This window comes from Astyanax mexicanus, chromosome 14 (genome assembly GCF_023375975.1).
Source record: "Astyanax mexicanus isolate ESR-SI-001 chromosome 14, AstMex3_surface, whole genome shotgun sequence".
Taxonomy (NCBI): Eukaryota; Metazoa; Chordata; class Actinopteri; order Characiformes; family Acestrorhamphidae; genus Astyanax; species Astyanax mexicanus.
This window is the reverse complement of record NC_064421.1, coordinates 29,725,932-29,932,568: the sequence shown is the minus strand read 5'-3', so window position 1 is coordinate 29,932,568 and position 206,637 is coordinate 29,725,932. Positions and strand designations below refer to the sequence as shown.

General features: G+C 37.7%; 7 protein-coding genes and 2 long non-coding RNA genes across 13 annotated transcripts; 4 read left to right on the top strand and 5 right to left on the bottom strand.

The window, feature by feature from the left end:
- Nucleotides 1–11,139: 11,139 nt before the first annotated feature.
- Nucleotides 11,140–24,769, bottom strand: vax1 (ventral anterior homeobox 1). Its single transcript, XM_007244648.4, has 3 exons — nt 23,019–24,769; nt 19,631–19,818; nt 11,140–14,318 (listed from the first exon to the last, which is right to left on the bottom strand). Exons 1-3 carry the CDS (start codon nt 23,239–23,241, stop codon nt 13,752–13,754), a joined length of 978 nt encoding a protein of 325 aa, XP_007244710.2. The 5' UTR covers nt 23,242–24,769; the 3' UTR covers nt 11,140–13,751.
- Nucleotides 24,770–25,033: 264 nt separating this feature from the next.
- Nucleotides 25,034–49,441, bottom strand: LOC111188737 (uncharacterized). Its single transcript, XR_002648585.2, has 3 exons — nt 49,412–49,441; nt 29,026–29,224; nt 25,034–26,180 (listed from the first exon to the last, which is right to left on the bottom strand). It is a non-coding gene; the product is annotated as an uncharacterized LOC111188737 (long non-coding RNA).
- Nucleotides 49,442–52,421: 2,980 nt separating this feature from the next.
- On the top strand, nt 52,422–81,715 carry pla2g4f.1 (phospholipase A2, group IVF, tandem duplicate 1). 4 transcript variants are annotated; one of them, XM_022672791.2, is made up of 21 exons: nt 52,422–52,578; nt 55,078–55,150; nt 55,921–56,057; nt 60,655–60,783; nt 61,032–61,052; nt 62,467–62,507; nt 65,069–65,111; nt 65,845–65,899; nt 66,893–67,044; nt 72,511–72,612; nt 72,892–72,926; nt 73,028–73,166; nt 73,268–73,404; nt 74,171–74,393; nt 74,993–75,107; nt 76,413–76,550; nt 76,642–76,749; nt 77,474–77,644; nt 78,831–79,000; nt 79,639–79,825; nt 80,869–81,715. In XM_022672791.2, the coding sequence occupies exons 1-21, from the start codon at nt 52,573–52,575 to the stop codon at nt 81,237–81,239; spliced, it is 2,553 nt and encodes an 850-aa protein (XP_022528512.2). In that variant the 5' UTR covers nt 52,422–52,572; the 3' UTR covers nt 81,240–81,715. The 4 variants fall into 4 exon arrangements, with proteins under 4 accessions (XP_022528512.2, XP_022528511.2, XP_022528513.2 ...); XM_022672790.2 differs by having other exon boundaries at nt 52,423–52,578; nt 61,023–61,052; XM_022672792.2 differs by lacking the exon at nt 61,032–61,052 and having other exon boundaries at nt 52,423–52,578.
- A 6,471-nt stretch (nt 81,716–88,186) lies between these two features.
- Nucleotides 88,187–107,237, top strand: kcnk18 (potassium channel, subfamily K, member 18). Its single transcript, XM_007244649.3, has 3 exons — nt 88,187–88,688; nt 92,685–92,816; nt 105,552–107,237. Exons 1-3 carry the CDS (start codon nt 88,463–88,465, stop codon nt 106,373–106,375), a joined length of 1,182 nt encoding a protein of 393 aa, XP_007244711.3. The 5' UTR covers nt 88,187–88,462; the 3' UTR covers nt 106,376–107,237.
- Nucleotides 107,238–107,264: 27 nt separating this feature from the next.
- On the bottom strand, nt 107,265–122,568 carry cep295 (centrosomal protein 295). 2 transcript variants are annotated; one of them, XM_007244650.4, is made up of 11 exons: nt 122,350–122,568; nt 120,528–120,728; nt 118,797–118,918; nt 117,978–118,071; nt 117,333–117,443; nt 114,788–114,928; nt 113,522–113,693; nt 112,654–112,794; nt 110,715–110,903; nt 110,544–110,629; nt 107,265–110,397 (listed from the first exon to the last, which is right to left on the bottom strand). In XM_007244650.4, the coding sequence occupies exons 1-11, from the start codon at nt 122,452–122,454 to the stop codon at nt 110,242–110,244; spliced, it is 1,518 nt and encodes a 505-aa protein (XP_007244712.3). In that variant the 5' UTR covers nt 122,455–122,568; the 3' UTR covers nt 107,265–110,241. The 2 variants fall into 2 exon arrangements, with proteins under 2 accessions (XP_007244712.3, XP_049319961.1); XM_049464004.1 differs by having other exon boundaries at nt 120,528–120,745; nt 122,350–122,432.
- Nucleotides 122,569–124,571: 2,003 nt separating this feature from the next.
- Nucleotides 124,572–133,037, top strand: ctsba (cathepsin Ba). Its single transcript, XM_007244652.4, has 10 exons — nt 124,572–124,722; nt 125,486–125,609; nt 126,822–126,907; nt 128,332–128,446; nt 128,869–128,984; nt 129,663–129,748; nt 129,832–129,978; nt 130,266–130,382; nt 131,776–131,904; nt 132,257–133,037. The coding sequence occupies exons 2-10, from the start codon at nt 125,487–125,489 to the stop codon at nt 132,328–132,330; spliced, it is 993 nt and encodes a 330-aa protein (XP_007244714.3). The 5' UTR covers nt 124,572–124,722; nt 125,486; the 3' UTR covers nt 132,331–133,037.
- Nucleotides 133,038–139,428: 6,391 nt separating this feature from the next.
- smyd2a (SET and MYND domain containing 2a) lies at nt 139,429–149,893 on the bottom strand. The gene is made up of 12 exons (XM_007244651.4): nt 149,545–149,893; nt 148,334–148,397; nt 146,793–146,903; nt 145,879–145,939; nt 145,122–145,246; nt 144,755–144,822; nt 143,995–144,097; nt 143,680–143,790; nt 142,987–143,110; nt 141,574–141,748; nt 140,335–140,443; nt 139,429–139,848 (listed from the first exon to the last, which is right to left on the bottom strand). The coding sequence occupies exons 1-12, from the start codon at nt 149,715–149,717 to the stop codon at nt 139,771–139,773; spliced, it is 1,302 nt and encodes a 433-aa protein (XP_007244713.3). The 5' UTR covers nt 149,718–149,893; the 3' UTR covers nt 139,429–139,770.
- Nucleotides 149,894–152,916: 3,023 nt separating this feature from the next.
- LOC125781067 (uncharacterized) lies at nt 152,917–155,302 on the top strand. The gene is made up of 3 exons (XR_007424171.1): nt 152,917–153,112; nt 154,886–155,022; nt 155,148–155,302. It is a non-coding gene; the product is annotated as an uncharacterized LOC125781067 (long non-coding RNA).
- An 11,631-nt stretch (nt 155,303–166,933) lies between these two features.
- prox1a (prospero homeobox 1a) lies at nt 166,934–202,869 on the bottom strand. Its single transcript, XM_049464002.1, has 5 exons — nt 202,719–202,869; nt 199,139–200,939; nt 190,432–190,540; nt 181,300–181,494; nt 166,934–167,656 (listed from the first exon to the last, which is right to left on the bottom strand). The coding sequence occupies exons 2-5, from the start codon at nt 200,869–200,871 to the stop codon at nt 167,471–167,473; spliced, it is 2,223 nt and encodes a 740-aa protein (XP_049319959.1). The 5' UTR covers nt 200,872–200,939; nt 202,719–202,869; the 3' UTR covers nt 166,934–167,470.
- Nucleotides 202,870–206,637: the final 3,768 nt, after the last annotated feature.

Below are 206,637 nucleotides of genomic sequence, written 5' to 3'. Positions count from 1 at the left end.
ACTGGTCTATCTAGACCATAAAGAACATTTTGAGGGGTAAAATTCAGAGGCTTCTTCTGTTTTTAGCAATGTGTGGTACTTTTATGCGTTAGCTATTAGCTTGGTAGCTCCAGAGATAAAACTAAAAAATAACTAACCTAGTCTTGGCTGAGAGAGTCCAGTTGATTTATGAATTTATTTTATTTATATATTTTTGTGGATGAACTATTGTTTTAAAAAGAGAAAAATTAAGACAGAAAGTAAAAAATGACTGAAAAAGAGAAAGAAAATGATAAAGAGAGAGTTCTGCTCTACCCGTCGCTACGCTTTCACATCAAGAGCGAACAGTTTTAAAACTACTCCAAAGTGCTCAGGATAGAACGACACCAAAGAGCAACAAAAAGATCTCAAAAAGGTAACATTTCAACCCCATCTGCCGAGCTTCAAGAGCCCATCTCAGCCATGATCCAGCGCGTGAACACGCTCAGCCAGTGGGCAGCGAACACTCGAAGCCAATTTGCTGCGTGTTGAGAGATACTGGTGTTTTTAGGCTCTGTAGTTTCAGGCGGTTTCATTCGGACTGTGTTGAATTTTTTTTCATTTTTCAATTTTTTTTTATTTTTTTTTACAATGTTCAATAACAAGCATTTTCATTCCCAGCCTTTAGAGAGTGGAACTAAGAGGACTGTTCAGCTGCTGATGCATCTTTCTGATTTTCAACAAAAACAAGCAACCTGCACATCTGTGAAAAATTAACATATAATAACAGTGGGACTGCTGTTGTGAAGTACTGACCCATGCAAACACACTCATACAGTGAATACACCAGACAAAACACTGTGTTATTCATATAATATTATTAGTATTAAGATTTTTTTTTTTGCTAAACTGCACCCTACATGCATAATCCAATTTTGATTCATATTCATATAAAGTCTGATCTTAATTTTTTTTTTGGACTAAAGCAATTCAAATGTATTATAAAAGAGAATTCATGTAACTGCCTTTAAATTAATTAATTCTTCATGTAATAAACATTAATAGCTCTCTGTAAATCTGTAAATGTATATGTTAGTGGTGGTGAATGGAAGCAGGTGTCTGTCGTCATGTACACAATTTTAGCTAAATTTACTGAATTTACTATACAAAACACAAGAGATCCTACAAGAGTCTTATAAGGAATTATAATAATAGTAAAATAGTAAAATAAAATAAAAATAATAATATTAATTAAAAAAAAACAAATACTGCACTGTACCTTGCACACATCCCTCATTCCAAAGTTTTAATAAAAACACATTTTAGACCCAACATTGAATTAAAATTCTAGTAAAACTGTGTCAATGCATTAATTTGCAGTCCCAATATATTAATTTGTGAACACTATGAATGTATTTCATTGTAAATTATTTTGATATATAAATTCGTTGCCTTAATATATTAATTTGTGCCTTCAAGATATTAATTAAATTTATCTCCACAATTAAGGCTGGTTTAAAACATTGATGATTTTTGATTCAATTTACAACCTAATTTTTAATCATAATCGTAAAGACTGGTCTTTTAAAATTAGCCTGTTTTGGACTAAAGCAACTAAAATAAAAAAAATCTGAAATAGAATTATTGTAGCTGCCTTAGATTAATTCTTAATGTAATATAAACACTAATATTTTAATAAAGATAGGTTGAGCGATTCATGTATAATTACATTACTTACACCAGTTCTTTGTAAATCTCATATCTAAACAAAACCTGTTATGGTAAATGAAATATCCCTAAATGAATCTATATCAAATCAAACGTAACTAAACAGGAAATCGGAAAGTAATTTTCAAAGTGGTAAATTTTTCAGTAAATTGTGGCCAGAAAATACTGTATTATCACTAACAAAGAAAAAAACTTTTACAGGACAGTTTTTTCCAATAAAACACAAAGAAGGCATATGCTGTAAATAAGCACTGCTGGAAAACAGTTAAGACATTCAACTCCATTCAATTCTTAGAACGCCTGTAAAGCATGATGGTGGTAGCAGCATGCTCTGATTCTGTTTAGCTGACAGTGGAAACAGATGTTAGACCCAAATTCATCTTAGAACTGCGTGAAACATTGCATCAGGCATCAGGCAATGTATTTATAATTATTAGGTGTACCGTAAAAATCCTCTATTCACCACACTGTGCACTAATCAAACACAACTCAAACCCAACCCAAGTTTAAATCTGTACTGTTTATTTACAAAGAAATTTAGTGGTATTCTCCTTTAAGACACACATACACTACCACCTACAACACACACACACAGACACACTGTACAAACATACTACACACACGCTACACTCACACACTCATATGCACAAAGTAATCATATTGTACACACACACAGGGCAGTGTGGTATGTGTGTAGAGAAAGCACTAGAGTTTAGAGTGGTTGATTTTGTGTGTGTGTGTGTATTCCCAGAGAGACTCTCCACAGCCAATCCAAACTGTTCAGCCTGACGGCGAAAAATAGCAGATTAATACCAGTGAAGAGCTGAAAACACACGGGAGCCGCGGCCTCGCTTAAAATACATCAGCTTTACAGAGAGAGAGAGAGAGAGATAGAGAGAGAAATAGAGAGAGAATGAGAGAGAGAGGGAGACAGAATGAGAGAGAGAGAATAAGAGAAAGAGAGAGAGAATGATGGAGAGAGAGAATAAAAGAGAGAGGGAGAGAAAGAAAGAGAATGAGAGAGAGAGGGAGAGAGAAATGCACATTCTTAGACTCATGTACAAAAGAGAGACAGAGAATGAGTGAGAAAAAGTAAGAGTAAGAGAGATGAAGAGAGAGGGTGACAGAGAGAGTGGGAAAGATAGAGACAGAGTGAGTAAGAAAGATAGAGGAAAGGAATGGGACTGTGTGGAACATGCAAGTAAATAAAAGCACAGTTTATCTTACATTTACTTTGACTTTTATTAAATTGCAGACAGTATGATATTTTATTTTTTGGTATATCTTGGTAATATATTTCATATTTTTAGCTTCATTTAATTTGTTAACCCTTTGGAGGCCTTTCGGACTCATATTTACATATAGACTTTTGAGCTGTTTGAATTTGTTACTTCTTTTATGGTGATCTTAAGTGTTTAAGGAGTTAATTATGCTTTTAAGAACAAAACTTGTGGAGTTATAGCATAAGTGTTTTGACAAAATCACAGAGGATCACGAAGGGTTAAAATACAATCATTCCTGCATTTCAGGCAGATAACACATTCCAAACAAAGAGTGGGACAGGGAGATTTAGGGCTAGTAATACGATTAACTAAATAATTGAGTGATTTCAAACAGGTGATGTCAACAAGTAACTGTAATCATGATTTGGTGCAAAAACAGAATCCAAACACAAGAAAACACAAGCGTGCCACTGACTGATTTAAACCATGCAACAGTCTACAGTCAGATCTGCATTGCTATCTTGGCAATGCAGACCAACTGTAGTACACCCCTCCTTGTTAAACAAACATGAACACAGCAGCACTAACACACAGCAGCACACATTTTGCGTGTTTCAAGCTGTGCAAGGTGTACTTTTCCTGTCGTTGGATAGCAAAGACACACTGACAAGCCCTAAAAAAAAATTCAGATTGAGATTATGCTTTTGCAAAAAAAAATAAATGTATTGTAAGGCGTTTAACACATTTTGTTTAACTCCTGTGGTGTAAACTGTGTTTAGATGAATCAGTATTCAAGATCTTTTTTTTTTTTTTTTTTTAGAATAAATGGACACCATATGACATGTTTGAAGAAATAATAGGACAAAATTACAACTGAAACACCTCACTGCATGGTGTCCTCAGTGCCATAATGTCGTCTTTTGAATGTTGTGAAAAGGAATGGCAACACTGCAAAGTGCTAGATGATTTATAGTCCCAATTCAGGTTTAAAATGTAGTAATGGATGTATGTTAACAAATGAAATGAAGTTGAGCAGATACAACATTAAATATCTTGGGTTTAATAGTATGCGATTCATTTTTATCTATTTTTTTTACATTGTCACTGTAGCAGATTTGTATGCAGTTGAGAGAGAATATAAAATGCAAAAGGGACAGAGAGAAGAAAAGAGAGTGAGAAAAAAGGAGTGTGTACTGTGACCTTGCTCTTTCAGAGACGTAAATTGAATCAGATCTTTTCTGCTGAAGATGTGAAGCTGCTTTTTTACAGATTACAATGATAACTGAACAGCAATCTGACATTCATATGTGTGATTATAATCCTGCATTTATATTATTTCTTTATTTTCATCTATAAAGACTATCCCTCCCGCTGAGTTATTGTTATTGTCTGGTAAAGAGAAAATGATATCTCCGCTTAGTATATAATCTGCCTTTACTGTCTGCATGCCTGTGTGTGTTAAGGTTAGCATCCAGGTGAGGAAGTGTCAACAGGCTTGTTCAGGTGCAATAATATTAAGGTGTGTGAATAATCAGGTAAATAAGAGCTCATTTAAATGAGGTTTCAGAAATGTAACTGTTCAGGTCATAGAGTATTCAGAAGAATGGCCTTTAAGGGGAGAGGATGAATGTGCATTCAGATGGGCAGGTTTTCAGGTAAACATTCAGAAATGAAAGTGTTATGGTAAAAGAGTGTTCAGGTTAGTTGGTAAGTGAGTGTTTAGAAATGTAAGCACTGAGTTGAATTGCTATTCAAGTGAGTGTTTAGGAAAGTACGTGTGGAGGGGAATACGTTTTCAGGTAAAGTATTCAGATAAGGGGATGTTCAGTTAAATGTGCATTCAGTGTTCAGAAGAGCATTTAAAAATGTAAGTGTTCAGTTTAGCGAGTGTTCAGGAGATTGTAATCTCTGTTATGAGAGTTCAGGTCAGTGTTCAGGAATGTATGCTTCCAGGTGAGGGAGTGTTCAGGTGAGTGTTTAGGTCAGTGTTCAGGAATGTATGCTTTCAGGTAAGTGAGTTTAGGTGAGGGAGTGTTCAGGCGAGTGTTCAGGAATGTATGCTATCAGGTGAGGGAGTGTTCAGGGATGTATGCTTTCAGGCAAGGAGTGTTCAGGTGAGTGTTCAGAAATGTCAATATTCAGGTAAGCAAGTGTTCAGGTGAGTGTTCAAGAATATATGCTTTCAGGTAAGGGAGTGTTCAGGTGAGTGTCTAGGAATATATGCTTTCAGATGAGGGAATGTTCAGAAATGCCAATATTCAGATAAGGGGGTGTTCAGGTGAGTGTTCAGGAATGTATTCTTTCAGGTAAGCAAGTGTTCATTAATGTATGTGTGAGTGTTTAGGAATATGGTTTCAGGTGAGTGAGTGATCAGGTGAATGTTTAGGAATGTATGCTTTTAGGTCAGGGAGTGTTCAGGTGAGTGTTCAGAAATGTCAGTATTCAGATACTGGAAGTGTTCAGGTGAGTGTTCAGAAATGTATGCTTTCAGATGTGCAAGTGTTCAGGTAAGTGTTATGAATGTGTGTGTATGAGTGAGTGTTTAGGAACATGCTTTCAGGTAAGGGAGTGTTCAGGTGAGTGTTCAAAAATGTCAATATTCAGGTAAGCAAGTGTTCAGGTGAGTGTTCAAGAATGTATGCTTTCAGATAAGGTAGTGTTTAGGTGAGTGTTCAGAAACGTATGCTTTCAGATACGATAGTGTTCAGATGAGTGTTCAGGTATGTCAATATCCAGGTAAGCGAGTGTTTAGGAATGTATGCTTTCAGATGAGCAAATGTTCAGGTGGGTGTTTAAGAATGTATGCTTTTAGGTGAGGGAGTGTTCAGGTGAGTGTTTAGGAATGTATGCTTTCAGATAAGGTAGTGTTCAGGTGAGTGTTTAGGAATGTATGCTTTCAGGTGAGGGTTGGTCAGGAATGTATGCTTTTAGGTGAGGGAGTGTTCAGGTGGGTTTTTTTTTAGGAATGTATGCTTTCAGGTGAGGGAGTGTTCAGGTGAGTGTTTAGGAATGTATGCTTTCAGGTGAGGGAGTGTTCAGGTGAGTGTTTAGGAATGTATGCTTTCAGGTGAGGGAGTGTTCAGGTGAGTGTTTAGAAATGTATTCTTTTAGGTGAGGGAGTGTTTAGGAATGTATGCTTTCAGGTGAGAGAGTGTTCAGGTGAGTGTTTAGGAATGTATGCTTTCAGGTGAGAGAGTGTTCAGGTGAGTGTTTAGGAATGTATGCTTTCAGGTGAGGGAGTGTTCAGGAATGTATGCTTTTAGATAAGCAAGTGTTTAGGAATGTATGCTTTCAGATAAGGTAGTGTTCAGGTAAGTATTCAGGAATGTATTTTTTGAGGTGAGCGAGTGTTCAGGTAAATGTCCTGTAAGGTGAGCAGATGTGTAAGTGTTCAGGGAGTGAACATACATTTAGGTTAGCATTCAGGTGAGTTAGAGTTTAGGTGAGTGTGTGTGTGTGTGTGTATTCCCCCTCTTTCTCTAATCTCCTGATTACTTAATTGGATCAGTTATTGGAGCAGGTCCGGGCCTGGGTGATCAAGGAATAACCAAGAACAGCCAGGGGAGGATTTCTACTATCCCAGGAACTCCCTGCAGGGGGTGAGGACACACACGCACACACACTCCTTTATGCTCTGTCCTCCAATACACACATGCAGCATAAAAGGGGGCACAAAGAGGACAATACAGCCACAGGATGCTGTCCTTCCCCCCCACACACCACAGCCAGGCTAAAGCGATGGTCATGTGACCCAGGAAACGTGTTGGTGGTCTCACAAACTCTTACACCCCCAAAAGCCCGTTAACTCCGCCCCTTCCCCTCCCTGCCCGGTCCTTCTTGACCTTCAGCCTAATTGGTCTACACAGGGGGGGCGGGGGTGAGGTGTTGGTGGGGTTATGCTGTTTCAATTTACTGAGGAGATTCCCAAGCCTCAGTGACGGGCTGGGACAGGTTGTTGGAGCTAAAACACACACATATACACACACTCTAAAAGACCTTAGTTACAGAATATCTCACACACACATTTTTTTAACAACATACATCTCATCTCACACATATTAATTATAAAGGTGCAGGTATCTACATTTAATAATGCCTTGTGCTTTTCAGGGAGTTTTTCAGACGTGACATATTTACCCAAACAATAAATTATTATATATTTTAAAAACAATTCCGCTTCTCTCATTCAAGAAGGAAATCGAATTTTCGATTTTTTTTTTATTTAATTATCGAATTAAATTCAATAAACAAACATGTCGTCTTAGATGCAGATGCAACTGTGCAGAATAGCAAAATGCTATTTTAACATTTATTTACATTTCAGCATTTAGAAACTTTTATTTGAATATCTGAATAGTCACAGGAAAACTCAGTTTCCCCACACAGAACAGTGTGTGTGAAAAATCTGCTGGTGCTGATCTAAGGTCAGTTTAGGATCAGTCAAATGTTTGGACTCATCAGTGAGGCCAGTTTCTCAGAATCTTTAACACTGATGTAATTTAAAGCTGGAGGTACACAAAGTGCTGATTCTGTAAAGGTGTGAACGTTTTAACTCCATGTAGGTTATTTACGTTTTTGATTTCACTGTCACTCTGGAAAGGTGTGTAAGAGAATGTATGTGTGTGTGTGTGTGTGTGTATAACATATCCTGTCTTTAGCTGCTGCTGCAGTAAACTAACACACCGCTGATCCTAAACCAGCGCTAAACTAACGGCCTTGTGCTGCGTCCGCTCGACTCGTGCTGCAGATTACAACCTTCAGACTCTTCTCACAAATCCAGACATTCACCCAGACCGAGAGAAAGAGACCGTTTATCCGCGTTGTTCTCCTGCACCCCCACACCTCCTCCACTTTCCAGCAGGAGACAACCATCTGTGTCTCAAACTGACCATTTTCATCTTTTGCAAGGACAGGCTATTCTTTCTCTTTTCTCTCTCTCTCTCTTTCTTTCTCAGAGTCTGTGTCTCTCGCTCAGATTTGAGCGCATCTTCTCTTGGTCTGAAACAAAAGCAAATCACAACAGAAAAAGAGAAAATATATATTATTATAAATAGTTATACAAATTATTATTATAACACTACTATTAGAAATTCTATTATAATTATTTATTTAATAATAATTATAGTCATACTTTAACTACTATACAAAAATACAGTCCTATCCAAAAGGTTTTGATATCTTTGTAATGTAATGTAATGAATATGTAATTTATGTAGTTAATGTGTAAACAAAAATGTACATACGTTTACATGTAATCATTACTATGCCTAGCTAATTGTTTATCTACTTTTTATTCACCTAATTTTAAGTTTTATAAAAAACAAAAAATAGACATGTCTATTGCAAACATAGATGCAAATGTTCAGAAAAAAGCTAATTTAACATTTATTTCCTACGGACAATTACTTACAATAAATTTTTTTTGAACTTTTCACATCAATTTTTTATATATATATATTTTTGTCAAATAAAATATATTATAAGATATTTATTATATGAAATTTTGATTATGTAATTGCATTAGTTTTTTTATAATGGCATTATAGTGATATTAGAAATGTGTCAAATAAATACCCTGTAATGCAAAAAAACTAAAAAGAACAAAAAATGTAAAAACATTTAATTAAAAAAAAAAAAAAAATTACATTTCATGTTTTTATGTACATTTCACGTTTGAACACTGTTTGATTCAGTAAACTCACTCTTAGGGGAAAATAATAAGCAGTGTCCACCAATGTCTAAATGTCTAAACCAATTAAAATTACGTAAATATAAAGTTTCAGTACCAGATTGTGCACTACAGTACACCAGTACCAGGTATTCGTGTATCCGGTCCATTCTTGCAAATCTGATCCAAAATTCCTAGAATGCGCCGTGTGGACAGTGGAACACAGAGTTTGGCCGAACTCTGCACATTCCTCCTGATCTAATCGTTCTAATAAAGTCCAGCTCGCACAAATCAGCCGACCCACTGTTCTCCTGTCAAAACATCAGAACCACATAACAGGATCAGAATTTGACCTAAAAAACCTACGGCGACCCGTCCCAGAGCTCCGACCCGCCTGATCCGACTCGCTTTACACTCTTTTCAACTAAACGACTCTTAGATCTACGAGCTAATCATCTCCCAACACCTCGTACAACTATCCAGAAGAAGAAAAAAATAATGTTGACTTTTAAAGTATTTAGTTCCATTTGTTGTGTTTTAATAAAGATTTTCAAGAACCGCTGGGTTAGTTTATGTCATAATCATTTATCCCAGGCTGACACTTTTAACGCTTAAATATCTTCCTTACACCAAAATATAACAATTGTTAATTTTTAATGTTTTAATTTATTTCCAAAACAACTAATTTAAAGGTAAATTTTATATGTTATCCTTTAAAGATTCAAGTTATAAAAGAATTGCTTTGTCTCTTTCTAGATAAACTTGTCACTATTCTAAAATGTATAAACACATACAAGCACAAAAATTCTAGACAACTCTTTGATCTACAAGCTAGTTATTGTTACCTTGGAGAAAAAATTTAACCTCGCAGAACCTTTTCCAAATTAGCTACTTTTGAATGATGTGTATTGGTCCATTTATTGTGTTTTTATTTTATACAGATTTTAAAGGACTGATGGAATTTTTGAATTGTGTAAAACTCCTTGTAATATTTGTTTTAATTTATTTTTTATTTTATTTATTTATCTCAGACAACACAATAAATGTTTAAATATTTCATAAACCAAAATATACCATTTGTTTATTTTTTATGTTTTCATTTATTTTTAAAACAACACATTTGTGTGTAATTGTTTTTATATTATTGTATAAAGTTTAAAAGAATCTAGTAAAACAACTATTTTTTGTTACTAACTATTCTATACACAGGTGACTACATTTACATTTTACTTTTACATTCACAATTTTGATGAAAGTGTGCATAAAGTGTGTACTCTATAGATACACACACACATGCGATCATTACAAAAACTAAATGTTTGTGATGTTTAATTGCCTAATTTTACGTTTCATAAAGACAAAAATAGGTCCTGTTAAATTCATGACGTATTAGTAATTTTTGTTTTTATCACTATTCTACATTGTTGCAAAAAAAATAAAAAAATAGTAGTATCCAAACTTTTGACTGGTTATGTGCTCAGATACCCATCACAGAAAGCCTTTCACTCCTGGAGGTTCTTCCGCGGCCTTGTACGGAAAGAATAAGAGCTCCAGCACAATGCTGCAAGAATGAACGGCAGGCAGATGGAGCTGTGTGTGTGTGTGTGTGTGTTTGTGTGCGAGAGATATCGGCAGTGTTGACTGGCCTTGCACGTATAAACCCACACAGAGAAAACTGAATCGCACCAAGAATGGCATTCACACACTCACAAATAACCTGTTACCTCGCCTCACAGTTAAAAACAATGTAAATAAAAAACCCACATAAAGCAGCAGAAAGACTCATGAGCTTAATGCCAACCAACGAGCTTCACGACGCCACCAAAACACACATTATTTACTTGTGTTTGAAAGCAAGACGCCTCAAATCCACAGCTCCTTTTTATGCGTAATCATCCTCGCAATAAAACAGCCGCACAAACAAAGAGCAAGCGAATTTAGCAAGAAATCTAAATCTAAAATCTGCTAAAAAGCAAACAGATCTGCACTTAACCCTTTTTGTTTTACTTATGTAATATTAGCAAAATGTAAAATTCATTTACATGTTTTAGGGGTTATAATAATTAAATTCCAACTCAAGATCTGGCAGAAAGTATGAACACAAACTGAGAAAAGTTATTAAAAAATATTTTTGTATAAACATTTAAAAAAATTCATTCTTTACTGAAAAATGAATGAGAAACTAACAGCTTTTAAAAATGCTTCATAACTTTTTTTCAATTTAAAAGTGAAATTAAAGTTAAGTATTTTGTTGAAGCTATAAGTTTTTGTACACCTTTTAAAGCTTATCACAATAATGTAATTTGTAATTTGTAATAAACCATGTTCTAATGCAGTTCTCATATAAATTGGGAGAAATTAATAAAAAAACAAGAAATTAATTAATTTAATAACTAAATTGTTTTAACAAACAAGTTACATTTTAATATTTGAAAGTTAAAATTATGAAAGCTAATATATTATGATGATAAAAGTATATGTTGTGGTAAACAGATTGTGTGTGTGTGTGTGTGTGTGTGTGGCAGGAATAAATAATTAATAAATAAATAAAGATGCGGGACATTTTTTTTTGCAGTCATATATAATATATATCCACATTCGTACCACAGGTCACAAGGTCAATGGTCAACATGATTCAAGAACAACAGCAGAGGGAAGTTTCCTCCCCTACATTCACCCTTTGCATTATTTGCAAATAGACTAATGATCTATTTATTACAGACGTGAAATAATTTACAATAAAATAACATTTTTTAGTTACAGTTCTCAATTTCTCAATCTTTTTTCTTTCCTTTTATACTACAATAGCTTCACCCCCGGCGCGACGGGTCGAGGCTCGCTTCTATCACTCCGTCTTCGCCATGGGTAAAGAATGTCCATTTCTCCATTTTTTTGTTTTGTTTTTGTAGAAAGGTAGGAAAAGAAATTAATTGGGAAAAAAAAGTTCAATATTGGTCTCAATCGTGTGTTTTTTTTTTTGTTGGTTTATTGAAGAAGCCTTTTCTTTAGTTTTCCTTGCCTATGGCAAAACGGTTCGTCCAAAGGATCCAGGCCAATCTTCAATATTCAATCTCCAGGATGCAACAGAACCCCCCCCCCCAACTCCCTCCCTAAGAATTGTCTCTCTCTCTCTCTCTCTCTCTCTCTCTCCCTCCCTCTCTCTCTCCCTCCTTCTCTCTCTCCAACTCGGGGCGCCGTGAGGGGGGGTTAACCCTCGCTTTGAGAAACAAAACAAAAACAAAATATAAAAAATTAAAAATTAAACGCACCGAATAAAACATGGAAACTCAGGACTACATCTCCAGTACCATCGCAAAAACACGCAAAGAGCAAAGACTGCATATTCAAAGACATTAACACACAGATCGAGACAGCCTCCGAGAACTCTCGCGCAGGAGCAGAAAACTAAACCGGAAAACCCTCAACAAACCAGCCAGTAATAACAGTGAACGGGGACAGAACATGATTCCAGACAAAGAAACAAATAAAATTCTTGTGTAGCTTTATATTGCGAACCTACAACCTGCTAATGTAAACAATGCCCTTGATACCAGGGTTCATACACTTTTAACCAACACATTTACATGATATTTCACGACTTCGCGGGAAATATTTATGACCACATGATCTTTAAAACATCAGTACAGATATTCTGCAGTTTGAGTTTTTGTGTCTCTGCCTTATATCTGTCTGAATGAAGTCAGTTAGAATTAAATCAGCATTTCTCTTTACAGTTATAGTTGAGGCTGAAACTCCAGTCTCAGTAGGACCCATCCCAAACATAAAATTATTTTTTTAAGACCACAACAGCTTTTCTCAGTCAATAAACAGAAACGCTAAAAATTTCAGAGCAAATTTCTATGATTTTTCCAAAATGTTTTTTTTTCTAGATGTGGTAATGCAAATCCAAGATTTAGGACTGTAAATGTGTAAACTAAACGATTACAACAAAAATGATTATTACCAGAGTATTACCAACAGAAGGCTGTGCTATTTGTAGGTTTTGAGTGCTGTTAAAGGTCTTATCAATGTACAAACTGTAAATATGTTTATCTGATGACTAAAGAGGTATTTAGGACACAAATAATAAAATAAATACAAACATCCACAGTAATTGATTATTACTGAGTGTGTTAGTTTAACCATTTTCCCAGTAGCCATCCAACAACACCTAGTTTATCTAATCAGGCCTTCATTCAAGTAAATCAGGTGAACTGCTGGTGTTCTTCTAACTTCTGACCACTGACTTCATTTGGGTTTATTATCCTAATGTTAAAAAAGAAGTTTTACAGATACACACACTCACTCACTGCCCACAGACTTTGTTTATTTATTTAAATTTACTTGAGAGCTGTTTTTGTGACTACCTACAGCGTTTTTACTTTTTGCACAGTGGCATATATATGTTTTATTGTTTAACTTGTAATTATATGTATATATTTTATGTATAATTTTGTATACATATATTTCTAGTATGCTTTTTTTAATGACTACACAGCACTGTACTGTATATAATGCAGTTTATCTGTGCTGTTCTGCAGTTGTAAGTAAGAAGTTGTAGAATGTGTAGCAGCAGCTCGAATGGAGTGAGAAAGAGAGTGTATGGTTATTGTTGTGTGGTGATATGAACCAACCACTATGTTTAAATCTAATTTTTTAAAGATTAAGATCATGATTAAGATCATGTTTGGCATTCTAGCACAGAGAGGATCACCGTTCTATAGGCCTGTATGGCAAAAACGGGTAAAATGGGCAAAGTAGTCCCCGAAATCATTGTCATTTCCACTTGCTCGATGTTCTTCCTTTCCAACTCGGGCGCTAAACCTCTGAATTAGTGCAAGAAGCTTCTGTTTCTTTGAAAGAGAAGCGCGAGTTCGCTTTCTGCTCTCGCAATTCTGAGAAACATTCAGACAACGTGAGGATTTTTAAAGAAAACACAGCAAAAAAAACCCCAAAACATAAACGTAAAAAAGCGCGAGACTGACCGACTGACAACCACGGCACGGACGACACGCAGACGACGAGATTTTCTGTTTCTTAAATAAAACAAACAAAAATAAACAACAGGGCAGTTCAAGTTCACGTGCCGAAAACAAACGTGGAAACATCTTGAAAACAGGAAAATTTTCAAAATTTTCAAAATTCGAGAAGAACTATGAAGAAATTAATTGAGATCATTCCAGAACTTTCTTGTCCAGCACTTCTTTGCCATTGGTCCGCGAGTAGGGCTCGAAAGCGGACGAGCTGAGGTACCGCGCCGACAGTTCCTGCAGGTTCCCGGCCAGAGAGCCCGCCATGGCCAGCGGCCCGGAGGAGGAGATCCTGGAGGCCACAGACGCCACCGAGCCCAGCAACGACGGCACGGGGAAGCTAAACAGGCCGTGGGGCGCCGGGGGCGAGCCCTGCAGCCCGGACACTGCCGTCCCTGCACCAGTAGCATTCGGCAACGGGGGACTCCCGGCCGCCGAGCCCGATCCGGATGTGCTGCCGGTTCCGCCACCGCCGCCGGTCCCGCCGGGGGACACCCCGTTGGCCGTGAGGCCGAGGGCGGGGGCACGGAGGGCTGAGCCGCAGTGGGGCAGCAGGCCAGGTAGGCCAGGTGGGGTGAGGAGACGGCCCTGCTCCAGCAGCCGGAGCACGCTGCACGTCGCCGCAGTCTCCGACACCACGGACCGCAGTTCTGAGTCCTTCCCCTGATCCTTCTTCTGCTTCGTACGACGGTTCTGGAACCACACCTTTACCTGAGAGACGAAAAAACAGGTGAGAGAAACGTTTATTTACGGTTCAAACACAAACTAGTAACTACTACAATAAATGACTGAACCGTTCGGTACCACTACACTGTACCTATATTGTGTACGTCAAAAATAAACCAAAATGTACATAAAGTCAGTGGTCAGTGAAAGTGTATCTGTAATTAACTCAATATAACATTAGAATGAATCAAAATAAACATAAACCAGTTGATTTAGGGGTAGACAATCTCACTGACCACTGACTATGTTTATTGGGGTTTCTTCTAATGTTATATATAAAGTCAGCGGTCAGAGTGTCTCTGTCTGTAATTAAACCTACATAACATCAGAATATTAAACCCAAATAAATATACAAGTAGGCAGTGGTCGGTGAGAGTCTACCTGTAATTAGTACTATATAACATTATGATAAACCCAAATAAACATAGTCAGTGATCAGTGAGAGTGTCTACCAGTAATTAGTACTGTATAACATTATAATAAACCAAAATAAACATAGTCAGTGGTCAGCGAGAGCGTCTACCTGTAATAAATGCTTAATAACATTATAATAAACGCACATAAACAAAGTCAGTGGTCAGTGAAAATATCTATCTGTAATTAACTATATATTATTATAATAAACCCAAATAAACAAAAAAGTTAGGGGTGAGTGAGAGTGTCTACCTGTAATTAACTCTATATAACATTGATATATAGTTAAATTAACATACAGGCAGTGATCAGTGGGAGTGTATATCTGTAATTAAATCTATATAACATTAGAATAAACCCACATAAACATAAAGAAATGGTCAGTGAGAGTGTCTACCTGTAATTAACTCTATATAACATTAAAAATAAAGCCAAATAAACAAACAGTCAGTGGTCAGTGAGTGTCTACCTGTAATCAACTCTATAAAACATTTGAATTTATAAATCCAAATAAACGTTAAGTCAGTGGTCAGTGAGTTTTAACTGTACATACAAGCAGGTAATGTTCAGTGAGAGTGTCTTTCTGTAATTGACTCTATAGAACATTAGAGTATACCCAAATAAACAAAAAAAGTAATTGGTCAGTGAGAGTGTCTACCTGTAATTGACTCTATAGAACATTATAATAAACCCAAATAAACATACAGACATTGGTCAGTGAAAGTGTTTATCTGTAATATGTAATATATGATTGGCTGATTAGACATACTAGGTTTTGAATAGCTACTGAGAATACTGGCCTTTTTTCCAAGAGAACACACGCAAACCCACTTCAGCAACTATTGAATTATATGTGTTTATTCTATTTATATATTGTTTCTATATCTGCACAGATATGAAGAAGAAGAAGGACATCAGATCAGGTGTGTTTTAGCATTTGGCATAAGGATTAGTTAATAAGTTAATAGTGAATCCTAACCCCCAATTCAATTTGACTGTGTTTTAAATATATTAATAAGTCCAGTTCTACTAAACCTGGTAAAAGTGAATGCCCAAAATGAATGCCAAAATAACCCAAAACATGTTCTAAAGGTCTGAGTGTTCTCCAGAGATCAGGGCGAGATTGGGAAAATTAATTTCTCGGGGGCGGGGCAAAACACAAAGACAGATAACTGTGGGCTTTTTTTCTGTGGCACAACATGCTCTTGTGTTCTATTGACTGTAAAAAACACATCGTAACAGCTTCAAAAGAAATCCCCAGACCCCTATCTACACATTTAAGGTTCCAGAGTACCGACCATCTAACAGATTATTGAAGAGCAGCATCTCCACTGCTACATAAACCTCTCTTTTCTTAAAATTATTTTTAAATCCATTGTTCAGTCAGTCGATAAATCACTAAATTAATCATTAAACCAATTACTTGACCAGTCAGTAAATCAATCAATCTTGTCAGACAGACTAACAATATGTCACTCAATTAGTTGGTCAATCAGTCAGTGAATCACTAAATCAATCAGTGAATCAATGTCAACCTGTGAATCAATCAGTAGATCAGTGCCATAATCAATCAGTAAATCAACCAATCAATCAGTAGATCAATAACTCACAGAATCAGTCACACATTTATTTAGTCAGTGAAAATATAAATCAGACAGTAAATAAATAAAACAGTCAGTGAATCAATCGGTCAGTATACCAGTCAATCACAGAATCAGTAAGTGGTGTCTCATCAGTAGTGAGTCAGTGAATCAAACAGTCAGTAGATAAATTAGCCCCTGAATCAGTCAGTCAATTAATCAATCAGTCAGTCAAATAATGAGTCAGTAGATTAATCTGTCACAGAGTCCATCAGACAGTGAATAATTCCATCAATCAGACTCAGTAAACCAATAAGTCAGAAGATTCAGTTACTGAATCACCAGGTAAAACTTTTGTATGATTTACTTGTACCAGATCTCACACACACACACACACACACACACACACACACAAACACAAACACACACACACACACACACACACACACACACACACACACAAACACACAAACACACAAACACAAACACAAACACACACCTCTATTGAAAATAATATTTTTTTAAAAGACAGAATACGTAAAAGCAGAATTTGATTTGTTTAGATTTGTAGTTTTTGCTGATGGCTACTGTGTGTGTATGGGTGGGTGTGTGTGCGTGTAAGTGTGTGCATAAATTGCTAGAGTAATACGTTTTAGTGTGTGGTGTGTTTCTGTGTGATCGGGCTGACAAATTTTTTGCAGTGTTCCTACGAAGAGCTGGGTTAGTGGGTCACTTGCACACACACACACACACACTTTCTCACACTCACACACACACACACACACACACACACACACACACTTCGGGTTGTGTTTTTGCTGCAGGCCCATTCACATTCTGTCTTCTTCTCTCAGGAGCAGCACTTTATACATCATCATAATCTACATCACTGTAGAGTTAGTGTTTGTGTAATATGAGAGTATAAACACTGATAATGATCATACAATCTAATAAAAAATCAGATGTTTAATATCTGTTTATGGATATTTACAGCTTTCAGTCACTGTGTACATCTATAAACATAAGCACACTTCATACAGCCAATCAGCACATGGCTACCAATATTCACACTACAGCCAGACAGACTGACAGAATACACACAACCACAACAGTAATACACATCACTGAACAACAGCACACAGACAGGCCAAGAGAGAGCATGAGAGTGGGGGGAGTGAAAAGAGGAAAAAAAAAGAGAAGAGAGCAAGATTGCACACAATAAAGGTACAAGGAATAATGGAGGAAAAGAAAGAATAGGAAAGAGGGAAAATAAAGACAGAAAGAGAAAAACAAGAGGAAAAGAAAGAAAGCTGGACAGAGAGAGAAAAAGAGAAAGAAGGAGCAAAAGAAAGAGAGAGAACTAAAAAGGGTAGGAGAAAGAAAGCAAAAGATAATTAAGTAAAAAGATGGAGAGAAATAGAAGAGAAAGAGAGCAAGAGACACAAAATATGCAGACAGAAGAGAGCCTAGGTTAATGAATTAAAGAAAATGAGAAAAAAGATAAGGAGAAATAAAAGTGAAAGAGTGCAAGAGTCAAAAGAAATATAGACAGAAGAGAAAAAAAGAGTAAAGAAAAAAATAGAGAAATTTAGATAAATAGTGGAAAAAAGTGATTAAGGATAGAAAGAGAGAGAGAGAGAGAGAGAGAGAGTGAGTGAGTGAGAGAGAGAGAGAGAAAATACGCAGGAATGAGGGGTAAAAAGAGGAGAAAAAAGATAGCAAGATTGCACATGTACTAGAGGTGCAAGAAATGAGGGGGAGAGAAAGAGCATGAAAGAGATTAAAATAATAGAAAATGAAAGAAAAAAGAGGGATGTGAAGAAAGAAAGCAAGACAGAGAGAGATGTAACAAGAAAGAAAAAGAAAAAGCAGGAAAGAGAGAGGAAAAAGAGAAAGAAGGAGCAAAAGAAAGAGAGAGAACTAAAAAGGGTAGGAGAAAGAAAGCAAAAGATAATTAAGTAAAAAGATGGAGAGAAATAGAAGAGAAAGAGAGCAAGAGACACAAAATATGCAGACAGAAGAGAGAAGGACAGAGAGAGGTAAAGAGAGAAATACAGGAGAAAAAGAGATCAACGAGACATACAGAGAGAGCGCGCGAGAGTGAGCAGAGTTCAGTAGTTCAGCTTCGTGAGCTCAACCCGCTGACCTCCGTTCGACCCCAGAGCCGAGCACGAGGGGAAACACGTCACGCTTTTTTTAAGCTTGACTTCCAACACACACACACACACACACACACACACACTCCAAAAATAATGCCTATCTTACACAACGCACTCACACAGCCCTCGCACAGATGAGAGGAGGAGGAAAGCGGCTGTGGTGAATGAACACACAGAGGCTCTGATACTGATTAATATCATCATACCCAAACCATCAGAGCCGTATCACAGCCCATATTACTGACCCCCCCACCCCCCAACACACACACACACACACACACACACAGACACACACAGACACACACAGACACACACACACAAACACACATAATACCTCTGCCTTCATTGGCTAAGACAAACATCTTCAAAACAGAGACAACCATAAGACAGCCAGTCAGATATAAAAAGACGGACTGAGACAGACAGACAGACAGATAGAGAGACAGACAGATAAAGAGACAGATAGCAGACAGACAGGACAAAAACACACAGACAGATGTTCAGCAAGCTACATGGGCAGCTAGAGGAACAGATAGAAACAGACTTATAAATATACAAATAAAGAAATACATACATGCATACAATAATAGGCAAGCAACCAGGATGCCAGACAAAAATAAATAGACAGACAGACAGACACCCATACATACACACGTGCACACACACTCACACACACTCACAGCAGCTGTATCGGCCCTATTCAGTGCTGTGGCTCCAACAGCAGCTTCAAGATCTGTGTGTGTATGTGTGTGATTATTGGTTTATTATGAACTAAGCGAAATGCTGCATTTATATCTGACATTTTCCAGCTCTATAATGTCACATGAGGTCATCTGCATTTATCCTAATGCTAGCAATTGCCCAGATACTTTTATTTAAACATTTGCTTCACCTCTCACACACATATATATATATATATATATATATATATATATATATATATATATATATATATATATATATATATATAAAATATACAACTTTTATACATTCAAAAGTTTGGGCATCCCAGATCTTTCAGTTCAATTACTTTTTTGTCGTTTTTTTAAAGGGCAAATATGAAATGAAATGAAGAAATCATTGAGGAATAAAAAACGGACATCACACTAAATATTTCTGCCTGAGTGTGTGCGTGTGTGTTTACCTGAGTCTCAGACAGGTTGAGTTGGCGTGCAAGCTCCGTCCTCTCCCGACCCACAACGTACTGACAGCGCTGGAACTCCATCTCCAGCCTGTAGAGCTGCTCCGCGGTGAAGGACGTCCGGGTCCGCTTGGGTCGATCCAGATCCAAACCCTTGGGCAGGATGATCTCCCGAATAGAGCCTTTGGCATCTGAACAAAACAAAAACATGAGTTGTGGCCTCTTAAAACCAAAAGCTTTTACTTTACAGACACACATCAAAGACAACCCCTACTAAAATACAAACTCAATACAAAATCAGAGGCTTTATTTACAACCTGGATCAAATTTTCCGAGTTGGTAAAAGGTTCTTCACATTGCTGGAATAAATTGTAAATGATTTAATACACAATTGTTGAGAAAAAAAAATATATAGTGTTTCAAAAATGATTCCACAATTAAAACAATCGATTTTTTACGTTAATTTGTTTTCTTAGAGTGCAGAAAACAATCCAGTGCTCCCGTCTATAAATCGGTAAAAAAAATATATGCTTGCACTATTTTAAAGGTATATGTAAAAAAGTATAGATACATATACATTTGTATAAATGTCAAATTTCACACACATATTATATAGTACATATATATGTAACCTTTAAGAAATATGTTACATTTGGATGCAAGATCGATATATATATATATATATATATATATATATATATATATATATATATATATATATATATATATATATATATATTTGGATGTAATACATGAATATATATTAGTTTATTAAAATGTTTTTAATACCTCGTATAAAATAATAAAAATCAGTATTTTTTCTCCTAATTTATCATAACTGTTATTTATAATAAAATGAGACGGTGTATCAGATCATGTATCTGGGTTGCGTCAGTGTGTTGTGCGTTTCCGCCACTGATTTTTCTGTTCCCAATCTCATCTTGGAACCTGTCCAGTAGCTTTTCCCGAGAGAACCCGAGTTCAAATTTCCACTTAAAACCACACAGCCATTTTCATTTAACCCTAACCTTCAAAAAAGTAATTTAAAAACGCTAAATATCCTTCACATTTTTGTATTTATTTCTGTTTATTTATTTTAATAATCTGGTTAAAAAAAGAAAGTGACTACATGTTTCACAATTAATATTAAAAGCATTTTCATTATATTATTATTAATTAATTTGAATTAAACAGAAGAAATGATAAATTAAGAATAAAAAACAAAACCTTCTAACAACATATAATCAGTAGGTGTCGTTAAAAACAAAATGGAAACAAAAACAAAGGAAAACACAAACAAAAAGTAATCATTTTCTTACATGAAAAAGCTGGTATTTAGTAATTAAGTATGTAGTAATCTATTTAAGCTACAATATTAATATTAATAAAATATTTTTTTGTTATCTACAAATCTACATTATTTAAAAATATCTAAACAACCTGTTCCGGGAGTAGAAGTGTAACTTATTTAGTCCCAGAGCGTTCGGCCTTAAGGCCTTCAGAGTGTGTTAGAGAAGCGCCGCTCACTCGGTCACGGCCGGAGGAAATAAGACAATAATCATTTCATCAGATTAATTTCATTGGCGTTTGATCAGGTCTCGGTGTGATAGTGATGGAGTAAATAAGACACAGATCTCACAGCCCAGAGGATGCTCGGGGGCTGCAGAGCGCACAGCCAGAACTTTTTGCAGTGCACTTGATTTAAAAAAGATGTAAATTTAAACCCAATTTTCGGACCACAGGTTGGGGATTACAGATAATGTGTGAGCGACACGATGGGGTTTATTGGATTTTATTGGCTTCTTCTTTAGTTCAAAACCGGACCTTAGTCCAGTCAGGACCGCCACTGTGTAAAAACTTAAAAACATATCATAAAATATTCTGCTTACAATTATTGTCCTTAATACACAAATCAAGAATTCATAGTCTAAAAAAAAGAATCCTTTTTTTATTAAGTGAACAGGCCTGGGGATTCATTTCCTACTTTCTTTGTCTTTCTGTGAAAAGCTGATTTTAAAACTATAAATATGATAAATTACAGTCATATTAAAATAGTTGTACGCTCTCTGCAAATTTAGGCAGAAAACAAGAGAACATTATTTATGGGATACAAACTTAAATGTGGAATTTTCTCTCAATATTAAAGATTTTATGGGAAAGAAATAAAACTATAAAAATATAATTTTATGTACCATAATTGTTGCACACAGCACATTTTAAAGTTTTTTTCCTATACGCTTAATTCAATATATAAGCAGTACGCTACACTTCTTTATACACATATATATATATCTACAGGGCAAATTGCGGTTATTACACACATAATATCATTATATAGCTCATGTAGCCACAACAAATGCCTTTAAATCTAAAGTATTTTAAACTGGGTAAATTAAGGGTGACTGACTGGGACATAAGGTTAAACGGAACATTTTAACTATGCGAGGTTTATTTTCTAGTATGACAAAAAATAAATGTGTAAAAGTAAAAGTGAAACCACAAAATAATAATTAACATTTTTAGCATTAGAGAAATTGATCATTTGATCAAAAACTGCCCCAATCACTATTAACTCACCCTATATAAATTATCAATACAAATAATCAAGTCTATAATACTAACATTTATGAGAATAATCCCTATATATTTATTTTATGTCCTTTTTTAACAATATTGTAAATAATGAGTTACAAAGTGGTAATTTGTTTTTCCTAGTTTGAAATGAATCTGAAAATTCAGTGGGCCCCTTCTAAACCCCAACAGCAGATCCACACAGAGTGTCCACAATCCCTGAAGTGCATCACTCTGAATTCAGACCACGAGCCTGCCCGAGTTCTGTCCGTAAAGCAGAACTGGAACCAGAATCTTGTTTATTTTATTTACCAAAGCACATTGAATTTTTCTTCTTACACCAAACCAGTAGAAGAAGATGCGATTGACTGATTTCATGGCAAGTGGTCCTTCCTGAGCTTTTATAATCATATTGCGATATGAATTTATATAAACAGACCGGAATATGCCTGTTTCTGTGGAAGCTGTGTTCACATATATGAATTCCAGTAAGGATTTAGAATTTCATTAAAGCAGAACATCAGACCAAAACATTGGGTCAGTTTCAGAATATATTCCTTCTTCTGTGGAAGCTGATCCTGTAATTAAATTCCAGGTAAAATCCGGGAGTTTATAAACCACAGCATTATCCCCGCAGACAGTGATAATGCCTGGATCGCTAAAAGCTGATCTGATCCTAAAGCTGAGGTTAAATTCCAAGAAGAATTTAGAAATGTATGAATTCAATACTAGAAGATCTATGGAATCTATGGGATCTAGGGAATCGGTTTAATGGAAAATTTTCACATTGTAATCCTCGCTGCTCTATAGAGACCCTTACCTCTGACCAGTATCCTCCGACAGTAGTCTGGATCCCCCGAGCTCGTCCTGCTTTTCTCATGGTTCTCCACAGCTCCAGACGGGCCGTAGGACTCCTGCGGTTCCTTCAGCAGCGTTTTGGAAAGGTTGCCCTGGTGAGGTTCCTTGCCCTCCTTTCCTGCGTCCTTCAGTCCGTTCTTCAGCACCATCCCGGGCTCTGGCTCCTGGCTGTACCGGACATCCATTGCTAGCCTGGTCCCGCTCACAGAAACAGAAACAACTCTTTCTTTTTCTTCTTCTTCTTCTCCTCCTCCTCCGCTTCCTCCTCCTTCTTTGTTAGGCCAAAAAAAAAAAACAACAGAAACAAAAAAAAGAAAAAAGAAAAAAGAAATTGCTATGACAGGAGAGTATCCTGTTAGTCCGGCGCTCCCGATAATGCCAGTTTTTTTGTCCCGCCGCCTGTGGAACAACAGCAGCTATTGGGACGCTTGAGCCAGGGAGCTAATGCCTCATCTTTCCAGCGCTCTATTATCAGTGTCCAACGTTAGCTGCTTCTTCTTCTTCTTTGCCCAGCGATCGTCCGGACTTTTTTCTTTCTCGGAAAAAAGGGAAAAGAAAAAAAAAAAGCACAATTTGGCGTCCCCCCCTCTCCTTGTTAGGCTGATAGGGATGTTCTCTGAACAATCAGGGCTTCGGACGGACGCATCGTTCGCTCGTTTCGAATTGATTACGGTAATTTCGCACCGCACTTTTCAGGATTTGCGTAACCTCCCTGAACGCGCTAAATTGTTTGGGGGAAATATATTGCGGCACTAATGGAGGGGTGCGCTGCCTACGACCCCTCTTCTTCCAGCTCGTTCCTCACACACACACATTCACACTCATTCAAACACACTCACGCACACAAACGCACATACACACTCGCACACGCAAAGAATCGCAGTCAAATGATTGGTCTGGGATTGGATCACGAAAGAGAGAGCGCATGCACACTACTCTCAGGCACTCACCTCACACACTCTCTCAAACACACACACACACACACACACACACACACTCACACTCACAGGGACAGCCCTTAAGGAGAAAAGTTCCAGTCCGGCCCCGGGTGTCCCGGGATGGGATGGGGAAGGAGGGGGGCTTTGGCTCTGCTTTTTTAATCTCTAATCGAGCAGCCGGCACATTCACACCGCTCACTCCGGAGCGCTACGATGGATATGACACACATAGACATAGAGATAGTGTGAGAGAGTTAGAGTGTGTGAGAGTGAGAGAGTGCGAAGAGAGCAAAGCAAGCACATATGAATGTATACGAGAGAGAGAGAGAGAGAGAGAAAGAGAGAGAGAGAATCAGAAAGAGAGAGAGAGAGAGAGAGAGAGAGAGAGAGAGAGAGAGAGAGAGAGAGAGAGAGAGAAAGACAGGTGGAGAGAGACTGGAGAGAGAACAAGAAAGAGGATTTAGACTGAGGATGAGAAGCTAAGAGAGCTGTAATGAAGAAGAACAGGTGGGAAACCGGAATCCTGGAATCAACAGCAGCCTACAGAAGCTAGAGGCGAATAACGAATCGGAAAAAGCCCAGAACACTTTCCTTATCGTTAAAAATCAAGGCTATAGCCTCAAAGTCATCTACAGCAAATTCTCTCTAAAAATCTAAAATCAACCCAAAGAAAACTGTCAAACACACAAAACACACACTGACTGACACAGACACATGTTCAAGAAGCAGCAAAGCAGTCCAAAGCCACCCACATCCACACCCACACACTCGTACACCCTCCTTCCAGCCTACTACACACCCACCCAACCACCCACCCCACCCACCCCACTTTGGGCTATTTTCATTGTGGCAGCGACAATATCTGGGAGAATAGCGGCGGTGGGTAATCCAATAAGACCATTGATTAGGCAACAATGATTCAATTCAAGCCAACAGCCGCTCGCTCTGGCCCTTCTTGTCACCTTGTTGGGCCGGAGGGGCTTTTCCCTCTTCCCCGTGACCCCCCACCTCACCTCCTCCCTCCCCCCCTCCCTCTTGGTAAAGCCTTTCACTGCTGTATGGGAAAGAGAGAGCACAAGGGGAGAAAGATGGCAATTATCTAATTGGACTATTAACAAACAATCCAGCGAGTGTGTCTGCTAGGGAGTAGTGGGAAGAACGAGGAGGAGGTGGTGGTGTGGGGTGGAGGAGGTGTGGGGAGGGGCTGTCCTCCACTGCACTAACTTCATTCACAGAGTGTGTGGAAGCGAGCAGCCTGTTGAAGAGAGAGCGGGAGAGAGAGAGTGAGAGAAAGAGAGCGATAGCAAGAAAGAGAGTACGAAAGAGTGAGAGAAATAGAGAGAAAAAGGGGAGGTAGAGAGAGAGAGAGCAAGCAAGAGCATGAGGGCGCGAAAGAGTGAGAGAGCATTAGAAAGGGAGGGGAGGGAGAGATTGTTTAAAGAAGAAGAGCTAAGTGGACGAAGGGAGGGACTGTTTGAAGAAAAGGTAAGGAGAGGGCTTGGACAGAGAGAGAGAGAGAGAGAGAGAGTGGTGGGGGCTGAAGCCTGTTGAAGTTGAAGCTTGGGAAACCCAAAGCTTGGGTTTGACAGTGACCAGCTGTATGGCCTCAACTCCACGTCCCGACAAAGGACGGGCAATGAGGGGTCCCGGGACAGAAGCACACACTTCATAAAACATGAACACAAACCAAGGCGTCCGAGTGTAATCCAATATTCACAAATATTCATACATCTCTAGAATCGTATAAAACATTCATAACTGTGTATTTTCTAGATATATTTAGGTCTATAAATATTTACACAGTGACAATGATGATCTTTAGCAATAGAAGTGTAGAAAGGCCTTCAAGTTTATTTCAAGGGATGGAATAAAAATATCCCATGACCTGTTTAGAAATTGTAACCATTTTTTTACCAAGCCTCCTTACTTCAGCAGCTCTAAAGTAATGAAACAAGTGAACTTCACTTAAAATAAAATGTTCATTTTAAAATCTTTGTTGAGAATCTTTCGCAGACAGTGACTGAATGAAGTCTGGAACCGCAGACGACACCGAACACAGTTTCCTCCTTTATGATGCTGTCTTTCTTCAGGCTTTAGTTTTGTCTTGAGTGAGCAGTGAAATGCTCCTTATTGTCCATCTGTACTGAGAAGCTCCTTTCAATCAGTCTCGTTGCATTCAGTTGAATCTGAGCAGAAAGTAAATCTCTGTAACTTCAGAATTCATCCTTCTGCTTTAGTCTTCTATCACATTTCAATAAACACTAATAATGATCCAGTGCCACCAAAAGCCATGCCCGCCCATCCACCACATTTTAAAGAGGATGTGGGGGATGTGTTTTGGGTCAAGACATTCTAAGTAGGGCTGTGAATCTTTGGGAATCCCACAATTCGATTCAGAATTGACTCTTGGGGTCACTATTCAAATTTTTTCTGATTCTTTCAAAATGGTTGAATTTCTTTTTCTTCATCCTCCATACTTTAGCGGCGCAACAACAAACACCATAACACGACACTACACGCCTCTCTGTAACCTAATAGGGAGAGGCAGTAAGAGCAAAAACTTTCCCTGTCCTGTTGCTGTTGTCTCGCGACACTCACCCTACTGTCCTGCGGAGCTCAGCTACTGTCGCGCGGAGCTTTTTAACTGTCTTGTGGAGTTTATCTACTGTCCTGCGGAGCTCTTTCACAGTTAAAAAGCTCCGCGCCACAGTAGCTGAGCTCCGCGGTAGTTAAAAAGCTCCGCAGTACAGTTAAAAAGCTCCGCGCGACAGTAGCTGAGCTCCGTGGTACAGTTAAAAAGCTCCGTGCAACAGTTAAAAAGCTCCTCGCGACAGTTAAAAAGCTCCGCTCGACAGTAGCTGCACCCGCAAAAAAATATATTTTTTAAAAATGAGAATCGATTCTGAATCGTTCAATGTTAGAAACACATTTCAAGCTCGAATCGATTTTTTCCTGCACCAATAATTTTAAGCCTTCTCCAGACTTTCGTCTTCCCATCATTCTGGTTCAGGTTGATCTTAGTTTCACTCGTCCAAACACTCTTCCAGAACTGGACTGGCTTCTTTAGATGTTTTTGTTAAAGTCTAATTTGGTCTGTCTATTAATGATCTGCAGCTCATAGTGAACCCTCATTTTTTTCTCTCATGAAGTCCTCACTTTATGGTAGACTGAGAAACTGATGCACCTGATACACTTCCTGGAGAGTGATCTTCACTTGGGTAGATGTAGTAATGGGTTTTTCATCCCCAAGGAATGGATTTTGTGATGATCCACCACTGTTGTCTTTTTAGAGGTCCAGGTCTTTTGGAGTTCCCGAGCTCACCACTGCGCGCTTTTCCCCAGAATGTACCAAACAGTTGGTATAGCCACTCCTAACATTTTAATTTCTAATGGATTTCTTCTTTTTTTTAGCCTAATGATGATCTGTTTTATTTCATTGAGAATTCTTTGACTGCATGTTGTCGGTTCACAGCAACAGCTTCCATGAAAATGCCACACCTGGAATCAGGTCCAGACCTTTTACCTGAAGGAACAGCCCATGAAGCCCATAAAATAGATTTTGAGAAATATATCTATTTATAAGTGTGTGTGTGATCAGATCTATGTATACGTGTATATGATCAGATTTGTGTGCGTGTGTAATCTTCAGTAAACTGATCTGAACTGATCAGATCTGTGCTTTAATCTAAACGCAGCACAGTCAGCCGGTCTGCATTCAGCTTCACGTCACTCTGCACCTACAGTACTCAGCAGCGTTGTTCCCGCCTCGTTTGTTTAACGAGTTATTTTTAGTCATCTGTACGTGTGTTCAAAGGCAGGCTTTAAAAAACGTGTCTCATCAGCGCTCTAGACAGACGGGACAAAGTTCTCCCACACAGCGTCTCTCCAGTAAACAGGAGTTTTTCCAGTTACTGTGAAAGGGACTGTGCAGGGAAAGCTTAACACTAGATTTTGGAGCATTGCTGTAAGGATTTGACTGCATTCAGTGGAAAAAGTGTTCAAACGAGGAAAAGAACTCAAGGTGTTGGGTGATCATCACTACATCACCTCATCCCAAAAGTATTGGATGTCTCTGGTCTGATCACATCATTTTCAATAGATTGGAAACAAGTATAAAAGATCCGGCTCCCCAATTTATCAAAAATATAAAGTTGCGTCTCTGCTGCACTCACGCATTGAGAATGCTTCTGCTGTTGCATTGATGAAGGTGCTCAGGTGCTCTCTCTCTCATACACATACACAAGTTTTCTCTTACAAAAATGTGTGTAATATGTGCAGCTACACTAGCATTTATGTCATTTACATTTACATTTAAGGTATTTAGCAGATGCCCTTATCCAGAGCGACTTACAACAGTGCTTCGATGTTACTTCAAATATCCAAAGCTAGCTTGTAGACTAGGATCAAGAGATTCACAGAGCAGGTCCTCCATTAAAGCTATCAGTTAAACTCAGTAACTTATATTGTAATACAGTAAAAAATTGGTTATGTGGTTTAGAAAGGTGCCGGGCAGGTTAGGGCGAGCTTCTGATAACCCAAGTTTGTAACAACCACAATACCTCAGCAACCACCAGATGGAGGGCTTGGACAAAAAGTTTAAGCTCTTGATGTTCGTGGTTTTGTTTTACTATATTGAACTGTATCTATGAAAAATAATAGTTTTTCTCCCACCTATTACTGTTTTTCAGTCTGGCATTTTTCTGGGCACAGCTGGCAGCGCAATCTCAAAGGCCAACACCCCGCAGAGCAAGAACATTTAACAGCTATTAGAGGAAAGACTACAGATTACAGGGAGAGAGGTAGAGGGAGAGAGGTAGACAGCTCCACTTACTCTGATTTCCCTGTACAGTTACATCTCGGGCAGCACAAAAGCATTGGTCACTTTGGATCCTCTTTTCAGGGCTAGTTTGTTAATAGTATTGACTGCCAGGCAGGCATCTAACACAAACATTGTATTGCTAGCCTACCTGCTGCTAAATTACACCTTTTGTACACATAGCCTTAATTTATCCAGTGTAAATCATCACTTACCGCTGTCTTGTTTTTTTCTTTTCTTCCTCTTCCTTTCTCTGCTTTTTTCTGGTATCCTGATCAAGTTCCATATTTTGCCAGCTGCAGGAATGACGAACCTGGCTGGCTGGCTACTGTAATGGGATGCATCCCCCATGTCAGCTCTGGGCCCTAGATAATTCATTGGCTTGCTTGCCTGTGCTGGACCATGGTGGTAAACCTGCAACATACAGAATAACATTACATGACATTCTTTAGACTCTTCAAAAATGAAGATAATAATTGACATACTTACTAATACATATGCTTTAGTACATATACAGTAGCAGACAAAAAAAATGGACACTTTAAATTCAGTGTTTTTTTTCTGTATTTAAAAATGTTCTACACTCTAGTCATATAGTCATATATGTAGTCACACAATACTAAAGTCATCCAAACTATGAAGACTTTTTGCTTAGATAATAGCTTTGCACACTTTGCACAGCTTGGCTTTTTTACCAGCTTAATGAAGTAGAGTCACCTGGAATGGCTTTCACAAAGAGAAGTTCATTAGAGATATCAGCCTTAGAAATCACAAGTTAACAGCACCCCTGATAAGAGCATCTAAATGCTTCACAGAGTATTTTGGTTAGTGTTACCCTGGGATAATACTAACAATGATAACGTGTATAACAATGTAAAAAAAGAAATAAGTGAGGCATATTTTGGTTAAATTCACCATAGATTAAAGAAAAACAGTAAAGGATCGCAAAGCTAGTTGTAATAGAATCCAAAGTCTTTAGCTACCTGTTTTTTTTATGTTTTTAAATGGTGTACAATTACCAAATGTTCACCCACTCACACACACAAACACACAGACCCCTAAATAAATGTATTTCTATATAGTTAGTAGATCCATTAGCAGTGAAGAAATATGTCTGAAAGAACAAGCGAGCAAGAAAGATAGAGAAAAGAGAGAGACAGCGAGGGTGTAAGATACAGATAAAGAGGGAGAGAGAGTAAAATAGTGGGAGAGCGAGAGTAATATAGAGAGAAAAGAGAGATAGAGAGATGGAGAGAGAGCGCTGGAGAGCTAGAGAGAGTGTGCTTTGAGCTCCATCTTGTTCTAATAGCTCATTATTGCTGATTAGGACAGTCTTCTCTAGATGGCTGCTACCTTTTTAGCCGCTAATGTTTTTGGCACCTCTTTACCATCTCACACACATTAATGGCACAGAGCCACAACATCACAACACCGCTAACACACCAGAGGCGGACAGCAATTAAAGCCTTATTACAGTCCTTAATGAAAAGCCCCGTCCTTGTGCGGCTTGGTGTGTGTGTGTACGTGTGTATGTGCGTTTGTGTGTGTGTGCTATACAAGTGGAAGGTTGTTTTTTAGCATTAGCAAACGAAGGCCACTGAGGCGTTTCTATTCAGTCAGAAGTGTGATCGGGAAGCTGCTGTGGAAATAAAGCCAGCCTCAGATCACTGACTATTAAACAAAGGTTTATTTTAAGGCTATGGTTCTGAGCAGATGAAGACTTTAGAGGTTAGTTAAGTATCTGTTTGTTGGTTCAGTAAAACAGACAATGCTAAAGGGTAGCGCTAGTACTTAGCATTTCAGACCGTGCAGTCTATGTTTCAGTCACATTAATCTGGGATCACTGAGAGAACCAAGATTAAAGGTGCTTTTTGTGGCACAGTGGATAAAACCACTACTACTATTGCCAGTAAGCTAGCACATCATGCGGGAGACTGGTGTTCAATTCCCCACCTGGGTGAACGGATGCTGCTAACCTAGACTCCTAACCTAGCACTACATTGGCCCATATCTGTAATAGGAATAACATTGCAAGTGGATAAAACGGCATTTAAATGCACATATATATAAACACACACAAATATAAATTTAAGAATTTCTTAATTTAATGACTATTTACATTGTAGATTCTCACTGAAGTCATCAGAACTATGAATGAACACATGTGGAGTTTTATGTACTTGTATTTAATGACCTGGCCTCTACAGTTACGGACCTGAACACAATGCAGATGGTTTGGGGTGAGCTGGACCGCAGTGGGAAGACAAAGGGGCAACAAGTGCTAAACACCTCTGGGAACTCCTTCAAGACTGTTGGAAAACCGTTTCAGGTGACTACCTCTTGAATCTCATTGAGAGAATTCCAAGAGTGTGCAAAGCAGTAATCAGAGCAAAGGGTGGATATTTTGAAGAAACTAGAATATTAAATTAAGTACATAACTCCATGTGATCATTCATAGTTTTGATGCCTTCAGTGAGAATGACAATGTAAATAGTCATGAAAAAAAAAAGAAAACGCATTGAAAAAGAGAAGGTGTGTACAAACTTTTGGCCTGTACTGTGTATATACACTGCTCAAAAAAATAAAGGGAACACTCAAATAACACATCCTAGATCTGAATGAATGAAATATTCTCATTGAATACTTTGTTCTGTACAAAGTTGAATGTGCTGACAACAAAATCACACAAAAATCATCAATGGAAATCAAATTTATTAACCAATGGAGGCCTGGATTTGGAGCCACACACAAAATTAAAGTGAAAAAACACACTACAGGCTGATCCAACTTTAATGTAATGTCCTTAAAACAAGTCAAAATGAGGCTCAGTATTGTGTGTGGCCTACACGTGCCTGTATGACCTCCCTACAACGCCTGGGCATGCTCCTGATGAGGTGGCGGATGGTCTCCTGAGGGATCTCCTCCCAGACCTGGACTAAAGCATCCGCCAACTCCTGGACAGTCTGTGGTGCAACGTGACGTTGGTGGATGGAGCGAGACATGATGTCCCAGATGTGTTCAATCGGATTCAGGTCTGGGGAACGGGCGGGCCAGTCCATAGCTTCAATGCCTTCATCTTGCAGGAACTGCTGACACACTCCAGCCACATGAGGTCTAGCATTGTCCTGCATTAGGAGGAACCCAGGGCCAACCACACCAGCATATGGTCTTACAAGGGGTCTGAGGATCTCATCTCGGTACCTAATGGCAGTCAGGCTACCTCTGGTGAGCACATGGAGGGCTGTGCGGCCCTCCAAAGAAATGCCACCCCACACCATTACTGACCCACTGCCAAACCGGTCATGCTGAAGGATGTTACAGGCAGCAGACCGCTCTCCACGGCGTCTCCAGACTCTGTCACGTCTGTCATGTGCTCAGTGTGAACCTGCTTTCATCTGTGAAGAGCACAAGGCGCCAGTGGCGAATTTGCCAATCCTGGTGTTCTCTGGCAAATGCCAAGCGTCCTGCACGGTGTTGGGCTGTGAGCACAACCCCCATCTGTGGACGTCGGGCCCTCATACCATCCTCATGGAGTCGGTTTCTAACCGTTTGTGCAGACACATGCACATTTGTGGCCTGCTGGAGGTCATTTTGCAGGGCTCTGGCAGTGTTCCTTCTGTTCCTTCTTGCACAAAGGCGGAGGTAGCAGTCCTGCTGCTGGGTTGTTGCCCTCCTACGGCCTCCTCCACGTCTCCTGGTGTACTGGCCTGTCTCCTGGTAGCGCCTCCAGCCTCTGGACACTACGCTGACAGACACAGCAAACCTTCTTGCCACAGCTCGCATTGATGTGCCATCCTGGATGAGCTGCACTACCTGAGCCACTTGTGTGGGTTGTAGAGTCCGTCTCATGCTACCACGAGTGTGAAAGCACCACCAACATTCAAAACTGACCAAAACATCAGCCAGACAGCATAGGTTCTGAGAAGTGGTCTGTGGTCCCCACCTGCAGAACCACTCCTTTATTGAGTGTGTCTTGCTAATTGCCAATAATTTCCACCTGTTGTCTATTCCATTTGCACAACAGCAGGTGAAATTGATTGTCAATCAGTGTTGCTTCCTAAGTGGACAGTTTAATTTCACAGAAGTTTGATTTACTTGGAGTTATATTGTGTTATTTGAGTGTTCCCTTTATTTTTTTGAGCAGTGTATATATATATATATACATATATATATATATATATATATATATATATATGTATATATATATATATATATATATATATATATATATACATATATATATATATTATTATTTTTTTTTTCCTTAAATTTACGGCAACTCAGACTTGTTGGGAGATGTCTATGTAACCCTGGTAAAATAAGCACTCTTTGGGTAAAGCCATTCTGAGGAGCCTGTGTGTAGACCCCTCCCACTTTTCCCTCTCTCCCACCCCCCTCCTTCTCTCTCTACCTTGCTCTCTCCCAGCGTGTGTGTGCTGCACGGAGCTGGAGATAAATGTCCATTTTGTGTGTGAGGAAATATTGAGTAAAGACGCTGTTTAAACTGTACTACAGTGATACACAAGTACCCTCGTTGGAGATTTTTTAGTTATCAACCGAGTTGGATAAACTTTTGCGCTGTTTGATTGAGGGAGACTCCGGTTGTTTTAATAGACGGGAGAAACGAGTGAACTTGTCAAATCCAAGATGGCGAGCCAACCCTGAAACTACGATCCCCAGAATCCTATGCGAGCGTTTTCCCGCCACCCGAGCCCCAACGGCGCCTCGAGGAGGGAAACAGATAAGAGGAGCAGAGTCACACACACACACACTCTCTAAAAAAACGTAGTCTACCCGGGTAGTGAAGAGACACACTTTTTTCTGACAATAGCAAACTCAAATCATAAAAAAAAAAAAGAAGAGACACGGACTGAAACAAACATAAAAAAAAGGGACTGTTGGGTTTTTTTGAACATTTAAATGCTGTTTCACAAAGAAGATTGTGATTAGTAAATGAGTTCTGTAAGGGTTGTTGAGCAGATTGTGTTCTGATTTACTTGATACTGCATAGATGCACTGTATTTCTTTATTTTGAGGTTTTGGATTTTTGTTTTGTTTATTAACTCATTCGGTGAATTTACAGTATTAAGCCCCATTGAATTAAGCCACATCCCCTTTTTATTATTTTTTCCTTTCCCCATTTAATTTCATCCACACCCATATTCTCTTCATAGTCACTAAAGGTACATTTTATTTATTTTTGTTCTTTTAATAAATAACCTGCATCTTGAACTCTGTATAAATATCCCGGTCTGTTGTATTTTAATCAAAGCCCTCCGAGCGAATCTAAAGAGTCTTCTGATACTGGTCCAACCCCGGATTTACTGCCTATATATTTTTTCTATTGTAATACTGTTGTATAAAATTTCTGATATTTTGTGAACTAGCTAATGTGGCTGCTGCGTTGCACATAACGAGTGCTACATCGCTTATTGTGGCGAGCCCAGCCAGGAGGGTTTTAGACTATTTGCAACCAGACTACTTTAATATTTTACACATTTACAAATTTTTCCCTTTTATTTAAATAATTGGGTCATATGTCCATTATGGATATTGAGTTGCATGGTGTAAATGTTAGCAGGTCACTATATGTTTCTGGTCTCTCAGGTAGCGAAACACAGGATGAAATAGTAGCTGTACTAGATAAATATGGTACTATAACCAAAGTTGTCCAGCTCCAGACAAAGCACACAGGTGAACCAATAGTCATTGTTGAGTTTAGTTCTGAAGCTCCCATTTTGGGACTTGAACCTGATTTCCCTGTTGAGATTCCTAGCGCAGCAAATGTCCAGTGGTTTCTTGATAGCATAAGCAACTTACCAGAGCTCCAACCTGCAGTTCAGGCTAGACATGTTGCAGAAAATGAGTGTAGGGATAGTGATTCTGACAGTTCCTCTGACACTAGTGCAAGTACAACCTTATCGCCTCACAAAGCACTTGTTAGTGCTAGCCCTACTCCCCTAAAGTCTTCCCAAAAAGCACAAAAACCATGCCAGGTTACCCCTGAACCCTTGAGTACTGACATGTTGAATCCTCCCGACATACAAAGGGTAGTAGTAGAACATGTTATTAGAAATGAATCACTGCCAGCACAGAGCTATGGGTCTAAATGGCTACGAACCTTCTCAGGGAAGACACCAAAGCCACCTGGAGAGGTAGACTTTGAAACATGGTGCCTTCATGTGGAGCTTATGTTCCAAGACCATCTTCCTGTCGATGCTCAGAGGAGGAAGATTTTAGAGAGTCTTCTCCCACCAGCAGCAACAGTAGTAAAGCAGCTTGGTCCATCTGCTCATCCAGAAGAGTATGTCACCCTGCTTGAATCTGCTTATGGTTTCATTGAAGATGGAGAAGAAATTTTCGCAAAATTCTTGAATACCCACCAAAATTCTGGAGAAAAACCCTCTGATTATCTCCAAAGACTACAAGTTCTTCTTGGTTCTGCAATCAAAAGAGGAGGTGTAGAACAGTCTAATGCAAAACGCCACTTACTAAAACAATTCATCCGTGGTTGCTGGGATCACACCCTCATACTTAGCTTACAGTTGGAAGCAAAGATCAGTAATCCTCCAGATTTTGCACAGTTTCTTCTCTTGCTCCGAACTGAAGAAGACAGGAGATCTTCAAAACTCGAAAGAATGCAACGTCATTTCAGCAATTCAAAGCAAAAGCCGTCCTTGAATTTTCACTCTGCACTGGAAATGTCCCCACGGTTAGATCCTCATGCTGAAACACTACAAAAATACATGTGTGAGACAGAACAGCTAAGGAAAGAGCTTGCTGATGTAAAGCTACAGCTCAGAGAACAAAAATCAAAGAAAGAAAACAGAGATTCCCTAAAACACACAAGCCAAGAAAGTTCCTCTGGTGTTCAAGCTAACTCTTTGTCTTACCAAGCACCTCCCAGACCCAGAGCTGTTCCCCCTGTCCATCAGGCTATGCCTCCATCTCAGCCAAAAGCCTGGTTTTGTTTCAGATGTGGACAAGATGGTCATATTGCACGGCAGTGTGTTGAAGCCATGAATAAGTCGCTGGTTGACCAAAAGTACAAAGAGCTACGAGCAAAACAAGATGAGTGGAAGCTTAGACATGGCCAGTCGTTAAACAGGCCAGGGTCCCAGTAGAGGGACAGACTGAGACCCGTTTTTTTAATACTTGTCCCAGCCAAGCCGTAAGAAAACAGAGAGTTATGTGTGAGAGCTGTCTTGAGAGTCAACCTTGCAGCAATCTTATTGATGGACTAGTAGGCCCTAAATGCATGGCCACTGTCATTATTGAAGGCAACAAGTGTCAGTCTATTCTCGATTCCGGTTCTCAGGTAACCACACTGTCAAAGTCTTTTCATGAGCAGTACTTATCATCACATCCTATACTTCCTTTAAATGACCTCCTCGAAGTTGAGGGTGCTGGAGGCCATGTTGTTCCCTATCTTGGCTATACTGCTGTTAGCATTCATTTTGACAGCAGCATTACTGGACAGCCAGCTGAAGTAAGCACACTGGCTTTAGTCATTCCAGACTGTAGGTCCAACATTTCTATTCCTGTGCTTATAGGCACAAACACCTTGGACATGCTTTATAGTTCCTCTCTTTGTTCTGACATCACATCCAATGGGTGTAAAGGGACCCATGCTTATTCTGCTCTTTTCAAGAACCTATGTCGTAGACACCAAGCAAATCAAGAAGGCGGCAGAGTCGGTAAAGTGAGATTACAGAGCAAGAGCAATGTTGTCATCTCTGCAGGACAGAAAGTTGCCTTGTCAGGCTATGTGAGAAATGTGCTACACACACCAGGATCTCCGTTACTGGTTGAGCCACCAGTTCTGCCGAGTTTGCCCGGTGGTCTTGTTTCTTGTAGTTATATCATGACCAGTCCCTCCACAAATTCTTTTAAAGTTCCTGTTCTGATCAAGAATGAAACTGACCATACCATATCCATTCCTGCAAAGCGCGTTATAGCTGAGCTGTTTGTACCGAAAGCTGTTTCTCTTCCCCAGTCCCAAAGAGTTTCAGAGACCAAGTCTCATGAGCATCCTTCAGCCTCCTGTAGCTTATTAGCTCCTGTTGGTGGTCAGAGCATGATTTCGTTCGACTTGGAAGAATCTCAATTGAGTGCTGAGTGGAAAGACAGAATAACTGCTAATCTAAACTCCATTCCTGAAGTGTTTGCCAATGGTGACCTAGATTATGGTCATACTACTGCAGTCACACATCGTATTCGGCTATCTGACCCCACACCATTTAAGCAAAGAGCTAGGCCTATCCATCCATCAGATTATGACGCTGTGCGACTTCACTTAAAAGAACTACAAGATGCAAACATAATCCGAGAATCAGAAAGCTCTTTTGCGTCACCTGTGGTTGTCGTCAAAAAGAAAAGCGGCGCTATCAGACTTTGCGTCGACTACAGGAAGTTAAACAGCCAGACTATAAAAGATGCTTATGCATTGCCCAATATTGAGGAAACTTTCTCAGCATTACATGGTTCCAGATGGTTTTCAGTCATGGATTTAAAGTCAGGATACTATCAAGTGGAAGTGGAGGAGGAAGACAAACATAAGACGGCCTTTGTTACTCCTATGGGGTTCTGGGAATTTAATCGGCTTCCTCAAGGGGTGACTAACGCTCCAAGTACCTTCCAACGTGTCATGGAAAAGTGCATGGGAACTATGAATTTGAAGGAAGTGTTGGTCTTTCTGGACGATTTAATCGTTTTCTCTGACACCTTGGAAGAACACGAAAGTCGTCTGATGCGTGTACTAACAAAGCTGAAAGATTTCGGACTTAAACTTTCCCCAGAAAAATGTCACTTCTTCAGAAGGTCTGTTCGTTACCTCGGTCATATTGTCTCAGAAGATGGGGTTGAGACGGACCCTGAGAAGATATCCGCCCTGACAACTTGGCCTAAACCTAGAAATATCCGTGAGCTCAAATCTTTTCTTGGCTTCACAGGGTACTACAGGCGTTTTGTCAAGGACTACTCAAAGATTGCACGCCCATTAAATGATCTGACTGTTGGCTATATTCCCCAAAACCGACGCTCAAGGGGGAAACCCCACCAACTTGTCGACCAAGATTCTGGAGGACCACTCCAAGAAAAGTGGAATGAAAAGTGTGACGAAGCATTTAACACGCTCATTGAGAAATTGACAACTGCTCCCATCCTAGGTTTTGCAAATCCACATCTACCCTATGTTTTACATACAGACGCCAGCGTTCAAGGGTTAGGCGCAGCACTTTATCAGCAACAAGATGGGCAACTTAGAGTCATAGCCTATGCTAGCAGAGGGTTGTCCTATTCAGAGAAAAGGTATCCTACCCACAAATTAGAATTTTTGGCTGTAAAATGGGCAGTCACTGACAAATTCTTTGATTATCTCTATGGAGCAGAGTTCACCATCATGACCGACAATAACCCCTTGACGTATGTTCTAACATCGGCTAAATTGGATGCTGCCGGACACAGATGGTTAGCTGCATTGTCAACCTTTAATTTCAGCATAAGATATAGAGCTGGAAAAAGAAATCAAGATGCTGATGGACTTTCTCGTCGCCCTCATGCTCAGCTAGAATCTGACTCAAGTTTACAAGCTGAGGATGACAGAGTTAAGCAGTTCCTTTCTCGCCTCATAGAAGACGATCAACCAGTCTTCCCACAAGAAGCTGTTAAAGCTGTCTGTCAGATACATCTGTACAAGTCCAACTGTGTGGATAACACCCCAGCCATCATTGAATGCCTTGCTATGAATGTCGATGCCATTCCGACAGAGTACACATGCACTGAACTGATTCCTGGATCTAGTACATTACCCTCAATGTCTCAACAAGACTGGATTTCAGAGCAACGGAATGATCCAACCATCAATCGTGTTATTTCTCTCATAACTTCTGGGAAAAGAGTGTCTTACAGAGCCAAACAGCGAGAAGACAGAGAAGTGCAGTTGTTGCTAAGAGTGAGAGATCAGCTTGTCCTAGACAATAATGTGCTCTATCGAAGGCGAATGGTTAGAGGTGAGCCGTCTTTTCAGCTCGTTCTTCCAAAAACGTATCGCCAAATAGCTCTTGACAATCTCCATGATTCCATGGGACACATGGGAATTGACAGAACACTTGATCTTGTCCGTACCAGGTTCTACTGGCCACACATGCAAGTTGAGGTGGAAAAGAAAGTCAGAACCTGTGAACGCTGTATTCGTCGAAAAGCTGCTGCGGAAAGAAGCGCTCCGCTTGTCAACATTAGAACTAGCAGACCTATGGAGTTAGTCTGTATTGATTACCTCTCATTAGAGCCAGATCGTAGAGGGACGAAAGACATTCTTGTTATCTCTGACCATTTCACGAAGTATGCAGTCGCTGTTCCCACTTCGGACCAAAAAGCGAAGACCGTGGCCAAGACTCTATGGAACAGTTTTTTCATTCACTATGGATTCCCTGAACGGCTACATAGTGATCAAGGTCGCGATTTTGAGTCTGCTTTGATAAAAGAGCTGTGTCAACTACTTGGAATTAAAAAGACTCGTACCACTCCCTACCATCCGAGAGGAAATCCAGTTGAAAGGATGAACAGGACTCTCCTTAGTATGCTAGGAACCCTCCAGGAAGTGGATAAAGGGAGGTGGCGTGATTTTGTGCAACCGTTAGTTCATGCTTATAATTGTACAAAAAACGACACGACTGGATTTTCCCCATATCAGCTCATGTTTGGTAGAGACCCTAACCTACCAATTGATCTTGCTTTTGGACTTCCCAGAGAACAGACTGCTACAATTCATTCAGAGTATGTCAAGAACTTGAGAGAAAGCCTAAGGGAAAGCTACAAACTTGCAGTTGAGCATAGCGAGAAAAATGCTTCCAGGAACCGAGCACACTATGACAAAAGAGTTCGTGAATCTGTCCTTGAACCTGGAGACAGCGTTCTCGTCCGAAACGTAGGTCTAAGAGGAAAGCACAAATTAAGTGACCGATGGAGTCAAGAAGTCTACAAGGTTGTGAAACAGATTGGTGATTCCCCTGTGTATGTTGTCGCTCCAAAAACGTCTGGAGGACCAGAAAGAACTCTGCACAGAGACTTGTTACTGCCTTGTGGATTCCTCGCTCAAATGCCAGATACCAATAAAAGCGCTGAAGTAGTTGAGGTTGAGCCACCCGCTACTCATTTAGATGTTGATGTTTCAGAAACTTTAATGGAGGATGAAACGCCTGAAGGTGATACTGATGAAGAAGACTATTCTGTTCAAGAATTCTTTCCCAAAGATGGCATTGTAGTTGAAACAAGGATCTATCCAGTAACTGGAGAAAGACAAGTTCAAAGTCTAAGCCCAGATGTTGAAGTTTTCTGTCCAAAGACTTTGGAAACTTGCAATGTCTCAAGAGAAGTCCCAAGCACAAGTGAAATCCTTGAAAAGACTCTTCCTGATACAGAGTCACAAGTACATTCAGTCCAAGAAACCAGTCAAGACAACGTGTGTAAAGAACCACCTGTACCTGTTGTATCTGAAAGTTCTTTAGAAAGAGTCAAGCCTGATTCTTTAGATGTAAAACATGACATTGACATTGACAATGATGCATCTATAGTGCAGCCTGAGTGTCCATCAGTTACACTTACTGAAACTGAACCAATTACTGTTCAGCCAAAGTCTGTGGTAGAAGCAGAGTTAAGAAGGTCTACTAGACAGAGGTCAGTCCCAGAGAGGTTAACTTATCAGTCACTGGGAAATCCACTAGTCTTAGTGATGCAGTCTTTATTCAGTGGACTTGATAAGGCTTTTACTCAAGCTTTGAACCCAGAAAACCTTGAACTTGCTCAGCTTATAGCTGGTAATGAAAGTTAAAGTAACATGCAGGGACGCATGTAGATTCTAGGCGGGGAGGATGTAACCCTGGTAAAATAAGCACTCTTTGGGTAAAGCCATTCTGAGGAGCCTGTGTGTAGACCCCTCCCACTTTTCCCTCTCTCCCACCCCCCTCCTTCTCTCTCTACCTTGCTCTCTCCCAGCGTGTGTGTGCTGCACGGAGCTGGAGATAAATGTCCATTTTGTGTGTGAGGAAATATTGAGTAAAGACGCTGTTTAAACTGTACTACAGTGATACACAAGTACCCTCGTTGGAGATTTTTTAGTTATCAACCGAGTTGGATAAACTTTTGCGCTGTTTGATTGAGGGAGACTCCGGTTGTTTTAATAGACGGGAGAAACGAGTGAACTTGTCAAATCCAAGATGGCGAGCCAACCCTGAAACTACGATCCCCAGAATCCTATGCGAGCGTTTTCCCGCCACCCGAGCCCCAACGGCGCCTCGAGGAGGGAAACAGATAAGAGGAGCAGAGTCACACACACACACACTCTCTAAAAAAACGTAGTCTACCCGGGTAGTGAAGAGACACACTTTTTTCTGACAATAGCAAACTCAAATCATAAAAAAAAAAAAGAAGAGACACGGACTGAAACAAACATAAAAAAAAGGGACTGTTGGGTTTTTTTGAACATTTAAATGCTGTTTCACAAAGAAGATTGTGATTAGTAAATGAGTTCTGTAAGGGTTGTTGAGCAGATTGTGTTCTGATTTACTTGATACTGCATAGATGCACTGTATTTCTTTATTTTTGAGGTTTTGGATTTTTGTTTTGTTTATTAACTCATTCGGTGAATTTACAGTATTAAGCCCCATTGAATTAAGCCACATCCCCTTTTTATTATTTTTTCCTTTCCCCATTTAATTTCATCCACACCCATATTCTCTTCATAGTCACTAAAGGTACATTTTATTTATTTTTGTTCTTTTAATAAATAACCTGCATCTTGAACTCTGTATAAATATCCCGGTCTGTTGTATTTTAATCAAAGCCCTCCGAGCGAATCTAAAGAGTCTTCTGATACTGGTCCAACCCCGGATTTACTGCCTATATATTTTTTCTATTGTAATACTGTTGTATAAAATTTCTGATATTTTGTGAACTAGCTAATGTGGCTGCTGCGTTGCACATAACGAGTGCTACATCTAGGTTTAGCTGTAGGTTAGATTGCTTGAATCTTAGATTATTGGAAAAACTGAAAGACATCATTCTCTGAAGGGTTAAATCTAGAGTGCTGTAGGCTCTTTATGTTTGCAATAGTATGAGACTTTTGACCAAAATTAAGAAATACATCATGAAATAAATGTTGGCTATAACATCCTAGATTGAAAATAAGCTTTGATATAATAAAAGCTTGAAATCTTTAAAGTTTATTAACCCTTGTGTGGTGTTCATATTTTTGTTACTAGTTTACTTTGTCACTTGTATTTAATTCAGCAAAATTAAGCAATTCTACATTAAAATGCTTTACACATGCTTGCTTCACCTAAATTGCAAGCAATATAAACAGCTTACATGGTTAATATTTGCCCTTTACCTTTCTTATGTTACATTTCTTTCAAAAAGTGCTACTCTTTTTTTATTAGTTTTTTAATAAAATGTAAAAGAAAATGAATTAAACTCAAGATATGAGTAGAAAACTTGTTTAGTTTCAAATTTACAAATGAAGCAATGTTTATTTGCCCTTGGCCAAACATACTGTATGTAATATAAATGTTTAGGGGGGGTGTACAGTGTGTGTTTATTGAAAATGTGTTTTGATATATGTTTTTCACAAAAAATGAGCCAATACCAATGAGTTTGAGTTAGAAAAAATATTTTTTTAGTATCATTTGATGAAAAATGAAAACGGGTCCCACAGACCTGAACACCACACAAGGGTGAATGACAGTAGCAGGTTAGGTGAAATAACTTTATTGTCAGCTAATTATGATATTCATGATAGACTAATCTGTTTATTTCTCATTAATTGACCGATTATTTGTTTGTTTTTAAGCTGTGAAAATAGTAACAAATCGGTGGGATTCGACTGTTCGGCTGACTTTTTAAAGCTAAAATGCCCATATTATGCAAACGTATATTTTACACACACGCACTGTGTATGTGTGTGAGTGTATGTGTGTGTGTAGGTGGACCCAGGCCCCCACCCGACTGTGTGTGTGTTGAGAACAACTGTACGCACAGCAGGAGTGATCCACTTTAATACTTCATCACGCAATGTGGTTAGCATGAGGTTAAACAGCGAGCATGTCGCTAACACACACGCATGCACACACTCACACACACAAAGAGAAAAATAGAGCCTACAACACACTACCTTTAACCCTTTAGAGAATGAGGTCTTACAGTTTTATCAATAATCTAAGATCCTACATGTGCGTATGAGCCTGTTGTAAAATAACCTACAGCTAGTGATGTCCCCGATTTGATCATGTGATCTGAAATCGGCTAATCACAATCTTCAAAGGGTGGAAAAGTTAATAAATGTAAGTTATGTGTTACCAATACTTTCTGCATTCGTGCAGTGAGAATGGTCATGCTGATGAAGGTTCTCGGGAACACAAACTCTCTCTCTCTCTCTCACTCTCTCTCTCTCTCTCTCTCTCTCTCTCTCTCTCTCTCTCTCTCTCACACACACACACACACACACACACACACACACACACACACACACACGTTTCCAATTTCCAAAAAAATGTGTTATCCGCAGCTAGACTAGTGTTTATGACAATTTGGATGTGTTTTTTTTTTTACTGCACTGCCAAAGTATCGGTTCAGGACTCGGTATGAGCAGATACTCAAAATATACCATTTGACTCAGATTCGGACACTCCTACCTACAGCTAAACCTGAACATCACCCAGTACGAGTCTGAGTCACTTTCCTCGCTAATAATACGCCCATATTAATGCTGCCGATTATCAAAAGTGCCATGGCCACTCTGAGAATCCTCCTAATGGCTCCTCTATGCTGAACGTTGGGCTGGGCTGATCCTAATGGGAGCTGCTCCGGACTCCCGAGACACCAAAACAAAAGCTAAACCCCACTTTAATCTGAATCCTCACAATAATCAGAGCTGGGGTTCAGATTAGGACTGAACAGAGACGATGGGGCACAGATGCTGGAGCTGCAGCGATTAGATTAACCCAAAACCTCGCAGACGCAAGAAACTAGTGGTGCAGAACTGCTGAAGTAAAAGCTGTAGGATAAAACAAGCGCAGGAAAATTAATTAATGAGGCAATGGGTGGGCCAGATGAGTGTGAAGTATAACTGGTAAAGGAAAGCTGATGGAAATGGCATAGTATAAACTCGTGGGGTACAACTCATGTAGTCAGATGGTCAAACAAATACAGTTTACCTACAGCAGAAAAATGGTCCAGTGTAATTGGTGGGATATAAATGGTGGTTTAAATGTAGCCTACCTGTCGTGGTATAATTGGTAGTGTATATTTTATATACTGTATATTGAGCCCTATTGTCATTAAAATTCGATACCAAAAAGGCACTGGCTGAAATGTGTTTATTTTTAATACTTAAACACATTGAACGCATATAAATGTGCCAAATGTGAAAAGTGAACAACAAGGTAAACATGTCGAAGTCTGGCTCTACTTCTAAGGATTCATCTACACTTCAATTTCCTTCAAGTCTAGTCTGTCAGACCTAAACCACAATATATTATTATTACTGTCCCCTCGCAATAATACAGGGAAATACCAGCATTCACAAAAAAATGAACCACGATTTGATTTAGCCATCGTAATTCTGATTCTTTTATTTACATTTAAATACCCATTTATAAATTCATAAGAAATATGTTCACTGTTTGATATTTGCACTGAGGTAAATAAAAAACGGCTTAAATATATAGTTTCTGTTAATATATTGAGCAACTAATTATTATCCTTTAAGAACCGAAGTCTAGTAAAATAAAACTTTCAGAAACACATTTTTTTTTTTCATGCAAAATATTGTTTATTTTTATTGTCATCAAAACTAAATGTCTTTGGGAGGTGTGTGATTTGCATTCAGCATTATGCTTAAGAAAAAATTTGCAGTTGATGCAACAAGTAATGCTGTTCTTCTATAGTTCTTAATAAAGCGCCACAAAAAAAATGCTCATTGTTTTCATTCAAACATGATCCAAAAAAAAGATGGAGCTTCCAATGGTGACAGTATGAGAACGAGATTAATCATGTCAGCTGTTAAGTTAATTCGTTGTGTGAGAATAATTATTGCTTTTTGTAAAAAAAAAAGTTTGGGTATCAGTCTCGAATTCAAAATATCGTATCGGTACAATACCCAAACAATTGGGCTATTACTCAGTGAGTAAAATTAATATAGTCTACCTGTTGTGACAAAGCTGGCGTAGTGTGCCTGGAGTGTAAACTATAACCAGTATAGTTAGTAAAGGGTATAGAGTATATAGTCTGGTTTACTGATGGCAGTGAAGGCATGAATGTTAACAGCAGGACCGACCTGTTATATCTGCTACAGGATCACTCAGCCAACCCAAAACACAGATGTTCCAGGCAAATAGCAGCGCCCAACACAAAAATACTATATTGGTGTGTAATTCTGGGTACGCTGAATATAATGAGCTGTTGTATTCTTTCTGCTGTGATGACACCTGCAGGTACGTTTACTGCTGCATGGATTATTCTGCAGGGTTAGAGGGATACCTGGCCATTTCCACACGGAAATGATTTTCTTCTGAATAGACCTTGAGGGCGCCGTCTGCATTTCCCCTCAGAGACACACACACACACACACACTTATCTGCAGCCCTTCATTTCCCTGCTTGCACACAGGCTTTGGAAAATCAATATAGACACCACTCCGCCCCTCTCCATTGCACAAACACAGCTCAAGCCCTTCTCCAAAATCACAATACAGGAGCAAATACCTGCGACAGGAGGGTCAGCGCCGGCCCAGTGACCTGCAGACCCTGCCTGAGACTGAGAGAGAGAGACAGGCTTTGCTCTCCCTGTGAGCTCGCAGTGGTAGAGACAGAGCTGCACCTCCCAACTGAGTGTTCTAGATATGAGTCTGAAAGAACCCGGTTCCATTAGAGAGCGAGCAGAGTGTGCCCTGAGCTCCAGCTCTGAACTAACTCTGAAAAGCTCCAGTACATACTGGGAGAAAAGAAGGAGCTGATCACTCACGCAGCACAATATGTTACAAACTGTCACAACCTAAAGGGGAAAACCAGTATGGACAACACAAAATAAACAAAATAATAATAATAATAAAAAAAAAATAATTATAATTATTGTTAATCCTTTATATATAAGTTCTGTGGGTTGTAATTGTATTCATGCATGTAATATTATTTTTTAAGTGTTTTCTGTTGTATGCTTTGGCAAAAGTGTTTATTACATTCATGCCAATAAAGTACAGTGAAACTGAACTGGGAGACAAAGAGAGAGTGAGAGAGACAGAAAGAGACAGAGACAGAGAGAAAGAAAGAGAGAGAAAGAAAGAGAGAGAGACAAAGCAAAAGAGAGAGAAAGAGAAAGAGAGAGAGATCTATTTATTAGTTAAGCATTTACTACTGCATAAGTATAGCAGAGTCTATAGTGAACTTGTGGAGTACCCAGATTTGATGATCACATGATCAGACTGGGGACATCCCTAACCACAATTGTTCCATGTTTCTAAATAAATGCCACTGCCATAAGCCAGCCAATCAGGAAAAGTGCAAAGTAAATTGCATACTTATTATTTACACATTAATACAACTAAATATATTCTTAGAACAATTATTTAGGTAGACAATTAGCTGAAATTTGTGTTATAAATTTATCTACAGCACATACCTGTATGTTCACTAAATGGGCATAGAAGCTAGAACCAAGTTTTAGGTATGTAAGTGTTTCACAACAGATTACTTACTAAACAACAAGGAAATAGAGGTTGCACGTTTACATATAAATGTCTTAAAGCCACAGTAACTAAAACATTCTGCTTAAAGCTTAACAATATGGCTGCAACTAATGATTATTTTTAAGACTAGAGAGATGATTATTTCCTTTATGCCCTCCATCTGTTCTTCCTGTAACCATAGCTCCTGTTTCATAATGTAACATAAGTTTCCATGCCAAATTAAAATGACCTTTTAAACATAAATATTGTATTTGTAACATTAATGCATGTAATGAAATAAAAAAATAAAAATAAATGAAATAATACAAAAAAATGCAAGAAATCTTTGTATTACAAATTCAGTCAGTCAAAATAATGAACTAAAACTGGATTATAAAATTTTATAATAATATAATTTATTTTAAATTTAATGGCTAAGGTCCAATCTGTTCTAATAGTGTCAGAACCTCTACCGGACCTTTACAATGATGAGATGATTGATCCAGGAATAAGAAATGCACCAAGGGGGTTCAATTCTGAACCTGCATGACTAATGCACCACTGCCACCATGTGGACAAACTAGCATATGACACACGTGTTTAAATCAGTCTTCAGCTGAAGATCTTATGCCAACACATGAAAATGGCTTCATCAATTATGAATGACACGATTAATAATGAATTCATGACTATTCTTAATTGAATAAGTAAACCTTCCTAAGAGCATGAAAAAGCACTAACGAGGGAAATAAGACTAAAAATGAGAACTTGAAAACAGAAACATGAAAGCAAAAGGAAAAATACTCAAAAAAGAAAAAGTGCACGAGGTAGAACCAAAGAGAAGAATCAAATGTATTTATAAAGGGACAACCAAATAGCTTATAGAAGAACTTCCCTAAATAAATGAGCAAGAATAGAAGAAACAAGACTCAAAAAGATCCAAGTCACTGAGAGAATAACTAAAAGAAGAAAAACTAGTCATGAGAACTTCCAAAGAGCACCAGAAAGAGCAGTATGATAGGAATCACAAATCAAATGGAGATTTACCTACTAACAATTAAACATATTTAGTGCCCTTGTCCTCTCAATAAAGCTAACAACTACATTCTACATTCTAAATTGAGAACCTCCTTTAGAGCCAGAGGAACCACTGAGAAGAATTTCTAATTTTTACTTAACAAAAATATTAATACGGGTTAATCATTATAAATGTAACAGTTTCAAACATTCAGTAGAAACAAAAAAATGAATGCTATTTACAAATGCTTTGGCTATTTCACAAACAGTAACTTATCAAGACTATTATTTTATAAAAAATCAGAATAGCAACAATAATGTCAATGCATGTTGATATTACTTAATAAAGCTAATAAAAGAAGTTAAGATGAGCCCCTCTCCATCAGCTGTACGAGGTGAGGAACTGTGAAACAGGGATATTTGTTAATCATGTGGTTTTCAGTCTTTTTATGTTCAATATAAATATTTGCTATGAAAATTCTGTGGGTTGTTAATGCTGATGAAGCATCTCATTCAACAGACTGAGGTGTGATGTCACAAACACATGACAAGCTGTAAGCAAACGTGTGGTGAATTTTCCTTCCTCCTTCGCCCGCTATCTGAGCTGAGCTGTCTGACTGGTTTACACAAACGAGCTGCTGAGTCAACCAAGCTATTTATCAGGTAATGTGTTCTAGCGTGTTCCTACTGACCAGGTGATTATTATTATTCTATTTCTTATGCACTGAAGTGAAGTAAACACAGTTTCATCGCTGCACAGCTCTGTGCAGGATTAAACAGATAAACATGAACCTGCTGGCATCATGCCTAATGACAGACCTGGGTCAGAGGAGTATAAAGTCCTATAAAACTTAACATTGGGCTGTGGAAAAAGTGCAGAGCTGTATAAAGAGAGTTGCATCAACTACTAGAAACTTATTACTATATAGAAATATAAATAAAGAAATACACAACTTACGTTTTTATTTTTTTTTACTAACCTCTTGTTTTATTTTCTTTATTGTTTATTCTTTGTATATTTTTTTTAAAAACTATTTCAATACCCATTGCTTTATTTACATGGACTGTTCATGTCCAAAAGGGTAAACACAGTGTATCTTTATATAACTTCTTACTGTCACCATGAGAAGATCTTAATATAATAATAAACAAACAAAGAGCATGTTTGTGTTTGTGGGGCTTTATTATGATGAAAAACAGCAGCATTACTGGAAGCATTTGAGTTTTTAAGAGTTTTTTTAAAGCAATATCAGCCTTAGATTGCCGAATTTAAATTATATTTATATTAGTGGTGTCAATCAATTCAATTTTCATAAAATCATGATTTATTTTCAAATGCAGGTATTTCCCTGTATTATTGTGAGAGGACAGTAATAATAATGTAGTGTGGCTTTGGTTTGGCAGACTAGAATCTTTTTTACTGTATTACAATATCTCAGGATAGAGAAAGTGAGAGAGACAGAGAGACTTCAGCACATTGACGTGTGGATAAATTTAAGTAGAGACAGAATTCAGAGCACTTTAACATTTTACCCCACTGTGTGCACTCTTTCCATTTGTTGTTATGTGCCTTTCAAGCAAAGTATTGAAAATAAGCACAGATTTCATGTATTGGTAGTGGAGAGACATTTTGGTCTGTGCCTTTTTGAATTTTGACATCCAGCCCTAGCTGTGTATGTATGTGTGTGTGTGTGTTGGTTAGTAGCTAGTCGATACAGTTGGTCTGAATTTCTCAGTGCTTCAGAAAAGTTAGAGTGAAAACACAGCAGGTTTTTAATATTCTTAAAGACATTATTACTCTCCACCACAGTAGCGCTACCTTCAAACCAGAAGATCAACGACACTATAAAGGTCTGGGGTGTGATTACCACTTCTACTGCTCAGTCTAATCCCTCCAATAGGGTTGTCACGATACCAAAATTTTGACTTCGATACTGATACCAACTGTAGTATCACGATTCTCGATACCAAAACGATACTTGGAAGTAAAAAAACAATAAAAATATCTGAACATAAAATGTTTATTTTTGACTGAACTGGATGGAAAACTGAACAATCGGTGCAAACGTTTTTATTCTATAATGAAACATTTGAACAAAAAACAAGTTTCGTTATTATAACCTTAACTATAACATAATTATCTAAACACTTCCTAAAAACTAAAACTAAAACCAGAGGTAATGGTAGCCTGACTATGTGAACCTGACGGGCGGGCAGAAGTTAAGTTCTGAATAAGGAAAATAAAGAGACAGAAGAACATTACAATGTTATGTTCATTTTAACACTCACTGCTCCGTTTTATTAATCAACCGTTTACCGTTTTTAATAAGCCCATGTTCAGTGTAACGATCAAGCAGGCTACGTGCCTGACCACAGATTTGCGATGGAAACGCGAAAACGTGAACATCTTAAGTTCATGTTTCACAGCCAATGGGATAATGGAGAAATAGAGAAAACCACGGGTCCAAAACAAAACTCCTGCACACTCCTCTCCGTGTTAATGTGATTTACTAGCAGTCGCTAGTAAATCTTAGTAAAGCTACAGACAGAGTGTATCTTGACTAACTCCACTAACCTGTCAACTTCACAGCTCTTTGTAGAGATCAGGGTGCTTGTCTGCTAAATGAATGAGCGAAATATGATCAGAATTATGTTAAATAACACTGTAACATAGAAGCATAGAACTATTATTTAATTAAAATGATTTTTAAGAACAGCTAAACACAGTGCTGCAGGTCAAACGCGGAGGCGTTCACGTGCGAGAGAGAGAGAGAGACAGAGAGAAAGAGACACAGCGAGAGAGAGTGAGAGAGATTTGCGTGTTCTGATGTGAGTTACTCACAGGTAAAGGTTCTATTTTATCTCCTCGTGCTCATATTCTAGTCCCACACATAATTCTGCAGCTCCCTCAGTGTTTTCTGTCGTATTTTGCGGCTAGCGCGAGCGCTTACAACGAACACCGCGGACCGCGAGGTGCCACCGCGCTTGTGCCGAATCCGCTACTGAATCCGACTCCCGCTTCGCGGACAGAATCGGCACAACACCCCCCGCTGTACAACTGCGGGAGTGAAAACAGCGCTAATAAAGTAGTTTAGTTTCACTTTCAGTTTTCGTTATTTTATTTAAAAATAAAAATATAAATAAAAAACAGATGCCTACATCTCAGACTATTTTCCCACACTTCACTCCTCGCGCCCGTTTTGTCCACAAGTCGCGGACGAGAGACATCTGTTATTTTAGCCGTCGCCATTCTACACTCGCTGCTGCTCTGCTGGCTTGCGCGTGAATCGATTCATTTGTTCAGAACACTAAGTTTGAATCCTGCCACACCGACTGCTGCGGTGTGAATCAGTTTTCTTATGAACTGAATCAAATCGCGCCTACTAATTTGACTCATTTGAAGCTAGTGACAGGGCTATATACAGTATCGAAAGCATCGAACGCTAAAGAACCGAATCGTTTGTGATGACGTAGTATCGAAAAAGAATCGAACCTTCGGTACACCGTGCAACTCTACCCTCCAACCTCTCGCAGTGGCCACATGCTCAAAGCCATGGTGTCTGCAGATTCCTCAAAAATGCTGAAAAACAGAAAATATAATAATAAAACGTATTAGCAGCAGTAGCTTGCACTGCTCGCGGGACAGACAACAGATCAATAAACCCTCCAGTCCAATCGAAAACAGGCAGGAAACAGACACTGAGAGGAATTACCAAAGCCAACAGGGGGTCTGTGACCTCATCTCACGCATACACAGACGTGTGGAATCCCCAAATCACAGGGCGGGGGCTAATGTAGGTCAAATGTTCATCAAAACCATGATTTATTTGACTGGCAAAGAGATATATATACATATTCGCATTCACTTTCTATAAAAATCAAGAGTGTTAAAAAGGGAGAAACTATCTATAATTTTTACTAGATTTTAAGAGCATTGTAGTCAGGATGTAATTGTTTTTAGGAACAAGAGTGTTTTGTTCATTGCACATCTGTGTTAGCAACAGATTTTAAGATGGGTCTTTTATGTAGGTTTATTGACAAACGTGTACATATAGTGTATTCCTCTGCTACTTTTATTTAGCACTGTTTTCATCACAAAAAAAAGCTAATAAATCAAATGAAGGGAAGGTAGTTGTTGGCTAAGTTTGTATACAATGTATTAAGGTCAGAAAGGAGTTATTTTGTCATTATTAGTGATATATATATATATATATATATAATGTGTTTGTGTGTATGAGGGAATTCTAAAGCAGACCTATTTTCCAACAGAAATTGAATCAACACAGTTACAAATAAACTACAATTATATGGACCAAAAAATCATTCTGTTTAAATCATACCTAAATAATATTATGCTTAACTGGAACAGTATGTTTGCTTGGATGTTAAAAATCTTCAGTGGTTAATACATATTTTATTCTTTGGAAAGCAGGGCAAAAAAGTTTAAATTCATTCAAACCAGTGGAAACCGTGCTCAAAATCCCTTTATTCAGCAAAATGTTTCATTATGTTCATATTATTTCAGTGCATCCCTACATTTAATGCAATATTGTACAACCTCAAAACCATCCTGATTGACCTTGAACATTCTGTAAACCATCAAAGATGGTTGTAGTCCCTACTTCACTGGAAGTAACCTGTTCAGTCATTTTACTACTTTATACCCGTATGTTAGAAGTGTATCTTTCACGTTACATATTATGAACATTCCTGGCCGCTTAGAGCAAGAAAAATATAATTTATATACAAGTTAGTTAATGCAAGTTAATTTATTCTGGGCTTATCACAGTGTGCACTTGATCCGGAGCATGTGGGCTTTATCAGCAACTTCAGGCAGCAGTTTCATTATTCCAGGGAAGTGAGCACACACACATTAACAGACCTATAAAAACAACCAGACACTGGATCTTCAGGTTCTGCACAAATAGACTCACATTCTCACACACCCCTGCACGTCGGAACAGCTCAGAACAGCTCAGGACTTCTCTGTCTGGAACGGATTTGGGAGGAACCGTAAACACGGTTAAAAATGAAGGTACTTTTTGCGTTTTGTGTTGTTGTAGGTCAACAAACCAGTGTTTTTGTGATTGTTTGAAACATGTATGTCTCATTTTACATTGGCTTAAAACTAACTGCTTATTTGTTAACTTAGAATTGGAATGTTCGGTTCCACCTTAAAAAGCGCAGCAGCAGTAACCTAGTTAGCTAGTTAGGTTAGCTGAGTTAACTAACATTAACCCAGCGTTAGCTAGGTTTAACTGCTGCACCATTTAAGGTGGAACGGAGAAATTAAAAATCAAGTCTAGCACCAACGTAGCAAAACATTTGGAATTTTATTGTAATTTATGCACTGTGCAGGTAAAATAAGGCTTTTTCTACGCACATAGCTTCACATATTTAGCTTTTAATAGCAAATATAAATGTAAAAAATCATAAGTAGAATATTGCTGCTAGACCTGCTAATAAAACGCTGCAGCTGCTACAGAAACCCCAATTTTGAACTGGTTTCACGTTAAAGTCGACTTTTCTCACCTGTTCTGTAAACTGACGACCCAAATGTGTCTTCTAACCTTATATACCTCTCCTCTTTTCGCTATCTAGGCAACGTTAACTTCTACTGAACACAGAACCCACATCCGTTTTGGATTTTTCCTCACGGTTCTGGGAAAAAGCCGAGGGGGGCGTGACCTTTGTTGACGCGCGGGAAAATTGGATCTGTGTGATTGGATGGTTAATGGTTAAAGTTAATTGACAGTTAAGGTTAAAGCAGCAGTGTCAGCGCCCCCACAGCAGAACATTATAAAAACGTCCTTACGGAAATTATTTTCCAGGAACATTTTAAAAACGTGTGGTTCACAAACCTAACGTTTCTCACATAACGTTCTCAGCTAATCGATTACTAACATTATTTTAACACTAAAAGTAACATTCCCAAAAAGTACAATTTTAACTTTTACACAAGTGGTGTTGCAGCGATGTTACCAGAACTTAAATAAGAAAAATATTAAATAAGGGCATCCAGAAAAGTTGACAGATTGAATGTTTTAGGAAAGTTAACTGTAACATTCAGAAAGATTCTAACCAAAAAAATGCATAGGCCGCATGCAAATTGCATTGAAAGTGATAAAAGGGTAGTTAACCAAAAAGTGAAAACAGTTGATGTTGTGTTAATTTCCCTGTGAAGTCAGATGTCCAATCTGAAAATCACATCAACCTGAGTTTATGGCTTTTCCCCTTAAATGTTTAAACCATTTTACACTATTTTAAAGATAAAAAAAACAGTTAGCTAAGGATTTTACCACATTTTTTTTACCAGTGTTTCTTGGCAAATTCAACTAAAATTTTCTTTTTATCCAAACACTCTGAAACACCAAATATGACCTTTTATAAGTCATCAACATTTCAATTAAAGACAACATTAACAGGTTCAAAGGTTCAAGAGAATAAATTGGCTATATTTCTATTGCAATAGTGGTGAGTAATGCATTATTACATTCATCATCGTTGCAAAAAAATTAGTTTGTAATTTTCTATAAAATTAGTCATTTCACACCAAACTCACTCAGTAGGAATGTTCACACCTCAACCACTGAGCTATACTGAAAATGATAAAACTGCTCGGTAATTACACAACGCTGTTCCTGTATGAAAGTGCCATCTTATTCTCTGTTAGAGGAAGTGGTCTGTGCTGCATTGAGTTTGTTTTGACTGTCTGTCTAGACCTCAAAACTTGCTCAGGTCCAGCTGTACAGAGAGACTGTCAACTGTGATAAAGGAGTAAACACTGCAAATAATCCTCATTTCTATTCAAATTGCTTCGATATTTTCATTCTGTGTTTGATGGAACATCAGGTTTGTTTATCACAGACATCTGGTAACAGTGTGTGGATATCTTTGAGACAGGTGTGTGAATACATGGAGCATGATGAATCTGGAGCGTGCTTGTATCTATCTATTTATTTATCTATCTATTTATATCTATCTACCTAAAGTGATTTGAGAATCCTTTTTAGTCCTTATTCACAGGACAAATACACGACAAAGACAAGATATTTAATGTTCAAACGGATACACTTTATTTGTTTTATTCCACAGATGAACAGGTTGTTCACAAAGTTAACTAAGCCTTTAAGGAAAGCTCCTTTTTTACCCAATCATTACTCTTACCTGTTTCCAGCTAACCTGTTCACCTGTGGAATGTTCCAAACAGGATTTTTTTCAGCGTTCCTTAATTTTACCAGTCTTTTGTTGCCCAAAACCTCTTTGTAACGTGTTGCAGGAGCAATTTCAAAATAAATGAGTATCCATTTGAACATTAAATATCTTGTCTTTGGAGTGTATTCAATTAAAATCATCATATTCCGCTTTTATTTATTTTTCACACAATGTCCACTTCGGTTTCTGAATTAGTTTCTCTAATTTTGCTATTTATAGGTATATGTTTGAGTAAAATGAACATTGTTGTTTTATTCTATAATTTGAGGACGATATTTCTCCCAAATTCTATATGCTTTCTGTTTCTGATTTTGTACAGACAGAATTGGTCCCCCACTGGTATCTCTCTGTCAAAGTGCTGCGAGGGCAATTCCACCATTCCCATGATTACAGTACGTCCTTCACACACACTCACATGTTTGGCTTCTTTGAAAGTCTGGCTTCTTTCAAGTGTCTATAATATATATGTCCTCAAACTGCGCTACATTAATATTTTTTTGTTTACATAAATTATTGTAAATTAAATATATTATAGTATACTATATCAAACTGTAATTTGCATTGTGTTAATACATCAATAACAATTAAAAAATTTGAAAATTGAAAAATTTTGAACTACACTTTATTCTACTTTATTCGATCAGCATGAGATATTTTTACCTTCATCAATTGATGTCCATGATATTAGTATTTATTTTTTGTTATTAATGTGATTAGGGCTTCATTCTAGTTGTTGTTATTATTAGAACTATATTCTCAAAATGAATGTTATTAAACTCTCGAGGAAACAAAGTAAATAGAATGTCATAATACACTACTTTAGGCAGGGTAGGCTGTGATGCTTGAGCACAGGTACAGTAGTTGTGACTGTTTGTTTGTTTGTTTTAATAGTTTTAACATCTAAAAATGAATAATGACTTGTTAAATTAATGTTATTCAAAAAGTCGTTAGCACTTCTGTCAAAACAAAGGTCAGAGTAAACAGCGTGTGGCTATATACGGCTATGGCCCAAAACCAGTTTATATTACTAACTGTGTATCTATACATATACTTTACATGAGTTGCCTGTGCAATGTGTATTGTAATTGAATAAAATCATATGATGTGATATGCAGGTGATTAACCTTTTTCACACCCATTTTCCCTCCTCTGATTCAACTAGTGTCAGAGTCTGACCTCTATGTCACTCTGCACCTGCCCACAGCCTCCACCCGTACACTTCGCACCAAATGTGTTCCTAACAGTAACACGCCCGAGTGGAACGATAATTTTCACTTTCGCGTGCCAAGCCAGGTGAAGGTAGGTTCAGGTCAAGGTAAATAAAAAACACTTTAGAGGTGCTGGACTTCCTGTAATAGGACTGTAAATAAACTCAAAAAGTATTTATCTCCAATATGTTAAATAAGCTCTGTAAAGCTACTGGATCAACAAGTAAATAACATGCTATAAATTAACTTAGTTGGGTTCAGTATCTGGAATAAATAAAAGTTCAGTAGGGTATTTGATCTTTGAAATAAACTAGAAATAGTATTCGATATCTAATATTAGGACCATAAAATGATGATAGATCTTTTTTTTAACTGAATATAAATTCAGTAGGGTACTGTACATCTATGGGGCAGAATATAAACAATGGGTTTTGGATCACCAGTATAAAACTCGGGGTAGCAGGCAGGCCCGTAGCCAGCATTGTTATGGGGGGGATCTTTTTCCCCCAAAAGTGGACTTCATTTGGCTCTCTACTCCAATGCCCCCTAAATACACGAGCACACTTCAAACCTTTTAATTTAGACATATTTTATTCATTATAAGTTTGTTGTGAATCTGTTGTTGCTGTCCTTATTTGTTCATCTGTTGCTCCCCACTGTTAACATAAATTTGATATAAATGTAAGTGTTACTCAAACTTCCTACATCTGTGATGTGACTTCATTGTCTGTCTCTGTTGCTCACCTCAGTTGTCTGTTGCTTTGTTCCATTGTCTCTGTTGCTGCCCTCCATTGTTTGTCTCTGATGTTGCTGTCCTTTATTGTCTATCTCTCTACTATTGACATAAATAGATAAGAATTACTTCACTATCGGTATTGTCATTAAAACTTAAACATGAATTAATAATAATATAAATTGAAGTGTTCTGTCTTATTCAAATCTTCCTACAACTGTGCTGGGACTTCGTTGCCTCCCCCCCTCCCTTCAGCTCGCTGAACTCGGCGCCTGATTGGCTGACAGAGCTCATTTGCATACCGTCTGGTCATTAGATATGCGTGGATTCGTGGAGCGACCAATAATCCGCTTTTAATAACGCGTTAAAGTTGATATTGTTTTTTTTCTGCCTCAAATTATTTAAAGCACTGTTTGGATATATGTGAGAATTACTGGTGACTGGATTGCGTTTTGAAGGTAAGAGTGTGGGGGAAGCGCTGGAGGGGGTTGGGTGTGTGTCTCGAGTGTCCTGAGGTAACTTAACGTTAAACACAAAGCGAAACACAAGCAGATTTAAACTCTAAACACAGTTCAGTAACCCGGAGAGGCAGACGGTTCGAATGGTGTATAACATGTCCGCATTCGATCAAATATGGACGTACGAAAAACCCAAATATGAAAATAATATTTCATAACTAGGCATATTTCGCCCTAAATGTTTATTTTCTGAAAGGAGATACGGCTAAATAGGCTAGATAACTGAAAAGCTTTAAAATGGCATATTGGGTGTCTATATTGAACCTATAAGTATTCATAAACACAGCCAGATATTAAATATGATATTTTTCTGGCCCGCCGGCGGGCCAGGGCGTGTTAAGAGGTTACACCTCTGTATTTTATATATGGCCTTAGGAGCAACAGGCATGTTGAGAGTAAAATACACCCTAGCTTGATCGTCAGCATTGCAAAGTGAGTGACTGAATGTTATTGTCACTTAACCTACATTTCTTAAAAATCAACTAAAATCCAGACTTTAGAGTTATCACAATAATAACAGTAATAATCCGGTGTTACATGTACAATTATACTATTGGGCTTAGCCGAGCCAGGTGTTCTGTCGAATTTTCCTACCTTGTCGAACCGTGCTGCCCCAATGTATATTTAACTGTAAAAATACAAAAGAAGCACTATTTTAGGGCATGTACCCAGTGATATTGCAGTAGATGTACGTTATTAGATTTGGATTGCATAATTCATTGTACCATGGCAAAGTTATAGTAAATATAGCTCATTACAAACTGCTTTTGTATTTTATTTATGATAATAAGTGTAATTTTTAGTTTCCATTTACACTTTTGTGCAATGACAGTGCGTCCAGGTTGTTTAATGCACATAAACCACCCCTAACCAGATTAATTATACATAAAACAGGAGAAATAATTAAATTGTGTAGGTCGGCGCATGCGCAGTACGTTTGGGAAGCATGTATCGATGGGTAGGAGAATTCGACAGAACACCGGCACTGTTAATACAGGGGAGTTGTAAAGAAATAGAAGCCCTGCACTCAGCAGCTTACCGATTTTGGGCCTTTTTTTGAACAAGTCACCAATATTTTGGGACAATGTTACCGCCGTTTTCTTCCGTTTTCGCTCCTTGTCTTCTTTTTTACCCATTTTCTCGAGTAACTTTCCCCTGATTCTTATTCTTTCCACAAGCTAAGAACAGAAATGGGGGAATTGCCGCCACCTACTGGATTGGTGTAAAACAGTCTGAACAAAATGTGTAAAGAGAAACATTAACATTTTTTCTTACTCGTCACTACTCTGGGGGCAGGAGGGGGGTTGGGGTGGCTGAGGGGGGGATGGGGGTGGATCGAACGAACCCTTCGATCCCCCCTGGCTACGGGCCTGGGCAGGGTATTGGATCCACATGTTAGGGCAGAATACAAAATTCAGTAAAGTGCTTTACTATTAAGACAGAAAATAAAGTCAGTAGGATATTGGAACTCCAGTAGTAGAACTGTAAATAAACTTAGTAGGATATTGGAACTCCATTAACTGTAAATAATCTCAGTAGGATGTTCAATCTCCAGTTCTATAACTGTAAATATTGTCAGTACGGTATTAGATTTCCAGTATTAGAACTGTAATTAATCTCAGGAGGGTGTTACAGTCATGTGAAAGAATTAGGATACCCCATGAAATTGTCAGCTCTTTATTAAGAAATGTTCACATATCAATGTCCAATCTTGTTTTTGTTTATTTCTGGAAAAGAAAGTTATTTAATTGCAATTAAACAACAAAAATAAAAAAAAAATTACTCATGAAACAAAAGTTATGAACAAAAATGCATATTATATTGGAAGCAGATGTTAGGACACCCTACCCTCTAATAACTAGTGTTGCCCCCTTTGGCTGAAATAACACTAGTTAGATGCCTCTTGTGGCCACCTACCAATCTCTGACATCGATCTGAAGAAAGTTTGCCCCACTCCTCAACCCAGAATTCTTTCAGCTGTGAGAGGTTTGAGCGGCTTCTTGCATATAGCATTGTATAGCTCGTTTTAAATCACTCCACAGCATCTCAACTGGATTGAGATCTGTACTTTGACTTAACCATTCCAGGACTCTCCACTACTTAGTTTTTAGCCAGTCCTTGGTGGATTTACTGGTATGTTTTGGGTCATTTTCATGTTGCAAGGTCCAGTTCCACTTCAGCTTACTTTTTTTTTTACAGATTCACATGTTCCTCAAGCACCCTCTGATACACAGCAGAATTCACAGTGGAATTTTATAATAGTGAGCTGGCCAACAATGCAAAGCATTTCCAAACCATGACACTTACACCTCCATGCTTCACAGTTGGTATGAGGTTCTTTCCTTGGAATGCTGTATTTGGTTTACGCCAAACATGTATTTAGTTCTGGTGTCCAAATAATTCAACTTAAGTCTCATCTGTCCAAATAACATTATTCCAGAAGTCCTGGTCTTAGTCTGCATTCTCTCTGGCAAACTTCAGTCTGGTCTTAATGTTTTTCTTAGAGAGCAAAGGTTTCCTCTTCGCACAACTCCCATTAAAATTATACTTGTGTAGTCTCTTTCTGATAGTTGAGCCATGCACTTTCACATCGACAGTAGCAAGAGCCTGCTGTAGGTCCTGTGATGAAATTTTAGGATTTTTCATGACTTCTTTAGCATCTTACAGTCTGCTCTGGAGATGAAACTTGCTTGGACGGCCAGACCTGGGTATGGTCACAGGTTTTTTTGAATGTCCTTCACTTGTAAACAGCCACAATCTTCCTTCTGAGGGCCTCAGGCAGCACTTTGGATCTCACCATGGTGCTCACTTATACTTTAACACTCAGGGACACACCAAAGTAAATTTCTGAGGTCTAATTAAGGCAAGCCTCATTTAAAATGCTGGGTAACAATGTTCTGATCATGTGCACCTGATGTGATACACCTGTGTGTGATCTTAACTATTTTAAGTGGGTCAATATATAGGGGTGTCACAATTAGTTTCTTACCAGAAATTGTATTCTTTTTAAATTACAGAAATTTTTAAGGATTTTTTTTTTTTTTTTACAGAAAAAGTTGTAAAAAGGCTTTTAATTGTTTAGTTATATTACTTGGATCTCTCAGTACTGTTAAAATTGATATTAAATATACACATGGCCAAATATGTTAAGAAATATACAGGCTTTCATAGGGTGTCCTAATTTTTCACATGACAGTATATCTCTAGTATTAGAACTGTAAATAATCTCAGGATCTTCAGGATTAAAATGTAAAGGGGTTCTCTGTATGTTCATGTAGAATAAAATGCAGTTATTGGGCAATACATTGCCTACTGTATGGAAATACAATACATACCATTACATTCCAAACAAACTGTAAACAGCATAATTTAGGATTTAATGATTATTTGGAGTTAAGCTACAAAAAAATAAATATATCTTTTGTCTGCTTCTTCAGAATATTCTGGAGCTAAACATTTATGACCAAGACATACTGAAAGATGACCTCTGCACCAGTATCCTGTTTGACATCAGCAATCTCACCCTGGGAGAGAAGGAGACCAAAGTCTTCATCACTGATGACAAGGTCAGAATGTGTTTGACCTTAGAACTTTCCCTTCTAGTTACAGTATGACAAAATAATGTATTTATCAAACGTTTATGTGGTAATACTTTGGTTTCATTACTCAGAATTTTTAACTTGGACACCTTATCAGAATGCTAGTAAATGTTGAGTAAATACTGTGTGGTTTTGATTAAGAAGTGCAGCTTAAGTATAACAGAAGTAAAACAAGCACCCATTGAGCTTCTCAGTGTTTCACTTAGGGCAAGCAGGATGTGCTGAAGAGTGAAAAGGTAAGTGAAACTTGCATGGGAGAGTTTGCATGCAGCAGAGTGGAGAAGCAGAAGGACTGGGGCTGTCGTCTTTGGGCTTTAGATTAGGGGGCAGAGGCTGAAAGCTCACACTTTAAATCAGACAATTGACCAAAATGTTAATAAAGTCAATAAGGTGTTGGATCTCCAGTATTAATACTAAAATATACTCAGTAGGGTGTTGGATTTCAAGTATTACATCTGTAAATAAACTCAGCAGGGTTTTGGATCTCCAGTTTAAAGACTAAAAATATACTCTGTAGGGTATTGGATCTCAAGTATTAGATCTGTAAATAAACTCAGTAGGGTATTGGATCTCCAGTATTAAAACTGAAAATATACTCAGTTGGGTATAGACCACTGAAGTCATGCGTCATTCTGTAGTGCTCGTACTGCTTCCGTGTCTAAGCGGTTTTTCCCTATGAGAAAAATGAATGGGCTTTTCAAAAACCCACTTCTATCACATTCTTTGGTAAATAAATCTGTTCAGACCCCTATACGTTTTATTCTGTGTACATTTTACTCCAGAACATTAGTGGATCCTCTGAATTTCGAGATCATTTAAGGGTATCTTTTTTTACAGTCTCTGACTTGGATGGCTTAGACACGGAACCCCAAAGAAGCCCCAAATATGGGCATAAACAACATGGCGCTGACTACAAAATGACAACACGACTTCAGTGGTCTATGGGAACTCCAGTAGTAGGACTGACAAAATACTAAGTAGAGTATTGGATCACCAGTTTTAAGACTGAAAATACACTCAGTAGGGTATTGAATCTCCAGTATTAGATCTGTAAATAAACCCAATAGTGTATTAGATCTTAAGAATTACGACTGAAAATACACTGAAATTTGACTCGACTTTAGTTCTGCATTAAAGGTAATATAGCTAACCAGATGGTAAAGAGAAGTTCTTTAAAAGTACATTGTGAATATTTTCCCCTTTTATTAGCCCAAACCGTGTTGTCCAGATCATAATTAATTAAGACATTTTGAGTGTTTAGCCTCTGTAGCTAAGCAAATGGAGTCATCAGGCTTAGCCAACAAATAATGGAAGACCATGGTGCTAACTGCAGGCCTAACTCATTTTACTCTCTCCTCTAATTATAAGTATAAAATATAACAGACGTTCAAGGTTTCAAGATACCTGCTACTGATTAATCTAACAATCATTTAAGAAAAGGGTCTGTCTGATTATAATTAATATTCATCTCAGCTATTCTTCTCAGAAAGTATTGTGTGAGCTTTCACCCACAGCCACTTGAGTGTTGTTTCTTAAGAAGTGAAGGACTAACAGCATGACCACGACTAACCTGGGAGTGAAGTAATTCTGTGTATAAGTGTTTCTGTAAGGCAGTGTTAGTAATGAACTGCTGTTCTGGTTTATTTGCAGACTAAAGACGAGCTGTGGGTGGAGTTTGAGGTTACTGAGAGGTATGTGTAAAACTTAACCTCCAGTAAAATCTAATGAATGTTAGCACATCAGTAGCGTATAAGACCTCTAGTATTAGGACTGTTAATAATCTCAGTAGGGTATTAGAGCTCTTGTATTAGAACTGTACATAATCTCAGTAGGGTATTAGATCTCTAGTATTAGAACTGTTAATAATCCCAGTAGGGTATTAGGTCTCTAGTATTAGAACTGTTAATAATCTCAATAGGGTATAGATCTCTAGTATTAGAACTGTGCATAATCTCAATGGGGTATTAGATCTCCAGTATTGAAACAGTACATAATTTCAGTAGGGTATAAAAGCTCTAGTATTAGAATTGTACATAATCTCAGTGGGGTATTAGATCTCTAGTATTAGAACTCTACATAATCTCAGTAGGGTATAAGATTTTTAGTATTAGAACCGTAAATAATCTCAGTAGGTTATTAGATCTCTAGTATTAGAACCGTAAATAATCTCAGTGGGGTATTAGTTCTCTAGTATTAGAATTGTACATAATTTCAGTAGGGTATCAGAGCTCTAGTATTAGAACTGTACATAATCTCAGTAGGGTATTAGATCTCTAGTATTAGAATTGTCAATAATTTTAGTAGGGTATTAGATATCTAAAATTAGAACTGTACATAATTTCAGTAGAGTATTCAATCTGTTGTATTAGAAATGTAAATTATCTTAGTGGGGTATTATATCTCTAGTATTAGAATTGTTAATAATCTCAGTAGGGTATTAGATCTCTAGTATTAGAACTGTACATAATTTCAGTAGTGTAAGAGAGTTTTTGGAATAGAATAAAATTTTGTGTGTGAATGTCCTGATGATCTATTCAACTAATTGTAGTATTAAAGTGATATAATACATGTATTGGGCAAAACTATAAAATGTAAACTAGATTCTAGTACTCTGTTGGGCCACCTGTGGTCTGGAAACAAGGTAAAGTACATTTGGGCATGTAGAATTACAGGTTCCATATGGCATTCTGTGGACCTTTTAACCACAGATGTTGCAGCTGGACCTGTAGATCATGCATTCCTGTAGGTTGCCAAAGCTGGTGTCCTAGCTGGTCCCATAAATGCTTGATTGGCAAAAATCTGGCAACCAGGCAAGCCAAGAAAGCACTCTGGTGTAGAGATTCCTGAGAAACCCTTGCTGTGTGTGGGTGAGCATTATCCTGCTGACAAATGCTATCTGAAAGTCCTGCTATGAGAAGCAGCAACACGTGTCTGCTGGATCTTCTGCACATTTTCCTATAATGTTGGTGTCCCTTGTATCATTACTAAGGTTGACAAAACTGTCATATTAGATTGATTCTCAGGTCGTTAATCATACCAGTACTTAGGGCAGTGTGTTGCTCCACAGGAAAGGCAGGATTCCAGCGCTCACCACAAAAAAAAGGAGTGAACAGCATTGTTACTCATTACTGAGGTAGAAGAATAGATATTAGGGTTAAGGACAAAAGCTTAAGCCATGCCACCGGGTCATATAGTGCTCTACTCACAAACACACTTTTCTAAAAAGCCATAATGATGTTGTAAATTTGGTATGCACTAGGCTTCCTGTTTCAGCTGCAAATACGCCCATTAAAAATCAATGTATTTTAGTAGAATGTAAATATATTAAAGAAGCTTAGTTGGACGTTTGGCTCGAGTTCTCTTGAGTCTCTCCTACGGATCATATTTGTACTAGACTATGTCAGTGATGAATCGTTTAAACCAATAGGGTGTCAGAATGGTATGCGTTTATACTTCTCACCCAACCACCATCAGATTTACTCTATCTGAATGGAGAGATTTATCTGGATAGGGGTTTTATTTAAAGATGAGAAGCCAGAAAGAAAACAAGCTGACATGAAATAGGATGAACAAGGTTATTTTTAAAATGTAAGGCGTAAATGTAAAATATTTACTCCAGTAAAGTATAGATAACCTACATCTCTACTTAAATAAGGTAATGAAGTAATTGTATTCCATTACTTGACAGCTCTAAACACAATGCCTCTATACGATTGACAGATCCCTAATAGAAACTTAATTTGTTGCTAAAGACTACACGATTCCACTCCGTAGCAGTCCAGGTTTCTTGTTCATGACGTCAAGGCAAATGAAGGAGATGGTGACTGCCTGATGGTTCATCTAAACAAATATTCTTGTTTTATATAACTTTTACATAACTGCCTAGTAATCTTTACATAACTGCTTAAAGCATTACTGCATGCCGAGTTTTGCAACAATAGAGGATTGTTTTTTTGTCATAAGTGTAGCTGAGTAATCAACACAAAGATAAGTTAAACAACATGCCAATACACTGCAGTTTCATCATCAACTAGATGTTAGAACATTGCTATAAGGGTGATTTGATTGCATTTCAACTCCTATGAGCATCAGTGAGGTCAGGTGGGTAGTCCTGCTGATTAGTCATTAGTGATTCCTTTTTTTGATGGAGCTCCACCAGTCCACAGGAGCTCCACTGTGACTAACATCTGATTAGCCTCTTTAGCTCAGTTGTTAAATTAAGCTGATTTAAATATCTGTGTTTGTGTTTCAGTCCCGAAGAACCTGGACAGTACATCACCAATGGAGTTTTAGTGGTAAGAACACAGACGTGGTGCAGTGGCTTAGTTAATTAGCTAGAGTTTGAGTATAACAAATAGATTTGCATGTTTTAATATGCTTTGGGCATATGAACTTATTGGCTACTTTATCAGAAACACCACCCCTTTTGTAGCTAAATTTTTCTGGTGAGGAATTCATCACTAGAGACTGTAGTTCATCTGAGGATTCACAGTTTGTTAGCCATCCTCTAGCTGGTCAGTTCTGACCGGAGGGTCACTCTTTTCTGTGTATATAGGTGTAGTTGATTTCCAATAAAGTGGCCACCAGGCCATCGGTCTAAAGCGCTGCCACTATGAGCGGGAGGTCGCAGGTTACAAAAGGGTGATGTCCGCAGCACAGGGCGTCTGTGAGCTGATGTATCAGAACCGAGTCGCTGTGCTTTCCTCCAAGCGTGCTGGCTGCTTGGCAATGCTGCATCAGCAGCAGCTCGAAAAGAAGCGGTGGCTAAATTCACATGTATCGGAGGCAGCCTGTGTTAGTCTTCACCCTCCTGGTGTGTTGGGGCATCACTAGTGATAGGGGGAGCCTTAATGAGTGGGTTGGGTAAATGGCTATGTAAATTGGGAAGAAAATGGAAAAAATCAGAAATAAAATTGTAAAAAAAAAAAAAAAGTGGCCACCAAGTGGAAGTACAGTAGAGAAGTAGGGGTTTCTGATAAAGTGGCCAGTGAAACGAAGTGTAAGTTAGGTGTTTTCCTGTAATTGCAGGCAGCCCCATTGACTGCTTTGGATGTGAAAATAGACAAGCTGCCACTAACTAAAGGTGAGATCATTTATTTTTGTATGAACTATTTCTAACTCAATTATCTCAACAGCAAAACAGAGGGAACTATGTGGAAACTGAATTAGGATTCTTACAGTGTGTGTGTATATGTTTATATATATATATATATATATATATATATGTGGTGTCAATCGACGTAAAAAATGTAAGCTGATTAATCACAACAATATTCTGTGATACAATAATGTGATTAATCGCATTTGTTCTCCTTAAAAGGCAAGTTTTTATAGTGGATATTTAAATGAAATTTAAATGTAAATTAAACAATGTAAAATGCAATTATATTTTTATTAGTGGTGTCAATTAAAATAGTAGTATATACTTGTATGTTTGAGGGGCAGGACAAAAACAATGTGTGGCGCTGAAAAAAAAATTCATGACCTTTAACTTTTTGTAAACTCAGCTTGGTTGTAAGGATTTCTGAAATAAAACTTAATTAACTGAGTACAAAAATCTCCGGTAGTGTTTGACATTGCACACTTGCACACAATGAACTACAGACGTAATTTGCAGACAACCAAACAAAGAACAGTTACAGAGTAACATCTGTAAACAGCTGTAAAAGTAAATGTGAGAATGCCTTTTAAATACAAAAAGAATATCACTCTTTAGTTTTTAAAGAGACAGAGTGAACAGTCGTTGGAGTAAGTTGGATGAGAACTTTTAGATGACAGACTATAAAAGTTGGAAACACTGCTGGGATCATGCAAATAAGCTGATTTCCCTATCCTCTTCAATTTTATTCTTTAATAAATAGTAAAATGTTTTGCCTGATTCTCTGTCCTGTTATCACGTTCTGTAAAGCTGCATTGCGATAACAAGGAGAGTACATAAATGTGAAAGTTACTTAAGTAATTTAATACGAATTTCAGATAAAAAATATTAATGTGTTACTGTTTAAAGATTAATCGCACACACGTTAATGCCGACAGCCCTATTATATATAAGTCTGTGTTTTTGTCTTGGTTTTAGTTGGCCAGGACCTGGTGTTAAAGCTAAGAGGGGCATATAAAGAAGACCAGGTCATCTCACTTCCAAAAAATGCTGAGTTCCTGCAGATGATACGTTATTACATCAACAGAGAGCTGGAGACTGAGATTGGACTCAGAACACACTGTTTAGAGGTTTGTGTTAAAGCCAGTACAGTTCTAGCAGGAAAACTCTAGAAACAAAGTGCAGCAAGAAAGATTTAATCCCAATAAACACGTATGACAATTAGTAATAGTGAATATAGTGTATATAGAGTCTTTGGCGAAAGCCCCGTCGAAGCCCAGGTCCGCAGCGTCTGGAACCTCGCAGATCCTGCCGTACTTGTACGGCGGGGGCGGAGCCTATCCCCAAAAATATAAAAAGATATAATTACCCACAGGAGGATCCTTTACCTGGTTTACGTATTCTGGAAGGAAAACAGTTATAAACAAGCTTGAATAAGGTGTTCAAGATTAAAGTGTTATTTGCTGAGTACGTGTGCATTACAGTAGTTGCGCTCATGTTTTGATAGCATACATTTATTAGGTTCGTTGTATACAAAGTACTTGTATACACTGCTTGAGGCTATTTTAGAAGCGTATGATAAGCGTAACGTTGACGTGATCAGCATGAGAAAACACTGCGGACTAACAATACATTAAGCCTTTGAGGGGCACAACTTTTGGACGCCGTCGTAGCAAAACGCGGACTACGAGTCCAAAGGGAATAAGAGCGGGCACGGCCCGCTGTGCAGAAAAAACTCAGACTAGGAGTCTATGAGCATAGGAACGGGCACGGCCCGTGTTGATATCTAGGAGCATAAGGAGTAGGATATTTGAGCGAGCGCGAGCTGTCGTGGCAGTACGTTATAAGAGTATATTCATTTGACGTCTGTATAAAAATCTTACAACCGCCTCCAGTTGTTTGCAATTAAATAGATATATTAAATAGATATATAAATAAATAGATATATATGTACATAAATTACTTACTCAAACATCAGGTATCCCGAACAAGATGGGTGAGGGTATCGCAGCAGCGCGGACTACGAGTCCAGTGGGTATTTAGAGCGGGCACGGCCCGCGATCGCAGCAGCGCGGACTACGAGTCCAGGGTTAATAGAGCGGGCACGGCCCGTGATCGCAGCAGCGCGGACTACGAGTCCAGTGGGTATTAGGGCGGGCACGGCCCGAGAATTAAACTTTCCATTATCATTGACTGTTATAACATTTTACTGATGATTGTTATTAGACACCTTGTAAGTCATGATGCGAACAAAGCAAATATAACAGGGGAAGCGAAATTAATGTCAAAACAAATGTCTGGAAGCACCAAATGCAGAACCAAGGACAGACTGTCCTTGGAGAACACCCCCAAAACCAAAGGACCAGGGAAATTAACATCAGCACAAACCATAAGACATAAAGCAACGACAAACCGGATCGGATACTTAACATTGAGGCACGGAATTTGCACAGCAGTACGTCGAAGCAACCCGTGATCGGTAAATGCGCAAAACTTCGGCCACTAAAAAAGTTTCAAGGCAATAGCAATCGCTGCCCACGGCGTTGATTAATATGTTAAAACACGGAATCGTAAAAGTAGAATTTCTGCAAGAAATGTACATGCCAATCATGAAACAAAACATAGCACAGGCAACACAAAATTAACCCAATAAAAGGCAGCAAATCACCAGAATGAGACCAGGTACGGAGTCAGTGCAGTCCACGAATCACGTAATCGAGAACCTGTGCAGTACTGTACATACAAGCAGCATCGGACACGAGTCCAATCAAGCGGAGCGGGCACGGCCCGAGACAATAAACAACGCGAACTGCGAGTACGGTAAAGCATTAGAGCGGGCACGGCCCGAGACAATAAACAACGCGTACTGCGAGTACGGTAAAGCATTAGAGCTGGCACGGCCCGAGATAATAAACCACGCGGACTGCGAGCCAGTAAAGCATTAGAGCGGGCACGGCCCGAGATAATAAACCACGCGGACTGCGAGCCAGTAAAGCATTAGAGCGGGCACGGCCCGAGATTATAAACGATGCGGACTGCGAGAATAGCAAACCATTAAAGCGGGCACGGCCCGAGATAAGAAACCGCGCAGACTGCGAGCCATTAAAGCATTACAGAGCGGGCACGGCCCGAGATTATGAACAACGCGAACTGAGAGTACGGTAAAGCATCAGAGCGGGCACAGCCCGAGATAATAAACGATGCGGACTGCGCGTACAGTAAACCATTAGAGCGGGCGCGGCCCGAGATAGTAAACAACGCGGACTGCGAGTACAGTAAACCATTAGAGCGGGCGCGGCCCGAGATAATAAACAACGCGGACTGCGAGTACAGTAAACCATTAGAGCGGGCACGGCCCGAGATCAGAAACAACGCGGGCTGCGAGTACAGCAAAGCATTAGAGCGGGCACGGCCCGAGGTAAACAACGCGGACAGCGAGTCATTAAAGCATTAGAGCGGGCACGGCCCGAGATAATAGGCAGCGCAGAAAGCGAGACATTAAAGCAGTAAGTAGAGCAGGCACGGCCCGAGACAATAAGCAGCACGGAAGCGAGTACAGAAAAGCAATTGAACGGGTACGGTCCGAGATAAGAAGCAGCGCAATAGGCACTTGCGACGAGCAAAACAGCTGCATAACAATGCTTTACAACAAAAAACGTATTACAACCAATTATGAAATTTACAAAATAGCGCCACTTCGACAAAATAACTTAAAACAAATGAAACAGTCAATACAATCACCCAATACGAAAAAGTATTAAAGCAGCTCCATAACAAAAAAGTGCCACAATACAAATATCAAATACAGTGCTTCAAAATTAATGTGTAAAATACGAAGGTATATAAAATGGAGAAAACGGCACCCATAATAGAGCCGGTTCCAATAGGTGACTTCGAAGAGTCGGCTCCAGAGCCGGATCGATCGCGAACGACACATCAATAACATTCAGCAACAGTAAAGCCCAAGACCGATAAACGAACCATAGGAGCGTCGCGAGAATGAGATCACAACGAACGAGGATTAACCAAGTACACTAAGTTTATTCATCATCGATCAAATTAGGTTTTGGTGCTGCATGAACGAAACACTTTGCAAGCAGTGCCTGAAGGGTCAGCTCCACTGAGGCGTGGGCGAGTGTGTGTGGACAGTAGGAAGGGAGCAGGCTATCAGCGCCACATTGCCGGTTCAATTTAATTTCGAGCACTAAACGTAAGCAACACAAGCAGGCGTGCGGAGCGGCAGAAACGTAAAAAAACGGAGGGCGGGCGCGGGGCTAAAACTATCGGGTGCCAGCAGGAGCGGGTTTAAAAACAGCCATCCAGCCCAGACTTCTCGAGCGAAGCGTACAAACTCAGCCACAGGCACCGGACAGAGCCGTGGAAAACGCAGAAACACCAAGCAACTATCCGAACACCGCCGAGAAAAGCCTCAGCACTAGACCAGAACGCCACAGAATCGACACTGAGCCGAAACAACCAGCACGATTCAGCACAGGGCTGCGAGCCGAGACAAAGCGTCGGAGCAGCAAGCCTCAAAGGCAAGCGCGACACGGTCACGTGATCCAGCAAAACAGGAACCCAGACCGCCAACAGCAAACACAGCGAAGATCCAACCAAAACGCCAGCGACAGAACAGAGAGCAATACAAACCAACATGGATCCTACGAGCAGGAAATCGAGCCAACTACGAACGAGCAGCCACGCAGACGGGCGAAAACGGCAAACGGAGAGCAGGCAATGACAAACGGCAGAAACACCATGAAGCCACGCGGCAACGACCGGCGCCCGAAAACGTATGTCAGCGTCTGCAACCAGGGGAGAACAGGTATGAGGGAGGTCTTTTAAGGACAGGTGGGAGTTGGTGATTGGCTGAGAAAAGTGGCGTGATTTCGAGTTTCCCGCTAGAACCTACGCGGAGCTTTCAGTTCTGAAAGCCACTGTTGTCTGCTGGGTTACTCTGGCTCCTCAGGGCCTCCAGTGAAAATGTACAAAGTACTGTATGTTTTATGAATATCTTCCTATAGAGACACCAGAGTCTAATAAATGTCAAATTGTCAATGCTGTGTTTTGTACTTGTATTGCCTTCCTCTCGATGTAGACTATGTGGTCCTAAATGAAGTTTAGGATAATATGAACATCAGCATAACCCTGACTAATCACAAGGCTGCTATGGCTCAACCCTCTCTTTAATCTGAGCAACCTTAGCACCTAAAACTAAATCAGATTTTTTTTAAGCATTTTATGCCGGGTTCATACAACACAAGTTTCAGAGTGGTCAACTGTGCTCTTCACACTGTAACAGTTTGTAAACTTGTCTTATAAAATGTGCAGTCAAACTCTATACATTGCAAAAAAAAAAAAAGAAAATAGCAAATGAAATTATCTAGGTTCAAGGCACTAATCTTATTTTTTTCTCTAATAAGAATTTGCATCTTACTAATTGGGCACGTTACTTTAAAAAGGAAATGAGTTATAGTTACAAGTTACTTCTCCAAAAAGTAACTGAGTTACTAACTGAGTTACTCCACTATAAAAGTAATTAGTTACCAGTAAAAGTAACTATTGCGTTACTTTTGTGTTACTCACCCCCGAAACCCCCCCCCCCCTCCCCCCGGCCCCCACCTTCTCAGAGAATGTTTCATAAGCCAGATGAATAGAGTGCACGACAGCAAAGACAACAATCAAATGGTAACAGCGTTATAATGACAGTCATAGTAATTAGTTAGATTACTCGTTACTGAAAAGAGTAACGGCGTTAGTAACGCCGCTATTTCCATCACTGCTAATTAGTGTAATGTAAGTTAGTGTAATGATCTTAATACATCTTAATTATAATTTACACCTTATTTCAAGTAATTTGAATGCAAAATAAGCATGAAAAGTCACCAGTCAAGTTATTCTGACTTTTGAATCCTAATTAATAACAACAAAAAAGCGATTTCGCTCAATTTAAGTCATTTTCAGTGGAAAGACTGCTTATTTTAAGAACTCTTACCAAGAAAAATTTGTTTGCCCCATTGGCAGTTTTTCTTTGCTTAATATAAGCAAATACACCTCAATTTACATATAATTTGTCTAGTTTTTGCTAATACATTTTCTACAGTACCCAAACACCTTTCAAACCAAAGCCAAGCAATTGCTGATTTTCTGATAATAACATAAGATAATATCTGCAATATCCAGGTAACATTATGAGGCTGCATGCTCATAACAAGCTGAAATAGCATTTCAGCTTGTTGTAATCAGGTCGTATTGATCACTGCTGTTAACAGGTGATAATTAACCCAAAGTAGAGTCTCTGGATTCATGTTCACCTTGTCTGGATGACCTATTTCCTTTAATTCTGTTTCTCCAGTTTTATTGCTTTAAATTCTCCAAAGATTATAAAAGTATGTTCGTTTTTAGCACTTCTACTGCACAGCTCACAGTAACTTTGATTTATTGTTAGCTAGCTAGCTACATTAGCCTTGTAGCTCTAAAAACAAAGAAATGAGAGAGTGTTTTCTGTTATTGCGCTGCTTTTAGATTAAGGCCTATCAGTGTTATATATTTTTTACTTGTGTCTTCATAATTTTTATCTCTTGTTTACTGTGTAGTCTGCGAAGGACTGCGATAAGAACGTTTCTGCACATGCGTCCACCACAGTCACCCCGTTTACAACCAAAAATGAGATCATTGTCTCTCTTCCCGTGGCAGAGGTGAGAAGCTGGTGTGCATTGTTATGTCTGTTCCTCTCAGTTTCAGAGTTTGTGTAGTTTATATAGTACATTATCCTGAGATAAACATTAGCCACCTTGTTACTTTCTTACTGATATATTAGTTGTTTTACTTATGTTTATTCTGTATGGTAATCATTGCATAATTATAATTATTATTATTAAAACATTTTAGACTACTTATTAATTTGTGAGATTTTATATGTTTATATGTTATACAGTATATGAGTGTAATTATATTGTTTAATGGTTGTTTTGCAGGATAAAGCAGAACTGAGTCTGAAGGCAACAGACAGGTACTAAAATTTACCTTATTATTATTATGATTACACACAATAAGTTCATAGTTTTTATTTAATGGTGGTGGTGGTGATGATGATTGTGATGTTTTGTGGAGGTCTGAGAAGGATCTCAGTGTCCGGCTGGATTTTGATATTCCTGAAGCAGAGAAAGCGTTTCTAAAGAAGAGGAAAGTGGTGGCGTCTAGTGCTTTGCAGAAAGCTCTGAACCTCAGCGCAGCTCCTGATCCCAGCAAGGTACACACACACACACACCTTAACACACACGCACAACTGACTGTGAGCCTCCAGCGTGTCGGAGCATGTGAAGTCATGAAGTCATGGCTGTGTGTGTTCAGGTGCCGACGGTAGCAGTGGTGTTGTCTGGTGGTGGTACTCGAGCGATGACCGCCTCCTTGGGCTCTCTGAGAGGTCTGCAAAAACTTGGCCTACTGGACACGGTCAGCTACATCACTGCAGTGTCTGGCTCCACCTGGTGGGTATTTTGTGGTATTACAAACACACATATAGGGGCCCTATTTTACACCCTGTGTACATCACATCACAATGCTGATTGCTGTCTTACACCCCAACAGTGGTCCTATATTCACACCTTGCCCCATGCACGATTAAAATAGCAGCAGAGTTTAGGAATATATATTTAGGCGTGGTGGTCTGGGACTGAGGTGTGTTCATGTAAATTTCTGGCGTATTGCTTTCTAGGCGGCAAAAAAAAAAACATGACTGATTTAAACCTAGTCAACAGTCAGATGTTTATACCTATCTTGGCTACACACACACACACACACATGGACGCACTGCAGTATGCAAACCCAACAATAACATTAAATATAAAAAGAATACAAAATAAAATAATGTTGCTGTTCCCCTAAATTACTTGCACGCGCACCTTCATAGCATGGCTAGTTTACTCTGCTAAAAAGTGCAGAAGCGATGCATCGTTAAATTAGCAATCTGCCAAAGTTAGAGCACACCTGGCTAATTTTTAACGTTACATATAAAATATCCCCATGATTAATTAAGAGAATGAGTACATGCGTGTTTCAAGCCTCACAAGGTGTACTTTTTCTTACGTTATGATAGCAAAGACACACTGACGCCCAAAATTAAGCTACAACATGCATGACGTCTCGCGTATAGATCACTACGACAGACTACAATGTTTTTGCTGTTGTGAGGTCAGATAAGCTTTACAGGACATTCGTTCATCTCTTCTCTCCATCTCTCTTTCGTTATTTTAGGGCATTGTCGTCTCTGTACAGTGACCCACACTGGTCAGCCAAGGGGATGGACGAGGCTTTGCTGCCATTACAGAAGGAGCTCAGTAAGAACATGTACACTCTGTTTTCTCCGAGTCTGCTGCAGTATTACAAGAAAGAGCTGGAGCAGAGAGAGAAAGGGGGGCACCCCGTCACTCTCATAGACATGTGGGGACTCGCCCTGGAACAGCTCATCTTCGGCAAGGTCTGATTTTCAGAGCCGCAGGGGCTACAGCACAAACACAGCACAAAAACTGTATAGCAGACATTTACTTTTCAGTTCTACCATATGCACCTTTCACAAACCTAAATAAATAAATCACATAAAATCTAAACCATTTGAATTGCCTGATTAAAAAGACCAGGAAATAACTTGTTACCAGAAAGAAGTGTAGAGAGATAAAATGAGAGGGGGTGCTACAACATGTAATAGTGACAATATTACAGGTTATTGCATGAACCTCAAGTGTATTATGGCGATTATACAGTGTTTATTGAAAGATTTTAAGATTAATGAGGACGAGAAAATACGATCAGTTTGGTTATAAACACCCCGCGAGTTTAAATAGTTTCATTGCTGCTCTGTTTATAGCTGCGCTGTTTGGCTTGTAAGCGCTGCATCAGTGCTTGGTTACCTGTTTGTGGTGGAGTAATACATGGAGAGCTTCGGGTACAGTGCATTACTGGCTGATAATATCACTCATAAAATGACTCTTAGAGTCTTAGGGTTGGAATCTGTGGTATAATTTAAATGATATGATAAATATGTAATTCATGTGTAAATATGTCATGTTTGTTTATCAGAAATACGCAGGTACACTTTCTGACCAGCAGAGGACAGTCTCAGAGGGTCAGAACCCGCTCCCCATTTACACAGCGGTCAACATGAAGGAGGATGCCACTGGCTCCATGGTGGCTGGTAAGGACTGATGAGACCTGAGAACTATCTGTTATACAACCCCGAATCAAAAGCCAGAAGTCTTTTCCATTTATTATAGTGTTTTACATTGAGATCATCTGTGTTCAGCTGGTTCTTATAAATGTTATAAATTCATATGAAGTTTCATTTTGCATGAGAATTAAGGGATTTTGGCCATAGACCACTGAAATCATGTTGTCATTTTGTAGTCTGCGCCATGTTGTTTATGCCCATATTTGGGGTTCTGTGTCTAAGAGGTTCAGGCCTATGGAAAATTTGAATGTGCTTTTTAAAAACTGGCCTCTATCAAATTCTGTAGTAAATAAATATGTTCAGAACCCTGTACAATTTATTCTGTGTACATTTTCCTCCTGAACATCATTGAATCCTCTGAATTTCAAGATTGTTTAAGCATAGTAATTAGAAAAATGCTAGCTTTAAGCTAATGCTGAACTGACGTCACTCCACAGCTGCAGGGAATGGCAGCAGACTCAATTCTGCGCAACACCAGCGAACTTCGGCCTGATCATGTTTTGGGTTATTATTCTTCTTCACATAGGATCATTAATGTATTTAAAGAGTACTCCAGAACCACTGTTACATAGAATGAAGGGGATGGGCGTAAATGCAGAATATTTATAATTTTATCAAATAAACAAACTAAAACAAACTAACAAACAAACATGTTAAACCAAAGTTACACTGAATACAAAACTACAGAAGACTTAAACTAGAAAACAGGAACCTAACAAACAGCATGAGACAATAAACAAACCTGACAAGCCTACGAATGGCAAACAAACCAACAAAAGACTAGACAAAGAAGGTTTGAAACAAAGGGGCTTATATACATGAGGAGGGAACAGGAAACTGGAAATACCTGAGGGTAAATCAAGAGGGGGCGGGGTTACAAATAACTGATGACTGGGTGGGGCTAGGGCGGAGACAGGACCAAAACACAACAGTAGCACAAGGCTGGGAACACATGACAGGAAAACAAAGGGGCAGGAGCACAAGAGACCAAACGAGGGAGAAACACAAGACAGAAATGGGCTAAGGTGTGACAACCACAGATCTAACCCAGCTAATTTAAGAACTATAGAGTCTAAAATACTTAGACAAAATGCTTAGACACGGAAGCCATATGAGGACTACGGAATGACGCACAACTTCAGTGGTCTATAGTGTGTGTGTGTGTGTGTGTGTGTGTGAGTGTGTGTCCAGTTCTGAGAGAGTTACTGCTATGTTTTAAAGGTTTTGTGTGTTTCTTTGTTGTTTTTACTCCTTGCATTGCTCTGATTACAGAGTGGTGTGAGTTCACGCCGTTTGAGGTGGGATTTCACAAATATGGAGCCTTCGTCCCGACAGAGAACTATGGGAGCGAGTACTACCTGGGTCACCTGATCCAAAAACTCCCAGAGACGCGCATCTCTTATCTACTGGGTCAGTTTTGTGTGTGTGTGTGTGTGTGTGTGTGTTTGGAGAAGAGAGTTGTACAGCATTTAACTGTGTGTATGTGTGTGTGTTTGTGTAGGTACATGGAGCAGTATTTTCTCTCTGAATCTGACTCAGTTGTGGAGCACAATTACGGGAGTGATGCCCACCTGGACTCCTTGGATTAGGGAGACTGTGAGCAGCATTGGTACGCCTGAATCATAACTACACCTGAGATAAACCTGACCAACACCTGACAGCTAAACTACACCTGACCAACAACAAAAGATTCAGAGCAGAGACTGTAATAAAGATGGACGCCGTGTCGCCGTTCCCATTCATTTAATGAAAATGAAGCCAAAATCTGTGTTGGCGATCCTAAAACCCGCGCAGTAGAGACCAGAGGAGGGAGAAAGACTGTGGAGAGACAGCCTACTCATTTAAATAACCCCACCCCTGAGGGCTGCCACGACAGAGCTATACACAGTCTATGGTCCTGCCCACACAGTTATTGGTCCCACCCAGCCCTTTTACAATAACCACACCTTTTTGAATAGAGCTGAATAACGTTTTAAAAAACAAATTCTGTGGGGATATAAAAATTGACAATATAAGCAGAGGTTACACTAGCTGTTGCATTTAAAGAATTACAGTATATTAGAAAAAAACGTGATTGAAAGTTGTCTGTTTTGCCATTGAAACCTATGGGGATGGGTTGGGTTACACCCTTTTCTGCAACCGAACAGCAGGGGGCGCCCGACCTGTGGTGGCTTCACTTTTGAGAGACGATGCTCTGTCCAGCTATACACAGTCTATGATTCAAAGCATCCCAAATTTAATTCAGTCTAACTTCATTCTTTGCAGGATGTTTAGAGAGATTAAGTTTAAATGGCATATAAATACTAATGTATATATTTTCCTTTGATGTTCAGAGACAGACCAAAAACCTTCAACACTGGACACTCTGAGAGTCAGTCCTGAGGCAGTGTTTCTGAGCAGCTTCATGAACAGCCGACCCGTCATCAGCAAAGCCTTCAACTTCATGAGAGGATTCTTCCTAAGCAACAGCTACAGCGAGAACTCTGCATTCACTGCGTGGAAGGGTCAGATCTGTTCATTTATTCAAGTAATTAATTAAATTGTAAATCAGTCTGACATAGTGATTTAGAAGCAAACCTTTATAATCCGGTCTATAATCTGGCTGCTGTTTTTGAAATTCTCTCAGAATTACAGGAACTATGACAGGAACTATGTTCTAATTTGACATGGATTAACATTTTACTTTAAATTTCAACCATAAAATCCCCCCTAAATAAAAAAAATTGTTGTTATTCGTATTGATTGTAATACTACTCTGTGGTGTAAATAGTTTAGCCAGTTACATTTATATAGTATTTACATTATATGAACTTAAAATAGGTGTCCACAAACATTTGGACATACAGTACCCTATCTTACATCCTGTACAAGACACATCACAATGTCTATTGTTATCTTACACCCTGCCAACAGTCTGTTTTCGCAACTTGCGCCTGCATCGTTTAAATAACGTTTACAAATATATATTTAATCAATACACACACATGAACATGAAGCAGTGCAAACCCAACTTTTACATCAACAACAAACACAATACTAAATAACATTGCTGTTTCTGTAAATGATCTGCTCACACATCTTCACAGCGTGAACGAGCAGGTCAGTTTCCTCTGCTGAGGAGCATTGGTCACGTCTAGGTAGCTGCATTGTTAAAATAGCAATCTGCCAAAGTCAGAGCACATCTGTACTTTTCCCGCTGTTACTATAGCAAAGACTATCACACACTGACACACCCTAAATCAAGCTGCATGGTGCACAGTAGATCATTAAAATAGGGCTCATAATGTATTTACTGGCATTATTGAAAACACTGTAAATTGCTGTAAATGAAGGCATTGCTTCGGTGGAAACTGTTGGGATATACAGTCAGTTATGCATATGTTATGTTTTGTTTATTGGAATAAACAGGGTGTTTATTAGATATTTCCCACAGAGGAAATTTTACTTTTAATGATTCTCTTCCCAGAAGCTCTAACCCTGAGCTCATCCAGCTTAATGCTGCTTTAATATGATCACACCTCCTACGACACAGACACACACAGCACACAGACTGGGGTCATCACACCAAACTCTCCTATACTGACCTTCCTAAGATCTGCTTAAAGCCATTAATTAATCAATAATCTGTCAGTAATCTGTATAAGACTTGATTATGTTGTTTCTGACACTGTGAAACTTGAATTCATTTAGACACCCATCCCGATGCCTTTCCAAACAGTCTGACCCCGGGAGACCCCAGGCTGGGTCTGGTGGACTCTGGATTTGATATTAATTCTGGCTTTGCTCCGATGCTGCGCTCACACAGACACGTGAACATCATTCTGTCCCTCAACTACTCCTGGGAGGCCGACCAGTTCAGGGTGAGTGCCAGTTTGCATACTCTCTTTAAAATAAAGGTGCTACAGAGGGTTCTTTGAGCAGTTCCATTCAATAATCACAATTGGTTTTATGTATATTATGTATTATGAATTATGATAATGAGTACAAACTTTTGTCAAATAGCCCACCTCCATTTACCCCCAGCATTCCAAAACACAGTGTTTTATCGTTGCTCCCAACTAGCTTATAATGCTAGTGATAGGGACATAGCTGCCCAATATAAAGAAATCACTATTTTTAGACCATTAACAAACTCAAAGTAGATTCACACTTCACTGGTAGAATTCTGAGGGTCCTGACATTTAAAGGAGGCCCTGAGAACTTTAAAAGTGCACAGATTTATTAAAAACACTGTTTATACATACAGTACCTTTAGGTAGTTTATTAAAACACTGTTTATACACATAGTTCCTTTAGGTAGTTCTTTGGCACCGCCATCTTGAAATTAATTCAAGTTAAGTCGACTGACAAGCATGAACAAAACAGGTAGTATAGGGGGACAGATTGCAAAATTAAAGGTCTGTTTTTGCCACATCAAAAAATCTCTATTTAAAATGCTGCATTTAGCATGATGATGTGATGTTTGGGCCAGCTTTACTTGTGTTCATGTGTGCTGTAGGTTCTGAAGCAGACGCAGCAGTACTGTGCTGACCGCCACCTGGCGTTTCCCCGGATAGACTTCAATAAGGTGGCGTCGGAGCCTGAGAGGGAGGTGTACGTGTTTGAAGATGAAGACAATCCTGAAGCTCCCATCATTATTCACTTCCCGCTGAGAAATGTGTCCTTCAAGCAGTACAAAGCTCCTGGTAACTCCACTCACACTGCTTTATTAACACCCTCTTTACTCTACATTTACTGAGATTATTTATTTATTTGGTTAGATTTAGCACAGGTGCTACTTCAAGGGTATTAAAGAGTTAAGGAAGGATGTTGGATAATCATGACCCCACCTCATCCTCATCCACAACTTATTCTATTCAAAAGTATTGGATGGAGCTCCATCATTCCAGAGATTACAGCTTTTCCACTGCTCTACAGCTCAATACTGGTGAACTTTATACCTCAATTGTCCACGCCTGGCATTAGGCAACATTCTGTTGGTAGTGCCTGACTAGACATGCTGTGTGTGCACATCTATTTCAACAACGGGTGCAACTTAAAGTACTGTATTTTTCGCACTATAAGGCGCAATTAAAATCCTTAAATTTTCCCAACAATCGTCTTTGCGCCTTTTAATCCAGTGCGTCTTATATATGAATTTTACCAGTCAGGTTGTAAGGAGCTGTAAACCAAATTACAGCGTTCTTCAGGAGTTTCAGTTTAGTTCTCCAGCACTGGGGCTGGAGTAGCATTAACATTAGCCGCTAAATGCTATTTCTGTTCAGAGGTGATTATTATGAGCCTGTAGCCTGCTCTTAACCCTGGCTAGCACAGCTGGAGTAGCATTAGCATTACCTGCTAACTGCGCTCGCCATTTCCCCAGTCAGAAGTGAGTATTATTGGCCTGCTCCCAACCCCGGCTAGCACTGCTGGAGCGGTTGGCCGCTAATGCTAATGCTCTAGTCTAGTGCGAATAAATTTGGGAATCTAAACTTACTGTAAATAAATGAAAGCGCTTTACTCACCCAAATAAACTTTCTTCTTTATTGTGTCTCTTAAAATGTGCCTTATAGTCCAGTGCGCCTTACGTATGAAAATAGACCAGAAAATAGACGTTCATTGATAGACCACCTTATAATGTACAGCGCCTTATAGACAGACTTTAAGACAGTCTCTGCTACTATGTGTTTATTAATCAAATGCAAAGTGTTGTTATTAAACCTGTATGTGTGTGTGTGTGTGTGTGTAGGTGTGAAAAGGCAGGGTGAAAAGGAGCTAAAGGAAGGAGATGTTAATGTTACCACTAGCTCCTCTCCATATACCACCCAAAACTTGACCTACGCTCCGAAAGACTTCCAGAGACTGATCGACCTCACCTCCTACAACATCGTCAACAACAGAGACACCATCACACGGGTTCTGCAGAGAGTCCTGCACAGGACAGCACCTGAGGTGCAGCCGACCATCCCTACCCTCTCGGCCAGCCCAATCAACCCCACCAACCAAAACAACCCAACCACTCCAAACAACCAATCCGGTCCAACCAACCCAACCAACCCAGCCACCCCGGCCAGCTCAGTCTGGTCCCGGGTAGTAGCTGGCGCCAAGTCCCTGTTTTAAAATGACAAATAACTGTACAACAAAGGCTTATAATACTAGAATATATAGAATATATATCTTTTACATTACATTTACAAGTTCCTTAAAATTGAATCTGAAGCCTAGCCTCTGTCACCTCTGTCTCCCCAGGTGTTCCTTGTCTGTTACAGTGTGAATATAGAGCCGCTCTGTTTCAGTGTTTCTTTGTCTGGTATGGATTGTACTGTGTCACTAGTGATGGGAAAAAGTGATGCTTTTGGGAGATTGAATCAGATGAACCAATAGATTGATTCAGAAAAAGATTTGATTTGTAAGACGTTTAAATCATCATTCACCACACCACAGTGACATCTAGTGGGAAATTAGCCTTTTTACCTGTTTGTTTTCAAGCTCAATATGATCCCAAACCGCAGATCCAGGTCTTTTCCCAGATCCTTCCATTTTACAAATGCTAATGGTTTGACAAATAATAAGCAATAAATGATAAAGCAATGCAATGTGTGTTTGATCTCATTTAAAGTGTAGCAATGTTGAAAACAAACACAGTAGTTAGAGATCATATTTTTTAACTCCCATTTAAAAACAGTCAAAGACAACAGACAAAAAAACATTCTAATGTTAGATCTGCTGCTGGCACTTTGGAAAAGCCGAAGATCATCTGAGATGGACTGACGCAAAGTAGAAATGTTTCCTATGGTCTGACTAGTCCACGTTTCAGAGGACTTTCTAAAGCAGCATCTCTGATGTTGTGGGGGGGTGTTAGAGCCCATGGCATGGAGAACATGCACATCTGGTAAGCTCCATTAATGCTGAAAGGTTCATCCAGGTTTTGGAGCAACACATGCTGCCGTCCGAGCGTCGTTTCAGCAAGACAAAGCCGAGTCACATTCTGCACGTGTTACAACAGCGTGGCCAGCAGCCTGCCTGCAGTCCAGACCCGTCTCACACTGAAAATGTGTGAAGAATTATGAAGAGCAAAACACGAAGATAGAGACAAGTTTTACATCAAGCAAGAACGGGAAAAAATTCCACCTACAAAGCTTCAGAAATGAGTGTCCTCAATTCTCTCTTATATTGCGTGTTAAAGGGAAAGGTTATGTAGCACAGTACTAAAAATGATCCTGCCATGTTCTTTAGAATTTGTGTGAATTTGAGTCTTTCATGCAGAAATTTCTAATATGTTCTATGTTCTAGTATGTAAATGTTTTTTCGTTTGGGTGCCTCAACCTACTGGGCACTTTCAGCTTCATCACTGCAGTGTCTGGCTCCACCTGGTGGGTATTACTTGGTATTGCAAACAGATTAATTCTCACACAACGATTGTGATGCTAGAAATGTTAGAGATATTGGACTGTGTGTATAGTAATAGCTACAGATAAGCTTTAAAAAAACACTAGTAAGTCTGAGTATTGTGATACTGAAACTCACTACTGACTGTTGAAACTCTTTATGTAGGTACTGTGGTATACACTGAGGAGATTAGTGTGAATTGTAGTGTGAATATAAATATATTATTAACACTCTAAATTTAGGTATTGTAATATAATACACTGAGGTGAAGCTACAGTCACACATGTTAGTTAAACTACACCTGTCTAACACCTGACAGCTAAGCTTACCCTTTCAACACCTGACAGCTGAGCTACACCTGAGAGCTAAACTACACCTGACCAACACCTAACAGCTGAGCCGTACCTGACAACACCAGATTGACAGGTAATTTACATTTAACCAACACGTGAGCATCTAAATAACACCTGAACAACTCACCTATATCTGTCAGACAGCTCACCTTAACATGTTGTTTATCGTAGGGTTATAACTCTTTGATCTGTTCTGTTATAGTTCTTTAGAAAATGATTCAGAGAAAATCCCACATTTTAGGAACTTAATTCAATTAAAACTTTATTTTTGCCAATAAAATGATCATACTGCATGGGTAGCGGCTAACTTCATAGTATATAGTGCTGTAAAAGAATGAATAAAAACTGCATTTTTAAAACATTCTGTCAATATCATAATATCTTAAGAGATGTTAATAAATGCAGGCATGGGAAACTGCTTGGGTGGAAACTGTTGGGATGTACAGTCAGTTATGCATATGTTATGTTTTGTTTATTGGAATCAACAGGGTGGTTATTAGATATTTCCCACAGAGGAAATTTTACAGTTTATGATTCTCTTCCCAGAAGCTCTAACCCTGAGCTCATCCAGCTTAATGCTGCTTTAATATGATCACACCTCCTACGACTGCACACAGACTGGGGTCATCCCACCATCACACCATACTCTCCTATACTGACCTTCTTAAGTTCTGCTTAAAGCCATTAATTAATCAATAATCCGTCAGTAAGCTGTATAAGACTCGATTATGTTTTTTTACGATACTGTATCACACCATCTACAACATGGAATACTTTGGGAAGCAAAGATAATTTATTATGGTGGTGCTTTGCAAAGACATACAATCAGATAACAACTATATTGTTATAAAGTTATTTATATTTCTGTTGTATTCTTTAAGTTTTTTCTAATTTCTAAGTAGGCTGGTCCTCAAACACGCCATATGCCATCTTATATCTCATCCATGATTTCTATAATAAACAGTAATTATCAGACCAGCTCTAGTGACTGGATCACCTGTCAGGTACCGAGAGTTTTTACTGAACTGGGAAAATCTGCTTTTAGCTACAGTGCAGCACCAGTGAGCTGCAATTCACTACAGGAAACCCTAAAACTCAGCTTGCTGGTGTCACTATATCATTTTAAACTTTTAATACCTAACCTTCAGACAGCATGTAACTGTTTTAGTTGAGTTTTTCTTTTACCTTGTTATTTATTTTAATTATTTTTGTCTTTTTATTTTTTACCTTTTAACCCTTTTGTTTTTTTTATTTTATTTATTTCATCCTTTTATTTGTTTTATTATTAATTTTACTTTTGGCCTTTTACCTTTTTATTTCATTTATTTCTTCCTTTTATTTTATATACATATATTGTACTTATTATTATTTATTATTATTATTTATTTTAGTTCCATCATTGTGTTTACATTTTATTATTCTACATATTTATTGCTTTGTTTTATTGCTCAGGCTACATTTAAGCCTGTCTGCATATCCTTTTATTTTGAATTTAATTTTTTTTTCTTAGTTAAATATTAAATATTTTTGTAATTTAAACTTAATTTTTAATCCCTTTAATTTTGTGTATGCTTGTTTGCATTGAAAATGAGGGTTACCCTTAATGTATTTACAGAGTGAAAGTAAAGGTTGATAAATTGATTGATTGATTTTTAATTGCATGCATGGTTTTTGAATAAAATCTGCTATGATTTTTTTGTTCCATTAAGAATTAATAGCAAAAGGTAGCAAAAGTACAAAAGTATACCAATGCTGTAGGTTGGCTTAACTGATACACACCATTCATATTGGTTTGTATAATTCCAAATCATACAAAAAAAAAAAAAAAAAAAATAATAATAATAATAATAATAATAATAATAATAATAATAATAATAATAATAATAAAAACAATTCCCATTTTCTTCCTAATTTACATGGCCTACTCATTAGGGTGACCCCCTATGACTAGTGATGCCCCAACACCAAGAGGGTAAAGACTAGCACATGCCTCCTCCGATACATGTGAAGTCAGTCACAGCCATTTTTCGAACTGCAGCTGATGCAGCATTACCAAGTAACATCACAGCACGCTCAGAGGATAACGCAGCGACTCGGTTCTGATACATCAGCTCACAGACGCCCTGTGCTGCAGACATCACCCTTTGGAGTGATGTGGGAAGAGAGCGCCATCTACCCACCCAGAGAGAGCAAGGCCAATTGTGCTCTCTAAGGGCTTCGGAAGCCTTGCTCTCTCTGCGTGAGTAGATGGCTCTCTCTCCCCGCATCACTCCAAAGAGTGATGTCTGCAGCACAAGGCATCTAATTTGAGCTAATGTATCAGAACTGAGTTGCTGCGCTTTCCTCCAAGTGCGCCGATGGCAAGCTACATGAACAGGATTCAAACCGGCAATCTCCTTATCAGGGTAACAGCGCTTTAGACTACTGGACCACTTGGAGCCCCCATACCAAATATTCTTGACCCACTCTCAGTTCCTGTGACTGGACAGACACCAAAGTGATGTAGTCCATCACGGTAGATAACTCTATAGCTATAGTTCACAGCTCTATTTATTCACATGTTATTTTTATATTAAAGATGAGAATCTAAACTAATCTTTTACTTCTTATTTGACCAACGTACACCTCCTAGGGACTCCTCAATTTTATTTACAACTTTTTTTAAGAAGGGGATAGGGTTGGGCTCATTGGGTGCTCAGCACCCCTAAACATGTGATCCTTCAATCGCCCCTGATGAATACAATTTCACACTGTGTTAAGTCAGAGTCCAGTTTATGTTTCATGATGTTCATTAGTTCTGTAGGAGGGTGAACAGAATTTATCTAAACAAAGACCTTGGGCGGTTCCGTGTTAAAGGGCAACACTTAATAGGCCACCAAGTACCAATCCCCTCCCCATCCTCCCCCCGAGCTATTTGAACAGTGTGTAAAGAAGGCCCCCCAGCACTACAGGCGTGTGAAGGGCTTTCACATAAATATTTACTCGCAGGACAGTAAGCAGACAGCGGCGAGTGTGATGGGATGAAGTCAGTGGAGAGGCGTGCTGGTGCCGGGCTGGAGACGGTGGCGGCGGCAGCAGCAGTATGGGCTTATAAGGTCTTACAATGCTGCTGCTGGATGGAGAACCACAGCTCATCAGAGCCTTACAATATGGACAAAACACCAGTTCAACCCAGCTTTATACAACTCAATTGGGTTATAGCATCCTTAAACTCTAATCAACCCATTTAGTTTCAACTCTGTTCATCTCGCCCTAATTCAGCTCACATCAGATCAACAACTGAGCCAAATCAAATCAATTTAGTTCAACTCAGATCAACACATTTAATACCAACTCAATTTAGTACAGCTGAGCTGCTCATTGGCGTAGGAACCCCAAAAAATTAAAACACAGAAAAAAAAAATATTTTAAAATAAACTTTTATTTGAAAGCACTCCGATATCTGCACCCTCGCAATGAAAAGCACCCCCTCTCGGGAAAGGCTGCAGGTGACGTTTCTTTTTCCTTATTTCTTACAAGTTTGCGTAGCTTAGAACAGTATTGTATCGTCCAGCTGGACGTTGAAACAGATTCGCTACAGTATCTTGGGTATTTCCACTTTCTAAGTAAAGTTAAAGCCAAGAAGACATGGGTGCACGCTCCTGAGAGGTGGTGCTTTTCCTGGTGGGGTGCTGAATTTGGCACAACACCATCTTTACACGCGAGGTCAGTAATGAGAGCAATAAATTGCAACAATAACAATATACTGCAATAAAAACAACTTTTGGGTAATGTCTTGTTCTGCTAACAGACTAGGAGGGTTTGGGCTATCTAATGTTTATATTAACCGCTGCCAAAAATCTCTATGAAAGGTAAAGTTACATTATTTTAATAAAAGGACACCATTGTAAGATTTGCTCTCAGTAGAAAATTCAGCAAATATTGTTCTAAGTCACTATAGGGAGGGCTTTGGTTCATTTTAGCAAATGTATCCCCCCCCCCTCCCCAATGTCCAACCTGCTCCTACCCTTTGAATCCGCTCCAAACCAACTCAATTCAGATCTACTCAACCCAATTCGACTAAGCTTAATCCAAATCACTCCTTACACACATTTTACAATTCAAAACAGCACTTTATAAACACACTGAACTCGATTCTCTATATAACACACAACACACTGATACAAAGTCATGTTTTCATATCAAAACACTGGCATTCAAAATCACACATCAACTAATCTACTAATATATGAACCACCTCACCACAAAAACCTTAATGTTTAATTGTTTCTTCAGTCAGAATTAAGCTCTATAAAACACCAAATGTAAGCTACTTTTTACATCAACAGGAAGTGTAAGAGGAAAAGGAAGAGTGAGAGGGGAGGGGTAGTGCTGGTGGAGAAGAACAACTTTCTGATCTGTGTTTTTTTTTTTTAGATCAGAGCACCTTTAGCTGATCATGTCATCTGGTAACATGAATGAAGTGTTTGAAGTTGTTTGGTGTAAAAGTTAGGTTTTTTTTAATGCTGTATGTAATTTTAGTTGCAGTGCTTCATTCTGTAGCGGATGTGAGGTATAGTGCAGATTGGGTGCGTTGTTTTGTAAATTGTGTTAAATATTTTGATAGAACTAGCCCAGTAAAAAACTGTAAACTCAACTCAACAAATCTTAACAAGACTTGATGCAGCTAAACTCAATTTCTGTCAGCTTAGCTCAACCAGTATAAATCCAACTCAGCTTATTTTGCTTTCACTTAACCCAACGTAACCCTCCTGCTATCCTCAAATTTAGTAACACCCTTTATTCTCTGGTTCATTATAATCCCAGCAATTAAAACCTCCAGAAAATTATTATAACTACAGATCATTAAACAGTTAGCAAAGTTTACTCACCAGTTTCTTCATGTTTATTTAAAAAAATAATCAGTGGTTCTGGCATTATTATGCGTAATTTGTTAGTAAGAAATAAGTGTTCGAAGTATGCATGAAAACTGTGATTAAAAACCAGGGTTATTCCACCAAATATTGATTTCTGAAATCTTCAAATTTTATGAATATAAACTTGTTTTCTTTGCATTATTTGAAGTCTGAAAGCTCTGCATCTTTTTTCATTTCAGCCATTTCTCATTTTCTGATTCAGAAACCAAAGTGGTCTCTTAATTTTTTCTAGAGCTGAATAAATTACTCGGAAACTACAAAAGTTTCACAAATCATATTGATCTGTTCTACAGAAGCTGGGGTAGGAAGTGTGATGGGTATGGCAACACACACACACACACACACACACACACACACACACACACACTTTATCATCATCACACTCCCAGGCAACCAAGCTGGCAGCAGGAGGAGGGGTTGTTGGACAGCACGCGCACTTCTGCAGCCCCCCGGTACGAATTCCGCGCTATTCACAGCGCGTTATTGCGGCGCGTTCACGCTCAAAGCGCGCGCACCTGTCGCTCGCATCTTTCACAGCGGTCCGGAGTTAGCGCCGGAGGGGCGTGGTCAGGCACTGATCAGACGCTCGGTCACGCGAGGACTCACTGTAAGAGATGCTCGCGTGCTGAGCATCAGTGTACGCGTGAGCTGCTGTCAGTGCGCGCGCACCGAACTCTCCAAGGCGATGCGCACGGCGGAGAAGCGGCGGGGTCCCGCGTGCGCGGTGGCACTGCTGCCCCACGCCGCCCTCATCCTCTCCCTGATCGTCTACGCGCTGCTGGGAGCCGCGCTCTTCCACGCCATCGAGGGAACGCGCTCAAATGACGGGACGCTCGAGATCCACGAGGGCTTCAGGAAATTCGTGCACGAGGTGGTGAACGAGGCGCGCAACAAATCCACCTCTGCTAACGGTACATTTATTACCATACACAATTCAGACACTATTTATATTTACATGAAGTTAGAAGAACACATTTATATGATCCATACATTAATATTATTCAGAAGTCTGCAGAACTGCTGCACTGTGAAATTTTATATGCTGATTTTTCTTATTAGAATTTTGGAAAACGATTGTCCTGAAATCTAAATTATATTATCTATTAATTATTAAGTTAGTATAACTAAAGTTAATGTAACTATTGATTCTTGGCATCATTTATTTTCATAATTGGTGTGTCCCCCACCATCACTAACTGACCACCAGTGTGTAGTCTTATTAACAAGAGCTATCATCCCTTGGGTAATTAGTAGTGATGGCAAACGTGAGGCTTTTGCATGGGAGATCGAGTCAAATTAATCAATTAATTCGGAAAAAGATTCAATCGTGTTAGTGACGATCAGGCTTTAACATATTTACCTGTTTGTCAAAATGATCCCAAACAGCAGACCTCTTTTCGGACCTCAGTCTTTTTTGAGGTCCTTTTATTTCACAGATGCTGATGGATTCACACATTATTAGCAATAAATAATAAAGCAATGCAAAATGTTTGTGATTTTTATCCACAAAACAATTATAATGCATTGCATCTCCTAACATGGGACCTGTTGCTGGCATTTAAAACGTTTTGAAACCTTGTGATAAAACAAACATTATGGGACAGTCATTTGGCTTTTTCCATTTTTATACACAATTCTTAGCAGTGTATCGAAACACATTCAGTTTAAATCTGAGTTTCGAGTTAGACATCACTAGTATTTTAATTTGCAAGCTCTCCTCAGTTCTAATTCTGGGTTACTTTAGTTTACTAAGGTGTGAATAAGCAAGTAAAGACTGAGAAAGCCATTATGATATCCATCTTTAGAGGAGCACCCTGAAAAAAGAGGAACTATCAGAGACCCTGTTTTTAGAATGAATATATTTGCCTTTGCAGACATTTTCACAGAAGCATATTGATGTCATTATTGTTTTCTGGCCTACCCATTTAGGCATATTATTATTTTCACCTCAACATAAAATAGATTTACAAAGATGTAATGGTCCAGCTCAGAGTTCCTTGAATTAAACAGTCAACATTAAGTAAAGAAAACAGTAACTTACATGTAATGGCACTGTGGGCAGGCAGTCACCCATGATATAAAACGCAACTGAATACCCAAGGGAAGGTAGCCCTGATGGGCAAGACTACACCCTGATGATGAGTTACTGATGGGGGACACACCCATTATGCAAATAAAAGTATCCCCAAAGTAGCAACTTTACAGGAGAGAGATAAAACCTTTTTAACTTTCAATGGAAGACAATGTAAAAAGAAATTTATTTCAATTGGTCCATTCATCAAAAAAATCTGAAACAGTGTGAAGGGCAGTTTGTGTCTTCAAATTATACAATAAACTAAAAATCAACAAAAAAGAAGTACTTTTTATTTGGACAGCATGTAAAAAAATACACAAAGTTACTGCAACTAAAATACATTTTAGTTAGGGTGAATTACAAAGTGTGAATTAACATTAAGGTTAAATAACTTACCAGAAGTTGTCCTGAGGCTGAAGTTCAGGCATTTTAGTTTAATGTGTGGAAAGTTCTCCCGCTCTCTGCCTCTGCATATGCCCACTGAAGAAGTTAAGAAAGGGTGGAGTGTAGTTTATTCAAGTGCAAACTAGTTTTAGAAGGCTTTCATACAAATGCAGAACTTGACTTACATTAGTTAAGGCTAAATCGTTAGAATATTATGAAATTAACAAAGTTCACTTATGTGAAACAAAGGTTGTTTAAACATAATTTTTATGTTGTTTTTCCATCATAATCAAAAATGTAAGTTTTTCTAAATGTTCTTTGCTATCAGTGACAAAAGGTACAGCAAGTTAGATAATATGTAGATTAGCTGAAATGTACAGAGAAAGGCTGACAGTCTTTTAATTTAACTGACTTATTCTAGACTTCAGCTTTATGTCAGTTTACTTCAGTTTATCTGAGTAAAGTATATTAATAAACTTTAACTTGGTGTTCATTGGTTCCTTGTCCTCAGTCTATGGTACTGCTCTGCTAATGTTACATAGCTAACGCTAGATACACAGCCCTGAGAGAAATGCTATAGAGGCACACACCTTCCTAAGCTAGTTGGTTTATTAGAACTAAAAAACAATGTGTACATTCATTTTTAATAGACCTTGTTATCTGTTTTTTACATTTAGTTAATAACAACACCAGTTTTGTGTAGCTGTAATATTACTGGATAAACAAAACGTTTGCTAAGCACCCAGGTGTTAGCTCTAGCAAGCTAGCTCCAGTTGTATGGAGATGTAAAATGCACCTTTTTATTATTATTATTATTTTGTGTAGCTATTAAGTTTAGGGCAGCAGTGATGTTGTTTTACAAAATACCCACCTTATTCTGCCATGCTCACATTCAGGAGTTAGTTTCTTCCACATTTGTGTTGGAATATGCGGTCAGTTCATGTTAAATGGTTTAAGGGCATATCATATTTAAAGTAAATGCAGTTTTAAGAAGCTGCTGCTGTGGACACAGATCATAAAGTAGCTAGCTATGCTAAACCAACATTGCTAATCCAACCCAAGGCACTGCCTCTGTGGTTAACACATCCACCCAAACACGCATATACTGCTTTTACCAGAGTCTGTTGAGGAAGACGTTAGATTTAGAGCTAATCTACATGAACTGAGAACCCATGTCTCTGGTTTATGTATATATTCTGGTATAATGGTAAGAGCAGACATAGGGGTGTTAAACTAAACACTGTCAACTAAAGTCACATCTCTTCTTCTGTGGTAGGTGGTGGATATAAGTTAAATGGAACTCCACAAGACCTGGACATTTTTTGAGTTGTTTTCAAAGGTCTAATGCTTAAGTAAATTTCTCCTTTTCTTCCAGATATAGTGACATCCTGTAAAAAACTAAGTGTATTATTTCCCTTATTCTCTACATTTATTATCGCTATGGCTGTAACTTCTGGCCCCCTCCTTGTCAAAATATGACAAGTGGATAAAAGGCTTACAAAAACAATGAACTACCTTTGTACCTAATAGGTGTTTTAAAATATTTAAAAATATATACAATTTGTGACCAAAACCCCATCCAGTTTTCAATATTTTAGCTTCATAGTAAATGATGGTATATAACTAAGAATACACTGCCTGATGCCTGATTAGTTCTATGAAGATTCTGGCTCTATATGCAATGTGTAGGAGGGTGTTGTCAGAGAAAAAAATTGTCCCCAGTCATGTTGTGATATTTGTAGATTAATTAACTATTATTATTATTTATCACCACCATCCAAGCAAAAGGTTGAGTATTTGAAACCTCTTTTACTTAGTACAATAGTACCCAGTGTTTGAAATCACTTCATACACTGAAGGCAAGTTTAAATGTGGAATGTTAGGCGGATGAAATCTAATAGTAAGTTTAAGCTGGATTCAGTTTTTCTTGAGAGCACTTAAAATTATTAGTTTCTTTGATTTTACCAAATTGAAAACCTCTGGAATATAATCAAGAGGAGGATTGATCATCACAAGCTATCGAACCAAGCTGAGCTGCTTGAATCTTTGCACCAGAAGTGACATAAATGTATCCAAAAGCAGTGTGTAAGACTTCAGTTTCTGAGATCTATATAGTGTCAATTGTGTCAAGTCAAGTGTCAAGTCCAAACCTACATGGCACTGAGTAAAAAACCTACTAACTGTTTTTTTCCATTCTTAGCAAGTGTTTGTAATAACTTGCAATCTTTCACAGCTCTGTGGTGGGGAAACACTTTTCACACCTCTGTACAATGTTGTTTGCACTGCATTGTTGAAACTACTGCTCCCACAGATGGGTGCAGTATGCAAAATGAGCCCCTATTCAGCTGTGTTCTGTGAGCATCTTGTTCAGATCTGAGACTGTGAGATCTCAGATGTTCACTCTGGTTTATGTTCTAACACTGAGCTTCTTCTCCTGCCTTTGTCGCAGTCTCTGAGGAAGTTCTGGAAGCTGTGGGGGAAAAGATTCTGAGAGAGTTTAAGGCCGTGTGGATGCAGTCTTCAGACAGGTGGCACTTCTACGGCTCGCTCTTCTTCTGCTGCACAGTCTTCACCACTGTGGGTGAGGCTCCACTTTCTGTTTATCTTTTTTATCCTTCTCTCTCTCTTGAACTCACTATCTCTCTGTCAGTCTTTCACTTTCATTTGTTATTTAAAGAAACAAATAAGACAGAACAGGAAGTGCCTCATGCTTAGTACAATAACAGGAGCAACAGACAGGTGCAGGTTCCACTTTTCAAAATACCCTCACCCACTTTTAACATCTGTGTGTTAGTAATGCAGGTTTAGTACATATTTAGTACAGATGTAGTGCAGTTGCAGTACAGGTATGATACAGGTGTAGTTCAGGTTAAGTACAAGTCTAGTGCAAATTTATTGCAGGTTTAGAAATGGTGAGTTAGATAAAACAGAAAATGAAAAGAAAGTTTTATTTTTAAATGGGCCATTCAAAAATGTTGTACACAAGCCAGGCCTGGTTAAGAAATGAGGAACAGGGTCGCAACAAAACAATGATCAGGATTCAAAAACCAGGCAGACAACAATACAGCAAATAAAGAAACAGCGCAAATCCAACAAGAAAAAGTATAGACAAAACAGAAAGAGAATTCAATATTACAGAGTAAACCAGGCAGGGTCTAAATACACACTGATTTAATTAGTCCCAGGTGTAATAGTCAGTACTCAGGTGAGGAGCCAGATCATGTCAGATCTGATTCTCATTAGCTCGAGGCAGGTGCACAGGTCCCGGGTGTATAGGGTCCTCATGGGAGTCCTCTACATCAGTAAGAGAAGCATGTACCATGGGCTTGGTGATACTGTAAAAAAAAGTCTAACCACATATTCTTCAAAAATACAAACAATTCTTGACTATGTTATTTTTATTTTTTACATAACAATGAATAAAAAGACAGTTTTTTTTTTTTTTTAAGAAACAGCAAGCAGCTCCCTTCAAACTTAGGGAGATTAGGGAGTTTGAACAAGGTAAAAATTTTGCCTTATTATATTTCAGTTAAGGAAAAGTGTAAAATATGAAAAAAAAGCCACATAAAAAACGCAGGCCCATTTACTAAGATCCTTTTGATCCTTTGGCACTTAAGTGTCTATTATCCAGTTTAGAAAATCACTTTAAAACTTGCTTGCCGTTTTACTTGATTATCCACTGCTTGTAAGGTAGGCTGGGCTGAAATACACTTTAGGGGCGTTTTTACATTATTTCACTATTTCAGCACTATTTGGTTTGGTTCAAACGGAATCTGTTTGGTTTGTACTCTTGGTGCGGTTCGTTTCAGCAGGTGTGAAATCAGTAATCACACTCTGGTTTGGCCCAAAATTACTACACCGAGACCCAATATTCTAGAGGAGATGGTCTCGGTCCGGTTCCAAACCAACTCCGGAGTGGTTCGCTTGTGGTGAGAATGTGATCCACCCTGCTGTTCAGTTGCAGTTTAATCTTATTTATTACCAGGATAATTAAGTACCACAGCTATAAACAAACGCTGTCTCTGCTGTTGCTCCATGCTAAGCTGTTTACACACTGAATGTCGTGTGTGCAGTGTACACTGCTCGCAGCTGCGCCAACAGGTTTACTATGGGAAATCTTATTAAAAACACAGTAAACGCAGCAGCAAACTTTCTGTGTTCAGCCTCAAAATGCTCAAGTATACACATTGCTCTAGAACCCACAAACTTCTTGCTATATTTACATTCCTGTGAACATGCCCTTAGCCTGATTCTGTTAGGACTTTTGTTTTGTTTTCGTAACTTAATTGTGCTTATTGGGCATTGCTGATTAAGTTGTTAATTTAGCTGCTCTGCTGCCTTCCCTCCACTGGCTTCCTCCTATGACCACTTCCTTTATACTTGATGGCAATGATAGTCAAAAACAGATCAGTACCAGGAGCTCCTAGAGCTTCCAGTAGGGCTCCAATCCACCCACCATTCCTCAAGACCCACAGAAAACAACAACATTCCGACTCTTCTCTGTTCTAGGACCAAAGTGGTGAAACAAACTTCCACTGGGATTCAAAGATTTACTAAACTAATTACAATTACAAACTCGCTATGGATATTTTTCAAAGTAATCAACAAAGCAATTTCGTAAGTCCCTCTGGTCTACTGGGTGTCAGAACAGCAGAGTCACTTGCGTTTTTTTAAACATTGATTGAAGATGTTCTAAACTAACAATTTTAGTTAAAAGTCAGTTAAAAGAGTGTCTAAATGCTATCAAAGCTTTATGTATCTCTTGATCTTAGTCTCTTCAAACTAGCCTTGCATATTTTTATTTAACTACATAATCAACAAAACACTCTGGATAGGGGTGTCTGCTAAATACAATAAATGTAATGTAATGTAAAGCTGTAACCTCCCAGCCCCAGTTGTAAGGTAAAGTTAGAACACTCCCCCCTTGTCTTTAAGTGTGACGGTGTGTTGACATTATTTGCATGGCACAATGACACGTTGTGTACTTTGGCCATAATGGCCTGTCATGAGCACACAGAGCAAAAGCAGAGCTACTAACTGTATCCAGGCCAACCACAGACGGACAGGAGAGAGTCAATACCTGCATATCTCCTCCCAGAAATTAGCCCGGAGAACAGAAACCACACTGTTTTACACGTTATACCATCGAATGAGAGACTTGACTGATATTAGCCCGCACAGCTGAACTCAAATAACTCAAATAGAGGCATCAGCAAAACCGTTCAGCTGACCATCCATCTGACTCATCTCTCTGATAGACACATGGAAGGAGCAAGTGAGACACACTGAAACACAAACACAGTAGCTGTACTATAACATTTTTTTTTGTATGATTGAAATAAAATAAATACATTTAATACTGTTTAAATGATTGTCTAAATCACAAAACATACACCTTTGAATTGTGTTGTTCATGAGACACTTCTGTATAAATGGAATATATAAGTATAAACAAATCAATTTTTACAACTTTACACAGAATTTATTTTGTTATACTGATATTTCACGGTATATAATAAAATTAATAAAATATATTTCAGAGTAAGTATGCAAGTATGAATATTGTTAAACAATTTAACTCAAAAGACAATTAATTGAAATATAGTGTATATATGGGTACTGTTTTACAATTTAAATAACTTAAAAGAGCAAAAAATGAAATATAGTAAATACATAGGTACTGAATCACAATCTAAGGCAATTAAAAGAGCAGAAACTGAAATACAGTAAGAATATGGGTATTGTATTTCAATCTAACTCAATTAAAAGAGCAGAAACGGAAAAATAGTGAATATGTGGGTGCTGTATCACAATCTAACCAAATTAAAAGAGCAAAAACTGAAATATAGTGAATATATGAATACTGTATTACAATCTAACTCAATTAAAAGACAGGACACTGAAATATAGTGAATATATGAGTACTGTATCACAATCTAACAATTAAAAGAGCAGAAACTGAAATATAGTGAATATATGGGTATCACAATCTAACCCAATTTAAAGAGCAAAAACTAAAATATAAACAATATACAAGACTGTATAACTATCTAACTTAATAAAAAAAAAAAAAAAAACAGACATGCACTGTAGTGAAACGGGAAAGTATGAGATGAGTTGAAGTCATGATTGTAATTGGCTGATGATGAAGTAAAAATGTTCTGTGCAAAGTAGGATGCGGTTTCTACAACTGAAGTAAATGCACTCCACCAAATGATGCAAATGTCATGCAAAAACGATTCCCGCTGGTTTCACTGCTAGGAATGTAATGTCTTTGGAGAAGTCCTCAGCGCACTAACCCTGCAGTCTAATGGCCCATTAGGTCAACCTTCGTTTTAACGTACAGGAGCAATGTGGTCAGTCAGTGACCTCACAATGACATCTGACCATCATTTCTGCAGCCCATGACTTTCCCTATTTTAATGTGTGTATCTGACTCATTAGTGAGATTGCTAAGCAGTGGCATACTAACAAAGAAAACGTAATTGGTGGTTGTACTTTAGTAGTTTTTTTCTACTTTGTGTAACTTTAACTCAAATGTATTTTTACTCCACCTAAATCTGTTCTAAGCAAACACTCCAACAAGAGTACGGAACACACTTTGTTTTGCATCAGTTTTGACTTGTTGAACATATAGCAGCTAACCAGTGCAGATATACATTTCAATACAACAGTACAACTTTGCGAGTGAGGTAATTGTTGCCTCAAAATTTGTAAGTAATGATTAATAAAAACTTTACTTTATTTATGAGTTAAAACTAATTGAGGCTTTTCAGGTGAACAGCATAGATTTGTCTTCTTTTGATTCAAAGTAAAAAAAAAATAGATTTAAACTTCTCAGAGAAAATGCTATCATGTGAACAGTATAGAACACTCAAAAAAGGATGCTCGCTCTTACAGACTACAACATAAAGGCCAGGCCGCCAATCATAATAATATTAATTATCATAATCTTTCGTAAGTTTACCTATGGTAGAATGGGGGAATCACAACACATTGATTGTGGGTGTCAAATTGATAGTGCTAGAAGCCAATAGAAAAGGCAACAACAATTGACTCAACACAGTTATTATAAGGTGATTCAATAGAAAAATCTCTGTTTAAATGTATATGTGGCCACAATAGTAATAGTAATAGTAAATTGCCTCTTGCCAGCATGGTTATATCACAAAAGATCAACTGTGACTGACCTGATACAGACTCTGCAAAGCTGGCATGACGCATTCAATAATCAACCCAAGATGGATGTTCATGCAGTGCTTGTCGATTTCTCACGTGCATTTGACATAGAGCATTGTCAATTGCTTTGTACACCTGATGGGGTCTCTACCAGGGTTGACGCAATAAGCCTTGAATTCTGTGGCTGATTGGGGACAGGAGTTCATGAAAATGAATGGATATAAGGACATGATAATTATGTATCAGTAGAGTCACCACTTTCCAACTGCCTGGAGCTCAGATCATGTCTGATTTATCCTGGGATGCACAAATTAACCATTGGATTTTAAAGACAAGACCTAGGACCCACTATCTTGCTGTTGCCAAATGAGCAGGTCTTCTATGTGATGTCCTAAAACAATTCTACTTAACTTTTATATGTCCAGTCCTTGTGTACCGTAGCCCAGTTTGGGTTGGACTGACAAAAACGATGCTGCAGGATCATGAGCATCCCACCATAATCTCTTCCATCACTCAGTAAAGGGTGTGATGAGGCTCCCCTTCGCACCCTTCTTAAGAGACTTATTTATTTTATTATACATGCTCTAAAGTGAATTGTTTCTGTTTATGATACCGACTGCTGACTGTTTGACACATTTCAGGTCTCACTGCTTAAAAACGGTTTTATTCTGGTGTGTCCTGCCTTGTCAAATTTCATAAATGATACTGATACTGCAGCAGCCATGCGAGCAACATAAGAAAATGATCCACTCAGACAGCGATGCAGAACAGAGCCCTGCTCTATTTTTACAGTGTCTGAGGACCAATTTCACATTCATATGCTAAGCTCTTTAGCCCACCCAGTTGTGTTATCTTAGCTTGTCTCAGTTGAATACTCAGCAGAGCTGCTCATCAGCCGAAGACTTCACTTCACTTTACTAACCAGAGCTTTTAGAAATATTAGTCAATGTAGACTAACATTTGACTGGATAATCTTACACTGATTGTTGTAAAACAGAGCACATTTAAAAGGGCATGAATAAACATGGCTGCAACACAAAATGTTTGCTTATTTTCTAGTGTTAAATCAATACTATGAGTGCTAAATCAACACCACAAGTGGTACGTTTCACAATGCGAGTGTTATTGAAACCCTGGCCAATTTGCTATTAGGTTAGATAAAAAAATAAATTAATATACTAATATATGGCATTCTATTAAAAGACTGATTAACCACAGCCTAAAATACAAAAGTTGTTCTCAAGGTTAGCATCGGCTAATGAGAAATAAAGCTAAGTACTTTAGTAATGGAGGAAACTGAGTAATTTCTACAGCTGCAGTATAGCTTTTTATAATCTACGCACCATTTTTCGGCACAGAAACGTGAGAAACAAAGTGTTAGGCTTATTTCCTTACCTTTTAGTGTGAAAGAAACTGCTAACTCTGCAGAGAGAGAGAGGTGTAAGCCACACAACATAATAAATTCAATCAACTCAAAAAGTGAAAGAAACTGAAAAAAAGCATATTGCTAACTTCATTGCTAATATACATTACGTAACAAACAGTGACAGGATTATTAGTAAGATCATAATGATCCCCCCCACAGCTCAGTACTGGGGGATTTATACCCCTATAGATCACACCTGGTATTAGACATAGTGCCAATAGTTTTATCTGCTATATAAAATCCTATCATATTGGTAAAACTTCTCCACAGTCACTAGAAAATCTGTTTGTCGGCATTACGCTTTTGTCTTGGTGGAGATGGCTGAAAGCACACCTGTAGATGCCTGTGAGCTAGTCATTAGGGGGCATGCCCTATGCTGGGATCTGTCTTCTACATAACACAACAATCTCAACCAGTAACCTCTCAAGTGATGATGCCACCTTCCCACAAACCATTAGCAAGGGTGGCTGCAGCTGATTCACCACAAACCCACTGGACTCTTCCCTGCGGTGGAACGTTTCCTATAGCTGAGCTCAGTGATTAGTTAATGCTAGGTTATTTCCTAGACATTCAGGCTGGTTCCTGAACATTCATCTCCAACAGAAGCTCATTAGGCTGAGACTACTTCCTTTCAGAGAATTGTGGGTAGTAGTTTTAGAGTTTCCCACAACGAATTAGAGACAGACGAATCAGTCTCTTAAACGCAGCCCTGAGAAACTGACTGTGTTAACACAATAAACCCAATATGAGCTTCATGAAGTGCCACTGCTCCAGCAGAACTATGACACAGGGTCCAAACCTGCCTCCATCGTCACACCTGTTGTGGCAGGTATTTCATTTTCAATGTGGAAATATTATGCAAAACTCACTTTTTGCATGCTTTTTTATTTCCACTTGAGTCTCAATTGGGCATATAAACTGTAAACAACAAAAATGCTCCAAAAATACATGCATCCATTTATTGTGAATGAGGGGAAAGAGTTTGGTGTCAGGAATCATCTTCTATGAGCTGTCTGGATGCTCCTCCCTCAGTATAAGGAAATCTGCATAAAACCACTCTGGCTTCAACCCCCACCAACTAGATAAGTTGAAAAAATGCCATTTTGGTCTGCTGTTTAAGAACCTTAGATAGTACACAGCAGGATTAGCCAGTAGACTTCGTCTGAGAGAGGGATCTGTACCTACTGGTACAGATACAGATTTGGCTTCATTTCAATAGAACAGAAGAAATAGAACCACTGCATTCATGTTTTCAACAGTCAGTGGTTTAGAGCTATACAGTTAGCTACTTAAGCTGCTTAAGCTAGGAGAGTAAGGGTGTTTTCACACCAGCACTATTTGATTTGTTTAAACCAGGCTCTGGTAGGTTTGTACTCCTGTTGCAGTTTGTTTCAGCAGATGTAAAACCAGTAATCAAACTAAGGTTCAGTCCAAGAACCGTTAGAAAAGTTGGTCTCAGTCTATTTCAAACCAAACTACGGATTGGTTAGTTTGTGGTGATAACGTGATGTGGACTCGATCCGACCATCAAATATACTATTTTAATTCTAGCCCAACTGTTGTTCAGTTGCATTTTTTTACTGATTTATTAGCCAGATAACACACAATCTTTTTACATGGTTTATTGGTGCGCATTTAGGTGTGCTTAGGTTTGTGCCTGTGTGAAAACAAACCAAAATGAGGGGGAAATGCTCCAAGTAAACAAACTCATTAACTGATCCGGACCATAGAAACCAACTGAAAACGACCCTAAGCCTCTAAACTTGAGTTATCAATGTGTTTTGTGTCATAATGGAACACTGGACAAAGACGAGTGTTCAATATTAAAACTTATGGACAAGGCATCAAAACCTTTAGAACCACAGCAGCTGTGTAGTCCAGTGTCTGCGATGCGGATACGACCATTCAGAGGAAGTCTTCTGGAGGATTAGTTCTGGCCTCAGGTCGTTGTCTGCTCATCCATTAGCTGTGCGCTGCGGATGTGCATTATGTCTGAACAAGCATGAGCTGCATAGGTACTGTTGACAGTCCTCATAACTGTCTTAAATTGATTATAGTAAGAGCTGGGGAGGAGGAGGGCCATTAACAGTGCTCTTAAACACACCCACTTCCCTTTAATCTTCATATCTTATGATCAAACTGCCATCCCTGCTTTATTTCTGCATCCCACACTTTGTCTTTGTCTCCTCTTCTGTTCTTTTTTAGTAACACTGTCTTATATGCAGAACCAGACAGATGTCTACTAGTCAAGTCAAGTCAAGTCAAGTAGTTTTATTGCCAATACTGCATATGTACAGGACATACAGAGAATTGAAATTACTTTACTCTCCTTCCCAATTTTACAGCAAGAACAGATAATAGATATAATAAAGGAGAATGGGAGACACTATGTGTACAATACAGCAGGGACACAAATAGACATACATGAGACAAAAACAAGGTGCAGTGGTGTGGGGGAGGAATAGATATATAAATATAAATAAATAAGTAAAAATAGATATATAATTATAATATAAAAGAGTGGGAGACACTATATGTTCAATACAGCAAGACACAATAAACATACGTAAGACAATAGTGCAATATTGATGGTGATTGAGATGGAATGACAGTAAAAATAGTAAATAACAGTAGTGCAAATACGGTATATGGTATATAGCTTAAGGTTGGTAAAGTGAATGGGTGCGTAAGTCCTTAAAGTTCACAGGAAGTATTGACAAGTATAACAGACTAACAGTGAACACATCAAAGCCAGAAAATAATTACAGCTGTCCTAAAGAGCATCATATAGTTGAATACTTTTGTGTTTCTCAACAAGTATCTGAAAAATGGTATATTATATTTGTTAAAGGTGTTTGTTGTGCATTGTAGATTAATATTAAAGTCATTCAAATTACGAAGAAAAACAAATATAAATATTTAGTAAACAAAAAGTGTTAAACAAATCAGAATATGTTTTATAGTTTAGATTCTTTTAAGCACCTCTTGCTTAGATGACAGCTTTGCACATCTCTGCATTTTCTTAGTCATCTTTATGAGGCAGTCACCTGGAATAGCTTTCAGTTAACAGCTGTGCCTCGTCAAGAGTTAATTACTTGTATTTCTTGCCTCTTAATGTGTTTTTGATATTTGAGAGCATCAGTTGTAAAGTTGTGAAGAGGTAGAGATGATGGTATATGGTAAATAGCCCTATTTGAGTAATGTTCTAATTCATATTATGGCAAGAACTACTAAGCAAAGAAAAAAAAAAATACTTTAAGAAACGAAGGTAAGTCAATCCAGGAAAAAAATAATAATTTTAAGAACTTTGTATCCTCAAGCGCAGTCACAAAGACCAATAAAAACGTTATGATAAAACTGACTCTCATCAGGACTGTCCCAGGAAAGGAACAGAAAAAGCGTGATGTGTAACTGTATGACAGGTGTGGAGAACACCAGCTTATTAATACCTAACTAAAATACCTAACTAAGCAGAAGATGAGTTTGGATGTGCACATATTTAAATAACCACACCCATCCCCACCAGCAGCTAATGCTCTGTAATAGGCTGTACTTGCAGGACTTCGCTAAAGCTGCTGTGGATGTGGTGGTGTGGGCACTTTAGAGTTGGCGCTGTGTCCTGAGGGAAAGGCGCTGTACATCATCTTCCCCAGTCTGTTTACATCTGTTATCTGATACTGTACAACTGTGAGCGAACACAGCTAAGAGCTGATAACAGCGTTGTTTGCCAACAAGGCCTCAGAAGGACAAAGAAAGAGCAAGTAAAAGCCGGCAGCACTTGGTACATTAGTGCCTTTCTGGTGCAGACAAGAACTCCACAACTTCGACAAAGCAGTAATTCCACAAAAGGAAAGTACACGATTATGATGTGTGTTTGATGACTAAGTTGAGTGTAGAAGCCACAGAATCGACTGCAACGCTCGTTATGTTGTCCTAATTGAGCATTATGTGGAAGCAGTTCAACAAGACGTAGTGAGAGCTAGCTGAGAGCTCCCAAACATGGAGGAGGTAGTTTTACACTGTTAATGAAACTCCTATCATGTCTCATGCTTTGAGTCCTAACATGGACAATTCTAGCCAGAAGCCACCGGTCACAATCATTACCACCCACTGCACTGCTATCCGCTGCCTATTTATGACATATTGCCGGAACACACGTGACAGTGTGGACTGAGGAATGTTAAAGAGGCGCTAAACCCTAAACCATATTTTTTCATTAATAGCTGAAATGTGTTCCTTTAAATTTGTGAAACATACCAGTTCTGCTCATATTTTTATAAACCTTCCTAAACTTTAAAAAACACTTTGATTTTACTGCAGCTCAGCCCAATCAGCTCTTCCTCCTGCCTCACCCATAAAACCATACATCACCTAGTGCCCCTCCCAAACAATTCCTCCCATTTTTTAGCATTTTTTTTATTTGAGCTGAGGGTGGATTCAGCTAAAATCAGAGAAGTGTAGTTACCCTGTAAACAAGTATGTAATGGAAATGGATTGTCCAATCTGGCACCCACATTCAGGCTTCACTATAATTCCCATACTTTATGCCGCCTTGCCATGAGCCGATGGCCAGTGTTTAACCTTGCAAGGTAAAGCCTCACAAGATAACACCTCACAAGATAATGCCTCACAACTTTTCAGGTGTGGGCATTCCCAAGTCGTCCTCTGATGTAACAGGTTATAATCAATTTACACATTGCTATCGTGTGATTTCTGGGATGTCAGTGTATAATTGCTGTGTATAATCTTGTCCTAGATGGTTGCTATGGTATCTTAAGGGGTTGTTCTATCTAAAGGTTTCTGATGGTAGCCTTGGTGCCAGAGCTGTCTGGCAGCATTAGGGCAACCTTCAAATTTGCCTTGCACATTTGCCTGTAGCTGGTTGTAATGTTATGGCTGATCAGAGGCAGACATGTGTTGGATTGCGCTTCACTCTGCACAGCTTGGTGTATAGGGAATGAATTAACGGGAGATGACAGCCTACAGTTTAGGAGACCACTCCGGATGAGTAGTAGAGTAGGTAGTGTATCAGCAGCGCCTTCTTTACTATTTACAGCTGTCTGAGGAATTAGAGAGCTTATTGGACCTTGTTGAGGATGTTGGCAGATGTTCAGGTCCTATTTAAATGGACTACTGATGGGTCTCTTGAACTTGATTGTTTTGAAGGTGATTAGGGTGAGGTAATTCGTATCTTATCATTTTAAATGAAGGCACATTTTCTAGCAGTGGTATGAGTGATTGAATAGAGGGAGTTGTAAGGTGTTATCTTGTACAGTTGAACTTTTGACTGCAAGAACATGGCAAGTTGACAATATGTGTTATTTAAGCTAGGACTGAGAGTGGGTACCAGACTGATGAGCGTGCTGCCATCCCTTTTTCTAAAAGCTGTGGAGAGATTCCTCAAATCCACAGTGTCATGTGTGCTACATTATAGAAGGCTAATATTACCACCCACAGTGGACAGCGCAATGAGTGGTAATAATGGTGACCAGCAGCATCAGGCTAGAACTTCATGTGAAATGAGAAAACCCCACACGCATATAATGCAGGTCAGTACGGTGTTCTTTCAAGTCAGTGTAACATGGCTAAAGTCATGGGACACCTTACTATTTCTTGTCCTATGACCTTTTTTATAAAAGTGTAGACTTTCCACAGGTAAGACCCAATGGGCGAATCAGCACAGACAATCTGACTCCCACTTACTCACACACCTTAAAACTAGAGTATAATGGGGAAGGCATTGAAAACACTCACTGGGAAACATTATACATACCTAAAATAAGTGGAATGAAAAGCATCCTACTAGGATTCTCCTGTTTGAAATGTGAGCTCGTCCTGGAAACAATGAATATAGAGCCAGCTGCCATCCTTTGGCATGCCACAGCCAGCATGTGACATTGTTTACACCAACAGTGTGGTGCTAAAACATCCAGTTAAAGAAAACCTGTCTTTTAAATAGTTTCTTCCCCTGATTTTAGCTGATTCCACCCAAAAAAAAAAAAAAAAAATGGGAGGGTTAGTTTGAAAGGGGCACTGGGGGATGTATGGGTTTAGGTGCAGGGCAGAACAGAAAGCTGATTGGCTGAGCAGTGTTTCTCTGATAGAACCAAAATACACAGACACATCACCCTCACTTATAGCACAGTTGAACCTGTAAGAGTGTCACAGAGGTGGAAAAGACCACAATAAAAGCATTTTTTTAAAGGTAAAGAAAGGTTTATAAAAAGTTTAAGCAAGACTGGTATGTTTCATTATTTCAAAGGAACAAATTTTAGTTATTAATGAAAAAAATATGGTTTAGGGTTTAGTGCCTCTTTAAAACTTCTCGACTCTTAATAAACTTAACAAAAGAAAGCCTTAAAGCCTGCAATATGTGAGCAATAAATGATGAGTCAGCAGGAAAGCATTTGGAATAATGGGATAAATATTTTTTTTTGTTGCACAAGCTAAAAAGCTTTAACAGTTCCGTTTTTTAGTCATAATTTGCCAAAACATCATCTACCAAAGTTGAGATCCACCTATTAACTCTGCTGCAATTTTTTTAACTTTTTGAAAAAGGCTTAATACAGACGTTCTAATTACATACTCTTTATCAGATTAGTAGGAATGAAGAACATTTTAAGAGCCACATGCTAGAAAAATACAAAACTGATGTAATTGTTGTTTGCATAACAGTCTATATGTTTTTTTTTTTTACTTTCTCTCTTTTAGGTTATGGCGAGATCTACCCAGTGACAAAGGCCGGCAGGGTGGCCTGCATCCTCTACGCCACGGTGGGCATCCCACTGATGCTGCTTGTCATCACAGATGTTGGCGACATCCTGGCCGTGCTCTTCTCCAACAGCTACAGGAGGCTCCACTCCAGCTGCAGGCGTCTTCTCTATCAAGTTTGGAATCCACACCAGAAGCCTCGGGACCCGGTCACCATCCGTGACGGCACGTACATCTTTAACCGAGACGTTGTGGTGCAGGAGGTATCGGTGGACCACAGGATTGGGACTGCTATAGACTCATCTGTCATCGAGCAGAAACCGGACCATCTCCTCAAGAACAAGAACATATTCAACCACATCATTGCTAAAGAGAAGTTTAGGCGAAAGAGGCCGCTGACGCGCTCATGTTCTTGTCCAGAACTCAATCAAATGCCCCCTCCACCTGTAGGCTTCAAGATCAAGGACTTCTTGTCCATTGGTCATGAAATGGAGCGCTTCAATGTGCCCTTCTTGGTCATTCTTCTGGTGGTCTTCGCCTACATCCTGATCTGGGCGCTGATCCTGCCGATTTGGGAAGATGACCTAGGCAAGTTTGATGCTTTCTACTTCTGCTTTATCACCCTCACCACCATCGGCTTTGGTGACATCGTTCCCAAGCACCCCAAGTTCTTCATGCTCACCTTCCTCTTCATCATCATGGGCATGGCCATTATGAGCATGGCATTTAAGCTGGGCCAGTCGCGCATTGTGAGCTGCTACCGCCGCCTCATCCGCGGCATTAGCTGCCTTAGTGTGAAGAAAAAGGGCAAATATGAATTGTAGTGTGAGTCTTAAGACTTAAGGTCAAAGCTTTGCACAAAAATAATGTGCATGTTAAGTAGGGCTGGAGTGCTGGACATGGATTAAGTCTTGTACTGGACAAATTTTCAGTGTTAGTGGTAAATTACCTTTGGAGGTTGTGACTTAATCTGGGTCTGGGAAACCCACCAACAAGGGGGTTTAATGTTGACTAGCTAGAGATCTTTAGCTTAATAACTACATAAGTATTGGGACTTGTTCATTCATTGTTTTTTTTCTGAAATTAGGTTATTAAAGCTTTTTTGTAGCATTGCTCTGAGAAGAGCATTAGTGTGGGCAGGATGTTGAGTTGAACACCAACTTATCCTTAAAGTATTTTTCTGAACATTTTTCATCATTCCAGAAAACACAGTTCCACTGCACCACAGCTGCCATAATGCTTTGCGGCCAATAGCTTTATGCTTATCTGTTCCAGAGAGTGCAATTTTATTGCCAGTGTTTTCCACAGGGACAGTAAAAGCTGTATATGTGCAATTGTGCATCTTTGTCAGTAATGGATAGAACTTCCATCCGACCATTCACCCATTCATCTTCTAATCTTGGTCAACTTCCTCTTGGTCAAAGTCATGGTGTATACTGAGACTACATGCAATCATTGGAACAACTAAAGTATGCAAAGGTTTACAGTTGGATTCTCAGCTCCACTACCTTGAACACCACTCGCTAGTCAACCTTAACCCAATACATTTTTTTTTTTTATCAGTTTTTATTGACCAAACTCACACTATAAGGACAAAAGTATTACGGCATAATACTTTCAAACATTTATAGTTTCTTCCATAATCATAAGTATTAAATGAGAGTCCATCCTGCTTTTGTTGGATAACTGTCTTTATTGTATAGAGAGGGCAACATTTTTCCTTTTTTAGTGCACTTAGAGTCACAAGAGCATTAGTAAAAACAGGATCCCATCCATCCCACTAGGGGTGTGCGATATGACGATAACAGATCGTGAAGTGTTATAAAGTGTCTACGATAAGCCATCACAGAAAAACCGCTGGATCGTTAAGCCCATTCTATCCACTACAGCAGTTTTCTGCTCAGCCAAAGCGCACTATTTGCTGGTGCCCTTTCACGCAACCTAGTGGCCCGCACATAAACCAATCAGCTCACCGGAACACCTTTGCTTACAGCCCCTCCCCTTTTCTCACAAGCGCGAAGCCATGGATGAAAACACAGAGGCAGAGTTAGTTCCTAAAAAAAGGTTGATTCCAGTAATATGGACCTGGTTTGGATTTTCCCAAGCTGACGTTACACAAACAGTGATATGTAAAATTTGCACAGAGGTCGTTCTAACATCAGATGGAAGCACGACAAATCTTTTTAACCACTTAAAGAGGCGACATCCCAAACAGTACGCTGAAAATCAGGTAACCAGCAGATTAACTACACAGCAGCTAGCAGAGGCTGATGCTACAGCCGGACCAAAACAAACAACCCTAACGCGGTCATTCGAGAGAGGCACTCCCTACGAGAAGAGAAGTAAATGATAGAGAGAGGTAACAGAAGCTTTTTTTATTCACGTTTTACCTGGCAAAGGACATGGTTCGTTTTAAAACAGTGGAAAACAAGTAAGAAATACTTTATTTTTTTCTAAAAAAAAAGAAAAAAAAAATGTTTTGTTCTAAATTACATTGTCAGCTAAGCAGTTAAGTCTTAAATCCTGTCAAAACATTAAATGCTAATAGTAATACTTAAATTACAGGAAGAGGTTTTTTTACAGCAATTTTTTTATTTAACTGCTTTTATTTAATTGTTATTGTCTTGGTCTTGCCTTGTTATTTTTGTGGTAGGCTAAGTTTGCTGTTTAAAAACCAAGATTGCACTTTCCCTGTACCAATTTAAACCAGTGTTAATGGATTAAAATCTGTTCAAAACGTGACTTGGCCAAAATGGTTTGGTTTTTAGTGCTGTATTTAGGAATGGTTAGATTGTTTGATTGTACTCGGTCAACATGTATAGAATCGTGATAAAATCGTTATCGTGATTATGAAGAAAACAAATTGTGATATGATAATTTTGCCATATCGCCCACCCCTACATCCCACCTCACCTCATCCAGAAGTACTGGATGGAGCTGAAAGGCCTTGTATACCTTTAGCCTATGTCTGGCTTTAGGCAAGCTAATGCCAACAGATTTATGTTTATATGCTCCAGAACGTCCTATTTTATTGGTACTACTTCTCTAAAGGGACTACAGCTTGACTAAGATGTGTGTGTATGAGTGTGTGCATTTGCACATGTGTCAGCAATGGCTGCAACTTAAAGTAGCTGAATGCAGCATTCATTAGAAGGGGTGTCTACAAACATTTGAACATACAGTGTATCTGCATTTGTGGGACAACCACACTTACACAGTAACTCAGTGTTGTCCTTCATATTGAGCTTTGTGCACTGGCTGCATTGATTGACTGCAGCATGTTTCAGAAATGTTGAATGCTAAAAATATTTTTTTGAGGGCTGTAATGAGTCTGGATCAGAACTGTGTGCCTGTTTCCTTTTTAAAATGGTCCAGTTTTCATTATTAACAGACAACTTTTCCCGAGGCTACTGCACTATAGCATGAATTTACAGAAAGATGAACTACAACCATCTATTTGAGTCTTAGGTTAAAGGAAATAGTTCAGCCTATAATTAAATGAGCATGACGGATCAGACAAGGCATGTTTGATACCTTCCTCTTGATTCCTCCAATACAACCCATTGGATTTTGGTTAAGAACAATAATAGGTACAGCATGATGATGGGTGTGAAATAAAATGAAAGGAGCTTTTTTACTGTTGCATTTTCAATAAAGAATGTGTATAAATCTGTGTGATGACCAAATAAAAAATATAAAACTGTTGGAGTGTCTCTGCACTGCCCTTTTAATCAGCTTTATAACAGAACATTAAAACCACATGCCTAATATTGTGTAGACCCGCTGTGAACATTTGAGGGTGCCCATGACCTTATTGCTGGTTCTCTGGATGTCACTTTAAAGTACATTAGATAAGTCTGCATACTAAAAAAAAAGACCCAAGTATATTTATTCTTAATTGAATGTATTGATTAATGAATTCATTATGCAATCATTAATTCACTAAACCAACTGTAAGTTATTCAATCATAAATCAATTACTCTAAGATTCAATCAGTAAGTAAGTGATTTAATCTGTCAGTTATTTGATCAGTCATTTAGTGAGTCAGTTTTCGAGGGGATTCAATCATAAACCCAGTTAGTCAGTTATTCAATAAGTCAGTCGGCGATTTATGCAGTCACTCAATTCACAATCGGTCATTGAATCAAACATTCAATAATATTGGATCAAGTATTGGAACAAGTATGATATTTTGTCTCATTTGTTTAACTAGGTTATTTTTATCTGCCTTATCTTTTAGGACTTAAATTCTTCATTACTTCCCGTCACACGCATGCACAGTACTGCGCGCATACAGTTAGCAGTGCTATTTAAGGTGGAATCGACATTTTAATTCTAAAACCTAATATATATGCCTAATAGAGTCATTTTACACACAAAATATTTAATAATTTATTTTATTTTATTTGCACTGGACAATGAGTGAAGAAACAAGGAAGTGATAATATTCTGGCTGAACTGTGTATAATTCATATTTATCATGAACTGTAATTAAGCCAAGTTTATTAAACATAATTTACTGTCAAGACAGTAATATTCTGTCCCATGTCTTCTACCATGTAGAATGGAAGCTAAGTAACACTGCACTGACCTGTGTGTGTGCGCGTAAACAAACAAACAGTGAAATATGTTACCAGTAGTCTTCGTTTTTTAAAATATCTCAACCCCCTTACAAAAGTAAGTTCATGTTCATACATCTCTCCCATAATGCACCTTGACAGCATTCTGAGGCGTCTCGCTGTACAGTTGCGCCTCCCGCAGTTGGACCTCTAAACTGCACCTTTCCTCTTCCAGCTGGTGTAAAAATGAAAGCTGCTCCTCCTGCTGCCTGAACTGCTCCCACTCCTGAACAAGAGAACAGCACATCAGTTAAAAAATACACTACAGATTTGTTAAAATCTGTGACGAAGGTCTACAGTTTTACAAGTACAAATATTCGTGCACCAGTGTTTTGTATTATGTGTGGGTGACACATCTCTCTTGTCACTTACCCACAATCGTCTCTTGGTCTCTGTAAACTGTTCCTCCACCGGAAGCATGGATCCATTAGAGATAGATTCTTCGCTTACTGTGGGGCCTTAGAAAACAACAAACTCAGAAACCTTGTGCATTTATCACGATTTATATAAATAATTAGACAGACAGCAAATAAAAATATTAACCATTTTCTGAGGATTTGTCCTCTTGTAGGCTGGGGGCTTGCTCCTGGGTAGTCAGAGATCCTGTTTCAATGCTTGAATTTCCCGGTGCAGCCCTTCCTTGCCCTGGTGGCAGTTCTCGGCAACTCAACTGCTCCCTCTGACTCCTGATGCGCTCCAGCAGCCTCTTTACAGCAGTCTGACCAGAGTTAACTGAAAGCAGAATATGCATGTTGAAAGATTATCTGGAGAAGAATCAACAGCAGATCTTAAAAACAGAACTTCTGTACATGAGTAATGACTGCTGGAATGTAGCTGCCTTTGTATAGTTTTATGCTACATTTTGTAGCTTTTGACCTTCATCCAGATTAAAGAAACCTACACAGGATTCAACATACAAAGGATTGTCACCTAAAATGTAATAAATGTACCCACTCTCTGTCATACAGAGCCTCTAAATTAAATAGTAGCTCACCAATAAGCAAACATTACCATTTTACAATCTGATTCACTCAGTTCCTTTCTTTAATATGTAAATGTGAAATCTACAAACCACACCACCAAGGAAAAATATAAAACAGATTTAAAACACACCTGATAAAATAGTTTCATGGTTTATTACGTTAAGTTACATTATCACGCAAGTAATAATTTTAAACATAAAAGTTTTAAAAGTTTCCTGTAGTTAATTCCTGCTCGGTGGTGCACTGTAGCTAAAGGCAGATTCTTTCTCAGTACCTACAGCTAATCCAACCAATTACTACACCATTGTTCATACTGAGCAGTGAAGTGATATTCATATAGCTTGCAGTGATGGGGAGCTTAGGGTCTGCAACTTATGATTATTGGTTAGTGACTATCGCCGTACCCTCTTTGTCTATAATAATCTGTGCTGTCTGGAGTCGAGCATACCGGTAGTTGGGAGTCGGACAGTTGCTGTGACAACATGGCTCTCAGGCGATGGTGTCAGGCCTGGGTTGAGACCCAGCTGGGTTATCAGTGTCAGTGTCTGAGCTGACATAAAGCTGTATCTTTCTGCACTGAAGAGCTCAGACTCTTTTTTTCTTCTGTCATTGACACCAGAACGACTTGATACGTTGAGCAACAGATAAAATGATCATATGTCTCTTCTCTGACCCCTTCAGAAATACACAACAATTTTAGCTGAAAGCTGAGTACAGCAGCATAGAAATACTTCACTACCAGTCATCAAGCAGTCACCAGTCATCAAGTAACAACTCAGCCCAAAGTAATAAACTTTAACTCAGGGTCTACTCACCAAATGTAATGTCATTTTAATATTTAACATTAAGTAGTTGATCAGTACAATATTAAACTGACATCACTTATAAACCTTTTATGTGGTGGGAGACTTGACGGCTGAGTTGCTGTTGTTCCTATACGCTGCCACTTTTTAAGAATAACCCTCACATTTAAGGTGGAAAACTTAGGAGAGAAGAAAGGAGAAGAGCTAATGTTTATTATTAGGACTCTAATAGTTTGTCTCTAATGAGGTTTTGTGTATACCAAATAAAAAAATTAGAGTAAGATGATTTGCAAACCCTTTCTTAACCTATATTCAATTTAATACACAACAAAGACACGGTATTTAATGATCAAACGGATAAACGTATATATATATTTTTTTGCAAATATTTACTAATTTTAAATTAGATCCTGCAGCAGATTTTTTTTTTCTCTTTGACTTAAAATTTTAATAGCGTGAATAAAGATTTAAGTGTAGTCTATTATATTATATTAATATCATTAGATTTTATAAATCTTTTCCATTTTAAATCTATATTTAATGTATTGGCTCAGGTATGTTGTAAATAAGGGTCACGATTGGTGTGCTCAATGTTCAAATAAAGGCTTGCATGATGTTTTATGTTTTATCATTACATCACTGGCATAAAAATGAGTCCAACACAATATTCAGGGAAGCTAAATAATTTCTCCTTACCGACAGGCTCTCCGACAAGAGAAGTAGACTGCTCTCCTTCCACAGTGTTTTCACAAGGTGTGGACTCTAGACTCACATCCAGGTCCTCATCATTTCCTGTAGGAAGAGGCTCTGGCACAAGCAGAAACTCATCCCTGCGCTCTGCAGAAAAGAAGACTCTTAATCAGCTGCGCTCCGCAACTCTGTAGCTTGTATCTAAAGTTCATAAACCTTTTGCTGCCCAACCGTTTTTAAGTAAATTTCCCAGACACCAGAGATTTATTTAACAATTCTGCAACTGGTGAAATGTTAGGCCCAGATTATCAATGTTATTATTAAATCCTAACTGAATACATTCATTTTTGTGGTATTGTAAGAATGAGTGGTTAGAAAGCTATAGGAGAGAGTTGTTGAGACGTAAAAACAGGTCGGGAATCCCTTTTAAATTGTTTATTGAGAAGAAATTACACAAAATATATATATAAAATATATAAACTCCAAGGTGGAATAGCTGCTACCACCTCTCAGAGACCTGAGCAACTTTCCCCAAAGTGATCCTGATCCATCCAACTCCTATCAGCATACCTGCTACGCTCAAACCATTGCCCCCAATTCCCTGGTATCTGTTTTTTGTGCTCTAAGGTGTTTTGAGTAGGTGGTTATGTGCCCAGGGCCCTGACAGAATCACGGTTATACTTGAAATTCAGTTGACTGTAGTTGATTTACTAGTCTTCTGATGTGGCATCTCAAATTTAAATGTAATTCTGGGCCACAAGACAACATGCTCACTCTTATTCATACTGGGATTACCCATTATGAACCTTCGGTTTTGATGGACAAGAAACTAAACTTGAACCACTTAATCAGGTCCTAAAAAAGGGATATCTACCTCTTCCTGTGCTGTACAGGTCCTGGAAGGCGATTTCTAGTTCTCTTTGCCGCTCCTCATGTCTGTGGAACGGCTGAAAAGCCTGTTCAGATACGTTGTACACAACCTGCTTCCTCTCCTGCAGATCAGCCTGCTGCAGGTGCTCTAACTCACACAGCAATCTTGCACTCGCCTGTCCAGTTTAACACACACACACACACAACATACAAATACACATACACATGACCAACACATTAGAAAACTGATATATGCTGATATAAAGCACACTCATTAAAAAAGTTTTTTACTTTAAATATATCTATAAGAGGCAATCTGCGAGCTTTAATGCAAACTGGCACAAATGTCTAAAACAGTTTCAGGCTAATGACAGGGGAAAAAATAGTAAATTATAGTTTATAACAAAAGCCATCAATTAATTTAATTGTAACACAATGGTGACTGGTAAATGATAAGCCTGCACAAATTCCTTCTGAATGCTGATTGGCTTATGGTGTCTAGAAGGATGTTTTTTTTTGTTATATGCCACATCTTTTATACGTTTTTCATAGACTCCCCCACCCCCTTTTGATTTATGTCTACCAAAATTGAGACTTCAAAATCATTTGCTGAAAAAGGCTGTTCATTAAAATAGGATTCATATCCAATTTTTGTGCATTATGCAAATTAGCAAAAAATCTTTGCAGGGTGATAGTCAATTTTGTGTAAAATGTTTTGCATGAAATAATCTAATCTGCAAACAAAAACCTAAAATCAATTAAAATTATAAGTTAAAAACAGAACAACAAAAAAAATCAAATATATACTTCATTTCTGGTTTGGATTATTCACAGGGAGGGTGGGTATTAGAAGAAGGCGTTAATCTTGAATCTCCATTGGTCAACCTATTTTAAACTGACAGATACACTGAAACCTACGTCTTGCCACGCCAAGAACTTGCCACGCTTTCACTCATACACAGTTGAGCAGTTAATTTGAATTAAGAGGTTAATACACTAAAAATATTTATTGCCGTATGGTTTGTATATATATATATATATCGCAAAAACTTGTGTGTTTTAACTTCATTCACTGTGAGTGTTATTCTTGTGCTTTTGGTTCTTAAGTCATTAAGCAAAATGTTTAAAACAGAAACTGCTGTGCTATAGCACTCCCCATTAGCCACTCTGGGGTATTTTTTTTTGTCCACCAAGATGCACACTACCTACATCAACCGACCAGGTTTGTTTAGAGGTAAAAAGTAATAATAATAATAATAATAATAACAACCTGCGATACTTTCTCCTTCTGGAGAGCATGGCCTCCTCTGAGCCTTGCCATCTCCAGCTGTTCCTGCTCATTCCTTGCTTTCTGCCCCGCCAACTCGTCCAATCGCTGGGCCTCCAGTATTGCTCTCTCCTGAGGATTTGACTGCAGGAACATCAGTGATCAGCAGTGTGGTTATAAACACAGAAGGGTAGCAGCAGTATAATGCATGAGATGAAGTATTTCATAATAAGGACAGGAATCTGTGTTTGCTTTGAAATGTCAAGTCAAGAGGCTTTTATATATATTTCATCTGAGTACAAGTAAGTACACAGTGCAAAGATATACATATACAATATAGAGAACAAAGTGCAAACATGCAAAAAATAAATTGTGCAACACAGAACTAGAACACTATAATAAATACAATTAATACAGCAGACAGTTTAACAGACAGGACAGTCTAAATCTAAATGTGTGTGTTGAGGATAAGGTGCAGAGATATATAACATTCTGTGACATACATATCTCACAAAACTTAGTACGCCCCTCACATATTTGTAAATATTGTATTATATCTTTTCATGGGAGAACACTGAAGATTGATGACATTGGTAAAATGTATACACTGTATAACAGTGTAAATTTGCTGTGCCCTCAAAAAAACTCAACATGCAGCCATTATTGTCTAAACCACTGCAACAAAAGCAAGTACACCCCTAAGTAAAAATGTCCCGATATGCCAAACCAGTGTTAAAAGGTTAACAGAAAACCCTGCAGACCCTTTGCTGAAGACAAGCAGTCCAAGCGCATGGTTTCCTGGAACCATGTCCTGTTGTCTGACAAGACCAAGTAGTGCTGGACGATATGGCCAAAATTCATATCACGATATATTCCTTAATTTCGGTCGATACGATATAATTTCGATATCGATATAAATACTTAGAAGGCCACAGAAAACTGCGAAGAATCCCTGCAATGGAAATATGTACCTACTACTGTCTGAAAATTTAATTTAAGTCTTTGAAACCTCCTTTCACGAAAACATTATAATACTTAAGAAATAAAAAATAGTCAAGATAAATCAATGCTCAATTTTATTTGCATATAGCAAAATAAAAACATGACATCCCTGTCAAACATAAGCCTATATAACTATTACCAATAAAAATAACTTTAAATTAGGACAGAAGCAGAGCTTCTTATTCTTTTGTAAACAAATTTAACAGATCAAAACAAAAGTGTTTCAACTAGGATAAAGAATAAAAGAAGCCTTTATATACATAAAAGCAACAAGATTTTCCAGTCAAATAAACAAACCTATAGGCTTTATCAACTATAAATAACTTAGTTACAATATAAGCTACAAAAGTGCTTCAGCCAAAATACAACTCTTTATAAACATAAAAGGAACATGATATCCCCGTCAAATAAACAAACCTAAAGGATTCATAAACTTTAAATAACTTAAATAACTTACAACATACGCTATAAAAGTGATTCAGCCAGTATAAGGAAAATATTGTATGTAGTGGAACTGATTGAGGTGGTGGAACAGATTAGATGTTTTAACGTTACCGCTGCTAACCTGCTCCACTCTCCGGCACAATTTGCAGCAAACTGAAGTTTAGCAGACCTTCGAGAGTTGAACCAAATCCTCACCACCACATTAGACCTCCCTCCTTCAATTGATCACTTGTGGAAGCGGCAGGGGCATTCATTTTGCATCAAAAATGTCCCGTGCTGGGAGCCAAGAGGACCCGCGGCTGACCGTGAGGACCCGCGACTGACCGCTGACCGAGCGGACCCGTGGGTGTACCGAGCGGACCCGTGGGCGGACCGAGCGGACCCGAGGCTAGGCTAGGCTAGGCTCGGTTCCGCTCCGTTCCACTCCAGCGCGGAGCATTTCAGATGCAAACCGAGCCTACCTTAGCCTTGGATCCGCTCGTCCCGGCTCCGTTTGGCTCCAGCGCGAGGCATTTTAGATGCGTAGCGGACCCGAGCCTAGCCTAGCCTAGCCTATCTGGCTACGTGCCTATGTGATTACATCATCACGCACAGAGATAGTCCAGCTACGGAGGCTGATTGTGTTCAGCTGTGCGGCGAGCTGACGCCAGTAAAACGCCTGTCCGTGACAGATTCTGTAAATAATACATATCGATATACCACAAAAATGATATCACCGTTATTGAAACATTTCTTATCGCGATAAATACCGATATCGAATTATTGTCCAGGCCTAAGACCAAGATAAGCATATTTGGCTCAGATGGTGTCCAGCATGTGTGTCAATGTGTGGAAAACTGTCCTTTGTCTACAGTCAAGCATGGTGGTGGTAGGATCATGGTCTGGGGCTACATGAGTGCTGTCAGAACAAGGGCGCTGAATTCCAACATGTACTAAACATTCTGAAGCAGAGCATGATCTCCTACGTTCGGAAAGTGGGCTTTAAGGACAAATATGTTGGAAAATCCACTATGTGAAAATGGCCCCGTTCCCCTCTAGACTATTACTGTTGCAAAAATAATACATAAATAAATACGTTAAATTACACAATGTGTGCATGTACCTGCGCAACATCTGCATTGTTGTCCACGGATGTCTCTGAAATGTGGCAGTAGGTGAAGGCAAAGCGTTGTACGGTGGCCATGTTGGGTAGAGGTGTCTGAATCCCAATACTCTGACAAAGATGTAGCACAAAATTAAAATAAATTCCATCAAAATACCACAAATACTACAGGTTTAAAAGAATGAAACAAACCTTTTTTTACAGAGCCAAGCCAACTTGTAGCAGAAGTGAATGTGTAGTCATTGGTCAAATTCATACCTCATATATTTGGTGTTTTAAACTGAGCACCTTTAATCACAGATGTAGATCCTCTTATTTGCATGGTGGTGAACACAAGTTAAATGACGCTCCACTACACTGCAATCTTTTTGTGCTGTGTTCAAAACACTGCTGTTAAAGATAGTTCAGAATGCTAGTGTGAAGCTCACCCTAAATGTGTATGAATCTACAAGTCGCTCTCTCTCTGTATGAATCTACAGCTCTCTCTCAGTATATATGTATCTATAGCCCTCTCTGTATGTGTCTGTATGAATCTTTGTATGAATCTATAGTCCTCTTTCTCTGTATGAATCTACAGTTCACTCTTTGTACGCATCTATAGCGCTCTCTCCTTGTATATATAGTATAGCAATTTTAAAATGATACCTCAACAGGATTAGGGGAAGGCTGAGGAAGACTGGCGACCTTAGCTGCTCTCTTCTTTTCCTCTGTTAGAGCTTTCTTCCGAGCTTCAATTTGCCTGTTTAAAAAAATATAATGAATGATTTATAATTCAGCAAGTCTTGGTATAAACAATTCAGAGTTTCTGTTCCCATGTTCTTAATCAGGACAATAATCTATAATCCCTTAAATCAGGAAGATAAAGCATGACAAGGCCAGTAGCGATGCTTGTCACGCAGTGCTACTGGCCTTGTCGCACAATGCTTCCAGCCTAGTCACACCTCAATATATATATTTCTATAAATGTTTTTTTTTTTTTTTTTTTTTTTTTTTTTTAACATACTGGCCTCTATATACATTTCTCTATATATTTTTTAGATATAGAAATCAGAGTCTTTTTTACTACTGGCCTTGTTGCGCAATGCTATTGGCCTAGTCAGCCAATGCTAACCTGCATAAGAATCCCTACCAGCCTCATCCCACATCGCTAATGGCCTTGTCATGCATTACTATCAGCTTCACCCCCCATTACTTTCGACCTTGTCATGCTTCGTAGATTATTTTTGTGCAACCCCTTGAAAAAAAAAACAGAAAATCTACACTTTAATTGCATCTCAATTGTTTAATTTCAAAACCAGTGTGGTGGCATCTAGAGCATGAATTTGGAAGATTGTATCACTGTCCAATTTTTTGGACCTAACTACATGAACAGAAAATAATGATGTTTATGATGTCACAGAGCACTGTGAAGTTTTAACCCAGAGTTAAACTACTGTATTTATATTTCAGTGTGTTTGTACGCACCAACGGCACTGGGCCTCTTTCTCTCGTCGGGAGGCGAGGGCTTGAAGTGCCTGATGATGTCTTTGTGTTGCTCGCTCCTCATTCTCTTGTGCTATACGTGACAAAGCATTCCAATCTGGCTCCTATGTGTAGAAAGGGACAGAGGGAGAAAGATGGGGTGAGAGATGGGGTGAGAGAATGAAAGAGAGGGAGGCAGAGATTGCTTTGTTCCCAGTGAAATATTTTGTGTATACATACATACATACAACTACATATATTGCATATAACATACATACTATTTATATATAGAAATTAGAGTGCCTATTGTACGCCTCCCTGCAGCACACCACAGGGTCCAATTTCTACATTATTTTGTTTTGGTTGGGAATTCTGTGCCTGTTGATTTTGACTGAATGTAGGTAAAGGTCTGAAAGGTGAGGAGAGCAGTTGCTGGAGTTTTGAAAGTGCAATGTCCTGATGAAGCACTCTAGCTGTTTAACAGTCCTGTTTTTTTTTTTCTTTCTATTGTTGAAAGGTTATTTAGACCAGCCAGTGTTTAACTCTTTGGTTCCACAGAATGCCATCTGTTTTTTATTTTACTCTGACTCAAACTCACATACTGAAGAATGTTAGAGCACGCCTCGTGGAGGAAATAAAGTAAACACTTTCTGGATACCCCACTTGAGATTGATATTTCAGTCCAAACAGGCAGTAGCACAAAACACAGCAGAGCTAACAAACACTATTAAACACACAAAATAGCATGTGCAGAGCACATTCAATCACCACCAAAACACTGCAGCAGCAGCCAGACAAATAAGGCTATCACATTCAGAATAATGGAGATTTTTTTGTTTGTTTTTATTTTATTTCTAATTTTACCCATTTTCTACCCAATTTACACAGCCAGTTACCCAACCCACTCATTAGGACTCCCCCTATCACTAGTGATGCCGCAACACACCAGGAGGGTGAAGACTAGCACATGCTTCCTCCGATACATGTGAAGTCAGCCACCGCTGCTTTTCGAGCTGCTGCTGATGCAGAATTGCCAAGCAGCCAGCGCATTCGGAGAAAAGCACAGCGGCTCGGTTCCGATACATCAGCTCACAGACGCCCTGTGCTGTGGACATCACACTGATGTGGGGAGAGAGCGCCATCTACCCACCAGGAGGGAGCAGGGCCAATTTTGCTCCCTTTGAATGCCAGCAGCTTGATGGCAAAGCTGCATGAGTGGAGGTTCGAACCTGCGACCTCCTGCTCATAGTGGCTGCGCTTTAGACAGCTGGACTGCTGGTGCCCCTTGAATAATGGAAATTTTAGTGTTCTACTGGGCTTTATAGACTCTCTCTGCTTGTGCTTAGCTGGAGTTCCGGTGTTTTTAACGTATATTTAATCTAAAGAAGCTCTGAATTAAGACAGACTACCAAGTTAGGCGGAAAACCCTAAAGTGGCTTCTGGCCCCGCTCTCAATTGCTGGAAAAGATCCGGATTTATCAAAAATGTAACGTTATGTTACATCACAAGTTGACTATAGCCATTTGGGATGACTGAAGAAAAGCTTTGGGATGGTTCTATAAAAATGTTTGCCTGGAGCCCTGTTAATTACTATCCTCACACCATATACTGTGCAGCACTAATTTGCTACATTATTCATACTGAGAGAGACATTCTGCTTTAGATCTTGTTGATAAGCGAATTTAATCTATATGTTATAAATGATGTGAGTTGATGTTGGTTGTTTTGACTTACGGCGTGTTTAGCACTGCGGTAGCTCTGACCCACATCTTGGATGCTCTCTTGGTAAAGTTTCTCCAAAGACTGTAACTTTTCTCTGCGCTGGTTCTTCCACTCATGTCGAAGCTTCACACTGAGATTATTCAGCTCTTTCTCCTTCCTCTCCTGCAATTCACGGCGGACCTGCTGAGCAATCTTTCTCTCCTGCTCCCTGACCTGCAACAATGACATCACTGCAAAATTAACCCAACACAACGGGCACTAAGGCTGGGTATCGTTTTGACATTTTTAATACCGATACAATACTTTTTTTTTCCAGATATGTTCTTCTCAATTGTAGAAAAAAAAAAAACTCACACAGGTTTATTTTACACACAGCACATTATTTTACAGCAGACATGAGTAAACACACAGAGCTATAGTTTGTGTTGTCTATCTCAGGTCAGAAACACAGAGCTATAGTTTGGGTTGTCTATCTCGGGTCAGAGACACACAGAGCTATAGTTTGAGCTGTTTATCTCAGGTCAGAAAGACACAAAGCTATAGTTTGTGTTGTCTATCTCGGGTCAGAGACACACAGAGATATAGTTTGTGTTGTTTATCTCAGGTCAGAAAGACACAAAGCTATAGTTTGTGTTGTCTATCTCGGGTCAGAGACACACAGAGCTATAGTTTGTGCTGTTTATCTCAGGTCAGAAACACACAGATCTATAGTCTGTGTTTATCTCGGGTCAGAGACACACAGAGCTATAGTTTGAGCTGTTTATCTCAGGTCAGAAAGACACAAAGCTATAGTTTGTGTTGTTTTTCTCGGGTCAGAAACACACAGAGCTATAGTTTGTGTTGTTTATCTCGGGTCAGAAACACACAGCTATAGTTTGGGATGTTTATCTCGGGTCAGAGACACACAGAGCTATAGTTTGGGTTGTTTATGTCGGGTCAGAAACACAGAGCTATAGTTTGGGTTGTCTATCTCGGGTCAGAGACACACAGAGCTATAGTTTGGGTTGTTTATCTCGGGTCAGAAACACACAGAGATAGTTTGGGATGTTTATCTCGGGTCAGAAAGACACAGATATATAGTTTGGGTTGTTTATCTCAGGTCAGAAACACACAGAGATATAGTTTGTGTTGTTTATCTCAGGTCAGAAAGACACAGAGCTATAGTTTGGGATGTTTATCTCGGGTCAGAGACACACAGAGCTATAGTTTGGGATGTTTATCTCGGGTCAGAGACACACAGAGCTATAGTTTGGGTTGTTTATGTCGGGTCAGAAACACAGAGCTATAGTTTGGGTTGCTTATCTCGGGTCAGAGACACAGAGATATAGTTTGGGTTGGTTATCTCGGGTCAGAAAGACACAGAGCTATAGTTTGGGATGTTTATCTCGGGTCAGAGACACACAGAGCTATAGTTTGGGATGTTTATCTCGGGTCAGAGACACACAGAGCTATAGTTTGGGTTGTTTATGTCGGGTCAGAAACACAGAGCTATAGTTTGGGTTGCTTATCTCGGGTCAGAGACACAGAGATATAGTTTGGGTTGGTTATCTCGGGTCAGAAACACACAGGGCTATAGTTTGGGTTGTTTATCTCAGGTCAGAGACACACAGAGCTAAAGTTTGGGTTTTTTATCTCGGGTCAGAGACACAGAGCTATAGTTTGGGTTTTTTTTATCTCGGGTCAGACACACAGAGCTATAGTTTGGGTTTTTTTTATCTCGGGTCAGAGACACACAGAGCTATAGTTTGTGTTGTTTATCTCGGGTCAGAGACACAGAGCTATAGTTTGGGTTGTTTATCTCGGGTCAGAGACACACAGAGCTATAGTTGTTTACCTGCTGTACTCTCACTTTTCTTCTTCTCTCCAGCTCTTCCCGCACAAACTGTGCTTCTTCGTTAGGACTCAGTGCAGGTCGCGGAGCAGCTGGTCGTTTCTCCATGGCTCCTTACTAACTGAACTCCCACAATTACAATAGCCCGCCACAGTACCGCCTGCCTACTTCCTGTTTCCGCCGTTACACCTGGAAATGACAACAAGCCACTAGAGGGAGCCCGCGACGGAGACCAAAATGAATTGGGTGAATGGAGGTAAAACCTCACATTAACAGATAAAACCTCAAAAAAACGGATAAAAAACTCACATTAACCTCTAAAAACTCACATTAACGGCTAAAGCCCCCAAATGACGGCTCAAAACTCACATTACCAGCGATCAACTCACATTGGACTCTATAAACTCACATTAACCTCTAAAAACTCACATTAAGAGCTAAAAATGTACATTTACGGCTAAAACCCCCAAATTACGGCTCAAAACTCACATTAACGGCGATCAACTCACATTAATCTCTAAAAACTCACATTAATAGCTAAAAACACACATTAACGGCTAAAACCTCATATTAACATCTAAGAACACACATTACTGGATAAAACCTATTTTTTATGTTTTCGTTGAGTACAAAAATATATTATAAATATATAAATATAAATTAATATAAAAATATATAATAATAAATATAAATTGATTTAGTATATAAATATTTAATTAGTTGCTCCAAATAAGCCCATTCGTTTTTAAGTCACTCGCGAGCGCCCTCTGGTGGAGTAAACCCGGAATACTTTCTGAAGTGGGTGATCTACCCTGTAGAAGATCTCTGGCCGCAGCATCCGCTTCTTCTAAGTGATGCATTAACATGGTGCTGTGGCGCAATGCTGCCCCCCTCTGGAGTTTGTAGCTGGGTTTGGGTTTTATAACTGGATTTTGGGTTTATAGCTGGATTTGGGTTTTATAGGTGGACTTGGGGTTCAAAGCTGGATTTGGAATTTATAGCTGGATTTGGGGTTTTATAACTGGATATGGGGTTCAAAGCTGGATTTGGGTTTTATAGGTGGACTTGGGGTTCAATGCTGGATTTGGAGTTTGTAGCTGGATTTAGGTTTTATAAGTGGATTTTGGGTTTATAGCTGGATTTAGGTTTTATAAGTGGACTTGGGGTTCAAAGCTGGATTTGGAGTTTGTAGCTGGATTTAGGTTTATAGCTTGATTTTGGGTTTATAACTGTATTTGGAGATTGTAGCTGGATTAGGGGTTTATATCTGGATTTGTGGTTTATAGCTGGATTTGTGGTTCATAGCTGGATTTGGAGTTTATAGCTTGATTTATGTTTTATAGCTGGATTTGGTGTTTGTAGCTGGATTTGGGTTTATTGATATTGAGTTGGGTTATGGAGAGCCTAACCACTTCCTATCTCACACATTATATTAGAAAAGTATTGTTAACCGCTAGAGGGAGCCTGCGAGTGAGTCCTCAGTGAATGGGGGTGAATGTAGTTAAAAACTTAAATTAAAAATATTAACTAAATACTTGTCAGGAATATTCTTTTACATTTAAAAAGGTGTATGAAGTGTTTTGCAGAGAAAACGCACCTGTATTTTATATTTTTATTTTTTACAGCAGTGATTCTCAGACTTTTTAGACGTACCTACAAGCCATTTCACAGAAACACAGCTTCAACACACCCTGCTTATTTATTTTACACAGTAAACTAGACGTGTAATCCACACATATACATGTCCTCATATCTTTCTCCAATTGTGCTTCACTCTTCTCTTGTGTGGAGCTAGTTCTCTTTGCAGTCTGTAAGTTAGTATTATGGTAAGTAGTTTGTTTGATAATTGTTTCTGGTTAATACAGTATTCCTACTGAAAACCTCAGAATCAGACAGAGGAAAACAAACAACAAGCGAGCCAATTAGTGAACTACAGTGTTTACTACCTTATTTATCTATAAACTGTAGTGAACTGTTGGTGAGCTTATGTTGTTTGATAGAGCAGATCTTGTGGTGTTCCACAGGGTTTTATTGTAGGACCAATGAAACTGATGTTATTAACTATAAAACTGTAGTTCTAAGAGTAAATGACTGAAGTGTAGCTTATATACAGATTCTAACGGGTAACACTGTCTTATGTAATGTTAGAAAAATTACAGGTTGAAACTTGATTAATATTTTAATTAGTGGGGGTTCTCCTTGGTAGAACATCTGTGGCTCGTCATGTGACTGCTGATCAGGTCATAAGGGACGCGCCTGACTTTTCACGTGATATCACTTCTGTTCTCGAGCTGAGAGGAAGTGCGGGTTTATTAAAGCGAGTTTCTGATTTATTGACCATCAAACCGAGAGGGAGAGGAGATTGAGCGGAATCAGGTAACGCATTGTGTGTGTGTGTGTGTGTGTGTGTGTGTGTGTGTGTGTGTGTGTGTGTGTGTGTGTGTGTGTGTGTGTGTGTCTCGCTCTCGCTTTTTCACTTCAGTGGTGATTTATTGTTTTATTGTGATGTATGATCTGTTTATTTTTATTATACAATTGTAACACTTATTAAAAATACAGATTATAGAAAATGTGTATACTAAATAAACAGATTAGAAGGAACAAAGTAAGATTAAAAGATTTAGTGATCAATAAGGAAGTGTGTGTGTGTGTGTGTGTGTGTGTGTGTGTGTGTGTGTGTGGCCTGGAGCTTTCTTTGGGAAATTAATAATTTTTAATTTCGCTGTAAACAATACGATCAGACAGAACATATACACGTATTAAATTATTTCTTTATTGTGTAACTGTAATAAAGTATTAACTCTGTGTCTCTTTCTGTTTCTCTTCTTTTGTTTCTGTTTCTATCTTAGCAATCACGAATATCCCAAAGGCCTTAGTTTCTTTTTGAGAAATGCTTGTAATCTGCTTATTCTTCTAAAATAAAAAAAATATTGCCTAATACAAATAAAGCATTTGAAAGCTCAACAGCTATGTGAAAGGTAAAGAATTGTCTTTTCCAAAACGCATTAAATATAAAAGTCTATATGACCCAACCTTTTATACTTAGAACCTGGAATGTGCCAAAACAATAAGTAATAATGGGTAATAAAAACAATGATAAATATTAGCTGTAAGAAAAATCTGAAATTGTGTGTTCTAGAATGAAGAGTTTGGCTGTCCTGTGCCTGCTGTCAGCTCTGTCTGTGAGCTGGACTCGTCCACATTTTGGTCTACTCTCGGATCAGTTGATCAACCACGTCAATAAAGCAAACACCACTTGGAGGGTAGGTGCTGTTTAAATAATTTGCTGGCACTCTACATTTGTCACAAAAAGCACAAGTGTTTCTTACGTTTTCTTCAGTTTTATTTGATTGCAGACTGTATAAACCACAATATTTAATGTTTTATGTGCTCATCTTATGTAGTACCTCTATATATTTCTTTACATATTTATTACTGTACGTCTATTCCAGCATTTCACAACCGATTTCCTTTTTGATGTGTTTGAGAGCACAAGTTTTATTGTGAAGAGGTAGAGTTGGTATACAGTGAATATCCCCTATTCCTATTTGAGTAATGTTCTAATCCATATTATGGTGGAAATTTCACCGTATCCTTAAAACAAGTCAAAAATTTTGAAAAAACTGGCACTCATCAGGAAAGGAAGAGCAAAAGATAAGAGCCCACTTTAATGCTTCAAGTGTTTTAAACCAAGAAACTGTTTGTTACTGATTCCCCAGTGTGTTCCTTTAGAGTCTAGATGACTTTACTATTCATTTACAATGTAGAACAAAAAAGAATAGAAACCATTGTATAGTGAGAAGGTGTGTCCAAACTTTTGACTATATATATATATATATATATATATATATATATATATATATATATATATATATATATATATATATATATATATATATATATATATATATGCCACCATTCATTCTGGGGACTGAATCAGAGTGGCTAGGTAGCACTAGGTTTGCTACAATCCCTCCTAAACCGTACGTGCTAAAAACTGTAGCTAACTATAGCAAAACAATAGCCATATGGCTAGCTGTTTTTATAAGCTGATATGCTTTTTGTGAGTTCTATACTGAGTTCTATACTGGTGGAATTTGTGCTAAAAAAACAATTATAATGAAAAACATGTAAAAACATTAAAAGCTGTGGGTGTGTGAAATCTGAGAGCTGCTAAAAAGCACATATTGATTACAACACCCTGATTAAGCTGGTCAAGACGTGGTTAGTGCTGCATAAATCTGATGCTATTCAGCATTACCCCATTCCACCCATTCCATTATCAGCTCATTTCTAATCGACACAATGTCTATATTTGTACCCACCAATCTTTGCAGCCCTGCTGTTTAGTAATTAAAGATTAAGCAAAAAGTTAGTCTGTAAGATCATGTGTAATTGCCACCAACACATATTGCTGCTTTAAATGCTTATTTTAACATTTTTAACTAAAACATTCTTTCTGGTCTCATCTAAAGGCTGGGCATAACTTCCCAAATGCAGATTACAGCTATGTGATGCAGCTGTGTGGAACCATGCTGAAGGGTCCCAAACTCCCAGTCATGTGAGTATAGCACTGGATTAGTGAGCGAGTGTGTCTGTGTTTTTTTTTAATGTGATTCAATTTGTCAGGTTTCTTTACCTGTGGATCCTGACACCCAAGAGGGTTGTTGGAGTATACCATGTGACTTGACCTCTTGAAGCTAGTCAGAGGACAGTTTTAACATTTTAAAATATAAAAACAGCTTTACTGATCTAAGCTGTTATTGTACTAAACTTCTTAACTTTTATGATTTATATCTGACCAAGATTAAGGCATAACCCTGCCACGCTCACACGTCTCCCTGCAGCGCCGAGCAGTACTGTAGGGATCGTAGGAAAACTACTGAACAAAATAAGTAATTAATAAACCTGTTAGACTTTCTCAAAATGTGACCATGTGATGTCAAACCAATGGTAAAATGAGTACATATCTTTGTATTTTATCTTAGGTTTGACCTCACAAGGTCACAATTTAAAAGTTAAATAGTTTATTACTCATTATGTCTGGTATATTTATTTATACAGTGGAATTGAGCCTCAGTCTTAGTCAAATTATGATAATAAAGTATAAAATATAAAATCTCTCAGTGTCAAACATAAAACTAAATTAATCTCAGAACACACTGCCTGTCAAGGTTTTTTAACCTAGCAAATCTGGAGCAGCTAGTTTGCTTCAGTGCTAACCTGGTAACAAATTGACTTCAAAAATCATTATAGAATAGCTAGTAGTGGTCAAAAGATTGGAAAGGTCACATCATTTGTTCAGTGTGAGGTGAGGCTTGGATAGAGTTACTCAGCCATGAAAACTCTTCATTTCATAAGTTGCTCTACGCTCTAGTGTGCTTGAGCTAAACTTGAAGCCACTTTAAGTCTGGAGGTCTCGTAGTGCATGACTCTGCAAAAAGCTGGTTCCTCTGTTCACTACACTCGTCAGCATCTGCTGACCCCGTTCTGTTATTTTATGCTGACAGAGCGAATTGCTGTCCCCAGTTGCTTCCGCTGTGTTATAATATCACTGATTAGTTGGTGGAGGAATATTTAGTAGTGAGTTGTGGAATTTCATTTCTGGACTTGTTGCACAAGTGCTGCAACCTATCATGGTACTATGCTAGAGTTCACTGAGCTCCTGAGAGCGACACATTCTTACATTCTTTCACTAATGTTTGTAGAAGCACTCTGCATGACTAGCTGCTGCTTTTATACACATGTGGACATGAAAGCAATTGAAACACCAGTGAGTTCAGTGATTTGGCTGGGAAGAGAATATTTTTGGCAGTATAGAGTATCTGGTAATTTATATCAACTCCATAACATTGGAACTTTTGGAATTGTGAAGAATAAAATAAAAATTTGAATCTAATGTTATTGATTTTGTTTTTTTTTGTTTGAGTTAATACCTCCAATTAATTAAACTCTTCTTACTGTTTACTTTCCTTACATTTGTAGGGTTCAGTATGCTGGAGACATGAAGCTTCCAGAAAGCTTCGATCCTAGAGAGCAGTGGCCTAACTGCCCCACCCTGAAAGAGATTAGAGATCAGGGTTCCTGTGGCTCATGCTGGGTACGTATAATCTGCTTTTAAAAAAATTGACAGCTAGTTTTGTCATACTTATTTTGTCTGACTTCATTACTTTTTTTTATTTTGTAGTAAGATTGAGCTTCTCTTATCAATTTAAACCCATATAATGTCTTGATTAAACCTTAATTTAATAATAAATATAATAAACATAATTGACAATTTTTTTATATATATATATACATTTTTCATTTCCTGTTATTGTAATTGCTCCACTGCATAAAATAAGGATCAATGTACCTCAAAATTAGTAAAAGAAAAAAAAAGGTTGGTTGATTGATAATCTCTGGTGCTTGAGGCCACTATTTTATTTTTTGTATTAGTTATGTCAATACAAACATTTATATATTTGTATCAGTTATTAATTGATACACTGTGGCTTTGATTTTTGCTTTTTTTCCCCCCAGGCTTTTGGAGCAGCTGAAGCGATCTCTGATAGAATCTGTATTCACAGCAATGGCAAAGTGAGTGTAGAGATCTCTTCTGAGGACTTGCTGACCTGTTGTGACAGTTGTGGGATGGGGTGAGTAAGCTCGTAATATGAATGATCTTTTCTAATGTTTAATATTAATGTTTTGAATGGACTACAGATTAAACTTCTATTTACTAAATTACCTTCTTACTTGCATACCTAATTACCTTCTTAATTACCTACTTACTTATTTACCTCTTTATTTACTTGCTTAATCATTTCTTCTGTTATTGCTTTTGTTTTCTTTTTTCTGTTATTCATATACCAGTTCAGGTGTAGTCAAATTTTAGAAAAGAATTTTCTATACACTAGATAATATCCTTTTAAAGTTCTACAAAGCTATCAAATTCGGCACAATCCAAGAACTAGGTCTAATTTTAGGCCTTGTCCAATTTTCTTGTTCTGGCATTCCATTTTAAAGCAAGAGCTTCTTCTTCCTCTTCCTTCTGGCATTGGTCCATTTTATAGACAGCCTCCCCTGGTGGTCCTTCAGCGCAACTGCAACGCAATAACACTACATACAAACATAATTATGAACCTCTCCCTAGGTTTGTAACGATGATACAGTACTTGCTTTGTGCTGTGTTTTTGGGTTTATATTTTTATAACTATGCAGTGTGTGGTGTGTATGTATAAGAGGAATCTGCTGCTGCTGTTCTGACAGCCTCTTTCTGGTTAAGACCAAAACGTTTTCCATTCTGAGGTTTGCTGCGTTCACTCTTTACTCAGGTGTAACGGTGGATACCCTTCTGCAGCTTGGGAGTTCTGGGAAAGTGAAGGTTTGGTATCAGGCGGACTCTACAATTCACATTTAGGTAAAATGGTCATACTGCCTTGCTGTGAACTTTACTAATGTTGCTTGTGTCACATTTGCTAAATTTTGCTATCATTTTTTTAGGCTGTCGGCCATATTCCATCGAGCCTTGTGAGCATCATGTGAATGGCAGTCGTCCTCCGTGCACAGGGGAGGGTGGAGACACTCCTAACTGTGAGAAGAAGTGTGAACCTGGCTACAGTGTCTCTTACAAGCAAGACAAACACTTTGGTATCTATACTACTTATGTAATGTGTGCAGTATGTGATTTTAATATTGTTTAATAATACATAAACATCCCTCTATAAGATGTGGACTTGAAGGCAGCATATTTTGCTTTAAGATCACTTAATGTACTTTTTCTGCACTAGTGCAGCATCAAAGAAGTGAACTGACACGCACCTTTACCAGGACAGAACCTGTTTGTAGCATGTGTTTTTGCTTTTTTTTTTTTTTTTTTTTTTGTCTTGACCGCACTTGACTCACTACTTTTTTTTTCCGTTGTTTTCTTTCCACAGGAAAGCAGTCCTACAGTGTCCCCTCTGATGAGAAGCAGATAATGCAAGAGCTCTACAAGAATGGCCCAGTTGAGGGAGCCTTTACTGTTTATGAGGACTTTCTTCTGTACAAGTCTGGTGAGCAATATCAACTAAATTAACTACTAGGACCTGGATGGATCCTGTCTCTTCTTCTGAGGAATAATTGATTGATTTATTTTAAAACCAGGGATTCTTAACCTTTTTTAGGGGTCAAACCCATCAAAAACCTAATTTTTCCAAGAGGATAGTATGATCTTTTGTATCAAAAAAGGCACAGGAGCAGACATACTCAGCTTTGGTTGGCGGCAAGAAGCAGATCATTAGTTATCTTAACTAGAGCTGTCTGAGTGCTATGTTAAGGCCCAAATCCAGATCTTTTTTCATTTTCCATTGATGTGATTTTCTTTGAAAAGCAAAGCAAATTTGTAGGTGTACAGCTTTTTCTGAAATCTTAGAAATGAACTGTAGGTTTGAGAGGGATCTATTAGACAGTACACTAGGATCAAACTACGAGATGAGTTTACTATCATTAACAGCGGTTTAATTATATTTGGTAGTATTTGTTTTAGTAATTTGTGGAAAATTATTCAAGTGTGCAGGTTGTACAGTTTGATAAGGAAATAATTTTCTTTAGTTCTAGCTGTGGAAGTGGGTGAAACGCTTTCAACCTAAGAATAATGATACATTTGGTAGCCAACTAATTAATTATTATTTTTTATGTATCATAAACTATTTCTGCAATCCCTTCTTTTACTGCATACTATAACACAGCTCCTTTTGCATTGCACATTTTAACTCTAGTCTGCACACTTGTCAATGTGATTAGGGTACTGTTATCCAGTGTCTGCCTTAACATAAGTTGCAATAGGGAATTAAATAATTACCAATAAAACTCTAAAAGAAATTAAACCTGCACTAGAACAGGAGCCAAGCATATATGATTCTGTGAGGAAGGGCAGAATCTGTGTTTCTGTCCCAGCACTGTTTTGCAGTGCTGTTACTCATTTAACCATTATCAGCACAAGTATTTATAATCCATTCATTATTTTCTTTTGTCAAAGAAGAAAGTAATTAGATTAAATGTATATAATGTAATTTGCAGTTTTATGTTTATTTAAATAACTAAAGCTTGACTAAAACTAATTCTATATTTAGTGCGATGAGAAAATCAGTTGATATGAATTTAACATCAGTTTGGAATATAAAAACTGTCAATTTTTTTTGTTTTGTTTTGTTTTTTAAACCAAACACAGACGCATATGGAAACTGCATTTTGGTTGAAATGTTTGCTTTTTTATTTATTTATTTTTTTTAATTGTCATGTAATATTAAAAACCCCACTTTGAAAGATTTACTTTAAAAAGGAAAACCTATAAACAAACTGGCTGCAACAGTATAATACAATAGAAATGTATCACAAATGCTGTGTTCAAAATCATTTAGATAATGTATAATCTTTGCTTTTTCTGCCTTTTATTACATATTCAAGGTGTCTATCAGCATGTCAGTGGCTCCGCAGTAGGAGGCCATGCTATTAAGATCCTGGGCTGGGGAAAGGAAAATGGTACCCCTTACTGGTTGGCTGCAAACTCTTGGAACACTGACTGGGGTGAAAATGGTAAATTTTCTTTTTCCTTTTTTTGTAGATTAAATGTGCTATTGTAACTAAAACATTAAAACTTAATTTCATGATTTAATGTTAGATATTTACAATCGACTTATCCATTCACAATTTTCTGTTGTCAAAAAAGAAACTACTTAAACTAAATGTATATAATGTAATGTGCAGTTGCATGTTTATTTAAGTGACTATAGCTTAACTTAACTAATTCCATATTTGTTTAGAGAATTATAGAGTTGAATGTGAATTCTACATCAGTTTGGTGTTTAATAAAATTTAAAAACAGTTTTTACCAAAAAAGGACAAAGTGTTGTTGATACTGACTGATACTGCATTTCTGTTTGTTTAGGCTATTTCAAGATCCTGCGAGGTAAAGATCACTGTGGCATTGAGTCCGAGATGGTGGCTGGTATCCCTAAGTGAGTCCAGTGTTCAGCGCTGGTCCTTAGCCTTGGTTTCACTTGAGTTTCACTGTCCAGCACATTTTGATGCTTTCTCTGCTTCCCTTCCACCACAACTGACCTATTATTTAAGTCATTTAACGAAACTGAATTAAGGTAAAGTGGGTGTGTCAAATAGAGCTGCGATTGACATAAATTTGGAGCCGATAAGTTTTTAGAAACTACACTGATGATTGTCAACAAATCCTTGCAGCCTTATTGTTAAAGCAGGGAAAATGTAAATGTGTGTGGAAGAGGACTTCCAGAAACAAGGTTGGAACCACAGCCAAAAAGGTCCGAAAAGGGATAAAAATTCAGGTGTTACAACAAATGACAAGGCACTCAGTTTTTCTTCTGTGAAATTCTGTCTTTTTAATCATGTTTTTGTAGACATTTCCTAACAATGTCAGCAATTTAACTTCCTTTTTAATTTCTAATGGTCATTTTATTTAGAGAGATACTTTAAAATGTGTGAATTATGTTGCTGCTGCACAGCTACACAAACACAGCAACAAAGCCTACTGCAAATGTTTTTATGCTCAAGAATTCAGAATTCAGTCTCCTTGTTGGTCAGTAATCTGATGCGAGGCAATGTGCTTTAACTGGTTGTGTATATTCTGATTTTAGAGACTTCATCTAAATGTAACTGATTCTGAAGCTTGAAATAAAATTTCTATTAAAATATAACAACATTGTCATTTTTGAACAAATAATCTTTCACCCCACAGCTGACTGAACAGGTTTTATATGATTCTTTCAACAAAAATGTTACAAGGAACTTGTGTACATGTTGGTACATGTTTCTGACTGCAGAGACTAGTGCATATAAAAGGTCGACTAGTTAATCAATATGTCCCACCTTTTTAATATGTTTATGAAAGTGATTAAAAAATGCTTAAACCTGTGGTAGTAAGATGGAAATGGGCAGGCTAGCATTAAGGAATTTCTTTTTTTTTTTTTTTCTTCATTAATAGCATTAATGTGTTCCTTTTGAGGTAATGAAACATACCAGTCCTGCTTACAAATTTAATAAACCTTTTCTAACCTTTTTAAAAAGTTTTTATTGCGGTCGTTTCTGCCTCTGCAGTGCCCTCACAGGTTCAACTGTGCTATAGACGTGGATAAATAATACCGCACTCCTGGTGACGTCCAACATCTGCGTCTCACCGCCCTCAGAGGCTCACTGCTCAGCCTAATCAGCTCTCCCTCCTGCTCCACATCCCTCCTTTATTTATTTATTTTTTTAGCTGAGGGTGAAGTCTGCTGAAAGGGGTTTATCAGGGGGGTTATTTACGCTTTAAAAGAAGAAAACACTAAAAGTAGTGACCTCCAAATTTCTTTTTGCTTTAGTAAAATTGCGACTACTACACTTACCGTCAGGAACGAGGCTGAAGTTGGTTTGATATTCGCAGCTCCAGATTCGTTTGGCTCGATATTCGCAGCCTCGTATTCCCCGGCTGAAGTTGGTTTGATATTCGCAGCTGCCGCTTCACTGAACCACCGTGAACTAAAGGGAGCGTTCACAAACACCCGCTGTTTATATTAAACACCTCACAGATCAACACTGAAGGAGATATAATGAAGAAAAGCAGTACATCTGTTTATTAACAATGTAAATATACAATATCTTATTAAATGTAATTTTATATACACGACCTTTCATCACTTTTTTTCTCCAGTTTTACTTACAACATGAATTTGCTGTTCTAGTGTAATTCATTCATTTCCTGAGTAAAAAATATCTGATAGAGATTTAGCCTCCTACTTTCAAGAAAACCTGGCATTATCCTGTCCGGAGCTAATTGTATATAGTAAAATATTTATTTTAATTAATGAATTTATAATTCTATATTATAATAAATAATAAAAAATATATATTTAATAAAATTGTATTTTAAAAGCCATTGCACTCAAAAAATATGAGGCAGATGATCCAGTGTGATTTTAAAGGATTTTCCTCATCTTGGGCCAGAACAAATACACATGATCTGAAGAGTTCTATTCTTCTAATTTAAGGAAATCTTGGAATTAGCCTGGCCCGAGCTGATTTTATACTTTAAATTGAATTAGCAACATGGTACTCGAGCCATTTTACACAAATATAATGAATATAAAGCTAATGTTCCAATGTGATTTTGAAGGATATTTCATCTTGGGCCAAACCAAATAAACGTGAGTTGAAGAGTTCTAGACTTCCCCTTTAAGAAAAACCTGAAATTTGCCTGGCCCGAGACAATTTTATACTGTAAAATGAATTAGCAACATGGCATGCGAACCATAATACACAAAATATGAATATAAAGCCATTAGTTCCATTGTGATTTTGACAGACTTTTTCATCTTAGGCCAGACCAAATACACATGATCTGAAGAGAACTACTCTCCCACTTTAAGGAAAACCTGGAATTAGCCTGGCCCGAGCTGATTTTATACTTTAAAATTAACTGGCAACATTGCATGCCAATCCATAATGCACAAAAAAATTTAATATAAAGCTGATGTTCCAGTGTGAGTTTGAAGGACTTTTTAATCTTGAGCCAGACCAAATACACATGATCTGAAGAGTACTAGTCTTCTACTTTAAGGAAAACCTGGAATTAGCCTGGCCCGAGCTGATTTTATACTTTAAAATTAACTGGCAACATTGCATGCCAATCCATAATGCACAAAAAAGCCACTGTTCCAGTACAATTTTGAAGAACTTTTTCATCTTGGGCCAGACCAAATACACATGATCTGAAGGGTACTAGTCTTCTACTTTAAGGAAAACCTGGAATTAGCCTGGCCCGAGCTGATTTTATACTTTAAAATTAACTGGCAACATTGCATGCCAATCCATAATGCACAAAAAAGCCACTGTTCCAGTACAATTTTGAAGAACTTTTTCATCTTGGGCCAGACCAAATACACATGATCTGAAGGGTACTAGTCTTCTACTTTAAGAAAAACCTGGAATTAGCCTGGCCCGAGCTGATTTTATACTTTAAAATTAACTGGCAACATGGTATAACAAGCCATTTTGCACAAAAAAAAGCCACTGTTCCAGTACAATTTTGAAGAATTTGTTCATCTTGGGCCAGACCAAATACACATGATCTGAAGAGAACTACTCCCCCACTTTAAGAAAAACCTAGAATTAGCCTGGCCCGAGCTGATTTTATACTTTAAAATGAACTGGCAACATAGCATACCGATCCATAATGCACAAAAAAAATTATATAAAGCTGATGTTCTAGTGTGATTTTGAAGGACTTTTTAATCTTGAGCCAGACCAAATACACATGATCTAAAGAGTACTAGTCTTCTACTTTAAGGAAAACCTGGAATTAGCCTGGCTCGAGCTGATTTTATACTTTAAAATGAACTGGCAACATAGCATACCGATCCATAATGCACAATTTTTTTTATGTAAAGCTGATGTTCCAGTGTGATTTTGAAGGACTTTTTCATCTTGGGCCAGACCAAATACACATGATCTGAAGAGAACTAGCCTTCTACTTTAAGGAAAACCTGGAATTAGCCTGGCTCGAGCTGATTTTATACTTTAAAATTAACTGGCAACATGGAGTATAAAATCAGCTTGGGCCAGGCTAATTCCAGGTTTTCCTTAAAGTAGAAGACTAGTACTCTTTAGATAATGTGTATTTGGTCTGGCTCAAGATTAAAAAGTCCTTAAAAATCACACTAGAACATCAGCTTTATATCATTTTTTTTTGTGCATTATGGATCTGTATGCCATGTTGCCAGTTCATTTTAAAGTGGACTTGAACATCTGCCTCATTTTTTGAGCACAATGGCTTTTAAAATATAATTTTATTAAATATATATTTTTATGATTTATTATAATATATAATTATAAATTCAGTAATTAAAATAAATATTTTACAATGTACAATTAGCTCCGGACAGGATAATGCCAGGTTTTCTTGAAAGTAGGAGGCTAAATCTCTATTTCAGATATTTTTTACTCAGGAAATGAATGAATTACACTAGAACAGCAAATTCATGTTGTAAGTAAAACTGGAGAAAAAAAGTGATGAAAGGTCATGTATATAAAATTACATTTACATTACATTACATTACATTACATTACATTACATTTGGCAGACGCTTTTGTCCAAAGCGACTTACAATAGTCAAGTACAATGTAAAATAAGTTTAAAGGTAAAACATCTTTGGATAGGGATAAAAGGAGGTCAAAGGGGAATAATAGGATAGAGGAGTGAAGGAGGGGAAGAAGGAAATGAGGTTAGAAGTAGTTAGTGTGTTAGAGGTGTTAAGAGAGTAAGTGCTCTTTGAAGAGCTCTGTCTTCAGGAGTTTCTTAAAGATAGCGAGAGATTCTCCTGATCTGGTAGTGGAAGGTAGTTTGTTCCACCATTGGGGAACTCTGTATGAGAACAGTAAGGTAGTTTGTTACACCATTGGAGAACTCTGTATTAGAACAGTCTGGATTGCTTTGTGTGAATGTTTGGCAAAGCGAGGCAACGTTCATTGGAGGAGCGCAGCGGCCGGGAGGTAGCGTAAGCCTTCAGGAGCGAGTGCAGGTAGGAAGGAGCCTGTTCTGTCATCACCTTGTAGGCGATAGTAAGAGCTTTGATACGGGATACAGGTGTAGATGATGCAAAACCCTTTTTTCTGCAGTAAAATAACTAATTTACATTTTGAAAATTTGAGGGTTTTGAAATCTCCTACAGGACATTTGGAGAAGCTGCCTGTTTTCTCTCTACTCTACTTAACAATTCTAGGTCAGTAACAGGAATCAACCCAAATTCTGCAAATTTGAAAATAAAAGTAAAAAACCAACATAACAAAACTACAGGTTGGAAGGACATGAACTATTTGATTTGTATACAGGAAAATATTGATTTTTAAATAAAGATCAGGACAGAGTTCATGCACTGTATTCTGTGCAAATGGAAATATCATTCTAATCAAAAAAAATGTACTCCCAACACCCTATTAAAATAAAATAAAAGTTCAAAGTGGATGTTAATATTTATTTTTCCTCTTCATGTCTGTGTTTATACAAGCAGATGTTCTGCTCTGCTCTAGGCATGTAGCACCTCCACCGGTGTCTTGTTTACTAGCTAGCTTTCCCCGTTTCCTCCCAAAGTTGAAGTGAACTTTCTTAAATAGCGCCCTTCAAGGCCCTTGAAGTGACTGAGGGTCTAAGTAGTACAGAGGCATCAACCTGCTTCTGCTGCAACTTTTAAGGTGGAATAGAAAATTCAAACAAAATCCTGATTCAAGCCTTATAAGACTTTGGCTATCAAACCATTGTAGCTATAATAATATTACAAACTAGTTACCTAGGCTATCTGTTAGCTTACCTACCTTGGTAAGTAGCATTGTTAGCTGAGCTTTTTGCCTACAGTATAACTTATAAATGACACAAATATAATCTGCCATTATTAATATAAATGTATAAAGTAAACCCAGACCTGTATAAACACAGTAACATTAATAAACCTAGTGACACATATCTGTGCCCAGTTGAAGCCCACCCAGGCTGGTGTCGGATATCCCAGAATGCACCTGGTACCAGTATCAGATTATGGTGGAGTTATTAATATATAGCTTAATTTTGGGAGATTGATCCTCTCTCCACCGTAAATAAACCCTCACTTCCTTTTAACTGCCTGTCGAACAACTTCGCACCCACCTCCTCCCCATCTTTCTCTTTCTTTCCTTTCTCTTTTCCCTCTTTACCCTCCCACGAGCGAGAGCGAGGCAGCGGCCGCCCGCTGCCTCGCTCTCGCTCGCGGGAGGGTCAGTTGTTGTAGCCCCGCCTACTGTTCATTTATGTATTTGCATGCTGGTGAAATTAAAAAAGAAAAAGAATAGAAAATGACAAAAAGTAAATCACCAGCAAGGAGCGTTAATCTTCCTTTGCGTTTGCATCTTAATTTTGGCACTTAAATACTGAATCTCAACTGTCACTTTATTATTATTATTTTTCCATTTTGTGTCATTTTAATTCTGTCAGACATGCATCCCATTGCAAGGACTAATAAATAAAAACTATCATTTTATTTTGCTTTTACTTTTAACATTTATTATGCATCAAGAAAAGTCAAGCGCAAAGTGAAGCATTTATTTTTCTTTTCACAATTACCTTTTTTATTTTAGATTTGACTGTAAAATACCTGTATGGTAATTAAAATGAAATGGCAAAAAGCCTTTTTAAATTTTTTTTGTCACATATGACCCGTGCCCAAGTGAAAAATTAAACTGCAAATGAAGTGATGAAAAAAAAAAATATATATAAAAAAATTCTCCCATAGGCCAGAACTCCTGCCCAAATTCAACACCCCTCCTTAGATGTTAACTGCAAATCAAAGGAGAGGAGACGCTCTGTATGATATTTAGCTACTAGTACATTTTTGAAAAGTGAAAGACTGACTCTCTCTTTCTACCTACCCAACTCTCATATTTCATATTCAGTTACATAGACACATTCATTAGTTATATGAATTATAATATTATATTATATATTATTATATTGCATAACATTTATTGTTTAGACTGCATATTCTTAAATGTTTCTACTGCCCAAATTCCACACCTGTGGTTTCTACCAGCCCACTCAGCAGGCTAAAGCTGGTGTTGGTTTTTATCCTTAAAACTGGTATTTAATAGTGGTGTCAATCGATTAAAATTTTTTATCCGATTAATCACAACAAAATTCTGTGGTTAACTGTGATTAAGCTCATTTGTTTTTCTTTAGACATATTTTTTTTATAGTAGATGTTTAAATGTAGATAAAAGAATGAATGTAAGAAATGTAAAATGCAATTATATGTATATTAGTGATGTCAATTAAAATAATAGTACATACTTATAAAATAAACGTAGGGTGCTGGAATAAAGAATGCATGATAAATCAGCTGTAAACTTGGTTGTAAGGATTTCTGAATTCAAACTTAATTTGAGGAGTATTAAAATTTCATAGATAAGGGGCAGGAAGGCGCGGGTCTGCATGCGTGCGTGCGTGCGAGAGAGAGAGATTTACACAAATGCAAAATATATGAAGCACTCAAAATATAAAGGGATGCAAAAGCACATTGCTCACAAATTACATTCTGTGAAAGAGCTACTTTGTAGATTTATTTTCATGTTTACCTTGGCTGGTCACTACACAGTGAAAAGCAAAAACAAGTCATTCATAAAAACAAATGTTGTACTTTGCTGAACTTTGTTTTCTTTTTAAATATTAGCCCTTGCTCATTGTCCCAAATGAAGACGAACAATAAAAGCACCTCAGTATACAGCATTCCGGGGAATCACTTAAAAACTTAAACTTCTAAATACCACCAAAAGAAATAATGACATCATTTTATATCCAAGCAGAGGTATAGAGAATCTATGTCATGCAGCCTTGTTGCAGTTCCAGGTCCTCCTTCTTCATCTTTTTCACATTTCCTATTCGTCCATCTCCTTCTTTATCTCAGCGATGTAATGGTGATCTTTACCGAACACCACGTTCATGATCGACAGAGCCTGAAACAAAATTAACATACAAGTTATGGTTTAAGTATGTCTTTGCACATCACTGCAACTACGGATTATTGATAGTCACCTAATCTGATTAGTTTTCCGATTAGTTCATTAATTATTTCTGCCATGTTAATGATAGAAACAGCTGAGCATGGGATTTAAATGTGCAGAAAGTGTCTAAATATGACATATAGTGAATCTCAGTAAGCGTTATTATTTTATTTTGTAGTTCTAAGATGTGCTGATCATAAAGAAACCCTGCTTGGTACACACTGCCCCTCTGTCTGAATGCAGTAACAGTATTCCCTATACACTATAGCCTTTAAGTCTGGTTTACATTTGATGTGTAACTTAATTCTGTTTTATTCTTTTTATATACATTTATATTCTGTTTTAAGCTACTTAAGTGTATTGCATTATTTGCAGCGACACAGATCTTTAGAGGGAAGTGCGTTTCATATTTTCACAGTACAAGTTTGAAAAAATTACCTTCTTCAAAGCTTTTACTCCGTCAGTTTTCTTCTCAAGTCCTAAGTAAAGTCTTCCAAGTTTTAGGTACATAGAAGCCACGTTGAGAGAATAGGGAGGGTAATGTACACTGGCAAAAAAAAATATTGACAGTAAATTAGAATTTTTTCCATCATTATTGTAAGAACTTGACAATACAATAGGCATCTCAAAACACTGCAATACAGTAAAGAAGGTCATATTTTACAATTGTATATATAAAAAAACACAAGTATATTAACAAAATCTAAACAATATAACTTTTTATCCAATCAGACTAAATAAAAACTGCTGGAAAGTTACTCCAAAGCAAAACATTACTCTTTGATTTTATTCAAAATGGACACCAAAGTATTAAGAGAAGTTAAACATTAATCAGATCCAATTTTCTGACATTTGACTAAACAAATAAAAAAAATGCCTGTAAACCTTGCTGGGCAGGGTTTAAACACAACATTAATTTAACCACTTCTGACACCAATCTTAACATGTTAATTAATATTAATATTTTGTTACACTATTTAAAACTCATTTTATGCTCTTTGTTTTAATCATGTTTGAATCATTCATGTTTTATTCTTAGTTCAGGGTTCATACACTTTTAACCAATACATTTCCAGGATTTTTTCATGACTTTTCCATGCCTTTAAGGCAAATTTTCATGATCATATGATTTTAAGAAAATCAATGCAAACATGAACAAAATCAAAAATCCACTAAAATTATAATTAACTGTAATTAAAATATAATATAATAAATAAAGATAATAAAATGTTGACACACAATATTTAATAATAAAATGTGTGTCAGATCCTGAGAGCTCCATTGTGTCGGGCTAGATTACTGAATTAACTCTGAGCTGATGTATTTGTTAGCTCAAAATAGATTTTCTCCATCAATAAACTGAAACACAAATATTTATAGACTAAATTTCCATGACTTTTCCAAAACCTTCTGGGTATTTTATTTTTCCAAAACTTATCCAGGTCTGGAAATTGCTATTTTCAAATTCCATGACTCCATGACCAGGTTTTTCATGACCGTATGAACCCTGTTAGGTTATTTTTATTTCTATTTTTTCTGTTTCATATTTTATTAAATTTGACTTTGTTTTGTATTTTCTTTTTTTTTAAAGCACTTTGAATGACCGTTGTGTATGAAAGGTGCTATATAATATAATATTGCCTTGCCCAATTACAAGATTTACACAAATAATCATACCTATAGGGTTCCACTATTTTCTCGCCATACTTCATAGCTCCATCCCAGTCCTGCATATAGAGACAAACACCCATAGCCTGGTACATCATGTGCAGCATGTACACATTGGTGTCCTCAAAGATGGAACCCATCTTCTCCATACTCAACTCGCATATCTCCAGCAGTTCACTGGGAGGTGCAGTTCAGTCAAGGACGTTTCAGCCAATGCATTTTACTGCTATAATTTTCACATCAGTTCATAATAAAATCTTGTTGTTGCAGCAGAACAGAATGACATCATCCATGCATTCGATTTTTGCTAAATTTACAGTGGCTTGCAAAAGTATTCATACCCCTCGATTTTTTCACATTTTGTCTCTTTACACTTTGATAATTGACATACCAACAAAATGTAGCACATCATTGTGAAGTGGAATGAAAATAATAAAAGGTTTGTAAATTTAAATAAAAAACAGGAAAAAAGTGTGACATGCAAAAGTATTCAAACCCCCCTATATTAATAACAGCTTTGCGCATCTAGAGACTGAGATTCTTCTTTACAGCTCAGGTAGGTTGGATGAAGAGCGTCTGTGAACAGAGATTTTTCTTGCCACAGAAGCTCAATGGGATTTAGGTCAGCCATTAAATGAACCATTCTAGCACATAAATATTCTTTAATCTAATCCATTCCACTAGAGATCTGCCTGTATGTTTAGGGTCTACTAAACATACAGGCAAATACTACTAGGATTGTCCTGTATTTAGTTTCATACATCTTCCCATTAACTCTTTCCAGCTTCCCTATCCCTGCTGAAAAAAAGCATCCCTATAGCTTGATGCTGCCACCATAAGGTTCTACAGCGGGGATGGTGTGTTCAGGGAGATAAGCAGTGCTACTTTTCTAACACACATAGCGCCAAAAGTTTGGTCTGATTTAACCACAGCACCTTTCTTCCACATTTGCTTGTGAACTGCAAAACTGCACTTCTTATGTCTTTCTTTCAACAATGGTTTTCTTGCCACACAAAGGCCAGATTTTTTTATATGGACGGCTTCTACCACCTCAGCTGAGAATTTCTGCAGCTTCTCTAGAGTGACCATCTGTAGAGGAAGCATCTCACTGTCCATAAAATACATTTAAGTTTGTGGTTGTAAGGTGACGTGAAAATCTTAAGTATGAATACTTTTGCAAGCCACTGTATGTACAAAAACACCAAGGGGTCTGTTAGGAATTTAACCGGTTAGCTTACTGTACACTGCAGCTTCAGATACTAATTTTTATATCAATTTTATAAAAAATATATACAATAAAAAAAAAATAAAATAGATTATAATCCTTTATTATTAATTATAATCATATTATATTTTGCTTCCAATTTAAATAATCAGCTGTACAGGAACAATAGCACACAAACTCACACAAGAAAAGGATATTCTTATAATGTTTAGCTTTCCTGAACTCCTCAATGACATTCTTGGCATACAGCACCATTTTTCGAATTTCCTCGGGCTCTGGGGGAGTACTTAGCTTCCGGCGAATCTCCATTTTGGCTTTATCCTGCAAAAGCCACAGGTCAGTTTCACAAGACATGCTAGACATGCAAGTGTTGATAAGAAATAAGCATTACCAGAATTACATTCTTTATAAGAAAGTACTATCTTAAAAATAATTTATAAAAATAATTTATAAAACTCTTCTTGCCACTGTCTATGTTACCTTCTGGCTTTAGTTAGGCTGTGTGTCTACACCACATATTTAACAATCTTATATCCTCAAACAAATTCCCTGTTTGTTCCTGTAACACATACAGATAAGAATAAAATCTTAAATAAACAAAACAAAGTTAAAAAAGATGGCAGTAAATCACCCCCACCACCTGTTTTTGGACTGTGGTGAGAAAACCCACACAGAAACTCCACCCAGATAGGGCGGAGTGCTGGAAGACAAACATGGACAATCAGGACAATTAATAGGGTGCTTAGTTTAAGGCTTTAACACCATATTAAATTTACTGATAGTGTTCTATCCCAACAAATAAATATTGTGATTTAGTGATTTAGGAACAGCATGTTCTTAATATGTTATGTTCTGGAAAAAAACAACAAACACATTTAACAACAAATTACCTTTGATTCAGTGGTGCATTCTTTGCAATCACAAGTAAAAAAGTAGGAACTCTCCAGTCTCTCCATCCTGTCCTCTGTCGGATATAGGAGGTCGATGTAACTGTTGAAAATCTGGTACAAAAAGGAAGGCCACAGTTCATACATACTATAATAATCATTATACTAAACTTAAAACATCTCATGATTTTCTCATGTATTTTAAAATTGCTATGATTTATTTTTTGGGATGGAATCTTTTTCAATTCTTCAAAATATAATTTACAGATATTTAGAAAATCAAAATATACAGAAAAAAAAATTGAAAACCGGTCACACCTCCTCTCCAGGGTTAATTTCTTGAACAGCTCGAACCTCAGCTACTGTGCCCTTATAGGTCACAATCACATTCGGGCTACAGCTGTGATTCATTAAAGCAACACTGCAACAAAGAGAGAGACAGCATCAAAAATTAGTTACCAAAGATTTCTCTTTTTTTTTTTTTTTTTATAATTTTAAAAAGGGCCATCCACCCACCCAGAGGGAGCAGGGCCAACTTTGCTCCCTCTGAGCGCAGGCAGCTTGATGGCAATGCTGCATAAATGGGGGTTCGAACCTGCGACCTCCTGCTCATAGTGGCAGCGCTTTAGAACCCTGCACCACTCTGTGCCCCCTACCAAAGATTTCTTTAAATTACAAACACTGTAAACTGCAAATTAGCATAAGGAACCAGTTTACTTAAAATATTTAAGTAAAATCTATTTATACATACATACACACATACAAAAAAAGTGTTAAACAAAACAGAGTATGATTTATATTTAAAATTTTCCTTTTAAATAGGCACCTCTATCTAACACTTATGGAGGTATTCACTTGGAATGGCTATCAGTTAACAGCTGTGCCTCGTCAAGAGCAAATTACTTGAATTTCTTGCATCATAATGTGTTCGAGAGCATTGGTTGTGTTTACTACTCAATTATTTAAACAAAACAAATTACTAAGAAATGAAGGTCATGACCCGTTTACTTAAATTAATATAAGTAAATTCTACTTATCAGCTTACAGTGCAGATTTTGAGCAATAAACTCAAGCTTACTCAGGAAAAACTGCAGAACCCAAATGAGACAGCTCTTCATCTTCAATAGTAAAACCGTTGCAGTTCACCTGCGATGAAAAGTAAACGTTACCATTAATAAACCATACTAGCATTTCCACACAATTTCTACATAAACTGTTCACAATTCTGAAGCTTAACATTTATATTATACTCAATAGTGATACAACCCAAAACTGCTTCATACAATTTTACAATACTTACAAATCTGAAACTCCTATTCAGTTTACAAAATGGTTTTCTCAATCCAAAGACTGAAGCAGAAGCAAGGTAAAGGTTTATTTTTGTGTTTTAGTAAAAACATTTAAGGTACCTTGGGCTCAAAAAAAAAAAAAAGTGTAGAGGATACCTGTGCAAAGAGTTCTGTTAGAGTGGCGTTATCAGGGAAATCCAGAGTCCGAGAGTAAAAATGATGAAGTGCAGCAATATCGGTTTGGTTCATCTCATTCTTCTCATTGTCTACCTTGTCCAGATCTGATTAAACAAAATACAAACAAAAAAAGAACAGGTCACAATTTAGACATGTGGTAGAGATGGCTGTAAACAGAACTTTGTGTTATGATTCATGATTAGAATTATTACAATGTAAAAACATGTTTCCTTGCCTTATTTGTTTTACTAGGATCTAACTGTATACATAAAACAAGCATAAGTATTTTATACTTATTTTATACTTTTAGTTATGATCATAGTTTATTTTAATGTGTAAAGATTCTTAAAAAAAGAGATTATTCACATTTGTATTGCTTTTAAAAAGATTTAAACAAACGTGTTTTTTATGGCATTATGTTTAGCAATAGCTAGGGATGTAAAGAATAACAATCCATTTTTCAGCTCCACTAATCAAATAGTATGCTTAGGGGAAAATATTTATAGTTTAGGCACAAGTAATGCTGCTGTTTTTGTTTTTAATAAAGCGACACAAACATAATCATGCTCAATGTTTGTTAGTTTGTTCCAACAAGTTTTAGAAAGATGTTCACCATAGATGTTTATCATACACATGTGATTCATGGATATTCTCAAACATATCCTCTAGCAGTATATTCAGGTATGCAACCAACATTTACATTTATTTATGATGTGTTGCATGGAAATATACTTACGTGCTTCAAACTCTTTCAGTAGCAACAACCTTTCTGACTGCGTCCCCTCCGACTGGAACTTCTACAGAAAAACATTCACAAATTACAAAACAGCAATAAGTTAATTCTGATTTCAGGACTGTGCATTCATTCTTTTATAGTTATGTGTACTCAAAGAGAAGAGAAAATGACAAAATGTACACATGTACACATGATTCCATATAAGTAAACTTCGTAAATTTACATTTTACACATTCATTTCAGTACAGAATTGACAACCAAGAACAATTTTACTGTATTCCTGCATACACACAAAAAAGTATTTAACAAACCAGAATATGATTTACATTTTAAATAGGCACCTCTATCTAACACTTCAGGAGGTATTTACATGAATTGACTTTCAGTTAACAGCTGTGCCTCGTCAAGAGCTAACTACTTGAACTTCTTGCATCATAATGTGTTTGAGAGCATCAGTTGTAAATTGTGAGAAGGTAGAGTTGGTATACAGTGAATAGCTGTGTTTAAGTAATGTTGTAATCCATATTATAGCAAAACATACTCAACCAATTAAACAAAAATAAAAAGACTAAGAAATGAAGGTCAGTTAATCTGAAAAAGTTTAAGAACTTCCAGAGTACCCTCAAAGTGCAGTCACAAAGACAATCAAAAATGTCATTAAACTAGCTCTGATCAGGACCTCCCCAGGAAAAGAAGAGCAAGAGTATTTTAGTTTGTTCAACACTTTTAAGTTACTACATGATTCCTTATGTGTTCTTTCATAGTCTGAATCACGTAAGTATTAATTAACAATATAGACCAAAGACAAAAATAACTTTTCCTAACCAAAAACGATTGTTGATTTAGGTGCTATAAATTCAATGACTATACAGAACAAATAGTGTAAAGATAAAGTGCTTAAAAATCATGCCTACCTGTTTTAAAATGATTCTTGCAACCAGACGTACAGTTTCTGAAGGACACCAGTTCTCACCATATGAACACATTGAAGAGCATTCCAGCTTGTGCATGGGCCAATCTCCTTTCTAGAATAGAGTGAACAGTTTATACCAGTCCGTCTACAAACGGACATCTGCCGGCAAAAAGCTAGGTACTGGAGCCTAATACCACACTGTAAATATTCAATGTTTCAAGTGAAAGTCCTGCATTAAAAAAACTACAAAAAACAACAACAACTAAAGCATTAAACTTATAAGTACTTAACGAAGACAAATATTCACATTCTTGGTTGATGTATGTTTATTGTGGCGCTGTGAAGCTTTTAAGGTTGTGAAAAGCTGCTATGCACCTCTAACTATCTTCCTGTGGCTATTCAGCTGCAGAAAAAAGGACCACTTTAAAATGATCGGTTTTCTGGTTTTACTATTTTTAGGTTAATGTTTGGGTAAAATAAACTCTATTGTTTATTCTATTTTAGTATTATTCCTACAACATTTCTTTCAAATTCCAAATAAAAATACTGTCATTTAGAACATTTATTTGCATAAAATGAGGAATGGAAAAACAAGTAAAAAGATACAGTGCCTTTAGATCTCAAATAATGCAAAGAAAACTAGTTCATATTCAAGAGTTTAGAAAGTTGGAATAACCATAATTTTTAATCACAGCTTTCATGCAATATTGGCAAGTTGTCCACAAGTATTTCACACTGCTTTTGGGTGACCATATGCCACTCCTGGTGCAAAAGTTCAAGCAGTTCTTCTTTGTTTAAGGGCTTGTGTCCGCCAGTCTTGCAAAAAGAATGTCGGATGACAGCTGGGGTGATGTGCAGAGAAAGAACAGTTGTAAACAGGCTCCTAGAGGCTTAAGTCTTTCAACTAAGCTAGAAAAAAGCCCTTCGTCAACGAGAAGCAAGAAAAGTCAGGCTGAAATTTACAAAAATCCATAAGGATTTGACCGTAGAGGACCGTGAAGGACACATAAACCAAGTAAAGAACTAGGGTTATCCTGGAAGAAAATTTGCTTCCTTTTGCTCTGGTAATGTTCCCCAACTCTGAGGACTGTTAGTTTTTTTTAACAGGACAATACTCCATACCACACAGCTAGCTCAATCTAGGGGTGGATGAAGGACCACCAGATCAAGACCCTGTCATTGTCAGCACAAATTCCAGACCTCAACCCCATTGAAAACCTCTGGAATGTAATTAAAAGGAAGATGGATGGTCGTAAATAAAAATCAGGACTATTCCACTAAATATTAATTTTTAAACTCTTCATGAGTCAGTAATGTTATTTTTTTAAACAAATATGAGCTTGTTTCCTTTTTTGAGCATTATTTGAGCAGCAATAAGCACAGTCTTTAAACTACAGTCTAGTCTATACACTAAAGCTTAGTCTATACACTACAGCCCAGTACAAGACTAAAATTAATGCTACATTTACCACTCTATTTACCAAACATAGGCTGAAAAATTTTATACAACAAAACAAAATCATAAGGAAGTGACTGTATTACCTGGCACTCCACGTTGCAGTAATAGGCTTGTTTACATTTTCCACACTTGGACAGAGCTTCTCTTCTACAGAAAAACAAGAAAATAAAAACAATTTATAAAAGCAGAGAACAAGACCTGTTATGGAGCACCCCAGAGCTACAGTTACCTAGTAAAGCAGAAGTGTTATAGAGCACTGCAGAGCTACAATTACCTAGTAAAGCAGAACTGTTATAGAGCACTGCAGAGCTACAGTTACCTAGTAAAGCAGAACTGTTATAGAGCACTGTAGAGCTACAGTTACCTAGTAAAGCAGAACTGTTATAGAGCACTGTAGAGCTACAGTTACCTAGTAAAGCAGAACTGTTATAGAGCACTGCAGAGCTACAGTTACCTAGTAAAGCAGAACTGTTATAGAGCACTGTAGAGCTACAGTTACCTAGTAAAGCAGAACTGTTATAGAGCACTGCAGAGCTACAGTTACCTAGTAAAGCAGAACTGTTATAGAGCACTGTAGAGCTACAGTTACCTAGTGAAGCAGAACTGCAATAGAGAACCGCAGAGCTACAGTCAGAGCTACAGTCAGAGCTTTAGTTACCTGGTAAAGCAGACCTGTTATAGAGCACTGCAGAGCTACAGTTACCTAATGAACAACACCTGTTATAGAGCACTGCAGAGCTACAGTTACCAAGTGAAGCAGAAGTGTAATAGAGCACCGCAGATATACAGTTAGAGCTACAGTCGGAGCTACAAATAGAGCTTTAGATACCTGGTAAAGCAGACCTGTTATAGAGCACCGCAGAGCTACAGATACCTAGTGAAGCAGAACTGCAATAGAGAACCTCAGAGCTACAGTTAGAGCTACAGTCAGAGCTACAAATAGAGCTTTAGCTACCTGGTAAAGCAGACCTGTTATAGAGCACCGCAGAGCTACAGATAAAGCTACAGTTACCTAGTGAAGCAAAACTGTTATAGAGAACCGCAGAGCTACAGATTCCCAGCGAAGCATAACTGTAATAGAGCACCGCAGATATACAGTTAGAGCTACAGTCAGAGCTACAAATAGAGCTACCGTTAGAGTTTTAGTCAAAGCTACAGTTAGAGCTTTATTTACCTGGTGAAGCAGAACTGTTATAAAGCACTGCAGTGCTACAGAGAGAGCTTTAGTTAACGTTACCTGATGAAGCAGAACTGTTATAGAGCACTGCAGAGCTGCAGATAGAGCTTTATTTACCTGGTGAAGCAGAAGTCGCAGTGGTTGCCCCGCTCGCTGGTGGACAGCACGCAGCAGTAAGCCGGACAGGCGAATATCAGATCCCCTACTCTGAAGTGCTTCGTGGCTCTGACCCCGCGGCCTTTCCCGGGGCTGAGGAACCGCTCACAGCCTTCAATCCCCTCAGCCTTCATCCTGAACCTCCACACAGCTCACAGCCCACTGATCACACACCAAACACCGCTCTACTGAACACACAGAACCAGCACAGCGGCCTGACCTCAACAAACCCCCCTCACCACATGGCAAAGCTAAAACACGGCTACAGGCAGTTACAGCATTACCACAGATCCTCTACAGAGGAGAATTCCCACTAATATTATACCACAGAACCTCCATAGAGGAGATTTCCCACTAATATTATACCACAGGTCCTTTACAGAGGAGAGTGCCCACTAGCATATTTTACAGAGAACAACCACTAACATTACCACAGATCCTCTACAGAGGAGACTTTCCACTAACATCATTATACAGAGGATAATTCCCACTAACATTATTACAGATCTTCTGCAGAGGAGAATTCCCATTAACATGATCACAGACCTTTTACAGAGGAGAATTCCCAATAACATTATCACATCTTCTGCAGAGGACAATGCACACTAACATCATCAACAGAGGAGAATTCCCACTAACATTATTACAGATCTTATGCAGAGGAGAATACCGACTAAATAATCTGTTCAGAGTTTGCCGGGCCACCACAGGGCACTCCCCAAATAAGAAATTCCAATGTTATTGTTTATCACACCGTCCACCACACTGTGGTTATTTAGAAATACTAAACACTATACTATATGTAGCCCTGGGCATAAATATTACCCTTAATGTGTAAATCAGTTCTATTAGACACTGTCACTTTAAGAATCAGTAAGTTAGTTAGCAATCAGAGTAGACTATTGGGTGAAATCTGTGTCTGTCAAGATTCCTCTGTTCTGATTGGTGGGGGCGGGACTTGAGGGTAGCAGGAAGTAGTGTGCAGGAGAGAGATGCGAGCAGGTGATAAACGCTGTTGGTGCAACTTTACTGCTGAGAGGTGTAGACTTTCCTTGGCCATTTCCTCAGTCACTTGATTTGCTGGATACTTATGTTGGGAGTGTATGTTTTTCAGCTAAACAGCCACGAAACAATAAGCAGATAAGAGCATTATTCCAGAAAGATATTGCTACAATTCCTTATGTTATACCATATTGGAATAGTATTGTAGAGAGTATACCATGGCGAAAAGTGTGGTCTTTACCTTTAAAATATTTACTTTCCAACAAAGTGAGAGAAATTAGGCTGAAATTATTACATAAAATTTACCCAGTAAAGATTTTTTTCTAAAATATAAGTCTGATATTGAAACTGACTGCTCATTTTGTAAAAGTGCTTCTGAAGATGTTACCCACTTGTTTTGGCAATGTATCTATAGCAGCAAGTTCTGGTCTGAACTCTTACATTTTATTCAAATATATTTTATTGAGGATTTTTCCTTTAAATGTAAAGATATCTTTTTTGGTGTATTTACTTCTGAGAATTCAATTGATGATAAGTATTTTATGATCAATCTGTTCTTACTGCTTGGTTTATTTCATATCCATAAATGCAAATTCAGTGGTAACAGACCATTATTCCTTGTCTTTAAGAGTGAGTTGGATGAGTATATGAACATTTTGCAATGCTCAAACAATCTCAAAGCTAAAAGAACTGTGCTACTATACTCCACATATGTGACTCCAAAGGACTAAAAGACTTGAAAGGACCTCAAGGACTCCTTATTTGTATTGATATCTGTTATCTCTTGACATACTTTTTGCATGTTTATATGTTTGTATGTGATTAAAAAAAAAAAAAAAAAAAAAAAGCAAAAAAAAAAAAAAAAGATGCGAGCAGGCCCCCAGCTTTTCCCTTCCAAAACGTGCCACCGGAAGTGTGCTACTGAGGGATGAGAGGACCATTTGAGCAAAGCTATCCATTCACTTCCATTCATTTCGGGGTGTCTTTAAACCAATAATAAATGTATTTCCAAGCCGTTTTCGATTATGACACGACCCATGTTCTTTTTTACAAAGAACGGATTTTCTGCCATTTGATCCATAAGATTAATAATCTGTTCATATCTTTAGAAAATAACATTTTTATACAACTATGCTAACGATGACGTAAAAAGACAGCGACACAAAATACCGTGCTGTAATGTTTGGAGAAGTTGCTCCTCTTGATTTAAAAGTACAGAGCTGATTGAATTAGAGCAGGGTCAAAGTAACCTCTTATTATGCAAATATAATACTACTACTATCAGTTATAATACGTTGTAGATAGTAAGATAGTAATAAATAGAAGTAAGATAGACTATGAGAATTATAATGTATAGATATACCTGTAATTTATATTACATATTTATTATTCTTATTACTGAGTTTCTAAATGCTTGTTATATAGAAAAACTATGAATATTATTCAGTAAATCCGTGGACTAATATTGGATATCAGTAATTCTAGTTTTTATCTGCTGTTTATTCAATAAAAGAATGGAATGGAGCTTTTCTCAACTGTGGAGTAAATAGTTCTGTGCAGCTCCTATAAACAGTACGGTTGTTTGCACGGCACGCGGAAGATTCGCGTCATGCTGGCGCCTGCGCAATCTCTCACTTTTCCGGTTAACGCCCCACGAGAAGCCGATCAGGAAGTGACACGATTGGCCTCACCTGGCTCCGTTGAAATCAGCGGGATGGCTTGGTCCAGTTAATATATACTGTCAAAGGATGCGTGAGAGCGGGGGTGACGAGAGAGGAGGAGAGAAAGGAGAGGGAACCAGTGGGAACAAGTACATAAAAGTGGAGCAAAAAGTTGTGTCTGGTTTAATTAATTTCTCTTTAACTATGCATTAATAATACAAGTTGGGTATTTTGGGTATTGGGTTTAAAACCTGAACACTAATTCTTAACAACGAACCCTAGCCTCACCCGCTACAGATATAGAGACGTATCACCAGATAGTGGGCACGAGCGCTACATATACCTCAAACAAAGATGGGACAGTCTGGAAAAGGCAAATAAAAATATAGCGTTTTATAAATGTTTAATACTTTTTGTAAAATATTGCAGTTTTTCTTTCTAAAATTAAAAGTATACCATGTATAAGTGGTTAGTTACTGTTTTTAATATGTGATTTTAGCCGCTTAGCTCCATTTAACATCTAACTTTCACAGAGGACTTACTCGCGGGCTCCGTCTAGCGGTCTGCAGTTATTACTGATATAAAGGGGGGGTGATAGCGAGTGGTCAGCCTCTCCATAAAACCAGCTCTGCTCTGGAATTAGCCTGGTGCTGCAGTGTTCCGCGCGGTCCTTACGCCTGTTTGTGCAGCCGTTTAATTGGTATTCAAAAAAGTATCTTATAAGAATAAAGCAAACAAGATTCTTATTTTAGGATGCATCTGCTGTAAATTTCTAGGTTAAATTCAACAGAAATCTAGGAATATGGTTAATATTAACAAACAAATGTTCATGGACGTCCCTCAAATGAACACACTAAGAAACAGAGGTACGATATAAGTACTTTATTGTACACAAATGTACACTTTTCATAATTGTACCCTCAAATAATAATAATAACAATAATAATAATAATAATAATAATAATACATTTAACAGAAAATTTGAATGTTCAATATTGTTGTTTATCACTGGTATCTATCGCCAGCCACCCTGACTGTTTTCTTAGTTAATCTAACGTGTAATTTTTTAATTATTATTTAAACATTCTATTATCATGTTTCTTAAAACACAACACATAATATGCATTTCATGCATTTCTTTATTTTGCATTTAAAATACCTCATGTAACCTTTTTTATATTAACATGTAAACATTTACTATAGCAAAAAGTTTCTCACATTTTTTTAACTTTGATTTGATTGCAGCACTTTAACCAACGTGGTTATAATCCAACTTGGTGATTATAATCATGATTTGGTACAAAAGCAGTATCTAATAATAATAATAATAATAATAATAATAATAATAATAATAATAATAATACATTTAGAAATTTCAATGTTTTTGTTTATCACTGTTATGTACCGTCCGCCACCCTGTGGTTAATTAGAAGAATTACAAGCGACTTTTTTATTAGTTAACATAACGTGTAATTTATTTATGTAAGTTATTTCACAGTGTGTTCGTTTGTGTTAATTTCCTAATAATTAAACTTTTTAATCATGTCTCTTAAAACACAAAACATGTGTTTTAAGAGACATTCCTCACTCCTGGGTTAAGGAACCTTACCGTAAGTCAAAACCATGAAAACAAATTTTTAATTATTTTGTATTAAGTGTATTTAAACATTTCTATATTAATGAAATGTAGAGAACAACAATGAGTTATAGCTCATATTAGGTGCGTTCAATTCTGAAGGCATTTTTAGACAGCATGTGCTCCAGGGAAAATGACTGTGCCATTCTGAAGGCAGCATATGATCCTTCATGAGCAGTATCCTTATTTTACCCCAATTCTGAAGGCAGTGTGAGATGTGTCCTCATCCTATATAATAAACACTGACTGTAAATAACATTTAAAATACATTATATTTTACTCAAATACAGTGGCCTGCAAAATAATTAATACCCCTTAACATCTTACAACCACTAATGGATTTTATTAAGATTTTAAGTGATAGACCAACACAAAGTATTCATTTCCCCATTTATCAATACCAGCTTTGTGCATCTAGAGACTAAGATTTGTAGCCCATTCTTCCTTACAAAACAGATCAACATCAGTCAGGTTGGATGGAGAGCATCTGTGAACAGCAATTGTTATGTCTTGCTACAGAAGCTCAATGCGATTTAGTCCAGAACTCTACTCCACTGTAGGTCAGGACCACTGTAGCTCTGGCTGTATGTTCAGGGTCATTGTCTTGCTGGAAGGTAAATCTCCTTCCCAGTCTCAAGTCTGTTGCAGCCTCCAACAGGTTTTCTTTTAGGATTGTTCTGTATTTGGCTCCATCCATCTTCCCATGAACTCTAACCAGCTTCCCTGTCTTTTCTGTAGAAAACTATCCCCACAGCATGATGCTGCCCACCACCATATTTCACAGTGGGGATGTGGTGTTCAAGGTGTTGAGCAGTGTTACTTTTCTGCCACACACAGCACTTTGCATTTAGGCCAAAAAGTTCAACTTTTGTCATATCTTAAGACAGCATCTTCTTCCACATGTTTGTTCTGTTTCTACATGACTTGTGGCTACAAACTGCAAACGGCACTTTTTATACCTTTTTTTCAACAATGATTTCCTTTTTGACACTCTTCCTTAAAGGTAATATTTGTGGAGTGCACGACTGGTAGTTATCCTGTGAACATATTCTCCCACCTGAGCTGCGGATTTCTGCAGCTCCTCCAGAGTGACCATGGGCCCCTTGGCTGCTTCTCTGTTCCACTTGCTCGATCTTTCAGGTTTGTAGAAACAGTTTAGAATACTTTTTCCATTTCTGGATGATGATTTGAACAGTGCTCCTTAGAATGCTCAAAGCTTGGGATATGTTTTTATGAACTCTGGTTTGTTTATATTCTTGGTGCAGTCCATTTGATGAAAAATCAGACCAAAACAACAGCAACGAGACCCATGAGAGGAGGTGGGCTCGGTCCGGTTTGGAACAGAATCACTCCGCAATCTTGGTCAAATATATTCCTGTAAAAATGACATGTAATAAAGATGTTGGTTATAGTGTGTTGTTTTCTATCAGGCCCCCTTCTGTCAATGTTAATTTAATGATAAATACATTTGCAATGCAATCCACTAGGTGTCACCATTTCATCATTTCCTGTAAAACAAGTTATCTGTCTCCATAGACTATGCAGTTGATCTAAGATGTATGAAATTAAGTTAAATCAGTGTCACTGGTTAATATTGTATATTAATAGTCTAAAACAAAATAATAACATGCTTTAGGCCAATAAATCAATCCTTGACTTCCTAAACAACTAAAGATCTCCCTAGTTAAAGTAACAGATAGACAAGACCTCAAAATGCGCTGGTAGTTATGTCAAACCCTATAATCACAATTCTACCATCCACATGCTCTTATTATAGTGACTCATAGCTTATAGTAACTAATAGGTAATAAAATGTATTTGTTTATTTTTTTAGGATCAATTAGCTCCTATAATAGTAGCAGCTATTCTTCCTAGGGTTCATCAGACAAAGAAAACAAACTCTAAGTAAATTCCAAATTTATACAAAAGAAAACAAATAAACACAGGTAAGTAAGAACAAACAAGAAGTAGAAATAAATGAACTGAAAAAGTGTCCTTATAAATACAGTAACCTCACTATTGGCATTAAAAAAAATCCCTACTCTAATTTTCACTTTTATTTATTTAATTTAGCGGCCAGGAATCAGTTAAATAGTGTCTTTTTAGCTCATTCCTGGCTGTTAAATAAAAAAAATGAAAAGTAAAGTAGGAAATATTGATTTACATTACTACAAGCTTATAGTGAAAAATATTTTATAAATATATAGACAATTGTGTGTTCTTACTATGTGATATTGTAGAACTATATAAGATATATAGGTTTTTTAAATCCTTCCAATAAATGTATAATATCAAAAAAGTGTCTTATAAGATTAAAGAAACCAAGATATTTTATTTTATTTAAATTTTCGGATGCACCTGCTGCAATTTTCTAGGTTGAATTAAACATAAATCCAGAAATGTGATTAATATTAAACTTAACTTAATCCTACAATTCCAGTAAAATGTGAATCAATCAGACTTACAAAAAGAAATGCATGGTCTCTCAGCTAGCTATATTTAAATATATTGGAATATATGGAACACATACCGTGTATGTTCAAATGTTTATGGACGTCCCTCTAATGAACACACTAAGAAACAGAGGTACGATATAAGAACTTTCTTGTACTCAAATGTACACTTTTCATAATTGTACCCTCAAAGGTATAATATGGGTCTTTACAGGGTCAGATGTGTTCACTCTGAAGTCTTTTCTAAAAGCATGAAGTACACATTTGTACCATTTAACCAGCCAAAAGGCACATTTGGTATTCTGTATCACTGTACTAGTAAACAATATATATATTAATTATACATTTTTCATTTATAAAACCAGACAATTTTGGATCATCATGTTCTTGACACATTTCAGTAGATGATAATGTTTATAATGTTTATAATCTTTAATCTATTGTACCTCGCAAATGCAGACAAATCTTGTCTAGTCCCCATAGAGCAATATAGCCAATAGAGCAGGACTCTTATCTGGATCAGACAAGAAATGAAGCTGTTGCCACCTAATGTCTAATACCAGACGTGACCCAGTAGTGAACTGTGTGAAGCAGAGGTACTGTGATACAGTGTATTGTTGCTGAATACAATCAAACTCTCATAGCAACATTATAATTCTAGTAGAAGGTTCTCCAACAAAAGCACGATAAACTCTGTATTGTTCTTTGTTTAAAAAAAAAAACAATAAATAATTCGGTGTCCCAATTTTAGTTAAAAGTTCAAAGATGAGCAGTAGAGGACAGTAGAGCTGAGAGATGAGCAGTAGAGGACAGTAGAGTTAAGAGATGAGCAGTAAAGGAAATTAGAGTTGAGAGATGAGTGGTAGAGGAAAGTAGAGCTGAGATGAGCAGTAGAGGACAGTAGAGTTGAGATGAGCAGTAGAGGACAGTAGAGTTAAGAGATGAGCAGTAGAGGACAGTAGAGTTGAGAGATGAGCAGTAGAGGACAGTAGAGCTGAGAGATGAGCAGTAGAGGACAGTAGAGTTGAGAGATGAGCAGTAGAGGACAGTAGAGCTGAGAGATGAGCAGTAGAGGACAGTAGAGTTAAGAGATGAGCAGTAAAGGAAATTAGAGTTGAGAGATGAGCAGTAGAGGACAGTAGAGTTAAGAGATGAGCAGTACAGGAAATTAGAGTTGAGAGATGAGTGGTAGAGGAAAGTAGAGCTGAGATGAGCAGTAGAGGACAGTAGAGTTGAGATGAGCAGTAGAGGACAGTAGAGTTAAGAGATGAGCAGTAGAGGACAGTAGAGCTGAGAGATGAGCAGTAGAGGACAGTAGAGTTGAGAGATGAGCAGTAGAGGACAGTAGAGCTGAGAGATGAGCAGTAGAGGACAGTAGAGTTGAGAGATGAGCAGTAGAGGACAGTAGAGTTAAGAGATGAGCAGTAAAGGAAAGTAGAGCTGAGATGAGCAGTAGAGGACAGTAGAGTTAAGAGATGAGCAGTAGAGGACAGTAGAGCTGAGAGATGAGCAGTAGAGGACAGTAGAGTTGAGAGATGAGCAGTAGAGGACAGTAGAGCTGAGAGATGAGCAGTAGAGGACAGTAGAGTTGAGAGATGAGCAGTAGAGGACAGTAGAGTTAAGAGATGAGCAGTAAAGGAAAGTAGAGCTGAGATGAGCAGTAGAGGGCAGTAGAGTTAAGAGATGAGCAGTAGAGGACAGTAGAGCTGAGAGATGAGCAGTAGAGGACAGTAGAGTTGAGAGATGAGCAGTAGAGGACAGTAGAGCTGAGAGATGAGCAGTAGAGGACAGTAGAGTTAAGAGATGAGCAGTAAAGGAAATTAGAGTTGAGAGATGAGCAGTAGAGGACAGTAGAGTTGAGAGATGAGCAGTAGAGGACAGTAGAGTTGAGAGATGAGCAGTAGAGGACAGTAGAGCTGAGAGATGAGCAGTAGAGGACAGTAGAGTTAAGAGATGAGCAGTAAAGGAAATTAGAGTTGAGAGATGAGCAGTAGAGGACAGTAGAGTTAAGAGATGAGCAGTAAAGGAAATTAGAGTTGAGAGATGAGTGGTAGAGGAAAGTAGAGCTGAGAGATGAGCAGTAGAGGACAGTAGAGTTGAGATGAGCAGTAGAGGACAGTAGAGTTAAGAGATGAGCAGTAGAGGACAGTAGAGCTGAGAGATGAGCAGTAGAGGACAGTAGAGTTAAGAGATGAGCAGTAGAGGATAGTAGAGCTGAGAGATGAGCAGTAAAGGAAAGTAGAGCTGAGATGAGCAGTAGAGGACAGTAGAGTTAAGAGATGAGCAGTAGAGGACAGTAGAGCTGAGAGATGAGCAGTAGAGGACAGTAGAGCTGAGAGATGAGCAGTAGAGGACTAGTATCATTAACTCTGGCTTTAACAATTCGACTTGAATTTTTTAAAAAGTTCTTTAAATTTTTTTATTGAGTTGAACTCTCTTAGAAATTCACCCAACATGATAATATTAATTATTCTGACTAAAACACAAATTTATTTGAGTATAGTGTACTAATCTACTGACCACAAAAAACAAGATTATTTTGTTACATTTGGTACAGTGTGGCCAACCTACCCAATCTTTTTATCTGACCATTTCTGCAAAGGTTTTTCATTTTGTCTATGTGGTCAGCTGCAAACTTTAAGGAGTGACTTGTGATTTTTTTCTTTGTGAGTTAGTGTTGGTGGGACACAACCATTATGAATATAAATAATGCCAGGGACCAATATTTATATTAACTTTTAATGTTAACATTGTATTTTCTTGAAATCAATTAGAATAAAAATTGAAAAAAATAAATGACAGACAGTAGTTGACTACCAAATTAATGATTAGTTGCAGCTCTATTTGTTGATATGCTTGATTTTGAAAGAAGCAATTCATAAGCAGATGTTTCAATTCTAAGGTTTCACATTGTGAGGACTAAATCAAGGAATAGCTAAATAGCTAGTTAGCACTAATGTAACCTGTGCACAGTTCTGAATGGAAAGCTCAGCTTGGTCAACTAGAATCCCTTCTAGACATTTTTAACAACAGTTCCACCAGGATAAAACTTCATTCTGTATTAAAATTTCAGTTTTCTCCAAGATTACAGCTTCAAAACCCAAATCCCTTGTGTTTCGGGGACTGTGTGTTGTGCAGTGCGCTCTGCTAAACCCATAAATAACCACCTGGTGCTAAACACTGCAGCTAAATAACAATATGCCTAGCTGTTCTTATAACCGCAAAATATACTGTTTATAGTTCTCTACTGGTGGAATGTGTGCTAATGTGTAAATTTGTTTTGTCTTGACTATATAATGCACCAAAGAAACATTTATAAAAAAAACGGTGGGTTTGTGAATGCACAGAGCTGCTAAGTAGCACAAATCAACACTCCAGCTAAGATAAGATAAGATAAGCTAAGCTAAGCTACGCTGTCTAAAATGATCATAATGATCTTTAAGGAAATCTACAAAGACAAGATATCTATGAACACATTAAATCTATTTTGGCCATATTTCACTATTCATCACTGGCAAAGCCAGAAATTAGATTCCAAATATGGCAGCACAAAAAAAAAAATCTAAAATACTTTTCAAAATATAGTGAAAAAAGGGGCTTTTCAGTAGTGATAAAGTGATGCGTTAATTGTCCTGTTTTTGGAGTCTGTTGAGTTGAGCTGAAACACACTTGTCCTCGTGATCTGAGATGTTGCAGCTCTGAATCCATCCTTTGAGAGACCTTTCACATCCCCCATTCTCCCACAATGCATTTCAGTTTCATGACCACCATTCTGTTGATTCTTCTCCTGGTTGCCATTCACTCTGCAGTGTCATTTTCTGTAATAGAACTTCAAGCATGAGCAACTTCAAGACTCCTCGTCCGCAGGAGAATGGACAAAACTGTTTTGCCAAAAAGTGGCAATTGGCTTTGAACATTTCCCCCATATACACCCTCTTGTTCTCTCTCTCTCTCTCTCTCTCTCTCTCTCTCTCTCTGTATCACATGCCCTCTTCTGTGTCAGTGTTCACTGGTGCTCCCTCCACACTTGGCTACTCGCGTCAGGACAATCGGTACTTGAGCAAAGCAAGGCAATATCATCCCACCAACAGCTCCCCTAACAACCCCCCCGGTGAAGAGAGAGAGAGAGAGCTGGGCACCTTGTAAAAGGAGCAGAGAGAAGTAATAAAGTAGTAAATATACACATCCAGCCCAGCGAACTGTGAAGTCGTGAACTGCTTTTTAAAGCTTTGTTAACACCAGAAAGCACAGATGTTAAAAACAGGTTCAGACGTAGCGACAGATGGTATTTGATTATGAAGCAAACTGTTCATGTAATGCAAAGATGCTGCTTCAGCCCAACTGCAAGCAGTAGCCTGTCTGAGTCTCAGGTGCCCCCCAGAGGCTTTTCTTTTATTCTGAGGAGAAGGGAGGAAAAATAACAGGTGACAGGAAACATACACCATCAGCAGTTCAGCACATTTACCTGTCCCGGCTAGGGGTGTAAGAAAATATTGTATCAATATTGTATCACAATATTTTGTTTTGCAAAAATATATCAGTTTTCAAAAACTGCTTTAATAATTTTCAATTATTAGTTTATATTAAGAAATTAGTGTCAGAAGCCGTTTATTTACTTTTGTGTTTATTATAATGATTATATATTTCGTAATCATTAGATTGCACTGTCCAGATTGCATTGGGTTTTTATACCTTGACATAACATTTGATTTAAACAATAAACAGTAACACAGTATATTGAATTGTAACTAATGTACCATGATATGCATTGTATCGCCATTATTTTGCCAGTACGCAGTTTGAGAGTAATTTAAATTGTGGAATTGCGCCGAATTGCGGAAATTAGATATATATTAAATATTTAAAGTTAATCAAAAGTCAGATAAATTGAATTCAGGTATACAAAATGCAAATTCAGATACTATCGTCACTTTTGAAGCTGTATATAGCTGTGTGTGTTTTGTGCTTTACCCTCTGTTTGCAGCGATGCACGTTCAGATCTAAACAGCTGTAAGAACATCTGTAGTTGACTATGATGCCAGGAAGGCTAAGGTCATTATTATTATCACACACTGTAACACTTCCTACTCAGAGTCAGCTGTAGGGGGACAGCAATACAGTTCTGAGACTGCAGCATTAATGCTAAATCTATGTTGAGATTTTGGAGCAATTTGTTTTTTGAGGGACATTGATGCATTTTTAACAAGACAATGCCAAACCACATGCTGCACACATTACTGCCTGCCTGCAGTCCTGATCTGTGCCCGATTAAGAATGTGTGGGATTTTTCCATACTGTCGGAACCTTTGTGGGTTGTAGATGTTGGTAGCATCTAATATTTTATTTTTTTGTAATTCATGATCAATTCAATTAATAAGTGTCTTTCTCCTTTTTACTGTCCCACTGATTGATTTTAATGAAAAAAGTCATATAGTCTTCAATACTGAGACTGAGACACACTGATAGGGACTGTCCGAAACCAGAGGACACTTACAGTATGCAAATAACTGGAGACTGAAACCAATAGAAAAGAAGCAGCCAATGGCAATATACTAAACTATTATTACAAGCTGATTCTCAAGATCCTAGTTAAATGTATGTGTGGATGCAAATGTTCCAAATGTTTGCAAATATTTTATTTTACCAAACAGGCTTCATTTATTTAAGTTCAAACAATTTATTGAGTTTATTGTGTACTGTATTGAGCATTTTTAACCCTCATCCCATCTATGTTTTTTTCAAGAGGCATGTGTTTGGGTGATTCTCATTCAACATATTTTATGGGTGTAATTTACCTGATATTAGTGTTTGTGTGTTTAAATCAGGCGCTAACATGTCCCGGGAATAGGTGGACCAAAGACCAAGTTCCCAGCAGCATTATTTTTAAAATATTTTTTTGTTAGTACATATCCTGTTTTACCTAGATTACCTGATTTTACAATATTTTTTCTGCTTTTTTATAGGGTCATCCATGATACTTTTTTTTTTATTTAAGGTGATGTGTTGATATGTTAAAGAAGGGTTCCAAAAACTTGTCAACCAGTGTATACCCAACGTTAGTGATGGTGTTACTAATTTTAACATTAAGGTTCTAGGTGTTCTTAAAATATCCATCCGTTTAAATGTGCAAAAAAACAAATGAGTACAATTTACATGTGCGTTGTAATTAAATATAAAATTGTAATTAGATGTAAAGTCCAGGCTAACAGTGTGTGTCAGGCCAGGATATTTTCTTTATATAAAATCCACCAGCCACTCAAAAGGTTTTTTTTTTCAAGAAGACGGGAGGAACATTATTCTTGTGTTATCTCTTTAGGAGAGAGAACGGAGAGAGAGAGCGGCGGTAAAATTTTCAACAATGAACGGGCCAACACAAACACAGCTGTTTTATTGTTGCACTGTTAAGATGCGCCTTTCAAAGGCACACTGATGAAATCAAACAGAAGGGGAGCGGGGCCCGGTTCCGCTCGTCATTATGGCGCAGAAGGGGTACTGACCCTACCTCCTGTTCAGTGGAGTCGCTGGAGCGCTTGGGCAACTAAAGTGCCTCTTTGTATCGGCCTATAAATTAGAGTCGAGGCTGCCTCGCGCCTGTCAGGAGCGCTGCCGCAATAGCCACACACTGCTCTTTTCCACTGCTCCTAATATGCATACGAACTGTTTAATGCTTATTATTTTTTATAGCAAATAAAACCAAATTAATTTTGTTTATTAAAAACAGCTAATTTGTTTATTAAAGACAGCTATTCTTTCCTGTTGCTACCTAAGGGGGCACTTGTTACTAGAGCAAAGGTAATGTAATGATAAAGCGCACTGTAATAGGACTACAAAGAGAGGGTACTGTCATGATAAAGCACACTGTGATAGGAATACAGAGAGAGAGGGTACTGTAATGATAAAGCGCACTGTGATAGGACTACAGAAAGAGGGTACTGTAGTGAAAAAGAGCACTGTGATAGGACTACAGAGAGAGGGTACTGTAATGATAAAGCGCACTGTGATAGGACTACAGAGAGAGGGTACTGTAATGATAAAGCGCACTGTGATAGGACTACAGAGAGAGGGTACTGTAATGATAAAGCGCACTGTGATAGGACTACAGAGAGAGGGTACTGTAATGATAAAGTGCACTGTGATAGGACTACAGAGAGAGAGGGTACTGTAATGATAAAGCGCACTGTGATAGGACTACAGAAAGAGGGTACTGTAGTGATAAAGAGCACTGTGATAGGACTACAGAGAGAGGGTACTGTAATGATAAAGCGCACTGTGATAGGACTACAGAGAGAGGGTACTGTAATGATAAAGCGCACTGTGATAGGACTACAGAGAGAGGGTACTGTAATGATAAAGCGCACTGTGATAGGACTACAGAGAGAGGGTACTGTAATGATAAAGTGCACTGTGATAGGACTACAGAGAGAGAGGGTACTGTAATGATAAAGCGCACTGTGATAGGACTACAGAAAGAGGGTACTGTAGTGATAAAGAGCACTGTGATAGGACTACAGAGAGAGGGTACTGTAATGATAAAGCGCACTGTGATAGGACTACAGAGAGAGGGTACTGTAATGATAAAGTGCACTGTGATAGGACTACAGAGAGAGAGGGTACTGTAATGATAAAGCGCACTGTGATAGGACTACAGAAAGAGGGTACTGTAGTGATAAAGAGCACTGTGATAGGACTACAGAGAGAGGGTACTGTAATGATAAAGCGCACTGTGATAGGACTACAGAGAGAGGGTACTGTAATGATAAAGCGCACTGTGATAGGACTATAGAGGCAGGGAACTGTAATGATAAAGCACACTGTGATAGGACTATAGAGGGAGGGAACTGTAATGATAAACCGCACTGTGATAGGACTACAGAGAGAGGGTACTGTAATGATAAAGTGCACTGTGATAGGACTACAGAAAGAGGGTACTGTAATGATAAAGTGCACTGTGATAGGACTACAGAGAGAGGGTACTGTAATGATAAAGCGCACTGTGATAGGACTACAGAGAGAGGGTACTGTAATGATAAAGCGCACTGTGATAGGACTACAGAAAGAGGGTACTGTAATGATAAAGCGCACTGTGATAGGACTACAGAAAGAGGGCACTGTAATGATAAAGCGCACTGTAATAGGACTACAGAGAGAGGATACTGTTATGATGAAATGCACTGTGATAGGACTACAAAGAGAGGGTACTGTAATGATAAAGCGCACTGTGATAGGACTACAAAGAGAGGGTACTGTAATGATAAAGCGCAGTGTGATAGGAATACAAAGAGAGGGTACTGTAATGATAATGCGCACTGTGATAGGAATAGAGAGAGGATATTGTAATAATAAAGCGCAAAATCGTGATAAGCCCCTCCCTCAAAAGATCATTAAACTGGTTCACACACAGTTTAGCTGCTAAAATATATATTGGTGTTATTGCAGATTCAGATGTAGCATTTGATAAACACATATCTAATGTTACTAGAACAGCTTTTTTATACCTCCATAACATTTCCAGGCTAAGAAATGCCTTATACTTACAGGACGCAGAAAAATATGGATGATTCATCAGTAAACTTCAGCTAGGTCAAAATGCTGCAGCCATGGTTCTTACGAAAACTAGAAAATTTGACCATTCCTTAGTTAGCCCAGTCCTTTCAGCACTGCACTGGCTCCCAGTCAAATTACACATAGACTATAAAATTCCCCTCTTAATGTATAAAGCCCTACACGGGCTCGCTCCTGAGTATCTGTGATTGTTTATCTCCTATTATGAACTTCAGGATTATTCAGATCACAGGATAATGGTTTCCTAGAGTTCAGCAGGAGGAAGAGCTTTCTCTTATAAATCTCCACAACTCTAGAATATCCTTCCCGAATATGTTCGGGACTCAAACACAGTCTCAAACTTTACGTCTAGACTAAAACGTACTTGTTTAGTTTAGCTTTTGGTAATTAATGTTTTTTTCCCCCATTTTTTTTCCCCTTTTAGATAAAGGCTGCAGATCCAGGGTTTCATGCACATAGGGAATTGTGGGTAAACTGGGATGCTGGTGCTGTTGTCATGTTGTCAGGTTTGTAGATTTTGAAGTGGGTGGATGCCAGTGTTTTTTTTTCAGGGTGCCTCTATGTTACCTTCTGGCTCTCTCACTTTAGTTAGGCTGTTATATTTATATATCTACTGGAATCATTAGCCACACTCTGATAATCTAAACACATTCTCTGTTTTCCAAGTATCTGAACTAATTCGGCCTTCCTCCAAGTTATTTCTGGAATTCAGGCTTTTCCCGTCACCCACTGGTCTAGTTGCTCACACTCCACTACAGATTACATCCAAATTACAACTCTTAACTAGGAATTTTCTAATTGCTTCCATCCTAATCACCTACTTTACAGTATCTCACAAAAGTTTTCCTCTCAAATTTATGTAAATATTTTAATATATCTTTTAATTATTTAGAATTATGGATCAAAATGTATAATGCTTTGCTATAGCACCACCCTTAGGTCAAAGATTTTAGGTCATTTTAAGTGGTTTACCTTGTGGCCAGGTTTGGTGATTATAGCCTTTATGGTCTTTGCATCACATCAATTAATCCAAATTTAGTAATGAGATTTAATCCATATTTTAGCATAAACAAATAATTTTACCTTCTGAACTAACTGACAGTAGTGACAGTGTGTTTGCGCAGCTAAATAAAAACACTAGAATGTCACCAGGCTCACTTTTGTTAAATGATTTGTGTAGTGTAAAAACTTGGTAAAAGTTTAACACAAGCAAAAGTAAAGACATTGTGGACTGAAAGAAGGCAGCTGAACATTTTACACACCTCACCAATGTAGTGTAGTGAAATGAGCTCAACTCCAAAAAGTGACAAAACACAACAGATTACATACATGTTGTATGCATTTAAATCCCATTTCGTCATTCAGGCAATCTATTATTTTATCATCGACAGATTAGATGACTACCAAATTTAGTAACTCTGGTTAGGAATAGCTAAATGCTATAAAGACACTGAGTGCATTACCCCTCCCCCGCTGTGCTTCTGTTCCACATTAACCATTAGTCAACACTGAAATCTGGAGTAAATACATTTTTTTAATCAACCATTTCTATTTTGTCAACGTGAGGATTTGAAATTGACCCATTATAATCAAGAATTTGTCTTTTAAACAAGTTAAGCAGAGAGCTTTCAATAAAAAAACAAAAAAACAAAAAAAAGATGTGCATTTAAATGTATAAAAAGAATCAATTTGTGCTCCTGTATCAATTTATTCATGAGCATTGTGTGCTTGTATGTGTGCATTTGTGTGAACAAGTGCGACAACATGCTTTTTTTTATCAAAAATGGTTTCTCAGTGGGAAAGCGTCCATCTTTTTTGTGCCCAACTGGCTTGCCCCAGTATGAAATAGCCATGTTGCTTAGTTACAGGAGAGCGGCTGTTCGCTAAAGGAAAGGGCCTATGAGAAGGCCTCCCTCCCCAGAGGCAGCGCTATCAGAGTGGACACAAAGACACACAAGAACACTGGACCCCAGCCAACATGGAAGAGTGGATAGAATGAAACAATATGTAACTAGAAAAGCTATACCCCCTTCATCTTTTTCCTTCAAACAATAATTTATTTTCTGTAGCATCATCATGAGAAACAAGAATACCATGACTCTTTCTGCAAGCATTAATAACATTAAAATGGTCATTATGATCATATTGATATTAAACATAAATAATAATTACATCTATACAAGCTAAAATGTTTTTTTTTACATTTTATTTAGAAACATTTTGTTTAGAATCACACATTGCAATTTATCCTGGCGTGAAAAAAACAAAACAAAAAAAACAAATTCCCTCCAAAAACAGAACAACCAAAAAAAGATTTTGATTACTTTGATTTTGATTACCATCTCGTGGTAAACATAATGCCCACTTAAAGGCATGGAGGGGGGAAAGGGCCGAGTTAAGATTAAACACAGTTTATTAAGAGATTATATAAACTTATGAACCAAAAAAAGAAACAGCACAAACAATTAACAGCTAACAGTAGCCGGGGCTTCCAAACAGAACAGAATGCTACCTTTTCTGTGTTAAAGGTCCCAGGGGAGGAAAGGATGGTAAACAGCAGGCGATACCAATTACTACTCATGCAGAAGCTCCTGCAGGCAATTGGGAGATTTGAAAATCTCTGGGACCTCACTGTCCAGCTTGCAGATGACCTTGTATATGGCCTTCTTCCAGGAAGGATCAACATCTTTGCCTGCCACAATGGCATTGAAAAACTCCTGTAATGTGATCTGCGCCACTTCCAGGAATCGCTCCGGAACCTGCTGATACACAAGGAGACAATGACATTAGTAAACATATTATATTTCAATCTCAGATCTCTGATTAACTAAAAAAAAACAAAAGGTCTGCAGTGTGGCTCGCAGAGAACAGAGGCAGCTTCTGAACAGTACGGCAGCAACTAATGATTATTCAGGTAATCGAATAATCTCTGACTGACGATTATTTTCAGATTAGTTGATTAATCTGTGATTGGTCTACGATTATTTCTGACACACCCTCCAGCTCTGCTTCCTGTAGGTACAGCTCCTTTCTATATCGCTTCAAAATGATAGAAACAGCTGTGCGTGGGATGTAAATACCTAGAGCAGGGGTATTTAATTAGAAATCAGTATGGTCCAGTTGGAGAAAATTTTGTCAGACCAAGGTCCGGACCATCACCATTTTAACGTGTGTTGTGATTTAGTGCTATATCCTGTATAATATATATATATATATATATATATATAATAAAATGTATATTCCTCCCTCGGTCTCTCTCGTGCTTGGCGTGTCTTTAGTTACCGCCAGTTCTCGGGCTCCCTATCACTTCATAAAGGCGTTTTTCCCGGCCGCGTACCAATAAGCTGGGCCAGCGGTCTGCACAGATCTGATTGGCTGAGGAGAGCATTTGTTGATCTTACACTACACGTGATTGGTCTGTAGGTTTACTGTGCCGAATAGCATGTTAACTGTAAACTCAAGAAACATTCTGCCGCTTTTAATAAACACAGTCAGACTTAAATCCTTCTCTGTAGTTTATTGGTTTGGGTCCGCATTGGACAATGTCTGGGTCCGGACCCGGACCGCGGTCCGCCTATTAGTGACCCTTGACCTAGAGGATGTTTAAATGTAGAAAGTGCTGATATTTAGCGAGTAAATCATATCTGATAATATGTGAATAATATCTGTTGTGTCTGTACACCTATTATATGATGATGTCATGGAGTGCCACACTTCACATTTTCCTGTAAATGTGCGATTTTTTATGTCACGAAAGTCAAAATTAGCTGTTTTGTTGAGTAACTATACATAATCAAGTTAATAAACAAGTTACAGGTCTACGGCGCTTTTCTACACATCCAAAGATTCTTTACAATAAACACATAGCACTCCACACACACACAGATGAGATGAGAAGCGGCAGCCAATCACACACAGCGTACTCTCAACCGGAAACTACCGCCCACCTCGACGACTGCATCCAGCGCTAAGGCACTGACCCACGCAGACATGCAAAGAAAATAAAAGCTCCATCCTGATAGGGTTTTAATATGGGATTTTAATAACCAATAGATGTTTAAATGCTCAAATGAGCTGATATTGAGTGAGTTAATATCTGAGATATGTCTGTGCACTTATCTTATTACATATGAGTGTGAACTCAGTAAGTGAGCAGCCGTTACCCCGCGCCACTGGATTAGGCCTGCAACTAATGTAGTCACTTTTGTAGTTGACTAATCAAACAATTCTTCCAATAATCAGTGATTATATATGCCTACCATATTCTCCATCACTGCATCCTATGAGCACGGCTCCTGTTCACATGCACATTTACATTTAATTTATCTCACCTACTCTAGTATGACTCAAGTTCACAAAGCAAATTAAAACAACAACTGATGAAACTTGAATATAAAACATATACAAATGTATTAATGTGAACTACACATTTTTAATATCGACATTGTCTATTATAACGACTAAATATTGCAGTCCTAGTGCTGAGACTCATCACACACAACGAAATCCCCCAGCAAAACAATTTTATGTAACATCCAGCCCTGCTGTGCTCATCAGGTTCCCTCCTTCTGTACCTGCCCTCATGTCATTCTGGCTCCTTCTGGCTCCTACACAGATATTTTATTGTTGTTTAACTATAAATGATGAAGTTGATGGTGAAGTTACACTGCTATAGTGGTGTAAGCTTTCTACACACCCAAGGATCCTTAACGATATACACTCAGCACACCATACACACACACACACACCATTGAGGAACAGCAACCAATCACACACAGCATACTCTCAACCGGAAACCACCTTCCACCTGGACGACTGCATCCAGCACTAAGAGAGAACATGTAAACTCCACCCAGATAAGCGAAGTTTGTATGGGTGACAGTAATGAAACAGCTGCCAATATTTACATAAAGCTGAATCTGTATTTTACGTGACCAGATTAATCCATTCTGAAAGGGAACCACACCACGAAACACGTTTTAAAAGTAATCTTGCACACCAACCATCCCTTGTCATGTTTGCATTTAAACTCTGAAAGTCTGAAATGGTTGTCTCTGCAATACAATACTTTGTCCCTTCCACCCCTTCTTCCTCCTGGGGCAAGATCACTGAGTTTTGGGGGGGTGGGGGCAGAGAGAGGGGGGGGGGGGTGTATGTGTCCCAAGTGATTTTGGCTTGAGCTGTGGGTCTTTCTCCTTCTCCCTTCCCAAAGGGCACAGCCTTCAGGGGTGATTTGTTTGATTATGCTGACTGTCCCTAGCCTCGACAGTCCATAATAAAGGCCTGACATAGCAGCCTGCTCGCCTTCTGTGTCCTGCAGATACTCATCATGAGTGTCAGGACATACCAAGGTTAGTGGTCACTGGGATGGCGCTTGTAGGGGAAGGGCTTGCCAAATGCACTTGGCTGATGAATGAATGTCACATGGACTAGAGGGGGAGGCCGAGAGAGAATGAGAGAGAGACAGAAGAAAGAGAGAAAGAGAGAGAGAGAGTGAGAGTGGTGGGGGTGGTAAGGATTACAGAGGTTATAGATATCCTACCTCTCACACACACCCCACAACCCCACCGCTAACCCTCCCCCGCTAACCCGCTAAAGAACAATCCTAAATTTGGCAGATAGTGAAAGAGAGAGAGAGAGAGACAGAGAGGGAGAGAGAGGGAGAGACAGAGAGTATTGTTTATGTTGTATTTTGAATATTAATTAATATGCATATTTTTTGTGGCTTTTTCATTTTTTTATTATTACATTTGCTCTTTTAACAGATATATGTGTATATAAAATATACAGTCCTGTCCAAAAGTATTGGAACAACAAGGCTGATCCCTTTATTCCTGCTGCAATACCAGCCTGGCCTTCCTATTCTTATTGCTAAACAGCGGTTTTCTTCTTCTGCTGAAGCTTCTGTATTTTTGTTCATGAAGTCTTCTGTGGACAGTAGATGGTGATACCTTCCCTCATGCCCTCTGGAGGTTGTTGCTGATGTCACTAACATTTGTTTTTGGGGTTTTCTTACAGGACTTCTGTTATCCACTGCTGAAATTTTCTTGGTCTACCTGTTCATCACATGTTATTCAGTACACCAGTGATGACTTTCTTCTTGAGGACATTCTAAACTGTTGTTCTGGCTATGGACAATATTTGTGCAATTATGATAGATTTTCCATCTTTTCTTAGCTTTGCAGTTGATTGGTTTTCACCTATTAACAGCTCTCTGGTTTTCATGATAGTTACTCCTATAAGTATAAATGCACAGTCTGCACAGATAAAATCAAAATCTGAAACTGAGAAATGTTAATTGTTTAAACAAATGTTAAAATGTTGATCTTTTGTCTCTTATATATTAATATATTAATAATGCAATGTTAAACCCAAATGTTTTAAGTCTACAGCAAAAATAATAGGATTGACCTCACTGTTCCAAAACTTTTGGAGGGCACTGTAAATACAACTGTGTATTTGTATATTGTTTATCATTTAATTTATTTCTGTACTGTTTGGGAGAAAGGGAGAGAGGCAGATAGTCAGAAAGAGAGAGACAGATAAACAGAGAGAGAGAGAGAGAGAGAGAGAGAGAGAGAGAGTCAGAAAGAGAGAGAGAGAGAGACAATAAATGAGAAAGAGTGAGAGAAACAGAGAGTAAGAGAGATAGAGAGATAGACAGGGTGACAGAGAGAGACAGAAAAAGAGTAAGAAAGATAGAGAGAGACAGAGAGATGGAGAGAGAGACAGAGAGAGAGAGAGAGATCCTTTTGTCTGGATCTGCTGACCGTTTGCCCAGTGACATGCTTTAACTGGTTTGTCACCTCCTCTCCTCTCTGCTGGTGGATCAGCTGCTGGGCTTTTGTTATAGGCATTGTGTAGGATTAACATGTACTTCACAGTAAATATGGGCTGAATAGAATGCAGACAATTCCACATCAATATTTCATACACCTTATTTATGACCCTTTATGACCTAGTTCTTCTTTATAACTCTATTGTTCGCTCAAATTAAAAACAAACATACTCAAACCGTTTGCTACGTTCACAAAGCAGGTAAATGTGACCCAAATCCAGTCTGTTAAATCACATGTGATGCAGATGTTTTGTTTGTGTGGCAGAGTAAACAGAAAAGTGGACACAGCAGCAGGAGTGTAAGACCGGTGTTCTCAGAAGATCACCCAGAATTCATTCACCCTGCAGTGTGTGCTCGTCCCCCTAAGCAACCAGCTCCTGAACATCTCCTGTTTGTTGGGTAAATAATCCTGATAACTGCTGCACAAACCCTGGACTAGAAATATGATGTGTGTTAAAAAAAAAAAAGGTTATGTCTAAAGTTCTCTTAGGAGAAAAGTCCTGATTTCCTCACCAGAGTTGTTCATTAACCCTTTGATGTTCTCTGTAAGAGTTTAGTGAAAGACAACACAAATCAACAGAACTACCTAGATAACATATTAGTGCCCATTTCACCAGTAAAGAAATTATACATAAAAACAGCTTTTTATTAAAACTGCTAGGCGTTAAGGGATTTCCTTAGTTAACACATTAGCTAACATTTAATCAGTAGAGAACTCACATAAAGCACATCAGGTTTTATTAAATCAGTTAGCTATATGTCTATTTCTGTGCCATATTTAGGTACAGTGTTTAGCACTGGGGGATTGTCTGTAGGTTTAGCACAGCGCACTGCACAACACACAGCCCCCGAAATATGAGAGGACTAGTAATTAAAAGCTGTGATCTTGTTAAACATTTTACCTTAAATTTGATATGAGTTTAAGTTTTACTGCTTGAACTGGCACTAATTTGTTAGATGGATTCGAGTCCACCCAAGCTAAGCTTTCCATTCAGAACTGTGTGATAGCGTTGCGATAGTGCTAACTAGCTAGCTAGCCAGTGTCTGATTTGGTCCTAAAAACAACATATTACAATGTTATTTGAAACCCTAGAATACACCTAGGCCTGTCAAGATAATAATTTTTGTCTAGGAAATAATTTACAATATTAAACAGTATTACTGTCATTTTAAAATCATTAAATTACACTGTTATAATGAAAATATAATAGCATAATAAAGCCCTAAAAAAATTGTACAGCACAGAACATATGACCCCTAGGCCTCAATTGTTAGCATCTAATAGCAAAACAGCTTTACACATTGCCTTTGATAAAAAAAATGATATTATGTCAGTTCTAGTCCTGTCATTGTCTGTCTGCCTGCCATGACTCTAGTTAACTTTGAAAAGGACTCCATTTCCCACGATGCACCTGTACTTGACCTTCCAAACATGCTGGATCTCATGATACATCGGCGTTCTGGCTCGCCGTGTTTCTGAGATTGCTCACACTGGACTTATGAATGTAAATAGCCCTGCTTTCCCTCCACTTTTATATTCTATTGGACCTTTTTATAGCTCTTTTACCTCACATTTCCTTTGTGTTTTGACTGTTTGTTTTCTGACACTTTTTACTTCCTTGACCACTCTTTGCTTAGCCTTTGTTATTTTGCTAGCTGTTTTGTTACGAACCTATTTTTGTATTTTGAATATCCCTTTTCTCTAGCCCTTTTGCCCTTTTTGTGGATTCCCCATATATGACCTCATTGTCTGCCTTTTGGTTATTGACCTTGCCTGTTTTTTATTTATATACATTATAAAATAATTTATCTTAAACTGCAGTCCAATTACAGAAGATGAGGGTGGGTAGAAAAGGTGGAGGGCCTAAAGTCTGTAAACAAAGGTTGATGGATGCCCATCCTGCTTTTTCTCTTGGTGATTTCTCACCAAGAGGTATACTACCCAAACTTAGCATCAGGGAGTCTTTTTTATAGGGCTGCAGATGAAGAAGCACTCTGATTAGACCTAACTGCATAAATCTTGCATAAACATAGTATAGTGTTAACTTTTGTTTAATGAGTGTAAATAATAATTCTTAGGTATAATCACACCCACATTGCAATGATGAAGTATTGTTCATTTCATTGTTTAGAATAAAATTGACATACTACAGACAGAACTTAAACACTGAGGGGAATAGTAGAGTTCTCCAGAGATTACATTTGCTAATGATTAACCAGCTCAAAGAGGAAGATCAGTTCCAACAAGAGTACTAGAAAGGGATTGCACAAGTTCAACAAACAACCTTATCACCAGTGATCTGGAAAAAGGTCAGACGACTTTCAGGGTCTCAAAAAAGCAAATGCATGGTAATGCCAGTCACCTAAGAAAGAAATAAAGTTTATAAAGCATGTTAAAATCATGCATTTTACAATAGTTTGTCTTGATGTTTAGAGGACATGGCATTGTGTGAAAAAGGTGGAATACCAGCCTGTTTAAATGCATGTATTAATATGTTAGAGTGATTACAATTTTAGAGTGAAATGATTTTAAGTTTATTAGGGAAAACTGTACTGTAAATCTGAAAAGAGGATCTATTTATTACCCTGTAGGAACTTCTTGCTTAGATCCAAGGTGCGATACGGTTGGGAATAAAGACATTCAGGAGTGTGCCTATATCAGTTTTTAGAAAATAATATAATTTTTGAAGATAAAAGCAGCATTCTGTTTAGCATTTGTTATACTATATACAGTAAAGCAACTAGAAAGAATGTATTTGAGTGTAAATGAAAAGTAGCCTCTAAGAGCCTTTTTACTTTGGAAATGTTACTATAAGTTTAATATTACTTAAGTTATAACTTCTATACAACTCCAGTGTAACTCGATTAGTATATGTATGTAACCACACATTTACAGTTGATCTAAATTCTTTGTTTTAAGTTTCAGCTTTTCATCAAATTTCAGCTTTTTACCTTTAATACATTTAAATGGTGCACAGACATTTTATGTGCACAGCTAAATGACTGCAACACATTAGTGTGACTTAAAAATATGTAATAAACACAAATGTTCCAGTATTTTTGTACTGCATTTTGCTTGCTGCATTGTTGAACAGATCATACTGGAATTCTGAAATAATTACCTTTTAATTTCTCTAAAATTAAAATACCCTGTTGAAATGAAGCCCAAGTGGTATTACACCCTACTGTAGGGTCCAGCTATTGTAAGCCAGATTCCTGTGACCTGAGAGCTCTCAAAGACAATAGTCTACATCATCTGACCAGAGTGACTCTTTATATCACATGACAAGCCCAGATGTCACTACAGAACTCTTATTGTGATTGCTGCCATCCCCTTGCTGCCATCTCAGCTTCAACACTACAATGGGCACCTATTTAGTGCTTTAGGAACACATTTACACAGTATCTTTACATGCTCATTATTATAAAGTTGGTCATGATATCATTTGGCTACTGCGCTGTGAGGTTGCATGAGTTGAGTTCATTTAAATCATTGGGAAACCTTAAAAAAACTGAGTTAACTAAACTTAAGCGTCTGTAAGTTAGTTAAATTGATGTTTTCTTTTATGTTGTTTTTTTTTTTCATAATAAATATACCCAAAATGATATGGTCTAAAATACTTATAGGAACTTTAAGGCCACGGCCTGTTAGAAACTTGAGGACACACCCCGTATGCAAACTAGCCAAAAGAAAAAAATCTGCAACAGACAAACTCAGTTATTGTTAGCTGAAGTATGAATAATGTTGAATAATCTTTGGAAATATACAATTTTACATAAAACAGACTTTTAAGACAGATTTTATTGGACTTCAAACTAATCAAGGGTTTTAGATTTCCTTTAAATATGTGCTCTAATTAGTAAAATTTGCTAAACGTTTATCGCACTTCTTAAATAATTTATTGCAAAACATAAATAACGGATTTAAACTGTTATTAAATAACTTAATTAGACGTAAAATCAAGGCAAACTGTGTAGGACACTGCAGCGCAGGCTAGCCGAGTGCCAGGTCTCTGTGGCAGAGCCACGAGCAGACTCAGAGCCCGGCACCCCCTGTGGCAGTGGCAGCTCTCAATAAAGTGGCTTTTTTTTATTGATAACATCCTTTTTCTCTTGAGCCAGACTGGATAATACACTCTTAGAAGAAGGGTAAAGGAGATAAATGTAAGACAATGGTTGGTTGCAACTGAAGGCAGTATCTGCTCAGTCTTTGAACTTTTCCTGTCTCCAAAGGACAATTAATAATGAAGGCCTTTGGGGTAGGTCACACCAGGCACGGACAAGAGGAGCAGCAGACATGAAGGAGAGAGGAGGACAGAAACAAAAGAGAAGAGAGACCTGGGGAGGAGGGAGCGCTGCCACTGATGTCGGATCATTTATCTTTTTGTGTTGGGTAAGGTAGTGCTGATCACAGGCTCTGTATGTGCATGTGCTCTGCCACTGACTTTAAAGTGTTTTTTTTAATGAAGAGAATTTCAAGTGTTCCTCAAATAAAGATGTTTAGGATAAGGAAGGACACACTGTAACAAACTGATATGATTTTACAGGGAGATTCCAATAGTTCTGTTAGTACAGAGTTACCTAAATACAGTAAATATGTGTAAAAAGCAGTAGTTAAAACTTGAAAGTTGAAATTAACATGCTTTCTATTAAATGAATGGGCTCTAATTTATTTTGCCAGGTAGCCAAGCTATGCTAAGCTAACTGTTTAGAAAGAATTTTAGTCGACCAAGCTAAGCTTTCCATTGAGAAAATCCCTGATTTGGTCCTCATAATGGTATTTTTTGTGCTTTTCTTGTTAAACTTAGATGATTAAATTATCACACACCTTTTAATATCAGACAAATATAACCTGAGTACACAGTTTTTAAAGTTATGATTTAAAGCAACATGGTCCTGTGTGAAAAAAGTGTTCGTCCCCTAAATCTGATAACTTGTGGCAAAAACTGCAATCAAGCTTTACCAATAGCTGGCAATGAGTCTTTCACATTTCTGTGGAGGAACCTTGTTCCACTCTTCTTTACAGAATTGTTTTGATTCAGACACACTGGAGGGATTTCCAGCATGAACAGCCTGTTTAAGATTATTGTAAATTATATATTACATAAGTCTGGAATAGGCCACTCCAAAACCTTCAATTAGTTTTTTGATCCATTCTGAGGCGGACTTGCTGGTGTGTTTCAGATCATTGTCCTGTACTTGGGTCCAGAACCCAAGTACACTTGAGTTTAAGGTCATGAACTGATGGTTCTTTGTGTCCTTTTTGGTCATCAGTGGTTTTCACATTGAAACGCTTCCATGGAGACCGTTTTCACACAGTTTTTTTTCTTATTGTTGAATCATGAACACTGACCTTAACTGAGAAAAGTGAGGCCAGCGACCTCTCGGATGAGCGCATCGATGCACTCTTTGAGTAATTCTGGTAGGTCGGCCACTCCTGGCAAGGTTTACCACCTGAGGAGACACCTGATAGCGGAAAGTCGACTCTTGAAATCAGGTGTTCTCCACTTGTGGATAATAGCTCTCACTGCGGTTCGCTGGAATTCTTTTCCAGACTGGTAACAAAAAAATCAATGACTTTTTAAGACGCTTCCTAAGATTCTTTTTACCTTAATAAATTGAAAATTGCTCAGGTTATCTTTGACTGATTAAAATGCTTTTATAATCTGTGAAATGTAAGTATGATAAAAAAGAAGCACAGTATATTATGAAGTAAAGATAGTAAAGGAACTGTCGAATAATAGTAAAATGTTGCTGCTGCCAGTTAATTACTGCAGAATTGTTCACAGTATACTCAAAACAAGGTCAAATAGTCCCTCTAAAAATGTTTTTTGACAAGAAAACAGGAAGTGATTACAGCTGATAGTCTGAAGCCGTAAGAATGAGACTCTTGAACTCAAAAGAGATTCATGCATTATCAACCTTCACCACTCTATCAGCGAGAGAGGGAGTAAGAGAGAGAAAGATGGGAAAGAGAGAGGAAGAGAGAGACAGAGCAAGAAACAGAGAGAAGAAGAGAGAATATATATATATATATATAATATATATTATTGTACACTTCTATTTGTATATTTTATTTTGTTTTTTTTATTTTTAAATCATATGCATATTTTAGTATCTGTGATTATTTTTGTATTATATTAAGTCTTTTAAATAGATATATACATACATATATACACTTGTGTATTTGTATAGTGTGTATTTGTATAGTGTGTATTTGTATATATTATTATTTTCATTTAATTTATGCTTTGACAATACAAATGTAATTTTGTCATGTCAATAAAGCAAACTGAACTAAACTGAAAGAGAGAGAAACAGAGAAGAGGAGAGAGAGAAGGAGAGAGAAAGAGAGAGAGAGAGTGGAAGGGAGCTAAAGAAAGAGACTTAGCCTCCTCTGTACACTCCTCAGCTGGGCCGTGGAGGTGTAGTGGAGGGGTGTAGGGGGTCTGGGTCGGGCTGGGTGTCGACTCCGGGCTTTGACAGAAAAAGCCTTGAACTATTTTGTGGCTGAAAGATGAGACCCTCCCAGAGCTGTCATAAAAATGTCTCCTTCTCCCAGCGGGGCCCGGGGACCCCGGCCCTCTCAGAGCCGCTGAATGGTAGGTGTGATGTGATACAGTGAGTGCGAAGGCCACTCCTGAGAACCGGAGCCCGCAGTCACCTGACCAGGAAAACACCACTTTCACCAACAATGCCAGACTGTGCTGAAGATTAAACAGGTGTTCACACTATCACCCAATCTCAGCGCTCACCACGCTCACGACCTGACCGCTCCTCACCGCTTTCACCATACTCACACACAAAGCCCTCTGTTACTGCTCACACACCACTCGAACACGCAGCAGATTAATCACATTAACTCTGCTATTAATCACAATTAATCTCTCTTTCTTTTATAAGCCACTTTATATAACTTAAGCGTTTAATAATAGTAAATATTTTAATGCACATCAAAAAATGGAGGTACAATTGGTTTAACTAAGTTTTAGTTATATTAGTCGTGTCAATCACTTCACAAAAATCTATGTATGTATGTAACTGTATTGTATGTTACATACAATATATTAACAATATATAATATTGTTATTATTTTGTATATTATATACAATAATTAACCAGTTATACATACCTTTACAACAGTATATACAATCATTAACCAGTTATACTCCCATATACAACTTTATATAAAATCCGTAACAAGTTATACATCCCTATACAACATTATATACAATCATTAACCAGTTACACGTCCCTATAAAACATGATATACAATCATTAACCAGTTATACATCACTATACAATATTACATACAACTCCTTGCCAGTTATACATCTTTTACACCATTGTATACAATTATTAACCAGTTATACTCCCATATACAACTTTATATACAATCCATAACAAGTTATACATCCATATACACCTTTATATACACTTATTAACCAGTTATACAGCCCTATATGACATTATATACAATTATTATCCAGTTATATATCCCTATACAACATTATATACAATCCTTATTCAGCTATACTTCCATATACAAAATTATATGCAATCATTAATCAGTTATACTTCTCTATACAACATTATATACAATCCTTTACCAGTTATACATCCCTATACTCCATTATATACAATCATTAACCAGTTATACATCTATATACAGCATTATATACAATCATTAACCAGTTATACACGCATATACACTATTATATAAAATAATTAACCAGTTATACCTCCATATACATTCTATACAATCATTAACCAGCTATACATCCCTATACAATCATTATATACAATCCTTTACCAGCTATACGTCCAAATACAATATACAATCTTACAACTTATATACTACAACTCTGTAGTGTATAACATTATACTACAATTCTTCTTCTCTGGTGTGCCGAGCCACTGATCTCGGTTCGTCAAAAGAGCCTGAATTTTCCTACTTATCAAAAAAATTATTTACTTCTCAATCTAACAATCAACATCAATATAATCAGATGTTTGATGTAAAAGAAGTTACGATTTCAAGCATTTTATCCAAAATTCCAGCACTTTCCACACTTGTGAAACACAACATTACAATTCAAGCATATTCAAGGGTTTGAAGCCCCTGTACGAACCGCGTTTCTTGTGCAAAAAAAAAAAAAAACGTGCACACCTGAGCGCCCTGCTCATGCAAATCAGTTTCTCTCTGACTTCAACTTCTTCTGCAACAACAGTCTTATTCACAGCGCCATGCAGTTTTCCATAGCCATGCAAATTCCCCATTTATGTATGGAAATAGGCAACAACTCCCTGATATTTTCCTGCTTACAAGGGTGCAACAGCGTTTCTTTATCCCTGCAGTTTAATAAACCTTAACTTTGGCCATAACACACACAGAACGTACACTGTACATACACTATACTTTAAAATCTCACTGATGGTGAGCTGGGGACACGCCTATTATCCAACAAAATGATGCTAGCAGCCAAAACGTGCGATGCACTGTGGAATGTGTGTAATGTACTAGGAAATGTTAAGTAAACTTTACTTGTTTAGTGTGTCTCAGCAGTTCAATTTAGGTAACATTTACTTGTGAGTGGTGAACTGTACCCAAATAAAGTGAGTGCAAATTGTTGCTTCGTATTTAATGAGGAGATTCAATAAAATTTAGGAAGAGTTTGCATGTGTTCAATTTTAACACATGCAAACTCTTCCTAAATTTTATTGAATTGTACACTGTAAAAAAAAAAAAAAAATATATATATATATATATATATATATATATATATATATATATATATATATATAGTGTATAGTCATCAGTACAACATTCATGTAAAGTGGATGGGTAAAGAGATGATGCTCCAATAGAGTGACAGAAAATACTGTATAATTCTCATGAATTACAGTTATGTATTGTCATTTGTTAACCGATCAATAATTATTGGTTAACAGCGCAGTGCTGTTTAAAACCTACAGTAAATGTATAGCTTTATAATGTATATAAATAATGTAAATATATAGAATATGCTGAACTGCCTGAGTGGTTAACTTTACATTACACACTGAATAAGAAGAACTTAGCAAAGTCATGCTTACTAAAGGAATATATAACTAATTTCTGAAAATTTGGAAAAAACATGTCCCATTAAAAAAAGTGCTAATTCTTTTGGAAATTAAAAACGTTTTCATGAATTAAAAGAATACAATGATATAATTAGGTGGTCTTCTGCAAACATGAAAATCAGTCCATGGATAAGAGATAATAAATTTTACTTCATTAAAAAACTAAATTTATTAGTGGAATTTGCACTACGCTAGGCTAAGCTAATCATCTAGAAGGGATTCTGGTCAAACAAGCTACACTTTCCATTCAGCACAAGTTGTGTTAGAGCTAATGAGCTAGAAAGAGAAGTCCCTGATTCAGTTCACAAAATGTCAGCTATATATACAGTATATGTATATATGAAGTCAAGTGAAGCTCTAGAACAAGAAACATATGATCAAACACACACACAAACACACACATACAGATATACACACCTGACGTAATCAACAACAGCTCACCTCAAAGTCGTTGGCCTTGTTGTAGTGCATGTTGAGGGCTCGATAGAGCTCACAGTCTCGACTGACCGTCAGTTCCTCGGATCCGGCCACTCCGTCGTTGATGGCCTGCCGGGCAAACTTTTCCATCTGAATGTAGTAGAACTCGCGGAAGTTACTAAACCACTTGATCAGCTGAGACGTAATGCAGCGGTTGAACTTTGAGAGAAAAAGAGACAGTGGGTGTTAGCATTAAGGCTAAGCTGAGGACGTATCCATACAACACACCGTTTTAATCAAAAGCTGATATGCTGTTTATATATTTTATGTGTAATTTCTTTATACTAGTGAAAGTTCTGTTCTGTTTATTAGATGTGTATAAGATACCAGAGAAAAACTAAGAATTGTGATGAAAAAACATTAAAAAAATTTACAAGCTGTGGGTTTCAATTTTTATGTTTTTTTTTCTATAGTCAGTAAATGAATGGTAATAATCTATAATGAGTATTATTCCTTTATATTAGAGTGTTATTCCATTCTCTTCTGCTCTTAAAAAATACCTACATTAGGTATTTATGCTTGGACAATTTAGGTAGCGAGAAATCCAGGAAATTGATCTCTGGACTAAAGGATCTGGATGTGAATGGAAAGGTGGATGAAGTGACATGAGTGCCATCCTATATATACACATTAAATTAAATCAGATAAACTAAGATGTGGTTAGTGCTATGTAAATCTTAAGCTTTTGGACTATGCACAATTTTCAGTCCTAAATACGGCAATCACGTAACTAAAACGCTAGAATATACACACACTTTTTATGACAAATTGTAGAATTTTACATATGTACATAGATTTGAACACTATTACAATGTAATAGTGATTTTTGCAAATATTAATCCTAAATGGTCTGTTCCAATGGTACTTTAATGGTACTTTAATGTTTAAGTGCAACATTTACAAGGTGAGATGTTTATTTCTACAATTTTGTTTACTTCATATTGTCCTTGAGGATGATGGGTCAGCGAATAAGCCCTCAGCCGTGTCGGAGCGGTCAGGGTTTTGCATGATCGGCACTGATATTTGCTGTTGTGCACAAATTCACGCAGTTCAGGGTTGAGTCTGTGAAATTATAATTGTGTCAACAGCCTGTAAAGCACTGACAGCAAATCTCCATATCAAGTAGCTCAGTAAATTCTAATTTGGCCTAGGGCAGATAATACCAGCCACCCACCCAACACACACACACACACTGATATCTGCACAAATGTGAAATTGAGTGAGTAGATTAAATACACTTAAACACTGCAACAAGTCAGCAGTGTGACTGTTCATGAGGTTATGGATTTAAATAGAAAGAACAACTTAATTGATACAGTTTTTAGTTTAATGCTATGCTAATCAGAAAAGAAAATGTCACATGTTCAATAAACATAATAATATAAATCATCATCACACAGGTGTTGACCACTCTTACTGCAGCTGAGACTCTGAAACTGCATTAATACTTTAATGAACATTATGGCTTCGTGTGATGTATGTCAGGGTTTTTCCATGTCCATCACCTAAATATATAAATAAGAAGGTTGATAAAAATAATAAATTTTATAATATTTATTTGAATATTATAATATTCTATACATTGTATAAAAAATCTTCTTTTGTGTGCATTACTATTATCACTGGAATATAATTTAAATTGGAAAGAGCTAATGTATATTTATTCATGTCCAGACGTTGAATGTGGACTGAAATTTTAAAAGAAGGAGAGAGAAAGAGAAAAGTATATTTAATCGCCTGGTCAGCTGTGTTACAACGTATTCTACTGAGCGTGACAGGTACCTTGATCTTGTTTTTTTCTAAGTTAATTCTTTTAGAATAAATACAAAATAGTACAAAATCATGCCCTTAAATCTAATATATTGATTGGCATTTCAGTTTAAAAGAGAATTTAAAGCAAACTGTTCCCAAAATACAGTCCACAGTAGCAGAACCAGTGCTGTAACAAATTATTATTTAAGCAACAGACTTATCTGAAAATTATTATTTTGATTAGTCAATGTCAATTTCTTCCACCTATTACTCCTCTATAAACGCCTCTTGTCACCATGGCTTCTTTCCCTCACCTGCTCTAGTCTACACACCTGTAAATGTCCCCCTGTTATCCAGTCTATCTGCCCTAACATATCACAATATGTTCATAAAGCAAATTAAACAATTAACAATTAAAATTTTTTTCCCAGTTGCGTAGCACAATTAATTAAACTGACACACAAAGGATATAACCTCTTCTCAAGTCTCCAACACTCTAAACAATAATAATTTTCGCCTTTACACACATTTTACAATTTAAAACAGAACACTGATTCGATTCTCTACATAACACACAACAATCTGATATAAAATCACGTTTCCATATCAAAACACTGACATTCAAAATGACACAACTTCAGCTAATCTGCCAATTTATGAACCACTTGACCACAAACACCTCAATGACTAATTATTACAATTTTTATCAGGAATTTATCGCTGTATAAAAAGATCACAGGTGAGCTGCTTTTTCTATGTATATATTTTAAAATTGTGGCACTGACAGCAGCATGTGCTCTAAAATGTGTAGTTTTCTGTCCGTGAGGAGCGTCCGTCCCCGCGGCTGAAAGAGTTTTCCTCTCTCTGAGTCACGGGTGGGGGTGGATCTGACCCGTCACTCTGCACGTTTCCTCTGTTAGCCTCAGACAATACCGGCTTTCACAGCCACCTCCCAGGCCTGTTTCAGACGCTGCTTTCAGAGGGGGAATCCACCCCTTCCACCACCACCATCATCAAACCCCTTCACTTAAGACATCTACTACCACTGAATGTGGGAAAGGTACACCACCCTGCCGGGTTACTCAGTGTTCAGCTGTTAATGCTATTCGCACTCTATGAAAAAAAGAAATCACTAGAGACTGTAAGCAACTAAAAGTGAACATACTACAATTTCAGTTACATGATTGTTTTGTTTTGCCGCTATAGTTGGGAAGTAATTTCTGGATTCACCAATGATCAATAATCAAATGATGAAATATGATTGAAATTAGCATTTTACTTTAGACAGAACGCCATCAAATTATTAAAATAGGTGTGCAGTGAGTAGTGACTATTCCAACTAGTGAAAAAGAATCAGATTTATGTAGCGCTAACCACATCTTAGTTTAGCTTAGCTTAGTTTATGTTAGTTTAGTTTAGCTTAGCTTATGTTAGTTTAGTTCATCTTAGCTTAGTTTATTAGTTTAGATTAGCTTAGCTTAGTTTATGTTAGTTTAGCTTAGCTTAGTTTATGTTAGTTTAGTTTAGCTTAGCTTATGTTAGTTTAGTTCATCTTAGCTTAGTTTATTAGTTTAGATTAGCTTAGCTTAGTTTATGTTAGTTTAGTTCATCTTAGCTTAGTTTATTAGTTTAGATTAGCTTAGCTTAGGTTATGTTAGTTTAGTTTAGCTTAGTTTATGTTAGTTTAGTTTAGTTTATGTTAGTTTAGTTTAGCTTAGTTTATGTAAGTTTAGTTTAGCTTAGCTTGGTTTATGTTAGTTTAGCTTAGTTTATGTTAGTTTAGTTTAGTTTAGTTTATGTTAGTTTAGTTTAGCTTACCTTATGTTAGTTTAGTTCATCTTAGCTTAGTTTATTAGTTTAGATTAGCTTAGCTTAGTTTATGTTAGTTTAGTTTAGCTTAGCTTATGTTAGTTTAGTTCATCTTAGCTTAGTTTATTAGTTTAGATTAGCTTAGCTTAGTTTATGTTAGTTTAGTTCATCTTAGCTTAGTTTATTAGTTTAGATTAGCTTAGCTTAGGTTATGTTAGTTTAGTTTAGTTTAGCTTAGTTTATGTTAGTTTAGTTTAGCTTAGTTTATGTTAGTTTAGTTTAGCTTAGCTTGGTTTATGTTAGTTTAGTTTAGCTTAGTTTATGTTAGTTTAGTTTAGTTTAGCTTAGTTTATGTTAGTTTAGTTTAGCTTAGCTTGGTTTATGTTAGTTTAGTTTAGCTTAGCTTGGTTTATGTTAGTTTAGTTTAGTTTAGCTTAGTTTATGTTAGTTTAGTTTAGTTTAGCTTAGTTTATGTTAGTTTAGTTTAGCTTAGCTTGGTTTATGTTAGTTTAGTTTAGCTTAGCTTAGTTTATGTTAGTTTAGTTTAGCTTAGCTTGGTTTATGTTAGTTTAGTTTAGCTTGGTTTATGTTAGTTTAGTTTAGCTTAGCTTGGTTTATGTTAGTTTAGTTTAGCTTAGCTTAGTTTATGTTAGTTTAGTTTAGCTTAGCTTGGTTTATGTTAGTTTAGTTTAGCTTGGTTTATGTTAGTTTAGTTTAGCTTAGCTTGGTTTAGCTTAGCTTAGTTTATGTTAGTTTAGTTTAGTTTAGCTTAGTTTATGTTAGTTTAGCTTAGCTTGGTTTATGTTAGTTTAGTTTAGCTTAGCTTATGTTAGTTTAGTTTAGCTTAGATTAGCTTAGTTTATGTTAGTTTAGTTTAGTTTAGCTTAGTTTATGTTAGTTTAGCTTAGCTTGGTTTATGTTAGTTTAATTTAGTTTAGCTTAGTTTATGTTAGTTTAGTTTAGTTTATGTTAGTTTAGCTTAGCTTGGTTTATGTTAGTTTAGTTTAGCTTGGTTTATGTTAGTTTAATTTAGTTTAGCTTAGTTTATGTTAGTTTAGTTTAGCTTAGCTTGGTTTATGTTAGTTTAGTTTAGCTTAGCTTAGTTTATGTTAGTTTAGTTTAGTTTAGCTTAGTTTATGTTAGTTTAGTTTAGCTTGGTTTATGTTAGTTTAATTTAGTTTAGCTTAGTTTATGTTAGTTTAGTTTAGCTTAGCTTGGTTTATGTTAGTTTAGTTTAGCTTAGCTTAGTTTATGTTAGTTTAGTTTAGTTTAGCTTAGTTTATGTTAGTTTAGTTTAGCTTGGTTTATGTTAGTTTAATTTAGTTTAGCTTAGTTTATGTTAGTTTAGTTTAGTTTATGTTAGTTTAGCTTAGCTTGGTTTATGTTAGTTTAGTTTAGCTTAGCTTAGTTTATGTTAGTTTAGTTTAGCTTAGTTTATGTTAGTTTAGTTTAGCTTAGTTTATGTTAGTTTAGCTTAGTTTATGTTAGTTTAGCTTAGCTTAGTTTATGTTAGTTTAGTTTAGCTTAGCTTATGTTAGTTTAGTTCAGCTTAGCTTAGTTTGTTAGTTTAGTTTAGTTTTGATTAGTTTATTAACTTGGTTTAGTTTATTTCAGCTTAGCTTAGTTTAATTTATTTTATCTTAGTTTAGCTTGGTTTAGTTTAGCTTATCTTATCTTATCTTAGCTTAGTTTATCTTAGCTTAGTTTAGTTAATCGTATCTTATTTTAGCTTAGCTTTGTTTAGCTTAGCTTAGTTTAATTAATCGTATCGTATCTTAGCTTAGCTTTGTTTAGCTTAGTTTATCTTGTTTTGTTTAGTTTACCTTAGTTTAGCCGGATTTCACACCCCCACAGATTTTAATGTTTCACATGTTTTCCATTATAATTCTGTTTTTCTCGGGTGCATTATATAATCTGAGTTTACTGACAAGAAGACACAAATCCACGGAACCATCTAGCTAACACATTAGCACCCATTTCTACTGGATGAAGCAGTGCTAATATGTTAGCAGCTGGGTAGATATGCTAAGCTCACCTAGAAGGAATTCTGGTCAACCAAGCCTCACTTTCCATTCAGAACAGTGCACAGGTTGTGATAGAGCTAATCAGCTCATGCAAGGTTCTAGGTTTCTTTTTTTTTAAGTTGTCCTTGGACAGGAAATTATAATTGCAAAATAATATTATAATATGTTTTAATATATTATAAAATATTTTAATACAAAAACATGTTTGTTAAATAAAAAACATGACTTCTTTATTTAGGCTTAAAGTATATGTTGTATGATGTTACACCTGCTAAAGGAGTACATGTCAAAGTGTATAAAAATGAAATAAAGTAAATATTCAACATTTAACAGAATGTGTACTAAGAATTATTTAAATACTTAAAATATTAATCCTAATAAACAGTTTTATCCAAATTCTAAAGAATCAATGAGAAATCAAATTGAAATTCAAGGGGCTAAACTGAAATTTTGCATGTATCATGTATTTAAAAATAAAGGAAGTTTTCATGAATCTTTCGTTTTAACAGACACAAAGGCAACTGTACAATTTGCTGATAAGCAGTTTTATAGCCAGGTGTCACACGTTCCCTCGTAATTTCATGATGACGCAAGAAAATAAAAGATTGGGAGTTAATTTTAAGTGTTAAATTTGGATGGTGTGATGGTCACTAATGAGAAGTACAGGAGTACAGCTGAAAAAAATTAACAGGATTGCACAAATCAACAGATACGTTCTTAAAACTATCAAACGCTACTGCAAGATCAGCCAACAGCGAAATGCCTAGCCAAATCAAGAGCACTGTTAGGGGATAGATAATAATAGATGCATTACTGTCATAAGCAGTCTACAATCAAAATATTTAAGGTTATAACATCATGTGCCAAACATGGTGGAGGTACTGTTATAGAAAAGGGAACATTATAAGATGCATAGGCTAAACAACTAGCTGACCAGGACATTTACTAGACACCATGGTTGAGAGTGGTTGACTAATCGTATTGAGAAAAGTTTTCCTCCAGGAATTATTGAAATGTCCACTCACCCACGAAATAAGAGAAAAAAAAGAGATTTATTTTTAGTCACTAAAATAGTCACTAAAACATTGACCTCTTGAATGAGAATAGCAATGGTCAAATCAACTAACTGATACTATTTCTTGTAATTCACTTTTTATTTGATCGGATTTTAACCCCACACACAAGCCAACTACTAATTTAAGAATTAGAACTAGTAGACCAGTAATAAAAAACACTAGTCCATATACAGTATAATGAACTGGGTCAGTGGTGTTTACTAATCTTGCAATTGTTGACAGAAGTAGCAGGATCAATTCTACATTAAGCCAAAGCTAAGATTCAGAGAAAACCTGGCTAAACATAATTGTCCAATTACTTGGAGGGACTGTCTAATAAAAGCTGTTGTTCCTAAAATGTACCTTTTGAATTAAATCTGCACAAAATTACAAGAAATGTTCACTGTCTAAAAACCTCTACAGCAACCTGAGTATATTTCACCTCTTAAACTGGGATTGGAACTGTCATGTACTGTTAGACCAGATTTTTATATCTAATTCAACTATTTAATTTAAGATTTATTGAATTATTATTACATTTAAGTAAATTGTACTTATTTGATTTTTTAAACTAAATTAAAATAAACTAACACTTTTACTAAAACCTATTTTTTTTAGGTCAAATTAAATATTTCCAAACATTACACAACTACTTTGAGTAAGTGAGCATTCAAATGGAATCTTTAAGTTTAATCATCATTTTATTCTAATAACTTAGGAGGAGTTTAGCGTGTTTCCATTGGCAGCTTCTTTTCTATTGGCTTTTTGCACCATCTATTTACATACTGCTTGTGTCTCCCAGTTTCTGATACCCACCATCAGTGTGTAGTCATTCCCCCAGACTCACTTAAGTGAGGCTTTAGATCATATATTTTATGATTAACTGCTTGGACTGGATGTTGTAGTCTGTAAAACTCTGTGTTGACTGTGTGTTATACTCACTGTTCAATCTGTAGCATTTTCTTTTTCCATCTAAATTTCTATTAGTAGTTTAAATCTATAGTTTAGTTAAATTAATCAAAAAAGGAAATAAAATACATTTTTGTTTTCATAAAATTATTATAAAATGATTGTGCACAGCAACTGATATAGCAAGAAAACATCAATTAATTAACTTATTACATTTAACTAATTCATGCTTTCAGTAAAAACTCAGTAAAAAAAAATTAAAGCAACAATTTCCTCAAATTATTGAAGTTAATGAAACTTATCCAGGCTTACAGTGTAGAGCACAACAACACAAACAATGCAGTACTGTTCTTATTTACTTAGAGAATTTGTTGATGATGCATCATAAGGTGGTCGTATTTGGGGAGGGGGGGGGGGGGTCTTTGTGGGTTACTGTGACAGATTTAGGCCACATTATTCAAATGAGGAGAAAAGGAGGGTCCTCTCAGTCCCAGCTGGTCCTGCCCAGACACGGCATCACAGCCAGCGTCTGACTACCACTCTACCACTCTGACATTTATCTGCTCGGAATAATGAATAATATAAAATTAAGATTTTGAAATGAACTTGTCTAATTCCATTGTGTATTTTGACATGGTGGCGGGATTCTTAACTCGCTAAACTCTAAACGGTGTAAAAGCAGGTCAGGGTGCTGGGAACAGTGCTTTCAGAGGTGTTCTTACACTGCATAAACAATAGGAGGCAAAAAGTGTGTATGTTAGGAAATTAAGCATAAATTACTGACCGATTATAGTGCAGTAAGCCTCTGCGTAAGCTGTGGGAATAACTAATTAAATAAATGCACTCACCACAGTGAAGGGATCTTAATTGTATGTAAATAATGACTGTGGGAAATAGGTTGATTTGACGAGCATAAATCCCTTCACTGTCTCTTTTTGACAACAATATTTATGTAAAGGTCTAATTGATTATACATTAGGTACAGCTTTCATAACAGGGGTTTATTTGTTTTACATGGTTTAAAACCTTTAACATTTAAATATGTAAAAAAAAAAAATGTTCTTATATATGCTGTTTATAACTAAGACCCAGAGAGGGAAAGTGGGCAAGTTATAACCCCCCCCCTCAGGCAAGAGATTAAGGCCAGTTATTTTAATTGGGCAAAAACAGTGAGAGTGAAGAAGACATAGAAAGAGAGAGAGATAAATAGAGTGAGAGAGAGAGAGAGAGTGACAGAAAGAGGGATAGGCAGAGTTATGGATGGAAAGAGAGTGAAGGAAATAGAGGGAGAGAAACAGGGATAGAGAAAGAGGGAAGAGGGATAGATATTGCAAAGAGAAGGAGAGAAGGATGGAGAAAAAGTGAGTGGGAGAGAGAGGGATAGAGAAGGATTGAAAGAGAGAGTGAGGGGAGAGAGGGATAGAGAGAGCGAGAGAGACAGAGAGAGAGAGAGAGATAGAGATAGAGAGAGATAGGGAGTTGGCCGTCTGTTCAGTACCCATCTGGACTCGTTTGCAGGGCGACACATGGTTAACGGTCAGGCTCACCTTTACATCGGAGAAGAACATTTTCAGCATGTTGGAGCTGGGGTAGCGTGTGTAGAAGAACATCAGCTTGGCTTTCTTCAAGTGGTTAGGAGAGAGTCCTTCTTGGATTTGCAAAGATTGGAGGTCAAGGAAAGTAATATAAATTATAAAAAATAATAAATAAATGAATAAATAAATTAATCACTGTCACGCAAAAAAACAACAACATTATTTCCATTTGGACCATTTCAAGTCAAGTCCACATAAAGGTGTTGTTTCCAATTATATCCAAAAAAGAGAAAATGTATACGAATAATAAATCATACTGTAGTGGTATTGCACATATACTAATTGTATATTTTACATGGTAGTCTGGATAAGCTGAATTTACAGAAATCCTTTGATGAGTTTGATTAACTTCAGTAATAAGTAAATTAATTAAGTTTACAAACAATATATTAAGACTAAACATCAATTTTTTTTTGTTATATCAATTGCTTTGTACAATAACTACTTTAAATATAATGTTCAGGTGAATAAAATAGACTTGTATTTAGTCTGGCTTCTTTCATTTAATCTAGTTACCTTCTTTGTACTAAAATATTGATTTGAAACGCTTACTTAAGGTATACTGGGAGTGACTACACACTGATGTTAAGTCTCAGAAACTGGGGGACACACCCAGTATGCAAATAGATGGGGACAGAAGCCAATGGAAAATAACAAACTCAATTATTACAAGTTAACTCATGTACATGTGGCTGCAAATGTTCACCTAAGAAGTTGAGAAATGTTTGGAAATATTATTTTTTCTAAAACAATTTTTGGTTTACGGAGTAATATTTTTTTTAAGATAAAGATGCCCACAAATACCCAAACCAAGGCCACAGATCACAATGAAACTTACTTTTTCTTACTAGTTTAGTTATTAGAAGGTCTGTCAAGGTCCTGAAAGAGTCCCAGTCAATATGCTCAGCATTGCTGGTCAATAAACGCCTGCTTATCCTAATAAAAACTCTATTTATCTGGAGGTGGCATTGCCCTCTAGATTGGTAAACAGACAGCTGCTGAGTGGGTCCCATGAGGCACCCTGGCTAACCAGAGCCATCTCACCATTACAGCCCAGCCCAAACCAATCCCCAGCCCTTCACCCCCAGCCCTCCCACAGCTTCCTGGCATGGTCTCTGTGCTGCCAGTCAGGCCGGCTTTAGCCACATCTGCGCCGCAGAATGGCAGTGCCGTTTCCTCTGCAAATTAACGGCTTTATAAATGATAAAAAATGAAGATGCATGTGGGGCTAAATCAATGGGCCCCTGCAAGGTCAATTAAGTGGCTCATATGGCAGAGGCCTACCCCCTCCCTCTAATGCAGAGAGTTGGTGCTAATTTGCCACAGTGGCACCTTCAAGTGAGTTAATATGCTCGGCGTAGATGCACTGTGCCTGTTTCACAATCAAGGTGTTAAATACAAAGAATCACGCTGTCAGATTGTATTGAGACACTGATAACACTGTAAGCCCAAAGTTGGTCAAAATCAAACAGATTAATTCATTTTTATGTAAAATGGGATATAACTCAACTACACAGGAAAACATTAGTCCCACAAATGGAATCTCCAGCCGCTTTTTATGGGCAGTCCAAGTGGTTTTGAGTACAGGGGGTAAGCATTCTGGTGGCTTTTTTCACATGGAAATAGTTCTGAACAGACCTGACTGACTTTCTCCACATTGTGTTATCACCGTTTAGTGGGAGGGTCTAAATACTGTTGGCTAGCTGCACTGAGCCACAACCATAGTGATGTTAGACAAGCCCAATCACTGGCATTGCTAATGCTGCGTTGACCGGTAGTAACGTGGGACAAGGCCAGTAGTAATGTGGGACAAGGCCGGTAGTGATGTTGGATGAGCCTGGTAGTAATGTGGGACAACGCCAGGACTAAAGTGAGATGATGCCAGTGGTAATGTGGGTTGATGCTGGCAGTAATGTGGGATGAGGCTTGTAGTAATGTGAGGGACGATGCCAGTAGTAAAGTGGGACGAGATCTGTAGTAATGTGGGATGAGATCTGTAGTAATGTGGGACGAGGCCTGTAGTAATGTTGGTAGAGGCCTGTAGTAATGTGGGGCAATACCAATAGTAAAGTGGGACGAGGCCTGTAGTAATGTGGGACGAGGCTGGTAGTAATTTGAGGGACGATGCCAGTAGTAATGTGAGAGACGAGGCTGGTAGTAATGTGGGGGATGATGCTAGTAGTAATGTGGGACGAGGCTGGTAGTAATGTGAGGGACGATGCCAGTAGTAATGTGAGAGACGAGGCTGGTAGTAATGTGAGGGATGATGCCAGTAGTAATGTAGGACGAGGCCTGTAGTAATGTGAAGGACGATGCCAGTAGTAATGTGGGACGAGGCCTGTAGTAATGTAAGGGACGATGCCTGTAGTAATGTAAGGGACGATGCCTGTAGTAATGTAAGGGAAGATGCCTGTAGTAATGTTAGGGACGAGGCCTGTAGTAATGTAAGGGACGAGGCCTGTAGTAATGTGGCACGAGGCTGGTAGTAATGTGAGAGACGATGCCAGTAGTAAAGTGGGATGATGCCAGTAGTAATGTGGGACAAGGCCTGTAGTAATTTGGGACGAGGCCTGTAGTAATGTGGGACAATGCCGGTAGTAAATTGGGATAATCCCTGTAGTAATACGGGACGAGGCCTGTAGTAATGTGGGACAATGCCGGTAGTAAATTGGGATGATGCCTGTAGTAATGTGGGACAAGGCCTGTAGTAAATTGGGATAATCCCTGTAGTAATACGGGACGAGGCCTGTAGTAATGTGGGACAATGCCGGTAGTAAATTGGGATGATGCCTGTAGTAATGTGGGACAAGGCCTGTAGTAATTTGGGACGAGGCCTGTAGTAATGTGGGACAATGCCGGTAGTAAATTGGGATAATCCCTGTAGTAATACGGGACGAGGCCTGTAGTAATGTGGGACAATGCCGGTAGTAAATTGGGATGATGCCTGTAGTAATGTGGGACAAGGCCTGTAGTAATTTGGGACGAGGCCTGTAGTAATGTGGGACAATGCCGATAGTAAAGTGGGATAATCCCTGTAGTAATATGGGACGAGATCTGTAGTAATGTGGGACGAGGCCTGTAGTAATGTGAGACACAATGCCAGTAGTAATGTGGGACAAGGCTGGTAGTAATGTGAGGGACGAGGCCTGTAGTAATGTGAGGGACAATGCCAGTAGTAATGTGGGACAAGGCTGGTAGTAATGTGAGGGACGAGGCCTGTAGTAATGTGAGGGACAATGCCAGTAGTAATGTGGGACGAGACTGTGGGACAAATGCTGTAAATGACAATATTTTTATTTGGAATGTGGGAGAAATGTTGAGTGGGTTTATAGAATTTAGACAACAATGTTTATTTTATTTAAACATATAGCTATAAATAGCAAAATCAGATAAACTGATTCAAAAACTAAAGTGGTCTCTTAATTTTTTCCAGAGCTGTATATTATGATTAACTGAGTATTTCAAATCTACAATTAAGTTAAATAAAATCAAACGGAAGACTAAATACAAATCTATTTTGATATAACAAAGAAAAAAATATTAAATTAGGTCAGATTTTAGTCATAATAACCAAAAGGTTTATGTTTAATAACTCACATTTTCTGTAAACATTACTTTACATTTGAACGCAACCAATTTTCTTACATTTAATTTGAAGTAATTTCAACGTATCCAGCTCCTTGCGTGGAAAGGAGGGGACGAGTGAAAGCCTGTCTGACCTCCATTAGGCTGATAGGAAAGACTAAAAGAGCATTAGCCCCTCTCTCATGCCATCTGTCATCATACATACAGCAAAAAGCAGCGAACAAGAGAGGAAGATGAAGGAAGCGTGTGAGAGATGGAGGAAGAGAAAGTGAAATCTACATTTATATGGGGTATTTTAAAACATAAAACAATCTGTACAGAATATAAACAAGCCTTTTCACACAAAAGCATTTCCCCTGTCCAGGGGTATAGAGTTGAGCGAGCGCCGGATAATGAGGATTAGCACATATTTTGCTACCAAATGCAAATGACACTATCCTACTGTAATTATCTTTACATTATTATCTGTTGATAATTAGTCTTGATGAATCTGTGTAATTATGTTCACTGAAGTAAATTTCTCCAGAAAGAGAAAGACCTAAGCACTAATGTTCTTAGAAAAACGGTAAACTTAAACTATTCTAAGGTTTCACAGGACATCATAATATATATATATTGGGACTGAAATGGGAACCGACTAGCAAGCTAGTGAGCAAAAACACAACCTGTGCACAGTTGTGAATAGAAGAATAGAAAGCTTAGCTTAGTAAGCTAAGTACAGGGTGCTCTGCTAAACCTGTAAATAGGCCCCCAGTGCTAAACATTGTAGGTAACTATTGCAAAAAAATAGCCATTCTGCTAGCTGTTTTAATAAAAACCTGATATGCCTGATATGAGGTCTATACTGGTGGAACGTGTGCTAACTTGTTAGCTGCGTAGCTATGTTAAGGAAATACCTAAATGAGAAGCCCATATTTGTACGTTTTATGTGTAATTTCTCTACTGCTGGAATAGGTGCTAATGTGGTAGTTCGGTAGTTCTGTGTATTTTTGTTGTCAGTAAACTTAGATTATATAATGCACCAGAGAAATTATATTATGAATTATAAAGAAAAACATGTGAAAACATTAAAAGCTGTGGGTGCGTGAGAATTCACAGAGCTGCTAAGTAGCACATATCAGTTAGCAGAAACATCATCCATCTAAAGTAAACTAAAGTAAACTAAATAATGCTTCATAAACTTGTAGATCAATGTTGTAGGCTGCAAAACTCTGTGTTGGCTGTGTTCTATATACTGTTCACTCTAAGGCATTTTCTCTCTCTCTCAATTTTTTAAAATCTATTTTAAATTTGATTATCATGAGTGTTTGATATTTAATCAACTGAATCGTTTAACATAGCTGTCCAGATATGTACCTACAACATTTAAAGCAACCTTTGATTTCCTGAAATTATTTAAATTAATTCAACTTATTCAGGAAAACACTCTTTCAAGAAAAATACAGCTGTTTCTAAAAGAAAAACATGTGTAATGTGCTTGTCTATGCAGTAAACTTAACCTCCTCTCAAGATAAAGCTTTATTTAAGAGTTTAAATGAAGGTTTATTGATTGATTGGTTGACTGACTGACATTGTAACATCTTAATGAACCCTAAAACATAGCCTTGTGGGATGCTGCCACATGAACTAAACTAAACAGTTGCCAGATTCAAATGCATTAGGACTAATGACTGAATAATAAATACAGGCTAAATGTAATATATGTTGAAGTGCTGATTCTTATCCAGGCTTATGGAGCATTTCCTACGAGGAAAACACTCTTTCAAGAAAAATACAGCGGTTCCTAGGTTACAAAAACATGTGCAATGTCAAAACAGACCACACAGTCAACACTGCTTCGCCTTAGTACAAAAACAAGCCAGGCCCCAGCCAAGGTCAGTCAGGAAAATAATGCAAACATGAATATGAAGAGCTGTATACGGGGGGAAACAGGGTGACCGTGGGTTATAGTCACACGGAATGCTACATAAACAGCAGCGGCACGGACGCCCGTGCACCATCAGCTTTTCGGATTTGGTTTAGGATTCGCTGCGTGTCACGAAAGAGAGACGATATCTAGCGAAATGTGATCCGACTGCCAGGTGTAAGGAGAGAGAGAGAGGGAGAAAAACGTAGGGATGATAAATCCATAAATTAATGCCAGACATCTGCTCAGCTGCATTAGACAAGATTAGACAACAAATGCACTACAGCTGAACTTAACCTTCTCTCAGGAAAAAAATAAACTTGAAAGTTGAGTTAAAAACTAAATGCTTGTATGTTTAAGGCGTAATAATATTAATTAACAAAAATCAATCACACATTACTTTTAGTATTAGAATGAAAAAGGGATCAAATGGGGAAGTGTACAACAGAAAAGAGCAAGTACTTTTTAATTGTATTTGATTTTATTTTAGTTTATTTATCTTAACCCTTATGTCTTATTATATATTAATATATCACATAATATTATATTATAATTATTATGCATTAATTCTAAATCCCTAGTCTCAAAATAAACTCTGTGGGACAGAGCCTAGTCTTGAGATACACAGCATTTTTTATTTGAAAATACTGGAAAATATAGTCTAGGCTTTATCCTTGTCCGAGAAACTGATGCTTTTTTTTAAGTGTTTGATGTTTTTCCTACACTCTTTTATCTATTTATCTGTTGTTGCTTTTCGAATTTATATAATCTTTTCTAACTTTGTCTTAAATAAGCTTAGATTCCTGCTGAATGTATTTTTATAATTTTATATATTTATCTCATCTTATTTAATTATTTATTAAAACTAATTTTTAAATGTTTGAAATGTTTTAATTATGTTTTTCTTTATCAGTCTACATTAAGTCTATATACTTAACCTCCTCTCGGGATCAACATTTATTTAATCTATTTAAAAAAAATTGAAATAAAGATTTAAATAAAGGTTAGTTGTTTGAATGATTGGCATTATTGTCACCTTAATAAACCCTAAAACAGAGCCCTGTGGGACGCCGCTACATGTGCTCAAACTAAACGGTTGGCAGATAATTCAAAATGCATTAGGAAAAATGAGTGAAAAATAAATATAGTTCAGGTTCAGTGTGTTAAATTAAATATATGTTGAAGTTTTGAACATGATACAAGAACAAGAACTAACAGTATAACTGTGGCCACAGCAAATTAAAATACATTTACAATGTATTTAGAAAAAAAGCAGTGTAGCTCGGCTCTGTCTGCTACATTAGACATGCAAACTGCCCACCCCCCCCACATCGCCCTGTGTGTCTTACAGCTGTACCGTGCCAGAGCGGTTAGGTCTCTCTATATGCAAATGCTGGAAGGGAAACTGAACAAGGCTATTTTTCTTGAGATGCAAAGAGGCCGCGTGACAAGGAAGATCATTCCGTCCACGGCCAAAGACAATTGGCTGCCTGTTACTCTTAGAATTTGAATAAAACTTCATATTTGATTAAACATCCTACACTGTAAGCCTGAATACATTTAACTAACTTAAATAATGTCATTGCCTTGAAATGTTTTAAGCAATGTTATATATGATACACATGAATAGTTTAATAACATAAAATCTGCAGCAGACGACTACATAAAACAGTAACACTTTTTATTAATCCTGTTCATTACACAGTATGAAGGCAACTATAATGCATTATAGTGCATAAAGAATACCTTATAACGACCATCATTAAACTTAATAAATATAGCATAATAAATCAAATGTAATTTTAGCGACGTACATAAAACACGTTATAAAGTAGTATAAGTATATCTCTTTATAAATTCTCTTCATAGACATGTTTCATAGTGCTTATATTAGTTTGAACAAAGGCATTATGAAACCTCTATGAAGTCTTTGAACTCTTAATACTCATTACTAAAAGTTGCATTATTGTGTTTTATAACGTGTTACTAACTTATGTTACTTATGTGAGTACATGTAATTTATTATACAGGCCTTTGACAATCATTATAAGGTTTGAATTTTTATGTATGCCATATAATGTCTTATAAGCAGGGTTCCCCATATATTTAAAAAATAATAATAATATATTTTGAATGTAAACCTGTCATTTTATTTAGTTAAAGACTAAAAATAAAATAGGTATAAAAACAAAAAAATTGAATTAAACTGTTTTAATTTCTGTCTGATTAAGAAAAAAGGACATACTGAAAGGTTGCAAAAAAGGAGGAGGGAGATGAAAGTTATAAACAGCTACCTGCACACACCTGTTCACACAGAAAAGAAGAAAAAGAAAGAAAAGAAAAGATCTGAGGCCAGGTAACAGCTATTAGCGTTGCAATTGCTTTTGTCTACAGCAATTTACTATGTTTGTACAGTATAAGAAGGTTTACAGATTTGCATTATCTAAAGAAATAAATAAAGAATGATGGAGTGCTGTGAGATGAGGAATGTTTACCGAAAATAATTAACCTTTTAAACCCCAGGTATATTATTCAGTCATTAATCCTAATTAATCCTAATTATATTCATAATTTTTTAACTGTTGGCTGTGGTGTATGTTGTGGAGTCCCACAGGGCTCTATTTTGGGACTTTTAAAACAGTTAATTTTAAAACAGAAATGTAGCCCTTAAAGTGAAGTGTTGTGGGCTTGAGAGTTTAGGGGCTGTTTAAATACAATCTAGTTATTAAATTGATTTGTTGATACATCTAAAAACGTAACTAAAATGCTTTCCCATGAACATCACTTCTTGTCTTTCTAAACGTAAGGCGCTAAGAACTCTCTGCAAAGGATCCCACTTGTCCTTTTTACTTCCTTGCTTTGAAATATGATTTGCTTTGAGCATTTATGTACAAAGTCTTGCATACGCTGTGATGAAAGACGGGGTTTTATTGTGAGCCTCTCTGTGATAATGTGAGAACAGAGAAGATGGGAGGTATCTTCACCACCGCCGGGCCTTTCAGCACTTCGCACACTTAAAAGCCCCCAACCGCAGAGCTCTTTTTAATCTATAAGCCACTACAGACATACATGAACACCGCATGAGTTGTAACATCTGTTAAGCAAAACATCATTTCATGATTTTAAGCAGAATTGTAACAAAGCCTTGTTCTTTTGTGAAAGGATATTGTACTTCCTGAATATGGAGAGATGTCAGACATGTCTTGAAGGTCACCGCATTCTGACTTGATGAGCGATAAAGAAAGGCCTTCAGGGTTCCCCGGGTGCATCGGCGAAATGGAACGATGGTGACTGAGGTGGCTGGATGACATCTTGGTCCGTAGGCTGGTGGTCTCTCTGGACAGGTCCATAGATTCAGGGGAAGATCTGTCTTTACCTGGATATGGCCCAGTGGGTGCACCTAAAGGACTCTGGAAAGGGTAACCCATGAGAGGAAGAGGGAAGGAATGGCGGAATGATGGAGGGCTGAAGCCCATAGTTGTTGATAACGATGATGGGTGCAGAACAGGGTGGTGGTGGTGGTGACCACCAGGTGTGGGAAGTGATACAGACTGGTCTGCAGAGTTCTTCTTCACCACTAAAGGCAGGGCCTCTGTTTGGTCGTTTGAGTTGGGCACTTGCAAGTTGCCAAAAGAGTCGAGTGGATTAGGAATAATGACGTCACCAAAACACTGCAAACGCTGGTTGGATGTGGTGTGAAAGTTTGGATTCTCACTACCATTGACTGAAAAGCGGTCTGGAGGCGTCTGCACTGGTGGGAAAACCTGAGGAAGGGGGCGTGGGGGCTTCGTAAAAATTTTTACCACTGTGTCTACAACCTGTGACATGGCAGTGTTCAGCTCTTGTTTCAGTGTCTCTGCTAGCTGCTTTCGTTCTGAGTGCATGGACGTCAGGCCCTTTCCCCGGGAGCCCTCCCGCTTGGGTTTATCTCCTTCAGTTGCCATACTCTGCTCACGAATGAGGGCTCGCGCTCGGTCCAGAAAGTGCCCCGGATCCAGGTCAGACATCTCATTGTCCGAGCGGTCCGGAGCAGAATCAGGGATGCGATTGTCCATTCCATCAGAACGCAGACTATCTTCTGACAGGTTCCCCAGGTCTTCGTCGTTCTCAGAGTCTGTGCTGTCATAAATCTGGTAGAACTTTTCCTGCAGCTGCCTGAGCTGTTTCTGCATGTCCTCTAGCTGCAGTTTGAGTTGCCGCCGTTCCTCGTGTTTCAGCTCTTTGCGAGCCGAGACCAGCTGCTGGAAACTCTGCTGGGGAAGTTTTTGCTTGCGCTTGTTTTCTCGGTAGCCATCACGAGGGCTTGGAGGTTGAGGTGCCTCACGGTCATTCTCTCCAGCACGGAGTGCAACACTGGGAGAGTGGCTCATTCCACGAATTATGTTCTCCACTCGTGCCCGTTTCGCTCTAAGGTGCTCGTCTGTCAGCCGATCAAGGTCGAACTGAGTCATGGGGGGCCTGTTGAAGGGGGATAGGCATTCCTGGGGACTTCCCCTTGAAGATGTGCTACAGGCATCCTCCTGGTGGATCTCTGAGCCAGTGCTGGATAGGCCACTGCTCTGGAAGCCTGGCTCGCTGACTCCGTTTTTGGTTAAATTGTTTTTTAGCAGCTGGGAGATGATGGTGGCTCCAGGAAAGGGCATCATAGCATCTTCATAGGAGTTGGCTCTCTTCAGCAACTTGCGGAGCACGTTGGACTTTTCGCTATCTGTGTGCTGCACAACCGAGCACTCAACGTCTTGCTCAGAACCGTGGGTATTCATGGCACTGAAACTGGCACTGATTATTTTGGATTGGGCAAAAGCCACAGATGTTGTCCCCACAGTCCTTTTCACTCCAATGTCGACTCTCCTTTTCTTGGTTTGTCTACTTATGAGGGCTGTGCTATCATGGTCAGGCATCACTGGAACTGTTATTGTGCCATCTTTAAAAGCCTGTCAACTGGACATAGCTTGAGAACCCTGTAAGCCTGGCCAAGGGGAACAAAAAAAAAATACTAATGAATAATACTAATTACATATCCAAGCAAAATATGACACAAGAATAACATGACAGCAAAAATCTATGAACCGTTTATAAAAATAACTAAGAAGAAGCAGGAGTAGTATCTAAAGAATGTAAGATTTGCTTCTAAATGATGGAGCTCTTATTCAAAGTTTAGAAAATAAATTTTCTAGAAAATAATTAGAAATCATGCATTTGTTGATGTTGATGTTGACTGTAAGTATCTGTTTTAATCTGTAAAAATAAAGTGTTTATGAAAAAACTGACTGACTAAAACATTTCAGCACTATTTTGTTCACAAAGTACATAACATAACATAACATAATAAAAGGAACATAATTTTGGATGCCTTTTATTTAAGATCAAAATATCATCTATTTCATAAATGTAATGAATTCCTTTAAAACATAAAAGCCAGATACTTGCCATGAAATAAATCAAAATAGCACTATCAATAATAGGTATACTAGTATGCTTGACTATGCTAAAGAAACACACAAACTGCAGGCTAGTAGCACATCATTCATTTTTCAATTATATTGTCCTTTCTAAATTTATTAAATTTCTAAGTATAAAGTTTATGATCTTTCCCATTATTTATTTATGTATTTAAAGTATATGTGTTCCACAACTTTTTTTCTTTATATGTACAGAGAAATATAAATCATCACATCAGAGGCTGCCTGCACAGTCAGTGTTGAGAAAAGTAAAAGAAAAAAAGATCACTTGCCATCCATTTAATTACTTTTATTTTAAAGCAACTACTGATGATTGCAAATAACCATAACCTCACACAATGTCAGATAAGATACAAATACTCAAGTAGTAAGCATTAAATATAGGCTAGTAATACATTTTTATACTATTTTTTATACTTTTTATAAAGCTATTTATATATATATTCTCCTGTATGTTATCTATCTATCTATCTATCTATCTATCTATCTATCTATCTATCTATCTATCTATCTATCTATCCATCCATCCATCATCCATCCATCCTTCCACAAGTAATCAAATACAAGGCGTCCAAAATGTTGAAAACAATAAAAAACTACAACGTATACCCGCTGCTCCGAACTAATAATATACATAAGAACAATAAAAACGTACATTATATTACACGCAATGCACGTTTTTTTAACAAAACATGGTAACAAAAAATGACAATTCCATGCAAATACATGCGTAAACACAGGCGCAGTCACGATTTAAACACTAATGACTTACAGCGCAAAGTTTTTGAGTTATTTTTCGCGTACCTTAACAGATAAAGCAACAACAAAGTACAGCGGCCGAGCGAACGCATCCAGAAAGCACCAATGTCGTTAAGGTACAACAACGACAAATGTTCGCCCACACGGAGATTAGATGTAAAGTAGACATATGTTGAGAAATTAAACTGTTAATGGAACAATTATGAAGCGAAAAGGTATTTTAATAGAGTGCTCAAGAAGAAACTGAGTACGAAGATGTTCTGGGATTTCCTGAGTCTAGGGAAAAAGCGCCCGGCAAGCGTTAAAAAGTGCGCTTTCTGAGAAGTAAACGACGAGCACTTTTATAAATGGTACCAAGAAGTGTGTTTAAATTAATTTTAATTTATTTAATGTTAGTTCACCACAACAATCACTCTTGGAAAAAGCGATACGCTATCGCTGCGCATCAGAAGTGTTAAAACCGCTGCCACCGCGCGCGATTCGGATTAAAAAAACACATAAGGACACGTAATTACAAGGTTACTTACGCTGATGGTGGGATGCGATGGGAGGCTTCTTTTGCGAAGAAAAGCGTATATAGGGGGAAAAGAACGGTGTTCCTTTCTCTCTGCGACGAATTCTGTCTGTAATTTCGCAGTAAAGCAAGTGCTCCGTGTGTGCGTGTGTGTGTGCGCGCGCGCCGGCCCTTGTGTGTGTGTGTGTGTGAGAGAGAGAGAGAGAGAGAGAGAGAGAGAGAGAGAGAGAGAGAGAGAGAGACTGAGCTCGTGCGCGCTCCGCTCCTCCTCTCTCTTGCTGGAAATTGACCGACCAACGAAGAGCAGCGCGCGCTCGCTCGCACCAACAAGATTGACTTTAAGACGCGGCTGAAGGAAGGAGGAAGACGGCGCGTCATAATCAGCGTGATGTAACGTTCTCACCTACCAATAAGAACGGACCACTGGATTTGGAGCGATACAAAAAACCCTGAACTTCACCGCCGCGGACAAAAGGTGGACAGTCCAGAAGAGGTAATGACCAAAGATGGGGCTTATTTAAGAACATTACTTGGATTTTGAGCTACTCCACTACTTGTCTGGAATTATACTTGGGGTGCCGATTGTCGTGGCTTACTGCAAAAAAACAAAAACATAAATCTGTGTTTATGTATATATCATACAAAGAAGACCGTGATTTTACCTCAAAGTTTAAGCTTGCTAAAGTGTGTGCACTTTTTTACCACTTCCATCCTCCCATCATAATTTCCATAGGTTTATTAGATTATATCAGCAACTCACATTTGTATTATCTTTGGAATTTTCAGATCTATGCCCATTTATTCGAGCAGAATTCATGTTAACTGTCTGTCTAGGAAAGGCGTGCTATACTAATATTGCTGTCTGTGGTTTTGCTGACAGATAATTATAAAAATCAAAAGCTACGGCGCTTTTATTTTCACCGTATTGTTTCAGATAATAAAAACCGAATTTATAAAACGTTTATAAGTTAGAACTTTTGCAAACTTATTACGCGTATGAGTACAGTTACTTATCCGCCTGGTATTTTGTTGTGCATTCCTTCATACTCTGTATTAAGGGAAAAAAACATCAGTTCATTGCGTACAAGATGTGTTTCGTTTTTGTTCATCCACAAAACATTTCTCTGCATTTTACACACACTATAAACGCCACTAGCCCTTCCAGCCTTGTTTTACTTTTCAACACTTTTAGTGTTTCAACCATCTAGTCGCGCACGGCTGTAGTTAAGACTTTATAAAGCTGTAACCTACTTTTCCGCGAATTATGTTTGTGCGCTTTGTTCCAGATTAGCAGATGAACAGAACTGTGCTACAGTCCTGTTGTCTTTTTTCCTGACGCTTTTTTTTTTACCATATCCGAGTTGTCCACCACAATAAAAAAGCAGATTTAATAGACGTGTTTTGTACTTTTTTCTAATGGGTTTATCCTGACGGAAATATGGTGTCACCTTACAAAAAATCAAACAAACAATCACTATGGTATAAAATATGTAAAAGATGGATGTGGAATATGAAAATGTTCAGTATGAAACAGGAATAGGATTATGACAAATGTATCCATGCTATTTACATGTTTCAAGTTAGAAAGCTAGACCTATGGAAGCAAATCGCATTATGTAAGTAATCGCATTCTTTTTCAACAGGTTTAGACTGACTGTTTGACCCATTGCTGACATTTAAATAACTGTTCCAGTTTACCCAGTTCACGATAGGCTTAAATACCTTCCTAAATAAACCTAAATAAACGTATCCTGTCCATAATCATTATTTTTTACGTTTATCACTCAAAACACGCAGAAAATAAGGTTAGTGTTTTGGTATTAATATTACTATTACTGCGTTTTTATTATTACTATTAACAGTAGTATATTAATAACTAATATAACTACCAAATCATCAACAACAACAAAAGAAACCATTAATATTATCAGTATTATTATTCATATTATATTTTTTTATTATTATTAGAAATATTAATAATAATAATAATAATAATAATAATAATAATAATAATAATAATAACGCTCTTTTTTGCATACAAAGCACGTGTAGTCATTTAAAAAATCAGATACAGGTAAGTTTTATCTATTCTGAAATTCGGTTTCACCGAAGAAAATAAAAGCAAAAAGCAAATCTAAAACCTAACTTTGCATATGAACCTGCCTCTCCTCACGCTACTTTTCTCCAAGCAAATTCTTCAAGATTTTCACTGCACTCCTCTGGGCAACAGTTGTTTCTTAAGTGTGCACGAAAATAAAGTAAAATATGGCGAGTTATTTGCAAGTTAGTGTCATTCATGCTTTGCATCGCTTCCCAAAAGGTGTCGTTGGCGCACAGAAATATAGTGACAACTTAATATAAACATGAAGGAAACCCTCTCTTACAAATGAAAAAAAAAAAACTGTAGATACCATTCCAGATTAATTGAATGTAACGGCATTACCTTTGTTATAAAGAATCACGCCTAATATTTTTAGAATTTAAAATGTTTTAATATTACAACGGGCAATAATGTATATATAACCGATAATTGTCCTTTTAGAGCAAACTTTTTTCTTTGACCAGGATGTGCTGTGATTCCTCAGCGTGCGCTCACCTGTTTGCTTTTAGAAAATGAAGGCGCGTCAAAAGGTGGCGAAAAAGATTTAAAAATAAAATTCACTAGAAACATTGTTTTAAATATTTTATTTAATTCACCCATGCTGTATTTTAACGTTTCAAAAAGCTTCCTCATTATAACATAACTTGAACATTTTCTTAAACTTTTCTTATAATTTGTCTTGTTTCAGATTTTTCTCGCCGGTTTTCAGCAGCTTTAACTGTTTAGCTAAAATAATATATTAATACGATCTTAGTCAATGAGCATCACGTTTTATGCGTTTTGTGGGTAATTTAATATTTGCAAGAATAAGAAGCATAAGAAGAAGAAGAAAAAGACGAAGATGAAGAAGAAGAGGAGGAATAAGAACAAGAAACAACAGAAGAAGATTCACCAACGTAAAAAGTAAATAATTTTACCGCTGAAAAAAAAGAAATGCACATATGTTACCTGCAACAGGTCGTTGAGTGGCCAATAGACTTGTTGTATGTTTGGAGGTGCTGCTGCTGGTAGTCAGATCACAGCCCAGTCTATATAAATCAAATGTACCTGTCATGACTGTGCCCGATTATTGAAAGTTTCCCTTCATTTTTACTATACAAAAATTGGCTGTAGTCAGTGAGGTAATATATACATAGATTTTATGCATTCTTTATCGCGTGTGTTGCGTGTTTTTGAGGGTGGAGAGCAATAGAACATTTTTTTTCACGTTTATCCTTCAGCACGCATAAGTATACACTCATTTTATCTTAACAGCAAGCTTTTATCGATAAGAAACCAAAGTTCTTATTTGTTTACACTTTTGCAAAAAAAAAAGGAAAAAAAAAGATGAACAAACACCGATTTTTAAGTGCCATCACAGCAGGGAGTCTTAGATGTCGACACTTTTGATGCAAGTGGATTCACAGAACTCCAAAGTCATCGTCTGCTATTGTAAAGCACGGCGTAATTTGTAACACTATACAAATTTCATAATATTCCATCACATCTGTGATGGAGATAATATCATACACCTCGCTAATCATGTGAGAGAAAGGTTGCATGAGGGAAAGAGAATAGGATGGCGGAGATATAATAAGATAAGATGAGGTTTGGGAGCACACAGGAATAGATAAAACAGAGGATAATACTGTGCTGCAGATGCTGTTGTTCAAATTCAGACAGCTTTCGGGGGCCATCAAGATTCAGGGAGTAGCTATTATTACACACATTAGTGCAGGCTAGCTAAAAGCTCTTATGCTTGAGAAGGGTCTTGGAGGTCTTCAGGAAAAAGGGATGACACAGTGAAAGTGGCCAGTGTTTAAGGGACCCTGTTACACAAAAAAATGGGAGC

What these genes read in the sequence shown, in the direction of transcription:
- vax1 (XM_007244648.4), bottom strand. Translation starts at nt 23,241, where the DNA reads ATGGATGTCCGGTACAGCCAGGAGCCAGAGCCCGGGATGGTGCTGAAG. An exon ending in TCGGAGGATACTGGTCAGAG is followed by an intron (nt 19,819 to 23,018) that starts GTAAGGGTCTCT and finishes TGTTTTGTTCAG; the next exon opens with ATGCCAAAGGCTCTATTCGG. An exon ending in TCAACCTGTCTGAGACTCAG is followed by an intron (nt 14,319 to 19,630) that starts GTAAACACACAC and finishes TTCGTCTCTCAG; the next exon opens with GTAAAGGTGTGGTTCCAGAA.
- pla2g4f.1 (XM_022672790.2), top strand. An exon ending in ATGTGCTGAAGAGTGAAAAG is followed by an intron (nt 61,053 to 62,466) that starts GTAAGTGAAACT and finishes GTTTATTTGCAG; the next exon opens with ACTAAAGACGAGCTGTGGGT. An exon ending in GGGAGGCCGACCAGTTCAGG is followed by an intron (nt 79,001 to 79,638) that starts GTGAGTGCCAGT and finishes TGTGTGCTGTAG; the next exon opens with GTTCTGAAGCAGACGCAGCA.
- kcnk18 (XM_007244649.3), top strand. Translation starts at nt 88,463, where the DNA reads ATGCGCACGGCGGAGAAGCGGCGGGGTCCCGCGTGCGCGGTGGCACTG. An exon ending in CAAATCCACCTCTGCTAACG is followed by an intron (nt 88,689 to 92,684) that starts GTACATTTATTA and finishes CCTTTGTCGCAG; the next exon opens with TCTCTGAGGAAGTTCTGGAA. An exon ending in CACAGTCTTCACCACTGTGG is followed by an intron (nt 92,817 to 105,551) that starts GTGAGGCTCCAC and finishes TCTCTCTTTTAG; the next exon opens with GTTATGGCGAGATCTACCCA.
- cep295 (XM_007244650.4), bottom strand. Translation starts at nt 122,454, where the DNA reads ATGGAGAAACGACCAGCTGCTCCGCGACCTGCACTGAGTCCTAACGAA. An exon ending in GAAAAGTGAGAGTACAGCAG is followed by an intron (nt 120,729 to 122,349) that starts GTAAACAACTAT and finishes TCATTGTTGCAG; the next exon opens with GTCAGGGAGCAGGAGAGAAA. An exon ending in TCTTGTCGGAGAGCCTGTCG is followed by an intron (nt 110,904 to 112,653) that starts GTAAGGAGAAAT and finishes TTCTGCTTTCAG; the next exon opens with TTAACTCTGGTCAGACTGCT.
- ctsba (XM_007244652.4), top strand. Translation starts at nt 125,487, where the DNA reads ATGAAGAGTTTGGCTGTCCTGTGCCTGCTGTCAGCTCTGTCTGTGAGC. An exon ending in GTTCCTGTGGCTCATGCTGG is followed by an intron (nt 128,447 to 128,868) that starts GTACGTATAATC and finishes TTTTCCCCCCAG; the next exon opens with GCTTTTGGAGCAGCTGAAGC. An exon ending in CACTGACTGGGGTGAAAATG is followed by an intron (nt 131,905 to 132,256) that starts GTAAATTTTCTT and finishes CTGTTTGTTTAG; the next exon opens with GCTATTTCAAGATCCTGCGA.
- smyd2a (XM_007244651.4), bottom strand. Translation starts at nt 149,717, where the DNA reads ATGAAGGCTGAGGGGATTGAAGGCTGTGAGCGGTTCCTCAGCCCCGGG. An exon ending in TAACAGAACTCTTTGCACAG is followed by an intron (nt 144,823 to 145,121) that starts GTATCCTCTACA and finishes TTTTCATCGCAG; the next exon opens with GTGAACTGCAACGGTTTTAC. An exon ending in GAAAGCTAAACATTATAAGA is followed by an intron (nt 141,749 to 142,986) that starts ATATCCTTTTCT and finishes ACTGAACTGCAC; the next exon opens with CTCCCAGTGAACTGCTGGAG.
- prox1a (XM_049464002.1), bottom strand. Translation starts at nt 200,871, where the DNA reads ATGCCTGACCATGATAGCACAGCCCTCATAAGTAGACAAACCAAGAAA. An exon ending in TCTCCATATTCAGGAAGTAC is followed by an intron (nt 190,541 to 199,138) that starts AATATCCTTTCA and finishes CCAATCTTTGCA; the next exon opens with AATCCAAGAAGGACTCTCTC. An exon ending in TGTTCTTCTCCGATGTAAAG is followed by an intron (nt 181,495 to 190,431) that starts GTGAGCCTGACC and finishes TTTCTCTCAAAG; the next exon opens with TTCAACCGCTGCATTACGTC.